Raw genomic sequence first — 218123 nt, 5'->3', positions numbered from 1 at the left:
GTGTTCTGTGGTGGAACTGGGAGCGGATATGGTGGAGGATAGAGGCATTAGGAATAAGTGATTAGCATTTTTACAGGAGGCAGGGTGGGAGGAGGTGTAGTCCAGGTAGGTGTGGGAGTCGATGGGTTTGTAGAAGACCTGTGTTGAGTCAGTCCCTGTTGATGGGGATGGAGAGGTCCAGGAAGGGGAGGGAGGAGTCTGAGATGGTCCAGGTGAACTTAAGGTTGGGGTGGAATATGTTGGTAAAGTTGATGAACTGTTCAACCTCCTCGTGGGGGCATGAGGTCATGCCAATACAGTTATTAATGTAACAGAGGGAAACGTTTAGATTAGATTCCCTACAGTATAGAAACAGACTATTTGGCCCAACAAGTCCACATCAACCCTCCAAAGAGTAACCCACCCAGACCTATTTCTTTACCCTATATTTACCCCTGACTAATGCACCTAACACTATGGGCAATTTAGCGTGGCCAATTCACCTGACCTGCACATCTTTAGATTGTGGGAGGAAACCGATGCAGATACTGGGAGAAGGTGCAAACTCCACACAGTCGCCTGAGGCGGGAATCAAACCCGGGTTCCTGGTGCTGTGACACAACAGTGCTAACCACGGAGCCACACTGCTACCCTTAATGGTGCCATGTAGCTGCAGAAGATGATACTGTTCCATGTACCTGACATAGCTAGGGCCCATGCGGATGCTACCTCCTTTGGTATGGAGGAAAAGGAGAAATTGAGGGTGAGGACCAGTTTAGCAAAACGAATGTGTGTCTGTGGAAGGGCTCTTGTGGGCATGCCAGAAGAGGAAGAAATGGAGAGCTCTGAGGCCCTGGTCATGGTGGCTAAAGGTGTATAGGGACTAGATGTCCATGGTGAAGATGAGGCACTGGGGGTGGGGAGAAACAAAAGCCGTGGAGGGTGTGGGTTCTGTCCCAAATGTAGGTGGGGAAAGAGAGAAGTTTACTAATAAGTGAATATTAATTTGAATGTACGTGGGTATAAATTCATGCAGTGCAGAAAAGGCCCTTTAGCCTATTAGTGCTAATCCCGATTTCCTGCATTTGCCCCCTGAATATAATGATATTCAAGTGCTCATACAAATTTTTGTTTTTGAAAGGCTGTAAGCTTTCCAGCCTCCAATACCATTTTAGGCAATACATTTCACATTCCCACCACCTGAGTGAAAAAACGTTTTTCTTCAATCCCCTCTGAAGCTCGTAAAACTTTGTTTTCTTGTAATTAAACCCTCAACCAAGGGGACCAGCTGCTTCCTACATGCCTCGTCCATACCCCACATAATTTTATACATATCCACCTTCTCCACTTTAAAGAAAACTATCTAAGCCTATCTAGTCTTTCCTTGTAGCTCAACTGCTCATCCCAAGCATCATCCTGGGGAACCTTCTCTGCACCACCTGTAGTGCTGTTACATCCTTCCTGTAGTAAGGTGACTAGAACAGCACACATTACTCCAGCTGTGACCTAACCAATGCTCTATACAACTCCCAACATTCCCGCCTTGCTCTTCTACTCTATGCCACAACCAATGAAAACAAACGCCCATATGCTGTCTTAACAATCTTACTCCTCGTATTCTGACTTGAGATCTGTGAATGATTAACCCCCCCACCCCCAAGATCTCTCTTTTGCTGTGAGCTACCCTGTGCCATGCCATTCATTAAATACAAACTCCTCTTGTGTCGTCTTCCAGTCACCTTGCACTCGTCAGGGTTAAATACTATCTGCCACTGCTCAGCCCATCTGATCAACCCATGTATGTCTTTCAGTTCCTAGAAGCATCTTCTTCACTATTGTTCTCTGCAAATTTGCTTAACATTACCTCCAGACTTTCATCTAAATAATTTATGTATATAACAAACGGTAAGGGTCCCAATACTGATCCTTGTGGTATACTACTGGACACTGACCTCCAGTCACTCAAATAGCCTTTGACCACTACTTTTTGTGTCCTGTTACTAAGCCAGTTTCTGATCCATCTCACCAAGATTCCCTCCATTTCATGTGCTTTAACCTTTTCAATCGGTCTCCCCATAGGACCTTATCAAAAGCTTTGTTAAAATCCATATGAACTACATCAACTGAACTTTCCTCATCCACACGTTTCTTTGTATTTTTGTAAAATTCTAACAAACTTGTTAGGCATGACCTCTCTCTGACAAAGCCATGCTGATTGTCTGTAATCAACCTATATGTTTTCACATGGATACTAATTCTCCTTCAGAATTTTCTCTAATAGTTTTCCTTCCACTGATATGAAACTCACTGGTCTGCAATTTCCTGATTCACCTCTAACACCTTCCTTGAAAATTAGAACCACATTCACCATCCAGACTACTTCACCGTGGCCTGCAAGGAGTTAATAATTTGTCAGTGTTCTGACACAGAGGTGAACCCCTCTATTAAACTGAACACTAAGGAAGGTTCATCTTGCCTCATAATCTGTTAAAATGAGTGAGAACTCCTAAATTCCACTATTTTAAGAAAATAACCTCAATTTATTTTTTTAAACTCTAAGTGAACATTAAGCAACTATTCACAATTCTAAGCCCCCATTTCTCTTAACTGCTTATTGTCTGCCTCCAATTCTATAAACAATATACTGTTCCAGGAAGACACTTATTAAAATTTCATCAACTTAATTTCAAAACCACAGAGCCACTGTCATCTTCTGTGTCTTTCTTCTTCCGGTTGAAGAGCACCCTGGGTTGTCGTTTATCTTATTACTGTGAGTATATTTCACATGAAAAGGTCCTTTTGATAGAGTGTTTCCTAATTTCACAGAGAGCAAGATATTAGCTCTCCCTGCATTTCTGTCTTGATGGCAGTTGCTGTCTCTCCAATTTTCAAAATGTTTGTATTTTTTATGTCCTCAACATTACATCATCTCACTGGTTTGATGTTGGCAAACCAACAAATTCAAACTCAGTTAGGTTTTAGTATCCTGCTGCATAATTTAAACTGGTTAAATTCAAATTGTTAAAATAGCAACCAAATCTCAGGTATAGGGGCGGCACGGTGGCACAGTGGTTAGCACTGCTGCCTCACAGCGCCAGAGGCCTGGGTTCAATTCCCGGCTCAGGCGACTGACTGACTGTGTGGAGTTTGCACATTCTCCCCGTGTCTGCGTGGGTTTCCTCCGGGTGCTCCGGTTTCCTCCCACAGTCCAAAGATGTGCAGGTCAGGTGAATTGGCCATGCTAAATTGCCCGTAGTGTTAGGTAAGGGGTAGATGTAGGGGTATGGGTGGGTTGCGCTTCGGCGGGGCGGTGTGGACTTGTTGGGCCGAAGGGCCTGTTTCCACACTAAGTAATCTAATCTAATCTAATCTAATCCCTTTCACAGCCAAGTATTCCATGTTTCCAATTTTCCAAGCCTGTGTATATGACTACCATCTAGTCATATATACAGGCTTGTAATCTCTCAGTTTAGAACAACATGCACTCAGTACAGGATACTGGGGCTCTGACAGTTATGAAGTTGAAGGCATGTACAGTACACGCCTTCAACTTCATAACTGTCAGAGCCCCAGTATCCTGCCTCGGCTCCCACAGCAGCCTGAGATGCATTTTGTCTGGGCCAGAGGATATGTCTATTGTTAAGCCTATTCAGAGTTTCCAAAACCTCCCAATTCCTATGTCAAACTGTCCTGAATTCCTTACCCATGTTTATCTTTTCCAACTGAATACCAAGGAGAAGTAATCCTTTTAACATCATTTCAATATCCTGCAGCTTCATGCGCCTTGGTTTCTAATGGCTCCTCCGTTTTCCTGGTTAACCACTTCCCTTTAATGTATTTAGGGAGAATCCTAGAATACTTTATAAACCTGTTCACGAGTCCTTTACCATGCCCCCTTTTTGCTCTTCTAAGTCAGAATATCTCAGTAAAATTTTCCATGGGGATACAGATGTTAGTTTCTTCCTCTTTTTTTGCGGCAAGATTACAGGAACATTTAATAAGGATATTCAAAAATTATGAAGGACTATGATAACCTAATTAAGGAGAAACTGGTTCAGATAACTTGAGGAACTGAAGAGGAGATGAGAAGGCAATTTGTCTTGCGGTAAATTGTAACCGTCTGGAATATGCTGTCTGATGGAGGAAGATTCCAAAATAACATTGAGCAGTAAATTGGATATATGGGATGGAGTGGGGGCTATCCTTCAGCATGACTAAAATGGTTGACAGTTTTTTTGCTTGGTAACAAAATACAACTGATGAATTTCAACAGCCATGCTTCTGGCTTGGACAATCCAAGAGTAATGCCACAGATGATCTACAAAGAGAAAAGAAATGTCGCCATAACCCCAGAGGAGCACTCTCTCATTAGAAAGGTGGTGAGTTTAACCAGAGGGTCACCTCACCCTCCCGCATGGTGAGGTTGAGAAAATAGTGTCTTCTTGGTGACCTCGGCTGGTGTGGAAATTGAACCTGCAGCTTTATCAGCGAACTGAGCTTAAACAACCAAGTAAGTTGTAAATAATATTATTGGACTCATTGTGAAACATAAAATATTGATTCTTTTTTAACTCCACAATTACTTTTAGAACACTAACTTGGCCCAAGTAGTTACTGTTATCATTAATGCAGAATATTATAAAATCAAACCCACTGCCAAAATTGAAGTCAAATAAAGTAGGATATGCTATGTTTTCTTAGAAGTACGACCATAATATGAGATGTTAAGTAAATGTCAACACAGTTAACCATGAAAGGTCCTACTGCAAACGTGGAATTTCCTGATCTCGCAGTTTACAATAATCATCATTCCCAAACACCAATCACAAGAGCAGATTAATTATTCATTCATTTCACTGCTCTTTATGGGATTTTGTTTTGTTCTTCTATATAACAACAGCTGTACCTTGGAAAAGTGATTCACATGAATTGATTTGCACTGTTTCTCAAAATGTAATAAGATGCTATTAAATGCAATTTTAATGATTTTGCCAAACTTGTATACGTCAGCATACCTGTATGCTTTAATTACTGTATACTGATGTTTCACTGGCTGTTGATGTTATTTCACTTTAGATCATTAGATGGTGCTATTTGCCTAGTGATGAATGACCATAAGAGTCCTAGAGATGTACAGCATGGAAACAATCCCCTCCGTCCAACCCGTCCATGCCAACCAGATACCCCAACCCAATCTAGTCCCACTTGCCAGCACCCGGCCCATATCCCTCCAAACCCTTCCTATTCATATACCCATCCAAATGCCTCTTAAATGTTGCAATTGTAATAGCCTCCACCACTTCCTCTGGCAGCTCATTCCAGACACGTACCACCCTCTGCGTGAAAAGATTGCCCCTTAGGTCTTTTGTATATCTTTCCCCTCTCACCCTAAACCTATGCCCTCTAGTTCTGGACTCCCCGACCTCAGGGAAAAGTCTTTGTCTATTTATCCCATCCACGGCCCTCATAATTTTGTAAACCTCTATAACGTCACCCCTCGGCCTCCGACACTCCAGGGAAAACTGCCCCAGCCTGTTCAGCCTCTCCCTGTAGCTCGGATCCTCCAACCCTGGCAACATCCTTGTAAATCTTTTCTGAACCCTTTCAAATTTCACAACATCTTTCCGATAGGAAGGAGACCAGAATTGCACGCAATATTCCAACAGTGGCCTAACCTATTTTATATTTTTCTCTTTAGTTATAATTGAATATCAGCATGTGCCAACTTTAAATATCCTACCAAAATATTAGATTCCCTACAGCGTGGAAACAGGCCCTTCGGCCCAACAAGTCCACACCGACCCATTTCCCTCTGACTAATGCCCCTAAAGCTATGGCCAATTCACCTGACCTGCACATCTTTGGACTGTGGGAGGAAACCGGAGCACCCGAAGGAAACCCACGCAGACACAGGGAGAATGTGCAAACTCCACACAGTCAGTCGCCCGAGGCTGGAATCAAACCTGGGACCCTGGTGCCGTGAGGCAGCAGTGCTAACCACTGAGCCACCATGCTGCCTGTGGTTGCTTTTTAAAAAAATGTATTATTTTCCTTTTATATGTGCTCTGCCTGCTCTTAGTTTAGCTCTGTTAATATGTTTTATAGAGAAATATATAGCAGTTCCAATATGGAATGAGTGGGTTGTCTTGTCAGGAAATGCTAGGCACGTTTGGCTTATATCCCCAGGAGTTTAGAAGAATAATCAAATCCTGAGAGGTCTTTACAGTAAAATCTTGAATGGGGGCGCACTAACTTAAAAACCTAAGGGTTACCTATTTAAAATAGAGGGTACATTAATTTTTTTTTCTCTCTGTGAATATTTCAAACTCTTTCTGAAAAGGAAGGAGAGTCTTTGAATATTTTTAAGGTTGAGGTTGTTGCTTAGCAAAGAGTTGAAAGGTTAATGAGGTAGGCAGGAAAGGCAATTTGAGGTTACAATCAGATCAGCCATGATGTTGAATGGGGCAGCAGGCTTGAAGGACTGAATAGTCTACTCCTGTTCCTGGTTTGTCTCTATATGATCTTTCATGAGTAAGTTCTCCAAGGGGGAAAACCGGTTCCTGTACTCATTATATTAAAGCCTTGTGTAATTTTTCAAGTTTTTCATCGTCTTCTCTAAGACAGAAAAATCCTCTTTTAACAGAAGATTTTGATAAAAATTACACATGTGATTTACATACTCAGCTTTACCATCTCCTATAAATAAACCACGTATTTGAGAGGATCTTTCTGTCCGTCCGTCTGTCTACTGCCTATCTCCAAATTAATAAACATTAAACTTTTACTTATAGGTGAAGTTAGTGAAGATGTCATCTTTCTTTTCTGGACCTGCTTCATACTTGCATTCTGCTCTGAACCAATGTCACCAACAACAGATTGTGTGGTACAAGAGCAAAGTACTGAAGAGACTGGAAATCTGAAATGAAAATGGAAAATAATGGAAATATTCTGTACGTCTAAGCAGCCTCTATGGAAAGGGAAACAAAGCATTTCTGATTGATAGCCCATAATCAAAGATTTGGATCTTTGTCATTTAATCATCAGGTAATTTATTTGTCATTTGCAGAAATGTGTGGACTGCTTTGAATGCTTGCATAACAAATGTAGTCTTAGTCCAAAATAATTTATTAAATGTCATGCACTAAGAAGTTTTGATAAAGTGTATTGAAGATTTAAAATGACTGGACAGGTGGATGGATCTGAGAAAGGAAACAACAAAGAGCCCAAAAGATTGTGATGGACAGACAACATCAGCCTAAGAAATGTCAGGGTCTAAGTGGTTACTGGATTAGTGGTGCTGGAAGAGCACAGCAGTTCAGGCAGCATCCAACGAGCAGCGAAATCGACGTTTCGGGGGTCTAAGTGGTATCAGCATCAGATGGAATGCACTATGTTCCAATTCAGGTTTATAGTACTTGTATATAGGTGCACTTTATGAATAAGATTAATGACTTGCAGAGGCAGATAGTCATAGAAAGTATGGGCCTGGATGTTCTGATAGCCAGATAGTTATTTGACCAACGTAGAGGAGAGTTGCATCTAGGTGCCATGCCGAATCCCTGATGTAATAGACTGAGCAAATTACTCAGGAAATTGAAGACTTTCCTGGGCTTTTTAAAAAATTTACTGGAGGGACATAGGCTTGGGCCAGCGAGAATTTCCCATCCCTATTTGCCCTTGAGAATGCAGTTGTGGGTTGCCTTCTTGAACCACTGCAGTCCATTTGCTGTAGGTCCTATTTATCAGTTGATACAATTTGTTCGGCCATCTCCGGGAGCAGTATAAAGTCAGCCATATTGCTGAGAGTCTGGAATCACACATGAGGCAGATCGGACAAAGATGGCAGTTTCCTTCCTGAAAGGACATTAGTGAATCAGATGGATTTTCTGATAATCAACAATGATTACATGGTCATCAATAGAGTTTCAATCCACATTTTTATTGAATTCATAATGTGAATGAGATTCAAATCCAGGTTCCTACAACATTACCTCGCTCCCTGGGTAATTAGTCCCACAACAGTGTCACCAGACCATTATCTCCCCTGACCATTTTTGTATTCCTAGAACTCTCTCAAAGTATCAATTTAAATCAAAGATTTGAAGGTTTTTGCTGCAGCCAAGTAAATAGTTATTGAGCAAATACTAGGAGAAAGTGAGGACTGCAGATGCTGGAGATCAGAGCTGAAAATGTGTTGCTGGAAAAGCGCAGCAAATACTAGACCGTTATTTACTTAGCCCAGCTCCTGGATAACCATTAAACTGAAACCCAATGTGCCTCATACGCCCTCAATTACACTTCCTCGGATCCCCAAAACTCCGGACCCTGACCTGATATCCTCCCTCTCCCCTGATTCCTGACACACTGCCACTGTGGTGCTATCCCAAAAAAATCCAAAAAAAGCCTACAAACCATAGAGTTACCTAATACCGCAGGGTGTGCTCTGCAGGCCAGCATTTGGTGGGAAAGATACAGAGGGGCAAAATTACAAAGATGCAAAAATTACACAGGAATTATAATGAGAGACTTAATGCAGGCTGGGGTAGTAATAGTGTAATGTACAGTGAAGAGGAAAGTTTATAAGTGTGCTCACGGAATTTTCTACATCAAAAGTTACAAGTTAATGTCAGTTGTTGTTTTGCCTTGGCTTTTGGCTTATTCATTCCTTTTGAGGTGAAGGTGATCATATTCAGTTTGTGGTTATAACTGTTAAACTTCCACATTGTTGTAAAACTCATGGGTCAATAATATCTTCCAGGGGAGGGAATCTGCCATCCTTAGCCAACTGGCAGATATGTATCCAGCCCCATACTTATGTAGATTAGCCTTCTGAAATGGCCGAACACCTCACACCATATCAAACTGTGTATCAACAGACAAGTTGAGTAAGAATAAAAATAGACAAACCCCCCAGCATGAACCAGACCACCAGCATTGACTTTGATTTTGATAGCCCTCCTTGAAACCTTATTTGGTCAAATGCTGCCCTGATGTCAAGGGCATTCATTTTCACCATACTTCTGAAATTCACCACTTCTGTTCATGTTTAAACCGTGGCTGAATGTGATCTGGAGCTGCGTGACCATTAGGCACAGGAGTAGAAGTATGCCATTTAGCCTTTCTAGGGAGTGTTGCTGAACAAAGAGACCTTGGAGTGCAGGTTCATAGCTCCTTGAAAGTGGAGTTTCAGGTAGATAGGGTAGTGAAGAAGGTGTTTGGTATGCTTTCCTTTATTGGTCAGGGTATTGAGTACAGGAATTGGGAGGTCATGTTGCAGCTGTACAGGACATTGGTTAGGCCACTGTTGGAATATTGCATGCAATTCTGGTCTCCTTCCTATCGGAAAGATGTTGTGAAACATGAAAGGGTTCAGAAAATATTTACAAGGATGTTGCCAGGGTTGGAAGATCTGAGCTACAAGGAGAGGCTGAACCGGCTGGGGCTGTTTTCCCTGGAGTATCGAAGGCTGAGGGGTGACCTTATAGAGGTTTACAAAATTGAGGGGCATGGATAGGATAAATAGACGGTGTTTTCCCTGCGTCGGGGAGTCCAGAACTAGAGGGCATAGGTTTAAGGTGAGAGGGGAAAGATACAAAAGAGACCTAAGGGGCAACTTTTTTACGCAGAGGGTGGTACGTGTATGGAATGAGCTGCCAGAGGATGTGGTGGAGGCTGGTACAATTGCAACATTTAAGAGACATTTGGATGGATATATGAATAGGAAGGATTTGGAGGGATATGGGCCGGGCGCTGGCAGATGGGACTAGATTGGGTTGGGATATCTGGTTGGCATGGACAGGTTGGACCAAAGGCTGTTTCCATGCTGTACATCTCTATGACTCTATAATTGCTGTTCTCCAAACTGCACATTTACAAGTTGGACATGTGTAATTGCTGCTGAATAGCATCTTCCATTCCTTTATTGACTGTTGAGAATACATTAATAGGTGGTAATTGGCTTTGTTAGATTTGCCCTGCTTTATTATGGGCAGCACTTGCCTGGAAAATTTTCCATTCAGTTGGTAGAATCTTCTGTTATGTGTTAACTGAGCTGATTTGGGCACCTAAATCCCATCTTAAATTGATCAGTGGTCTGTTTGATAATCAATCTGGTCACAGCAAGGTTCCCATAGAATCATAGAGTCTCTAAAGTGTGAAAGCAGGCCATTGGGGCCTTTCAAATCCACACTGACCCTCTGAAGAGAACCCTTACCAGATCCACCCCCATCCCTGTAACCCTGCATTCTGCATTCCCCATGGCTAATCTCCTTAATCCTACACATCCCTGTGCCACTATGGGCAATTTAGCATGGCCAATTCACCTAACCTGCATGTCTTTGGACTGTGAAAAGAAGCCAGAGCACCAGAGGAAACTCTCGCAGACACTAGGAGAATGTGCAAACTCCACACTGACAGTCACTCGAGGCTGGAATTAAACCCAGGTCCTGGTGCTGTGAGGCAGCAGTGCTGACCACTTAGCCACCATGACACCCACTCTCATTATAATATTTCTCTGCCTCAATGCTAGGATTCATTAGCATTTTTCAGTGAGTACTGCTTATTAGTAATTATGCAGACTTAAAAGTGCACAGGGTGAAGTTGACGTCTACAAATATAAAAGCAAGACTGCCCTATGAATAATGTTCATATGGTGTCTGCCCAGTAAAACTATTGACTAATGGATGCTTAGGTTTTCTGGATCTCCTAGATGTCTCACCTTTAATAAATTTCACCTTTAATATTTACAGACTGTTTGGTTGACATGGATATCTGTTGACCTAATGTCTGTTCTGCATCAGCTGTTCTGTCAGGAAGTTTCTACTTCCTCATCAGAACCCCATTTTTATATGAGCAGCACTGCAGAACTTCTGCTCCAGTTTCTGATGATTTGAGATAACTGTGCTACTTAAGTCTGATTTGACTTGCTGAGCCTCAATCAGAGAAAATCTAGGATTTCATTCATCTTATTCAAAATCCAAAGAAAGTTTCAGCTAATCAAATGCATTCCTGGTGTGCTGATTTGACCACCTGGAAAAGCTACTATCTTCACTCATACCAAACCATTTCCAAAGAGTAGGGCTCCATCTACAAGTAAACTGTGTATAACCCTTATCATTATTATACCAGACATTAAGATGCACTCCATTTGGACCCAGTACAAAGATACTAGTATATACTCCCTGCTGATATTATTTTCTAAAATTCTGCATTTAATGTGTTCTCTGGTGAAAAAAATTATACGTTTTCCCAGTGAAAGACTTTGGCTGGCTCCTATATCCCTAATTATGATAGGTTTATTTACCTTGTTTGGTGGAAAAGGAGTTATTTTCATTTTGACAAGAATTCCCTGTAGATTTCTGACCCCTGCTCTGTCGGTAAGCCTGCTTCGCATGAGCAGTGATCAGTTTTCTTTTAGGTACAGTATCAGTTTAGCTACATTTTAAAATCTATAACCTTTTCATCAAACTTTTAGAGGGATTTCACAGATTTAAACAGCTCCTGACTAAGCTTTGAATAGGAGTCAAATCTCTCTCTCCTTAGGAGGTTCTTCTCGGACTTTTCCACACTGGAGGCCTATGAACAGTGGAGTGCCACAAGGATCAGTGCTGGGTACACTACTTGTCGTCATTTATATAAATGAATGTAAACATAAGAGGTATAGTTAATAAGTTTGCTGATGACACCAAAATTGGAGGTGTAGTGGACAGCGAAGATCTTGATTACAATCTTGATCAGATGGGCCAATGGGCTGAGAAGTGGCAGATTGAGTTTAATTTAGACAAATATGAGGTGCTGCATTTTGGGAAAGCAAATCTTAGTCGGACGTATATACTTAATGGGTAAGGTCCTATGGAGTGTTGCTGAACAAAGAGACCTTGGAGTGCAGGTTCATGGCTCCTTGAAAATGGAGTCGCAGGTAGATGGATAGTGAAGAAGGTGTTTGGTATGCTTTCCTTTATTGGTCAGAGTATTGAGTACAGGAGTTGGGAGGTCATGTTGTGGTTGTACAGGACATTGGTTAGGCCGTTGTTGGAATATTGCATGCAATTCTGGTCTCCTTCCTATCAAAAAGAAGTTGTGAAACTTGAAAGGGTTCAGAAAAGATTTACAAGCGTGTTGCCAGGGTTGGAGGATTTGAGCCACAGGGAGAAATTGATTAGGCTTGGGCTCTTTTCCCTGGAGTGTCGGAGGCTGAGGGGTGACCTTAGAGGTTTATAAAATCATGAGGGGCATGGATAGGGTAAATAGGCAAAGTCTTTTCCCTGGGGTCGGGAAGTCCAGAACTAGAGGGCATAGGTTTAGGGTGAGAGGGAAAAAATATAAGAGACCTAAGGGGCAATTTTTTCACTCAGAGGATGGTACATGTATGGAATGAGCTGCCAGAGGATGTGGTGGAGGCTGGTACAATTGCAACATTTAAAAGGCATATGGATAGGTATATGAACAGGAAGGGTTTCAAGAGGTATGGGCCAGGTGCTGGCAGATGGGACTAGATTGGGTTGGGATATCTGGTTGGCATGGACAGGTTGGACCAAAGGCTCTGTTTGTGCTGTACACCTCTATGACTCTTACTGTATCCCACCTATTAAAATTTGAATATTCTTTCTCTTCCCTTTTCTTTGTTTCTTCCCTACCTTTCTTCCTTTTGCAGTTCGAGCTCCAGCTTTTTAAATGCTTCCTATTTTCCTTTCTGCTCTCTGAAATTCTGACTTGAATGTTTTCCTTTAAATCTGAATCCATGCCATCTCAAAATTATCCCTTCCTCTTACTCCACTAATCCTTAACACTCTCACTTCAATTTCCAGCTTTCCATTTTGTGAAATTCAGCTTTCTGAGCTTTTGGTCTAATATTTACCCAACCATCTTAAAACTGTCTCTCAAGTAGAGGCTTTACTCTAATGCATAAGAAACTGGGTGTCATTACTTTTATCATTTTCAATTATCCCAGTTCCAATTACATGCTTTTGGCATTGAGTTACTCCTCAAGCATCCAACTTTATTTCCTTGTCCCTGTCTAATCCCTCCACTGCACAACATAAATGGGAATGCTTGATCCATTAGAATCATAGAATCCTTACAGTGTGGAAGCAGGGCATTTGGCTCACCGCGTCTCTACTCCCCCTGATCCATCCCCTGACCCTATCCCTGTAACCCTGCATTTCCCATGGCTAATCAACCTAGCCTGCACTTCCCTGGACACTAGGGGCAATTTAGCCTGGTCAATCCACCTAACCTGCACATCTCTGGACTGTGGGAGTAAACCAGAGCACCAGGAGGAAACCCTTGCAGATATGGTGAGAATATACAAACTCCATCCAGACACCTAAAGAATCGAACCACATCTCAGGTGCTGTGAGACAGCAGTGCTGGCTGCTGAGCCCCCATAGGCTGATTAGATACTTTGTCTATATTAGTTCATTTTTAAAATTCTAAACCAAATTTTCTTCCATAAACAGCAGAATTATTTAATTGTATTATGGAAAAGGAACTATTCAACAATGGTGTAAAGCTAATCTATGCAGTGATATGAAAATATAAATATCTACCCTTCTAAATTAACCTCTGAACACACATGCACACTTACACAAATTAAGGAAAAAAAACTTTCTCTGTAGAGTTAAACTTTGCAGAAAATACTTTGCCCAATAATTGCGAGTTCTTGAAAAAATGATGAATTTTAAAATGTTGCTTTCAGCCAGCATCCTAACACAAGTTGACGGGTGTCACCAAACAGAGGTCATTCTCATTCGGACTTTTGAAAATACGTTTTGTTCAGGCGTTGTCCAGAATTCAGTGGCTGTATAAAAGAGCAGCTGGAAGAAGTGATTCAGTTATCATACTGAACACTCTGAAAGATTGGTTTCTGAAAAATGAACCGGCTGAGAATGAACTAAATAGATTTCTCCCTTAGCAGGCTGTATTGCAACTGAACTCCAGAAGTACCTATACAAAAACGAAATCCTGACAACCATAAACCCTGGCAAGTGATTTCCAGTAACTAGTCTAAGTTATTAGATTATGCCATTTGATTTCAAAAAGAATCTTTTAAAGAAAATATCCACTGTGTCCCTTCAGTGAGCAGTTTGAAAAATAATCTGTTTAAAGTATCTCTTTAGTCTTTCCAAATGAATATTGTCTATAATTCTTGAACAGAAATCTGCAGAAGAAAAATTAACAATGAAGCAGCTTCATAACAGTAGTCATTGCACTTTTTAAAAAAAAACAGCAATGTTGGGATGTGGTACAAATGGAACTTTATTTATTATATTTAAAGACTGCTGAATGTGTACTTCTTTCAGGATGACTTCAGGATTCAAATCATGCAAACTGGTAACTATAGGATAAGCAAACATAGCATAATCCCCTGCATAGTCATCTGCCTCAGTTTATTTAACACTGGTTATTAGAAAAGAATTGGCAGTAAGTTCATCAGGATGTGATTTGTTTGCTAATTAGACATGATGCTCTTGTGGTATCTCTGTTTGTTGTTGATTGATGGATTGTTGGAACAGGGAACGCTCACTTGCATACACTAGCTGAATAAGATTCCTTAGCCTGTGCAGATGTGAATGGTGGTTAATTATTCTAAAGCAGCAATATCAGTCACGCTGTGATGGCAGATTTGGGAGGAAGCGTCAGTGACATTTTCACTGTACTTTGTAACCTCCTGCACATATAATGCTGGTGTGTAATTACATTTACACCTGGGATCATTGCTTGAACCCAACTTAAATAGAAATTACTGTATTCTGGGTGCCAGCCTGGCTGTAGACTTGATCATAGTTTGCTTCCTTTTTTTTCCTTTTTCAACTTCCCAGAGGAACCTGACCTCCCTTTGGTATAAATCATTTAAATTCAGGAGCCTACCATGTCAAAAATCAGAATCATAAGTCTATATTTTATTCCTTGTTGCACATTGTATTAGATCACGCCGCAGAGTATACTTTCTTCCAAACCATTTGGCTGTACAGCCCTCCACAAACTGACTAAATTAATCTGCTGCTTTCCCCCAATTGCGATGAAAAGTCACTGACCCAGGTCTTTAAAAAAAAATCTTTGAATATAGTTCAACTGTGCACCAACAATGTGCCTCAAGCTGATTTTGTTCTCCAACAAATTAATAATGTTTTGGATATTCATGTGATTGCAAAATAGCTTCAGAAAAAAGTTGCCAACTTGTCAAGCATAACTCATCAATTCTGGAAGACTCCAAGATCTATCAATGCAAACAAAATCAAGAAAATGAGCAAAAGTAGAGCAGTTTAGGATTTCTCAGGATTATGACTTAACATCCAGATCCTCCTCATAACCTAATGTCTGTCATATCAAAATAATCTGTAACTACTCACTAACATGCAATAAACTATATTTTCTTAACGAAAAATGAATTTTCTAGTGAGAGACCAGGAATGGTTTTCCTCAGCCACATGAGACCAAGCAGACCCTCTAGTTTCCTGCACTTATATCAGTAGCATTATCGTAGGCAGCCATGTAGCATTGATTTGACAGCTGATCCAGCAAATGGTGTGCAGTGATGGTGTCTACAGCCTGAGCTTGAAGTCACCTGCTCAGACTATTTCAAAAGAATCACAAGTTAACATTTCCCATCCATGAACTTTCAACAGGGATGGAAAAGGTTAGAAATGTAGTATGTTTTGAGCAAGTGAAAGGGAGAAGGGTGGAAAAACAAAAGACAAGGAGGGCATGAGACATTAAATGACAAGAGCTCATGAATCAAAAGCCAAAGCTTGTGGTAATGGGCCAAATTAGATATATCTGAGAACTGTGTGGGAACCCAAGCGAATGGATTGCTGGGATATTTGTATCATTGTTAGCTACAGGGGAGGTGCTAGAAGACTGATAGGTGACTAAGGTGGTGCCATTATGTAAGAAAGGTACTGTGGTGAGGAAAAAATAGGGAACTATAGACTGGTGAGCTTGACATCAGTGGTGGGTAAGTTGTTGAAGGGAATTCTGAGGGACAGAATCTATATACATTTGGAAATGCAAGGACTGATTCGGAGATCAGCAAGATGGCTTTATGCATGGGAAATTGTGTCTCGTTAATTTGATTGAGTTTTTTGAAGAAGTCCTAAAGAAAATTGATGAAGGCAGAGCAGTGGATGTTGTCTATATGGACCTAAGTAAGACATTCAACAGGCTTCCGCATGATAGACTGGTTAGCAAGGTTAGATGACACGGAATCCAGGGAGATCTAGCCACTTGGATTCAAAATTGGCTTGAAGGTATAAGACAGAAGTGATGGTGGAGGATTGTTTTTCAGACTGGAGGACTGACCAATGGTGTGCCGCAAAGACTGGTGCTGAGTGTGCTGCTTTTTGTCATTTATACAAATGATTTAGATCTGAATATAGGAGGAAGGGTTAATAAGTTTGCAGATGACACCAAAGTTGCAGGTGTAGTGGACAGTGAAGAAGGTTACCTCGCAGTGCTATAGGATCTTGATCAGATGGGCCCATGGACTGAGGAGTGACAGATGGAGTTTAATTTAGATAAATCTGAGGTGTTGTATTTTGAAAAGGCAAATCATGGCAGGACTTACACACTTAAGGTTTTGGGGAATTAGATTAGATTATATTAGATTCCCTACAGTATGGAAGCAGGCCCTTCAGCCCAACAAGTGAGGGTTGTTTTTCAGACTGGAGGCCTGTGACCAGTGGAGTGCCACAAGGATTGGTGCTGGGTCCTTTACTATTTGTCATTTATATAAATGATTTGGATGCGAGCATAAGAGATACAGTTAGTAAGTTTGCAGATGACACCAAAATTGGAGGTGTAGTGGACAGCAAAGAGGGTTACCTCAGATTACAACTGGATCTGGACCAGATGGGCCGATGGGTTGAGAAGTGGCAGATGGAGTTTAATTCAGATAAATGCGAGGTGCTGCATTTTGGGAAAGCAAATCTTAGCAGGACCTATACACTTAATGGTAAGGTCCTAGGGAGTGTTGCTGAACAAAGAGACCTTGGAGTTCAGGTTCATAGCTCCTTGAAAGTGGAGTCGCAGGTAGATAGGATAGTGAAGGCAGCATTTGGTATGCTTTCTTTTATTGGTCAGCGTATTGAGTACAGGAATTGGGAGGTCATGTTGCGGCTGTACAGGACATTGGTTAGGCCACCGTTGGAGTGTTGCATGTAATTCTGGTCTCCTTCCTATCAGAAAGATGTTGTGAAACTTGAAAGGGTTCAGAAAAGATTTACAAGGATGTTGCCAGGGTTGGAGGATTTGAGCTATAGGGAGAGGCTGAACAGGCTGTTTTCCCTGGAGCGTCAGAGGCTGAGGGGTGACCTTATAGGGGTTTACAAAATTATGAGGGGCATGAATAGGATAAATAGACAAAGTCTTTTCCCTCTGGTGGGGGGAGTCCAGGCTAGAGGGCATAGGTTTAGGGTGAGAGGGGAAAGGTATACAAGAGACCTAAGGGGCACCTTTTTCACGCAGAGTGTGGTAAGGGTATGGAATGAGCTGCCAGAAGTAGTGGTGGAAGCTGGTACAATTGCAACATTTAAGAGGCATTTGGATGGGTATATGAATAGGAAGGGTTTGGAGGGATATGGGCTGGGTGCTTGCAGGTGGGACTAGATTGGGTTGGGATATCTGGTCGGCATGGACGGATTGGACCGAAGGGTCTGTTTCCATGCCGTACATCTCTATGACTCTATAAGTCCATACTGACCCTCCAAAGAGTAACCCACTCAGCCCCTTTCCTCTACTCTATATATTTACTCCTGATTAATGCACCTAACACTACGGGCAATTTAGCATGGCCAATTCACCTGACCTGCACATCTTTGGACTGTGGGAGGAAACTGGAGCACCCTCCGGAAACCCTGCAGACACAGGGAGAACGTGCAAACTCCACACAGACAGTCGCCCGAGGTGGGAATCAGGTTTCTGGCACTGTGAGGCAGCAGTGCTAACCACCGAGCCAAACAAGCGATATATTGGTGCAGGCGCATGTTTCCTTGAAGGAAATCACAGGTAGACAGGGTAGTGAAGAAGGTGTTTGGTACACTTGTCTTTATTGGCCAGTGCATTAAGTGTAGGAGTTGGGAAGGCATATTCTAGCTGTACGGGACATTGGTTAGGCCACTTTTGGAATACTGCATTCAATTTTAGTGCTGTTATGAATGAAGTTACAAGATTTTGACTCCGTGATGGTGAAGGAATGGTGAGATAGTTCCAAGGCCGAATAATTTGTGTAGCTTGGTAGTGAACCTGCAGGGGCTGATATTCCTACATGGAATCTCAATCAGGGATGTATACTTCATTAGTTAAGCCAGCATTTATTGCCTAAAGGGCAGTTAATGTTTAATCACATGGGTCAGGAGTCTCCTTTTGGGTTAAGTTCAGTTAAGAATGGCAGATATCCTTTGCTGAAGTACATGGGTGAAACAGATGATCTATTACGACAATCAACAATGGTTACATGGTCACAATAATTGGCAAATTAAGAATAAAACTTTGCTAGCACAGATTGAAGATGCATTGCATACAACTCCATGGAAGCTAGCATTGAGAGAGTTTGAGTAAGGACTAATGATTCAAGGTATGAAAAAAAGAAATTGCCTTTTACTGAAGGCCAGATATCCTCTGAGAAACCAATCTGAGTTTAAAATTGGTTAGTTTTAAAGGGATTTTTCACACCTCATATTGTCAGGAACAGAATCAAAGTCAACAGTCTTAAATCCATGCCATACATCTGGCTCAATGCCTCATCTTCATCTGGTTAGAGCAGTAAGTGGTTATCTTTATCACACTAGACGAAGGAGCTTTTGTTAATCCTTCCACTGACAAGGATGATGACAGCACATGCAACATTCAACACTTTGCACAACATGTTATCTGGTCCCATAGACTTTGCTGCATCTAGTGTCTTCAGCCATTTATTAATACCATATTAAGTGAATTAAATGGCTGAAGCCTGGTATCTATTATGGTTGAAAAGAGTAGTGCTGGAAAAGCACAGTCAGTCAGGCAGCATCGGAGGAACAGGAGAGTCGATATTTCAAGCATAAGCTCTTCATCAGGAGCGTTTTATTATGGTTGGGCGTTTTAGAAGGAAGCCAAAATGCATCATTCATCTTGTATTTCTGTCTAAAGATTGTTACAATGCTTCAACTGTGTCTTTTGCACTGACATGTTGAGCTGCTTGATCATTGAGGGAGGGTATGTTCGTGGAACCTCCTCTGGCTATTTCATAATTATTCATTATCACCCAAGACTGGATATGGGTGGATTTCAGACTTTTGATCAAATTTGACAGTTGTTGAATCACTTAGTTCTGTCTGTTGCACATCAGTTCTGCTGATGAGTTTGTTTTCAATCCTGCATTTTAGTTTCATCAGGTTGATCTTTCACATTTACCTATGCCTTCACTTGCTTCTGACAGACCTTTCTCCTGTTCTGATTGAACCAAAGTTCTACTGTTGCTGATGCACCTCCAAGCTACAAAGAAGCTTAGTTTTACACTGCTCAATTGGATTTAGATCTATGTCTCTTAGAGTGTTCATTCCACACACTGTTATGGAGGGCATTCTCAGTGTGAATATGAGACTTTGTGTTCATAAAGCTTTTGTGATGATCACTCCTACCTATAGCATCACGGATAGATGCATCTGTACGAGTTAAATTGTTTAGGGTTATTAGACATGGCAGTGAAATCCTCTGTTAATTAAACCAAACACCCAGAAAAGCTCATTTACCTTGTAATCTGTTAAATGATGAGTGACAGACACCTCCCAAATTCCACTATTTAAAGAAAATACTATCAATTTATTCTTTGACTCTAAAAGCGAGCATTAAAAAACAGCTATTCACAACTCTAAGCCTCCCCTTTCTCTGAACTGCTTATTACCTGCTTCCAACTTTACAATATAACTATACTGTTCTAATAAAACACTTATTAAAATTACATCAACTCCATTTCAAAACCACACAGCCACCGTCATCTTCTGTGTCTGTCGTCTTCTAGCTGAAGATCTCCTTGAGTCTCTTCGTTCTTTTTACTGTGCAGATGTTTCATATGAAAAGGTACCTTCGATAGAGAGTGTTTCCTAATTTCTTGGATCTGTGTTGATGGCAGTTGCTCTCTGATTTTCAAAATGCTTTCTTTTTTTTTATATCCCCAATTGGAATGTCTCAGTTGGCAAAACAATAAATTCAAACTCAAATGGGTTTTACTACCCTGGGGCATAATTTAAACTGATTAACAACAATTTGAATTTAACCAAAACAGCAACTAACTTGGGTATGTTGGTTACATATGTTACATATTTTCGATTTTCTAGTATATTCTGAGATTGCTGTTGTAAGCTCTCAGTGCAGAACAGCATTTACTCTCTTAAAGGTAATGTAATGCCAAGTGGATTTCTTTCTCTTGCTGATTCATTCTTGCAGATTTGTGAGAGACCCAGTCTGTCTGCTATGTCCTTCAGTGCTTGATCAGTTTGAACAGTTATGACGCTCTCAAGATACTCTTGGTAATCAACATTGAAGCCGCCAACGCCCCCCTACCCCCACCACCACCATCACCACTACCAACCCAGAATGTATTTTATGCCTTCTGTATCCTCAGTGTCTCTTTGCACAAGAGTTCCAAATGAACAGTTCAATGAGGGCAGAAAGTAGTAATCAGTTGGAAATTGAATTGTCAATGTTAGGTATGATGTCATGAGACTTCATAGGCCCTAAGTCAATTTTGCGGACTCCCATGATCACTCTTTCCCCTAACTATACATCAATGTGACCCTTGCTCTGGGGATTTATTTGCTAGCGGAATCTATTCAGGGATGATAATGGAGCAGCCTGCATCATTGGTTTAAGGTATGAAAAGGTGGTTATGTTTATCAGACTCCTCCTTAATTTGTTTGTGGAATTCCTTTCCCAAATTTAGTACGTGTCTCCTGGTGTTTGTGAGAAGTTTTGTTGCAGGATCAATTGGGATCTGTGCACATTTAATATCTCTGCTACCCTTGACATTGTCAGATGGTCTATCCTGTTTTATACTTTTTTTGACTTTGCTGTTCCAGTTTGAATAACTGAATGGCTTGCAAAATAATTTCAAATCACCCAGATTGCGAAGGGTCCAGAGCCACATGGAAACCACAAAAGACAAAGAAGACGTGTTTTGTTCACTAAAGGAATGCTGATGAACCAGATGGACTTTTTAAAATGATACTCCAACCAAAAGAATTGAATGTGACTTGGGAGATTTAACAATAATCAAATTGTAATAAGCATGAGTGTTACCATTTACTTTTCATTCTTGGGCCTCATAATCTCTGATCCTCAATGTGTTTTTCAATATTACAGAAGTGCTCTTAAATCATACATTTAAATAAAAGCAAGAGGAAAGTGTTGACTGACTGACTGACTGACCATACCTGTAACAGAAATTTATCATAGAGCAGTCTTCAAAGGCATTGTTGGCTGTACAATACTATTAAAAGCAAAGTACTCTTATCCTTTATCTAAGTAGCTAGGAGCAAGTAAGAATAAAAAGAAGTAAAAATGATTTACTTATCTTTGTACTTACCTCAATCCAATGTGCAACATTGACCTCTGGTCTGTGCACGATCCATTTTAAAAAGAGAATCCACAGTTTAAATTCAACGTATTGTCAGTTCAGCAATGCTTTGTTTCTTTTAGTAGTTGTTTATGTAGTAATCATATACATCTCTTTTGTCACAGATCAAATTGGTTGACTAATACTTTGAAAACACCATCATTTGTTTGTGATTTGAAAATCTGATTATACTTTCAAAAAGTCAAATACTCGTGTGCTCTGACCTTTTCAGTCAGCACCTATGTCCTTTTGAATGTCAAGCTATTTTATGGCACAAGCTATTTGTATCATTTACACAAAGTGGAGAATTCATAATCAAACTTCTGAAAGACAAAGTCAGAATTTTAATGGCCTTTGGTCAGTAATTCTAAAGTCAATCCAACAATATTGTTCCCACCAGAAGGTTCTGTGCTGTGTCATTTAGTAAATTTAAGTTGTTATATCAGATTAAGTATGTGAATGAAGATCTGTACTGTTGAGAAAATAGAATATTATTTTAAGCAAAGTCATTGCAATCTGACTAGAGTGGTGACTTTTAAATCCAAATTTTAATTTCTGAAATTGAATTGAAAGAAAGTTCTAGATGATCTTTGATTCACTGTGTTGATCCAAGTATTGAAAGGTTAGTTTTGAAATTGTTTCTGTCCCTCTTTTAAGTTTGAAAACATAGTCCCTGATTTGGAGTTTGAGGAAATATTGAATATATTATTGGATATATTTGTGTTCAAAAAGATTCATCAAGGGTTAGAATTCTAATCCACCTATTGTAGTTCTGGATTACTCTTTTTTTTTTTAACATTCAATATTCAGCGGATTTGTGGATGAAAAAGTTGAATGATGCAATCAGAACTTACCTCTGATTTATAGGGCTCATTGACCACACTTAGATTCCACTGCCACATAACAACATTGTCTTCAGTGTTTCTAACAGCGAAGACACATGGGAAGCTTGAGAACAATGCGATTGTCTTGATATTTCTGAATGTGCCTGAAACTGATATAAAAAAAATCCATTCTAAACTTACAAGCTTCTAAAATTTTCTTCAGCTCCAAGGCGGTAATTACTAGAGTATCTTTGAACCATAAGGAAGCAAGCTGATTGACATCACATGTCAGAATTCAAACCATTCTTGCATTCACTGTTTTCCCCAGTGTTATTACTTATTCAGTAAAATAGAACTGGAACTTGTACTGAATCTGAAGGTTGAGGAGTGTCTGAGGCTGATACCTGTAGATACCTACAGTTTATTTTCTAAGCACAGACACTTGCCCCCAAGCATGCATATGTTCGTTCTTCTGTTGCAAAAATAGCTTAAAAGTTGATTTTTTTTTTTAAAAATAACTTAATGCTACTGAATGTATATTTTTTCTCACAGTCAAACAGATCAGTCATCTCTCTTTACTCTCCATTCTCTCACTTGATGTCTTTCCAGTGGGAACTCATGTAATTCTAAATTATTTTTATTTTTCAAATATCATTGCAGTTCACATTGGTAGCCAAAAGGTACATTTATACTTTTCTTTAAGCATTTCCCATCACTTGACATTTTATGCATGACATGAAGGTGGTAGTAAACAAAAAGATTAACATTTATCTTTCAATGTAATCTTTCATGTCAGACATTTGATTCATCGCCCTAAATCTATTGCTGTCAACTTCAAAAGGCAGAAAACACCCCACTGACAAATTTAATCTGAACAATATGATCTGTCAGTTAACTTTACTTGCACATGTCTTCATTAAAAAGAAGTTTAAGAGTACAGTAAATCCGCACAAATGGTTTACTTTAACAATCATTTAAACCATTTTCTAAAATTATTATAAGGTTAAAAAATTCTGCTATTTCTTGCAGGGGTAATTCAGCTCCTTGAAATTTTTCCCACTGTCGTTGTATAAAACTGAAATTCAGGAACAATCTATGAATATTCAACATAGATTGACATATTTGACATATATTTACTTCCTTCATGTGTGCTCTATCTAAATGCATGTCCTTGACTCATCGTCTACATTAACAAGTCTTTTGGGTAGTTAGGTAAACAATCATTGACACGTTGTCTTCCTATCTCGAGATGCAGGTCGCAAAAATAGGAATCCAATCCATACTGTTTGCATTATCCTGACCCTCATGCTCACCATTCAGTTAACTGAGCAAAGCAGCCTTCTTATATGCATTTTGAAAACGAGGGAATTTCTGATCCAAGTAACTTGTGAGCATATCAGTGAAAATTAAAAGTGAGCATTAACATCATGAATTGGCCTGATCTGGGTCACGAAGGGTTGACTGGAATAGGCAATGAGTGGGGTGAGCTGATAATTGTTCCCCTGGATTCCATAGAATGGATCTTTAAATTATTTATTTGAAACTTACTAACAGTTTGCAACCATAAAGGACAAGTCAGAACCTGGCTTACTCAGCACTGACAAATCCCTGAATTTCCTCAAGTTTGCGCTAATCATTTTACAAATATAAAATAATTGATGCTGATCTTATTCATTCATTGAGGAAATTACATGCTTTGAGTCCATTTTATAATTGACAGATTCCAGTTTCTTCTCCTTCATTCCCTCTGAACAAACCTATGAAGGTTCTTGGTTTATTTTGACTCATGAAGAAAACCCACTCCAATGACATTTGTGGTTTTCTATATTGTTGCTGAAAAATATACACGACAGATAGTTGGGTTCTATAGAGTCAAATTATTTAATTTTGCCGACAATGCTAACAACTTTTATTAAGGCTAAGTATCATAGATGTACACGCAGTCTGGGTTCAGAGCTAATTGATGCTGCACACACAGACCTGTGCATGTTGACAGACCTCTGAAGGTTGGAGGATCGGTTAAAAGACTTGTTAAGAAAGCACAGAGGGGGGGGGATCTAGGATGGCGGCGATCTGAGAAGATCACACTGCAGAGCTTTGCACCGCAGCAGGAGCAGAACGGTCCTTTAACCCGTCCAACCCAGGTCATCAGGATTTCTTGGGGCGTTGGAAAGATCGAGGAGCCCCAAGAAACATTTTAAAAATTGACTTACCTGTATTTTCAGCTGTCCAGAAATGCCTAAAAAGGGAGGAGGAGCATCCGAGGCCAGGTCTGCAGCTCAGCCTGCAGCAGCCTCTGGGCCGATTACTCTCCAGGACCTGGTGAACCAGCTCTCGAAATCTCGTGAGATGCTGGGGAAATAGATTGAAGAGAAGCTAGCTCCAGTCTCTCTCATGCTGCAGAAGCTTGAGCAGCAGCTGGAAGAGGTGGAGCACAGGGTCACAGTGGTGGAAGCTGATGCCATTTCATTCAAGGAAGAGATCCAAGCCCTGAAGACGCAGGTTTGTAATTTGCGTGACCAAGTGGATGATCTTGAAAACAGGGGCAGGAGAAAAAACATTCGGATCATCAGTCTGCCTGAGGGTAAGGAAGGTGAGCGGCCTGCGGAATTTGTTGAAGATTGGCTTCTGAAATTCCTTGACTTGGAGACTGGCATGAGAGGATTGAAGATAGAGAGGGCTCACCGGGTCGCAGCATGAAGGTCGGGTCTGGATCAACGCCCTCGTCCTTTCCTGGTGCGGTTCCATTATTACTGGGATAAGGAGTGAGTCATGGAGGCTTCCAGACTCCAGGGGAAGGATCCAAAGGCCCTAATTTACGAGGGGTCTAAGATCATGTTTCTTCAGGACTTTTCCGCTGCAGTGATCCAGAAACGAAAATCATATGATGGTGTCAAGAGAAGACTGAAGGAGCTTGGGATTCAATACTCCGAGATATCCGGCAGTGCTTCGGATCACCTTAGATGGATCCATGCATCTCTTTGACACATCGGAGAAGTCAAGAGACTTTGTGGACAAACTAACCTAATTTAAACAGTTGTAGTATGTATAAATATTGTTGCTTGGGTATGTGTTTATCATTCTGTAAAAGAAATGGAGTAAATCCGGTTGGAGCTTTGTTTTTCCCCTTTTTTTTCCTCTATTGATAATAATTTAGTTCAAACTATGTATGGTGGTGGTTAAGATGTACATTTTAAATTTCTAAGTTAGGACATACCAAAGGATGGGTTGGGGTATTTATTCCCTTTTTTTTTATAAAAGAATGTTTTTTTTATTCATATTGATATTCTATGGGGTGTTTATTCATTTTCACTTGTGCTTGCGAAGCGGCGCTAGCTGGGAGAAGTGAAGGTGGTTGAGATGGTTAGATGCCTATTTATGGGCAGTTCGGGACGGGTAGTTGCCCCCTCCGGGCAGGGGGTGAGTTCCCCTACTTGGCGCTATTGGCGCTTTATATGTTGGCTTGTTTTCTGGTTTTTGTTTTTTATTTTTAATAATTTTGTATGTTTGTTAAATTAGTGGTTTTAGTTTATATAGTTTTTATATTTGGTGGACCATGCGACACTAAGGCTCAGCAATTTGTGGTTCGGGTTCCTCCTCTCTGGAATTTAAATGTAATTGCAGAAGATTATGGCTAATGATTTGATTAAATGGTGTAACTGGAATATCAAGGGAAATCACTCACCAATTAAGAGGAAGAAGGTACTCTTGAGTCTGAGAAAGGAGAAGGTGGATATTGCTTTGTTACAGGAGACACATTTGGATGACCAGGAGCATCTGAAATTAGGGCAGAATGGCTTTGACCGAGTTTATTTTTCATCATTTAATACCAGAAGTAGGGGAGTGGCTATATTGGTTAGGAAAAATCTCTCATTTAAATTGTTGGAATGTGTTAAAGACACATACGGGAGGTTTGCAATTCTTAAAGCCTTGATAAATGGGGAAGAATATGGCATTTTAAATGTTTATTGTCCCCCAGCTCATCCTCTTAAATTCTTGGTAGATGCTTTTTCTAAACTGATAAGTCTCAGCACATCATTATAGGGGGAGATTTTAACTGCCCCATGGACCCCACAGTAGACAGGTTGCCTAAAGGTCCCTCGATACCCTCTGCGCAAACTAAACAGTTATTGGGTTTGTGTGGGGAATTAGGATTGGTGGACGTCTGGAGGTGTCTCCACCCGACAGGTAGGGATTTCACGTTTTTCTTCAATCTGCATAAATGTCACACAAGGATTGATTTTTTTTTTTTTCTGACCCCTGTGGTAACCCTGGATCTGGTGGCATCCTGTAAGATTGGTAATATTGCCATCTCTGATCATGCTCCAGTGTACCTCATGGTTAAGATTAAGGATGTTACAGTGGATTCAAGGTACTGGCGAATGGACCCCTTTATTCTCATGGACAGCAAGTTTGTGGAGTATTTCTCGAGGGAATTTCAGGCATTCCTAGACATCAACATAGGCTCGGTTGATAGTTCATCTGTTCTCTGGGAAACTGCCAAAGCTTATGCCAGGGGGTTAGTTATTTCATATTCCACAAGTAGGAAGCGGCAGAAGGGTGAGCAGCAACGTCTCCTTGAAGCACGGTTGAAGGCAGCCGAGAAGGCCTATTTTGACAGACCCTCATTGGTCAAACTACAGAGAATTATGGCACTGCGGTCTGCACTATTTCCGTGCTCATGCAGACAGCAAAGAAAGAGCTGGGTTTTGCAAAGCAAAGGTTATATGAGCATGGTGACAAGCCAGGTAAATTCTTCGCATACCTTGCCAGAAAGAGAAGTGCCCCACAAACCATTACAATGATTAGGGAAGGGTCTGGGAACCTAACGTGATTCTAAAAAGATTAATGTGGCGTTCCAGAGATTCTACTCTAAGTTATATCAGTCTAAGAATTGTGAGGAATTGGAATCCATTTTTAGAGATCTGAAGCTCCCGGGTGTGATTCCCGAACAACAGTCCTTTCTCAATGCCCCATTATCAGAGCAAGAAGTGCAGGAAGCTGTGAGGCAGCTTCAGAGTGGAAAGGCACCCAGTCCTGATGGACTTTCCAGTGAATTCTATAAGGAATTTATAAGTATACTGTCAGGCCCGATGCTGAATGTGTTTAATGATTCATACAGTCATGTTTGTCTCCCACCATCTCAAAGAGGCCAATATTTCACTTTCCCTTAAAAAAAGGGAAGGATCCGGAAGACTGTGCTTCATACAGGCTCATCTCGCTCTTAAATGTGGACTTTAAGATCCTCATTAAGGCTGGAGACTGTGTTACCCTCTATTATTAGAGGATCAGACGGGCTTCATAAAGGGTCGCAAATCCTCCAATAACGTTAGGAGGCTGCTTAACATAATTCAAGCATGCCGACAGCAGTCAATACAAGGATTGTGATTTCTTTAGATGTAGAGAAGGCATTTGACCGAGTTGAGTGGCCGTACCTTTTCTATACTCTAGACCGGTTTGGTCTGGGTGAAGTTTTCATAAGATGGGTAAAGGTTCTCTACAGTGTACCTCTCGCTGTGCTCATTACCAAGGGGGTACAATCAAGCAATTTTAATATTTCTAGGGGCAGCGGCAGGGCTGTCCCCTTTCACCATTACTTTTTACGTTGGTGATTGAACCGTTGGCAGAGGCTAATCGTGGGGATCTCAATATATCAGCTCCAGAAGTGGGGTCAAAATTACATAAGAACTCGCTGAATGCAGATGATGTTCTAATTTTCTTGACATTCCAGCAGTCTCAGTGCCTTGCCTGATACAATGCATTCATGTGTTTGGTGCTTTTTCAGGGTATAAGATTAATTTTGCTAAATCAGAGGCTATGCCTGTGGGTGGTCTTATGAAAGAGTTGGCTCTTGAGAGTGACTATAGATTTCCATTTAGGTGGTCACAAGGGGGTTTTGTGTATTTGGGCATATTCATTACTCCAGTTCTGGTTTGGCTGTTCAAAGCCAATTTTACTCAATTATTTAAAAATTAAACAAGATCTCCAAAGATGGGAGGAACTTCCAGTCTCATGGTTGGGTCAGATAGCGCTTATTAAGATGAATATTCTCCCTCGTTTGCTATAGCCTATACGGATGCTCCCCCTGATTTTCAATAAACAAACACGCAGGAGACTGAACAATTGGTTCAGCTCCTTTATCTGGCACCGTAAACAGCACCTCACCAATAGTCATCAATACTGTTAAAGCTTGGAGGGCAATTCGGCAGAGGGAAGGTAATATTGGCAAAACATCTTTGTTTACACCTTTAGTGGGTATGCAGATTTTTCAACCAGGTATGATAGATTCAGGATTTAAACGGGCAGCTAGGGGTGTATCTTCCATGGGTGATTTATTTGAGGGAGATGTAATGATATCCTTCGATCAGTTAGTACGGAAGTACGAGTTACCTAATAGAGACCTCTTTCCTTTTTTTTCAAGTTAGGGATTTTATTCAAAAAAAGACCACACTTTTGACTGATCCCTACAAATCTGACATAGAAAGAGGGGTACTAAGGGCTAAGAGTACACACTCTGTCAGTACTTTATATCATCAATTAGGGGGTGCCACCTCAGATGAGTCTGATCGACTCTGCAGGATGTAGGAAAGAGAGCTGGGTGTTGAAGTTTCTTCAGAGGCATGGGAGGATATTTGGGAGAATGCAAGGAAGATATCAATTTGCTATAGGACCCATGCTTTACAGTTAAAGATTCTCCACAGGGTCCACTTAGCCCTAGACCATTTGTCAAAATTTAAACCAGGGGTATCTTCAGCATGTCCCAAGTGCAAGGTCTGTACGGGTACTCTTACCCATTGTCTTTGGCCTTGTGACAGGCTTCAAACATATTGGAGCGCTGTGGTGAGGATTTTAGGTGTAGGGGTGGAGAAGGACCCTATTTCTCTCCTTTTGGGCCTACCTATTGTATTTCCTGCAGACTCGCATAAGAAAAACCTTCTCAATATTCTTATATTCTGTGCAAAGAAGAATATCTTGCTAGGTTGGATATCAGAAAACCCCCCAGGCCTGTCGGGTTGGCGGAAGATTGTTATGGAGCATATTCCCCTGGATTCTCGCACAAATATGGTACACCACAAAACTGAGAATTTTTACAAGACATGGCAACCCTTTTTGAAATACCTGGACACAGATTTATCTGCCACACTAACAAGGACTTTTATATAGCCGTAACGATTGTGTTTCATGAGTCCAATATCCAGGGAGGAGGAACTGTGAATGTATGAGTGTTTTGTTTGGCTGGGCTGAGTTATTACTATTTATTTGTTTGTTGTTAGGTATGTATTTAGTAAGTTAAATAGCTAGTTTAGGTTTTTTTAATTTTATATTTCTCTATATATGTTTATACATTCGTACAGGAGGGTGGGTTGGGGAATTTGTTTTATTATTTGGGTTTAGTTTTGTACTATTTTTGTACTGTTTTGAATTGCATTGTTTTGTATTTGTTGTAATATTTAAAGATCTATTTTTTCTTAATAAAAATATATTATATAACAAAAAGCACAGAGAACCTTTTGCCTTTAAGAGTCGTGGCATAGAGTATAAGAACAGGAAGATTTTTGAAAAATTTATTTACAGAACAGGAACATCACTGGCCAGATCAGTATGTATTGCCCATCCCTAATTGCCCAGAGTTAACTATATTGCTGTGGATCTGGAATCACATTTTTAGATTAGATTAGATTACTTAGTGTGGAAACAGGCCCTTCGGCCCAACAAGTCCACACCGACCTGCCGAAGCGTAACCTACCCAGACCCATTCCCCTACATTTACAAGTAGGCCTTACTAGGTAAGGATGGCAGATTTACTTCTCTAAAGGACATTAGTGAACCAGATAGGTTTTCCTCATAATCAGCATGGTTTCATGGTCACCATTAGACACTTAATGCCAGATTTGTTTCTTTTGGTCCCATCTGCCATGATGGCATTTGAACCTGAGTCCCCAAGACATTACCTGGGTCTCTGGATGAATAGTTATAATAGTGATAATACCAATAGGTAATCGCCTCCCCTCTTGGGAGCTGTACACGACTTTGGTTAGGCTACAGTTGGAAAACTGCATGCAGTTCTGGTCACCACATTATTGGAACGATGTGATTTGACTGGAGGGAATGCAGAGGAGATTGATCAGGACGTTGCCTAGGATAAGACATCTCAGTAGTGTTTATGGCTACTGATAGTGCAACCAAACTTAATGATGAAGCACAGAAACTTGTCAGTGAAGGCAAGTGAAGAGGGGCTGGATAGGCACCAGTTGTTTTCTTTGGAGAAGAAAAGTTTGAGGGGAGACCTTATTGAGTTGTATAAGATTAGAGGGGCAGGGACACAGACTGAGTGAATAGAAAACAGCTGTTCCTTTTAGTTAATAACAAGTGGGCATAATTTTAAAGTGAAAGGAAGGAAGTTTAGAGTGAATTTGAGGAAAACCGTTTTTCACCCAGAGCTTGGTGCTCTGGAATGCACTGCCTTAGAGGGTACTTGAGGTGGGAAACCTCATAAGCTTCAAAAAGTACTTGGATGAGCACTGAAGTGCCATAACATTCAAGGCTATGGGCCTAGTGAGGGAATCTGGTGCTGGTATAGGTAATAGCATATATTGGTAATACAGTCTTAATGCATTGAAAGCCCTCTTCTGTACTGCATGATTCTATAATATTATGATATGATGGCGAGTTTTGAGAAGATTTGTAGCTCAGGCTGAGGGTTTGGATTTAGGTTTGCTTGCTGAGCTGAAAGGTTCATTTCCAGACATTTAGTTACCTTACTAGTAACATCTTCAGTGGACCTAATGCTGAAAATTCCTGCTTTCTATTTATATGTTTGGGCTTCTTTGGGTGGGTGATGTCATTTCCTGTTCCTTTTCTTAGGGGGTGGTAGATGGGGTCTAACCTGGTATGTTTGTTGGAATGTCATGCTTCTAGGAATTCTCGTGTGTGTCTATGTTTGGCTTGTCCTAGGATGGATGTATTGTCCCAGTCGAAGGGGCATCCTTCCTCCTCCGTATGTGAGGATACTAGTCATTTACAAAACATTTGACAAACAGGCAGAAAACTAGCCACCAGGATACATGGACACCAACTAGCCACAAAAAGACATGACCCTCTCTCACTAGTATCCTCACAAATTGCTGGTTTTTGAAAGGCATCCAATATTCCATGTGTGAGAAATATGGTCTTTCAAAGAGGTTCCCACAATTTCTAAAATAGACTGAGCTTCTGATCCTTGATCCTTTGGGCATTATAATTGACCAAGATGAGAAAAACTTTTCCCTTACACCTGATCAGATCAATGCCAAAGATTTCCTACATCCTATCTGCAAAGCCGGAGAGGTTCTTTCTCCTAACTCTGAGTGGTATAATTGATACAGTTGGAGACACAGGTCTTGAGAAAGCATGAAACACCAGGCCACCTTATCGTGCCCTACCCTGACATTGGGTATTTCTAATGTCCATAGTGAATCTTCAGTAGGTTCTCCAGACTTGTGGCTTGTGCTTGTGCTTATGGCATCACCAGTCTCAAATAATTATCAATAATACTGATGACAAAATACCACTATAGAGCAGGTTTCCTGGGACACACTGTCTAGCAATCAAGAAAGCAAATGTGGATGTGCGCATATTCATCATCGTTTCACCCAATGAAATTCCTGATGACAGCTTTGCTTTGTCTGACAAATAGTGAGTGGTCAAAGACCTTAACCTTATGATCAAATTTTTTGGCTTCCTTGTCTGAGCTGTCAATAGAATCCACAATAAACTTATACTTTTCTTCAGCTGCGATTTAAATTTCTGTATGATGGGAGGCACATTTACAAACTCCTGTGGCTTGTGGTCGGTCCCTATTTTAAGCTGTAATCTTAAAACATAATCAGAGAATTTCTCACACATCCAAGTCGTTACAAGGACTTCTTTCTCAATAATAACTCTTCTGTATCAGTAAGAACTCTAAAAGCATAGTAAACCACCAATCTAATCCCATTTCACTGGATATGAAATAAGACTACTCCCAGACCTTGGATGATGCATCTACTGCTGCGATAGTTGAAAGAGCTGGACCATAATGTGCAAGGAACTCCAATCAATTGAATATGTCATAAATCTGTTCAAGTGTGTGGCATTGATACTCATTTTAACAATACCCTTCATCTGACTTCAAAGGTTGTCAGAGACACCTGTTAACTTGAACTAAGTAGGGTAAGAATTTTCCCACTGTTTCATCATTCCCATGAATGATTGGAGATCTGTAATACACCTGCAAAGTGGAAATATCTGATGGCCTGATCTTCTAAGAGATCACCTCTCATTCTTCAAAATTCTGCTGTTCCTATTTTGTGTGTTCACGTCTGTGTCTATTTTAATTCTGAGATTGAAGATTATGCAGACTAACCGCTGAGTAGTGAACATGTGTTGTTGTAGATAATGTAAAATATATTTTAAAAATTTTTATTTTTGTGCCTTAACATTGCCTGGAGCTAGCCTTTAACCTTGAGGCCAGTTCTGCCTGGGCCTTATGACTCGATGAATGAAGACTCTGGAGTTAAACATCCATAACAATTGAAGGCTATCCAACCCATTTGTCCAATTTAATCTGTTTGCAGTGACCATTTATGGAATCATTGTTGGTCCAACATTATCCATCATCATCTATGACTTCTACAACAGAAAATAGTTGCTATGTGGTGTTGTCTTTTAAAGTGGTGACCTTATGTTTCCTTAATATGGTATTTTGTAATGAAAAGAGACAAAAAAGGGACTGCTGTAAATGATGGCACGGCTTTCTGTGGTATATGCAGGGTCGTCTTCCAACCTTTGGATCTTCTTCATGCCAAATGGCAGTTCACAGCATTTCTGAGCACTTCCCTTGTTGTTGATACAGTGCAGTTCTGGTATTACAATTACAATCCACTATTACAATTCCACCTTTGTTCACCCTATTTAAGATCTTTTCTCATGAAGAAGGTTTCTGGGTGGGTTAGAGCAAAATTCATTGCTCTCCCAAGACCAAGTCTAATCCCCACAGAGCTCTGTGTTGGTCAGCACAATAGTCTGGTAATCAATTTGGCCTGAAAGTGCTTCACTTTTTTTCCCTCTTTTGTAGTAAGATTGCAGGGGTGGCCATGTCCTTTACCCATGGCACTGTAACTGATGCTAGATTTAACTTAGGATGCTGAGTTTCCCTTCCTGAGTTTTCTTTATAGCATTTTAGAAAAATGTTCCTGTTAAAAGAAAATTTAGCAAGGCATCAGCATTTGATGTAAAAAAAATCATGTGGCTCTAACATAATGTTTCCAATAAAGACTGTGGTAAAATGTTTCAAAATTATTTCTGGGAAGTTCTGTCACAGAGCACTTTAGGTACTCAATAACATGTTTGGACTGATCACGTGTTTTAACAAGTAGATAAGATCTATGAATAAATTCCCTTGAGACACCAAGGACTTGTGGTATTGATTTGCAGGGCGTCTCTGGCTTAGGCAGCAACATTCAGACCTCGCTTGGCAGCATCCTGTCTAATCACGTGGCTTCTGGTTCTGGGATGTACTGCAGGCCTGGTAGGAATGCTTGCTGCACAGGAAGATGTCTGCTGGCGCCTGACTAAGGAATTGTACTGGGATTTACAAGGTCACAGCTGTGACAATGAATCTTTGTAAATTACAGCCTGTTATGTTCCCAGTTTCGGAGTAGAATTTCAAAGCAGTCAAGTTGTATTGCCATGGACCTAGGGAAGGGAGCTCCTGTACATGACACGGATTGGTTAGTTTATAATGGGGAAAAAAAATTGTTGTTTGAAAGGGCAAGGTTTCAATAAAAATTGCTTGTTATGAAATTATTAAATTAGTTAATCACCAGCTTGAGAACAAAATTATTCTTATAGTCCTTTGGCAGCTCAAAATGTGAATATTGCTGTAAAATAAGACACACTTTGGCAAAGTTTTTTATCTTGCACTTGTCGTGATAATTGATATTTCTTGTGAATGTCTTGATATGTATAAGATAAAACGGTTCATCAAAATGTGTCTTTTTGCAACAACATTAGAATTCCACTTTTGGTATTGAAAACAGATTGTGTGTGATCTTGTCGGAATATTTTCATCTCAGTTGGTCAGTTACTTTAGATACTCAATAACCTGTTTGTGCTGATCACGTTCTGTTCTGTTCACAGGACTCCGAATATTAACTCTATTTTCTATCCACAAGGGTTCCCAGGCCTGCTAAGATTCTCCAGCAATTTGCATTTTTGTTTTGGACTGATAACATGTTTATCAAGTAGTTGAGATCTACGAATGAATTCTCTGGAGACATCAAGGCCTGACATATTGATTTGCATGGTGTCTCTGGCTCAGGTAGCGTCATTCAATCTCTAGTTTATGATTTTTCATCTGAACTGGAGAATTTTTTCTTGCAGTGTGTGGAACCAGTCCATTCAACCCATAGAGTAACACCAATCCTCCAAAAACCATCCTACCCAGACCCGGCCCTCTACCCTATTCCTGTAACCCTATATAACCCAGGGCTAATCCACCAAGCCTACATATCCCTGGACACTATGGGCAATTTAGTGTGGCCAATCTACCTAACTTGTACACCTTTGGACTGTGGAAGGAAACACACGTAGTCATGGGGAGAATGTGCAAACTCCTCACAGAGGAGCTGTGAGGCAGCAGTACTAACCACTGAGCTAGCCTAAAACGAAACTCCTCAAAGGCTTATTGAGACTTGCGCTCTTGATCCCTGCTGTATATTGAACTATGGTGCTGGAGATTTAAGCTATGGAACCAGAGGTATTGGAGAGAGCCCAAAAACAAACTCGGGCATTGCAATGTGGGGGTTAACCAACACTGGGGGGAAAGTGAGGACTGCAGATGCTGGAGACCAGAGTTGAAAAATGTGGTGCTGGAAAAACACATCAGGCCAGGCAGCATCCGAGGAGCAGGAGAATTGACATTTCGGGCATAAACCCTTCTTCAGGAATGAGGCTGGTGTGCCAGGCAGGCTGAGATAAAAGATAGTGGAGAGGAATTTGGGAGAGGGGTGCTGAGAATACAATAGGTGGAAGGAGGTGAGAGTGAAAGGCTGGAGAGGGGGTGGGGGCGGAGAGGTCGGGAAGAAGATTGCAGGTCAAGAGGGCGGTGCTGAATCCGTGGGTTGGGACTGAGGTAAGGTGGGGGGAGGGGAAATGAGGAAGCTGGAGAAATCTACATTCATCCCGTGTAGTTGGAGGGTTCCTAGGCGGAAGATGAGGCGCTGTTCCTCCAGGCATCATGTGGCCAGGGTCTGGCGATGGAGGAGGTCAAGGACCTGCATGTCCTTGGCGGAGTGGGAGGGGGAGTTAAAGTGTTCAGCCACGGGACAGTTGGGTTGGTTGGTGCGGGTGTCCCAGAGGTGTTCCCTGAAACGTACCGCAAATAGGCGGCCTGTCTCCCCAATGTAGAGGAGACCATATCGGGTGCAACGGATACAGTAAATGGTGTGTGTGGAGGTGCAGGTGAATTTGCAATGGATATAGAAGGATCCATTGGGGCCTTGGAGGGAAGTGAGGGGGGAGGTGTGGGTGCAGATTTTGCACTTCTTGCGGTTACAGGGGAAAGTGTCGGGAATGGAGGTTGGGTTAGTGGGGGGTGTGGACCTGGCAAGGGAGTCATGAAGGGAGTGGTCTCTCCGGAATGCTGATGGGGTGGGGAAGGAAATATATCCCTGGTGGTGGGGTCTGTTTGGAGGTGGCAGAAATGACGGAGGATAATACAATGTATCCGGAGGTTGGGGGAAGGTGAGGAGCAGTGGGGTTCTGTCCTGGTGGCGATTTGAGGGGCGGGGTTCAAGGTGCGGGAAGTGGAGGAGATGCAGCTGAGAGCATCGTCGACCACATCGGAGGGGAAATTGCGGTCTTTGAAGAAGGAGACCATTTGGGTTGTTCGGTAGTGGAATTGATCCTCCTGGGAGCAGATGCAGCGGAGGTGAAGGAATTGGGAATATGGGATGGCGTTTTTAGAGGGGACAGGGTGGGCGGAGGTGTAATCTAGGTAGCTGTGAGTTAACCAACACCCCCAAGCATGATGCAGGCAGAACGCTGATTTGAGTGATTACTCTGGACACTCAGTGCTATGCAGTCGTTGAATAGCTACAGACCTCAGCAGGGAGGCCAACGTTGTGCAATGAAAGCAGCAGTATAAGCCAAACTATACTTCTTCAAGCCAGCCTGCGCATCTTAAAGGTGCATTCTGGCCGAAGCGAATCCTAGGACTTGTTAAAGGAGAAAGTGTGAGCAAAATTAACATTGAATTATGGCTCAACAAGACAGTGATCCTGCTCCAAGGTTCTCTGACACTCTGCTGATTGGTTTCCGGCAGGAGGTTATGCAGTTTTCTGTCCACTGGAGTTTGGATGCCCTCCAGACTGCAGACTCAGTGTGCACAGGCAGCAAGAGCTGTTGTAATCAATGCCAGAATGCCCAAGAAACTCAACGACTTCATGCAAACAGACATGGTTAATGAATTCAATTTAAAATTACCATATTTCACCACCATAATTAGCCTCAATGCACGACATCCCATCACTCATCTATCAACTAACACTGTGTATCTCATGGTTTTTGTGTCATGTTCTTAGTTTCACTTTACATTTGCCCACTTAGTAATGCTGCCAACTCCAAAACCACATCTTTCAACGTGCTCACACTGCCAAAGATGACAGACACTTTGTAGGAGAAACCAAGTAGGCTGAGACCGTCGAGATCAAATTGGGAAATCCATCCAATTTTCAGAGTGATTAGGCCATATCAGTCAGCAGGCTCTATCCACCCCAACTGTGTTAGTCAGACCTGCACCTAGACACAGTGAGAGGGAAAGAAAACAAAAGTCTTTTGAGTGCATATAGGAGGCATGGCTGTTCAACCATTGTATATAATGAAAACTTTTATCAATATATATCCAGTTCTCAACTTTGGCTGTATTTTTATTGTCCCATTAGGACTGGTTAAATTTAACTGATATGAAAAATGTGAACCATTCTTTAAACAGCACAAGGATATAATATTACTATGATGGGTTTCTCTCCTGTATTCGACAAAGTGGGTGACTGTAGATAGGCACATCTATCAAGGAACGATATTAACTGGTGATTGCAGTCAAAGTGCTCCAGATGAATCTTGGGACCAATAGGGTTGCATGAGTGAGTGAATTGGTGGGCCTTATGGAATGATAGTGAATCTGGTGTGTGTCTGCAGGCTCCAGAGGGAAATGTCGGTGCAGTGTTTGGGGTTCTCAAAAGCATTCTAGAACATTTTAGATTTCGAGTGGCAAATTACCTGCAATACAGAGGGTAACTAAGGGAACAGGTGCACAATTTACAAGCTATAGTAATGGATTGGAGATGCCAGTGTTGGACTGGGGTGTACAAAGTTAAAAATCACACTACACCAGGTTATAGTCCAACAGGTTTAGTTGGAAGCACACTAGCTTTCGGAGCGACGCTCCTTCATCAGGTGGTTGTTGAAGGAGCAGCACTCCGAACATAGTGTGCTTCCAATTAAACCTGTTAGACTATAAGCTGGTGTTGTGTGATTTTTAACTTTTAGTAATGGAAGCATTGTCAACAAACAGGAGCATGAACAGGATCATTGTATCACAACTACGTTAGAGCTCACATTGATTCAGTAAAACATTTGTTCATGAGTTGAAACTGGCAGAAGTGAGGCTGTCAGAGCCACAATTGAAAGTGAGAGTCAACATTATACCATGTAAGAGAAAGTGAGGCCCGCAGATGTTGGAGATTAGAGTCAAACAGTGCGGCACTGGAAAAGCACAGCAGGTCAGGCAGCATCTGAGGAGCAGGAGAATCGACATTTCAGGCAAAAGTCCTTCATCATCCTGATGATGTCCTCCTGATCTAGGCTAATGCCTGGAACATCAACTCTCCTGCTCCTCAGATGCTGCCTAATCTGCTGTGCTTTTCCAGCACCACACTTTTTGATTATATAGGTACACAATCCTTAATCTGAAAACCCAAAATCTGAAAAGCTCTGAAATCCAAAGATTTTCTCGAAGCTTTTTTGGCATGCGAACAGTTAACCCAACTCCACACCCACTTGACCCACATCACTCAGACGTGACGTAATGGCATGGCCAACACTGGCAGGTATCAATTCTGTCTCAGGGCTCTTAGTACTCCCAGGTGTGTCTGCTGTTTGGTAAGATTTTTTAATTTAACTGTTAAACTGTCATTTATTCTGAAATCTGAAAAATTCTGAATTCCAAAAACCAGCTGGCCCCGAGGGTTTCGGATAAAGGATTGCGTACCTGTTATGTGTAAATCAGTCCTTGAGTCCTGTTATCACATAGTCTGCCATCACAAACTGCCTATTGTTAGCCATGAATAGTCTCTATTAACAACCATGTTCTTGATTAGTGGTGCTGGAAGAGCACAGCAGTTCAGGCAGCATCCAAGGAGCAGCGAAATCGACATTTCGGGCAAAAGCCCTTCATCAGGAGTAAAGGCAGTGAGCCTGAAGCGTGGAGAGATAAGCTAGAGGAGGATTGGGGTGGGGAGAAAGTAGCATAGAGTACAATGGGTGAGTGGGGGAGGAGATGAAGGTGATAGGTCAGGGAGGAGAGGGTGGAGTGGATAGGTGGAAAAGGAGATAGGCAGGTTGGACAAGTCCGGACAAGTCATGGGGACAGTGCTGAACTGGAAGTTTGAAACTAGGATGAGGTGGGGGAAGGGGAAATGAGGAAACTGTTGAAGTCCACATTGATGCCCTGGTGTTGAAGTGTTCCGAGGCGGAAGATGAGGCGTTCTTCCTCCAGGCATCTGGTGGTGAGGGAGCGGCGGTGAAGGAGGCCCAGGACCTCCATGTCCTCGGCAGAGTGGGAGGGGGAGTTGAAATGTTGGGCCACGGGGCGGTTTGGTTGATTGGTGCGGGTGTCCCGGAGATGTTCCCTAAAGTGGTCTGCTAGGAGGCGCCCAGTCTCCCCAATGTAGAGGAGACCGCATCGGGAGCAACGGATACAATAAATGATATTAGTGGATGTGCAGGTAAAACTTACTAGTCACTCTCCTAGCCAGCTCGTTATGACTCCTTTGTCCCACTGTTCTTCTCTGTCCCTCTCTGGGCTCTATCCCCATCTATCATTTAGTCCTCACCCACTCCCCCGACACTATTTTCTGCATATAAGCTGACATTTTCCTAGCACATCAGTTCTGAGGAAGGGTCACCAGACCCAAAACTTTAACTTTGATTTCTCTTCACAGATGCTGCCAAACCTGCTGAGCTTTTCCAGCAACTTCTGTTTTGTTTCTGATTTGCAGCATCTCTGAAGACTTTGACATATAGCGAGAAGAGGGTTGACAAGGATATTATCCTTGCAGGGAGATTGGCTAGTGCTTTTGGAGAGGGTTTAAACTAGATTGGCAGGGGGGATAGGAATCTGAGGACAAATTCAGACCAGGGAATGGGAGGCAGAAAACTGAATGAGTAACTGGATGTGTATCTGGACTTTCAAAAGGCTTTTGACAAGGTTCCCCACAAGAGATTAGTGACGAAAATTGAAGCTCATGGTATATGAAGTATTGTTCTCCATGGATAGAGAACTGGTTGGCATATAGGAAGCAGAGAATTGGAATAAACGGGTTCTTTTCAGAGTGGCAGGCAGTGTTGAGTGGGTTCAGTGCTGGGACCCCAGCAGTTCACAATTTACATGAACAATTGAATGCAATATCTCCAAGTCTGCAGATGAAAATGAGCTGAGTTGCAGTGTGTACTGTGAGGAGTGTGCTAAGAATCTGCAGGGTGAACTGGACAGATTGTCTGAGTGGGTAAATACTTGGCAAATGCAATATAATGTGGATAAGTGTGAGGTTATCCACTTTGGTTGCAAAAACAGGAAGGCGGACTATTATCTGAAAAGTGGCAGTCCAGGAAAATGTGAGGTGCAATGAGACCTGGGTGTCATGATAGAACAGTCACTGAAGGTTGGCATGCAGGTTCAACAAACAGTGAGGAAAACTAATGGCATACTGGCCTTCATAGCAAGAGGACTAAAGATGTCTTGTTGCAGTTATGCTGGGCCTTGGTGAGGCCACACCTTTGAGTATTGTGTGCAGTTTTGGTCTTTTGATCTGAGGAAGGGCATTCTTGCTATTGAGAGAGTCCAGCGAAAGTTGACCGAACTGATTCCTGGGATAGCAATATTGACCTTTGAGGAAAGATTGGATCAACTGGCCTTGAACTCATTGAAATTTAGAAGAATGGGGTTGGGGTGGGGGGGGAGGGGTAATGTCTCATAGAAACATAAAATCTTGATGGGACTGGACAGGCTAGATGCAGGAAAAACATTCTCAGTGTTGGGAAAGTCCAGAACTGGGGATCACAGCCCAAGAATAAGGGGTAAACCATCCAGGACTGAGGTGAAGAATAATTTCTTCACCCAGAGTTGTGAACCTGTCAGATTCCTCTCCCACAGGAAGCTGTAGGAGCCAGTTCATTAGATATATTCAAGAGGGAGCTGGGTGTGACCCTTGAAGGGATCAGGGGGTATAGAGCGAAAGCAGGAATTGGATACAGTCAGTTCTGATATCACATGATAGTTCCATTCCAGTACATTCTCACAATAGCCATGCCATTTAAGCTAATGGGGCCAGAATCACGTTATAGTCAATACTGATAGGGAAAGTTCACATTTTACAAATAACTGTCTAAATTAATCAATCGTGTTAAAGCCCATTCGCATTGAAGAAACACACATTAGAGCAGAACCACCTCTCCTGATCAGCCATGATTACATTGAATAGTGTTGCAGGCTTGAAGGGCTGAATGACCTATTCCTGCACCCATTTTCTATATTTCTATGCTAGTGCTGAAAGACAGATGATGCAGAGATTAAACAATGTACAGTGCAGTATTAATAAGTATAGTATAATTGCAAGGAACCTGTTGAATAAAGCCAATGATTGGAGGGCACAGTAAGACACATGGCAGCATGATATAATAAAAAACTGTTGAACAAGTGCAGGGTTGAGAACCAGCTGCTCCAATGAAATAATAACACGCACATTGAAATTGTCAACCCAGCTCAATCCTGGAAGTGGGTGATTGAAAGATTTTCTCTTGCATTTGGTGAACCATTGCTCTGTCTTTCTGTCTTTCCTGATCCCCCTGGGTCATCTCAAGATCCTCATCCTCCTTCATTTGTGCCCTCTTTCTCTGCATTTCCTCCTCAACCAACATGCTCTCATTTGACAACAGAGATTGTGGAGGGTGTAGCATACCACCATATTGCAGGACACTCTGCCAATGACAGAATGCCTACATAGCAGTGCCTGACTGTCCTAGAGGTGGAATCACATCTTCAGTGAGTTCAGGCAACATCCGAGGAGCAGTAAAATCAACGTTTCGGGCAAAAGCCCTTCATGAGGAATATAGGCAGAGAGCCTTCAGTTTTCAATTTTCCTGTTCCTCGGATGTTGCCTGAACTGCTGTGCTTTTCCAGCACCACTCTAATCTAGACTCTGGTTTCCAGCATCTGCAATCATTGTTTTTACCACATCTTCAGTGATCATGATCTGTTCCACAATGATCATGGTTGAAGCATAGGCTGTGCTGTATCTCTCCTTAACATAAGACAGAATTTCTAAGAAGTGCGCTTGGCAAGATGTGGTTCTCTTTTTTTTGCTCAACAACCATGAGCTGTATTGGGAGCTCATGAATGTTAGAGTCTTGAGGGGTAAGTTTTATTGTAAGTCCACTTTTTTTTGTTAGCAATTAACTAAATATTACACTTTATGTTAAGAGAAGTTAAGTTTTGTTATAGATTAATTGATGGGCATTCAAACTCTGAGAGTAACTGCAGCTAGTTACAGTAGGAGGGAGGGATTAGATTACTGGGGCATCAGGACCAACTGGAAAATACAGTTTCTATACAATCCAGAAGGTCTTCACCTGAACAGGAGTAGGATACTATCCTGGCAGAGAGGTTGGAGAAGGATTAAATGAGATTGATAAAAGGATGGGGACCTGAGGGCAAGGAATTGGGAGGCAGAAACTTGATGAGTAACTGAAAAACGGAGGGTGTGAAGGTTAAAAAATGTACAGAGTAATATTAAAACATATATGTGTAAATGCAAGGAGCTTATTAAATAAAGCCATTGAGCTGAAGGCACAGTAAGATATGTGGCAGCGTGATATCATTGCTGCAATAGAACAAGGGTAGGGATGGCAGCTTAACGACCAGGGATATCGAGTTTACAGGCAAGATTTGAGAAATGGATAACAAAGATAGGAATAAAGCAGATATTTTCTAAGTAACTTGTTCAGAGACGTTATTACCCACCTATTCAAAAGGCACCAAAAGAGCCCCACCAGGTGTGTAACATCATTGGTTAAAGAATTATTCCAAGCTATGAGGAGGGATGATATACAAAATGAAGCATCAAACAAGACCGTATGAGTTGAGGTGAGAACTCAAAAAGGGGAAGCCACACTGTCAGGTGTGTACTGTAAATAGTGGCACAGAGTTAGAATAGGCAGTCTACAATGACAGTGCTCCAGCCTGTGAACCAGCTTCTGACCCCCTCTTGCTCCATCTCTGAATAACTTGATTAACTTTCTCTTAAATATTTTTTCTAAAGGAAGAAAATGTGTAGGCACATTTCTGAGTACAAAACAATAGAGTGATAATGGTTTGAAATTTCAACTAGCCAAATAACAGATGAAATACAAAGGACGCAAAATTCTTAACTGCATTCAAGGGAATGTTTCTGAGCTGGCCACATAACAAGTCCAATGAGAGAGAATGCAATTTTAGATTTAATCTTAGGAAATTAATCTGGCCAAGTACATAAACTAATAAAGATAGAACAGGAGTAGGAGTTTTAAATTGGGGAAGGTAAACTTTACAAAGCTGAGAGATGATTGGGCAAAAGTGGACTGGTCACAGCTACTTGAGGGAAGGTCAGTTGAAAATCAATGGGAGGCATTCAGAAGTGAGATTCTCCATACACAGTTACCCCAATAAAGAAAGGCAGAACTGCCAAATCTAGAGTGCCCTAGTTATCCAGAGGGTAAAATAAAAAAAAGAGAATAGAGCTTATAATTATCCCAATAAATAAACACTGAAATTTGTAGGAGGGATGAAATATAAAAGGAAATTAGAATAGGAGACAAGAAAATATTCCCTGGAAATGTTAAGGAAATGCCAAAGTACTTTAGTACACGAGGAGAGGATAATGGCTCAAGAAAGTGTTGGGCTTTTCAGAAGTGTACATGATAATGTGCCTGGATAAAGAAGATGTAGGCAGTGTTCTTGATGAGTATTATGCTTCTGTGTTCACAAAGGAGAGGGATAATGTGGACATTCTAATTAAAGAAGATGGTGTGAAGTAATAGATAAAATAATTGTAATGAGAAGAGAATTACTGGATGGACTGATCACCTTGAAGGTGGACAAATCAGCAGTTCCAGATGAATTGTATCCAATGCTGTTGAAAGAAGTCAGGAAGGAAATGTGCGGTGTACTGATCTTTACCAGCAACTGATCAAATATCACAGTATTGGATTTCTGCAAACTTCTTATACCATTATTTAAACAGGATGTGAGGATTGGGCACAAATTATATACTGGTCAATTTTTTTTAAAAATTCATTTTGTGGGGTTTTGGAATCACAAGTTGGCCAGTGTTAGCGCGGATGAAATGATATCAGTCCAAGCCCAGAGTGCGGTTCAACAATCAGTAACGTTTATTGATACAGTAACACCGGCGAAGACCAACCGAGGTCCGAATCTCGGCTGTTCTGCTGTTCCCGTGTGCTGCTACACATTATATACCTTTCTTTGTCAGGATGTGAGGATTTTGAGTATGAATGGGATGAGAGTTCCCCATCATCGCTGGAGTAGGTGCAAATGGTGGGTTTCCTTCCGTCCCTGGAGAGTTGCAGTGTACACACAATAGGGTGCTCATTGGATTATGTAAACGACCCGGGTACTATCTGCTTGTCTCTCTCTATGAGGGCTGGAGGCTTGCACCCCCCTTTGTTCCCTTGGGGTGCTGGTGTGTATTAGTCTGTTCGTTCCTGTCTGGTGGATGCCTATCCTGTGTGTCAGGATGGTTCTGTATTGATGAATATGGGTGTGTTTCAGTCAGTCTCTTGCTTTGATTAGGAGATGGGTCTCCGTATTAATTAGCTCCGGAGTTTCGGTCTATGAGTCATGGTTAGTGTCTGGCCTAGTGTGGATTTGATCTGTCCTCTGGCTCCCATCTCCCGGTCACGTGGGGGCGGATCGGCAGCTGCTGAGTTCTGTGGGTTTAAGCTGCGGCTGCCGTTTAAAACACAAAATGAATTCCTATAGTTTTACCGATGTAGGCATAGCCCCATGGCAAATGCGGGGCGGCTCTGACGCCCGCTTGCAGTCCCCACTTTTGGCAAGGGGTTGGACACGTCCACACCCCCGATGCCGATATCTTGAAAGTCGGTTCCTCGCTCAGTACATTCCGCCGGCCGTCATGCTGCAGTCATGGGGCCTTTGGATAGTCCCGGGAGATGGTTACATTAACTCGAGCCCTGTGAGCTCGTGGTGCCTGATCGCCCGCCAGGAGTCTATGACGTGGAGCATGGTCTTTCTGGCCTTTCGTTTCTTGTGCTGACGGCATGAGTGACACGCCACCAGGAGCCAGGCCAGAGCCAGCAGTAACTGTATGCCTACAATGGTGTGCGAGATGATTCGGATCCAGGGATGTATGTTTACGTTTAGGCCCCAATCCCACACCCTCTGTGCCCAGCCCTGGGACTGCAGAGCTGTCTCTGTGTCCTCCTCTAGGTCCTTTATATGTGATTGCAACTGGTGGTACATTTTCACTGAGTGTCCTACCCGGGTCCTAAGCTCCCGTAAGACCTCGGCCAAATGTGGGATGGGGGCTTGTTCGGGCTCCTGATATTCCCTGAGGGTGTCCCTGAATTTGTCGGTAGTTTGTATGGACTCGGGGTTCCGTTGTCGGATCCCTGAGATGGGAGCTTGCCCAATCGTGACCGGGCGCCTCGGGGGTGAAGCAGAACTCGTGCTGGGGAATCGAGCACTGCTGTCCGTTACACCAAAATGAGGTTTCAATAGTGGAAACACAATACTGTCCCCTTCCACTATACCCCGCCCTAGTGAAGTGGGGACCTGTGGGTTCGATTTCCAGGGTGCAGCCTTGTGTACGGTTGAACCCGCATTCCGCTGTTTCACTCCTTTGTAAGGGGTGAGGGCAGATGGTAATTGCCCCCCTCCGTTTGCAGCCTGTAAGCGGCACCCCATACACAGCCCCGTTTCGAGATATGGCTGTGTAGTGAGCTAAACGATATTTGAGGGAAGCGTTTTCCCGTATGACTCCGATGTTCTCAATGTGAAACAGGGGAAATGGCCCCGACCCTGGGGTGACCACGGGGATCAGGAGGACAATCCCAACTCCTGTTGCCTCACTGACCTCACAGTCGGGAATCACTGGGTATACTCTGGTCATACCCTTCAGAGTCCGGCTGTCGAGCGGCCCGGAGCGCCCCGTGAGTGAGGACAGTTTGGCGCTGTCAATCCAGTCGGGCACCTCCCCCCTTTGGACCTGGTCAAGATTATGCCCGATCTGGGCTGCCATCCACAGGACATACGCACGGCACAACTGCCCCTTGTGGATATGGGCCGTGTTTTCTCTTTCCCAGTCTATAAGGCGGTTAATGGTGTGGGCGTGTGTTTCCAGGACTGCAATGCCGTCGAGCTGGATGTATGCTCCCTCTTCCCCCAGGAATGCCTGGTCTGCCTGATTTGTGAGAGACCTTTGTAGCAGGTCCCTCATTACCCCCTTTAAGCTGCTCAATCTTTTCGTTAAGGCCCTGGATGTCTAGGGAGTTGACTACGGATGTCCCTGTGTTGAGTCCTGTGAGAGTATCGTTGATTATGTCCCGTCTGTGTTCTTGTGTGTGTGTGTTATATATGTTGGTCCGGGAGTGGGTTGCCCCCATTGCGTCTATGGCCCTCTCTATAACCTCCTTCCCCATCATGGCGTATAGGTTGCGTATCTGTGCTGTGCAATAGTCTGGTACCCGGATGCCCGATATATTGACCAGCACAGGTACAACCTCGTGTCGGACGTTGTCATAAAGGGCCTCTCCCTCATCCCACAATACCAGTCCCCCCACGGGCCCCGGTCCCAGAGAGGGGCATGGCAATATCTCGGGAGTCGTGGTCGGGGTTGGTGTGGTTGGGGTGGGTGGAAAGCACAAGGAGATTACCGCGGCATTGGTGGGCTCATAATACCCGCAAACAGACAGATCCCATAAAGTGAAAGCATCAAAGGCCGGGGCAGAGGCGAGGTCCTCCGGCATGGCACACATTGTCCCAAACATGAAACCCCCCCCAAGTCCATCGCCTCAGCACGCCGGAGGCAGGTCGGCTGTGGGTCGCGCTCCGACATGCAGAATAAACAGAGTGTCTGTACACACGGGAGGACCTCCAGCCAGGCCTTGTAGAACATATCGATCTCATCGGGCTTGTCCCTTGCAGGAATACAGATGGCGTCGGACGCGTTGAAGGCCACACTGTGGCGGTAGAAGTTGTCATGTATCTCGGGGAAAGAAGGCATCAGTTGTAGGGCGAAGAGGAGAGCAGGGAGGAGAGCAGTGCACCGGTGAAGCATGATCTGTGGGAAGAGAGGGAGAGAGAGAGAGGGGCGGCCCTGACCAGGACTTTGTCCCCAACGCCAGGAAGGGGTCGGCAGGCCAATGTGGTTGCAGTTTTGTCTGGTCCCTAATGTCCTGCTGGTCGCACGCAGTCTGTCTAAGGGCCCGCAGTTGCGTGTCCAGCTGCCTGATATAGCGCGTCATCCTGTCCCTCAGGGGGACAATGTCTTCCCCCCCAACCATGATGTTCTCTGGTAGTCGCATGGCCCTCCCCGTCATGAGCTCGAAGGGAGTGAGGCCAGTGGAGTGGCCTGGGGTGGCCCTTAAGCACATCAGTATGCAGGGCAGAACGTCCACCCAGCCCTGCTCTGTTTCGGGCCGATCGCCGCTTTGAGGGTCCGGTTCATGGGCTTGACCATTCCGGAGCTCTGGGGATGGAACGGGACGTGGAAGCGCTGTCTGATGCCTAGGAGGCGGCAGGCCAGTTTCATTGCGCGCCCGGTGAAGTGCGTGCCCTGGTCCGAGTCAATCTGGAGGGGGACCCCCCAGCGCAGGAAGATGTCGAAGGCCAGCACCCTGGCCACGGTGGCAGATGTACACTCCCGTGTAGGGAAAGCCTCTACCCAGCGTGTAAAGTGGTCAACGATCACCAGGCAATACATCGTGAATTGGCCATGCTAAATTGCCCGTAGTATTAGGTAAGGGGTAGATGTAGGGGTAGGGGTGGGTTGCGCTTCGGCGGGGCGGTGTGGACTTGTTGGGCCGAAGGGCCTGTTTCCACACTGTAAGTAATCTAATCTAATCTAATCTAATCTTGCCACGGCTGGAGGGTAGGGGGCCAGTGAAATCAACCTGGAGGTTCTCCCAGGGCCCCTTGGGCCGTGGCTGGTGCGCCAGGGGAATGCGCTGGGGCCGCCCCGGTTTGTGCTGGGCGCAGACAACGCATCGGCGGCAGTGTTTGGCCACGTCGCGGCTGAGGCCGGGCCACCACCAGTCGGTCCGGAGCCTAGCAAGCGTTCCGTCACAGCCCGCGTGGTCTGGCTCGTGCTGTAGTTGCATCAAGGTCGTTCTGATGGCCGCAGGGGGCCACAACCCTGTCGCCGAGCCGCCACACTCCATCGGGGTCGCGGGCTGCGCCCTTTGCCAGCCAGTCCTCTACCTCTCTGGGCTGTGCGCAATTCTGGACGTCCAGGATGTTCACGTCCCGGACCTCAGTAGCCGGTGCTGCATGTGTGGGTGGTAGCACCGCGCCCGCGGTGGCCTTGGCGGTCAGGTCGGCCCAATGATTCCCGAGCTGTTCAGCGGTGGTGGCCCGCAGGTGTGCTTTGATTTTCACCACCGCGGTGAGCAGGGGGAGGCGTGCGGCCGCCACCAGGTCGCGGACCGTATTTTCGTGTTTAATCTGGCCATCCCCGGCCGTGATAAAGCCCCGGCGGCTCCACGCTGCCATGTCATCATGGACCATCCCGAAAGAGTACCGGCTGTCGGTAAAGATGTTTACCCACTTGCCTGTTTCCAGGCGGTGAGGGCGACCAGCTCCGCGACCTGGGCGGAGCTGTTGACCCCCTCACCCCCCCCCATCATTCCCTGTGCTCGGGTGGTCCCGGCATGGTCGACCACTGCCCATCCCGTTTGGTAGGACCCCTCGACAAGCCTACGTGAGCCATCCACATACAAGGTCAGGTCGGGATCAGGGACCGGGCTGTCGGCCACGCTGTCCCCCTCCGCCGAGTCGATGGTGGCCTGGCAATGGTGGGGCTCCCCTACCGCGATAATCCCGTCGGCGGGGTTTGGCCCTGTGTCCCTAACAATCTGAATGGACTGGTCGCGGGGGAGGAGAACCACCTTCCAAGTGGCCCTGCGGACATCTGAGACTGTCCGGAGGAGGCCCGTACTCAGGAGTTCGACTATCGTGTGTCTAGTGTGTAAAATTATCTGGCCGGACATGGTGATCGGCTCACACACCCGGACCGCCCATGCGGCACAATGCAGCACCGCCACGCTGGTCTCATGTGGTCGCCTGAGGTTTGGGTGACGACAGCGCTGTAAAACCCCCCTTCGAGGCCGTAAAAGATGTGGAATGGCTTTGATAGGTCGGGGAGGCGCAGGGCCGGGGCACTGAGGAGATGGGACTTTAACTTAGAATAAGCGTCATCCTGTTCGGGTCCCCATACCACCCTCTCCGCCCCTGGCCTGCCCCCCTTCACCAGGCGCTGAATGGGTTCGGCGATAGTGGCGAAATGTGCAATGAAAGGGCGGCAGTAGTTAAAAAGCCCCAAGACGCGGCAGATTCCCCTGACTGTGTCCGGGTGCGGCATGTCAGCGATGGCTGACCTGCGGTCGGGGGGGTAGGGTCTTACTTCCCTGGCTGATGTTGTGTCCCCGGACTTTAGCCAGTCTGACCTGGGCCTTCGTGGGGCTTATTTTGAATCCTGCCCAGCCGAGGGTCCGCAGGACGGTGGCTAGGACTCCCAGGTGGTGGCGCGTGTCCATGGACGCGATCAAAAGGTCGTCTACATACTGTAGGAGGGTGCTCGAGAAGGGGGAGAGGTCGCACCCCTCCAGACTCGTGACCCTGTGGAAAATGTTAGGGCTGTTGTGGAAGCCCTGCGGCAGGTGGGTTCATGTATACTGTCTGTCCCACAGCGTGAAGGCAAACTTGTCCTGAGTCACGGTGCAGGGGAATGGACCAAAAGCCATTCGCCACGTCCAGGACTGTAAAGATCCAGTGTGAGGGTTCGAGGCCATTGAAGATGGTGGTCAGGCTGGCTACGATAGGGTGCTCTTTGGGGGTGACCCTATTGAGTGCCGTGTCGTCGATGGTGAGCCCGTAGCTTCCATCTGGCTTCCGGAGTGGCCATATAGGGGAGTTGGTGGTGGACACCGTAGGGCGCAGGACGACGTGCCGGGTGAGCTCGGCAACGATTGCCTCACACCTCAGGTTTAATCGGGTATTGTCGGTGCGGGGCATGTATGGGACCGGGTATCCGCTCAGGAGGGGAGCAGACGAGGCCGCAGTCTTGCTTGCTCGTGGCCCACACCGCCGGGACTAGTTGGCAGGCAGCCCCGAAGGCACCGTCCTTGGCCCAGTCCCGGGCGATGGGCACACTGGGGGCAAGCGCAGCGACGGATTTAGTGGGCACCCATCTACCCTCGTGGCATCTCTTGTGAAATTTGCAGGATGACCACAGGAGGCGGCGGTGGAACGCGTCCACCACCGCCCCCAGTTCGCCCAGAAGGTCGATACCCATAATCGTCCCCTCCGAGTTTGGGCAAACCCAGAAATCCACGGGGAGTAAAATGTTGTCTACCTCTAGGAGGACGGCCTTGCTTCGGCGTGCAATAACCGAGCTTCCCCCAACTCCTTTAATGGAAATGGAGTGGTGGGTTGAGGGAAGGTTGAGGTTGGTGAGGGAGACTGACGCCCCCGTATTGATCAAACTCTTGCATCGGCGGCCCCCTAGCGATGCGGAAACCCAGATACGGGGGTCAGCTCCCGGGACGGGGGCCAACGCTACTCAGTCTTTGCGTCGGGTGAGCAGCTGTAAAAGCTCGAGCAGCTGGTCCTGACTGAGTTGATCCCAGTCGGGGGCGGTGGGCTTCGGGCTTGGGCTGCGGGGTTTGTGGGGACTGGGGTCGCTGTTGACCCCTTGTCTGGGGCGATCCTGGTCGTGGGGGCGCGAGGAGTGCAGCTGTGAAGGTGGCTGGTCCCCCTTCGGACCCGGACCCCAGGTGCGTCGGAAAGAGAGCGGGCATTGGGCTTTGCAGTGCCCCATCCGTTTGCAGCGGAAGCAAACATCCGTCGAAACTGCCACAACGGCGGGCGCCGCTCGGTTGTCAAGGGACATTGCCCAGTTCTCAAGCTCCGCAAAGGTGACATAGGGCACCAGGCCCGTCCCTAGGACTGCCTCGTGTGCGGGCCTCAGGCCGTCTTTGTATAATTGGACGAATGCGGGGTTCTGCCTATCAGCGTCGGGAACCCCACTGTGGGTTCGGAACGCCTCAAACTTGTGGGCCCCATATTCCTGGGCCCTCCCCAGGTTTCTGAGTGATACCCACAATGGCGTTCCAGTCGACCGGTGTATGGCCGAGCTCCTCGCTGACATCAGCCTTGAAGTCGGCGAGGGCAACCTCCTGTTCGCGACGGGACCCATTCTGGTTCACGGGCTGGAGCCTGGACCACAGGTTCTCCGGGAGTTTGGTCCGGACCAGGCCGGCCATGTCCCTATTGTGAAGGTTGTGGCAGATCTGCATCTCCCTAAGCCTCTGCCAAAAGTCAGCGTTATTGTGCCGAGGCTAAAGGGGGGGTGCCTGTCCAGGAGTTTCATGGTGTCGCCCGGGGTCAGGGAGACGTAGGTCATCTTAAGGCGGAGGTTATGGGCAAGGGTCATGGCCCGTCCCCTCTCCCCTCCCCCGGGGGTATATTCAACTTTCACCGGGGCTGCACGGGCATAGCCTGTGCGCGATTCCTGGGGGTCCGGATTGTCCGTGAGCTCCTCCCAGTCCCAGGTGGGGGATTGGATAAGTTTGATAAAACCGTACAGGCAGCAAGCGCCTGGGCTTCTCGGTGCTCTGTGGCCTGCTTTTTCTTGTCTTGGACATAAAGCTAAACCTTGCCAGCAAGCCTAACGTGTGCCTGGAGCACCAGGACGCAAGCTTTCTCGTACCTATCTTTCTTCTGGCGGGCCCACCACTCGCGCTGTACATCCAGTGGGTCAGCGGGTCGCCAGCCTGAGCGAAGCATAGCCTTAATAACTTTTTTATTCTTGTTGGCTATAAAACGGGTAAGGGAACCCTCCGGCCCCGAATCTAGATCTTCAGCCGCGCTTCCACCCATGGTAGGGGCGCAGCGGGTGTAACTTGACAGAAGCTAAACTACAGTAAAGCTAGCAGGCGTGCTACGGGATGTCGCTGGCACTAAGCTTATTAATCTCCCAGTCGGGGAGCCCACTCCCTGTAAGTCGAACCCTAGCCCCGCGGGTCAACCTGGGCAGGGGTGGGGATAGTTACAGACGGGGTGCGTGTCGATTCCTGACCGCGTGACCCCGGGTTTCCATGAGTCTCTCTCTCACCGCTTGACGTTCAGCGGCCGTGTGTACCCCACGAACACTGGGCGTGAACCAGGGGCCCGAGTGCAAGGGGTGGGGGGGGAGGTGAACTCAGACCTAACCGCGCCTGATCCTGCAGAGGCCAACACCTCGGGACCGTGAAGTCAATGGGCAGAGCGCGTAACCGTCGCTTGGCCCAGAGGCTCCGCGTCTCGGGCTGGTTTGGAGGACTTCCCTTCTTGTAGCGCACGTAGACCTCCCAGCCTCTACCGTGTACGCAAGGAAGACGCTAAAACCGGGATCAACATACAATGGGGTCCCCTATCTCCCACTGTAGAGGTCAACCAGGAAGACTTGTTTGGTCGGTTTTTAAACAGGGTGGTCAATCTGTCGGGGTCTTGTACCTAAAGTCGTCGGTCCAAGGATAGTCCGTCAGTCACAGTAGCACATTAGCAATAAACGACAATTATAATAATCACTAGTGTTCTGCGACCCCAATCGCCCACCCGCAAAGGATCACACACACACACACACACGTTTAAACAGTACTCTACTGTTACATGACTGCCGGACTCACTCTGTTCACAGGTTCAGATAACGGTCGGCAGTGAAGTCCCTTGCGGGGCACTGGGAGACTTTTACGTGAGAAGTAAAAGAGTAAAGATACTCACCCCGTGCTGTCGCAGGGATCCAGCAGCCGTCGCTAACCAGGACGAAGCCCCCAATTGTTAGCGCGGATGAAATTATATCAGTCCAAGCCCAGAGTGCGGTTCAACAATCGGTAACATTTATTGATACAGTAACACCGGTGGAGACCAACCGAGGTCCGAATCTCAGTTGTTCTGCTGTTCCTGCGCGTTGCTACACATTATATACCTTTCTTTGTCAGGATGTGAGGATTTTGAGTATGAATGGGATGATAGTTCCCCATCATCGCTGGAGTAAGTGCAAATGGTGGGTTTCCTGCCGTCCCTGGAGAGTTGCAGTGTACACACAATAGGGTGCTCATTGGATTATGTAAACGACCCGGGTACTATCTGCTTGTCTCTCTCTCTCTCTCTGTGAGGGCTGGAGGCTAGCACCCCCCTTTGTTCCCTTGGGGTGCTGGTGTGTATTAGTCTGTTCGTTCCTGTCTGGTGGATGCCTATCCTGTGTGTCAGGATGGTTCTGTATTGATGAAGATGGGTGTGTTTCAGTCAGTCTCTTGCTTTGATTAGGAGATGGGTCTCCATATTAATTAGCTCCGGAGTTTCGGTCTATGAGTCATGGTTAGTGTCTGGCCTAGTGTGGATTTGATCTGTCCTCTGGCTCCCATCTCCCGGTCACGTGGGCGGATCGGCAGCTGCTGAGTTCTGTGGGTTTAAGCTGCGGCTACCGTTTAAAACACAAAATGAATTCCTATAGTTTTACCGATGTAGGCATAGTCCCGTGGCAAATGCGGGGCGGCTCTGATGCCCACTTGCACCAGCATTCAATGCCTGTCCCTATTTGTCCTTGAGAAGGTGGTGGTGAGCTGCCTTCCTGAATCGCTGCAGTCCACCTGCTGTGGGTTGCTAACAATGTCATTAGGGAGGGAATTCCAGGGTGTTGACCCAGTGACAGTGAAGGAATGGTGATATATTTCCAAGTCAGGATGGTGTATGGAGGACTGTGAATTTTTGCAGATCCTTTGAGTGAGTGGGCAAAGGTCTGGCAGATGGAATACAATGTAAATAAATGTGAAATCATACAATTTGGTAGAAGTAACAGTAAAAGGGATTATTACTTGAATGCTGCTATGCAGGGGGACCTGGGTGTCTTTGTACATGAATCACAGATGGTTGGTCTGCAGGCTCAACAAGTAATTAGGAAAGCAAATGGAATTTGATCCTTCATTGTTCAAGAGATTGAGTTTAAAGCAGGGAGGTTATGTTATAGCTGTATAGGGTGCTGGTGAGGTCACACCTGGAGTGCTGCATGCAGTTTTGGTCTCCTTACTTGAGAAAGGATATACTGGCACTTAGAGGGGGTACAGAGGAGGTTCACTAGGTTGATTCCAGAGTCGAGGGGGTTGGCTTATGAGAACAGACTAAGTAGACTGGGATTATATTCATTAGGGTTCAGAAAATCGAGGGGGATCTTATAGAAACATATAAAATTCTGAAGGGAATAGATAAGATAGAAGTAGAGAGAATGTTTCCGCTGGTAGGTGAAACTAGGACAAGAGGGCACAGCCTCAGAATTGGGGGAAGCAGATTTAGGGCTGATTTGAGAAGGGGGTTGTGAATCTATGGAACTCCCTGCCCAGTGAAGGAGTTGACACTACTTCAGTAAGCATTTTTAAAGGTAAGATAGATTTTGTTTTAAACAATAAAGGAATTAAGCGATATGGTGAGAGCATGGGTAAGTGGAGCTGAGACTATGAAAGAATCTTATTGAAAGGCAGAGCAGGATCGAAGGGCCAGACGGCCTATTCCTGCTCCTCATTCTTATGTATGTTCTTATGTAAGAGGCTTGGAGGGGAACTTGAAGGTGTTGATGTTCCCTTATATCTGCTGCCCTGTCCTTCTAGATTGAAGTGGTCGTGGGTTAGCTGTCTGAGGATCTTTAGTGAATTTGTGCAGTGCATCTTGTAGCTAGTACACACTGCTGCTACTGAGGTCGGTGGTGGAGGGAGTGGATACTTGTGGATGCACTGCCAATCAGGCAGGCTGGTATGTCCTCAATGGTGTCAAGCTTATTGAATGTTGTTGGAGTTGCACTGAAGTGGGGAGTATTCCATCAAACTCCTGATTTGTGCTTTGTAAATGATGGACAGACTTTCGGGAGTCAGGCAGTGAGTCACTCACCACAGTATTCCTAACCTCTGACCTGCTCTTGTGTTTATGTGGTGAGTCGAGTTGAGTTTCTGATCAATGATAACCCCCAGGATCTTGATAGTCGGGGATTCGGTGGTAGTAACACCATTGACTGTCAAGAGGCGGTTGTTAGGTTGTCTCTTATTCATGATGGTCATAGCCTGGCATTTGAGTGGTACAAATGTTACTTGCCATTTGTCATCCCAAGCCTGGATACTGTGCAGTCCATGTTGCATTTGGACATGGATTGCTTCAGTATCTGAAGAGTCAGAAGTGGTACTGAACATTGTGCAAGCATTAGCAAATAACCCCACTTTCTAGCCTTATGATAAAGAGAAGATCTTAGATGAAGCAGCTGAAGATGGTTGGGCCCAGGACATTACCATGAGGAGCTCCTGCAGAGATGTCCTGGGGATGAGATGACTAATCTCCAACAACCACGACCAAGTTCCTATGGGCCAGGCATGATTCGAACCACCAGAGAGTTTGCCCCCAATACCCATTAATTCCAGTTTTGCTAGGGCTCCTTGATGCCACACTCGGTCGATTACCACTTTGATCCCAAGGGCTGTCACTCTCCCCTTCCCTCTGGAATTCAACTCTCTTGTCAAATTTTAACCAATGCTGTAATGAGGTCAAGAGCCACGATGCCCTGGAGGATCCTAAACTGGGCATCACCGAGCAGGTTATTGCTGAGTAGATGCTACTTGATAGCACCATTGATGACACCTTCCATCACTTTACTAATGATTGAGATGGGAGTGATGGGGTGGTAATTGGCTGAGTTGGATTTGTCCTATTCTTTTGTATAGGATATACTCGGGCAATTTTCCACATTGTCGGATAGATAGAACATAGAAAAGTATAGCACAGAATAGGCCCTTTGGCCCACGATGTTGTGCCAAGATTTAATCCAAATGTAAAATATAGTAACTTAACATCCACACCCCTCAACTCACTGCTATCCACGTGCATGTCCAGCAGTCACTTAAATGTCCCCAATGACTCTGCTTCCACTACCACAGCTGGCAACACATTCCATGCATTCACAACTCTCTGCATAAAGAACCTAACTCTGACATCTCCTTTATACCTTCCTCCTGATATCTTCAAACTATGACTTCTCGTACCAGTCAATTCTGGGGAAAGGTCTCTGGCTACTGACTTTACCTATTCCTGTTGTTGTGGTTCTGTTCGCCGAGCTGGGAATTTGTGTTGCAGACGTTTCGTCCCCTGTCTCGGTGACACCCTCAGTGCTTGGGAGCCTCCTGTGAAGCTATTCCTCTCATTATTTTGTACAACTCGATCAGGTCTCCTCTCTTCCTCCTTCTCTCCAGAGAAAAAAGTCTGAGCTTATTCAACCTCTCTTCATAAGGCAAGCCCTCCAGTCCAGGCAGCATCCTGGTAAACCTTCTTTGCACCCTCTCCAAAGCCTCTGTATCTTTCCTATAGTAGGGCGACCAGAACTGGACACAATATTCCAAGTGTGGTCTCACCAGGGACTTGGAGAGCTGCAGCTAAACCCCACGGCTCTTAAGCACAATCCCCCCATTAATGAAAGCTGAAAAGCCACATGCTTTCTTAACAACCCTATCCACTTGGGTGGCAACTTTGAGGGATCTATGTACTTGCACACCCAGATCCCTTTGTTCCTCCACACTGCTAAGAATCCTGTCTTTAATCCTATACTCAGCATTCGAGTTCGACCTTCCAAAATGCATCACTTCACATTTATCCAGGTTGAACTCCATCTGCCATTTCTCAGCCCAGCTCTGCATCCTGTCTATGTCGCGCTACAGCTTGCAGTAGACCTCATCACTATTGACGACACCTCCAACCTTTGTGTCATCTGCAAATTTACTAATGCACCCCTCAACCTTCTCTTCCAAGTCCTTTATAAAAAATACAAACAGCAGAGGCCCAAGAACAGAGCCCTGTGGGACACCACTCAACACTGACCTCCAGGCAGAATACTTTCCATCTACAACCACTCTCTGCCTTCTGTCAGCCAACTAATTCTGAATCCAGATAGCCAAATCTCCCTGTATCCCATACTTCCTGACTTTATGAATGAGTCTACCATTCAAATGCCTTGCTGAAATCTATATACACCACATCCACTGCTCGACCATCGTCGACCTGTCTTGACACCTCCTCAAAGAACTCAATACAATTTGTGATGCGTGACCTGCCCCTCACAAAGCCATGCTGACAGCCTTTAATCACACTATGCTTTGCCAAATAGCCATAATTCCTATCCCTCAGGATTCTTTACAAAACTTTGACTACAGATGTAAGACTGACTGGTCTGTAATTGCCAGGGATTTCCCTATTACCCTTCTTGAAAAGAGGAACAACATTCGCCTCCCTCCAATCCTCTGGTATGACTCCTGTGAAGAGTGAGGAGGCAAATATCCTCATCAGTGGCTTAGCAACCTCCTTTCTCACTTCCTGGAGCAGCCTCGGATAAATCTGGTCTGGCCCTGGGGACTTATCAATCTTAATGTTTTCCAAAATTTCCAGCACATCAACTTCATCAACCTTGATCTGGTCAAGCCCATATCCCAGCTCCTCTAAGTTCTCATTCACAACAAGGTCCCTTTCCTTGCTGAAAACCGAAGCAAAAAACTCATTTAGGGATTCCCCTTTCTGCTCAGACTCCACACACAAGTTCCCTAAGCCATCCCTGATCAGCCCTACCTTCTCCCTGAGCATTCTCTTATTCCTCACGTATGAGTAAAATACCTTTGAGTTCTCCCTAATCCTTCTTGCCAAGAATTTTTCATGCCCCCTCCTGGCTCTCCTCAGTCCACTTCTGAGCTCCTTTCTAGCAAGCCTGTAATCCTCTAAAGCTGTGCTAGATCCTTGCTTCCTCCACTTTATGTAAGCTGCCGCCTTCCTTTTGACAAGAAGTTCCTCTGTTCTCATCATCCAAGGTTCCTTAATCTTACCCCTTCTTACCTGTCTCAGAGGAACAAATTTGTGCATCACTTGCAACAACTGCTCCTTAAACAGTCTCCACATGTTTGCTGTGCCCTTTCTGTGGAACAATTGCTTCCAGTCTGTACTCCCCAACTCCTGTCTGATACCAATGTTGTTACTCTACTGGAACAGCTTGGTAAGGGAGTGGCAAGTTTTGGAGCACAAGTCTTCAGTGCTATTGCCGGAACATTGTCAGGGCTCAATGCCTTCAGTGCCTTCAACTGTTTCTTGATATCACGTGGTGTGAACCGAATTGGCTAAAGACTGGTATCACTGGAGAGGCCGAGATGGATCATCCACTCAGCGCTTCTGGCTGAAGATTACTGCGAAAACCTCAGCCTTATCTTTTGCACTGATGTGCTTGGCTCTTCCATCATTGAGGATGGGATATTTGTGGACCCTTCTCCTCCAGTGAGTTGTTTAATTGTCCACGCCACTGAGATATGATAAACTGTTACTGAGAAAGGCATAGCTTAATCAGAGATAGTTGACATGGTTTAGTTAAGGGAAAGTCATGTAACTAGTGATCGCTTTTGAAAAAGTAATATAGAGGAATTATGAAGGTAGTGCAGCAGAAATTATCAACATGGATTTTTAGGAAGGCATTTGACAAGATTCCCCATGGCAGTCTGATCAGAAAACTGAAGCCTATGGGAAATAGGAGAATGTTGTTACTTGGAGCAACATTGGTTCAATGACAGGAAACATGGGGTAATAGTTGATGGGTTCATTGGAAAGCCAGTCTAGTGGTTCTCCACAGGGCTCAGTGTCAAATCCCTTGCTGTTTGTATTATATATTACTGATTTAGATTTAAATGGGGAGTCATGATTGGGAAATTTTCAGAAGACACAAAAATTGACTAAAGTTGAAAGTGAAGCAACTATCTATTGACTGCAGCATGATGTCAATGGTTTGGTTGAGCGGACAGAATGGTGGCAAATAGAATTCGATCCGGAAAGATGCAAGCTTGTGTATTTAGGGAGGCATACAAAAAGCAAGAGAATACACCATAAATAGGAAGACATTGAAAGCAAGTGAGAGACCTTGGGGTACATGTCCACAAGAACTTGAAGGTGGCATGACAAGTGGATAAGGTGGTAAAGAAGGCAGTTATGATCCTTTATTCAGCCAAGTATTGAATCCAAGAATAGTGATGTAATTTTGGAACCACAAAAGGCATTGATTAGGCCATGGTTAGAGTTCTGTGAAGAGTTCTGATGGCCGTTTTGCAGGACACACCATTCTCTACAGACAGTAAAGAGAAGATTCACAAGAATGTTACCAGGGCTTGAAAATGGCAACGATGAGGAAATATTGTCTAGGCTAGGATGTTTTCCTTTGTTATGTATAAACTGAGGGGTGGCTCAATTGTGATGTATAAAATACCAAAATCCTTGGGAAGAGTCGGCAGGGAAGACCTGTTTCTCCTAGTGGAGAGGTCAATTACTAGGGACAAAGATTTAAGGTTGTTAGTAAAGGGAGTTTAAAGGTTACATGCAGAAAATCTGTATTACCCAGAGGGTGGTGGGTGTTGAGAAATCACTGCTCAGTTTGTTGGTTGTGGTGGAAGCCCTCAATTCATTTAAAAGGAGCTGAGGTCTGCCCCTGAAATACTGTAAGATGCAAGGCAATGAACTAAATGCTGGTAAGTTAGAATAAGTGGCTGATTATTTAGCCAGCGCAGACACAAGGAATGAATGGCCTCTTTCTGTGCTGTCATTCTCCTATAGTTCTATGGTTGCAATGATACCAGTGAGCAGTTCAGGATGTTGGGGTAGCAGTAGCTCCCTGGACATCTAGCACAGACCTGCACTAGTGGTGGTTGCGGTCAGAGATGGTTTGAACATTAATCTTATTCTATTGGTGGAAACAGCTGGGCCTTGATAGGGCGTGCTGATTGCTATTGCACCCTGACCCTAGCAGCTGGATTGGCTGTGTGAAGGGGGTTGATGTAAATAGATGGGCTCATGCAAAGACACCATCAGTGGTTATGAGTTGAGGACTGTGAAATGCATGTCTGTATCTCACGGAAGTGTGACACAATGGCTCAGAGCATCCTTACTTGTCTTCTGCACTGATTCTCAATCACTTACATCTAGTTAGCACATTAAACTATAGACCCTATTTAACGAAAGAGCATCCTTTCGCATGGTAGACCTTGTCTTGTTGCCTTTCCCTTCGGAGCCATGCTTCTTTGAGTTTCAACATGTTGGAGGTTATCATTAACCAGAAATTCAAATGAACAAGCCATATAAATGCTGTGGCTCCATAAGCAGGTCAGAAGCTGGGAACTTTGCAGCGAGTAACTCATCTCCTGATTCCAGGGCACAACTCTGGAGTGTGATGCAGCTCTAACAACACTCATGAAGCTTGACAACATCCAGGACAATGCAGCCCACTTGATTGACACCACATTCACAAATATTCATTTCTTCCACAACCGATGCTCAGTAGCAGCAATGTGTACCAGCTGTAGGGTGCACTGCAGAAATTCATCAAGGTTCCTTAGACAGCAACTTCTAAACCCACAACCTCTACCATCTAAAACACAAGAGCATCAACTACACGGGAATATCACTATCTGCAAGCCACTCACCATCTAGTGGTGCTAAATGGACTGCAGTAGAATAAGAAGGCAACTTACTATCATCTTCTCAAGGGCAACAAATGCTGACCCAGTCGGAGACTCCCAAATCCCATAAATGAATTAAAAATATCAGTGAGAATGGTAAAGGTACATACACAGTCAACGCCTGAACAGTATACACTCCACTTGGTATTACATTGCTGTGTATATTGAGAAGACAGCTCCTTGCCAGCAACCTTATGGGAGCTTGAAGGCATGTACTACTACAGGATAACCTTCAAGTCTAATAATGCCCCTTTCCATGCACATTAGTAATCCTGACCTGATGTGAGGTGGCCTCAGACATTGCCTGTGTGGCCTTGGCAAGAAGCAGCTGTCAGGAGAACCCTGCCACCCTCTCTCAAGCGCTCTACAGGAGCCCCATCTGAGAATTGACCTTTCTGTGAAGCTCTGACAGCTGTATTGTGTTAGAGATAGAAAAAAAAAACTGCAGTTGCTGAATCCGAAATAGACAGGTAGGAGGCTGGAAGAACACAGGAAGCCAGGCCGCACCAGGAGGCGGAGACGTCGACGTTTCAGGTGTAACCCTTCTTCAGGTTACACCTGAAACATTGACTTCACCATCTCCTAATGCTGCCTGGCTTGCTTTGTTCTTCCAGCCTCCTGTCTGTCTACTAATCTGTTTTGAGATGGCTTGCAGTGCTGAAGACTGTCTCGGCCAATGCGAGAAGATCAGGTGTAGATTGACACCCTAAGTCAAAATCACTTTCAGAATGACTTCAAACACCTGTTTCAACCTCCTCTTTCAGAGGTGCAAGCTGGCTAAGGCTAACTTTAGATTAGATTCCGTACAGTGTGGAAACAGGCCCTTCGGCCCAAAAAGTCCACACCAACCCTCCGAAGAGTAACCCACCCAGACCCGTTTCCCTCTGACTATGGACAATTTTGCATGGCCGATCCACCTGACCTGCCCATCTTTGGATTGTGGGAGGAAACCCACACAGACACAGGGAGAATGTGCAAACTCCACACAGACAGTTGCCCAAGGCTGGAATTGAACCTGGGACCCTTGTGCTGTATAACAGCAGTGCTAATCACTGTGCCACCCCAAACTTTAACTTGGGCTGTTTTCTCACAGTTTTGAATCCCATGCAAAGCAACTGAAAAGTGCATTCAGCATTAACTACGAACTATAGTAAGTTAAATTATTACATATCTCAAAATGTTTAAGTTTTTAACTTAACAGATAGTACAACGTTTACATATTCCCTACTTCATAGTTAATCATACACTATGGTACATTATTTATTTTCAGGGATCATTGCATTTGTAGTCTTTATCTTTAGCCTTAAAGCAAGTCTAGTTTTGGATGGTCTTCCTCTTCCATTAATGTACGTGTAAAGCTCCTCATCACTCACTGGGCATCAAGTGCTGATCCAGCCAGACACACCCTCATCCCATGAAAGAATTAAAAGAATTCTCCTTTGCCTATCAATTATTTTGGATCCTGTCCACCAAAGCCATATCCCTTTTCAACTTAGCCCTCCTTCAATTAAATGTTTTTAAGCCTGATTGCACCTTGACCTTTGCCATGACCTTTTCCAACCCTGATGACAATATGAACACTTACCCTTAAAAGTTCTTCCACTGAAACAACACCCCACCTCCCTCACCTAATATCCAGAAGTAAGTCTGCATTCCTCCTTGCTGGGTTAGAATCAAGTAATCCAGAAAATTCTTTTGTATACATCTTAACACTGCTTTCTCTCTCAGTGTCAGCATGATTTAGATCTGTGTTGTACCAAAACAACTTGTTAGATTGTCTCAATATAAGTGTCAGAAATGAGTCAGGCCACCCATCAAATGTATCTAAATAATTATAGGTCTACTAAGGTTGTTACCAAGCCTATTGTCCTGGATATAACACTACACATGTATAAAATGGCTGGCATGGACAGGTGGGTGGGAGTGTGCCAGCCCTTATATAATGGCATAGGCGAAACAAAGCAGGAAGGAAAATGAGGTACCTCATTTGGGGGGACATCTTTCTAATCCCCTGAAAATATCACCTTCTTACCTTCTTGATTAATTGCCCTCCAAACTCTGGTTGCTAAGTCTCCTCATTGGATTCTAGGTTCCTCCTCACACTAAAATCCAGGACTTCACCTTCTGGGTCAGGAATCCATTTTCCCTTTTGCAGTCCTAGCATCACCCACTAGAGCTGTGACACTGTCTATCCAGGACCACTATTATCACCAGCTAATGAGATGAGCCAACAGGTCCCAAAGGTGGGACATCCCCCCACTGAAGACAAATTTCCCACTCACTACACTTGAGCCCATCCACAGCATGGTTTGGTTATGGGGCAGGTTTTTTTCTAGGCCTGCCGGCTTTTGGCTGAATGTCATACCGAGGGAGTGTGTGGGTAGTTTGTATCACCGTAGCATAGCCCAATGCATCGAATGGCTTCCTATTGTGCAGTATGATCTCAGTGTTCACACAGCAGGACCATCAGAACCTGTAACAAGAATGACACCTTATCTTTCTGATACTGAAACTTGTCAGAAGCGGCCTGCATTCTCAATGTTAACCTGGCTTTGTTCTACCGCACTTGTTTGGATTTGTTTTTAATTTGTGTTGTATTTTTTGGTTCCTTTGTGTACAGTATAGCATTGCTGTGTAAAAACTGAAAAGTCCCAGGCTAATCCAAACTGATACCAATCTTTAAAAAAATTAAGAACAAAGAACTCCACTGTTGAATATGATTTGGATTTTGCCAATAAAGAAGTACTGACCCCAGCCTCTTGCTGGCAGTTTAAAAAACGTAACACACTATTAAACATCAGTATCTGAATGATTTGAGATGCATCAGTTGCCAAGTTATAGAATTTGTTTTATCCCTCCAAGATAAAGTGGCAGTATTTTGTTCTAGCTTTGTCAGCAACCATTTTAATTACATCAAATTCCACTTTTTAAGTCTCCCTAGCATCAATAGTGACCTGTTGAGGCACTGATTTGCAATCCTGTTACAGATCTGCCCATGCTGAAGAAATTGTCCACAGCACACATCCAATGTTCAATCAGTACTGCTAGTATGCAAACTTCCCACCTGAAGTGAATAGTCTTCGAGTAATCTTTCTTACTTTAGTGTTGCCAATCAGTAAATGTTAATAAGGAAGAAGTGAGGCCTGCAGATGCTGGAGATCAGAGTGAAAGAGTGTGGTACTGGAAAAGCACAGCCAGTCAGGCAGCATCTGAGGAGCAGGAGAATCGACGTTTCGGGCATAAGTTCTTCATCAGGAATGAGCTCTTCGTCAGGACTCATCTTTGACTCTGAGTAAATGTTAATGAATCAACTTACATTTTGTTTTCCACAATGGCAATTTTTTAATGTACAGCTGCTCAGAGTTATAGATCCAGTAAGGAACTAATCAGTGACTGTTAGCAAGCAATACATTGACAGAAGCAGAATGGTTTAAAAAATGCCAAGTTAATTATTTAAAAATGCACCACTGAAGTGCTTAGACACATGGACTTTATTAGTTTGCTCATAATAAAAGAGGATGATGAAAGCTTCTCAAGACTTCACGATTGAGAGTTGTAGGGGAATCTGAACAGCAAAACATCTAAGGCTTTCAAATGCATTTTATGTAAAGCTTTTCGACAAATGCTGCCACATATTCTTTGTTTGCGATTGCAAAGAGAGCCAGATTCCCATGCCATGGAGATGTCCTTCCTGGAGTGCAACTGTTATCTGAAGAATGGCAGATATCTGAATGACAGCTGCTTCCCCAGGCAGCTCTCAGCCATTTCAATAACATCAGATACAATCCAATAACCTCACCAAATATAATGTATTTTCACTCTCCAGAGAGTTCTGATATCAGCTTATGTATTCAACGAGTAGCATAGTACTTCAAAATAGTGATGTAATTTTCACAATACTAAAGTTAGTTTTGCAAATTTACATGTCCCATGCAATGTTTCACTGACTGGAGTACACGTCAGAATTTACATGTGAAAGGAAGAAAGCCACACAACAATTTACATCTGCTAAAATGAATCAACAGATAATCTTGAGGGCCTGCTATCTGCAGCTCTCAAGTATGTAACCCCATGCGAAAAACCTCACATTAGCTGTAAAATATCTACAATCGTATAACACTGATAGAAGCCATTCATCCCATCATATTTGTGCTGGCTCTCTGAAAAATTTATTATTAAAATTGTCTTTCTTTCTTTCTTCACAATTCTGAAAAACTTGATTTTTCAGGTACGTATTTCCTCTTTTTTTGATAGTTACAATTGAATCTGCTTCAACCATCCTTTTAGAGAAGTCACTCCAAGTTATAGCAATTCACTGAGTAAAAACATTTCTCCTCTTTCAATCTTTTTTTTGCCAATTGTTTTCAATCAGTCCTCTGGGTGCTGATCCTTCTTCCAGAAGAAGCAGTTTCTCCCATTATTTGGTTGAATTATTATTCTCAAAGCTGTTATTAATTTTGAACATCTCCTCTTAGCCTTCGTTGCTCTGAGGAAAACAACCACAGCTTCTCCAGGCTCTCCAAGCTGAAGTTCCTGGTCCCTGGAACAATTCTGGCGTCTTGTCCTTCTGCATTCTTCAGCATGCTCTACCAAGTCTTGATATCCATTCTAAACGGTGGTAATCCAGATTTGGACACACTCGTGTCTAATCATAGGTTTATAAAGGTTTAAGATAATGTTTTGATTTGCTTACCATTGTATATTTATCTATCTACCATCGTATTTTTCTCTGTCAATAAATGAAAATCAGTTTTCAAATCATTCACATTGTAATTCTCAACCAGACATTGAAGAAAAAAAGCATTGCAGGATGATGTTTTAGTCAAGTGATGAGAGAAGGGCGGTAGATGTGATCTACATGGACTTCAATAAGGCATTCGACAAGGTTCCTCACGGGACATTGGTTAGAAAGGTTAGATCTCATGGAATACAGGGAGAACTAACAATTTGGAGACAGAACTGGCTCAAAGGTTGGACTGAAGGGTCTGCTTCCATGCTGTACATCTCTATGACTCTGTAAGTGTTGCTGCTGACAGGTTGAAAGAATGAAAATGGAGAGTGCACAATGGTAAATGATGTTATTCACTACTGACTTTGATAGGGTAGGACCCTTTTCTGAAGATTGGCATGGACTTGATGTCCAAAATGACTTCACTCTGCACTGGAGAGGTTCTGCTGAAATGACGGGTCATCCAGGATGGGTAGCAGACTGCCAATGGTGTCATAGAGATAATGAGGGGTCATATTGTGTGGGTAGAGTATCATAGAGTGGTATATGAATGTCCATAGGGTTGTGTATAGGACTTTAGATTGGCATGTATGGACATGGAGAGTTGGGGGTGGGGGATAGTAAAGGGAATTGAAATGTTATGGGTGATGAGGATTGGAGGCATGCTTTATATTCTATTGTTGTGTTTTAATGTTTGGGCACAGTGCTGCAGCCCTGAGGCAGAGTTTCTGCTCAACCTGCTGAGAGTAACTCACCTTGTAATACCTTAAAGCTTGTCCACCCATAGAAGAAATACAAGAAATAAATGTGAAGGAATGCATGCCATTTGTATGAGTGCAGCTCCAACATCACTGACAAAGCTTAAGAGCATTTCTGGACAAAGCAGTCCACTTGATTGACACCGCATTCATAAAATATTCAGTCTCTGCACTAACAATGTTTGTTTGCAGCAGTGTGTATACCATATAAGATGCAGTGCTTAAATTCACCAAAGCTGCTCAGGCAGCACCTTTCAACCTTTGACCCCCTATTATCTATTGGGCAGCAGATGCTTGAGAACATCAATATCATCACTTGCAAGGGCCTCTCTAAGCCACTCCCAATCCTGACTTGGAAATATATTGTCATTCTTTCAGGGTCAAAATCGTGGAACTCCTTTATGGGTCTACCTAAACCCAATGCAGTATCGCAGTTCAGGAAGGCAGCGCACCAACATGAAGAACAAATAAGGATGGGCAATACATACTGGTCCAGCCAGCAACACCTACATCCTATTAATGAATGAATTCAATAAAACAGTTATGACAGCTGAAGATCCCAAAGGCTTTTAAACTTATTTGTCAAATGGCTCCCAATTCCATAGATGTCTTTCCCTCAGGTTAATAACTCAGCTCCCTGGTAATTCCCATGACTTCAGGAACCCATCTAGATACACAAAGAAGGGAAACTTGATGTTGCAATAAGCAGTTAAGATGGCAAACCTGACATCACTTGGTTGGGTGTCATGTTAGAATCTGCCATGATTCCTGACCCATGGAAAGTGGAAGTGGAAGGGAAATTTAAAAACGCAACTCCATGCAACTCACACTTATCAACATAGGTTTGCTCAGAATTAGGAAATAAATATTCAGCACTTAGTCTTTCCAACATCACTCCATTAAACATTCTTAAATGTTTTGCAAATAATACAAAAAAAATGCAAATTCTTTCTTAGAGAGATAAGCCTAAGTTGAATTGAATCTTCACCATTATCTGTCCTTAAATTTTATACCTAATGGGTAGAAGTATTATCACACCAGTCTGGATGTGGACTTGCCTAATAAACAGCTACAAAAACATTGTCTGTGTCTTCAGAAATGTAGTGACTCAAGCTCTGAGTCAACATTTTATCAGTATTTCAACATGACACAAGCATCCCAAATCTCTTTCAGCCCAGACAGCCCAGCATTGTTCTTGGAAAATTATGGACTGGAAAACTCAACGGTGATATCAGCTACAAAATGAGTATTGTTTTGTTGAACACAGGAGTTATCAGAAAAATGCAAAAGACTTTTACTGGAAAGATCAAAATTATTTGGACAGCTCGTTATACTGTGTTCAAAAACAATAGAAACTAATACTGCAGAGCTTTTATTTATTCAAGCTGGAACAATTTATTCATTGTGTGTGAAATGACTGTACATATTGGACTAAAAATTAATGATAATTGTTGGATATATGCCACTTTTTGTAGCAGTACATTTTCAGTTACCGATATCTGGTTATTTAAATTATGGGGATTTAGTTTATCTAAAATAGCTGGAATTTATCATCATGAAATAGTGAGACTGTGTCAAAATATTTTGTTCTTTAAATAATGTGCAGCAGGAACTACTAGCCCTAGCCAGCAACACACATGTATAAATCAAACTATATTTGGCTAATTTTTTATTTATGTTTAATGAATCAGCTTTTAAGTGGAGAAAATGGCCTTACAGAGCAGTAATACAGTACACACATGCTGCAAGGTTATTTGTATCAGTATAAAGCTGGTGATGGGAAACACTGTTGTCCTAGCAACAGTAAGTGGGCAACAGTAAATCATTATCAAATATTAACTTGCCTCCTATCCTACCTCCAGCTTCCATCATTATAGGGGTACGCATCAGCTAAGTCTTATAGGCCAAACCTGACAGAACTCTTACATTGATCTGAATGTGATAAAATTGGAAGGAATACCTTTTCTACCTTTTACAAAACAACCATCATGCAATGCTGGTGCATATTTGAACAGAGAGTACTGAAGAAACTCAGATAGTGCTGGGGAAACTCAGCAAGTCTTAGCAGCATCTAAGGAGAACAAAACAGAATTAATGTTTGAGTCCTTTGCTTCAGTGGGGAGGGGGGAGGTGTGGGATTTTCAAAATATAAACACCTTTTCAAACATCAGCATTGAAATGGAAAGCAATGAAATTGAACAAAGAGACAAATAGAAATCTTCATGGAGGGAACAGCAGAACTTCTTCAAGCTCATTACACTCTGAAAGCAAACAACCAGCATTCAGCCCATTCCTACTTATGTGTATTTCCCTTGGTCCTCCCCAAATCAAAAGACTAATCTATCAATAGGCATGTAGTTCAACCCTTTAATTATTTGACATAACGTTATCGCTAAATCTACACAGTTCTTAAGGAAGTAGACTTGCGTTAGCAAGGCCACCTGAGTAACCAAGGTTTTGTTGGTTAGGAATCATTCTTCTAGCCCTCCTATAGACCTTTTCCAAGACCATTATATTAAGATCAAGACCAAGTACATTACTTGCTTGGCAAGGAGGACAAAAATGCTTACAGTAATCCAGATACAGGCTAACCAATAACCTGTAAAATGGCAGAATAAAGTCCAATGATCTGCACCAAATGATTTTATTAATGTAATTCAATAACCTGTTTTATTTGGCTAATGGCTTCTCTTATATTGCTCGTGAACCTTTAGCTATCTGTGTATAACCTTTCTCTTGTTTTAAATCTCTTGTAATAACCATGTTGGATGTCACATTCCAGTAAACTCAAACAAAGAACATACAATTTTCTTAATAAATGATATTATAGTGAAAACTGTTCTAGATGCTTGCAAAGCACCATGTCAAACTCACAAAAACTAATAAACAAACTGAAACAAATCCAAAGAAACTGATGCCACAAAACCAATGTATAATTGAAGGTCAGTTAATTAACAATGACATGAACATGACTTTTTTAAAAATGCTTCAGAAAACTAAATTTGTTATATTATTGTTATGGGTTTGTACATCAGAATTTTTTGTTATTGATACCTCAGGAACACATTCTGTTATTCAATTGGTTTCTATGTAAACTGAAATCAAATAGTCTTACCTAGAAGACACAAAAAGTCTACAAGACTACAGTGCAGACAGACTGGTATCAGATTTTTTTCTGAGTCTGAAGCTGATTCGCATCACCACCACAGTCCAGATTTTTGGTGAAACCTTTCTGAAATGGCAAAACTAGTGATCCCCAGAAATCCTGAGTCCCACTCCAAAACACAGCACTCTCCATTTTTGGAGGATTGGGAATGAAGTTAGCTTTGCATTTGTGCATGTGCAGTGCATGGAGCAAGTTGATCACTTCAGTCATCAGCTGTCTCACTCCTGAGTAATTTTGGTGATTTAAGTGTCTGAAACTTGATTGTTGCATGTTAGACAAAGTAAGAACAAGTTTGAACTTATGGAAACGTCTGGATAAGTTATTCATTTGGAGATGTAAAGTACCCATTGGATCTGACGCGGATAGATCTGATTGCGGGAGGTAAAACACCCTTTTTGTGGCTGTACCATATTCTTTAGGGGACGTAAAGTATACCTTTGGGAGAGATCGAATGTCCTTTGGCATCATTACTAACAGACTTGCTTATTTGTAAAAAGTACAGAAACATTTTGAACTGTCAAAATTGTCAACAAAATGACAAGCTGTGAGTGACATTTGTTACGACTCACAATGTATTTATTTCTCCAGATTTTTAATCCTTGTAGAAAGTGGCAGGACACAGAGGTTGATAGTTGAGGGGAGTTTTGTGACTTGGAAGTCTATGTCCAGTGGGATGCCACAGGGGTAAATGTTGAGGCCTTTGCCATTTGTGGTTATAGGAATGATTTATACTTGACTGTAGGAAAATTGATTAGTCAGTTTGTGAATGATATGAAAATTGGTGGAGTGGTAAACAATGAGAAGGACAGCTTTAGATTACAGGAGGATATATAGAGGAACCTTGATTATTCGAAGGATATGAGCGTGGAGTATTTCATTCCTTTAATCAAATTCAGGATAATCGATTGCTGGATAACATAGTTTAGGCAAGCATCAGGACCTTGAAATCTTGCCGGATAATCCGATGTTCAGATAATCGAATGCTGGATAATTGAGGTTCCTCTGTATATGGGCTGGTGAGATGTGCTGATTGATGACAAGTGGAACTCAGTCTGGATAAATGTGAAGTGATGCACTTTGGCAGTACAAACAAGGGAAGAAAATACATGATGAATGGTAGGACCCTGGGAAGCGCCAAGGATCAGAGGGATCTTGGTATGCATGTAAGCTGGTCACTTAATTTATCAAAAGAGATGGATAAAGTGGTTAAGAAAGCATATGGTTTACTTGCCTTTATTAGACAAGGCACAGAGTTTAAGAGTAGGGAGGTGGTGCTGGAAATGTATAAAACGTTATACAAGTTAGGCTACAGATAGAATTTTGTGTGCAGTTCTGGAATCCACATTACAGGAGGGATGTTACAGCACTGAAGATGATGCAGAGACTAACTTACTGGGATGCTGCCTGGGCTGGAGAATTTCACTTGGAGAGGTTTGCTTATAAGAGAGGTTGGATAGATTGGGGTTGTTTTCCTTTGAACAGAGAAGATTGACAGGGAAGAGGACTGAGATGTAAAAAATTATTAGGTGCACAGACAGGGTAGACAGGAAGAAACTTTTCAACTTGATGGATGGGTTAATGAACAGGGGCAAAGATACATAAGGAGCAGAAAGTTTAGTGTAAATATGAGAAAAAGCTATTTCTCACTGGCTATAAGGCTGGTGAAGGAAGAACCTCTCATAACATTGAAGAAGTATTTAGATGTGCACTTGCAATGTCAAAACATACAAGGCTATTGGCCAAGTGCTTGACCATGAAATTAATATAGTTAGGTGGCCAACATGGCTACAGTAGGCTGAAAGGCCTTTATTTGTGCTGCAGATCTCTATACCTCTATGACTCTATGGTATGTCTATCTGTGCTGTTGGCTCTCTACCTTACTCCTCAGGCTCCTTGCATTATAATATATTTCATTTAGTCTTGTTATACTCACTTCTTTTGTTTCTCGCCTATGTTTCCTCAGCCTTTCAGATTTACTTACCATTATTTTAACTTCTCTCTTCCCTGACTCCTTCTGTCAATCTTATTTAAATCCATCATCCAGCATTAGCAAATATCTCCATGAAGTTGTTAGCCCATTCCTATTCAAATGTACCTTATTCAATTTTGTATAGTTTTGTGACCGGACAGACCACTCAAAATGATACATTTTTAATGAAATTGATAAAGTGGACAAAGACTAAAGCATGCTGGGAAATGAAACCAGCCTTGGCTAAAGTGACTGTGTCAATCCCCATCCTGCAGAACCCAGACAGGCTGCAGAATCTAGACACGCTGCAGAACCCACACATCCTGCAGAACCCAGGCAGGCTGCAGAACCCAGACATGCTGCAGAACCCAGACACGCTGCAGAACCCAGACAGGCTGCAGAACTCAGACATGCTGCAGAACCCACACATCCTGCAGAACCCAGGCAGGCTGCAGAACCCAGACACGCTGCAGAACCCACACATCCTGCAGAACCCAGACAAGTTACAGAACCCAGACGGGCTGCAGAACCCAGACACACTGCAGAATCCAGACATGCTGCAGAACCCACACATCCTGCAGAACCCAGACAAGTTACAGAACCCAGACACGCTGCAGAACCCACACATCCTGCAGAACCCAGACAAGTTACAGAACCCAGACAGGCTGCAGAACCCAGACACACTGCAGAATCCAGACATGCTGCAGAACCCACGCATCCTGCAGAACCCACACATCCTGCAGAACCCAGGCAGTCTGCAGAACCCACACATCCTGCAGAACCCAGACACACTGCAGAACCCAGACATCCTATAGAATCCAGACACACTGCAGAATCCAGACATGCTGCAGAACCCACACATCCTGCAGAACCCAGACAAGTTACAGAACCCAGACAGGCTGCAGAACCCAGACACGCTGCAGAACCCACACATCCTGCAGAACCCAGACAAGTTACAGAACCCAGTCAGGCTGCAGAACCCAGACACACTGCAGAATCCAGACATGCTGCAGAACCCACGCATCCTGCAGAACCCAGACATCCTATAGAACCCAGACACACTGCAGAACCCACACATCCTGCAGAACCCAGACACACTGCAGAACCCAGACATCCTATAGAACCCAGACACACTGCAGAACCCAGACATCCTATAGAACCCAGACACACTGCAGAATCCAGACATGCTGCAGAACCCACGCATCCTGCAGAACCCAGGCAGTCTGCAGAACCCACACATCCTGCAGAACCCAGACACACTGCAGAACCCAGACACACTGCAGAACCCAGACATCCTATAGAACCCAGACACACTGCAGAATCCAGACATGCTGCAGAACCCACGCATCCTGCAGAACCCAGACACACTGCAGAACCCAGGCAGTCTGCAGAACCCACACATCCTGCAGAACCCAGACACACTGCAGAACCCACACATCCTGCAGAACCCAGACAAGTTACAGAACCCACACATCCTGCAGAACCCAGACAAGTTACAGAACCCAGGCAGGCTGCAGAACCCAGACAAGTTACAGAACCCAGACATGCTACAGAACCCAGACACGCTGCAGAACCCAGACATGCTACAGAACCCAGACACGCTGCAGAACCCAGACACGCTACAGAACCCAGACAGGCTGCAGAACCCAGACAAGCTGCAGCTACCAATAGACAGCTTGTAACAAACCCAGTAGCTGCAGACCCTATAATACACACCCGAATTTGGATTGAATAGGTTTATGGACTGTTGTCCTTAGGACAATCGGAAACATTGAGGTGTGTATCAGATACTGAGGCACCTCACACCCTTATTTGGAAGAGGCTATGTGCATCCAGCACCTCCAATGATGGACAATTAAGGGCCATCCAGACTGTTGGGAGCATTGAGCATTTCCCACATAGAACAGGAATCCTGAAGTTACTTTTCAATACTGACAATTAAACCATCTCCATTTACCTCTATCTGTGCCTTTCAATCGTTTCCCATATTGTGAGTGCCGCATGCATGGGCACTTGACACTGGAATCGGTTTCAAGGCCTCCTCCTGCCCCTTCTGATCAATGTGGACTACAACCTCTAGCTTTTCATGTTCACCAGACGTCATTTTGTGCTGTTCTTGACCAGAGAGAGAGGCAGCACATCACATTACTGTCATTGTAATGACAGTCTGATCTCGCGACTATGGAATCCTCTATGACTATTGTTCATACACTCTTCTTCATTCCTTCCAGTACAGCTAAGACACCCCTGGTGCTACTGGATTGACTTTGCACTCCCGTGGGGAGTATTCAAAATGAAAAAGTGATTAGCAAGTAAGAATAACACAGGGGATTCTTGCACTGCTAGTCTGGCTCCCTTAGACTGCTTGCCGGTCATTCACTCCTTCTCTACATGTACACTCCTAACGTGTGGTGTGAGCAGATCCCTAAATGCCTATACATATAGTTCTCTTGCAGATGCACAACATTGACTCTAACCATTGCTTGAGCTCTAAGTGTTGCAAGTCAAGCTTGTGTAGCTGGTGACATGACCTAGAGGTATGTTTGCTGAGGCCACATGTTGTGTCCATGACATTCCAAATACGACAGGATGTACATTCCACGTGTTTGAGGTGATCTGCCATACTGCAAAAAACTATTTATTGCTGTTAGAATAAGTAGAATAACTTATCAGTTACGCACCAAACAGCTTCTTCCACTGTGCCAAAGTAACAGCCAATTGATGAAGGCTGTAAAAGGTGGAAAAAGAAGTGAACTCCTATGTTCCAAAATCACTGAACTCCCCCACTCACCAAACTCCTACTATGCACTGTACTCCTCCTATGTGCACACAAGAAGCAGACCAATCTGTGTGCAGAGAAAACAGCATCAAAATAAACCTCTTTTTATATTCCCTGGTAACCAACTGATTTAAGTTTCAGAAAACCAGTTTATGCCAGCCACATAGGTGACAAGATGTAACTGTGTTCAGAGAGTTTATATACCCTTGAGATGTACCCTTAAATACAACTTAAATTCTCTTAAGAAAGTAATTTTTGATTCTAACCAATTTTTGAACCTGCGGCCCTTTTTTTTTCATAAATATATGTTTTTACTTTCATTTTGATGCTACCTTGATCTATTTAAAGTTAACTATAGGTGATGTCTCTTCTTGTCATCAAGGCTTGGAGCAGATATACTGCAAGTGATGGCCAGAAAGAAGCATTCGTTTATCACGTCCATAACTGGAAAGAAAGGTTTGAACCTGTGGACAACTTTCGGCACAGTGACCCGGTGGGAAGCTTTCCTCAAACTTACCTGATAAAGACTGCATTGCTGGTGTGTTAGCCTGTGAAACCTGGAGCAGAGCTCTTACTTCCAGGTAACTAAGCCCTTATCAGTGGTGTGGCAAGGGCTGGTGTAGCCCGGAGTGGGACATTCTCTCGGCAGCATTGTATAGACTGATGTAGTCCAGAGCGGGACACCATCTCTGTGGCAGGGTTTGGGCTGGAAAACTTGGAGCGGGACACTCTCTGCAGCATGGTGTGGGGGAGTCTGGAGTGGGACACTCTCTGTGACATGGTGTGGGGGAACCTGGAGTGGGACACTCTCTGTGACATGGTGTGGGGGAACCTGGAGTGGGACACTCTCTGTGACATGGTGTGGGGGAACCTGGAGTGGGACACTCTCTGTGACATGGTGTGGGGGAACCTGGAGTGGGACACTCTCTGTGACATGGTGTGGGGGAGTCTGGAGTGGGACACTCTCTGTGACATGGTGTGGGGGAACCTGGAGTGGGACACTCTCTGTGACATGGTGTGGGGGAACCTGGAGTGGGACACTCTATGTAACATGGTGTGGGGGAACCTGGAGTGGGACACTCTCTGTGACATGGTGTGGGGGAACCTGGAGTGGGACACTCTCTGTGACATGGTGTGGGGGAACCTGGAGTGGGACACTCTATGTAACATGGTGTGGGGGAACCTGGAGTGGGACACTCTCTGTGACATGGTGTGGGGGAACCTGGAGTGGGACACTCTCTGTGACATGGTGTGGGGGAACCTGGAGTGGGACACTCTCTGTGACATGGTGTGGGGGAACCTGGAGTGGGACACTCTCTGTGACATGGTGTGGGGGAGTCTGGAGTGGGACACTCTCTGTGACATGGTGTGGGGGAACCTGGAGTGGGACACTCTCTGTGACATGGTGTGGGGGAGTCTGGAGTGGGACACTCTCTGTGACATGGTGTGGGGAAGTCTGGAGCAGGACACTCTCTGTGACATGGTGTGGGGGAACCTGGAGTGGGACACTCTCTGTGACATGGTGTGGGGGAGCCTGGAGTGGGACACTCTCTGTGACATGGTGTGGGGAAGTCTGGAGCAGGACACTCTCTGTGACATGGTGTGGGGGAACCTGGAGTGGGACACTCTCTGTGACATGGTGTGGGGGAGCCTGGAGTGGGACACTCTCTGTGACATGGTGTGGGGGAACCTGGAGTGGGACACTCTCTGTGACATGGTGTGGGAGAGTCTGGAGTGGGACATTCTCTGTGACATGGTGTGGGAGAGTCTGGAGTGGGACACTCTCTGTGACATGGTGTGGGGGAGCCTGGAGTGGGACTCTCTCTGTGACATGGTGTGGGGAAGCCTGGAGTGGGACACTCCCTGTGACATGGTGTGGGGGAACCTGGAGTGGGACACTCTCTGTGACATGGTGTGGGGGAGTCTGGAGCAGGACACTCTCTGTGACATGGTGTGGGGGAGTCTGGAGTGGGACACTCCCTGTGAATGGCCATAATATCATATTTATTTATTTCTATTTTTGCTTCTGTTTTGTTTTGGGTGCTATGTATATTCAGATACAGAGCCTTTAGTTCTATCCTTTCATTATTTTTGCATTCTCTCAGCTTTTTTGATTTAATCTTCGTCTTCTATCCTCTATTCCCTCTTGTCATAGTCTATTTATCATTTCCCATGTTAACAATTATCTCTTGTGCCTTGCCTCCACTCTTTGATTTGCAATTGATACAAATGAATTGGAAGAAATAATGGACTCATGACAGCAGAACCTGGAAGAGTCCCATTCTCTCTCTCCCTGTCTCTCTCTCCCTGTCTCTCTCTCTCCACATTTCCTCTCTAACATTTCAGAAGACAAGACATAGTGAAACGTCAAATTGGTTGGGGCAACCTATCACTGAGAAGGCAAGCTATGGAATCCACTACTGCTGTGGATATAAGAAAATCATTAAATAACTGTGGTCTCAGGTTACAAATCTTAACACCTCAAATACTCTAAGAACTTTTAAACTGTATGGCCTTATTCTTCCCTTCCCTTATTATCTGTGTTTGTTAAGTTTCTGATTTTTTTCAGGGGTTAGTAGGTAGTTAAATTTCACTTTCTTTTGCTCACGCATTTTTGGTTTAATAAGTTTTGTTTAAACAATGTGTGATATAGCTGCATGGTGAAAAAAATATATTGGTTGCAGTCAACAGGAGGCTTCAAGCAAAATGGTGGGAGGGCAACATGTCCTCCTCATCTGGTCCTAATGAGCTGTTTAGTACACATGTGAAAATATGCAATAGTGTCCAACAGGAACAAGACTTTACAAAACGTTGGGAACCATATTTTAGATAGAGTATAAAGATAACACAAAGCATTTAGAAGAAATCACCAAAAAGAGACAAGTGATCAGAAACTTTATTTGACAAACTGGGTTTGTACTCTTTATAACAGAAATGTTAAGAGGAGACCTGAGTTTTTTAATATCACGAATAACTCTGATGGAATAAATGAGGTGAAAAAACTGCAGTGGCAAAAGGAGTGGGCAACCAAAGGATGCAGATTCAAGGTGATTGGCAAAAGAACAAGAGACAACATTGGGTGAAAAAAACGATTACACTTGTTTTATCTCACCTTGTGGTCTGCTGTGAATATTGAGGATTCCTAAAGCCAATCCCTCCAGGGGATGAACCCACTGTACTTCCATCTCTGATGGTTCTGTTCTGCTGGTGAGGCAGGATGTACCCAGGGATGGTGATGAAGGAGTTTGGGATGTTGGTTGAAGCGGATAATTCTGTGAATGGAACCATTTAGTGCGGGTTGAGCAAAGGTGGTATAATGCCTTTGCTAAGAGACATTCGTGAACAAAGGAACTTAAGGGTGGCACAGTGGCTCAGTTGTTAGCACTGCTGCCTTACAGCACCAGGGATCTGGGTTTGATTCCCACCTCAGGCAACTGTCTGTGTGGAATTTGCACATTCTCCCCGTGTGTGTGTGGGTTTCCTCTGGGTGCTCTGGTTTCCTCCCACAATCCAAAGATGTGCAGGTCAGGTGAATTGCCCATGCTAAATTGCTCATAGTGTTAGATGTATTAGTCAGGGCTATATAAGGTAGGGGATTGGGTCTGGATGGGTTACTCTTTGGAGGGTCAGTGTGGACTTGTTGGGCTGAAGGGCCTGTTTCCAATACTATAGAGAATCTAATCTAATCAAAACTGAGAATCAATACTTAATTCAAGTGCACGTGGACAAATGAGATGAAAATTTATGTGGAAGGCTTTTCAACAGTAGCACTTGAGAAGGTTTTAAAGTCACCTTTTAAGATCAGAGATCTTAATTCCTCCCACTATCAAGATTCTGAATTCTGGATGTTTACTAAATTAAGTCCATGCAACTTGCTTTTCCTCCTGCCTCCTATGGGACTTGAAGATGCTACCCTATGCCAACTCGGTGCCATTTTGGAAAATCCCACTTCCCAACGAATGAATTGCAGCAGCAAGTAAAATGCTGTTGGAGGCAAATTCACATTTGGTGATGGAGTTGGGAGTATGACACAAGATCAGTCTTGCTCTCTGATTCCCACCTAAACAGGAAAATCTGGCACTCAGTCATATTTAATTTTCCAGGTTTGTCAGGAAAGATCTCGAAGTTATCATTGATCTACTTAACTCATTGGAAATGGAGAGACCAAGTGTTGAGAAATAGGCAATTTCTGTTCAGCTTGAAATCATAGAATTCCTGCTGTGGAAATAGCCCATCAATACCACACCAAGCATCTGAACAGCACTGCACCCAGACCCGAGAAGGGCTTATGCCCAAAACGTCGATTCTCCTGCTCCTTGGATACTGCCTGACCTGCTGCGCTTTTCCAGCAACACATTTTTCAACCCAGACTCACACCCCTGCGTTTCCATGGCTAATCCAACTAGCTTGCACACTATGGGCAATTTAGCATGGCCAACCCACCTAACCTGCACGTCTTTGGACTGTAGGAAGAAACCCATGCAGACATGGGGAGGATATGCAAACTCCACAGAGACAGTGCCCAAGGTTGGAATTGAACCTGAGTCCCTCACGCTGTGAGACAACAGTTCTAGCCACTGAGCCACTGTGCCACCCTCATGGCTCACACCACATCTTTAGACTGTGGCCCTTGATTCTGGATGCCCTGGTCATCAGCAAGATCCTGTCTAGTCCCGTTGGAATGTTATAGCTTTCTATGAGAGCCCTGCTTATTCTTCTAAACTCCAACAAATTCAGCCCAACCAATTCAGTCTCTCCTTATTCATCAATCCTGCCATCCATGGAATTAATCTGGTAAACTTTTGTTGTAGTCCCTCCATACAGCCTATCATTGTACATCTGTATGAATAAGGAAAAAACACTGTTTTGAAGACTTTGGGAATCACAGAATAATATTGATATTCAGAAGTTAAAAATCACAAAAAACCACATTATAGTCTATAACCTGGTGTTGTGTGATTTTAAAATTTGCCCACCCCAGTCCAATACCAGCACCTCTGCATCGTGATATTCAGGATTAGGTAAGCAAAATTAGCTGAGCTGGCAATCCATGTCATGCTTTGTCATGTTATATTTCAAGCAATAGGTGGCGCTGCTATGTAAAGGTTTTATAAAATCTCAAATGTTACAGATTTATGGTTTGTTGCATTTAAGCACTTTTCCCCAAACTAATTGGCATTTTAATTATACAACATGACTTGGCTTTAAACAAATCACTGAAATCTATTATTAATGGTTTGGTTCTTTGCCTATGTAATTTTAAGAGTCTGTATGTGGGAGTCGGGGGCTGATCCCAATGTGGTCCTGTCATCTCCATCATCACCATACAGGAGATTGCCTCCAACAGTGTTTTACCATAATGGCACAATAAACTTGTTGGGAAATGGGAATTTTCCAGAATTTGCCTTTTTGGTGTGGGGTGGAATCCTTGAGTCCCATTGGAGTTGGAGGGAATAGCATGGTGGGTGGGTTTAATTTAGTAAGAGTCCTAAATTCAGAATCTTGACAGTGGGAAGAACTTTAGGAATTAAGATCTCTGATCTTAAAAGGCAGGTCAATCTTCTCAAGTGCAACTGTTGAAAAGCCATCTGCATGAATTTTCATCTCATTAAACCAAACTCACCTGAATTAACTGTTCACTCTCAGTTAAGTAGTACCCAATAAGGAGATCTATCTCTTCAGTTACCTGACTGCTACTTGCTGCTTTGTCCTTATTGAGATGTGGTTTTAAATTAAAGGTTAATAATTGAGTTGAGTTGGAACATAACTGACACAAGGGAGGAGGGTGAGCCAAAGTGGACTGGAAGTGGCCCTGGGGAGGGAAGGTTACTGGGGCCCTGCAAGTGTGGGGACTTATCAGGGAAGGATTGTACTGTACTAAAAATGGTCATGAAAAGTGAGTATAGGTGGCCTTCCATTTGTCACTATACACACAAAACTATTATTCCATCATCCCACGTATGCTTCTGATGTTAAGCCTATTACTTTACATTTCCCCCAAATCTTTAACCCCATTATGTATACATTTTATTGGTATAAAGCAGAAGTTGACACCCCTCTGAAAACTAAAACCGAAACACCCAAAGAGGAACACCTCGCCTATAATCTGTAAAAAGAGTGTGAAAAATTATGTAACCTGTTTTCCAGCAACATCTGGCATTTTACAAAATAAATCCCTGACACTCATTATAAAATCAACAAGTAACAATTTATTTATTTAACTCTAACAATGAACAAATTAATTAAACTATTAACAAACCAAGTAAAACCCTTCTAACTACTAACTATTCCAGAATAAAACAAGATTCAAATGGTGTGCTGTTCCAATATTCTTAGAATCTTACAATCGCTACAGTGTGGAAACAGGCCCTTCAGCCCAACAAGTCCACACCAACCCTCCAAAGAGTATCCCACCCAAATCCATTCCCCTACCCTATTAGTCTCCATTTAGCCCTAACCAACATATTCCCGAACAGTATGGGCAGTTTAGCATGGCCAACTCACTGAGCCTACACATATTTGGATTGAAACTGGAGCACCCTGAGGAAATCCACGCAGACATTGGGAGAATGTGCAAACCCCATATAGACAGTCCCTGAGGCTGGAATCAAACCTGGGTCCCTGGCACTGTGAGGCAGTAGTGCTAACCATACAGCTTCCACATATATACAACTTCCATTCATACAAAAGCAAAATAGAATTTAGTCTCTCAAAATTATAGTCAGGTTACGTATCTTTCAGAATGTTCTGTGCCTTCTCCATCAACTCTTCTGTCAGGAACGCCTTCTCTGTCATTTCTTCCTCCTGGAATGCTTTCTCCATCGTTTCTACCATTGTTATTAAGATGGTGCTTTCTCTAAGACATAGATGGCGCTGTGAGAGCCAGGGATTGTCTCTCGAGAGCTGAGTGTTGTTAGCCCTAGCAGATGGCAACTTGTGGTGGGGTCTTTGCCCAACTGGCCCCTTCTTTTATACCCTTGATGACATATCAATATTTCTTACAATAGGATTGATCCTATGTTGTCAAAACCACCAGACTTAAATTTAGTAGGTTTTTGGTATCTAAGTGCCAGCTTCAAATTGATCGGTTAAATTCAAAAGCTTGTTGTCTTAGTAAAAACTGTGCTTGGCCTGCTAAGTGTATGGTCTTTCGATACAAATATTTCAGTTTGGGCTCTCTGTGTACTTGGAAACATTCAAGGTGCTACTCACACACATCTATTTTAAATCTCTAAACACAGAAAAAGCACCATCTTTTAAAGGGACCACGCAACACTTTCCCATATCACAATTTTACAATTTTACAAGCACCAAATCTTGAATTCCTGCCTCCCAATCAACTCTACACAACTTTACAATGTTATGCATTTCCCTTCAAAGTAACAGAAATCATTGAGTTAGTCTCTGTGGTACTTTAATCTCCATGGTCTGGTTCTAAGCTCACTCTGAGATTAAGGATGCTCGGCATTCTCCCTTTTTTCCTGGGTGTTGGTAAAGTTTTCAACTTCCTCTTTCTGAGTAATGAGTACAAATGAGTAATGAGTAATGAGTAATGGATTTTCATAATTATATTTCTCTTATAATCCCATAATCTATTCCAATCATTTATGATCCCATTGTGATTTTTAAAAATTACCATCTCTTTTCTTGCCCTTACACACTCTCTCTCTCTTTCTCTCTGTCTTTCCCTCTCCCTCAGCTCTGACAACTCTGGTGCTCTGTATCTTTTATTGAAATTTCAAGCCTAATGGTTCATTGTACTTCACACTGTGTTCTACTTTGCTGAGTCCATTCTTGATCCATTCTAGGTTTTAACAAATGAGATTGAAATATGATCTGTTTTCTCAACCTCACCCTAATCAGGAACTTTCATGTTGATAATCTACTTTGTACTACTTTGTAATGTAATAGACAAGATTTAGCTCTTGTTTCTCATCAGTAATGTTTTTACTGTTCACACTCTGCTCTTGGCTTCTCCATTTGCTTGATGATCGTGAAGTGAACGAACATCTTGAATCAAGTAGCAATCATGCTCAAAGTTTTTAAACTGCTCATTTGCAAGTAATGGTAGATTTCTTTGATGTTACAATGTTCTGAATCTCGTGCGTTGAGTAAATTCTCTTGCATTGTTCTATTAGTGCATCTGTAGCAAAAGACTGCAAATAGTTTGACCTCAATTCATTGTGCATAATATCAATTACAATAATAAATGCTTGCCCTTGAACTTAAATCCATTTACAAGCAGGCACTCCTGTAGCCTTGATGGAAAAGAGATGGCATAAAGGCTCCTTTTTCCCTCAACATGGAATCAAGTTAGCAATCATTTCCTGTACAGAGTTACTGATACTTGACCACCAAATGTTTGCATTCTATCAGGACACTCTGCAATCTCCAAATGTTTTCGGTCAATTCTTCAAAGAATCTCAGTTGAGTCTTTCATTAAAGACAAGCAAATCATTAATGGCAGTGAGGTGTTTGGGCTAGCAAGCATTACTAGCACAGTGTTGAAACATTGGATAAACGTTCTGACCATTCTCCCAGATGGTATTTCTGGATATGACAACATGCTTTTTCCTGCGCTTGGCTTTTTTTTACCCCGTGACTTCCTTCCAAAAACTGGTAAGTGCTCAGTAATTTTTGATGAGTAGACTTCAAGTTCCTCACTGAAGTTTAAATCAGCAGGTTGCATTCTATTTGATAGTATCCTTGAGAATATTTTTGTTTTGTTTTGTACATCCCCTGTGCATACTCAATAAATTAATCAGACCTCATGAGTTCTAATTTGAATTACTTAATCCTGGTTGGTATCTCAGTGTTTGTTTTGTGTTCAGAAATCCAGAGAAAGTATATTTCTGTATATAGGGAATGCTGGATGACTAAAGAAATTGAGGATTTGGTTAAGAAAAAGAAGGAAGCATATGTAAGGTATAGACAGGATAGATCGAGTGAATCCTTAGAAGGGTATAAAGGAAGTAGGAGTATACTTAAGATGGAAATCAGGAGGGCAAAAAGGGGACATGAGATAGCTTTGGCAAATAGAATTAAGAAGAATCCAAAGGGTTTTTACAAATATATTGAGGACAAAAGGGTAACTGGGGAGAGAATAGGGCCGCTCCAAGATCAGCAAGGCGGCCTTTGTGTGGAGCCACAGAAAATGGGGGAGATACTAAATGAATATTTTGCATCAGTATTTACTGTGGAAAAGTATATGGAAGATATAGACTGTAGGGAAATAGATGGTGACATCTTGCAAAATGTCCAGATTACAGAGAAGGATGTGCTGGATGTCTTGAAATGGTTAAAGGTGGATAAATCTCCAGGACCTGATCAGGTGTACCCGAGAACTCTGTGGGAAGCTAGAGAAGTGATAGCTGGGCCTCTTGCTGAGATATTTGTATCATCGGTAGTCACAGGTGAGGTGCCGGAAGACTGGAGGTTGGCAAACGTGGTGCCACTGTTTAAGAAGGGCGGTAAAGACAAGCCAGGGAACTATAGGCCAGTGAGCCTGACCTCGGTGGTGGGCAAGTTGTTGGAGGGAATTCTGAGGGACAGGATGTACATGTATTTGGAAAGGCAAGGACTGATTAGAGAAAGTCAACATGACTTTGTGCGTGGGAAATTATGTCTCACAAACTTGATTGAGTTTTCTGAAGAAGTACCAAAGAGGATTGATGAGGGCAGAGCAGTCGATGTGGTCTATATGGTCTTCAGTAAGGTGTTCAACAAGGTTCCCCATGGGAGACTGATTAGCAAGGTTAGATCTCATGGAATACAGGGAGAATTAGCCATTTGGATACAGAACTGGCTGAAAGGTAGAAGACAAAGGGTGGTGGAGGAGGGTTGTTTATCAGACTAGAGGCCTATGACCAGTGGAGTGCCACAAGGATCGGTGCTGGGCCTCTACTTTTTGTCATTTACATAAATGCTTTGGATGCGAGCATAAGACATACAGTTAGTAAGTTTGCAGATGACACCAAAATTGGAGGAGTAGTGGACAACGAAGAGGGTTACCTCAGATTACAACAGGATCTGGATCAGATGGGCCAATGGGCTGAGAAGAGGCAGATGGAGTTTTATTCAGATAAATGCAAGGTGCTGCATTTTGCGAAAGCAAATCTTAGCAGGACTTATACACTTAATGGTAAGGTCCTCGGGAGTGTTGCTGAACAAAGAGACCTTGGAGTGCAGGTTCATAGCTCCTTGAAAGTGGAGTCACAGGTAGATAGGATAGTGAAGAAGGCATTTTGTATGCTTTCCCTTATTGGTCAGAGTATTGAGTACAGGAGTTGGGAGGTCATGATGCGACTGTACAGGACATTGGTTAGGCCACTGTTGGAATATTGCATGCAATTCTAGTCTCTTTCCTATCAGAAAGATGTTGTGAAACTTGAAAGGGTTTAGAAAAGATTTACAAGGATGTTGCCAGGGTTGGAGGATTTGCGCTATAGGGAGAGGCTGAACATAAGACCATAAGACATAAGACAGAGGAGTGGAAGTAAGGCCATTCAGCCCATCGAGTCCACTCCGCCATTCAATCATGGCTGCTGGGCACTTCAACTCCACTTACCTGCATTCTCCCCGTAGCCCTTAATTTCCCGAGACAACAAGAATCTATCAATTTCTGCCTTGAAGACATTTAGCGTCCCGGCCTCCACTGCACTCTGCGGAAATGAATTCCACAGGCCCACCACTCTCTGACTGAAGAAATGTCTCCGCATTTCTGTTCTGAATTTACCCCCTCTAATGGCTGTGTCCACGGGTCCTAGTCTCCTCACCTAACAGAAACAATTTCCTAGCATCCACCCTTTCCAAGCCATGTATTATCTTGTACGTCTCTATTAAGTCTCCCCTTAATCTTATAAACTCCAATGAATACAATCCCAGGATCCTCAGCCGTTCCTCATATGTTAGACCTACCATTCCAGGGATCATCCGTGTGAATTTCCGCTGGACACATTCCAGTGCCAGTATGTCCTTCCTGAGGTTTGGGGACCAAAACTGGACACGGTACTCCAAATGGGGCCTAACCAGAGCTTTATAAAGTCTCAGTAGCACAACGGTGCTTTTATATTCCAACCCTCTTGAGATAAGTGACAACATTGCATTCGCTTTCTTAATCACAGACTCAACCTGCATGTTGACCTTTAGAGAATCTTCAGCTAGCACTCCCAGATCCCTTTGTACTTTGGCTTTACGAATTTTCTCACCGTTTAGAAAGTAGTCTGTGCTTTTATTCTTTTTGCCAAAGTGCAAGACCTCGCATTTGTTCACGTTGAATTCCATCAGCCATTTCCTGGACCATGCTCCCAAACTGTCTAGATCCTTCTGCAGCCTTCCCACTTCCTCAGTACTACCTGCCTGTCCACCTATCTTCGTATCATCGGCAAACTTCGCTAGAATGCCCCCAGTCCCTTCATCCAGATCATTAATATATAACGCGAACAGCTGTGGACCCAACACTGAACCCTTCGGGACATCGCTCGTCACCGGCTGCCATTCTGAAAAAGAACCTTTTATTCCAACTCTCTGCCTTCTGTCAGACAGCCAACAGGCTGGGGCTGTTTTCCCTGGAGTGTTGGAGGCTGAGGGGTGACCTTATAGAGGTTTACAAAATTATGAGGGGCATGGATAGGATAAATAGGCAAAGTCTTTTCCCTGGGGTCAGGAGTCCAGAACTAGAGGGCATAGGTTTAGGACGAGAGGGGAAAGATATAAAAGAGACCTAAGGGGCAACATTTTCACGCAGAGGGTGGTACGTGTATGGAATTAGCTGCCAGAGGAAGTGGTGGAGGCTGGTACAATTGCAACATTTAAGAGGCATCTGGATGGGTATATGAATAGGAAGGGTTTGGAGGAATATGGGCCGGGTGCTGGCAGGTGGGACTAGATTGGGTTGGGATATCTGGTTAGCATGGACATGCTGTACATTTCTATGACTCTATGACTGTAAGTTTATGGCCAGTTTTAATTTTGAAAGGTAGTTCCATCTCCTAATCTCAAAGCTCTTTGGATAGCCATGTTACTGCTACAGCCTCTCTCTTAGTCATTGTGTTCTGCTTCTGTTGGTGACCTACCCCCATAGTAGATTGGCCTATCCTTCCATTTCCCAGCACCTGAAAAAACACCAACCTCAATACTGTAGAAAATACATCGGCTGCTGCTACAGTCAGTAAATATGAGTCATAATATCTCAAAATTTCTGAACATAACTAGAGTTGTTCAATTTTGTTTTCATACATTTTCTTGGCATGTTCCACCATTGTTGACTCTGTCTTAAAAGCTGTCTGAGATGCTTATTACCCTCTGCCAAGTTCAATAGAACTTGCCTGATTGTTTAGCCATGTCAAGGTTGATGATCAACTATGATTTTATTAGCTTGAATGGTGTGTCAGAAAAATTCTATGTTAGGTTTTGCAATACCGCATTCTCAGTTTGTGTTAAAAATCTTAATTATATAGAACATGCATAACTATTTTGAATCCACAGTTAGGTTTGTTTTTTGTGGATTCACCAATCGGCAGGTTGCTCACGTGGCATATCACACCTTCAGATCTTGTAAGGTATTGAATACTGTTCTCTGAAACATTTCCAAAGCAGACTTGATTCTGAAAGGTAATCTTACAAGTCTGTGCTTTCCACATGTAGTCAAATTTCTGGAGTTATGTACTCTTGATGTTGTTGGATGTTGGTTATTCCCTGAGCCTGCACCACTGTAGTTACCTGAGCCATCTTCCACTTCATCCGATGGCCAAAGATGGAATCTGTCCATAGGGATACCATGTATAAAATGTCGAGATAAAGGGAGGAAGGCCATAACCAAAACCACCCTCAACCTGATGGCTACCTTTGTGTACTGCTGCATCAAGCTGTGTGCATGAGTACCAAGTGTTATGACATACTGAGGTTCTACCTGTCCCCAGTGTTGTGAAGGATGGATCTAGCTTCATTGCGGTGGACTGTTCCAAATAGTTAAACCATTCTATATCACCTGTGCCTCTTGGAAAATGTTGCAAAGGGAAACACTCTTGACTACAAGTCCATCAGGCAGTAGTCAGTATAAAATGCACTCAAGATCCTACAGTAAAAGGAGAAGGTAGTTCCTGTCAAGTGGTTTCCTGAGCAGACTGTCAAAGTAATTTGGCAGAATATCTCATTGCCAGAATTTTCCAACAAGCACCAAGACGGAACTTGGCTGGTGGTGAAAAGGATACTGGGAGAGAGTGAGCACTGCCGATGCTGGAGGTCAGAGTCAAAGAGTGTGGAGCTGGAAAAGCACAGCTGGTCAGGCAGCATCAAAGGAGCAGGAGAATTGACACTTCCTGGGCTTATGTTTGAAATGTCAACTCTCTTGCCTGAACAGCTGTGCTCTTCCAGCTCCACACTCTTGTTGGTGAAAAGGATACTACCTGTCAGATCCTTCATTTACACCTGGACTCCCTCCCTCCGTCACTGTATGCTGCCCTCAAAGCAACTGCGGGGAGTGGGGGGAAGGATATGGTTATACATCTTCTTCTGGAATGTGCCTTTGAAAAGGAGGTCTGGAGAGAGATGAAGTTTTGCTTTTCCGTCCCAAACATCTCCATAATGTGCAATTTTGTGTTCTATGGGCTGTTCCCTGGAACATACATGGAGGCAAACAGCAACTGCACCTGGAGGACTATCAGCTCAGTGAAATATGCTCTTTGGTTTGCCTGAAACTTGTTGGTCTTCCAGTTTAAAGTCTTGACCTAGACTGAGCGTTGCAAATTGGCAAATTCTAACATCCAGGACCACATGCCAAGGAATGCACTAAAACTTGAGGCAACTGCCACTAAGGCACAGTAGGGTAAGACCAGCATCTGCTAAAGTATAAGAAAGGTCTGTTAAGTTCCCAGAGTTCCTCATTCCTCATAATGTATTGAAATAGTTTCCTGCATAAGTAAAAAATGCCTTTATTTTTGCAAATGTGGGGAAGCTTTGAGGAATGTCAAATTCCAATGTATTGTTTGATTTTTCTCCACAAAGACTGTACAGAATAGTTTTAGGAATTTTATAAATATTTGTAGATAACATTTACAAATAAAGTATATATTTGCAATAAAAAGAATTAGGTTGGGACTTCCTGACATGAATCTTTTAAATATGTCCAGTCTTGAATAATAAAGATAGGAAAATCCAGGGCTCTGTTAGTTGAAAGTCAAAGGGTCACCCTTTACAAACCCAGCTCAAAGTTCTTTGGGAGCTTAGTTATTTTCTCCAGTCATAAGTTTGCATAATGTCCCCAGAGGAGACAATGACAGCAGTATCAATAACCAAAGAAATATGCAGTGAATCTGGAATACCCTGCCGAGAATGTTGTTTGAAGCAAATTCAATAACGGTCTGCAGCGAATTTTGTAAGTACAAAAAGACCAACCATTTGCAGGTCAATGAGAAAAGAGAAGTATAGTTCTACCAAAGAGTCAGAGCAGGAATGATAAGTCTCTGAGCTGTGGAGTATTTATCTAACAAAAGGTTTTCTGTAAATTAACATGTCGACTAATAACCATGATTTAAGCTCCACACCCATCATTTCTACCAATTTTATTTGATTTCTGAGTAATTTACAATGGATGACAAAAACATTAATGTTAGATTAGCCATAATTTTGTGCAATTTCAGTGTTTCATTGATGATAACTGATCATGGCGCTCTGATGTTTTCTTGCTCGAATTGCTCTTAACCAGTCAGTTGTAAATGTTTGGTTCGTGGAATGATTAGAGTAAAACAATGCATATGTAAAACAAATCCTATTAATTTGATCTGATGCTTTATAAACAATGGAGGACCATGCTTCACCTCTGTTCCATCACTTAAATGGATCTTAATGCAAAAATAGTCTTACTACACATAACATAATATTTGTATTTTGGTCTACACTATGCCACATATTACATGGCTCAACACACCAGTCCTGACATTCCAAAGGGGTTAGCTGTACCTCCTAAGTAAATAGCAGAGACACTGTTCAAATAATTTTCCATCATGCTTTGCTCAAACTTTCAGCTCCATGATTTTCACCCTTCTGGCTCAGTTTATTTTTTGGATGCCAATATTGCTGGTTGATTTCAAGTGCTTCCTCCTTCATCTATGGATCTTAAGTTTTGAGAAAGTTGTGTGTATTGAGAGAAGTGCCAATCTGATTGAATATAAACAGTAGCACAATTATCAGGCTGGAAAAGACCTGTTTTGTGTAGAAAGGCTGTTAAGGAATACAGGAAAGAAAGCTGTGGCAGGGTGATCCGTGGTTTTTAAGATATCCAAATTCCTCAACGTGGATGTCAGACTTTCATCTCATTTATGTTTCTTTGTTTTATCAGCTAAACCTGAAAATAAACAGACATAAATGCATGGTTATTCTTTTAGAATTTAAAAACAGGAGTAGGCCATTCTCCCTTTTAACCAAGGAGAAAGTGAGGACTGCAGATGCTGGAGATCAGAGCTGAAAATGTGTTGCTGGAAAAGCGCAGCAGGTCAGGCAGCATCCAAGGAGCAGGAGAATTGACGTTTCGGGCATGAGCCCTTCTTCAGGAATCATGCCCAAAACGTCGATTCTCCTGCTCCTTGGATGCTGCTTGACCTGCTGCGCTTTTCCAGCAACACATTTTCAGCTCCCTTTTAACCAACTCCACTAGACTTCTATCCTGACACCATTTGCCTCTCTTGATTCCAGAATCTATAACAAAGTATCTTTCAATCTCAGTTTTGAAATTTTCAACTAACCTTGCCTCAACAGCTTTTGGGAGGAGAATGTTCTGGACGGCTACATCTCTACATGTGAGTGGTGTTTCCTCATGTCATTCTGAATGGCCTAGCTGTAGATGTAAGGCTGTACCCTTCAGCTCTGAAATCACTAGCAGAAACTTCCAACTATCTTATCGAAGCCTTTAATCTCCTTCATCGTCTCAAATCAACTTCCCCTGAATCTTCTATATACCAGGAATACAATTCTAATTTTTGCAACTTGTCATAATTTAACCCTTTTAGCTTTTGTGAATCACACTCGATCCCCTCCAAGGACATCACATTCACCCCTGTGAGATGGTGAGCAGAACGAAATGCTGAATACCAGGTGATGGCTAACCGAAGTTTTAAATGCATTTTTGCATCCCACTATCCAAGCAAACAGGTCCATCATTTGATCAACATTTTAAAGTATTTTTTATACTTGTTCACTTTTTTTTGCTGATCTCTGTATATTGACTAGGAAACTTCCTCTTCCTCCATAGCCCCCAGCATTTTATATGAAATTGAAATTCTATGTTTTCTTAAATACGAGAAAACCAACAACAATGAACATATGAACAATCTGAGCAGTAGCATTAAGATGAGACTTCAAGACTTGTGATTTAGAATTACAGGCTAATGTTTCAGAGACATGAATTCATATCCCACCACAGCAGCTGAAGGTTTCTAAATTCGATGAATTAATCAAAATGGATTAAACAACTGATCTCAGTAATGATGCCCATAAAACTACCAGATTGGCATATAGACCCATCTGTTCACTAAAGCCCATTAAGAAAGGAAATCTTATGTCCTTAACTAGTCCAGTCTACCTGACAAAATGATCGACACCAATATGGTTGAATTAACAAGATACTTAATTGTGCCAAACTGCAAAACAAAGGCTGAACAAAAATAAAATTGGATGGACGAGCAAACAGCACCTAAACACTGGAAACAACCAACACTGCAAAATCCTCCTCACTAATATTTTGGGACTTGTACCAAAATTGAGACAGCTGTCCCACGACAAGTCAAGCAACAGCCTGACCCAGTCATGCATTAGTGGCAATGATCCATCACCATTCCTGAGATAGCCAGGAGTAGGCTAGTTCAGTCAATAATGGTATTCAGATAAAATGTTGATGCCAAATGCACATATATTCCCCATTACCAACCTCCAGTATCTGTCACTGTGTGTCAAAGTGTACCAAACCCTCATCTGCAGGATGCACCAATAATTATGGTTCTGAGATCTAAGGAACACTTGTGTTCCTTCTGTGCCCAACTGATGACCTTTCTACTGAGAATATTGGGTCCTGTCACTGGTGGCAGGTTATTTGCTGTGGCTGCTGACCAAAGAAGGCAAACATGGATGCAGAAGAAGCAGGAATGATGGCAAGTAAGGAATCATGCAGTGGGATCAGCCATTCCCAGCTCAGGAAGAGTTTGCAGCTGCAGGGGTCCTCAGAAAGCATGTAGTTGTGTAGGTGGCCAAGAGTTTTCCGGCTTGGACTTACTTTCCTTGGAATAAGGGAGGTGCTGTGCTGTGCAGGCTCTGTATGTCCTGGGAAACAGTGACAGAACTGTGCTGGATGCTGCATTAGGACTCAGCATTGTAGGAATGGGAGACTATCCTCTCTCAGTGACTGTGAAGATCATGACAGTACTGAACCTTTTTATGTGACTCAGACTGATGGGTGATCTGTGTGGGTTTGCTTAGTCATGCTCCCACAAATTCAACTGGATAATAACTGTGCAAGGTCTTGCCTGATCATTCTGGGTCACCTCAGTCTCATGATGAGGTCAGGTTGTGCCCTTGGCAGTAGGATCCAGGAACACTGGCCTCCCCCAGCTGTAGGGTGTCATGGGTGGTGCAGCCATGACATTCAGAGAGTATCATAATGGTCTGGAATTCATTACCAGAAAAGGTGAATCTGCTCCTTCAATATTCAGGTAATCTGTGATCACTATTATCAATTCCTGGCTGGGTGAGTCCTCTACTCTTACAGCTGCCTGAAATGTACCAGGTACACAACAGCTCTTACTTTCTGGACCACTCTTGTGTACATGGTGCATTTCAGGGTCTTGGAGGTTAAGGGCTACCCACTGCGACTATGGCTCATGACACCATTGTGTAACCTTGTGACTAATGCAGAGCACTATTACAATGCCACCCATCCCCCAGGGCCATGGTGGAACAGAGTACAGGGCTGTTGAAGATGGACCAGACTTGGAGGTGGGGGGGCTTCAATGTAGACGGGACAGGGTGTGCTGCATCATTTTGGGATGCTTGCTCTACATAACTGGAGATGGATGCTGAGGAACTGTGAGACAGAAGCAGTCTTCTGCAGAAGAGGACATTTTCCATGTCAGAGCTCAGGGCACTACTCAATAGACAAAACCTCAGTGACATCCAGTTCCAAAGAAGAGAGCTGAGTCTCACAGAACATTGTGGGTCTGTAATTTTTTAAAAATCACGATTCCGAAATCCAGTTAGCATTATGGGAGTGAAGTTTAGACTCTGATGGCTTCATTTCTGTTCCCTTTCCTTATCTGTAGATAAAAGCTGATATTTGTGTTTGTAATTGTCTGATTGCTTGCCTGTATATGATGTTCCCCTACTGGACAATAGAACATAGACAAATACAGCACAGAACAGGCCCTTCAGCCCACGATGTTGCACGGAGGATTAATCTTGATGTAAAATATAATAACCTAACCTAACCTTGATACTATCAATTCACTACTGTCCATGTGCATGTCTAGCAGTCACTTAAATATCCCTAATGACTCTGCTTTCACCACCACCGCTGGCAATGCATTCACAACTCTCTGCATAAAGAACCTTCCTCTGACGTCCCCTCTATACCTTTCTCCTAATATCTTAAAACTATGACCCCTCGTGCCAGTCAATCCTGCCCTGGGCAAAGGACTCTGGCTATTGACTCTATCCGTGCCTCTCATTACCTTGTATACCTTGATCAGGTCACCTCTCTTCCTCCTTCTCCCAGAGAGAGCTTAGTCAACCTTTCTTCATAAGGCAAGCCCTCCAGTCCAGGCAGCATCCTGGTAAACCTTCTTTGCACTGTCTCCAAAGCCTCTGTATCTTTCCTATAGTAGGGCGACCAGAACTGGACACAATATTCCAAGTGTGGTCTTACCAGGGACTTGTAGAGCTGTAGCAAAACCTCATGGCTCTTAAACTCTATCATCCTGATAATGAAATCCAAAACACCATATGCTTTTTTAACAAACCTATCCACTTGGATGACAACGTTGTGGGATCAATGTACTTGAACACCAAGATCCCACTGTTCCTCCACACTGCCAAGAATCCTGTCTTTAATCCTATATTCAGCATTTGAATTCGACCTTCCAAAATGCATCACTTTGCATTTATCCAGGTTGAACTCCATCTGCCATTTCTCAGCCCAGCTCTGCATCCTGTCACGCTGCAACCTGCAATAGCCCTCGATACGATCAAAGGCACCTCCAACTTTTGTGTCATCTGCAAATTTACTAATCCACCCCTCAACCTCCTCATCCAAGTCATTTATAAAAAAACTACAAAGAACAAAGAACAGAGGCCCAAGAACAGAGCCCTGCGGGACACCACTCAATACTGTCCTCCAGGCAGAATACTTTCTACCTACAACCACTCTCTACCTTCTGTCAGCCAGCCAATTCTGAATCCAGATAGCCAAATCTCCCTGTATCCCATACTTCCTGACTTTATGAATGAGCCTACCATGGGGAACCCTATCAAATGCCTTGTGAAAGTCCAAATTCACCACATCCACTGCTTGACCTTCATCGATCTGTCTTGTCACCTCCTCAAAGAACTCAATAAGATTTGTGAGGCATGACCTTCCCCTCACAAAGCCATGCTGACTGCCTTTAATCATGCTTTTCCAAATAGTCATAAATCCTATCCCTCTGAATTCTTTCCAAAGCCTTGCTGACCACAGACATAAGACTGACTGGTCTGTAATTGCCAGGGATTTCCCTATTACCCTTCTTGAAAAGTGGAACAACATTCGCCTCCTTCCAATCATCCGGCACTCCCGTAGAGAGTGAGGAAGCAAAACTCTTCGCCAGAATGACAAGATATAGGTGGCAAATGGACACTGGGGACAGGGTAGTGCTCAGTTTAAAGGGTGTTCAGACGGGATATGGCTTAGTACTGCTAAAGTACCTGGTGTGGTGGGTTAAGCAGTGACGAGGATGAAGAATGGGGTTGTATGTGTGAGGGAGTGTCAGCCGTGCTGGCTATGAGCCATGGACAGCACAAACTTTGTGGCTGCTGTGCCATGGCATTACTGGTGAGGGACAATGCCGGATTGCCAATGCTTCTCCAAATGCACAACAACCTTTCAAAGATGGCACAAGTATAGGAGATGTCAGTCTTTGGGCAGACATTTGCTGAGTGGCAAGGTTTTCTGGGAATGACAAGTGGTAAAATGAGGCAGAAACTGGACATGAGAGATACCATATAGGTAGATCATGTAGTTAATGTGACGAGTTAGGTGAGATAGTGTGAGAAAACTCTAGGTCTCATGGTAGATAATCATTCAAAAAAATTGACACAACCCTGAGCTGGCCAAAACAAAACAGAATCAGTCCTCAGTTTTCTGTCATCAGTCAATCTTCCATACATAGTAATATATTACCCCCTGCACCATGAGCTTTTATTTTCCAAAATAATCTTTGATATGGTACCTTCTCAAATGTCTCCTGGATATCCAAGTACAGCACATCATGTTTATAGACTCCCCTTTAGGTTCCTAGGGAGAGAGAGGAAACGTAGATCTGATGGGGCTAACTCTCTACTGGCTGGCATCATACCGAGCACAAAGGAGGATGGTTGCACTGTTGAAGATCAATCAATCAGCTGCAGGGTCTCTCTGAGAAACTCAGGGAATTCCTCAGGATACTGTCCTAGGCCAAACCATTTTCAGAGGCCATCCCTCTATCATCAGGTCAGAACTTGGGATATTCACCGATGAACGCACAATGCTCAGTGCCATTCATGATTCCTCAGATTTGGAAGGTGTCCTTGTTCATATGCAGTAAGCCTGGATAGCATTCAGGCTTGGCTTTCAGTGGCAAATCATCATGTCATGCCATCTCTAGGCAATGGCTATTTCCAACAAGAGAGAATCTAACCAACACCCCTTGACTTTTAATGGCATTACCACTTTTGAAGCCCCTGCAACAACATCCTGGGAGTTATTACTTACCAGAAACTGAACAGGATCAGCCACAAAGTAGGTCAAAAGCAGATCAGAAAAGTAGGCCTACAGTGAGTAACTCATCTCCTGAATCCTCAAGGTGTGTCAGGAGTGTGGTGAAATATTCCCCACTTACCTGGATGAGTGCAGCTCCAACAACATTCACAAAATTCAACACCATCCAAGATAAAGCATCTAATGGAATTGACAACCTGCATTATTTCTTACCTTCACCCATTACCTCCACCTCCTGCTCTGTATGTGTTGCTGTCAGCATGGCCAAATCAATTTTAACCATTTACATTTCTCGTTAGCACTCTATCCAGCATTTATCTCTCTTGGCTTATCATCTGCAATATCTTTGTTTGTTTATCCTCTCTCTCTCTCTCTCTGGACCTCCATGTACTCTATTTACTGCACTCTCCCCAACCCCCCAACCCCCCAACCCCATCATCAGCACAAATAACACCCTTTCCCAGCTATTTCCAGTTCTGATAAAGCGTCACTGGACGCTGTTTTTCTCTCTCTGGATGCTGCCAGACCTGTTCAGTTTCTCTAGCATTTTCAGTTTTTGCTTCATTGGATTTCCAGCTAATCTAACACCTTCAAAATTAACTCCCTCCACTTCATTACTCAGTAGCAATAGTGTCCACCACTCATAAGATGCACTGCAGCAATTCAATATTACTTCTTAGACAGCACCTTCCAAACCTCTGACCTCAATCACTTAGCAGGACAACACATGGGAACACCACTTGCACATTTCCTCTGAGCCACCCATTATCTTTACTTGGATCAATATCTCCCTCACTACTCTTCCAGTATCACTGGGACAAAATCCTGGAACTGCCTCTGTAACAGGACTATGGGTTGACCAACATCACATAACCTGCAGCAGTTCAAAAAGGTACCTTACCACCATCTTCTCAAGGGCAAATAGGGATGGGCAATAATTGTTGGCTTAACCAATGATATCTATATTCAGTGAATGGAAAAAGAAACTCTGACAGTGAACAGGTGATTTTAGACCTTTTAATTTGAAATGAGATAGGACTATTAATGATTCAATGTAGAGTCTTCAAGGTAATAGTGATCATAATGTTATAGAGTTTTTACATTTATTTTAGGGCGAGAAATGGGATCTTAAGATACTGTTTAAATCTTTATTAAAGGTAATTACAAAAGGTACAAGGTGCACTTTTTATAAAGTAAGCTGGACAAATAATTTGTAATGTCAGATGGTAATGAATCAGTGGTTAAACATTTATGGGAGTCTTCATAATTCTCAATAAAGATGTATTCTATTAGTAAAGGAAGAAACTATAAGAAGAATGCAGCACTTGGGGTAACTAAAAAAGGTTAAGGATACTAACTAACTGAAAGAAAAGAAGTACAATTCTGTGAAGATTATTGGCAGGCCAGAAGATTGGGAAAATTTTAGAAACCAGCAAAGGACTACTGACAAAAAATTAAAGAGAAAGAAATGAGAGCATGAGAGGAAATTTGTTAGAAATATTAAAACAGACAATAACATCTTCTACAAGTATATTCAAAACAAAAAAGTGACTGCAGTAAACATTGGTCCCTTAGTGATGAGACTGAGGAATTCATAATGGTTGAAAACGAAAAGACAGAGACTTCAAAACACAGTGGAAGGCACAAAAACTACGGTTAATAATAACACAAAATTAAGAAGTTAAATTCACACAACACCAGATTATAGTCCAACAGATTTATGTTTTAATTGCAGGATACTGTGATCTTTTGCTATAAATTCTGTGCCTTATGATCCTGCCCCATGAGTTACCTGATGAAGAAGCAGTGCTCTGAAAGCTAGTACTTCCACATAAACTTGTTGGACTATAACCTGGTGTCGTGTGATTGTGTGACTTTATCCACCCCAGTCCAACAACATGACAAAATCAAGAGGCAAGAAGGAGCAAGAAACTTGAACCAATTATGATCATTTGAGAAAAAGTTCTAGGGAGATAATGGGGCTAGATGCTGACAAGTCTCCTGAATCTGTTGACCTGCATCCTAGAGTCTGAAAGGAATTATGTGCAGAGATTGTGGAAGTAATCTTGCAAAATTGCCTTGATTCTAGAACTGTCCCAGTGAATTGCAAAACCATTATTTAAGGAAAGTGGGAGGAAGAAAGTGGAAATCTATAGGCCAGTTAGTCTAAAACCTGTCATTTTGAAAATGCAAGATTGGTTAGCAAGTCACCTAGAAAATTGAAATAAAACGAACATACAGAGGAACTTCAACTATCCAACATTCGATTAACCGAATTTCGGATTATCCAAACAAGATCGCAAGGTCCTCAGGCTTGGCTAACTATGTTATTGGGCATTTAATCAGCCAGCATTCGAGTAGCTGAATGAAATACTCCCCGCCCTGTCCTTGAGAAAATTGAAGTTCCTCTGTAATCGAGCAGATTGGTTTTGGGAAAGGGAAATCATGTTTTTCAAATTTAATAGAGTTTTTTGAAGATGAAACAAACTGGGTGAGTAAAAAGAAATGAGTAATGTTTCTGGATTTCTAAAAGGCATTTGATAACATGCAACATGCACAAGATAAAATCTCATTGTATTGGAGCTGATATATGAACAGGGATAGAGGATGGTGAATAGGAAACAGATGGTCAGAACAAAGAGATCAATTTCAGATTGGCAAACTACAACTGGTACGGCATTGCAAACACAAACTATATTAATAATCTTTATGAAGGGACCAACTATATTGGAACCAATTGCTGCTAACACAAGATAGTTAGGCCATTTTACCTACTGACCCTTCTTTCAAGCTACTAACCGGATTCATCCCTCCCATTGACCAATCAGGACTTACCCACGACCTGTGTCCACCTATCACAACCTCACCATTCCCCTACTCTCCCCACCACCACCCCTCCGCACTTTATCTGTAGCTCCCCTGCCCTCATGACTAGTCATGAAGAAGGGTTAATAACTGAAATTTTAACTCTCAACCTCATGATGCTGCTTGGCTTGCTGTGTCCTTCTCGCCTCCTGTTTGTCTATTTGGGAAAGTAAGTTGTGAGGAGGATACAAAGGGGCTGCAAAGGCATTTAAATAGTTTAAGTGAGTACACAAAAATGTGGCAGGTGGAATGTAATGGCTGAAAATTTGAGATTGTCTACTTTGGTGGGAAGAGTAGAAAAGCATAATATTATTTTAATGGATACAGATAATTTTGAGAGTCCTTGTACTTGAAAATGCAAGTACAGCATCAGAAAAATCTGATAAGTGTTGTAAATATTTTTTATACATACCTCCAGAGCAGGTGTGCCTAGAACCTGGGCCTTCTAAATCAGAAGTAGGGACACTACCACTACACCATAAGAGCCCCCTATAAAACTTCTTGTATAGTTTGTCCCTTACTGTAGTTACACCCATCAGTGACTTCCTTCCCCTCCTAGTACTCATCTTCACATAAAACAATTCTACATCCTGACCTCCTAAAAAAAGATTTAAATATTGCACTCATGCCATATGCCTCCAACTTTACCGAGCATTCCATTGTATTTGAATGTCATATATCCCTGAATACTCAGCACCTAATCCTTCTCATTCTGCAAACACGTCTCATGATCAGATATGACCAAATCATATTTATTGGCTTATATTTTACCATTAAAGCATTCACAGTATAATGGATGCAGCACTCATTCAGATTCCAAGTATTAAGTCATGTATTTTTAATATCTTTGCAACATCTAGTCATTATCGTTGGTGAATTCTTAGGTGTTTTTCAGTTCTATCCATTCTTGTTATTCTCTGACCTTCAGTTTACAAAGTACTATTATTGCTATTTTCCTCTCTTATTTTGTCTCTTGTTTTTAATATCCTACATCTTTCCACATTTGATTTCTTTTTGTTTTAAACTCTCTCTATTTCCTTAATTACATGGTTTGCAAGAGAATACTGGACCCAGCATGGTTTAAGCCATCCTTTGGTCCAGCCCTCACTTTCCCCCAATACTAGTGCCAGTGCCAGATGAATCAGAACCCACCTCTCCCACACCAGCCTTTGAACCACCTATTCTAATGTTATGTACCAAATGTCAATTCACATGCACCCAAAGTATGAATTCTGCGATAACAACCTTTTTAGCAGTCTGCTTAATTTGGTGCAAAGCTCATCATACTCTCTTTCCTAATTCTACCTATGTCATTCATACCTACATGAACCATTGCCACTGGAAGCCCCTTTTCAGACCTGAGCAAATGTCCCAAACCCAGACAGGCAGCACAACTAGGTTAAAAACAATGATTGCAGATGCTGGAAACCAGATTCTGGAGTACAGTGGTGCTGGAAAAGCACAGCAGTTCAGGCAGCATCCGAGGAGCAGGAAAGTCTGACGTTTCGGGCAAAAGCCGGATGCAATAAATGATATTAGTGGATGTGCAAGTAAAACTTTGATGGATGTGGAAGGCTGCTTTAGGGCCTTGGATGGAGGTGAGGGAGGAGGTGTGGGCGCAGGTTTTAGCAATTCCTGCGGTGGCAGGGGAAGGTGCCAGGATTGGAGGGTGGGTTGTGGACCTACTTACCTCCCTCACCTCCATCCAAGGCCCTGAAGGAGCCTTCCAATATCATTTATTGAATCCGTTGCTCCCGATGCGGTCTCCTCTACATTGGGGAGACTGGACGCCTCCTCGCAGAGCGCTTTAGGGAACATCTCTGGGACACCCGCACCAATCAACCACACTGCCCTGTGGCCCAACATTTCAACTCCCCCTCCCACTCTGCCGAGGACATGGAGGTCCTGGGCCTCCTTCACCGCCGCTCCCTCACCACCAGACGCCTGGAGGAAGAACGCCTTACCTTCCGCCTCAGAACACTTCAACCCCAGGGCATCAATGTGGACTTCACCAGTTTCCTCATTTCCCCTTCCCCCACCTCACCCCAGTTCCAAACTTCCAGCTCAGCACCATCCCCATGACCTGTCCTACTGGCCTATCTTCTTTCCCACCTATCTACTCCACCCTCCTCTCTGACCTATCACCTTCATCCCACCCCCATTCACCCATTGTACTTTTTGCTACCTTCCCCCACCCTCCTACCTGACCTATCACCTTCATCCCCTCCCCACTCACCTATTGTACTCTATGCTACTTTCTCCCCACCCACACCCTCCTCTCATTTATCTCTCTACCCTTCAGGCACTCTGCCTGTATTCCTGATGAAACGTCGGATTTTCCTGCTCCTCGGATGCTGCCTGAACTGCTGTGCTTTTCCAGCACCACTCTACTCCAGAGGCAGAATAACTATCTTAGATTACTTACAGTGTGGAAACAGTTCATCGGCCCAACAAGTCCACACTGACCCTCCGAAGTGCAACCCACCCAGACCCATTCCCCTACATTTACCCCTGCCCCTAACACTATGGGCAATTTAGCTTGGCCAATTCACCTAATCTGCACCTATTTGGACTGTGGGAGGAAACCGGAGCACCCAGAGGAAACCCATGCAGACACAGGGAGAATGTGCAAACTCCACACAGTTTCCTGAGACGGGAATTGAATCCCGATCTCTGGTGCTGTGAGGCAGCAGTGCTAACTAACCATTGTGCCATCCATCTGGACTGTAAAGGATGGTAGTTTTTTTTAATATGTCAGCATTCACTCAGTCTCATTAGTTAACTGAAAGTTCTTGCTCTGCTGAGGCAATGAATCTTGAACTACCAACTTCAGCAAAAGCTGAAGTTCTACACCCCTGTAACTTGTAATCACGTGAGTGCTATAGAAGAGTATTTACTTACCCCAGATTAACGAAGTGAGCTTCTCCCCCAGAAGATATAAGAGCATCACCAACAGAAGACTCACTGAGAAAAACAACACCAGGCCTAGTCGATTAAATTGACCCAATAGTGGGTAGACCCATGCACCAGCTGCATAGTAAATCCACAGAACCCTATGTCAAACAGAATACATTCCATTTTACTGAAGTAAATTATCGGAAAGTTATAACTGATTGTAATTTCTGTACCATAGAGAGGAATTGAAAAAGAACAGTCGTTGTGGTTAGATTAGAAATTTATGTTATATCAATTCTGACACTTGTGCTCTCATTAAAATAAAGACTGCTATGTTCCATCAGTAAAGTTACAGATTAAAAACCATTGTTTGAATTGGGAAGAATGATTTTTATATTTTGTTAAAGCTACAGATACTAGTTATATTAGATCTGAATATGGTTTCAAACTGAACTGTAGTTTAGTAGGACAAGGTCAACATCGCTACAAGCTGATCGAGTTACTTACTTTATTTATTTTAGGATCAAGAATTCATCGTATTTGAAATAATGTCCTGATTACATAAGTGGAGGCAAAAACATTGTCTAATCATTTAAGAGCGAGTTTGATAACACAAAGGGATGAGGTACCCTTGAGCTCATTTAAAAGATTAATTAGTTCTTTCCCTCATCAGGCTAGGAAAGACCAATCAGGCAAACATTCATGATTGGCAGGAGGACCATGACTTGATACCTCCTCCCAGTTTGAAAATTGAGCAAAGCTTTCCTTTCACATTATTTTCACATCAATTCACTGCGTTTGTGCTCCCAATGCAGTGCCCAGTCTTCAGCAGTTATATGCATGACCTGCATGATATGCAGCAAAACTATAAGACTTTCCAAGCATTCCTTCCTGATAGACATTTCCAGAGGCAAAAGTTCAAAACAGAAAATGTATCATAATAACTAATCTTATTGAACCTAACTGAAAAGAAACATATGCCTTCAGCCAACATAACAAAGGCCTTGAAACAGACTGAAGTTGTTGCTGATGTTAGTTGAAAAGTTAAAAATGCATTAAGGCTTTAATGATGGAACTTTTAGAGAAAAATTTTCAAAATGTAATGGATGTTTCTTCCTTTGTTCATGTTCACACATTAGTGTATAGTTCTTACCACAGCAGATAGGAAATGGAAACAAGTCCCAGGATGAGAAGTCCTGTTCTTCGTTTTGGATATTGGTGTGGTGTGTTGAACAATTCCAGCAAGATCAGTGGCAATACTACAGTATGCTGCGATGGGAAAGAAAACAGTGTATTATTACATTTCATTTCATGACATGATGTTTCAAAAGATTTTACAGCCAATGAAGTATGTTTGAAAGGAAGTCACTGTTACACATGGCTACTAGAAATATACAAAATAGGAGCAGGAGTAGGACATTTAACCCTTTGGTCTATCATTTATTATGATCATGACTGATCATCCAATTCTATACCAGCTCCCATTTTTCCCCTATATACCTAGGTCCCTTTAGTTCAAAATGTTATACTTAGCAACCTTTTGAGCTTATACAATATTTTAGTCTTGACTGATTTCTGTGGTAGCAAATTGCACAGGCTCACCACTCTCTGGGTTTCACCTCATCCCAGTCCTAAATGGTCTGCCACGTATCCTGAGACTGTGTTTCCTGGTTCTAGACCCCTCAGCTAGGGAAAACATCCCCTCTGTATCTAGTCTGTCCATCCTGTTGGAATTTTATGTTTCAGTCAAATTCCCTCCCAACTTCTAAACATCAGTGAATACAGGCTCAGTCAAACCAATCTCTCCTCAAATGAAAATCCTGCCGTCTCTGCATCAAACAGGCCCTTTATGGCAAGTATAGATAGGCCAAAACTGCACATAATACTCCAGGTGTGGTCTCACCAAGGCCCTGTACAATTGTAGTAAGACATACCTCTTTTAAACTCAAATCCTCCAAGCAGAAACAGAGAGGTTTGTTGGGGGCTTTTGAGCAATCTAACGCAAAGGTTGGAGGACTGCATTGATATGGTGCTGCCTCAGGCATGTGGGTTCTGGCTGCTTCGATGGACAAGTTGGTGCTGTGGAGTGCCAGGTCCAGTACACTCAGTGTTTGCTGGATCGGGCTACAGATCTGTGTTGCATCACTCCAGTTCAGCATCAACAGCAAAGTAACAGGAGATGCGGGACCCTGAACTCACTCAAGGATAGTCCAAAAGTGGCTGGATTTCTAACTCTACTTCTCTCGGGGCTGTGGGAGGTCAGGCCAAGGAAAGTGCACTTGTCTCTGGGCAGGACACATTCAGCAAATCTGGACCTCCAGCCCAAAACTCCACTGAGTCACTTCACCAATGCTAATGGGATCCATTGTACAAGAAGCTTCCTCCACCTGAGTTGCAGTCTATATATGCAGCTTCCACAATTCCGCTGTTTGTGCTGGCTCTGCAGGACTGACCACTGAACACCCCTGGACTGTACCAGGACAGACCCCTGACCGTGACTAACCCAAACTGATGACTGACCATGGTGAAACATTTGATCTGTGCGCAGACTATGCCGATGAGTGATAGTATCAACTTCCCCTGACAAGCAATGTGCCTTCGACCCTCTCCTGGACTGGACTGAGAACTCAACCCCCAATGGTTTCTGACATGGCCATTTGGTTGCATGAATATACAATGTGTTTGTGATGCAGGCAGCTAGCACAGCTGGAGGTGCTAGATTGGTGTCACAATGTGCATTCATCACCTCTAAGAAACATTCCGTCTTACAAACATGATGAGAGGGCTATCTGTGTACTTGCAGAAAAGAGCATCTTAATATAACAGTATTGACAGCCTTTGACTCAGGCTAAAAGACCAGTGCGCTAGCAGCTATGGCACGGCAAGATGATGCAAATAGATGCTAAGTGAGTGAACATTAAGAGAGTAAGTGGGCAGCTCTGAGATGCAGCATTGTGCAGTCTGTGGGGTGGGTCCCTGTCTATACACACAAAGTGTCTTTGCTGCAGCCTTTGAATGCTAGTTTCTGGTGCATCCTGCAATACAAGTCTGTGCTTCCCAAGTGGCCTGCAAGTGTATCAATGAGATGCTATAATCATCATGAGGGACTGAATAAATGAATGCCAGCTGCCAATGCCCACTGATCCACACATGGCTGGAACTTGGGGTATCATGCCCTGGGCAGCAGTTTGATTCAACACAACATGGAGGCCATTTGGACCAAATTTCAAGCTGAATCCACCAGGATCCATTCTCATTACCATGTCGAGTTTTCTCAACATCTAGCTTGTTTGGTGAGATTGCTAAAATAGTTAAATATTGATGGAGAATTACCAAATTGTTCAACTATCTATAATTCCTCCTTAATTAGCAACTCACTGCTGCCTGTCAGCAGTTACCACATCACTTGTGAAAAAGGGTGCAAGTTAGTTCCAGTATCAAGGGGGGACTTCACTGGTCTTCTCTTCTGAATCTACCACAAATCCTGTATAACCCACATCGCTCAAACTCCTATAAGAATCCACTCATTTATTTTGTTATGAATGTTAGACACATACAGAAATAGAGCCTTTTACTTTCTCCTACTGTCATCTTCATAACATCCAGTACTGATTGTTGGTGTTTTCCTAGACTTCTCTCTTTCGGTCCCTTTTTGACCAAAGGAAGGTGATGGCCTAGTGGTATTATATCTAGACTACTAATCCAAAGACTCAGGTCATGTTCTGGCTATCTGGAGACAAATCCTGCCAAAGCAAATGTTGGAATTTGAATTAAATAAAGAAAAATCTGAAATTGAGAGTCTAATGATGACTGTGGATTTTTGGGGGGGGGATAAAAGACAAAAGTCTTTTAGTGAAAGAAATCTGCTGTCCTTACCTTGTTTGGCCTCCATGTGACTGATGACGCACAGCAATGTGGTTGACTCTTAACTGTCCTCTGGGCAATTTGGGCTGGGCAACAAGATGTTAGCCTAGCCAGTGATGCCCACATCCCATGGATGAATAATATAAAAACTCCTCTTTTCCTATATTACTATTTTCCTCTCTATTTATATAATTATGTGGTTCACAGGAGCCCTGGTCCCAATACAGTTCAGTTGTGGGCCATCCCAAGGACACAGCCCCCACATTTCCCAGTACTGGTGTCAATGCCCCATGATCTGGAACCCATTTCTACCACATCAGCCTTGAAGCCACATATTCATTTCTCTAATATTATGCCAATTCACACACAACTAAGGTAAGAATCCTGAGATAATAACCTTTGTAGTGGTGTTTTTAAAAAATTTTGTGCCTGATTCCTCATATTCTGTATGCAGAACCTGTTTCCTAGTTCTACCTGTGTCATTGGTACCTACATGGACCATTACCACTGGATCCTCCATCTTTCATTTCAAGTTCCTTTCTGGCCCTGAAGAGTTGTCCCTGTCACTGAGCAGGCTACACAATGCTCTGGACTCTCACTCTTTGATTTAGAGAGTAATGGAAATGCCCTTCACTATACTATTCTCGACTACAACATTTTTTATCATTCCCTCCACTTGGATGGCTTCTTGTACCATGGTGCCATGATCAGATTGGATGTACACTCTGCAGTTGCTGCTATCACCTAAACAGTCTGAGAGAACCTCAAACCTATTGGACAATTTCAGAAACCATATGAGATTATGGGACCATTTACAACTTCCTGAGAATTTGGCAGTGCCTTGGGCATAGTATCTTAATTGAAAGCACCAAAGTTACAACACTCCCTCAACACAGTCTCAAGCGCCAGTCTAGATCTTGCTCAAAGCTATTTAAGCAGATTCTGAAAATAAAGCATATGGCCAGTAGCATGAACTGAATTAGAATATGAAAGTCATACTTGTGGTGCACATTTGTTGCAATATTCAGAAAAATCTGTGTGATTCTGCTCCAATTTAATCGCTATTCGAGGCCAATAAGATGCCCACGTACAACATGTGGCCAGTGGTACAAGATCTAAGACGACAATAATATTTACTGCTGCAACAACAAGTAAATTTTCCTGACAACATTGGAAAACTTGTTAAATCATGACATCATTTATAATTAGTAAGAATAAAAATTTGAAATCAAAGCATAGTATCCTGCTGCTAAAATAAAAGGCCAAAATACATAGAAACATAGAAAATAGAACTATATTTAACTCCTTTTGGAAAACATTCCCTGTTTTGGCCTCAACCATTTTCTGTATGCAGAAAATTCCAAAGGCTCAGTGCTGTCTGGGTGAAGATATTTCTCCCCATCTAGGTTGCCTATCCCATTGTGACAATACTATGGCTTTAAAGAAATATATTTTGTTCTGGGTTTTTTTATGAATAGAGGTTGAGCCAGAGGTTATGAGAAGTATGTTTTGTTCCAAGCCAATAAAGTAAACACGTTGTGAGGCTTTGGAGATTTTTAAAAAAGTTTGAACAATAGAAGCAGCATGAATGGGTGGAGTTAGGCTCCCACAGAACAGGGTTTTAATTTAGCTTTCAATAGTTGTTGGAGTTTTGAAGTTGCTATCCACCTCTCTCAGCTACAGTTAAAAGCTTGAGTTCTCTCTGCCTGCCAGAATTTTCTCTTGATGTTCTTTCCTCCTGGACTGGAGAAACATTGCACTGGAGACAATCTATGTTACTGAATTTGCCTTTGCCATTCAATGTTACTGTGTTCGAATAGTTGTCGTTAAGTTGTTCACTAATCTATTATTCTGTTAAGGTTTCCAATAGAGTTAAAGTTATAATAATTCTTCCTTCTTCTGATTGTTCTTACTCCCAGTTAAATACAATGTGTGTTTTGCTGAAAGCCGAGTACCTTGACCAATCAAATTACATCTGGAACACAGCACCTTACACTTGCATTTAAAAAAAAGTTATAGTCTAGGCTACCCCATTGGTATATTTACAGAAGGTTTGGTCTGGTCCAAAGCACCGTGTCTTTGAACTGTGACCCCTGGTTCTGGAATGCTTGATCATTGGGAACATCCTTCAGGCATTTATCCTATCTAGTCCTGCGAAAATTTCAAATGTTTCTATGAGATCGTGCTACATTCTGCTAAACTCCAGTGAATATAGTTTGAACTGATCCCAGTTCTCTTCATACATCAGTTCTGACATCTCTGGAATCTGTAAAGGGCACCTGTAAAGGGGTAAAGTGTATTTGGAGATTGGGCAGAATTTTATTAACAACATGAATGCAGGAATGGAGGGGAGTGGATAAAATGGCAGGAGCTGGTGTTAGGCAAGAACCTGACCATAGGCCAGCTTTTCCAGAGGTAGCCAGTATGGCGGATCAATGACAAACTGAACTGGGATGGGAAGCAACTTCACATTATTAACAAACTTTATATTATTAAAGAGCCAGTAGTACCAAATTTTACCTGACATTTGTAATCGCTTCAGGGACACTGAGAAACACAGAGGATTAGTGACTCAGCAAGTGAAACAAGGTAATAAATCAGTCAGCAATAGCAGGAGGATCAGGTTGGGTGGCTCTGCACAGGAAAGGCCTAAAGATAGTTGCGGCTAAAGCAAAGTGAGATGTTGGTGGAGCTATATGGTACAATAGAACACTTGCAAACAACCAGTGGTGTTGAAAATTGGCACTTAAACTTTTCACAGTGGCTTAGTCCAGGAATCATATGGAGACCTCTGTGGTGCAAATCATTCAGAAGCAGGTCACTGCATGAACGACGTCACAGATGCTACCTACCTTCAGGAATGCCAATACATCAAGTTCACAACACATTAGGTCAGTCAAGCCGAGAAGGCTGTCAGGCTGATTTCCCCAGGCTGTACTCATGTGACAATCAAGGCTCCCTCACAACAATCAGATGCCTTTGTGAATACAGAAGTGTTTCGTCCATACAGGTTTTGTGTGCGACCGCAATAAGTACCTCTTACAGATGTATACAAGGCTCCCAGAATGCTGTCTTGGCTTCTTCATCCTTGGATGGTTATAATAGCCTTCAACTCACCTAAGCATCCTTTTGGCTAGATCCTGGAGAATAAGGAGTATCAGCACTGTGGCATTTGACTCCTGCAAACAACTTGACATCGAGGGTGAAGGCAAATAACCCTCTCATATGAATGTAGGAACATTACTAAGCATGCTATTGATATGTTGAAATTAGATTATAGTGCTTTGATAGATTTAGAGGAAGCCTGCAATATGAACTCTCAGGGGTATGTCATATCATTGTCATCTGCTGTGCATTATGTAATCTTGAGCTCCAGAGAGGAGTGGTACTGGAGATGGACGAAGAGACCGAATGAGCCAAATCCTCTGATCATGATGTATCTGAATAGGTGACCAATCAGAGAAGGAAATCAGGAAACTACCACATATAGCAAGGAGTTACACAATCATTTCACTCACAAGTATGTTCCTTGAGAACAAGGGGAGGGGATTGTTGAGCTAATACATTCCTTCCCAGAGACTTATTTTACTGGGCTGTAATAAGAGACCCCATCATCTATATGTTTCTGTGGTCGCAATGTGCAAAGGCAATCATTAGAACAGGTGTTGTCAAATAGCTTATCTTTGAAGTACATATTATGAATCAATATCAAACACTGTATGAAAATAATTGTACAAATCATATCAGTTAGTGATTCAACAGAATTCCCTTTAAATAATCCAAATTCAAACAGTATGTGAAAAATTAATATTGCTCAGAAAACTAATCCATGCTTTTAAGCACATGCTTATAGAAATTTCTATGGGATATTGTCCAGGATATAGAAGTGTTGGAGAGGGTACAGGATGTTGCCTGGTTTGGAGGGTATTAACTATGAGGAGAGATTAGACAAACATGGTTTGTTTTCACTTGAATATTAAAGGACGAAGGACAATCTGATAAAAGTTTACAAAATTATAAAATGGATAGAATGGATAGTTAAAGTGCTTTTCCCAAGGTGGAAATGTCAATTACTAGATAAAGTAGTTTACTAGTTTAAGTAGATTACTAGTTTAAGATAAAGGGGGTAAGTTGTGAAGGAGATCTGAGAAACAAATCATTTTTTGACACAGAGGATGGAAAGTACCTGGACTGTACTACCAGACAAAATGGTAGATACAGTAGCGACATTTAAGAGACATCTCAACAGATACATGAATAGGCAGGAAACAGAGACATACAGATGGCAGAGTGGCGAAAATCTGCTAGTTGAGAAAGACATCAAAATGTTGGCGCAGCCTTGGTGGGCTGAGGGGCCTGTTCCTGTGTTGTATTGTTCTTTGTTCTCCTTGCAACTTGAGTTGGCAAATGTTGAGTCTGCTACTTTCCTGATCTAAACCATTACAGACATTATTAATACTACTAAGGCTCAGCACTTATGGGTTCACCTGCATCTGTGTTGGGGCTGACTGATTCATCAGTTCAATGAGTAGCCATGATGTGGTATGGGCCCCATCTATGCCTGTCTCTTTGTTGGCTACGTAGAGCAGTTGATCTTCCGTAATTACACCGGCACCACTCCCCACCTCCTCCTCCGCTACATTGATGACTGCATTGGCGCCACCTCGTGCTCCCGCGAGGAGGTTGAGCAATTCATCAACTTCACCAACACATTCCACCCTGACCTTAAATTTACCTGGACTATCTCTGACACCTCGCTCCCCTTCCTGGACCTCTCCATCTCCATTAGTGACGACCGACTTGACACTGACATTTTTTACAAACCCACTGACTCCCATAGCTACCTGGATTACACCTCTTCCCACCCTATCACTTGCAAAAATGCCATCCCGTATTCCCAATTTCTCCGCCTCCGCCGTATCTGCTCCCAGGAGGACCAGTTCCACCATAGGACACTCCAGATGGCCTCCTTCTTTAGAGACCGCAATTTCCCTTCCCACGTGGTTAAAGATGCCCTCCAACGCATCTCGTCCACATCTCGCACCTCTGCCCTCAGACCACACCCCTCCAACCGTAACAAGGACAGAACGCCCCTGGTGCTCACCTTCCACCCTACAAACCTTCGCATCAACCAAATCATCCACCGACATTTCCGCCACCTCCAAAAAGACCCCACCACCAAGGATATATTTCCCTCCCCACCCCTTTCCGCCTTCCGCAAAGACCGTTCCCTCCGTGACTACCTGGTCAGGTCCACACCCCCCCTAAGACCCACCCTCCCATTCTGGCACTTTCCCTTGCCACCGCAGGAACTGTAAAACCTGTGCCCACATCTCCTCCCTCACCTCTATCCAAGGCCCTAAAGGAGCCTTCCACATCCATCAAAGTTTCACCTGCACATCCACCAATATCATTTATTGTATCCGTTGCTCCCAATGTGGTCTCCTCTACATTGGGGAGTCTGGGCGCCTCCTAGCAGAGCGCTTTAGGTAACATCTCCGAGACACCCGCACCAATCAACCAAACCGCCCCGTGGCCCAACATTTCAACTTCCCCTCCCACTCTGCCGAGGACATGGAGGTCCTGGGCCTCCTTCACCGCTGCTCCCTCACCACCAGACGCCTGGAGGAAGAACGCCTCAGCTTTCGCCTCAGAACACTTCAACCCCAGGGCATCAATGTGGACTTCAACAGCTTCCTCATTTCCCCTTCCCCCACCTCATCCTAGTTTCAAACTTCCAGCTCAGTTACTGTCTCCTTGACTTGTCCGACCTGCCTATCTTCTTTTCCACCTATCCACTCCACCCTCTCCTCCTTGACCTATCACCTTCATCTCCTCCCCCACTCACCCATTGTACTCTATGCTTCTCTCTCCCCACCCCCACCCTCCTCTAGCTTATCTCTCCATGCTTCAGGCTCACTGCCTTTATTCCTGATGAAGGGCTTTTGCCCGAAACGTCGATTTCGCTGCTCGTTGGATGCTGCCTGAACTGCTGTGCTCTTCCAGCACCACTAATCCAGTATTTGGTTTCCAGCATCTGCAGTCATTGTTTTTACCATGATGTGGAGGGGCCTGTGTTGGACTGGGGTGGACAAAGTTAAAAACCACACAACACCAGGTTACAATCCAGCAGGGATATTTGGAAGCACTAGCTTTCGTACGACAGCTCATTCATCAGGTTGTTGATGAAGGAGCAATGATTAGATTAGATTAGATTACTTACAGTGTGGAAACAGGCCCTTTGGCCCAACTAGTCCACACTGACCCTCTGAAGAGCAACCTACCCAGACCCATTCCCCTACATTTACCCCTTCATCTAACACTATGGACAATTTAGCATGGCCAATTCACCTAACCTGCTTCTCCTTGCTACTTTGAGAGGAAGTGACCACAGCTGCCACTGCTGCTGCTGTCCTCTCTTGCACATATTGCTCATCAGATAGTGTCAAACGTGCTGAACATGCAATACAGCACATACAACATAAGTGTATTTGTGCTGGTGCATAGAAACAAAGTGATATTGTGTCTTCTGATGGTGTGTATCATTTTTCTGTCCCTCACCAGATGCTGGACCTGGTAGAGATACAATATTGATATGCAACAGCTAGTCCTTGATGTCCTTAACTAGAGAGGACCTTACATTGGTTTTGAAGATCATCATATGAGTCTCAGGTCATACGGGAAATGTTGGATAAAACGGAGAACATTTAGCAAGTCTCCATACCTGTTTTGCCTGCCTCACCCTCTGGCTGGCCAGCTAGTCCAATTTCCATAGCCTATTCCTCCATCAATGGTAACTCAACAATAATGGCTAAGCCATCTTTAGTACTCCCTGGCATTCTGACTGTGCTTGTTCTACAAACATGAACGTGGACAATGTCAGTACTGTCCCATGGCACCTATATGCTGTTTAATCTGAGGCTATTTAATATTGTTCAGTACTATGCTAATGGTATGACATGATGAGGAAGCCATTCAACCATCTCAATACAGCTTTCATGAATTGGCCTATGGTACAGTATAACCAGACACCTGAATGTAAATATTGATGCTTGATTTCAAACAGTGTATAGGTTCACTGCTTGGCCTCCACATTATGGGAAGCTTTCATTTAATGTTGAGCTTCCAGATGCCAACTATTATCTTTCCAGACCGCCCCCCTGAACCTAGGATCTAGCCCATCAACTGCTTATCATTTCAGTTACATCCATCCATGCCTTTCTGTTTATGACAAATAGCCTCTTACTCTGTCTTGTGGTTAAAAGGACCTTCCTCCTTTTAAAGACTGCTTGTAGAATATCCCAAGGGACAGTTACTGAAACACAGGGAAAACCTTGCTTTTCTTGCTGCTGTCTCAGCAATGCCTTCTGAGTTGCCCATCTCCTTTTATCTTCTGGACACCAAAACTCTGTTCAACATCTTATTATGGACTAGATAAATCTACCAGATAAGACTGCACTAACATGATGCTGGAAATTAGAGTTGAGAGAGTGGTGCTGGAAAAGCACAGCAGGTCAGGCAGCGTCCAAGGAGCAGGAGAATCGATGTTTTGGGCAAAAGCCCTTCATCAGGAATGAATATATCTTGTATATATATCCCTTAAGAAAAATAATTTGTTCGAGTATCAGTCAATAATCAATTGCTTGCTATATTGATTTTCTTTTCTTTTCGTGCTTATTTATTTAATTGTAGGTTGGAGGTAGGTCTCCAAATTTTCACTGTGCTTAAAAAGATCATTTTCTACTGAAACCTCTCAAAAACTTTCTGTAATTAATTATCTTAAAGTAAGCTGCTTGTGAGAACCTATTTCCCGAAAGCAAACCTGTCAACGCCTACTGTTTACCACTGCTTGCATCATTTATAAAATTCAGCACTTAGTTTATTTAGGTTATGAACTACATCTGAGCTGATCTATGGCTGGACCATGTGCTATATGTTGATTCATAACCTCAGCTGTTGACAGTAAATGATCACAAAGCAGATTGCTCATAATGAGACAGATTCAGAAACATTGGTTGAAATTCCAGTTACAAATTGTGCACTTGGCCCTGGTTCTTATTTTCACACTGGGCACAATTTTTAATAAGATGAACTAGCAAAAGGTAAATTTGATGAATTTTCACTCCATGCACATAATTTCACCCACTGGGAGTGCTTACAAGAATTTAGCTGCATGCTCCCCATGTTCTATCATCTATTCAGAGAGCAAAACAGGACTGAGAGTGGATGGGGGAACAGCTCTCAGTGAGGTCCTATCTCTGACTGGTAATCCTTTGAAGTGTAGTTTCCCCACTAGAGAGGACTGATATCCTCTAAGCACGCAACTGAAATGCAACTTCAAAAAATGATATTGTTATTAGTGTTGAATCAGGGAAAATTCTGTAGTCTGGACATCACAATCATAGACACTCAATAGGCTGTCAGATGCCATTTACTTCCTTTCTTATAAACATGGTCTAATTAAGACGGAGACGTATAAAGATATATAAAATGGCAATTCACGTACTGGTGCAATTTCTGTTTCCTCTTTATTAGGCAACCCCAATATTGAATTGATCTCAATTAGAGAAAGCTTTGGTATTTGTGTGGAGAAGAAAACATTAATTTATTTATTTACTTGCCCTCAGGCTACAGGAAATGCTGATAATTTGGATTTCCTGTAGCTAGTAATTAAAACAAAAAACTGCAGATGCTGGAGATCTAAAACAAAATAGAAATTGCTGGAGAAACTCAGCAGGTCTGGTAGCATCTGTGGGATGAAAGCAGAGTTAATGTTTCAAGTCTGGTGACTCTTCATCCTGGCCTGCTACCCTCATCTCCATGTTTACCTATCCCTTTCATATCACTATCTCTCTGGGCTCCATCTCGGTCTACCCTCTCATCTCACCCTCCCCCAACTTTGGCATAAGCGTAAATGCCACTTTTTCCTTGCTGCTACCAGTTCTGATGAAGTCACTGGATTTGAAATGGTGACTTTGCTCACTCCCCACATATACTGCTAGATCTCAAAGCAAGTAATATACTTCCCCAGTAGGGGAGCCTAGAACCAGGGGCACAACTTAAAAATAGGGGAGAATGCCATTTAGGACTGAAATAAGGAGAAATTTATCCTATTCACAACATGGTGACTCTTTGGAATTCTCTACCTCAGAGGACTCTGTAAGTTCAGTTATTGAGCATTGTTACAGTAGAAGTTGATAAATTTGATTATAAATGCCATAAATGGGACTGGTGTTGGTAAAAGGCATTGAAGCACTTGATCAGCTAAGATTGTGGGCGGCACGGTGGCACAGTGGTTAGCACTGCTGCCTCACAGCGCCAGAGATCCGGGTTCAATTCCTGTCTCAGGTGACCGACTGTGTGGGGTTTGCACGTCCTCCCCGTGTCTGCGTGGGTTTCCTCCGGGTGCTCCGGTTTCCTCCCACACTTCAAAGATGTGCAGATCAGGTGAATTGGCCATGCTAGATTGCCCGTAGTGTTAAGTAAGGGGTAGATGTAGGGGTATGGGTGGGTTGCGCTTCGGCGGGTGCGGTGTGGACTTGTTGGGCCGAAGGGCCTGTTTTCACACTGTAAAGTAATCTAATCTAATCTAATCTAATCTGTGGTGAATAGCAGGTCAAGCTCAATGAGCTGAATGGCCATTCCAGTTGCAATGGTTCTTATAAAATGATTAACACAAGCGCAGAGAACTGAAAACCTTGTCTGAATCTTCTGAAGTAATACACTCTTCTGTGCTCTCTCTCTCAGTGGCTCCATGTTAATTTGCACAAGATAAAGACATGCTAATTGCTTATAATTTCTCTTACTCATTAGATTAGATTCTCTACAGTTTGGCCTAACAAATCCACACTGACTCTCCGTAGAGTAAACCACCCAGGCCCATTCCTCTCCATTTACCCCTGACTAATGCACCCAACACAATGGGCAATTTAACATGGTCAATTCACCTGACCTGCACATCTTTGGACCGTGGGAGGAAACCCATACAGACACGGGGAGAATGCGCAATCTCCGCAAAGACCGAGGCTGGAATCAAACCCTGGTCCCTGGTGCAGTGAGACAGCTGTGCTCACCACTGAGCCACCATGCTGCCCATAACTATTACAGTAAAGAACTAATTGATTCATACATTTGTACTGGTGTAGTAACAGTAATTATTTTTGAAAAGGGATAGTTAAGGTTTTTTTAAGCAGCTTTACACAAAGTCATTGTTACTACAGAGTTCATTGACTCTACTTGAAGTGTATACTGGATGAATTGGTATTGGCAGTAGCATGGATCAGAATGGAGGGCATGAGGAGCCATTGGGATAATTGATGGGCATGAATTGATACTGTAGATCTGGCTAAGGTTGTTTGAACTTACTTCCCTATAGGTTTTCCAGTCTCCTCAGTCACATCTCCTCAGAGAGGCTGTGAACTATTGGCCGTGGAGGGGATTGAAAGTGTAAAATGAAAGTGTAAAATTTTGTTCAATGTTGCTCCACGCTGAAACTGAATCATAGAATCTCTATGGTCCATTGAGCCCGCACCGACCCTTCAAACAGCATTCCACCCAGACCCACCTATCCCGATAACCCTATATTTCCCATGGCTAATCCAACTGACCTACCGCATCCCTGGACACTATGGACAATTTATCACAGCCAATCCATCTATCCTGCACATCTTTGGACTTCTTTGAAGGGGCGGTTTCAAAACTTTGAAATAATTTCAATCAATATTAGGGATTAAGAGCTCAAAAAAAATCAATTTTCCAGCCTTTGGTTCCCTAGTGCAGTGTCTAGACTAACAATAATACAAGTCAGAAACTCAGGTGAGACACTCCCCATTTTTTTCCATCCTTGCTTTGCGCTGTGCTTTGCCTTTTTATCCTTTAACATTCCTATTATGACCTTTATCCCATGATACCCAAAGGTCAGTTAATGTACATGATGTTAATGCAAGTTTAGATGGAATTAATGATTAGATTAGATTAGATTAGATTACTTACAGTGTGGAAACAGGCCCTTCGGCCCAACAAGTCCACACCGCCCCGCCGAAGCGCAACCCACCCATACCCCTACATCTACCCCTGACCTAACACTACGGGCAATTTAGCATGGCCAATTCACCTGACCTGCACATCTTTGGAGTGTGGGAGGAAACCGGAGCACCCGGAGGAAACCCACGCAGACACGGGGAGAATGTGCAAACTCCACACAGAGAGTCGCCCACTAGTGGAAGTGGATCTGTGGAAGTGCCACAGAAGTAGCCAGAGGAGGCACCAACAATGTGACAGTTGACATTGAAACATAGAACGAAATATAACAATTCATAATGATCAGAAAAAAGAAAGAAAGATTAGCAAATAAAAAACATGATTTTTAATTTCAATTCGAAATACAACCAGAGCTTCACTTAAAAGTGTAGCCTGACATTCACAATTTCTTTTCCTTGACAGCAAGATACAGGTAACTGCATTCCCAGCATCAACACCAGCCCCAAGATCTCCCAGTTACCTCTGGTCTGAACCTAATTGATTTCCTATTTGCCTTTTTCAGGTAGCCTGATTCAAACTGCTCATGTAAATCTATCAATCACAACAGTAGAGATTGAGGGATCAGAAAGCTGTTGATAAACGAAGCAGATAAAATCTAGTCAGAGTCATTGTAAATGTCACATGTCTTAAAATTAAGAACTGAGGAGAAGTTGGCAGAAGCTGTACTGTTATGCAACGTCAGCTAATATTACTGGAAAACGGGAGGAATAAGATAAGCATCATAGGGAATGGTTGATGGTCAAGTAGTATACACCTAATATTTCATCCAACTACTGTAGCACAATTTTAAACCCTGATAATTGTGAAAGTTAATAACTGATAACTGAAAACAAATAGTTAAATCACACACACATGCCTAAAGGAACTGCCAGAATTCAGGCATTTTAGTTTCTTTTAAAGGCTAATAATTTATACTTCAAAAAGGACCACAGCCTGACAACTGGAAGCTGAATTGTATAGATAATTCTCCAGCATCCATTCTCAACGGGTGATGCTCTCCACTTGGGGTTACTGATTAAAATAATGGGTAGGAAAATAGATAATGAAGATAAAGAATGACTCTTTGTAAAGTAAACTATCAGCATTTCTTAACATCTGAGATAAGTATTGGAATATATATTTCAAAGAACCAGTCTGATATTATTCTGCTTGCCTGTCAGCAGACGGACACAGATAACTGAGCAGTGAATTTTTTCTGGGTATTGGACCAGCTGAATGCAGAAGATATTGAAAAGTTAGTAGGCATTAATTCATGCCAAACAATGTGTCAGATTTCCTTTCCATTAACCTAAATGACAGAAAATGCAATAGACGACTTCATAGGTGTGTGCTAATGAAACTTAATGCCCATGGGAGCCAGCCCAAGAAATGTTTTCTGATTTTCTTCATCATGTAGGGGACATGGCAGTGAAAATTTTACTTAACACTTAACTAATTCCAGCCTAGGACTAAACAAAGCTATTTGCCGAACTATATCAACCTGCAAATTGTCATAGTCTAAACTCAGTCATTCAACCTCTTCACAGTGGTCTCTTCTGTGGTTTAAAAACATAACATATTAGTTTAATAACCAGCCAAATCTCTTATGCACCCCACTGCTTGACTATGGGTAGGATTTTCTTTCAGGTTTTAGGACTCTTCAATTAGGCTCATATCGGGGCTAGAAGTCTGCATTGTACGTGACAATTATTCACAGTCATTTACCCCCAATTGGCAAACAAATGGATAAAGAGACGGCTGACCATCCTGATAGACCCTGAAAGCTGAAAGGCCAATTGTAGTGAGGGAGAAGTATGAAAAGATGGGAGGTACTCTCTCTAACCTTCAAAATTTTAAATAGAAAGACCTTTGTGACCAGGCCACCATAGTGAGGGGGTCCCCTCTACAAAATAGCCAGTGGCTGCAGCTAAAGCAGGCAGGTAAGGCCTAGAAGCCTGTCTGAAGTACTGGTCTCTCTGACTTGTTACTAGGGAGCCACCGTCAGGCATCTAAACTATCCCCACTGTGTGGGGATTTGGAAGCCAACTGGAAAATCCAGGTTGGCCTCTGGCTATAGCCAAAGGTGGCCATAAATTGGCTGCTACCAAATTCACCTTGTGGAAAATGGCCCCCCAATGCAAAGTTCCACACATCCCATATGCTGCCTGCCCCCTTTGGGGCCTTCATATTCAAACTTATCGCTTTCTAAAATGCCCCACTGTTCACACTATGGCTGGGAGAATGCAAACAAGAAAGGAGTCCCACTCCAACTATGAAGAAGCAGCCAAAGCCCTCTGGTGCTGCCAGCTGAATTTGAGAGTCAGCAGTTGATTAGCCTCAGAGCCACTATCAGGGCACTGCTGTGGCTGCAGCTAAGAAAGTGCTTGTATAGCTTCCCAGCACACTGAAACCCAGGAAACAGCTGTCTGGTGATCACAGGAACCTGTCAGGCACACCCTCAAAGGCTATGAAGATCAGTGAGGACATGTGGTGCCAATGTTGTGGGTGAAGCTATTGCTGTCCACGTAATCTTCACAAAGGGTACACAGGAAAGATTTACCATCATATAACCAATTGAGGGATCAACTAGTTTCACTGGACAATCTCTACACAGGACAGAAGGCACACCTTCTCTGTCTGTCTTCTCCCCACCACTGCTGATAAAACACCAGAGAAGGCTATTAGATCCTTAGGTTGAGTCATCTTCCAACCTTCCCAGCTATGATTCAATACTATCAATTGAACTGGGATACGGTACAGATGTACAAGTTTGACGCACAGACAAGTATAGAAAAATAACTAAGTCAGTCAATAAGGCATTAGGAAAATAGTTAGGTTGAGGCATAAGGTTGGAAGGCATTTACTTCAATGCATAGAATCTTGCAAGCAGTGCAGGAGAGTTGAGAGTGTTGATTAATGCATGGAGATGTGATATGAGTGTTATCAAAGGAACATGGTTGAAGGAGGGACAGGTCTGGAAGCTCAATATTCTGGGTACAGAAGCTTCAATTGAGTCAGGAGTCAAAAATTAAAAGTCGTATCCCAATATTGATTAAAGAGTCAATTACTGCAGTAAGGAGGATGATATTTTAGAAGATTCCTCAAGTTAGATCGTCTGGATATTACTTAAAAACAAAAGGCAATCACTTCACTGCAGTTGTATTATACATTCCAAAGAGTCAGGAAGCGATGGAAAAATATATAGGAAAATCTCAAAAGTGTAAAAATAGAACATAGAACATAGAACATAGAACAATACAGCGCAGTACAGGCCCTTCGGCCCTCGATGTTGCGCCGATCAAAGCCCACCTAACCTACACTAACCCACTATCCTCCATATACCTATCCAATGCCCGCTTAAATACCCATAAAGAGGGAGAGTCCACTACTGCTACTGGCAGGGCATTCCATGATCTTACGACTCGCTGAGTGAAGAACCTACCCCTAACATCAGTCCTATATCTACCCCCCCTTAATTTAAAGCTATGCCCCCTTGTAATAGCTGACTCCATACGTGGAAAAAGGTTCTCACTGTCAACCCTATCTAACCCCCTAATCATCTTGTACACCTCTATCAAATCACCCCTAAACCTTCTTTTCTCCAAAGAAAACAACCCCAAGTGCCTCAGCCTTTCCTCATAGGATCTTCCTACCATATCAGGCAACATCCTGGTAAACCTCCTCTGCACCCGTTCCAGTGCCTCCACATCCTTCCTATAGTATGGCGACCAAAACTGCACACAATATTCCAGAAGCGGCCGCACCAGAGTCTTATACAACTGCAGCATGACCTCAGGACTCCGGAACTCAATTCCTCTACCAATAAAAGCCAGTACGCCATATGCCTTCTTCACTGCACTATTTACCTGGGTGGCAACTTTCAGAGATCTGTGTACATGGACACCAAGATCCCTCTGCTCTTCCACACTACCAAGTAGTCTACCATTAGCCCAGTAATCCATCTTTTTATTACTCTTACCAAAGTGAATCACTTCACACTTAGCTACATTGAACTCCATTTGCCACCTTTCTGCCCAGCTCTGCAGCTTCTCTATATCCCGCTGTAACCTGCCATATCCTTCCTCACTGTCTACAACTCCTCCGACTTTCGTATCATCCGCAAACTTGCTCACCCAACCTTCTAACCCTTCCTCCAGGTCATTTATAAAAATGACAAACAGCAATGGTCCCAAAACAGATCCTTGCGGAACACCACTAGTGACGGCACTCCAAGATGAATCTTTGCCATCAACTACTACCCTCTGTCTTCTTCCAGAGAGCCAATTCCTAATCCAAACCTCCAACTCACCCTCAATGCCATATCTCTGTATTTTCTGCAGTAGCCTACCATGGGGGACCTTATCAAACGCCTTACTAAAATCCATATATACTACATCTACCGCTTTCCCCTCATCTACCTCCTTCGTCACCTTCTCAAAGAATTCAATAAGGTTTGTGAGGCACGACCTGCCCTTCACAAAACCATGCTGACTATCCTTGATCACATCATTCTTATCCAGATGTGCATAAATCCTATCCCTTATAATTCTCTCTAAGACTTTGCCCACAACAGAAGTGAGACTCACTGGCCTATAGTTACTAGGATTATCCCTACTCCCCTTCTTGAACAAGGGAACCACGTTTGCTAGCCTCCAGTCCTCTGGCACTACTCCTGTAGACAAAGAGGACACAAAAATCAAGGCCAATGGCTCTGCAATCTCCTCCCTTGCTTCCCAGAGAATCCTAGGATAAATGCAATCAGGCCCAGGGGACTTATCTATTTTCACCCTTGCCAGAATTTCCAACACCTCTTCTCTACATATCTCAAAGCCATCCATTCTACTTATTCGTGCCTCAGTATTCATATCGACAACAATGTCCTGTTCCTGAGTGAATACTGACGAAAAGTATTCATTCAGCGCCTCCCCAATCTCTTCAGCCTCCACACGCAACTTCCCATTACTATCCTTGATTGGACCTATTCCTTCCCTAGTCATTCTTTTATTCCTAACATACCTATAGAAAGCCTTAGGGTTTTCCCTAATCCTACCAACTAAGGACCTTTCATGTCCCCTCCTTGCTGCTCTTAGCTCTCTCTTCAGGTCCTTCCGGGCTACCTTATAACTCTCAATCGCCCCTATTGAACCTTCACGCCTCATCTTTACAAAGGCCGCCCTCTTCCATTTAACAAGGGATTCCAACTCCTTATTAAACCACGGCTCCTTCACACGACCCTTTCCTCCCTGCCTGATAGGTACGTACTTATCAAGGACACTCAATAGTTGCTCCTTGAACAAGTTCCACATATCAATTACGCTCTTGCCTTGGAATCTACTTTTCCAATCCACACATCCTAAGTCATGCCTCAACGCATCATAATTTCCCTGCCCCCAGCTATAACTCTTGCCCTGTAGTACACACTTATCCCTCTCCATCACTAGAGTAAAAATCACCGAATTGTGGTCACTGTCCCCAAAGTGCTCACCTACCTCTAGTTCTAATACCTGGCCTGGTTCGTTACCCAGAACCAAATCCAGTATGGCCTCACCTCTTGTTGGCTTATCTACATATTGTGTCAGGAAACTCTCCTGCACACATTGCACAAACACTGACCCATCTAACGAACTTGAGCTATAGCTTTCCCAATCAATATCAGGAAAGTTAAAGTCTCCCATAACAATCTCCCTATTACTGTCACTCTTCTCCTGAAACATCTTCGCAATCCTTTCTTCAACGATTCTAGGACTATTAGGAGGCCTGTAAAATATTAGGGTAATAATAGGAGGGGTATCAACTTCCCCAATACTACCTGGGATAGAGAAAGTATGAAAATCTTAGAGGTGGCAAAATTTGTAAAATGTGTCCAAGGAACACTTTTAAGGCAGCACAGAGTGGACAGTGTTGGACTTAGTTTTATTGAATGAAGCCAGATAAATTGTAGAAGTGACAATGGAGGAGCATTTTCGTGACGGTGACCATGATTCAGTAAGGTTTAAGGTAATAATGAATTAGGATAAAGGTGGACAGGAAAGAAAAAGTTTGAATTGGGGAAGGGCGATTTTAATATGATAAGACAAGATCTGACAAAACTGAACTGGGAGCAAGAAGATCCACATCAGAAAAGTGGGAAACATTCTAAAGGGCAAGCATGAAAGTACCATAAAGGTGAAAGGTGGGAGTGGAGGAATGGAAGGTTTGAGTTATAAGGAGAGCTGGATAGGCTAGGACTTTTTTCACTGGAGCATAGGCTATTGAGTGGTGACCTTATTAAAGTTCATAAAATCATGATGGGTATAGATAAGGTGAAATCCCCCACTTTTTTCTTTAGAGTGGGGATTTCAAGACTAGGCGGCATATTTTTAAGCTGAGAGGAGAAAGATTTATAAAGCACACGAGGGTTAATTTTTTGCATGAAGTGTGGTTCATGTATAAAATGAACTTCCAGAGGAAGTGGTGGATGCAGGTAGAGTTACAATGTTAAAGAGACATTTAGAGAAGGAATAGGAAATATTGAGAGGGATACGGCCCAAGTGCAGATATGTGGGACTAGTTTAGTTTGGGATTATGGTTGGCATAGACTGGTTGGACTGAAGGATCTGTTTCCATACTGTATGATTCAAGGACTCTATTACAAGTCCAAAGGACCCTGGATGTCAAGGTATGTACAAGATTGGGTAAGGAAAGCTTATGATAACTTATGATACCAAAGGCTCTAAGGATGCTTTAGACATGCATGCAGGGGTTGCTTAAGAAAGAAATTAGGAAAGTGAGAACAGACTTAAGAAAACGCCGGTGTGGAAAATCCAAAGGCATTTTTTGAGTATATTAGGAGCAAGAGAATAATCAGGGAAGGAGTAAAACCCACTAGGGGCCAAAGTGACAATCTGTGTATGGAGCCACGAGACACAGCTAATGTTTTAAATGAGTACATTCCATATGTGTTCACTATAGAGAAGAAGGAAGTTTGTATAGAAATCAATGAGGGGGGACTGTGACAGAATAAATTAGCATTGAGACAGAGAAGATATTCACAGTTTTAATAGGCTTGGAATTGGATAAATTCACAGACCCAGATGAGATATATCCCAGGCTGCTATGGGAGGCAAAGGAGGAGATTGCAGGGGTTCTGAAATTAATTTTCAAATTCTCTCTTGCCAAAGGAGGGGTTTCAGAGGACTGGGGATAGCTGGGGATTATTATTCAAGAAGAGAGTTAGGGAGAAACCTGGAAACTTCAGTCCAGTGAGTCCAATGTCAGTGGTAGGAAAACTGTAGGAAAAAAATCTGAGGAACAAAATTGATCTCCACTTGGAGAAGTAAGGATTAATCAAGGATAGTCAGCATGTTTTGCCAGAGAGATCACATCTAACAAACTTGAATTAATTTTTTGAGGAGTTGTTGAGGTGTATAGCTGAGAGTGGGGCAGTTGATGTAGTCTATATGGACTTCTGTCAGCTTTTGACAATGTTGGTTGTCCCATGGCAGACTGGTTAAGAAACTAAGAGTCCATGAGACATAAGACAATTTGGCAAATTGGATCCAAAATTGGTTTAATGACAGGGAGCAGAAGGTGATAAGTGAAGGATTTTTTTTGTGATTGGAAGCATGTGTCCAGTGGTAAACCACAAGGTTCAGTGCTGGATCCCTTGCTGCTTGCACTGTACATTAATGGTCTCAACATGAATAGAGAAGGCATGGTCAGTAACTTAGCAAATTACATGAAAAGAGTGAGTCGGAAAACCTTACAATGTAGAATGATATAGATGGGCTGGCCAAATGGACCAAACAGTGGCAGTGATTTTATTCCGGTGAAGTGTGAGGTGGTGTACTTCAGGAGGACTAACATGGTAGGGGAGTACACATTGAATGACAGCACCCTAGGAAGTACAGAACACCAGAGGGACCTTTGTGTGCATGTCCATAGATCCTTGAACGCAGAAGTAAAAATAGAAAAGGTGGTTGAGAAGACATTTGGGATACTTGCCTTTATTAGAGAAAGCATTGAATACAAGCACGAGGAGATAATGATGGACCTGCATTTAACATTAATTGGGCCACTGGAGTGATATGAGCAGTTCTAACTACATTATAGGGTGACTGAGATTGCCTTGGAGAGGGTGCAGATAAGATTCACCAGGGTGTTGCCTGGGCTGGAGTGATTGAGTTGTGAAGAGAAACTAGATAAGCTGCAGTTGTTTTCCACAGAACAGAAGATGATGAGAGGGTGCCTGATTGAGATGTTCAAAGTTATGAGGACAATAGATAGGGTAGGTTGGGAAAAACGTTTCTCCTTAACAGACAGTTCAATAACCAGGATGCATATTTTTAAGGTAAGAAGCAAGAGGTTTAGAGGGGATTTAAGGAAACACTTTTTTCACAGAAAGGGTGATGGGTATTAGGCACTCTGTCTGAAAGGGTGAAAGAGGGGCAATAACTCTCAAGACATTTAAAAAAAATTTGGATGAGCACTTAAACAAAGGACAGGATAGCACAGGAACAGGCTCTTTGGCCTACCAAGCCTGCACCGACACATGACCCCTTTGTAAATGAAAAAACATTCCCTGCCTATTCATGTATCTGTCAATGTAAACTTCTATCAGGTCGCCGCACATTCTTCAATATTCAAGTCAAAACAAACCAATTTTATCCAATCTCTCCTCATAGTTTTACCCTCCAAACCAGACAAAATCCTGGTAAACCTTTTCCGTACACTCTCCAAAGTCTCCACATCCTTTGGATAGTGTGGCGACCAGAACTGCACACAACATTCCAAATGTAGCCTAATTAAAGTTATCTCCAGCTGCAACTTGTCAATTTTTATATTTATACCTGACTGGCAAAGGCAAACTTGCCATACACTTCCTTGACCACCTTATCCACTTGAATTGCCACTTTCAGGGAATTGTGAACCTGTACGCCAAGGTCCCCGTGCGTTAATACTTCGAAGGGTTCTGCCATTTACTGCATTAGACCTTCCAAAATGCATCAGCTCGCATTAATCCAGATTAAATTCCATCTGCCATTTCTCTGCCCGAGCCTCCAGCCTATCTACATCCTGCTGTATCCTCTGGCAATCCTCCTCACTATCTGCAGCTCCCCTGATCTAATCAGACCACTTAGATTCTCATCACAATTGTTTTACAAACAGCAGGAGTTCCAATACTGATCCCTGTAAACAACACTGGTCACAGAAAACATCCTGCCAGTCAGAAAAACATCCTGCCACCATTACTCTGTCTTCTATGATTAAGTCAGTTCTGTATCTATCTTACCAGCTCACCAAGATCCCATGTGACTTCATCTTCTGTTTCTGCGTGCTTTGAGGGACCCTCAAAAGCCTTGCTAAAGTCCATGTAGACAACATCCACCGCCCTTACCTCAATCATCTTTGTCACCTCCTCAAAAACACAACCAAGTTTGTTAGACATAAACTTCCAGCACAAAACCATGCTGTCTATCGCTTATAAGCCCATATTTTTCCCAATGTGAGTAAATCCTGCCTCTTAGAATCCTCTCCAATAATAATTTCCCTACCAGTAATATAAGATGCACCAGCGTATAATTTTCAGATTATCCCTGTTGCCCTTCTTGAACAAAGAAACAATATTGGCTATTTTCCTATCCTCTGGTGACTAAAGAGGATACAAGGATTTCATACAGGGCCGCAGCAATTTCCTCCCACAGCATTCTGGGATGGATCCCATTAGGTCCTGGGGATTTGTCTACCTTAATTCATTTCAAACACCCAACACCTCCATTTTTATATCCATATGTCTGGGAATATCAACATGCCCCCTCTAGACTCACCATCTACCATGTCCTTTTGCTTCTTAAATACCAAAATCATAGAATACAAAGCTACTGGCAAGTGCTGAAAAAATGAAATTAGAATAGATAATGTCTCATGCCCAGCAAGTACATGATGGGCCAAAGGGCCTCTTTCCATGCTGTTAAGACTCTATAACCCCTGCTCACTTTCAAGTAGTCAGCAAGGAAAACAAATATGAATGGGTTGATACATTCACATTTATAACTATGAAGTTGGAATATAAACAAGAAAAAGATTTTTTGCAGCTCTAAGAAAAGCTCTATTTTAGACCATACAATTTTTTTAATTCTGAAAACTGCCCCTTGGAAAGTTGATATTAGAAGAAATGTTTGACTATCACAATGGCTGTAAATGTTAGATTAGGAGAGATTACATAAACAAGTGCTTTTACTCCCTGGAATATAGACAGTTAATTGTGAATCAACTGAGAATTATAGGATGCTAAATGCAATTGATAACTGAGAAGTGGACTAACATTTTCTAATAGTGGGGGAGCTTAGGAATGTGGCATTGTCTACATAAGGGCTTTTTTTTTCTGATGCAGAAGACTCATATTATCCCTTGAAACTAGCCATGGATATTGTCGTATTAAAGTATCCAGAGATTTATTACAACTAATTATTTGGTATCAACATTGCATTTGTCAGACACACAAGTGTCTGGGCTAAAATTCAGCTGTTGATTTACAATAGTGGACCTTGCTTCCAGAAGAGCGTCATACATCAAGTCATTCAGGGTAATATGGAGTATGAGTCTTTTATACCCTCAGGTCACAAACTATGTTACAGTGATGATACTATGAACATGTTTCATAAAGGTGTAACTGACATAATGATCACAAGTCATAACACAAACATATAGGACAAAGTCAATAATCTTAAAATCATAGCCAGGTCACTGAAGAGTAAAGTTGCAGTGGAATACTGTGGTTCCAGAGGTAGGAAGGCAGAAAGCAGAAAGCATTTAATAGGTGAGGTGGTGGCATCTCTGATCATTGCTACCTTCCACCTCGTCTGTGAAGTTCTGGCAGGAAAACCCATGGTTGACCCTCTGATCCTACCACTAATTGAGGCCTTTAATTGGCCTATCCACACAGCTGCTGAGATTAACCCAGCTGTTGATGGCCTGATAACATCTGGTGATCCTGGAAACTGTCAGAGTGTAGCTGCTGGTCACAGGCTGGGGGGTACCCAATCAGACTCATTGGCTGATCAGGATCATTTATTTCAGGCAATATAGTGGCCACGGGGAGTCACCACTGTCCTTAATTCTGACCCCCGCCTGTGTAATTATCACCCCAGTACATAATTTGCTTTACTTCTGGGTCTTGGGACTCCAGACCATTCTCTGGCAACAACCATTGACTCCTCTGTCGCATTGCTGAGTGCAGGAACTGCTGGCCTTCAATTGACTAACAGTTTCTGATGGGAAGGATTTCTGCACGTGGCATCTTAATTCCAAATTAGGCTCCTCCAGTGTCCTCAGGAACTGCCTCAGATAGAAGATACAGTGGGTATCGGAATAGGCAGTATTGGGTCTCCCATTGGCTCTCGATAGGCAAGAGCCCTGCTACCATTAGAAAATTCCACCCTGTGAAATATTGGTTCAAACAAATGGTAAAAGAAATGTGGAACTAAAAGCCAGTAGGCGAATAATTTGAAACTGATGAATGGATCCAAGGCAAAGATCAATTATTTTTAATAGACTTAAGGGGCTGAATGGCCTTCCCCTTTACTATTTTCTATTATGCCAGGGGTATGTTCGGCTTCTACCCATCATTGATGATCAAGTTCCAATATGAAGTGATTAAAATGTTTGTTGGCTTGGCTTCATTTCAAAAGACCATAAAATATAGGAGTAGAATTAGGCCATTCGGCCTATCGAATCTGCTCTGCCATTTGATCATGGCTAATATATTTCTCAATCCCCTTCTTCTGCCTTCTCCCAATAATTCTTGATTTACTTACTAATCAAGAATCTATCTATCTATCTATCTCTGTCTTAAATACACTCAATGACTTGTCCTCTTCTGCCCTCTGTGACAATGAGTTGAACAGAGTCGTCCCACCCTGGCGGAAGAAATTCCTCCTTACCTCTGTTCTAAAAGGCTGTTCCTTCACCCAAGGCTGTGCCTCCAGGTCCTAGTCTATCCTATTAATGGAAACCTCATTCTTCTAAACTCCAGTGAGTATAGACCTAGAGTCCTCAACTGTGCCTATATGACAAGGCCTTCATCCTTAAAATCATTCTTGTAAACTTCATCTGGACCCCCTCCAATGCCAGCAGATCTTTCCTTAGGTACAGAGACCACAAGTGCTCACAACATTCCAAATGTGGTCTGACCAGAGCCTTAAACAGCCTCAGCAGTACATCTCTGCTCTTATATTCTAGCACTCTTGAAATGAATGCCAACTTTGCATTTGCCTTCCCATGCGCCAACTGTAAGTTAACCTTAAGAGAATCCTCAACTAGGATTCCCAAGTTCCTTTGCACTTCAGATAGCTGAAGCCTTTTCCATTTAGAAAATAGTCTATGTCTCTATTCTTCCTAGAAAAGTGAATAACTTCTCACTTTGCCACACTGTATTCCATCTGCCACTACTTTGCCCACTCACCTAGCCTGTCCAAGTCCTTCTGTAGCTTCCCAGCTTCCTCAGTGTTACCTGTTCATCCACCTACCTTTATGTCATCCGCAACCTAGCAACAATAGACTCAGTTCCTTCATCCAGATCATTAATGTATAATATGAATAGCTGTGGTCCAAAGAGTGACCCCTGCAGAACTCCACTCATCACCGCTACCATCCTGAAAAAGGAGCCCCATTATTTATACTTTCTGCTTTCTGCCAGCCAGCCAATCCTCTATCTCCACCAGGACCACCCCCCTAACGTCATTGGCTCTTAGCAGCTTCCTGTGCGGCACCTTGTCAAAAGCCTTCAGGAAATCCCACTAGATTAAATCCACATGTTCTCCTTTATTTAACTTGCTGATTATCTCCTCAAAGAATGCTAAATGGTTTGTCAGGCATTACCTTCCCTTATTTTGTCATATTTTACCATGCACTTCCAATTACTGCACAACCTCATCCTTTATAATGATCTCTAACATCTGACCAACAGCCGAGGTCAAGCGAACTGGCCTATAGCTTCCTGTTTTCTGCCTCCCTCCCTTCTTAAACAGTGGTATTACGTTAGCAACTTTCAAATCCTCTGGCACCTTCCCTGACTCCAATGATTCCTGAAAGATTACCATTAATCCTCCAGAATCTCCTTAACTATCTCCTTCAGAACTCTGGGGTGTCGTCCATCCATGTGGGTGATTTATCCGCCTTCAGACTTTTCAGCGTCCCCAGCATCTTTTCCTTAGTAATGAAAACATTCTCATCTCTGCACCTTCAATCTCTTGAAGCTCTAGTATGTTGCTGGTATATTTTACAGTGCAAACTAGTGAAAAGTACCTATTCAGTTCCTCCACCATTTCTTTCTTCCCTATTACTGCCCCAACCCCATTTTCCAGTGGCCCAGTGCCCACTCTTGCCTCTCTCACCTTTTATATATTTAACTGTCACGGGCACTATGCATTGTATGAGTTTTCTTTATCATAACTGATTTACATATGAGCCATTCAGCTACTCAAGAATGCTCCACCATTCTGACAACATGGCTGATCTGATTAGATTAGATTCCCTACAGTGTGGAAACAGGCCATTTGGCCCAAAAAGTCCACACCGACCCTCCGAAGAGTAACCCACCCAGTCCCATTTCCCTCTGACTAATGCGCCTAACATTACGGGCAATTTAGCATGGTCAATTGATCCAACCTGCACATCTTTGGATTGTGGGAGGAAACCGGAGCACCCGGAGGAAAACCACGCAGACACGGGGAGAATGTGCAAACTCCACACAGACAGTCGCCCGAGACTGGAATTGAACCAGGTCCCTGGCGCTGTGAGGCAGCAGTGCTAACCACTGAGCCACCGTGCCGCCCATGTAACCTCTAAATCACATTTCCATCTACCCTGATAACCTTACTATCCCTTGCTTCAGGATTTATTTTCAATATTTGACTATTTTTCTATTAACTTATATAAATTATACATGCTCTGATTTTAGAAAATCGAAAAAATGCAAATTAAAACTTTCAGAAAAAAGGCGTTTCTGTCCCTTTTGATGCTCCTTTGTAATCTTTTTATGCAGAGTTGTCACGCAACCTCATGGGACAATCTTTTGGGAACAGTTGTGAACTAAACACTTTAAATGGGTGATAAATGGTTGTGTGGAATGATCAAGCTAAGAGCTACCTGCATGAGTTAATTCTATTCCCTATATCTTCAAACTCAGTTTAAAATTTCATCCTGTGCATTCCCATTGCACTGTATTGAACTGTCAGGCCAGTTAACAGTGATGGGCTGTAGGCCTTAGATAGAGTGCAAAGGAGATTTATTAGGATGACATGAAGAACTTCAGTTAAATGGATAGACTAGCAGAGCTGGGATTGTTCTCATTAAAACAAAGAAGGTTATGGAAGCATTGAATAGAGGTGTTAGCTATGAAATTAGTAAATTATGAGAACTGTTTTCACAGACTGAGGATCAGTAACTATGACAACAAAGATTTAAAACAACTGGCCAAACAGCCAGAGGAAAGATGCAGGGTTGTTTTTAAAACAGCAAGTAGTTGAGATCTGAAATGAAAGGCACGTTGAAACACACTGTTTCACTGAGAAACTGAAAAAGAGAACTGCATATATACTTGAAAAGAAAGATAAACAGTACAGAGAAAAAAAGAGCAGGCAGTGGAACTAATTAGATTAATTCTTTCAAACAGCTGCCACAGACAGGAATGGCAAATGGCCTCCTTCTGTGCTTTAAAGATTCTATGGTACGAGGTCCTGCCAGGAGGTTTGGCTCTCAAGGACTGATACAAACAACCAAGCAAAAACATGACCACAACGGTGTCATGTACAGCATCTTTTAAATCATCCCAAGGCACTTCACAGGAGTCGTATCAAACAGATTTGACACCAAACACTGATAAAGGTCAGGTATCTAAAAAGCAAAATGACCTAAACACTGAAGGTCTCTTTAGATGCGTGCCTGAATGGACCTGCACACCTGAAGGTCTGGCTAGAAGTGTACCTGAGTGGACCTGTAGTCCTGGCTAGAAGTGTACCTGAGTGGACATGCAGACCTGAAGGTCTGCCTGAGTGGACCTGTAGTCCTGAAGGTCTGTTCAGAAGCATGCCTGAGTGGACCTGCAGACACAGAGTTCAGACCCTTTGGGAAAAAGAAAACTTTGCTCAGCCTGAACAAACCCAAATGGACCTAACAGTCAGTTTTCTTTCTAAAGGGCTGAGCTCAGCATGTCGACAGGTCCGTTCATGCTCTATGGAAAAAACATTTGCTTTTAGGCCCGTTCCGGTTAAGCGAAGTCTTTTTTTCCCAAAGTGTCCACAAACTGAAAACATCCTTTACACACAATACAGTTGGTTCCAACATTTTTGAATAAAGAATTCACAACCTGTACTAGAGTAGATGACCAAAACATTGCTCAAAGAAGTCAATTTTAACGAGCACCTTAAAAGATAATACAAAGTGGAGAGTTGGAGAAAGCTGGGGAGAAAATTCCAGACCTTATCCCCTTGGCAGCTGAAGTAATGGTCAATAATGGTGAAGATATTAAAATTAGGAAGGCTCAAGAGGTTAGGATTTGAGGACTATGGAATGTTATGTGGTTGAAGAAGTTTATAGAGATAAGGAGGGACAAAGCCATAAGGGAGGTTAAAATAAGGTGATCCTTTTAAAAAGGTGAAAATTTTTAAATCAAGGCTTTGCTTATTAACCAGGAGCCTGTGTAAATTAATAAGCAGACTGGTGATGGAATGTGATGCAAATTAGGACATGGGCAGCAGATTTTCGAGTGACCTCAAATTTACAGAGATGGAATGTGAGAGACAAGGCTGGAGTATTTAGGATAGTCAAGTATAGAGATAATAATGACATGGATGAGGGTTCCAGCAGTATATAAGCTGATGCAAAGACAGAGTTAGATGATATCATGGAGGATAAAATAGATGGTCTGAGTGATAATATTGATTAGTGGTCATTTCGGGGAGAAATATGGTGCCAAGGCCAAAAATGGTTCAGTTCAGCCTCAGAACATTGCAGGAAGAGGATTGGTAATAATGGCTCGGGGATAGGATTTGTGGTGGGGCTGGGGACTATGGAGTAAATTTTACATTTTGTGCAGGTTGCGTGAAACCAAATCAGAACAGCACAGTCTGCAAGTTCTCACCCTATTCTCTACACACGGCAAATAAAGTTGAAGCCAATTGACAACTTCTTGTCAGTAAATCAGTCAATTATACCTGTTTAGGAAGCTTGCTTCCTGACCACACACTCTTTCCCTTGTTTACTTCCAAACTTGCAGTTAGTAACATGGCCAGCTTCTCATAACTCTTTTTAAATGTCTCACCATAAGGTCTTAAGTTTTGACTTAATGTAGTAAATAATATAATGTTAACTTGATGCTGTTATATTATATTGTGGAACACATCTTGGTGAGGAGGTTGTGAGAATTGGCTCAGGAAGCCAATGGATCATCTGGCGAGGGATAATATTGTGGTCATGGTTAGAATTGTAAAGACTTCCTGGATTCAAAATCAGACTTCTTCATTTCGAAGGCCCAAAAGCATTTTTTTAGAATGTCATTGAGGCTCATACAGATTCTGTCCAACCATCTCAGCACAATTTGCTGATATATTCAGCTATGGTTGCACTGACAATTACTGTCTGCAACTCTTACGCTGTCTTATTTCAGTTGGTTCAAAACATATCCAAATGTTTTTTTTAAGATCTGATATCCAAAATGTGTAGCATCCAGTGTAAAACTGCAGACAACGGTGTAGCCAACTTTCTGAAGAGCTTGTTAATTTGCTTTTCTTATAAAGTGGCAGGTCAGCTGTCAATTCTGGTACCCCCCACCCAACTTCCCTATTATCAGAGGTCAACATGATAACATTAGGTTGGTGACCTGACTTGATTACAGTGATTTTATAAGTGGGCATTCAGAGACGTGTAGCCTGTCAGCTATAAAATTTGCCCTAATGATTTTGGTCTTCCCAATTTCTTGGAGGAAATATTTACTTCAATATTGGTGTTAGACAAAAAAACTGGAAAAATTAAAGATAGGGGCAAGGAAGTGGGTCAAGAGAGGTGGTGGTGACCTAGAGGTCAGCTTATCTGGACTCTGCTGCCTGCATCCCAACTTACACCAAACTTCTTCATCATCGACCTGGTGCTAATAACACCAATTGACCTTCATTAGTTTGAAACCAATATGTAAATTTTAAATTCTCTGCCTGGGTTCAATTCATGTTTAGGGTCTCACTCCTTCCAATCTCTGTAACACCTTTAACCCCACCACTCTTGATAAGTTCTACACTGTTCTCATTCTGGCATTTTGCCTTTCCTCGAATTCCTTTATTCACCACTTTTGACTCTGTCTTTAGCTGCCTCGATCCTTTGCTCTGGATGTAATTCTTTCCCTGACACTCTCCACCTCCTTCCTCTTTTAACTTTGAACCTATAACTTAATTGTTTTATTAAGCTTTGGTCAATTGTCCTAATATCTCTTTTTGAGACTTGGTGTCAAATGTTGCAAATCATATTGAGATACTTTACTACATTAAAAGCACTACATGAATGCAAGTTGTTCTCACAGTAAAACAATTTAAACATGCATTAGTTCCCAAAAGTGTGCTGGGATCTTCAGCACAAACTGTCACCAGGAGCTAGAATCCCAACAGACTGGAAAGAAGCTATTCAGCCCAGCAAATCTGCACTGACCCTCTGAAGAGCATCCCACCCAGATCCAACCCCTCACTCTATTCTTGTAACCCAATATTTCCCATGGCTAACCAATAGAACCTATACATCCCTGGACACTATGGACATTTTAGCATGGTCAATCCACCTAACCTGAACATAGAGTCGTAAAGTCATAGAATTATATAGCAATGTAAACAGATTCTTCTGTACAACTTGTCTGGGCTGACTAGACATCCCAATCCAGTCCCATTTGCCAGCTTTTGCTCCAAATTTGTCTGAACGCTTCCTATTCGTAGACGCATCCAGGTGCGTTTTGAATGTTTAAAAATGTGTTGCTGGAAAAGCGCAGCAGGTCAGGCAGCATCAAAGGAGAAGGAGAATCGACGTTTTGGGCATAAGCTCCTTCTCCTTTGATGCTGCCTGACTTGCTGCGCTTTTCCAGCAACACATTTTTAAGCTCTGATCCCCAGCATCAGCAGTCCTCACTTTCTCCTAGCATTTTAAATGTTGTAATAGTACCCACCTCCACTATTCCCTCTGGCAGCTCATTCCATACTCGCACCAACCTCTGCATGGAAATGTTACCTCTCAAGTCCTTTTTTAATCTTTCCCCTCTCACCTTAAATCTATGACCTCTAGTTTAGCACTCCCCCACCCTTGGCCATTCACCCAATCCTTGTCCCTCATGATTAAGGTATAAGGTTAGTACTAAGTCTCTAACGCTCTGGGGAAAAAGCCACAGCTTATTCAGCCTCTCTCTATAACTATCCTTGTAAATCTTTTCTGCACCCTCTCAAGTTTAACATCTTTCCATACAGCAGGAAGACCAGAATTGTACACAATATTCTAAAAATGGTACAATTTTTGGACTGAGGAAGGAAACCAGTGCACCACAGTCACAGCAAGAACATATAAATTCCACAGTCACCCAAGGCTGGAATTGGAGTCCCTAGATCTCTGAGAGGCAGTAACGCTAATCACTGAATCATTCATACTGCCCTAAAATTGAGAAAATTGAGAAGCGATACCCTTTTGCGAGACAGCAGAGCAGTAGATGTAATCTATATTGACTTCAGTAAGGCGTTTGACAAGGTTCCCCATGGGAGACTGATGAGGAAGGTTAGATCTCATGGAATACATGGAGAACTAGCCATTTGGATACACAACTGGCTCAAAGATAGAAGACAGAGGGTGGTGGTGGAGGGTTGTTTTTCAGACTGGAGGCCTGTGACCAGTGGAGTGCCACAAGGATCGGTGCTGGGTCCTCTACTTTTTGTCATTTACATAAATTCTTTGGATGTGAGCATAAGAGGTACAGTTAGTAAGTTTGCAGATGACACCAAAATTGGAGGTGTAGTGGACAGCGAAGAGGGTTACCTCAGATTACAACAGGATCTTGACAGATGGGCCAATGGGCTGAGGAGTGGCAGGTGGAGTTTAATTCAGATAAATACCAGGTGATGCATTTTGGGAAAGCAAATCTTAACAGGACTTATACACTTAATGGTAAGGTCCTAGGGAGTGTTGCTGAACAAAGAGACCTTGGAGTGCAGGTTCATAGCTCCTTGAAAGTGGAATCGCAGGTAGATAGGATAGTGAAGAAGGCATTTGGTATGCTTTCTTTTATTGGTCAGGGTATTTGAATACAGGAGTTGGGAGGTCATGTTGCGGCTGTACAGGACATTGGTTAGGCCACTGTTGGAATATTGCATGAAATTCTTGTCTCCTTCCTATCGGAAAGATGTTGTGAAACTTGAAAGGGTTCAGAAAAGATTTACAAGGATGTTGCCAGGGTTGGAGGATTTGAGCTTTAGGGAGAGGCTGAACAGGCTAGGGCAATTTTCCCTGGAGCGTAGGAGGCTGAGGGGTGACCTTATAGAAGTTTACAAAATTATGAGGGGCATGGATTGGGTAAATAGGCAAAGTCTCTTCCCTGGGGTCAGGGAGCCCAGAACTAGAGGGCATAGGTTTAGGATGAGAGGGGAAAGATATAAAAAAGAGACCTAAGGGGCAACTTTTTCATACAGAGGGTGGTATGGGTATGGAATGAGCTGCAAGAGGAAGTGGTGAAGGCTGGTACAATCGCAACATTTAAGAGGCATTTGGATGGGTATATGTATAGGAAGGGTTTGGAGGGATATGGGCCAGGTTCTGGCAGGTGGGACTAGATTGGGTTGGGATATCTGGTCAGCATGGACAGGTTAGACCAAAGGGTTTGTTTCCGTGCTGTACATCTCTATGATTTAAATGTAATTTAAAATGAGCAAGTGCTTTTCAGTCCACTCAGAATCAGGTATAGTTCCCCTGGGTGTAAACAGAAGAAAGACATAGGTCTTAAAAGGCTGGATGTTCATTTCTAACCTTTTGTTTCATATTGAAGCAATACTTCAGTAAAACAGTCAAAAAGGAACATTTACATTAAATTTTACAATATAAAATTTTACAAGAACTTTGAGAGTGACAAGGGCTAAAGAGAAAGCTCTTGAAACTTGTGATAGTTCCAAAGAAAGTTAAGGTTATTGATGTAGATTGGATTTAAACTTATCAAATATATGATTTGACAGTTGAAAGGCAGGCTTAGATTTCTATAAAAGTTTTTCAGATTTCTCTGAAAAATCCCACAGAGCTTCATTTGTGTGTAGTTGCTTTGAAGCGAGGAGTGGTGAGGATGGGAGGAGATCCTGTAAAAGGCAGATACTATGCTATAAAAGGCATTCAGCAAACTGAGAAAATCGGACACCAGGGTGCTATTCAACATTTAGTTTAATTAAATAGAAAATGACATAAACAAGTCATGTTGAATGCACATTAAATGCAGCCATGGGCCTCAAAGTCCTAGATCTCAAAGTTTCACAAAAATATGGAGCTGCCACAGAACATACCTGTTAACTAGAGCTTGAAACAGAAATTATCATTTTATGTTTGGTAACAAGCAAAGCCAAATACCTAGGTATATGAAGCATGCTCACAGGCATTGGGAATAGTAGGACATGTTGCTATTTGTACTACCAGTGCAGAACGATACAGACTACATACCTAAGGTTTGTAACTGATGTGATTTCTGCATCCAGCTCGGATATTTTACTTGATGTGTCAATGTTTATGTTATCTCCCTTAAAAGAATCAACTAGGAGTAGATTAGATTAGACTAGATTACTTACAGTGTGGAAACAGGCTCTTTGGCCCAACAAGTTCACACCGACTCGCCGAAGCGCAACCTCCCCTTTGAACTTTCCCCCTCTCACCTTAAATGCATGCCCTTAGTATTAGACATTTTAACCCTGGGAAAAAGATTCTGACAGTTAGCCCTGTCTAAGCAGAAAAATTGACACAGCAAGTAAAATGCCTACTGGATGCAGAAATCAAGTCAATGCAACAAACCCTGTCTATGCAACTCATAATTTTATAGATTTCTACCAAGTTTCCCCTAAGCCTCTGTCACTCCAGAGAAAACAACCCAAGTTTTTCTAGCCTCGCCTTATGGCTCATATCCTCTAATCAGGCAACATTCTGGTAAACTTCTTCTGCACCCTTTCAAAAGACTCGACATCCTTCCTGTAATGTGGCAACCAGCAATGAACAAACTCTCCAAGTGTGGCCTAACCAAAGTCTTGACATCCTGACTCTTATACCCAACTACCAGTCCAATAAAGGCATGCATGTTATATATCTTCTTTACCATCCTATCTGCTTGCATGGTCACTTTTAGGGAGCTATGGATTTAAACCCCAAGGTCCCTCTGTGCATCAGTGCTGTTCAGGTTCCTGCCATTAACTGTATACATTTCCTTATCACTTGATCTCCCAAAGTGCAGCACCTCACACTTACCCCGATTAAACTCTGTCTACCATTTCTCCACCCATATCTGCAACTGATCTGTATCCAGCTGTATCATTTGACAACCTTCTACATGATCCACAGCTCCACTGATCTTTGAATCATCTGTAAGCTTGTTAAGCGATCCATCTACATTTTAATCCAAGTCACTTAGATATATTACAAACAGTAGAGGTACCAGTGTGGTTCCATTGGAACACCACCAGTCACAGACCTCCAGCCTGAAAAACACCCTGCCTCCAATACTCTCTACCTTCTATGGCAAGCCAATTCTGAATCCATGTGGACAATTCACCATGCATCTTAATCTTCTGGATAAGCCTACTATGAGGGACGTTGTCAAAAGCCTTACTAAAATCCATATAGACAACATCCACTGCTGTACCCTCGCCGATCACCTTTGTCACCTCCTTGAAAAAGTCAATCAAGTCAGTAAGACATGACCTGCCCTTGATAAAGCAATGCTAACTATCCCTAATTAGGCCTTGCTATTTCAAATACCCCTTACAAATTCTCTCCAATAGCATCCCAGCTAGTGATGTGAGATTCACCAGTGTATAGTTTCCTGGATTAACCCTATTTCCCCTCCTGAATAAAGAAACAACATTAGCTACTTGCTAGTCTTCCAGAATCTCTCTAGTGGCTAGCGAGGATATAAAGGCAGGTCGAGGCTCCAGCAATCTCCTCTCTTATATATTCCAATAACCTGGCATAGATACCATCAGGCCCTGGGAACCTTGTCATCTTAATCTCTTCAAGAGACCCAATACCACTTCTTTCTTGATCTCAAAATACCCTAGTATATTAGCATGCTCCACACAAGTCTCATTATCCTTTATATGCTTCTCCTGGGTGCATACTGATGTAAAATACTCATTTAAGATGTTACTCACATCCTCTGTCTCCAAGTACAAGTTCCCTCCTTTTTCCTTGAGTCGTCCTACCTTCTCCCTAGTTATCCTCTTGTTTCTAATGCACGTATAGAATGCCTTGGGGTTCTCTTTAACCTGACTAGCCAAGGTCATTTCATGGCCCCTTCTTGCTGTCCCAATTCCTTGCCCGAGTTCTTTCCTGCTGTCTTTATATTCCACATGGGCCCTGTCCAATTTTAGCTTCCTAAACCCTACATATGCTTCTTTTTCCCTTTTGACTAAAACTCATCTCATGACTCCCAAATCCTGTCAATCACCTACAAGACACAAGTCAGGAGTGTCATGGAATACTCCCCAGATGGCTTGATGAGTACAACAACACTCAATAGCATCCAGGACAAGGCAGAAACAAAATCAGAAATTACTGGTAAAACTCAGCAGGTCTGGCAGCACCTGTGGAGAGAAAGCAGAGTTAACATTTTGGATCCAGTGACCTTCCTTCAGGACAAAGCACTGTTGGTTTATTACCCAATCTATCACATTCAACATTCACTTCTTTCAACAATGCACAGGGCGGCAATGTGTACCATCTACAAGATACATTGCAGGAACTCCTCAACTTCAACAGTAGCTTCCAAACCTACATAGCTTCTATGACATAAAAAGATAAGGACAGCAGAAATCACCATTTGCAAACTCCCCTCCAAAGCATCACACTATCCTAACTTGAAATCATTTCATCATCCATTTATTGTTGTTGGGTCAAAGTCATGGGACTCCCTTCCTAACAGCACTATAGACATGCTTCATCATCTCACCCCAAACACCCCAGATAGCTCTTCTTCACCTTCTCATGGCAGTTAGATAAAAGCAAGGTATGCTAGCACATCCATTCATGTACATCCTGCAAACGAATAAATAAAAATCTATCTTAATTCCATCTCCACACGCCATCAATATATTTCTCAATTCCCTTCGTATGGTCATCTCTGTCCTGAAAATTCCAAATGACCAAGAACTCATGGTTGTCTGGGATAGTGAATTACAAAATTCACAAATCTGAGTGAAGAACCTTTTCCTTATCTTTGACATACATGATGCCTGGCTCTAAACATGTCGGCAAGGAGAAAATCTCAACATAAAGGCTAATTAATTGCTAAATGCTTCATTAATATTTTCTGTAAATTGTTCTTTAAAATGATAACATTAACAATTGAAACTGATCATGAATCAAACCCCCAGATGTCCCATATAGAGAGGAAGAATGTCATCTGTGAGTGATCAATCTACACACTTTAAAGTGATCATAATCTAGTATTTAGGAATTGTATCTAGTGCAGTATTGTGCGTAAAGTCAAGTATTTTAAGTCCAGACTTGTTTTGCTGCTTAACTTTATAAAATCAGCATGAGAACTGCTTTCTTGAAAATAAGTGTCAACTGCTACATTACAGGCACCACTCTCTTTTTGTCTTTCAATTATGAAGTGAAAGTAGAGGCATCCAAAATAACAACCTGCCCAATCACTAAAGATATTGAGATTAAAATGGGACAGAAATAGAAGAATGAAGACTTTTCAGGGGCCATTTCACAAGTGGCTGGTCTAATTAGTACGTTTGCTGACCTTACAAAGATTGGAGGAGATGTAGATAATGAGGTGGATTGTCAGAGAATACAGCAGGACATAGATCAAGTGGAGGCATGAGCAGAAAAATGGCAAATGGAGTGTAATCTGGACAAGTGTGAGGTGATGAATTTTGGAAGATCAAATACAGGTGCCAATTATACAATGGAGAAAGTGAGGACTGCAGATGCTGGAGATCAGAGCTGAAAATGTGTTGCTGGAAAAGCGCAGCAGGTCAGGCAGCATCCAAGGAGCAGGAGAATTGACGTTTCAGGCATGAGCCCTTCTTCAGGAATGAGGAAGGTGTGCCAAGCAGGCTAAGATAAAAGGTAGGGAAGAGGGACTTGGGGGGGGGGGGGGGGGCGTTGGAAATGCGATAGGTGAAGGAGGTTAAGGTGAGGGTGATAAGGTGAGGGTGATAGGCCGGAGTGGGGGTGGGGGCGGAGAGGTCAGGAAGATGATTGCAGGTTAGGAAGGTGGTGCTGAGTTCAAGGGTTGGGACTGAGACAAGGTGCGGGGAGGGGAAATGAGGAAATTGGAGAAATCTGAGTTCATCCCTTGTGGTTGGAAGGTTCCTAGGTGGAAGATAAGGCTCTCTCCCTCCAGCCGTCGTGTTGCTATGGTCTGGCGATGGAGGAGTCCAAGGACCTGCCTGTCCTTGGTGGAGTGGGAGGGGGAGTTGAAGTGTTGAGCCACGGGGTGGTTGGGTTGGTTGGTCCGGGTGTCCCAGAGGTGTTCTCTGAAACATTCCGCAAGTAGGCGGCCTGTCTCCGCGTGGATGCAGTAAATGATGTGTGTCAAGGTGCAGGTGAATTTGTGGCGGAAATGGAAGGATACCTTGGCCGATGGAAGATTCTGGAACGGCTGAGGAATCCGGAGTGTGGGGGTAAGTACATGAAAGTTTTTGGTACTTAATGTCTTTAATTTCCGATATGGCTAGGAAGAACTGTTTGTTTAGTGTATGGATTCTTCTGTGGATGAAGAAGAGTAGACGTCCTTTGCAGGTCTGTGAGAGTGTTGTCCTGAGCTGGGGTAGGTCTAATTGCAGGGAATGTAGGTAGCGGCACATGGCTGCAAGCGTGGAGCGGAGGATCCGGAGGGAGGTCTGTTGCTGGAGGCTTCGGATTTGTTGTAGGTACTGGTTGTCCTGGTTGGGTCCAAATTCTGTTGGTCTGAACGTAGTCCGGAGTCCGTGCGGGATCAGTCGGTTCTGTAGGCAGTTGCTGAGGAAGGAGATGTGGCTGTGGTAGCGAGTCTGTTTGAGAACGTGGCTGAAGAGCTTCTGGGCAGAGGAAATGACCTGGGGTGTGCAGTGAGAGAGGGACTCACTGAAATCCTTGTAGAGGGAGGAAGAGAGCTTCTTCAAGGAAGGCATCCTTGTAAGAGGATTCACAGTAGGTTAAAATCTTCTCCCATTGGAAGGGGCATTGAGTATAAGGGTAGGCATGATATGCTGCAGCTTTATAGAACTTTAGTTAGGCCATACTTGGAATATTGCACACAGTTCTGTTCACCACACTACCAGAAGGATGTGGGTGCTTTGAAGAGGGTACAGAAATGGTTTAGCAGGATGTTGCCTGGTATGGGGGATTTTAACGATGAAAAAAGGTTGGATAGGCTGGGTTTGTTTTCACTGGAACACAAGAGTTTGAGGAGTGACCTGATAGAAGTTTATAAGATTGTGAATGGCATGGATAGAGTCGAAAGTATGAGGCATTTTCCCAGGGTGGAGGGGTCAATTACTAGGCGACACAGGTTCAAGATGCAAAAGGGTGGATATTTAAAAGAGATGTATAAGGCACATTGTTCACCCAAAAGGTGGTGAGTGCATGGAATGTGCTGCCAGAAAATGTAGACACATTGGCAGCATTCAAGAAGCACCTGGAAGAATGCATGAATAGGAAGGGAATAGAAGGAGATGGATCCTGTCAGTGAAGACAGTTTTAATATGGAAGGGCAAAATGTGTCATCGCAGGCTTGGAGGGCCGAAGGGCCTGTTCCAGGGGTGTATTATTCTTTGTTCTTGTTTTAAGTGCTATGCTGTTGGACTCCTTTATTCTCCTAGGGCTTAGGGATGAGCAAGTGACAGCACTTCGGTGTCAAAAAACTGAAAATCAGCAGTTAAAAGAAATAGGAATAATTGCCTGGTTAAAATGTTCCAACTTTGCACATGGGCAATGGAAGCACATTAGCTGTGACCACACTAATCCCCAATGAGTGTGTAAGCTGTTAGCTTTTTGTGTGTAGACGTGCATGTTAATGATGTTGGAAACAAATAAATTGTTGCTAACTTATACGTATTATATTGTGCCAATTCAAAAGTGGTGCCTAGGAAATAAGTGCTTTCCTTGTGTTGTAGCTTTAAATTTAAATGGTTAATTATTGAGGATATTCATGTGATCTTATTCTACTTCTTTGTAAGTCTAAATGTCTCATGCAACAACACCAATACAGAAAATAATATTACTACACAACTGTAGTGCCTTATAAAGAAGTTAGTGAGAATGTAAAAGTAACCACCAAAAACTATTAGTGACCCTCAAGGGGATTCCTAGTAAAGAGTATTATGCCTGTTCTGTATAAAGTGGACATTAGGTGATGAGGATAGATGGTGGCATGGAAGGGGAATAAGGGATATAAGGGGGTACAGGTGTGCATGTGGGTGTGAGAGGAAGTGAGGGTGTGGCCATGATGACAACTAGCAATGCCCCAGTAAACAGAAGTCGGATTTCTAGCTTGCAGGTCTTACACAGCTCCATTTTTGCTTTCACCCTGCCTCCAAAGCTGGCAATTTCTTGACTCATCCCTGCAACTCATCCACCCAGCTGGGAAGAGGCAGACAGGGAATTCCATAGTGGAGATGTGTTTGCAGAGTCCAGAGTATAAAATGTGTGTAGGTCTTGACACTTTGCAAACGTCTGGCCTGGTAACTCTTTTTCTGCAGCTAGTGGCTGACCTACTGAGTATTGCCTGTTTCTATCATGCAAAACTTAAACCCATGGATTAATAACACTCATTGCCTGTCTACAGATAAAATAAATAAATATCTAGTGGTTCATTACAATGGTGGCACAGTGGCTCTGCTGCCTGACAGCACTAGGGACCCAGGTTCAATTCTCACCTCACACAACTGTTTGCACATTCTCCCAGTGTCTGTGTGGGGTTCCACCAGGTGCTCTGGTTTCCTTCCATAGTCCAAAGATATGTAGGTTAGGTGGACTGGCCATGCTAAACAACCCATCGTGTCCTAGGATGTGCACGTTAGGTGGATTAGCCAAAGGAAACGAAGTGGGGCTATGGGTCTGGTTGGGATGTTCTTTGGAGAATTGGTATGGACTCGCTGGGCTGAATGGCCTATTCCTATACTATAGAAATTGTATGACCTATCTGTGGTAGAGAATTCCAAAGGTTTACAAACCTCTGATTAAAAACATTCTCCTCATGTCAGACTCCTTACTTTTAAATTGTGCACCTGGTTCTAGCCTCCTCAATCAGGGGAACATTTTATATGTATCTATCATGTCTGCCCTTTTATATATTTTCTTAGCATCAACGAGATCATTCTTCACAGCTCGAGGGATTACAGGTCAAGTTTGTCCAATCTCTTTTCTCAATGGAGTCCCACCAACCTGGAAAAGAGTCTGATGAAGCTTTGTTGCATTGCCTCTATGGCAATAATATCTGTCCTTAAATAATGAGATCAAAATTGCACACTCGACTCCAAATGAAGTCTAATCAAGCTCCTGTACTCCTGTACTCAAATCCTCTTCCAATAAAGATAAAGATTCCATTAGCCTTCCTAATAGATTTCTGTACTTGCATGTCAGCCTTCAATGGCTTGTCAACAAGGACATCTAGGTCTCGTTGTACATTCACACTTTCCAACCTCTTACCATTTAAGAAATATTCTGCATGTCTGTTTCTCACACTGAAGTAGTTAGCCTCACATTTTTCAATGTTATATTCCATCTGTCACATTCTTACTCATTCACTAAGCCTATTCAAATCCTCCTGAAGCCGTTTTATAGCTTCCCCACAACATCCATTCCAACTTAACCTTGTATCACCCTCAAATTTGAAACTATTATTTTCAATCCCCAACTTCAAATATATTGTGAACAGCTGTGGCCCAAGTAGTGATCCTTGAAATATCCCATTAGTCACAGTCTGGCAACGAGAGAATGACCCATTTATTCCTACTATTTTCTACTAGTCATTTATTAATCCAAACAATCTAGTACCACCTAACCCATATGCTCTAATTTTTCTATCTATCCTGAGGGACTTGAATTGTGTATATTTGTGCACTTACCACTGCATGGTTCAGCCATAGAGGAATGAATGCATCAAGATCTTCAGGGTATACCAGTGCTCTGTCATACGTGAACAAAAGCCAAAAGGATGTGACAACGAACTGAAAAAGGTCACATTAAAAATTAACAATACAGAAGCCGAGTTATAATAGTTGCTAACATTAATTCAGTTAAACCAGAAGCTATTCAATTAGAAGTTGCAATTGATTCATTTAACTATTCAATTGGATTTTTAGAAATGCAAATTTAGAAGTAGAATTAAAATTAGAATTAAGTCTAAGATAAAAGTGTGCATACGTTACACTGATCTGTGGCTTCTGACAGCTTGGGCGGCACAGTGGCTCAGTGGGTAGCACTATTGCCTCATAATGCAAAGGACCTGGGTTCAATTCCAACCTCAGGCAGCTGCCTGTGTGAAGTATGCACATTCTCCCAGTGTCACTATGTGGCTTTCCTCCAGGTGCTCCAGTTTCCTCTCACGATCCAAAGATGTGCAGGGTAGGTGAACTGGCCATGGGAAATTGCCCATAGTGTTCAGGAATGTATAGGTTAGGTGCGTTAGTCAGGGATAAATGTAGAGTATTAGGCTAAGGGAATGGGTCTGGGTGGCTTACTCTTCAGAGGGTTAGTGTGCACTTGTTGGGTTGAATGGCCTGTATCCACAATGTAAAGATTCTATGAATACCAGCTATAGAAGTACTAATGGCAGAGTTCTCTTAGTCTTCCAGGTACACAGTCCAACACCAATCAAAAGCAGCCTATGTGACTGTTCAGTGATTAGTCCTTTACCGACAAGGTATCATTCCCATTTGCTCAACAACAAAAGTCACTTCACTTCAAAAGTAATTAATTAATTTAGAAACATTTTCAGATATTCAGAGATATCTGCCATATAAAAGGAGAAAGTGAGGACTGCAGATGTTGGAGATCAGAGGCAAAACGTGCAGCGCTGGAAAAGCGCAGCAGGTCAGGTAGCATCCGAGAAGTAGGAAAATCGATGTTTCGAGCATAAGCTGTTTATCAGGAATGTCCTTCTAGTTCCTACGTGAACCTGCTATGTTGTTCCTTACCTGAACCCATAATATTGAATTTTGGTGTTACAAATTAGATGCTGCAATTAGGAAAAAAAAAGGGCTGGTACAAACTTCCGGGGGGGAACGTCATTGAATTAGGTGGTGGCTTACCTAATACTGTCCTGCTTCCGTAAAATCAAATTCCAGGCGGGAAGGCCCATAGTTGACCTGACTTCATTTGCAGCACTTAAATGGTTAATTAAGGATCACAGTGAGCCTCCCCGTCACCATAGCTTCCATTCACTCCTGCAGGCCCTTCCTCCTGCAATCCACAGTCCCTATTAGGACCTATAGGGTCACTTGTAATCACCTGCCTGGAACATTACTGAAAGAAACATTCACACAAAAGGAATCCCAGTCCTTGTCATTTAACAAAAGGAGCCCAATTTGCTGTCAAGCATTTCACAGAACTCACAGTACCATATTGATTTTCACCAGATTACTAGTTCACCAAGATATCCACAGGCTGATAGTGAAGCCGAAACCAGATTGCAAATGGTCAAGGCGTTTTCTGTCAGAGAGCAATGACCTTTATCTTACACGCTTCGATCACTATGCAACCCCACTTCAAAACAGTTTGCTCCAAATGGGAAGGAGGTTGAAATCTCTATTTCTATTCTCCCACATACACTCAAGTTGCATCTACAAACAGAGGGCATGAACAAGGTGAGGGAATCACACGAATGGTCCTGTTCTAATCAAAGGTGACACCACAACAAGCACCACAGAACACGTAGAAAACCAGACCTTGATCCAGTGTGAATTCATGATCAAGCTTGTCATGATCAAGTGCTTAGACTAATGCCACACCCATGGGTCCAATATCAGAACAACCTTCTACACTGAAGAAGCAACCATCAACAGTGTTTGGCTGACCAGAGATAGCATGATCATTAATAGATACAAATGACAGCCTGAATAAAGAACTGAATGATCAGACAATTTTCACTCTGTCCAACAGAATCCAAAAGTTTCTGTGGAGAACTTAAAATCGCATTGTCCTCAAATTAAAAAGAGCTGAGATCATGGTAAGTAGACTGGCAAAACTGTTACAGCAGTAATCACTTGGAAGGATTTGGAAAAGAGAGTGAGATGTGTAATGGGGTGGTACAATGGCTCAGTAGGATCAGTAGGACAGAGATCATGGGAGTTAAATGGGAGCTCAGCAGATAGGGTCTCACATCCATCCTAACCATCCAGGATTTTTCATTTTGGAGTTAAAACATGGCAATGGCTTCTTGGTGCCTTCAATTCTGCTATGGTCCATAGTGCACTTCCTCATGCAATCAATTGAGTTTCAGATAACTTTGTATGCAAACAATAGAGTATCACATGTAACTGATGGGCACAAATCCTTGCCTCTACAAGGACCTGTTGAATGCTCTGGCACCATATTTAAAAGTCATCTGAGCATCTCTTCTCTCAATACAACATGTCAGTCACTTATAGTCATCAGTCCCAAACCACTTGCATATCTCACCCACTCCCAGAGATTTCTCCAATTTGACAAAAGATGACTGCACACTTTAATGATGCATCATGTTGCAGGTCAGATCGGGAGTCTTCCTTCGTGATGGCTGAAAGAAGTCTGTCTTAGGCAACCTGAGGAGTCAGTAATACATGAAAGAAACTGAAAATGAACAATCTCCTCAACTCTGCAAGAGTAGGTGCCACCATCTTCTCACTGCAACCTCAGACTCATCAGGGCATCATAGAGTCTAACTCTGTCACCATGTCACACAAACCTGTTCATCTATCACATGCAGGATATGTCCTGAGGGATTAGGTGACAATGCTGTCACTTTAACAAGGTTATTTTGATTTTGATTTGTTTCAAGAGAGGTCGTAAAGGCAGAGGTGTCAGAGTATCTAGTTTAACAATGGCAAGGAAATGGCCAGTTCTCCCCACTCAGGTTTTTTCTAGTTTGAAATCTTAAGCCCTGCCCCTCTATTTATCCTTATCATATTCACCCTCAGAACTGTATGTTTCAGGAGTTCCTTTAAATATCCTTATCTTTGGACAATTTTTGACATTGTGATATTCAGAGTCACACTGAAATTTTCTATTTCCCATGGATGCCACTTATCGTTGGCTATCACCTGAATCCTTCATTTTTCCTTGATTCAGAAATCTGTTAAAGGTATGACACCTTTGCAAAATGTCTTTCAGCAATTCAAATCTTATATGGACACTTAGAACAAAGTACCGTTTGAATTTCATTCTCTGCATTGGTGCAGAACCCCCAAACTGTCCTTGATAGGTGGATGGAAATTATTGTCCCTCATCTTTTGAGGGCAGCAGACACTTGTTCAAGAGGAAAGTCAGAACAATGAATTTGAACACAGGCCAAACCCAAAGGTCTGTGAGTGAGATTTGAGCACAATCTAATAGGTTAAATACTAGCACTTACTCCAGAACTTCAAAATCAAATTTCTCCCGCACCTTCCTTCCAGCCGGATGCCCACTCCCCTCCCCGTCAGAGGCCACAGTGATGGCAAACTCTGCTTGGGCTCCACATGCGGAGTACCCTATGTTGCTTTGGGGGGAGAGGTGTATGTGAGGCAGTGTCAATATGGCCACTGGGCAGTCTTCAGGGTAGGGCAGTTCCCCCTTACATGTTCCACCTCTCAGCAGAGCTGGCACCGCTCACTGTCTGTCGACCAGAAGATGTGGTAGGTCACACCCTCGTGGATCACGGTGCCTTGGTCACCTTCTTCCAGGCCAAGCAAATTAACACCTGGCACTGGAAGAGGAGACGTACTTAAGAGCAGGGTCCTTTAGTCCAAGCGGGAGTGGTCTGACACCTGACCAGATTTGACCCAGGTTGGGGAGGAGAAGCTCACTATCAAGAAAGGGCAGGACGTTGAAAATCACAATCCTCTGGGCTGTGACCTCCAGAGGATCAACAGGCAGAAATGTACCACCCCCAGTGGGGCTCCTCTCCACGGGCAGGGGTACTGACTGCTCAGACTGCAGAATGTAATTGGCCTTCCCATACTTTTTGGCTGCAGCAACAATGGATAGTGGGCCAATAATGCCAACCATGGCCCTGCTGCAGGTCTCAATGGTCCTACCGGGTGGGGACAGGCTTTAACCCTTCGGCCTTTTGTAAGGGGCCTAAAGGGGATGGGTCACAGCTGAGGCTGAAGGAGTCAGGCCGAAGGTCATGGCTGACCCAGCATAGGTATGGCTAGGCCCTGCTACCTTGAGGCTAGCCATGTCACCAGGGGATGGAGTGGGGTGGGGGAAGACTAATGCTGCAGGAAGTCAACTGCTGGGCAGCAGCAACAGTTCTCAGGTGAACAGGTTACAGGAAGGCACAAGGCAACAACAACAGTCCTTGGATGGAGCCTGAGGCTGGGCCCAGACAGCAGCAACAGAGGTGGGAGTCCCAAGCAGTGGTAGTAGCTAGCAAGGCCTAGGCAATGGCAGCAAAAGCAGCATAATCAGGGGCTCAGTCAGCAGCATCAGCTGAGCTAGGTCCAGGTAGCAGTAGTAAGCTCAGGGTTGCCCCGGCCAGAGTAGCAGCAGAGCTGGGTAGGTCCAGGCAGCAGCAGCAGATCTAGGCCCAGCCAGCAGAGGATCCAGGGAGGCCCAGGCTCCAGCAGCAGAAAAACTGGGTAGCCCGGGCAGCAACAGTTGTAGTAGTAGCAGCAGTAATAGTACTAGTAATGGTAGTGGCTCAACATAGCCAAGAGATACATACTCTCTAAAAGGAAACTAAAATGCACTGGCTGTATTGACTGATGATACACTCTAGCCAGCCTAGAGTCAGTCCTCAACTGAGGGGATTCTAATTTCCTGGTAATATTGATCAGCCAAGGCTTTTTTGGTTCACCCAGGGTAACAGTCCCAATCAAGAACCTTGTAGTTAACAAGGTCCTCCTTGTTCCAATCACTACAATACTGTACACAACCAGACCTGAATGAGCACTGATATAGAGGAAAACTGCCTGAAAAGCACAATGTAAGGTAGTAAAGAAGGCATATGACATGCCTCTCCATCAGCCAGGATTAAGTACAGAAGTTGGCAATCATGTGACAACTGGATAACTCAAATCACATGTTTTGAAAGGGATAAACAACACGGCATTGTGTGTGGGAAATCATATCTCACTAACATGATTGAGTTTTTTGAACAAGTAATGAAGTGGACTGATAGGGGCAGAGTGGTGAATGTGTTCGATATGGACTTCAGTAAGGTATTTGACAAGGTTCCTCATGATACACTTGGTTGCATCACATGAAATACAACTAGCCATTTGGATACAGAATTGATTTGAAGGTAGAGGACAAAGGGTGGTGGTGAAGGGTTGCTTTTCAGACCGGAGGCCTGTGACCAGCGGTGTGCCACAAGGATTCATGCTAGGTCAACTGCTTTTCACCATTTACATAAATTATTTAGATGCGAACATAGGAAGTATAGTTAGTAAGTTTGTAGATGACACCAAAGTTGGAGGTATAGTGGACAGCGAAAAGGGTTACCTCAGAGAACAATGGGATATTGATCAGATGGGACAATGGGCTAAGAAGCGGCAGATGGAGTTTAATTTAGATAAATGCGAGGTGCTGCATTTTGGAAAGGCAAAGCAGAGCAGGACTTATATACTTAATGGTAAGGTCCTGGGAGTGTTGCTGAACAAAGAAACCTTGTTCAGTTCATAGTTCTTTGAACATTGAGTCACAGGTAGACAGGAAAGTGAAGAAGGCATTTGGTATGCTTGCCTTTATTGGTCAGAACATTGAGTATAGCAATTGGGAGGTCATGTTGTGGCTGTACAGGACATTTTTGGAATACTGCATGCAATTCTGGTCTCCCTGCTATAGGAAGAATGATGTGAAACTTGAAAGGGTTCAGAAAAGACTTACAAGCATGTTGCCAGGGTTGGAGGATTTGAGTTATAGGGAGAGGTTGAATAGGCTGGAGCAGTTTTCCCTGGACAACATGGCTGCTGTTATAGTTATGCTCAATTTCAATTTGGAGGGCTCCAAAAGGTGGTCATTAAGTTCTTAAGCAGCATCCTTCATTCCCAAGAATCCAACTGTGTGTCTGTGAAAGTGGCTGAAATAGCTGAGAGATTTAAAAATGCCTAAGTATTAAGAAACAACAGAAGCTACTGGGGAATCTTGCACACACTTGAAGGAAAACATTGTTATGGGCACAAAACACCTGGAACATGGAGTTGGCGGAAGGATATTTAGTTGGTGAAGTTTTGTATGGCAAAATGGTGCAATGTATCCTGCATGAGAGGAAAGCCTGCTAATTGGCAAAATTCTGTATTCAAGATACCAATTCAACAGGTAATTAAGGTGCACCATCCACATGAGCAAACGGAGTCACTGTCTTAATACAATATAGGCAAGACTAGAAATGAGCCTACATAAAGGAGAAATAACAAATATATGGACAGGCAGTTCCACAAACTCACCTGAAATAATGACAAAAATGGACTAGATGCTAAAGTGACAAAAAGCCAGAAGAATTGAACACCTATGCTTTATCTGGTACTTTAGTTGACAGGCAGCATCCAGTGGTGGAGAGGTAAATGTTTCTGGTGTACCTTTCTTCAGGACTAGGGGTGGATTTGGGGGGAGCTACAGATAAAGGGATAGGGTGGTGAAATGGGGACAGGTGAAGGCAAGTAGACAGTACGACCTGGTTGGTCCAGTAGGTGGCTGGAAGTGGAAGGGGGAGGAAAGGACTGGGAAGGGAGTCAGGGAATGGGGATGGAAGTTATTTGAAATTGGAGAACTCAATGTTGTGTCCCCCAGGCTGTAGGGAGCCCAAGTGGAAGATAAGGTGTTGTTCCTTCAATAGGAACTATGGTTTGTTTTGGCAATGCAAGAAGACAGGTACGGTCAGGTTGGAAAGGGAGTGGTTGGGGGAATTGAAATGGGCGGTGACTGGGAGGTCAGGTCGGCCCCTGCAGGCGCGGCTGAGATGCTCGGTGAAATGTGCCCTTAGTTTACGTTTAGTCTCCCCGATGTAGAGAAGACCACATCGGGAGCATCTGATGCAGTAAACTAGGTTGGAAGAGAGGAAAGTGAACCTCTGTCTCACCTGGAAGGTCTGTTTGGGGGCCCTGGATGGAGGTGAGGGAGGTAGTGTACCAGCAGGTTTTGCATTTTTCCATTTGCAGGGGAAGGTACCTGGGGGTTCGGGGGGGGCTCAGTGGGGAGAGTGGCACAAACCAAGGATTGGCAAATGGAACGGTCCTTGCAGAAGGCAGAGAGGGATGGGGAGGGGAAGATGTTCTTGGTGGTGGGGTCTATTTGGAATTGATGGAAGTGTTTGAGGATGCTGTGTTGATGTTGAGACTGATGGGATGGTAGGTGAGGACAAAGGGGACTCGGTCTTTATTGCATGGGTGGAGGTTAGGGCAGTGGAATGGGGAATGGAGGTGGTGCAGCAGAGAGCTGTCTGGAAATACAGAGGGAGGAAAGGCACATTGTTCAAAATAGGTGAACATCTGGGATACTCGCAGGTGGAATGTCTCCCTGCCTGAGCAGATGCGGCAGAGATGGAGGAAGTATGGGTTGAATTCTTGCAGGATATTGGGTGGGAGGAGGTGTAATCCAGATAGTTATGGAAGTCTGTAGGTTTGTAGTAGACATCCGTCTGGAAACTGTCACCGGAGATGGAAATGGTGTGGTTAAGAAAGGGGAGGGAGGTGTCCGAGATAGACCAAGTGAACTTGAGAGTAGGGTGGAAGTTGTGGGTGAAGTCGATGAACTGGTCCAGTTCAGCCTGGGTGCAGGACACTGCACCAATGCAGTCATTGATGTAACGGCAGAAGAATTGGGGTACAGTGCTTGTGTAAGTACAAAAGAGGGATTGTTCAATATAGCCGACAAAGGGACAGGTGTAGCTAGACCCATCCAGGTACCCATGGCCACCCCCGGATTTGGAGGAAATGGGAGGAGTTAAAGGAAAATTTATTGAGGGTGAGGACCAGTTGGGTGAAGCAGAGGGGGGTACTGGTGGAGGTAGACTGGATGGGATTATTGGGGAGGAAGAAACAGAGAGCCTGGAGGCCATTCTTGTGGGGTATGGACATGTATAAGTACTGCACATCCATAGTGAAGAGAAAGCGCAGTGGACCAGGGAACTGGAAGTTTTTGAGGATATGGAGGGCATGGTTAGTGGCATAGTGCCTGAACTAATGGGGAGAGGACAGAATCAAGGTAGGACGAAGTGAGTTCAGTTGGGCAGGACCATGCCGAGACGATGGGTTGGCCAGGGTAGTCAGGCTTGTGGATCTTGGGGATCAGGTAGAACTGGGCAGTTCAAGGCTGGGGGGCTATGAGTTTGGAGGCAGTGGAGAAAAGATCACCAGAGGCAATGAGGGCATTGACGGGGTCTTGGATTTGGGTCTGATGGGTCGCGGTTGGGTTATGAGCAAGAGGGAGGTAGGATGTGGTGTCGGAGAGTTGGTGTTTGGCCTCTGTGATATAGAGGTCTGTTCTTCAGTCTAGCATCATCTCGCCTTAGTCAGCGGGTTTGATAGTGAACCAGGGTTTTTTGCAGAGTTGTGCCCCCTCTGTTGCTTTTTGCCATGGCTTTTCTCAATTGTTTTACTTTCTCCTGATTTTGAAACATTATGATTAGTGCAATATTATGTTCTAAAACCAGTACAGCTGGTTTTAACTTCCTTCCCATTTACAATTTTGCTGACGTTCCCATTATTCAACATTGTTCCTGAGTTCTTCCGCATCAGTAACTTCAAAGTCTTGACTGGTTCATCTGCCTCCCTATCCAACTGAGAATGCAACGGAGAACTTTTCACCCAACTAATCCCTGTCACCAAAGTGAATGTGTTGAAAACCTTAATCACAAATTGATGTCTATTGTCTAATACTAGTTCTTTCAGGAGAACCACTTATCACAGAGATCCTTTACAGAGCTCAGATAATGGAGTCTGCCGTACTGGAATTAGATTTGCCACTTGAATCTTGAATATTAGTTGATTAGGATTAAATACATCGTCCCTCTAAAATTTAGCCTTTGGAAACAGTCATGAAACCATTAGCCCAGTGGGCATAGGTTATGAATAGGAGAAAGTGAGGACTGCAGATGCTGGAGACCAGAGTTGAAAAGTGTGGTGCTGGAAAAGCGCAGCAGGCCAGGCAACATCCAAGAAACAGGAGAATCGACATTTCGGGCATAAGCCTTTCTTCAGGAATGAGGCTGGCGTGCCAAGCAGGCTGAGATAAAAGGTGGGGGGGAAGGGAGTTTGGGGGAGGAGTGCTGGGAATACGATAGGTGGAAGGAGGTGAGGGTGAGGGTGATAGGCCGGAGAGTGGGTGGGGGCGGAGAGGTCGGGAAGAAGATTGCAGGTCAAGAGGGCGGTGCTGAATGTGGGGATTGGGACTGAGATAAGGTGGGGGGAGGGGAAATGAGGAAGCTGAAGAAATCTACATTCATCCCATGTGGTTGGAGGGTTCCTAGGCAGAAGATGAGGCGCTCTTCCTCCAGGTGTCATGTGGCCAGGGTCTAGCAATGGAGGAGGCCAAGGACCTGCATGTCCTTGGCAGAGTGGGAGGGGGAGTTAAAGTGTTCAGCCACAGGGCACACATAGGTTCCGAATAACATAGGTATGTGTATATACACACCTGTGTACATATATTTTATATATATACACACACACACACACATACATACACATACAACGTTACCTCTGCAGAGAAGGTGCGCAAAAACGAGATCAACATTAGATTTTGGGAGGTCCATTCCGAAGTTGGATAACAATGGGGAAGAAGCTGTTCCTGAACTTGTTGGGACGTGCGTTTAAACTGTTGTATTTTCTGCCTGACGGAAAAGGTTGGAAGGGGTTATAACCGGGGTGGGAGGAGTCTTTGATGATGTTGGCTGCTTTCCTGAGGCAGCGGAAAGTGTAGATGGAGTCTGTGGCTTGCGGGATAGTCTGGGCTGTGTCCACAACTCTCTGTAGTTTCTTACTGTAGTCCTGGGCAGAACGGTTGACACCTCAAGGTCTAGAAGGATATGGACTAAGTGTGGGGAAGTGGGGTTAGTGTGGATGGACATTTCGATCAGCACGGACCTGTTTGGGCCAAAGGGCCTGTCTTCAGCTGCAAGACTCTAAGCCGTGATTCATCCAGATAGAACATTTTCTCTGGTGGATCTGTAAAAGTGGGTGAAGGTTCTCGTGGACTGGCTGAATTTCCTGAGCCTCCAGAGGAAGAAGAGGCAAAGTTGTGCCTTCTTGACTGTCCCATCAACATGCATGGCCCAGGACAGATTGCTCGACCCTCTCTACCTCAGCTCTGTAAATGGGCGGGAGGGTGGGGCACATTCCCTCCTCCTCGCTTCCTGAAGTCAATGACCAGCTCTTTGGTTTCGCCGACATCGAGAGATTGTAGTGTTTGCACAAAGCACTCTATCGTTTCCGGTGTTCTGTCTTGTCATTCCTGATAAAGGGCTTATGCTCTCCTGCAGGTCCTGGGCCTCCTCCATCGCCACTCCTTTACTACTTAATGCCTGGAGGAAGAACACTTCACCTTCCACCTCGGAACCCTTCAACCCCATGGCATCAATGTGGATTTCACCAGTTTCCTCATTTGCTCTCCCCCCACCTTACCCCAGTTCCAACCTCCCAGCTCAGTGCTACCCTCATGACCTGCCCCACCCATCAATCTTCCTTCCCACCTATCCACTCCATCCTCCTCTCTGACTTATCACCTTTACCCCTACCTCCAACCACCTACTGCACTGTCAGCTACCTTCCCCTCAGCCCCAACCCCCTCCCATTTATCTTTCCACCCCGGAGGCTCCCAGCCTCATTCCTGATGAAGGGCTTTTGTCCGAAACGTCGAATTTCCTGCTCCTTGGATGCTGCCTGACCTACTGTGCTTTTTCAGCACCACTCTGATCTTGACTCTGATCTCCAGCAGCTGCAGTACCTACTTCTGCCTATGTATAACACACGTCAGGTATGTTATCCCAAACATCTTTCAAAATGACTGGGTGCCAAACTGCACTGCATTTTGGTTTTTACTCTGCATTTTGTGATGCCTAGATACCCCCATGAAGTATCTAACATTTCTCATCACAGTGACTTTGGTATAATCATTCTTTGATCGTAAACCAATAAATCTTCCACTAATTTCAAGAGTGTTTTCAGCACTCAGTCTTCTGGACTACATTTCAACTACCCTGGCAAGTAGAGTTGTCTGATTTTGTGTATATTTTTGTCAGACTTTGAAACTACACAAAGCAATAAATTTATCCTCTGTTGATGATAAAATGTTGGTTACAGCCATGGATTAAGACTCTATATTTCTTCTACAAACATAAGGTCTTCTTTATCAATTTGATCCTTTGCTCCTCTCAATAGTAAATCTGCTGTTACTTGGGTCTTGTCTGGTCAATTGGCTTCAGCCAAGCCTGAATCCTTCTATGAATAAAAGACTTTTTTAAAAAGACTTTTTTTGGGTCCTAATAATGTTGGTAAAGGTTCAACTTGGAATTGAAGTTCCAGGAGATAGTCTGTGAATCTTTCAAAGCCCTGTGTAACGAGTAACACTTCCTTTGTTTTCTGCTGTTCAATCTCTGTCAAAGCTATCAACATAAAATGGAACAGGTTTCACGTTCCATCAGTTTGCACTTGACTGAGAACTGCTTCTGGTCCCTTCTCATGAGGCATCTGTCATTGCTAGTGTGAATAAACCTGCTGAAACATCAGTAGAAGGTAACTTTGCTGTAATCTTTTCAAAAGCAGCAGTCTGCTGTTGACAATAAGGTTAAAAATCACACAGCACCAGGTTATGGTCCAAGAGGTTCATTTGGAAGCACTAGCTTTCGGAGCACTGCTCTTTCATCAGGTAGCTGTGGAGCAGGATTATAAGACACAGAATTTATAGCAAAACATCATAGTGTCATGCAACTGAAATGATCTATTGAACAAACCTAGATTGCTGTTAGTCTTCCATCTTTTAAAATGGGTTGCAGGTTTTGGTTCATTAGTATGTAAATCCCAGAACTTCTTTCAAATCACATTCTTGAGATAATGTAAGGTTTTACAAAAAAAAAGGTGTTGTGTCAGCTCAGGCAATGCATTAAAGGTGTAAGGTTAGAGTCTGTCTTTATCCACCCCAGTCCAACACTGGCACCTCCACATCACTGACTACAAGACCATTACTGGCATTTATTTCACCATGATTTTGTGTCCTTCGGATTGTAAACCTTAAAAATGCATTGGTGTTTTAGAAACATTTAGTGTAAGACTTACAAAGACCATAAGACATAGGAGCAGAAATTAGGCCATTCAGCCCATCGAGTCTGCTCCACCATTCAATCATGGCTGATAAGTTTCTCAACTCCATTCTCCTGCTTTCTCCCCGTAACCCTTTATATTCAAGAACCTATGTCAGTCTTGACTATATTCAATTACCTGGCCTCCACAGACTTCTGTGGCAGTGGATTCCATAGAATCCCCACTCTCTGTCTGAAGACATTTCTCCACTTCTTCATTCTAAAAGGTCTCCCCTTTACTCTAAGACTCCCCTCAGGTCCTAGTTTCTCCTACCAATGGAAACATCTTCCCAATGTCCACTCTGTCCAGGCCATTCAGTATTCTATTAGATTCCACTTCATCCTTCTAACCTCCATCAAGTATCGACCCAGAGTCCTCAAACCTTCCTTGTATGTTAAGATTTTCATTCCTGGACTTGTATTCTGTAGTGCCTCTAACATGTCCCTGACACACTGATCATGTGCTTTCTTCATTTTACCATGTATTAGAGGCTTTCATTCTTTTCCCGGATTTTAAATATTGCCTTTTGGAAAATTTCTGATGTGGAGGCCATTCCAAACAGCAGAAGCAATAACATCCAAATTGTAATAAATGTATTCAATCTTGACTGTTGATCCAAGACCATCTGCCAGAGCTCACTGTCTACATTCAGTTTTTTTAAAATGTTGCCGAACTATTGTCACCTGACAAAAAAAAGGAGGGATTGCTCTTCTAATTCTTTTGTTTAACGAAGTAAAATCCACACAATCTTAATTTATGAACCCTGAACATCATTTTGTCAGTTTTAGCACTGGCAATATGATCACTTTCAGTCATGTTTTCCAACTGAAACGTTATTTACACTCTTTAGCCCAAACCTGATTGTTTTCCAGGTTTGTTACATTCGGACACGAACTGCTTTACAATCTGAGGAGGGCTGAGCAGTATGTAATCAATCATTGACAAACATCCCCAGTTCTGACCTCATGACAGAGGTTGTTGATAAAGCAGTTAAATTTGGTTGAAATGAGGACATTACTCTGAGGAACTCCTGTAGAGATGGCCTGGAGCTGAAATGATTGACATCCAACCACCATAACCATCTTCCTGTGTATTGGTATAGCTCCAACCAGTGGAGAGTTTTCCCTGAATTTCCATTGGGTCCAGTTTTTGTTGGGGCTCTTTGATGCCACACTGGATCAAATGTGGCCTTGATGTCAAGGGCAGTTACTTCCCTCTCATTTCTGGAATTCTGCTGTTTTGTTCATGTTTGAATCATGACTGTACTGCAGTGAGAGCCAAATAAACCTGGCGAAACCCAAACTGGGCAACAGTGAACAGGTTATTACTGAGCAAATGCTGCTTGATAATCTGTTGATGACACCTCCCATCACTTTACTGATGACTGAGAGTAGACTGATGGAGCAGTAATTGGCTAGATAAATTTGTCCTGGTTTTTCTGTGCAGGACATACCTGGGCAATTTTCCACATTGTTGGGTAGATGCCAGTGTTGTGGCTGTACTGGAACGACTTGGTGCATGTACAGCACATTTTGGAGCACAGCTCTTCAGTACAAATGTTGGCATATTGTCAGGGCTCATAGCCTTCGCAGGATTCAGTGGCTCCAATCATTTCTTGATGTCTTGATATCACCTGGTGTGAATTGAATTGGTTGAACACTGCGAGGCTAAAGTGAATCAGCCACTCGGCACTTCCAACTGAAGATTGTTGTGAAAGATTCAGTCTTATCTTTTGTGCTACCATACTGGGCACTCCATCATTGAGGATGGTAGATCATCATCCTCCAGAGAGTTGTTTAATTATCTACCACTATTCACAACTGGATATGGTATGATAGAAGAGTTAAGAGCTGATTTGTTGAGCCCTTCTCTTTAAAGGCTGTGATTGTCCTGTGAAATGTACGTGGGTAAATTAACTTGAAAATAAAGAATGCAATGTTATCTTACAAGTCAATATCTGTCATGGTCATTCAGGGTTTCTTGGCAAAAATCACTGTTCAGCATAAACTGGTGTCCACAAAATTGTAAATATCTTGATGAAGCATTAGCAAAAAAAAAATTTAAACCTCACTTTTTTTTAAGTTAATAGTTGAATTCTTCGAAATAGCACAGACATGCTTCAACTTACCAACTAATATGTAATAGAACATAGAACGTAGAAAAGTACAGCACAGAACAGGCCCTTTCGCCCACGATGTTATGCCGAGACTTAATCCTAACATAAAATAAAATAACTTAACCTGTGCACCCCTAAATTCTCTGCTATCCATGTGGATGTCCAGCAGTCGCTTAAATGTCCCCAATGACTCTGCTTCCACCACCACAGCTGGCAACACATTCCATACATTCACAACTCTCTGCGTAAAGACCCTTCCTCTGACGTCTCCTCTATACCTTTCTTCTAATATCTTAAAACTATGACCCCTCGTGCCAGTCAATCCTGTCCTGGGGAAAAGTCTCTGGCTATTGACTCTCTCCATTCCTCTCATTATCTTGTATACCTCGATCAGCTCACCCCTCTTCCTCGGTCTCTCCAGAGAGAAACATCCGATCTTAGTCAACCTCTTTTCATAAGGCAAGCCCTCCAGTCCAGGCAGCATCCTGGTACACCTTCTCTGCACTGTCTCCAAAGCCTCTGTATCTTTTCTATAGTAGGGCAACCAGAACTGGACACAATATTCCAAGTGTGGTCTCACCAGGGACTTGTAGAGCAGCAGCAAAACCCCACAGCTCTTAAACTCTATCCCCCTGTTAATGAAAACCAAAACCCTATATGCTTTCTTAACAACCCTATCCACTTTGAGGGATGTATGACCTTGCACACCCAGATCCCTCTGTTCCTCCACACTGCCAAGAAACCTGTCTTTAATTCTATATTCAGCATTCGAGTTCAACCTTCCAAAATGCACCACTTCGTATTTATCCAGGTTGAACTCCACCTGCCATTTCTCAGCCCAGCTCTGCATCCTGTCTATGTTGTGCTGCAGCCTGCAAAAGCTTATCAACGGCAGCTCCAACCTTTATGTCATCTGCAAATTTACTAACCCACCCCTCAATCTCCTCATTCGAGTCATTTAAAGAAAATACAAAGAGCAGGGGCCCAAGACAGAGCCACAGAGTCATAGAAATGTACAGCATAGAAACAGAACCCTTTGTCCAACCCGTCCATGCCAACCAGATATCACAACCCAATCTAGTCCCACCACCAGCACCTGACCCATATCCCTCCAAACCCTTCCTATTCATATACCCATCCAGATGCCTTTTAAATGTTGCAATTGTACCAGCCTCCACCACTGCCTCTGGCAGCTCATTCCATACACATACCACCCTGTGTGAAAACGTTGCCCCGTAGGTCTCTTACATTTTTCCCCTCTCACCCTAAACTTATGCCCTCTCATTCTGGACTCCCTATCCTATCCATGCCCCTCATGATTTTATAAACCTCTATAAGGTCACCCCCTCAGCCTCCGACGCTCCAGGGAAAACAGCCCCAGCCTCTTCAGCCTCTCCCTATAGCTCAAATCCTCCAACCCTGGCAACATCTTTGAAAGTCTTTTCTGAACCCTTTCAAGTTTCACAACATCTTTCCGATAGGAAGGAGACCAGAATTGCACGCAATATTCCAACAGTGCCTTAACCAATGTCCTGTACAACCGCAAAATGACCTCCCAACTCCTGTACTCAATACTCTGACCAATAAAAGAAAGCATACCAAACGCCTTCTTCACTATCCTATCTACCTGCGACTCCACTTTCAAGTAGCTCTGAACCTGCACTCCAAGGTCTCTGTTCAGCAACACTCTCTAGGACCTTACCATTAAGGTGTATAAGTCCTGTTAGGATTTGCTTTCCCAAAATGCAGCGCCTCGCAGTTATCTGAATTAAACTCCATCTGCCACTTCTCGGCCCATTGGCCCATCTGATCAAGATCCTGTTGTAACCTTCTTCACTGTCCACTACACCTCCAATTTTGGTGTCATCTGCAAACTTACTAACTGTACCTCTTATGCTTGCATCCAAATCATTTATGTAAATGACAAACAGTAGAGGACCCAGCATCGATCCTTGTAGCACTCCAATCAACACCCATTCAACACTGACCTCCAGGCAGAATACTTTCCATCTACAACCAGTCTCTGCCTTCTGTCAGCCAACCAATTCTGAATCCAGATAGCCAACTCTCCCTGTATTCCATACTTCCTGGCTTTATGAATGGGCCTATCATGGGGTACCTTATCAAATGCCTTGCTGAAGTCCACATACACCGCATCCACCGCCTAACCTTCAACGATCTGTCTTGTCACCTCCTCAAAGAACTCAATAAGATTTGTGAAGCATGACCTGCCCCTCAAAGCCATGCTGACTGCCTTTAATCATGCTATGCTTTTCCAAATGGTCATGAATCCTATCCCTCTGAATTCTTTCCAAAGCCTTGCTGACCACAGACGTAAGACTGACTGGTCTGTAATTGCCAGGGACTTCCCTATTATCCTTCTTGAAAAGAGGAACAACATTCACCTCATTCCAATCCTCTGGTATGACTCCTATGGAGAGTGAGGAGGCAAAGATCTTCGCCAATGGCTTAGCAACCTCCTTTCTCGCTTCCCAGAGCAACCTAGGATAAATCTGGTCTGGCCCTGGGGACTTATCAATCTTAATATTTGCCAAAATTACCAGCACATCAACTTCATCAATCTTGATCTGGTCAAATCTATATCCCAGCTCCTCAAAGTTTTCATTCACAACAAGGTCCCTTTCCTGAGTGAAAACTGAAGCAAAAAACTCATTTAGGGCTTCCCCTTTCTGCTCAGACTCCACGCACAAGTTCCCTATGCTATCCCTGACTGGCCCTACCTCTTCCCCGATCATTCTTTTATTCCTCACGTATGAGTAAAATGCCTATCGGTTCTCGCTAATCCTTCTTGCCAAGCCTTTTTCGTGCCCCCACCTGGCTCTCCTCAGTCCATTTCTGAGCTCCTTTCTAGCAAGCCTGTAATCCTCTAAAGCTGTGCTAGATCCTTGCTTCCTTCACCTTACGTAAGCTGCCTTCTTCCTTTTGATGAGAAGCTCCTCTGTTCTCGTCATCCAAGGTTCCTTCATCATAGCCCTTCTTATCTGTCTCAGAGGAACAAATTCGTGCATCACTGGCAACAACTGCTTCTTAAATAAATAGTCTCCACATGTCTGCTGTGCCCTTTCTGTGGAACAATTGCTCCTAATCTGTACTTCTCAACTCCTGTCTGATAGTGTCATAATTTCCTTTTCCCCAATTAAATATCTTCCCTCAGTAAATGCTCCTTTCCCTCTCCAAGGCTATGGTAAATGTTAAAAATCACACAAACCAGATTATAGTCCAACAGGATTAATTGGAAGCACTAGCTTTCAGAGTGCTGCTCCTTCATCAGGTGGTTGTCAACCTGATATTGGGAAAGTTGAAATCACCCATAACAACAACCTTTCTACATCTGCATTTTTCCAAAATCTGCCCACCTTTGAGTTCTTCAATCTCTCTACTGCTATTAGGGGGTCTGTAGAAAATGCCCAATGAGGTGGCTGTTCTCTTGCTGTTCCTAACTTCCACCCACACTGACTCAGTAGGCAAACCTTCGTTTCTGTAGCTGTGATGCACTGATTAACAATGCTACATCATCTGCTCTTTTTCCATCCTCCCTGTTCTTTCTAAACTATCTAAACCCTGGTACATCAAACACCCATTCCTGCTCCAGTGAAACCCATGCCTCCGTTATGGCCACAACATCATAGCCCCAAGTACTGATCCATGCTCTAAGTTCATCATCTTATTTCTGACTGTAACCCAGCTGTCCTTGTCCTGTGTCTAAGGAGTGACGACCTCCCTGTACATCCTCTCGATTTCTCCCTCAGCCTCCCGGATGATCCGTAGTTCACCCAGCTTCAGCTCCAGTTCCCTAACTCAGTTTTCAAGGAGCTGGAGTTGGGTGCACTTCCCGCAGATGTAGTCGGCAGAGACATGCGAAGTGTCTCTCACCTTCCACATTCTGCAGGAGGAACATGCAACTGCCCTAATATCCATGTCCTGCTACGCTGAAAGCCCGCACAGGACTAAACAAAGGAAGTGAAGAAAAGAAATAAAAGATAAAACCTGAAAACTTACCGAGTTTACAGACTCTTAGCAAGATTAGAGGAGGTGGGCGGGAGGAAGGTCCTATCGTGTAGGGCCTCAGGTTTAGATCTCACCCACTTAAAAACTTCCAGACAGCGCTCGTTTCTCTCCGCCCTTTCTCCTCGCTGTTCTGTTCAAAACAAAAAGTATTTTACTCACCTTCCCAGCAGTCCTTTGCTCCTCCCTCACACCCCTCGGCAAATGGAGACTCCGACACCCGAGGTAATAGCATGTAGGCAACAGAACAACTAACAGCAGCATATTCTTTCAGATGTAAAATTAACTAATTGTGATTATGTAGAACATTCCTTGTTCCAAACCTCTTGGAGTTCCACTCCACAACTCTTTCTCCAATACATCGATGATATTATCAGTATTGACTTCCTCTCTTGTCCAGAATTGAAAAAAAAAATCAATTTTGCTTACAATTTCCAACCTGCTTTCATCTTCACCTGTTCCATTTCTGATTCCTGTCTCACTTTCCTCAGCCGCTGCATCCATTTCTGGGAGGTTGGGGGGCAGGGGATAGTCTGGCCATGGACATTGACCACAAACCCATCGATTCCTAGAATTATCTTGACTATACATTCTCACACTCTGCTTCCTGTATTGACTCCATTCTGTTCTTCCTGTGTCTCTGTCTCCATTGCATCTGTTCTGACAATGTCATCATCTGCAGGAAAGCCCCAGAAATATTCACTTTTCTCCTGATACAAGCATTCCCCACCATGGTTGACAGGGCCCTCAGCCGAGCTTGATCCAATTCCCGCACTTCTGCGCTCACCTCTTCTCTTCCATCCTACTATAGTTATAGGGTCCCCCAGGTCCTCACTAACTATCCCAACAGCATTCATATCCAAAGGATTAGAAGCTGTCAATTCTGCTACCTCCTGTGGAATGCCACTATCAGACATATATTCCCCTCTCCTCTCTTGTGAACTTGCAGCTGGGACCGTTCCCTCTGGGACATCCAAGCCCACTCCTCCTCCAATCCCAACATCTCCTAAAACCCCATGGCACCTTCACATGCAATCACAGAATATGTAACACGTGTCCCTTTACTTCCTTCCTCCCCATTATCCAAGACCCCAGACATACCTTTCCAGGTGGAGCAGCGATTTATCTGCTCTTCACTCAATCTAATGTACTGCATTCACTGCTCACAATGGGTCTCAGAGACAGACGTACAGCATGGAAACAGACCCTTCGGTCCAACCCGTCCATGCCAACCAGATATCCTAACCTAAATCTTGTCCCACCTGCCAGCATCTGGCCCATATCCCTCCAAACCCTTCCTATTCATATACCCATCCATCTGCCTTTTAAATGCTGCAATTGTACCAGCCTCCACCACTTCTTCTAGCAGGTCATTTCATACACACAGCATCCTCTGTGAAAAAGTGGCCTTTTAGGTCCCTCTTTTTAAATCTTTCCTCTCTCACCCTAAATGTATGCTCTCTAGTTCTGGACTCCCCCACCCCAGGGAAAATATTTTATCTATTTACCCTATCCAAGCCCCTCACCATTTTATAAACCTCTATAAGGTCACCCCTCAGCCACTGATGCTCCAGGGAAAACAGCCTCAGCCGATTTAGCCTCTCCCAATAGCTCAAATCCTCCAACCCTGGCAACATCCTTGCCAATCTTTTCTGAACCTTTTCAAGTTTCACAATATCTTTTCAATAGGAGGGAGACCAGAATTGCACACAATATTCCAACAGTGGCTGCACCAATGTCCTGTACAACCACAAATTGTCCTCCCAATTCCTGTACTCAATACTCTGACCAATAAAGATAATCATACCAAATGACTTCTTCACTATCCTATCCACCTGTGACTCCACTTTCAAGGAGCTATGAACCTGCACTCCAAGGTCTCTTTGTTCAGCAACACTCCCCAAGACCTTACCATTAAGTGTATAAGTCCTGCTCTGACTTGCTTTCCCAAAATGCAACACCTCACATTTATCTAGATTTAGATTTAGATTCCCTACAGTGTGGAAACAGGCCCTTCGGCCCAACCAGTCCACACTGACCCTCCGAAGAGTAACCCACCCAGACCCATTTCCCTCTACCTAATGCACCTAACACTACAGGCAATTTAGCATGGCCAATTCACCTAACCTGCACATCTTTGGACTGTGGGAGGAAACCGGAGTACCCGGAGGAAATCCATGCAGACATGGGGAGAATGTGCAAACTCCACAGTCACCTGAGGCTGGAATTGAACCTGGGACCCTGGTGCTGTGAGACACCAGTGCTAATCATTGAGCCACTGTGCTGCCTGTCTAAATTAAACTACATCTGCCACTCCCCAGCCCATTGGTCCATCTCATCAAGATCCCATTGTAATCTGAGGTAACTCTCTTCGCTGTCCACTACACCTCCAACTTTGGTGTCATCTGCAAACTTACTAACTTGCCCTCATATGCTCGCATCCAAATCATTTATATAAATGAAGAAAAGCAATGGACCCAACACGGATCCTTGTGGTATTCCACTCGTCACAAGCCTCCAGTCTGAAAAATAACCCCCCACCACCACCTTTAAGCCAGTCTTCTACCTTTGAGCCAGTTCTGTATCCAAATGGCTAGATCTCCCTGTATTTCATGAGATCGAACCTTGCTAACCAGTCTCCCATGAGGAACCTTGTGAATGCCTTACTGGTTCCTCTGCATTGTCTCCTCTGCATTAGAGAGACAAAACATAGACTGGGTGATTGTTTTGCACAATGGCTACATTCTGTCTGCAAAAATGACACGTTGCCTACCATTTCAGCGCACCACTATGTTCTCTGGCTAATATGTCTGCCTCACGTCTGCTGCAATGCTCCAGTGAGGCTCAGTGCAAGCTGGAACAACTGCCTCTCATATTCTGCTTGGAGACCTTGCAGCCTTTAGGTATCAAGGTTAGGGCCGATAACCTTGCTTCATGTCCTTGACCCACCCCACCTCCCAGGTTTTGATATCATATAGGCTGCCTTCATCTCAGCCAACCCATTTCCACCCACCAATGGTCCTTATAGTAGCTTTTCCTTCTCGCCTCCCCATTATTCGTTATTTTGTCTGCCTAATTGTTCGCTCTCTGTAGGCTCCATCTCCACTTAGCATTTACTCCTCTCTCATCCTCCCAACCCATCTTCGGTATATATACCACACTTTTCTAGCTACAATCAGTTCTAAAGAATTGTTCCTGGACCTGAAACATTGACTTTGTTTTCTTTTTACAGATGTTGCCAAACCTGCTGAGGTTCTGTAGCAATTTCTGTTTTTGGTTCAGTTTCTGTGGTTATTGAATTCAATACCTCAATTCAGATTGTTGATCAACGTCTCCTTTAATCCATCTCATTTTTTCCCAATCAAAGGTGTGACCATGTGTACCTACCTGGATCCCAGCTATGCCTGCCACTGTGAAACTATTCTTGTTCTAGTCCTACTCTGGACCCCGTGCACAACCCTTTCTCTAGTACATCAACAAGGTCTTCAGTGTTTGTTCCTGCTGTTGTCTGAAGTTGTAAAAATTCATCAGTTTTGTTTCCAATTGCTATCCTTCTCTCACCTTCATTCAGCCTATATTTAAGACAATAAGACCAAAGTTTCTATTAGATCTCCCCTCAACCTTTTATACTCTAATGAATACAATCCCAGGATCCTCAGCTGATCATCAGATGTTAAGCCTACCATTCCAGGAATCATTCGTGTGAATCTCCACTGGACACGCTCCAGTGCCAGTATGTCCTTCCTGAGGTGTGCGGCCCAAGACTGGACACCGTACTCTAAATGGGGCCTAACTAGAGCTTTATAAAGTCTCAGTAGCATATCGCTGCTTTTATATTCCAACCCTCTTGAGATAAATGACAGCATTACATCTGCTTTCTTAATCACCGACTCAACCTGCAAGTCAACCTTTAGAGAATCCTGGTCTAGCACTCTGAGATCCCTTTGTATTTTGGCTTTATGAATTTTCTCACTGTTTAGAAAATAGCTCATCCCTGTATTCTTTTTTCCGAAGTACAAACCTCGCATTTGCTCACATTGAAATTCATCAGCCATTTCTTGAACACTATCTAAACTGTCTAAATTTTTCTGCAGCTTTCCCACCTCCTCAGAATTACCTGCCTGACCACTCAACATCATATCATCGGCGAACATCGCCAGAATTAGATTAGAAATAGGCCCTTCGGCCCACCAAGTCCACACCGACCCATTTCCCTCTAACTAATGCACCTAACACTATGGGCAATTTAATGCGGCCAATTCACCTGACCTGCACAGCTTTGGACTGCCCTCAGAATGCCCCCAGTCCCTTCATCCAGATCATTAATATATAAAGTGAACATATGCGGCCCCAACACCGAATCCTGCAGGACACCACTTTTCACTAGCTGCCATTCTGAAATGGAACTTTTTATCCCAACTTCTGCCTTCCGTCAGACAGCTAATCCTTAATCCATGCAGGTAGCTCACCTCGAACACCATGGGCCCTCACTTTACTCAGCAGCCTCCTGTGAGGCATCTTATCAAAGGCCTTTGGAAGTCTAGGTAGATAACACCCACTGGGTTTCTCTGGTCTAACCTACTTGCTACCTCTTCAAAGAATTCTAACAGATTTGTCAGGCACTACCTCCCCTCACTAAATCCATGCTGACATGTTCTAATCCGACCCTGTACTTTCAAGAATTTAGAAATCTCATCCTTAACGATGGATTCTAGAATTTTACCTACAACCGAGATTAGGCTAATCGGCCTATAATTTTCCATCTTTTATTCTTGATCCTTTCTTGAACAAGGGGGTTATAACAGTGATTTCCAATCATCTGGGACTTTCCCTGACTCCAGTGATATTTGAAAGATTACAACCAACACCTCCGCTATTTCCTCAGTCACTTCCATCAGAACTCTCGGATGTAGCCCATTGGAGCTGAAAAATGTGTTGCTGGAAAAGCGCAGCAGGTCAGGCAGCATCCAAGGAGCATGAGAATCGACGTTTTGGGCATAAGCCCTTCTTCGGGATGTTGCCTGACCTGCTGTGCTTTTCCAGCAACACATTTTTCAGCTCTGATCTCCAGCATCTGCAGTCCTCACTTTCTCCCTGTAGCCCATTGGGGCCAGGAGATTTATCAATTTTTAGACCTTTTTGCTTTTCTAGCACTTCCTCTTTTGTAATGGCTACCATACTCAACTCTTGACTCTCCTTAATTGTGGGGATATTACTCATGTCTTCCACTGTGAAGACTGACACGAAGTTCTTCAGCTAATTCCTTGTCTCCCAACACTAGCCTTCCTGCATCAGTTTGGAGTGGCCCAATTTCTACTTTTGCCTCTCATATGTTTCCTATGTATTGAAAGAAACTTTTACTATCATTTCTAATATTACTAGCTAGCTTACCTTCATATTGGATTCTATCCTTCCTTATTTCTCTCTTTGTTATCCTGTTTGTTTTTGTAGTCTTCCCAATCTTCTGATTTCAGCTCTTAGCCACTTTATAGACTCTCTTTTTCTATCATACATCTCCTGACTTTCTTTGTCAGCCATGGCTGTCTATTCCCCCCATCAGATAATCTCTCTTTTCTTTGGAAAGATTCTTTGAATCTTTCTTTTCTTTCCATCTAACTCTTCCCTTCTGTTCCATGACTTCATTGTTTCTGTTTCTGAGGATGGACTGTCTAATAATATCCATTACAAGCCCATTGGCTTCCATAGATACAGCAATTACATTTCTTTACACCTTGCTTCCTGCAAGGATGCCATTCCATTTTCCCAGTTTCTCCATTTCCATCACATCTATTCTGATAATGCCACCTTCTACTAGGTTGCCTCTGACATAACTGTCTTCTTCCACAACCAACGATTCCCCAAATTGCAGTTGACAGGGCCTTCAGCCATGTCCGACCCACCTTCTCCACTTCTTCCCTTCCCCCTTCAACCTCTTTCCAGAACTACAGGGTTTTATTTGTCCTTACTTTCCACTCCACCAGTCTTGGCATTCAGAGGATCATCCTTGCCACTTCCAGCAGAATGCCACCACCAAACACATCTTTCCCACTCTTTTTTTTGTCAGCATTCCACAGGGACCATTCCCTCTGTCTTACGTTGATCACTCTTACCTTGATCACAATGCACTCTCCTTTATATAATCAGCGAAATCAAATGCAGATTGAATGATAGTTTGAGGAATACTTCTGCTGTCTGTGGAAATGGATCCAACCTCCCAGCCATTTCCATTTCAATAAACCACCCAGCTCTCATGCTGACATTTCTGTCCTGGGTATGCTGCAATGTCCCAGGGAAGCAAAAGGCAAGCTCAGGGAATGCCTGAACTGCTCTGCTCTTCCAGCACCACTAATCCAGTATTTGCTTTCCAGCATCTGCAGTCATTGTTTTTACCTCAGGGAACAGTGACTCATTTTCTGCACTTTCCAGCCTTGTGGTCTCAATAACTGCACAAACTGATGCAGTATGTCAGTTCTCAATTTTCTTTCCGTTTTTTCATGCCCTCTCCCCACCCCAGCTGTCCCCACTGCCATGTCCTCTTTGTATCTTCTGCACTTGGCACTTAGTAGCAAAACACAGTCCTCTCCCTTTCACATCTTAAATCTACACCAGTTTTACATCTTTTTCCTCTGTCTCCATGATTTAACAACTTTTGTCTCCTGTTCCTCTTCTGCCTCTGTCAAAGGTACAGAAAAATATTTCTGAAGAGAGACACCCACCCACACACAAAGGAAGATAGTCATAGTATTTGGAACATAGGTTAAAAGGATCTGGCAGTATAATGGTAATGTCAAAGAACCAGTAATCCAACACTCAAGTTAATGCTTTGAGGACAATGATTCAACATTCAAGAATTAAATAAAATATGAATTAAAGCCAGCCTAATAAGTAACTGTGCGATATTGTTGATTTTAAAAAAATCTGATTTATTACAGCCCTGGGAAATTCACACTCAAAATAATATGGTGGAGGTGAAATTAAAAACAACTAACAACAATGCATTCTTTCAGACATTGACTGGGGAGATGATGGCACAGTGGTCATGTCACGAGATTAGTAGTCCACATCTCCAAGCTAATTGTGGGTTCAAATCGTACCATAGCATGACCTGAATTTGTATAAGGCACTGGTAAGGCCACAACTTGAATATTGTGTGCAGTTCTGGTCACCACGCTGCAGGAAGGAGGACATTGCTCTGGAGATTTGTTAGAATGTTGTCAGGGCTAGAGAATTGTAGCCATGAGGAGAAGTTGGGGTTGTTTATCTTGGAATACAGAGAAGGCTAAGAGGTGACATGATTGAAGTATACAAAATTATGAGGGGTAGACAGGGGGAACCTTTTTCCCTTGGCTGAAAGTTCAAAAACTAGGAATCGTAAATTCAAGTTAAGTGGCAGAAGGATTAGAGGGTATGGGAGGAAAAACATTTTTACGTATAGGATGGTGGATATCTGGAATTTGCTGGCTGAGTAGGTGGTGGTGGCAGAGACCTAAACCTCTTCCAAAGTGTACCTGGATCAACACCTTAAATGCTGTAAGCTGCATGGCTATCACACATGCGCAGGAAGATGGCATGGGTGTCTTTGGGTTGGCATGGACAAGATGATTCCTGATGAAGGGCTTTTGCCCGAAACGTCGATTTCGCTGCTCATTGGATGCTGCCTGATCTGCTGTGCTCTTCCAGCACCACTAATCCAGTATTTGCTTTCCAGCATCTGCAGTCATTGTTTTTACCTCATGGACAAGATGGACTGAGTGATCCCTTATGGTGCTGTTTCATTTCTATGGCTCTGTGCTTCTCTACTATCCACTATTTCCCCTCCAGTTCAGAATACAATGCCTCGAATGGAAGATGCCTACTGTCCTACATGTGTTTCCAGAACCAAAGCTTTTTGAAACACACACAAAGAGAAAGTGTTGGAGAATCTCAGCAGGCCTGGCAGCATCTATGCAGTAAAACCAGTTAATATCTCAAGTCCAGTGACCTTTCTTCAGAACCAATAGCAAGGTTGAAGAATTTGCTTCAATCCTCAGTCAGAAGCGTCAAGTGAATGATTCATCTCAGGTTCTTCCTGAGGTTCCCAGCAGCAGGGACACTAGTTTTAAACAATTTAAATTCACCCTAAGTGACACCAAAACATGACTAAAGGCACTGGATACTGTAAAGACTAGGAGATTTGACCACATTCCAGCAAGAGTACTGAAGAACCAGTTATGTCCCTGAAAAAGCTGTTCCAGATTCAACAATGGTGTCTGCCTAGTTATATGAAAAATTGCCCAGGATTGACTTATCCACAACAAGCAGAACAAATCTCAATTGACAAGTTACCACCTATGAGTCTACTCTAAATCATCAACAAAGTGGTGGAAGAGGTCATCAACAGTGTTATGAAGTGGCTTTTACAAAGGAATAATCTATACACGTATCTGTTTGGGTTCCACTATGGCCATTCAGTTCCTGACCAAATTCCAGACTTGGTCCAAACATGGACAGAAACAGCTGAAGCAGAGAGGCAAGAATAACTGCCCTTGACATTGGGACAGCATTTGACAAAGCGTGTAATCAAGAAGCCTCAGAGAAACTGAAGTCAATAGAAATTAGGGGTAAACCCTTTGTGGTTTAGAGCAGAGGATGACTGTAGCTCAATCCTCTCAGGCCCAGAACAACACTGCAGCAATTTGTCAGAGTATTGTCATTGGCCTGGCCATCAATGAAACCTTCAACAAAAGGTCATAAGTTGAGGTGCTTGCTGATGATTGCACAATGCTCAACACTAGTCACAGCTCCTCAGATATGGAAGATGTCTGTATCTATATGCAACAAGATCTGAACAGTACCCAGGCAAGTAACATTTGTGCTATATATGTGTTAGGCAATGATCTGTTCTAGTAAAAGCGAATCCAACCATTGCCCCTTGATGATCAATGAAATGACAATTGCTGAATCTCAACATCCTGAAGGTTACCATTGACCAAAAACTGAACTAGCCAGCCAATTGTATACCGGTAATAAAGAGTAAGTGAGAGGAATTACATTACCTCCTAACTCACTAAAATCTGGGAAACACATGTTTCCAGACTTTGGATTTCAAAGTGCAGTAGATTAACATTAAAAAAACACTTTTGTTTCTGGTTTCTTGCAAAATATATAGATTTCCAGAACAATTAGTATAATTTCTACTTACAGTGCCAACAGGAAACGCCAGGACTGAGAAAAAGAGATCCCTTAGTGACCGAATCCACATCACAGGTCCCAATATATCTACCAGGATACTCAACCCATTGAAAAATGTCTGCAGAAACTAGAAAAATAATCAGAAAATTTAAGTGCAGTACATAAACAGCATTGTTGCCAAGGTACAGTGCAGGCTCCCAAGACCCACTTTATCCAGTTAGTTATTAGATTACATTACATTACAGTGTGGAAACAGGCCCTTCGGCCCAACAAGTCCACACCAACCCGCTGAAGCGCAACCCATCCATACCCCTACATTTACCCCTTACCCAACACTACAGGCAACTTAGCATGGCCAATTCACCTGACCTGCACATCTTTGGACTGTGGGAGGAAACCGGAGCACCCGGAGGAAACCCACGCAGACACAGGGAGAACATGCAAACATACAGTCAGTCGCCTGAGGTGGGAATTGAACCCGGGTCTCTGGCGCTGTGAGGCAGCAGTGCTAACCACTGTGCCACCGTGCCGCCCACTTATGTAATCTCTCCTGATGTTCCATACAAGGTGTGGAGACCGAGGCTTTCAGACTAACTGTATGGGAAGCAGAGCAGAAGAGGAAGATGGGAAGTAGAAAGGTTGGGGAACAAAAAAAAGGTTTGGTGAGTGAAGCTGGGGATATGGGAGAGAGAGGATGAGAGAAAGAGAGGAGCCGAGAAAGGGGGTAACAAGAAGGTAGATAACATGGGAATTGGAAGGGAAGGGAAGAGGTTGATGAAGTAAGGACTAGAAAAAAGTTTGAGTGACAAGAAAGATAGGTCAGTTGAAAAGCGTTTGCATGAACTCTAAGGGAATCAAGAATTAGGTGGGAAATGAATTTGAGGTCAAGGAACAGCTATAATCTCATTAGATGGCAGAGCAAGTTCAAAACATTCCAGGGTCTTTTTCATCTCCTACTCTTACATTGTTAGAGTAAGGAAGGGTGTGGTAAGATTATACTAAAACAAAAAGGAAGGAGATTCTAGAGAAAATCTCAACAAATATGGAAGACATATTAGAGGGACTTAAAAGGGAAACCATCTGCTTCAGATAGAATGCATCCAAAATAATGTAAAGATGCAGAGTTAGAAATAACAGAGACATTGATCACAATCTTTCAATCCTCACTATGTACAGAATATAGTCAGAGAAGTAGAGGCCTGCTAACACTAAGACTATTCACAAAAGCGAGGGGTAAATCAAGAAAGGTACCATTCAACCATGCTAACGTCTGTGTTGGGGCAATATTAGAAAACATAAAGATGCAAAATAAACTTTCATTTGGAGAAGATTGAGTTGATCAAAAAGAAATAGCAGGAATTTGCTCAGAGTAAATTGGGTCTCAGCGAATTGATGTTATACATCAGTGACTTCAGAGTATTAGTCAAAGTAGTTCAATAAATACTGTAGATGTATAATTTCGGAGAGCCTTTGACTAAGTGCATTCTAATGAAGGGTCATCATTGACCTGAAACATTACGGGTTCTGAGTAATTCAGATTTACAGTATCTGGCCTGGAATGTTACAGACCCCATATCAGGCATGGAGGCCATAAAATTGGATGCCAAGACTATGGCACCATGTTCACCAACCACCCAGCCTACCGCCATTCAACGGACAACAAAGACACATTTGGTGGTTCATTCAGCTATGAGTCATTAATGGGAAGTTTAGGGCTTCCTTTGGTCACTGCTGAGATTTTGCCTGTGTAGGTGAAACCTGGCAGAACAAGGGAGGATACCTTCTATTCAGACTCAGTGTCTGTTGCAACCAATTCATTCTCCCCTCCCCAAGGCAAGGTTTCGACCTGCTCACGAAGGTCTGCCAATCTGGCCCTAGCCACACCCCAGGCTTAACTTTGTACTGATCGATGGCAACTCACAGATCTGTAGGTCCATCACATCTGGTGGTATTGCTGGAAAAGGGAGTCGTAAACTATTTGAATAGCCAGAAATTCTCAAATGAGGGTCTGAAGTCCTGAGTCAGTCACATTTATGGCCCGATGACTACTGAATGGTTGTGGAGTGAGCTGGCTAACAAAGGCAAACTCACTACCAATTGTATTCGCAATTCAACCCCTGCAGTGCTTTCTGCCTGTATTGGCTACACAGAAGACTTGTTAAAAAGATAGAACTCTGTGGATTTAGGGCAATAGTGGCTTAATGGCTCAATAACAGCGCAAAGGCTTTTAAGATAGGGTTTGGTTTGTAGTACTGTTCTAGAAAAGTCATATTTTTCAATGTTTATGAATGACCTGTATGTTAGGGAGCTGGTGGCATAGTGGTAATGTCTAGCAATCCAGAACTTAACAAAATATTTTGGGCACATGGGTTCCCATCTCACCAGGGCAGAATTTACAAGGGGTTGGTGTTCCCATGTCTCTGACTTTATGTTTCATGATAATGGTCTATGGATTTGGAGGGTGCTGTTTTCAGACCCTTGTTGAATTTTTGCAGTGCATCTTTTGGATTTTACCTATTGCTGCTACTGTGCAGCAATGGTGGGAGGGGGTGAATGTTTGTGGATGCCATTCCAATCAACCAGGCTGCTTTGGCCTGGATGATGTCAAGCTTCAAGTGTTGTTTGCATCCATCCAGGTAATTCACTCCTCACTTGTGATTTGTAGATGGTAGACAGGCTTTCGGCGGGCAGGAGCTATGGTATAGGATTCTTAGCCTCTGACTTGCTCTTGTTATCACAGATCCAGCTGGCAGATCCAGTTCTGTTTCTGGTCAATGGTAACCCTTAGGATGTTGATAATGGGGGAAATCAGTGAAAATAATGCCATTAATGCAAAGGGATGATGGTTAGATTCGCTCTTGTTGAAGATGGTCATTAGCAGGATGTGTGGCATAAATGTTACTTGCGATTTGTCAGCCCAAATCTGGATATTGTCCAAGTCTTGTTGCATTTATACATGGACTTCATTATGTGAAGGGTCATGAATGGTGCTGAGCGTTGCATAATTAGCACACATCCCCAATTCCGACCTTATGATGGAGAGAAGATCCTAAATGAAGCAGCTGAGGATAGTTGGACCTTAGGCACTACATGGAGGAATTCCAACAGGGATGTTCTGTAGCTGAGATCACGGACCTCCAACAGCCACAATTATCTTCCTTTATGCCAGGTATGATTCCAAACAGAGCCAAGGTTTCCCCAATTCCCTTCAATTCTAGTTTTGCTAGGGCTTCTTGTTGCCAGACTCAGTCAAACTGCCGCCTTGATGTCAAGGGCAGTCACTCTCAACTCACCATTGAGGGTTCATATTGATGAAAGTATGTTCACCCAACTGTATTCCCTGGCACTGAAGGCTTCCATCTAACATCCATGCAGGATTCTACCTCTGGAGTCAAGAATTTAATCATTTTTGAACTATTCCCAGATTGCAATCTCACATGTGGATGGACAAAGCAGGTATCATCGCCCTCAATTTTCTCAGCTATGAGTTAGCCGGAAGGTAGTTCTGGTAGCCACTTCATGGTGACATCTGCCGGAGGGATGAGGACTGCCCACTTCAGGCATCCTGCCAGCCATCACTGACAGCCATTTTGGATTTGGATGCACCTGATCTGGAACTCATCAGGAGGAGCAGGCAAAAGATGGACATGTGGGACAAGGCCAGCCTATTCTTTCCAACTGCAAACCTTGAGGCGCTGCTGGAAGCTGTGAGGGAGAGCAAGAGAGAGAGACGCAAAAGATGCTGTTGCAAAGGTTGGCAGGTTAGCTCACCAAGCCAACAAAGCAGGTTTCTTCATCACAGATTTAATGAATAGCTGACAATGTGGTCAGAGAAACAGGCTATAGTGCCGTTAGCAATGTAATTGCCTTCTTTGCTCTGGCACATGATGACAGGCCACTGAGAGCCACTGTATTGATGTCACTGAAGCAGCCTCTGGAGGGAGATGCCCTCATTGGCATACACAAATACAAAGTATCAGGCTGTCTCCCACTCATCTGAGGAGACAAAGGGAGCACTGAAACAATTTGCCATAAGCAGAGACCACCACACCAGTCACAGCCTTGGGTGAATCACTGAGGTTTCTTTAAGTTGTTCATTTTCATACTAAAACTTCTTGTTCACTGTAAATTTTGACATGAGCCCAGGCATGGGAGCTTCCATTCTTTAGGACCAAAAAACTTTGAAGAGAGTATGAAGCGATGAAGGGAAACAATGGGTGTTGAATGGTGCCAGTGAGACAGAGATATCACTGGAGAGATCTACACAAGACATTAACAATGGGTTTAAGAGTAGATCAATCCATAATTCAAGAAATAGTTTCATAAAATTGCTCAAAGAAACTTCAGAGAATGGAATCTTGCTGGTCAAAGACTGAAACATGGCTGAGTCACATATTGCAGACTAGATTAGATTAGATTACTTACAGTGTGGAAACAGGCCCTTCGGCCCAACAAGGCCACACCGCCCCGCCGAAGCGTAACCCACCCATACCCCTACCCCTACCCCTACCCCTACATCTATATCTACATCTACCCCTTACCTAACACTACAGGCAATTTAGCATGGCCAATTCACCTGACCTGCACATCTTTGAACTGTGGGAGGAAACCGGAGCACCCGGAGGAAACCCACGCAGACACGGGGAGAACGTGCAAACTCCACACAGTCAGTCGCCTGAGGCGGGAATTGAACCCGGGTCTCTGGCGCTGTGAGGCAACAGTGCTAACCACTGTGCCACCTTGAATCCATCTTGCTGACAGCTTTGACTCCTGAGCCGGACTTCATCAACCTCCATATGACCAGGGTGCCTTTTCTTCTTCACCACCCTCCACCTTCTCACATCCAATGAACTGTATCATTCCAGCCCTATGCATGTTTTAAGGTTTATACTTCTTTATAAAACCACGACACGTATATTCAATACATTTTATTCTTTAAGGGATGTGGGCATCACTGGTAGGCCAGGAGTTTCGCATCTTTGCTTGCCATTGAGTTTGCTAGAGATTTCTGAGGGAGTTTAAGAGCCAACCACATTGCTGTAGGTCTGGAGTCACATATAGGCAAGATAAACATGGAAAATTTCCTTCCCAGATTCCTGGTGCTGTGAGGCAGCAGTGCTACACACTGAGTCATCAGGCTGCCCAGGCTAGGATGATTCATTATCTTGCTCAGCAGGAAGGGAAAACAACTCATTTTTGGTGAGGGAGGAGAGGAATTTCGGAGTCCAAAATATGTGGTACCGTAATGACATGGCAGCAAATAATTCTCAGTAGAAGGGCAAAACAAATGAAGGGGGAAAGACAACAGTTACCAAACCAGGACTTTGCTGGTAAAGGAGACATGCTGTCAAAGCTTTTCATTTTGCACTCATCAGGATAAATGCAAGAATACCACATTTCAGGGGAAACAATAATTTATGCTTCATAAGTGAGCAGGTGCTGCTTCATTGGCAAGATCACCAATTGGTTGAGGTGTGCCACAGAGAATGCACAAGGAACACTTACCCCAAAGCGTTTAAATAAGTTTAAAAGTGTCAAGTTGATGGTGATTGGTTGAGAGAATGCATCAGATTGAAACTGAGTTATTATCTGCAACTATTCAAGATTATTTGTCTCACATGTGTGTCATAACATGGTTAAACAGGTTGCTTAAAATCATTACAATGTCTGTATGTGTAAATGGGCAGGATTGCTTGCAAAATGGAATTTTAATGTGGCATGTTTGTCTTGTGAGCAACAGAATATAGGTGACAAGCACTCAAGATGTTGAATACAATTAAATTGTTTGGACTGTTAATATTATACCCGAGCTTTCTGCTTCATTTCATTCTCACTTTTTCACAGCATTGCTTAGAAAGGTACCTACCCTGAGAACCGATACATCAACTCGGAGAATCAAAATGTACGTTTTCCAACAAGCTCACAAAACCAAAAATAACCACATGACTGAACTGATCCTTCTCCTTCAAACAAACAAAGACTGCATTGAAATACAGCATGGCTTTTTTAGTTAAAACTAGGTCACTCTTATCCCTAAAGGCTTATAGCTGATTTCAAAAAGTCTTTAAAAATATTTCCAACCGTGTGCATTTCTTGTGAGTGTGACCAAGCTCAATGTTTTCTATTACTATGAAAAAAATTGTAGCACCAAATTCATTTGGGTGTCAGTTGTAATTATATGGATTAATCTCACATGTCAACAATGGCTAATATATAGTACTGGGACACACATTTGAAGATGTGTTATCAAAGTCATGAATTAAAAGAAAAGTTAAAAGTAGCTCTCAGCTTCCCACAAAAATGTAACTGTTGTATGAAGATTATGCTGAGGAATGCTTTTAGAATTGCCCAGCATGTTAATGTCAAATGGATTTGGGAAGAGAAACAGCTTTGGATCTTGAAGGAACAAGATCTAACATGAAGGTCTCCCTTTGTCTCATTATCAATGTCTATCTTAGTATTGCACCTGGTTGCTATCATGCAATGAACTACATCTAGTTTAAAGGAAATGTCTTTTCTCATTGGGCCACCAGGTGATTTTCCCCAACAGCACCAATCAGGTCTTGTAGATCTCTACCTGGACAGAGAACGAGATTCGGAGATGCTGGTGTTGGGCTGGGGTGTACAAAGTTAAAAATCACACAACACCAGGTTATAGTCCAACAGGTTTAATTGGAAGCACTAGCTTTCAGAGTGACGCTCCTTCATCAGGTGACAATCACCTGACGAAGGAGCGTTGCTCCAAAAGTTAGTGTGCTTCCAATTAAACCTGTTGGACTATAACCTGGTGTTGTGTGATTTTTAACTTTGGACAGAGAACAGTGACAGCAATTTACCAGATTTCCCTTACAACATAATGAGCAGTGGTATGATTCATGTTACTATAGTAACTAAAATGAAAAGAGTGTGACAGACTAAAGAGATAACATTTAACAAAGAAACAATGATATTCTTGCTCAACAAAATCAAATGACAAATTAGGAATATGGGATCAGGAATAGCTTATGTCACCATTCAATTAAATGTGGCTTGTCACACCTCACTGGGGTAACGCTTGGAAGTCAAGCACTGCTATTCCCAGAGTTATCACAAATAGAACATTAAACATGACAGTGCAGTACAGGCACTTCGGCCCTTGATGTTGCACCAACCTGTGGAACAAATCTGAAGCCTATCTATCCTACACTATTCCATTTTCATCCATATGTTTATCCAATGATCATTTAAGTGCCCTTAAAGTTGGCGATTCTACTACTGTTGCAGGCAGGGCATTCCACACCCCTACTACTCTCCGAGTAAAGAAACTACCTCGGACATCTGTCCTATATCTATCACCCCTCAATTTAAAGCTATGTCACTTTGTGCTAGCCATCACCATCCAAGGAAAAAGGCTCTCACTGTCCACCTGATCTAACCCTCTACCTTATGTCTCAATTAAGTCACCTCTCAACCTTCTTTCTATTGAAAACAGCCTTAGTTCCCCAGCCTTTCCTGGTATGACCTTCCCTCCACAATAGATAACGTCTTAGTTAATCTCCTCTGAACCCTTTCCAAAGCTTCCACATTGTTCCTGTAATGCAGTGATGAGAACTGCATACAATACTCCAAGTGCGGCCACACCAGAGTTTTGTACAACTGTAGCATGACCTCATGGCTCAGAAACTCAATTCCTCCACCATATGCCTTCTTAACAACCCTATCAATCTGGGTGGCAACTTACAGGGATCTGTGTACATGGACACAGATCTCTCTGTTCATCGACACTACCAAGAATCTTACCATTAATCCAGTACTGTGCATTCCTGTTCCACCTTCCAAAGTGAATCACCTCACGTTTCCACATTAAACTCCATTTACCACCTCTCAGCCCAGCTCTTTAGCTTATCTATGTCCCTCTGTAACCTGCAAAATCCTTCGGCACAATTCACAACTCCACTGACCTTAGTGTCATCTGCAAATTTACAAAGCCATCCTTCTATGCCCTCATCCAGGTCACATACAAAAGTGTGAAACAGCACTGGCCCCAAAACAGTTCCTTGCGGTACACCAGTAATAACTGAACTCCAGGATGAACATTTCCCATCAACCACCACCCTGCCTTTTTCAGCCAGCCAATTTCTGATCCAATCTGCTAAATCACCATCAATGCCATGCCTCTGTATTTTGTGCAATAGCCTATCATGGGGAGCCTTATTAAATGCCTTACTGAAATCCATATATACCATGTCAACTGCTTTACCCTCATCCACCTGTTTGGTCACCATCTCAAAGAACTTATTAAGGTTTATGGGGCATGACCTACTCTTCACAAAACCTTGTTGACCATCCCTAATCAACTTATTCCTTTCTTGATGACTATAAATCCTATCTCTTACAACCTTTTCCAACATTTTACCACAACTGAACTAAGACTCACTGGACTATAATTACCAGGGTTGTCTCTACTCCCCTTGGACAAGGGAACAACATTTGCTATCCTCCAGTCTTCTGGCACTATTCCTGTAGACAATGACAAAGATCAAAGCCAAAGGCTTTGCAATCTCCTCCGTGACTTCCCAGAGAGAGATTCTCTGGGAAGCCAGCAATAACTCTTGCCCGGCAGCAATGAAATGTTAAAGATTACAAAGTTTGTAACATTTCCCCAATTTATTTGTTTAAGATCTAGATGAACAGAAAACAGACCAGATTTCTGTTCTTAACATTAATTTTTATTTATTAAAATAAATACGCTTTTGCTACACGTAAACAATAATGAACTGCCGACCACTAACTATACCAGTTACAACTGCAACCCCCAATTATGAAACTCTTCCCTACGCATACATAGACAGAAAAAAAAACATTGGTGCTATGGCTGGAGGGAAAAACTAGGAATGTAGTTCAATGACCCCTGTCCCACAGGGTTCACTAAAATGCTCTTTCCGCTTGCCAGGACTTGCTGTTCTGCAATCTCTCCTCTCTAGGTACTTACCATGGCCTTGCAGCAGACACAGTGTGACTGCTTCACATATTATAACATCTCTGATTTATTGGATAAAAATAATAGCTTACAGCAAGGTAAGGAAAATTAAGTGACTTTCTTCAAGCTTCAGTTATTTGCCACTGTAGGGAGAGAAACACCATCCCCCCTTTCCAGAGTACCAAAGACTTTAGGCAAAACTGTTCAGACCTACATGCTGTTCAGCTACTCAGGGCAAATCATTTTTTTTTAATCTAATGGCTTTTTTCAATGAATAACTGGTCACTACTCCAGAAACTAATCAGTTGCTTGTTTCTTGACGAATCTCACTTTGTACATCCCAGTGTGTCAGCCCATCCGTAAGCAGCCTCTCCCAATGCTTGAATATAACAGGTTAAACATCATTTATAAAACGTTTCAGCTCCTTGTTTTTAAAACGTGTAACAATTACTTCAATCATTTTTTTTTAAATAAACAGTCCTTTTTCACATTCAGTCCACAACCAAATGTACAGCAGAATGAGAAGATAGGTCTTTAATAGCTCATCTATAACTCAACTTTATAATGTCTACCTAGTTTTCATTTCCCTGTTTAATGAAAAAAATACTTTGACAGATTCAATTGACACAGCTTCAACTGCTTGGTGTAGAATAGTTCAGATTTCCACTCCTCTTGATGAGAAAAGATATTTCTTGACAGATCCCTGCCCAGGTGCCAGGATCAAGGATATCTCAGAAAGATTGCAGAATATTGCCAAAGGGGAGAGGGACCAGCAGAAGCTCATTGTATACATTGGAACTAATGATGTAGGAATGATGTAGGAAGGGAAAAGGATGAGATTCCAAAGGGAAAATATAGGAAGTTAGGCAGGAATTTAAAAAGGAAGTCCTTAAGGGTAGTAATATCTGGATTACTCCTGGTGCTACGAGCTAGTGAGGGTGGGAATATGAGAATAGAGCAGATGAATACCTGGTTGAGGAGCTGGTGTATTGAAGAAGGAATCACGTTTTTGGTTCATTGGAATTTCTTCTAAGGTAGATGTGACCTGTACAAGAAGGATGAATTGCACCTAAATTGGAAGGGGACTAATATACTGGCAGGGAAATTTGCTGGAGCTGCTCGGGAGGATTTCAACTAGTAAGGTGGAAGGTTGGGACTCAGGGAGATAGTGAGGAAAGGGACCAGTCTGAGACTGGTACAGTTGGGAAAAGGAGCAAGTCAAACAGTCAGGGCAGGCAGAGACAAAGCAGAGAACAACTCAGGGCATGGTTAGGAACTTAGGACTGGAGTATCATAGAATTATAGAGACATGGCTCAGGGATGAACAGGATTGGCAAATTAATGTTCTAGGGTATAGATGCTACAGGAAGGACCAAAAGAGAGGCAAGAAAGGAAGGGGAGTGGCATTTTTGATAAGGCATAACATTATGGCTGTACGTAGGGAGGACATTCCTGGGAATACATCCAGGGAAGTTATTTGGCTGGAACTGAGAAATAAGAAAGGGATGGTCACCATATTGGGATTGTAACATAGACTCATTTGATTGGCACGGTATCCCTCCACTGACACGCAGTTGATTGGTGGAACTGGTCCTCACCCTCAACAACTTTGCCTTTGAATCCTCCTACTTCCTTAAGACCGAAGTGGTAGCCTCGGCCCTCATGGCCGCCAGCTATGCCTGCCTCTTCATTGGATACTTTGTACAGTTCATCTTCTGCAGCCACACTGGCACCATTCCCCACCTTTTCTTTCCTGCACTGATGATTGTATCAGCGCCACCTCAAGCTCCCATGAGGAGGTTGAACAGTTCATCAACTTCAGTTACACCTTCCATCCTGACATCGAGTTCACCTAGACCATCTTGGACACTTCCCTCCCCTTCCTGGACTTCTCCGTCTCCATTTCCGGAGACCAACTCAACACAGACATCTACTTTAAACTCACCAATTCCCACAGCTACCTGGACTACACTTCCTCCCAACACCCCCTCTTGTTTAAAAAAAAAACTATCCCTAACTCCCAAACTCCTGTGCCTCTGCTGCATCTGCTCCCAGGAGGAGAAATTCCACTCCAGGACATCCCAGATGGCCTCCTATTTCAAGGACCGCAATTTCCCTTCCCGTGTAATCAATGATTTCCTCCAGCTCCTGCACCTCCACCTTTGACCCCACCCCTCCAACCACAACAAGGATCTAACCCTCCTGGTCCTTACCTTCCACCTCACCAACCTCCGTAAGCATTGTATCATTCTCCACCACCTCTGCCAGTTACAATCGGACCCCAGCAGAGATATATTTCAACCCCACACTCCTATTTATCGCTCAGCCCCCTTCCCTCCGCCCTCACCCACATTCCTGATGAAGGGTTTACCTCCGAAAAGTCAATTCTCCTGCTTCCCAGATGCTGCCTGACCTGTTGGGTTTTCCAGCACCACATGTTTTTACTCTGATCTCCAGCATCTGCAGCCCTCATTTTCTCCTAGTACTAGAGACCCCACAGTAGTGAGCAGGAAATCGAGAAATATATTTGTAAGGAGATATCAGTTATCTCTAAGAATAATAGAGTGGTTATGGTAGGGGAATTTTAACTTTCCAAACATAGACTGGGACTGCCATACTGTTAAAGGGTTTAGATGGAGAGGGATTTGTTAAATGTGTACAAGGAAATTTTATGATTCATAATGTGGACATACCTACTAGAGGAGGTACAAAACCTGACCTACTCTTGGGAAATCAGGCAGGGTAAGTGACTGAGATGTCAGTTGAGGAGCACTTTGGACCAGCGACCATAATTCTATTAGTTTTAAAATAGTGATAGAAAAGGATAGACCAGATCTAAAAATTGAAGTTCTAAATTGGAAGAAGGTTAGTTTTGATGATATTAGGCAAGAACTTTCAAAAGTTGATTGGGGGCAGATGTTCGCAGGTAAAGGGATAGTTAGAAAATGGGACGCCTTCAAAAATGAGATAACGAGAATCCAGAGACAGTATGTTCCTGTTTGGGTGAACGGAAAGGCTGGTAGGGATAGGGAATGCTGGATGAGTAAAAAAATTGAGGCTTTGATCAAGAAGGAGGAGGAAGCAAATGTCAGGTATCGACAACAGAGCTTGAGTGAATCCTTAGTAGAGTAGAAGAGATAGCTTCGGCAAATAGGGTGAAGGAGACTCGAAAGGGATTTTATAAATACATTAGGGACAAAAGGGTAACTAGGGAGATAATAGGGCCCCTCAAAGATCAGCAAGGCAGCCTTTGTGTCGAACAGCAGGAGATGGAGGAAATATTGAACAAATATTTTGCATCAATCTTTACTATGAAAGAAAGGTATGGGAGATATAAAATGTGGGCAAATAGATGATGACATCTTGAAAAATGTCCATATTACAGAGGAGGAGGAGCTAAATGTTTTAAAATGCATAAAAGGTGGATAAAGCCCGAGGACCCTGATCAGGTGTACCCCACAACTCTGTGGGAAGCTAGAGAAGTGATTACTGGGCCTGTTGCTGAGATATTTGTATCATCGATAATCATAGGTGAGGTGCCGGAAGACTGGAGGTTGGCTAACATGGTGCTACTATTTAAGAAAGGTGGTAAGGAAAAGCCAGGGAACCATAGACTGGTGAGCCTGACATCAGTGGTGGGAAAGTTGTTGGAGGGAATCTGAGGGGCAGGATGTACATGTATTTGGAAAGGCAAGGACTGATTAAGGATAGTCAACATGGCTTCGTGCGTGGGAAATCATGTCTCACGAACCTGATTGATTTTTTTTTGAAGTAGTAAAGAGCATTGATGAAGGAAGAGCAGTAGACGTGACCCAATTAAACTTCACTAAGAAATTCAACAGGGATCCTCAAGGTAAACTGATTAGCAAGGGGTACAGGGAGAACCAGCCATTTGGCTCAAAGGTAGAAGACAAAGGGTAGTGGTCAAGAGTTGCTTTTCAGACTGGAGGCCTGTGATCAGTGGTGTGCCACAAGGATTGGTGCTGGATCCACTGCTTTTTGTCATTTACTCAAATGATCTGGATGCAAACATAGGAAGTATAGTTAGTAAGTTTGCAGATGACACCAAAATTGGAGGATTAGTTGACAGCAAATAAGGTTAACTCAGATTATGATGGGATCTTAATCAGATGGGCCAATGAGCCAAGGAATGGCAGATGGAGTTTAATTTAGATAAATGTGAGGTGCACGATTTAGAAAGGCAAATCATGGTAGGCATTATACATTTAATGGTAAGGTCCTAGTGAATGTTGCTGAACAAAACATCCTTGGAATGCAAGTCCATAGTTCCTTGAAAGTGGAGTGGCCAAGAGATAGGATCGTGAAAATGACATTCAATATGCTTTCTTTTTTGGTCAGAGCATTGAATATAGAAGTTGGGAGGTTATATTGCGGCTGCACAGAGCATTGGTTTTGGAATACTGTGTGCAATTCTGATCTCCTTCCTACTGGAACGATGTTGTGAAATTTGAAAAGTGTTTAGGAAAGATTTACAAGGATGTTGCCAGGGTTGAAGGGTTTGAGCTACAGGGAGAGACTGAATAAGCTGGGACTGTTTTCCCTGGAGCATCAGAGGCTGAGGGGTGACTGAATTTATAAAATTATGAGGGGCATGAATAGGGTGGGGAGTCTAGAACTAGAGGGCATAGGAAAATGAGATGTTATTCTTCCAGCTTGCTGTGACCATCAATGTAGCTCTTCAGTAAGCCTGAGACAGATGTTTGCAAGGGAACAGGGTGGTATGTTAAATTGGCAGGCAACTGGAAGCTCAGGGTCTTTTTTCCTGGCAGAACAATTTATTTCTCCAGTGTAGATGAGATCATATTGTAAGCAATGGATTCAATAGACTAAATTGAGTGAGTGCAGGTAAAGTGCTGCTACACCTGGAAGGTACATTTGTGTCCTTGGATACTGGAGGCAGGAAGTAAATGGGCAGGTGTTACATCTTCAGCAGTTGCAGGGAAAGCCACCATGTGGCTGTGGGAGCATGCTTAAGTAAAGGAGGAGGGTCCAGGTGGAGGGAGAGTGTTGGAGCTGGGCGACGGGTTCTATGTGATGGGGAGAGGACTCTCGACCAATTAAATGGGCACGATGGTGAAGACAACAGAAGAGTTCAACGTCATATCATGCCCCAAATTCATTAAGGTGGGGACGCAGAGGGATAAAGCTGAGACCTTTGCTGAGTACAGCCTCAGAGAGAGCAAGGTTAGGAGGGAAGGTGGATACCTGACAGGAGGTGAAGCTGTGGGAGGGGATGGAGTTAGAGGGAAGGGAAAGGGAGGAAGTTTCCAAAGGGTGATGGTATCTCTAAGTTGTTGCATCTTGTCTGCCTTAATGCTTGTAGCACAATGAATGAGCCGGAGAATGAAGTGGAACTATAGACTGGTGCAGCCTTGAGCCAGTGTGACACATTGCTGCTAGAGAGAGATTGAGAGTGTGTATGTGATGCCACATGGCACTGGGTGTTGATCTCAGAATGTGGTGATCCTGCGTAGATTCAAAGCACAAAGGATGGAACTTCAGTTGGAATCCACGTGGAGAGTCTGAGCTGGAATGTGATGTGGCTGTGGAAACAAGCTTTAGCAAATATCTGGTCAAACACTAGGAGCGACAGTGAAATTAATGCTGGTGGACAAGAAAAAAAGATTGAAATGAAAATCCTGTCAGAGAGAGGAGCAGAACATCTTGAAGGTAGGCATGCCTAAAAGAGACGTTGTAGTGAATAAACTACTAAATTGAAAGAACTGCGGATGCTGTAAATGAAAAACAAAAACAGAAATTGCTGATGCTCAGTCGATCTGGCAGCATCTGTGAAGAGAAATTAGAGTTAACGTTTGGGTTCAGTGACCCTCAGAACAGAGTTCCTCAATGCAGGAGTCCTCCTAGCTTGCTCTTGTAGACGTTGTATTCATACATCTAGTCCAACTCAGTTTCTGATGAACAATAATCGCGGGATGTTGACAGTGGCAGTTCAGTGATGGTTGCACCATTTGGGGTCATTGTTAGATTGTCTCTTACTGGAGAGAGTCATTGTCTGGTGCTTGTGTGGAACAAATCATAGAATCCCTACAATGTGGGATCAGGCCAGTCCACTGAATTCGTATAGACCCTCCTAAAGAGCATCCCAACCCAAATGCACCCCCTACCTTATCCCTGTAACCCTGCATTGACCTAGCTTGCACATTCCTGCACACTATGGACAATTTAGCTAGGCTAATCCACCTAACCTGCTCATCTTTGGACTGTGGGAAGAAAATGGAGCACCAGGAGAAATTCACACAGACATAGGGAAAATGTGCAAACTCCACACAGACATATTCCTTGCCACCAGTAAATGCAAACCAGGATGTTGTCCAGGTCATGCTGCATTTGGACCTGGACAGCTTCAGTACCTGAGGAGTCACAAATAGCACTGAATGATGTGCAACATAAGAACATGCTAATTCTGACTTTATGATGAAGGAAAACTCGCGGTAGCAGCTGAAGACGGTTCGGCTTCAGGCTCTACCTGGAGGAACTCCTGCAGACATGTCCTGAAGCTGAGATGACAAACTTCCATCAACTATGACCATCCTCCTTTGTGTCAGGTATGACTCCAATCAGCAGGGAGTATTTTCCCAACTCCCACTGAATCGTGTAGCTCGGACACCTTGATGCCAAAGCCGGTAAAATATCAAAGACTATCATACTCAGAGTCATAGAGTCATAGAGATGTACAGCATGGAAACAGACCCTTCAGTCCAACCCGTCCATGCCGACCAGATATCCCAACCCAATCTAGTCCCACCTGCCAGCACCTGGCCCATATCCCTCCAAACCCTTCCTATTCATATACCCATCCAAATGCCTCTTAAATGTTGCAATTGCACCAGCCTCCACCACATCCTCTGGCAGCTCATTCCATACACGTACCACCCTCTGTGTTAAAACGTTGCCCCTTAGGTCTCTTTTATATCTTTCTCCTCTCACCCTAAACCTAGTTCTGGACTCCCCGACCCCAGGGAAAAGACTTTGTCTATTTACCCTATCCATGCCCCTCATGATTTTATAAACCTCTATAAAATCACCCCTCAGCCTCCAACGCTCCAGGGAAAATAGCCCCAGCCTGTTCAGCCTCAGCTGTAGTTCAAATCCTCCAACCCTGGCAACATCCTTGTAAATCTTTTCTGAACCCTTTCAAGTTTCACAACATCCTTCCGATAGGAAGGAGACCAGAATTGCTTGCAATATTCCAACAGTGGCCTAACCAATGTCCTGTACAGCCGCAACATGACCTCCCAACTCCTGTACTCAATACTCTGACCAATAAAGGAAAGCCTACCAAATGCCGCCTTCACTATCCTATCTACCTGCGACTCCACTTTCAAGGAGCTATGAACCTGCACTCCAAGGTCTCTTTGTTCAGCAACACTCCCTAAGACCTTACCATAAAGTGTATAAATCCTGCTAAGATTTGCTTTCCCAAAATGCAGCACCTTGCATTTATCTGAATTAAACTCCATCTGCCACTTCTCAGCCCATTGGCCCATCTGGTCCAGATCCTGTTGTAATCTGAGGTAACCCCCTTCGCTGTCCGCTACACCTCTAATTTGGTGTCATCTGCAAACTTAGTCACCTCATCTCTGGAATTGTGCCCTTTTATCCATGTTTGAACCAAGGCTGTGTTGAGGTCAGGAGTGAAGTGGCCATAATGGAACTTAATCTGGACACCAGTGAACAGGTTGTTGCTTAGGTAGTGCACATGATGGAAAGTCTCATCAACAGTGCTATCACTTTACTGATGACTGATAGCAATTGGCTTGGTTAGATTGTCCTGCTTTTCATGTGCAGGAATGCCTGGCCATTTTGCCACATTATCATATGAAGATCAAGGTTGTAGCTGTACTGGAATAGGTGGGCTACAGGCATGGCAAATATTGATGCAAATGTCCTTAGTACCATTGCTGACATGTTGTCAGTATCCAGTGCCTCCAACTGTCTTTTGATATCACGTGGAGTGATTCAAATTGGCTGAAGACTGGCATTAGTAATGCTGGGAATCTCTGATGGGGGCCACGATAGATCATACATTCTGGCTGAGGACGGTTTCAAATGTTTTATACAGGATAATGCACTTCAAATTAACAGCAACAGTTATAAGGATTTCTGCTGTTAAAGGAAGTTACATCAAATGACTGTTTTTATGAATGTGTTTTTTTTAAAGAAAATAAATCTGCAAATCTGCCTATGGTGAATACTGAGAGAAAGTGAGGCCTGCAGATGCTAGAGCTCAGAGTTGAGAGTGTGGTGCTGGAAAAGCACAGCAGGTCAGGCAGCATCCAAAGATCAGGAGAATCAACGTTTCGGGCTTCCCACTCCTCTGCTCTTGAACCCCGCCCCTCCAATCGCAACAGGGATAGAAGTCCCCCACCTTCTACCCCACCAACCTCCATATACATCACATCATCCTCCACATACATCACATCATCCATCACCTGTAAACAAACCCCACCACTAGGGATATATTTCTCTCCCCACCCCTATCAGCATCCTGGAGAGACCATTCCCTCCACGACTCCCTTGTCAGATCCATAACCCCCCCCCCCAACCCCGGCACATTCCCCTGCCACCACAAGTAGTGCAAAACCTGTGCCCACACCTTCCCCCTCACCTCTGTCCAAGGCCCCAAAAGGATATTTCCACATCTGACAAATTTAACTGTAATTCCACATACATTATCCACCGTATCTGTTGCACCCGGTGTGGTCTCCTCTGCATCAGGGAGACAGGATGCTTTCCTGCGGAACGTTTCAGAGAACATCTCTGGGACACCCACACCCACCAACCCCACCGGCCTGTGGCTGAACACTTCAACTCCCCCTCCCACTCCACCAAGGACATGCAGGTCCTGGGCCTCCTCCATCGCCAAACCCTTACCACCCGATCCCTGGAGAAAGAACACCTCATCCTCCAACCTTGGGACACTGCAACCACATGGGATCAATGTGGATTTCACCAGTTTCCTCACTTCCCCTCCCCCAACCTTATCCCAGTCCCAAGTCTCCAACTCAGCACCCTTGGCAGGTCCTACCTGTCTATCTTCCTTCCTTCCCAACCCAGCACTTACTCATTCTTTATGATAACTTCTGACACTGCCTTTTAATAGATCAATTTTTACTGAGCTACATCCATATTTGCAATACTTCTAAGATCACTTACAAACTGTTTCCCTAGTTCTGGATTGGTTACTTTCATTTTATAATATTTTTCAGTTGCTTGGATTTTGTTGATTTCTAAAATATTACTAATTCTCTGACTTCCTACCTTTGCAAAATACTTTTTAAAGTCCAATACTACCCATAACTTCCTTGCATAGATTGATGCATTTTTAATGAACCAATGTTCCTTAATTCATTTACTATCAGGGCTACTTTTACTTTCCAATTCTGATCATCTATTCAAAATGTTGTATTCCCTAGAATAATCATTTCCTAGCTTCGTTCACTTTAGAATGATGCAAATTCTTATAGGGCTCTAAGCGGCATGGGCTATGACAAGATGTGTAGCAGAATTTGATGGTAACAATGGATGAGGCAGGATCCTGTCTCTCCATGTTTCATGCTTTGCACAAGCCAAGTGCCAAGATTCTCATAGGGTATTGGCAAAACAACAGCTGACGGGGATCAACACTGGTTAAGTGTTTTGTTAACAGAAAAACTACTCAGTAATACTCAGTCTCACATCTTCCAAATTCACACAACAAGCTCAACTTTCGGAAAATCTGACAAGGAAACCAGAGTGAGCACCTGGCTGATTCCGATTTCCACTTGCTCCAGATACATCCACGTTGAAAACTGGGCATCAACATCTCAGGTTATGTTCAATGGCCACTGTCCATACGCACCTTATATCCATGGACATTGGCATCCAACATGCGCCAGACCACAACACCATTCATTGTACATCTTTGATCCACAAACATGACAATTCTGCACCTCCGTGCTACACTGAAAATGCATTGTAAAACTAATGCAAGGACACTGTGCAAAACCTATCTTTTTGCACATTGGATCTTCAGCCAGATGGATCAGGCTAATATTACTACTGCCTTACCATGTCAATTAACACAGTCATATAGCCAGGACATTTGTCATAGTTGTCAGTAAACCTTGGCCAAGTCAAGAGGAATAGTTAAATATCACAGATCCCTCACAGGATCCCCTGTTGAAGAGTGATAAGGAGCCAAATGAAGAGCAGTCTGCCACCCATCGTGACTTTTTTTCCACCCGTTGTGGGCAGTTTTCCTCATGGAATGAGAGGCAAGTATTACAACAGACAAAAGTGGATAGCAGAGTTATTACTAATGGTCTGGTGGGGAAGTTTCCCAAACGAGTGAGCAGGCAACGCAGAGGGTGGCAGGGTCAGTGGTGTTGCAATTTCAGTTGGATGAGGGCAAATGGGAAAACGTTTTATGCATTCATGTGGGTGGTAGAGCATGAGTCTAGTGTCACAGCCACCACGGATAGTCCTGGGAGAGGATGATGTGTCAACTGCACACCTCTTCCAGGAGGAGCTCAAGAACCATGGCCCACAATAGGAGGTGTGGTGCTGGAAAAGCACACAGCAGATCAGGAAGCATGCAAGTAGCAAGATAGTCGACGTTTCAGGCATAAGCCCTTCATCTTATACCCGAAACGTTGACGATCCTGCTCCTCGGTTGCTGCCTGACTTGCTGTGCTTTTCCAGTACCATTCTTTCTGACTGACTCTCCAACATCTGCAGTCCTCACCTCATTGTGAAGAAAGTATCAGTTTTCCCAGTCTGCAATTTCCTGGGCGAAGGTCCACAACTAGCAGGACAGCTCCAGATTGACAGTGCTTGTAGGGCTGCAAAATGGCCTTTGAAAAATGGTGTTGGCACTGGGAATGTCGGTCAATTCTGGGACCTCTGGTAAGTGCCAAGTTGCTGCAGGATCAGCGCTTGATAAGGTGAGGCTCAAATCAGATGTGGTATGTACAAGGGCTAAACCACTAATTAATACAATGGGTTCAACAAGAAATGGTGGGTAAGCTCATTTCTAAGCACTCAACCTAACTTACATTTAGCCAAAAATATCATACAATTCAGCCTTTGAAGTCAATAAAAACCTGGAATTAAAAACTAGCCTAATGGCAACCAAGTAACCAATATCAATTGTATTTTTTTAAAAAACATATCTAGTTTGTTAGTGTCCCTTATGCAGTTTGGTCCATGTGTCTCTAAACTCACAGCAATGTGATTGATTCTGAAATGCCTTAATAAGCCACTCAAATGGTAATTAGGGGCAAATGGTAGCCCAATGGTAATGATGCTCATATCCCATATAAAAAAGCTAAGATTCAAATCCATAATTTCCCTCACATTGCCAAAACTATTCTATTGGCTTAGTAATCAAAACCAATGATACCACAGTATTTTGTTTTCCTTTGCAAACTGCACAAATTACTAATTGGGTTTCTTTCTTGTATCCTAAATTTTAATTGGTAAGCTTCAGGGACAATTTCATTAGCATCAAGTAGCGCTTTTTTGATAGTAGGAGATATTATACTTGCATTTGGATACAGTCAGGTTTGCTTCAAACTGTCCAAAAGTTTTCCTAAGATAAAATCAATCCTTTAAACCCAAAAGCAATCTAATATCTTTAGTATTTTATTCTTTCCTGCTGGAAATCCATGTAATATAAATAAACTGCTATCTATACTCCAGGAGACACGTAGTCACCTGCGTCTTGAGACATACTGGTTTAAAAGTCATGGTTCTGGAAAGACTAATTAATTTAAAACCCTTTTACAAAAAAAGACCAACACCCAATGGCACTAGCTTGAAATCCAAACACTGAAGAAAACTTAAACATATATAAGTCACACACTTCTCATCACATTCAGACCAACTGTTATCTTCTTCATGAAGGTCTTAGAATGGGCAATAATCAGTAGTCTGTCTTTTCTTAGCCACCTTCTCACTTCACTTACACAGAGACATACAGACAAGCACACAATGGTTTAAGAAGATGGACACACCTCAGTTTGTTTTTTGCAAAAATTAAGGGAAAAACAGCTTGAAGGAACTTCAGAATATGTTGTAGGGAATCTCACTAGCAGACAAGCCTTTTTTTTAAAAAAAAAATTTGAACAGGCCCAAACATTTTTCAGCAAAAAAAGTACTTCCAGCTGTTTCATAGATTCCTGTCACGCTTTCTGGGGGTGGGGATGGATACCAGCAGAGCAGCCTTGACCTCTGAATCTTCCTGTCTGTAGTATTCCGGGAAATTGTTAATCGTGTAAGGTCAATTTCGGGCAAAGACCTACTTTGTTGATTAATGTACAGAATAAAGCATTATTAATTCAACCAAGAACTCAAAATCAATAATGCTCTGCTTTCATATCAAAACAAGATTTGAGCACATTCACAATGAAGTTGAAACAGACTCAATTTATACACAGTAGGTTACATAAGACCAAGTTGAAAATATTATTGATGAGCTATTGATTTGGTAGAAGTTATCCTACAAGAACATAGGGCTGATGGAGAAGTGGGATGCAACAGATCTGGGACTCAGCCAGATATTACTTCAATTACAATATAGACATAAAACTTAAAAGCCATGCAATCTTAGAAGACAGTGGAAAAACTACTTTCTTGAAAAGAGAGTCAGTGAAGTGAAAGCAAACATTATACATGACTAATGAAATTATTTGCAAATGAGGAGTTGAAAAAACTTTGTAATGCTAAGGTGGTATAACATGAGATTTAAACACATGGATAACCCAAAGATTATTAAACAGGAATTCTTAGTTCCACTGGCATCAAGTAATTCAAACATGAAGGGAAAGTAAGGTGAGACAAGAAATTGTACCTGTGGTTTACATCTGATTGTAGAAATTTTCACTGTCTGACCCTTCCCCACTGTTCAACTGCTCCAATTGCCATGTTCAATAGCCTCCCTCAATATTACCACCTGCTGGAGGTTTCATTACACTGAGTAAGCAGCCGTTTAACTCTAGGATTTATTAAAATATATTGGACAATGTCTTGTTCCAGGCATAATTTTTGGCATAAATGTAAATATAAGTCAGGTTACATTTCTTGCTTTCACTCACTCCTTACTTTTTTCAAAAAATGTCTTATAATGACAATTAATATGTTAGTGTTGATGATGGACATGACAATGAAACTCTGATATCAGCAACCACTTAGGAGTGAGGCTCTGGGAAGAGAGGTATGGAAGAAACGTACTCAGTAATTATGATGAATTTGCAATGTGCACATTGATATAAGAGTTTTTCAGAATTCCTGAGAGTTGGACAATAGAATCATAGAATTCCTACGGTGTGGAAGCAGGCCATTCAGCCCATCAAATCCACACTGACCCTCCAAAGAGCATACCTTCCAGACCCATCTCTCCTAACTTATCCCCGTAACCCAGCAGTTAACATAGATAACCTACCTAGTCTGCTCATCCCTGGACACTATAGGAAATTTAGCATGGCCAATCCTCCTAATAGTCATGCTTAGATAAGACAGAAACTGAGACGCGGTAGATTCAGAGCATGGACAGCCTAGCTAAGTGGACCCGTTTCAAGAGTGCAGTACAGTCATCCAATATCCAGTCCTCATGGTGGGTAAATCCTTGAGGGCAAGACCACAGAGTTGAAACACCACAATGGCTGGAAGCAGCTCAAACCAAAAAGTCTTGCAAATACTTTGGATGATTAGAAAAACAGCATCAGGATTTTCTACTACCTCATTGCAGTTTTTATTAAGTATTTAGTTAAGCAAAGGGAAAGGGGGATCACATCCACACAATATGCAAAGGTGCTTATAAGGTCAAAGAGAAACAGGTGGAGAGATGAGTGGGATAAAATAAGTTACACAACAACCCAAGCCCTCACTGCAATGGAGGAGGTGGTTTCATGGCTTCATTAGAGCTATGGTCTTGAAAATGCCACCTAATGTATCCATGCCTCTGTGTTCTAAGTTATAGTTCTTCTGTGCAGATGTCAGATGTTTGTGGCAGCAATTGCTGGAACTGGAAGTCAATTCTGAGATCTGTATCGGCATACTAATTGCTCTGCATGAAACATTAGAGTGGCTGCATAAGCATAAGGTTTAATGAGAGCATTACTCACTTTACAATGATACTTTACAACACTGTTTCCACACAATACGCCACCATACTGCCTCACAGCGCCAGAGACCAGTGTTTAATTCCTGCCTCAGGAGACTGACTGTGTGGAGTTTGCACATTCTCCCCGTGTCTGTGTGGGTTTCCTCCGGGTGCTCCGGTTTCCTCCCACAATCCAAAAATGTGCAGATTAGGTGAATTGGCCATGCTAAATTGTCCATAGTGTTAGGTGAAAGGGTAAATGTAAGAGTATGGGTTTGGGTGGTATGGGCTTTGGCGGGTCGGTGTGAACTTGTTGGGCCGAAGGGCCTGTTTCCACACTGTAAGTAATCTAATCTAATCTAATTATGTCAATTACAATCTGAAACCTCATGACACTTCACAGCTCTCACTTTACCATTATCCTCAAGCCAGCAGAACAGCCCTGGTTCAATGAGAAGAGTAGAGCCACACTCCAGATTAACCAAATTGATTTGGCAACAGAGTGGCATGGTGTCTCAGTGGTTAGCACTGCTGCCTCACAACGCCAGGGACCCAGGTTCGACTCCCGCCTCAGGTGACTGTGTGGAGTTTGCATATTCACCCTGTGCCTGTGTGGGTTTCCTCCGGGTGCTCCAGTTTCCTTCCACAATCCAAAGATGTGCAGGTCAGGTGAATTGGTCATGCTGAATTGCCCATAGTGTTAGATGCATTAGTCAGGGGTAAATATCGGGTAGGTTAATGGGTCTGGGTGGGTTACTCTTTGGAGGGTTGATGTGGGGTTGTCGGGCTGAAGGGCCTGTTTCCACACTGTAGAGAATCTAACCTAATCTAAGATTCCAGGAATGAAGGCTTTATCTTCTGAGAAAAGATCAAACAGACTAGTGTGAGAAAGAAGCATAATATATTTTTAACATTTGAAACTTGAAGTTTTAACTAAAGGTAAGTTAGACTTTTGGTTTCAGTTCTGTGAAAGTAAATGTATTTTCTTTTAGAAAGAGGACAGAAAGTCATTGAACAACACCATTAACTGCACCATATCCAAGAAAATGTATCACTTCAGGCCTAGTTGGATGCCTGTGCTTTAAGTGATAAAATGTTTACAACGATGGATTTTTTTATGACAGACAAAAAAAAAGAGACCAGGAGCCAGTGATTTGAACTCAGTTCAGAATCAAATTGCAGTTCAAGAGAACAGTTTCACCCGATAAGGGTTTCAATTTGTGAAGTTTCCAAGCTCTGAAAGCATGTGAAGAAGTTGTCCCATCAGTTGGGACCCTTACAATAAATGTATTTGGCAGACATGATCTCATTGAAATATTTAAAATTCTTAAGGAGCTTGATAGTGTTTATGTTGGGTAAATATTTACCTTGACTCAGGAGTCCAGAATTAGAGCTGGCTGGCTGAGAGAAAAGGATTGATCATATATGTAATAACTGCATAGAGGCTGGTATCTGATCATCAAATCATTCTTTAGATTCTGGGTAATGCAAGATGAAGGACGGGAAAAATTTCTGGCTGTAACAGCTGCTCCCTTATTGAGGTATTTTAGGTGTTGGAGGTGATTTCCTCGAATTCCAGGAGCAGCAATTACTGTTTTATATGCTGTTGCATTGTTTTGGAACTTTGGGTAAAAAAGGCAATACAACAGCAGTTTTAAAAGGGAGAATAACAGACAAAGGAAGCACATGCCCTCTAGTTCTGGACTCCCCAACCCCAGGGAAAAGACTTTGTCTATTTATCCTGTCCATGCCCCTCATGATTTTATAAACCTCCATAAGGTAAACCTCTCAGCCTCTGATGCTCCAGGGAAAACAGCCCTACCCTATTCAACCTCTCTCTATAGCTCAAACCCATCAACCCTGGCAACATCCTTATAAATCTTTTCTGACCTCTTTCAAGTTTCACAACATCCTTCCAATAGGAAGGAGACCAGAATTGCACGCAATATTCCAATAGAGGCCTAACCAATGCCCTGTACAGCCGCAACATGACCTCCCAACTCCTACACTCAATACTCTGACCAATAAAGGAAAGCATACCAAACGCCTTCTTCACTATCCTATCTTCCTGCGATTCCACTTTCAAGGAGTTATGAACCTGCACTCCAAAGTCTCTTTGTTCCACAACACTCCCTAGGACCTTACCAATAAGTGTGTAAGTCCTGCTAAGATTTGCTTTCTACTGTTTAATAAAATAACCAGGACAAAATACAGTTGATAGTAAACAGAAAACAGCAGTTCACAAAAAAACATTATATACAGGGGAAGGGGAAGAAAAGCCAAATCCCAAACCTCACCGTTCAACCAGTTTCCAGGGAGATGAGGACTAACCTCAAGTCCCATTTTCAGTCAATGGTAACAGTAACAAACAGATAAGACAGTGCAATCAAATAAGAAATAGTGCATAAAACACAGACCCAATATAGCTACATAATAAAAAAGACTCCTTATACCAATCCTCAGACCATCCTTGGCTAGCTTGCCTGCAAGAAAGTCATCAGCCTTCTGGTCTCCAGCCAACCTGTGTACTGACCGACCTTCCCCAGCCCCGCCGACCACCCAGCTCCCAATCTCCCCGTGTACTGACTGGACTACCCCGGGCTGCTTTCCTATGAGCTGGCTGTCGGTCTTACAGTCTCTGACCGCTCCGTGTACTGACTGACCCTCCCCAAGCCTGCTTTCCTCCGGGGCGGACACCAGCCACTGGCTCTCGGTCACCCCACATACTAACCAAATCACTCCCAACCTGCTTTCCTACCATCGGGCTGTCAGCCTTCAAGCACCCGGCCGCTCCGCATACTGACTGACTCTTACTCCTGGTCAGCATTCTGACAGACCGGCCATCGGCCGTCCTGCTCTCAGTCTCCCTGCGTACTGACTGGTGCTCCCCCGGTCAGCCTTCCTTTGGGCTGCTGTCAGCTGCCAGGCTCAGCCACCCCATGTACTGACCAGCCTGCCCTATACCAGCTCTCCTGCAAGGACGCTATCAGTTGCCTGGCTCTGCCCACCCCGAGTACTTACAGGATCCTCTGGCCCCCAGCCACCACGCGTACTGGCTGCCCCTCCCCTGACCAGCTTTCCTATGGGCACGTTGTTGGCTGCCTAGCCTACAGCCCCCCTGCGTACTAACAGACCCGCGGGTGCCCCATGTACTAACTAGCCCACTCTGGCCCACACTTAAACACAATTAATTACAAAATCCACATAAATTAACAGAATTCACAAAATCCTCACAGTACAGTTTCCAGTAACAAGGCAGCATCCACACCTGAAAGCAGCAAATGCACACCCCACAGCACACACCGGTTAGATTAGATTACCTACAGTGTGGAAACAGGCCCTTCGGCCTAACAAGTCCACTCCGACCCGCTGAAGTACAACCCACCCAGACCCATTCCCCTACATTTACCCCTTCACCTAACACTATGGGCAGTTTAGCACAGCCAATTTACCTAACCTGCACATTTTTGGACTGTGGGAGGAAACCAGAGCACCCGGAGGAAACCCACGCAGATACGGGGAGAATGTGCAAACTCAACACAGAGATTTGCCTAAGGCGGGAATTGAACCTGGGTTCCTGGCGCTGTGAGGCAGCAGTGCTAACCATTGTGCCACCGTGCCGCCCACAGAGACCTGGCCCATCCATAGAGAACCAGGTCCACTCACAGGAACACAGTACATTGTGAAGCTACAGTTAACTCACAGGATCTACAGCACACACACAGATTTTTAGTATCCACAGAGGCCTGGTCCATCCAAAGGACCAGGCACACTCACAGGAACACAGTACATTGTAAAGGTGCAGTTAACTCACAGGGGTTTGGTCCATTCCAGGATGCAGAGTCCACTCCACGATGCAGCAATTGCTTAACTCCCAGCACACTCTCGGTGTTCAGAATTTGCAGAGGCCTAGTCCTAGGGTCAGGCCTAACCACAGTAACGGCTCATCTGGAAAGTTGTATTTTCTCACAAAGGCTCAGTCCAAAACAACAAAAAACAGTGAAGACACATACAAAAACAAGAAAACTAGAGTCTAAGGGCTAAGCGCTGCCACAAAATCAACATTGAGAAAAGAGTAAAATTCAGTCCTCAATAAAGAAGGAATGCCAGTTAACAAACTGGCTAAATAATTCAGCCAGCTCAGGCATCAGGTTTCCCCCAGAAAAACAGCAACAGTAACACACTTACTGTGGCACAGCCAGCACAGAGTCAATCCCTTAAACTGAGGAGATTCTAAATCTCCCAGTTATATTGGTCAGCCAGGCCTTTTCTGATTGATTGGGGTTGTTAACCTCAGCCACACTACTGTATAGAACTGAGATGAGCAGAAAATTCTTCACTCAATGAAATCTTTGGAATTGTCTGCTTCAAAAGAAGGAGAGAATATATTCTAATCCAGGGCTATCCAAGCTTTGTGTGAGGAGTCACATTTCATTTTTTCTCACTTAAGGGGCTGATGTGCATACTTAGAAAGATAAGGTCTGACACATATTACATACAAATTCCAAAAGGAGGAGTGATGTATGAAGAAAGCGCAAATAATTTGGGCAAAAAATGGCAAATGATTACATTGGTAATTTGTAATAATGAGTCATTATTAAAGATGTTCATTAAAAAGTAACAAGCAGTAGAGCTAATTAATACAACCTTCATTGCCTTTTTGCTTAAGAAACAAAGCTAGAGATTAACAAACTAACTCCCAAATTCCAGTGACCAGGGAAGTCGGGGCATCCACAGATGAGTTTAGGAGATTTTTTTAAAAATTAATTCACAGGATCTGGGTGTCTAGGCCTACTGATATTGCCCATTGTTAACTGCCTTTGAGAAAAAGTATTACAGGTTTATTTGGAAGCACCAGCTTTTGGAGAGCTGCTTCTTCATCAGGTAATTGTGGAATAGGACTGAAGGCACAGAATTTATAGCAAAAGATTACGGTGTCACGCAACAGAAACGTTATATTGAATAAACCTAGATTGCTGTTAAGTCTTTCATCTTTTAGAATAGGTTGCAGGTTTTGGTTTGTGAATATATAAATCCCAGAATTTCTTTTAAGTCTTCGATGACACTGTGATCTTTTGCTATAAATTCTGTGCCTTTGGTCTTGCTCCACAACCACCTGACGAAGGAGCAGCGCTCTGAAAGCTAGTGCTTCCAAACAAACCTGTTGGACTATGTCCTGGTGTTATGTTGTCCACCCTAGTCCAACACTGGCTCCTCCTCCACATCTTTGAGAAAGTGAGCAGCCCTCTTGAGCTGTTGTTAAGCATGTGGAGCAATTGCACAGTTCTGTTAGGGAGGGAGTTCCTTGGGATCTGAGGAAAGTGTTTTGATGCAGTGATACTGAAAGAATTGTGACAGCCCAAGAACTGTTAAGCCGGACATGCATGGTATTTCTGAGCGTAAAACAGTAACCATACTCGGAAAAGAAAAGGCAAGCCCATGGGTGACTGAAGGCCAAGGTCCGACAACAATCCGTGACATAAAGAACAGATGATGAGTTGAGAAAAGAGTTGAGGCCAATAAACGCTGACCACCATGATATGCATAGTTTCTTCTGTGCTGTCAAGACCACATACAGACAAAACACCCAAGATCTCACCCCATGGCTGGCCAAGGACAGAGTAACTGTCAACATAAAGATAAAGAATCCATCAAACAACGCTGGGGGAAGCACTTCAGAGATCTCCTCAACCAGGGCTCTGTTATCGATCCAAGCGTCCTTGAATGCATCCTACAGTATGGTACATGCCAAGAGCTCAGCAAAATCTCAGGCCTGCATGAAGTAGAGAAACTGTCCACTAACTTAGGAACAACAAGGCTGCTGGAACAGTATCCTCACTGAGGCACTGTGGAGGCAAAGATTGCTCTTGCTGTAGCTACACACCTTTGTTTGTCTGATCAGGAAGGAGGAGAACTCTGAGAAGTCAGTCATGAGCCTTTTCAGAAAGGGAACAAGTCCGATTGTGGTAACTACAGGGGAATCTCCCTGCTGTTGACCATTGGAAAATTCATCGCCCAAGTCCTCCTCAACTGTCTCCTCCCCGTGATAGAGGAATTCCTCCCAGAGTTTTAGTGTGGCTACTGGCTATGGAAGCGTACAACTGGCTTGATTTTCACCATGCAACAGCTGCAGGAGAAATTAAGAGAAAAGAAAAGTACATAGCTTTCTTTGATCTACAAAGGCCTTTGACACCGTCAATTGGGGAGCATAATGGAGCATCCTTTTCTGCTTTGATTGCACAATGAAGTTTGTCACCCTTCTTCACATGCTCCACAATGACATAGAAGTCGTAAAAATGATAAATGGCTTCATGACTGGCCCTTTCCCTTTCGGACTGGTGTGAAACAGGGCTGCGTTTTCACCTCAACACTATTCTTGCTCTACCTCGCTGCAATGCTTCACTGCACTGCTGATAAGCTCCCCGCTGGAGTAAAGCTCATCTGCAGACCTCACAGGAAATTATTGAAACTTTTGCCTTCAAGCCAAAACCATAGTTACCCCAACTAGTGTCATTGAGCTGCAGTATGTAGATGGTGCTTGCATATGTGCAATTTCAGAGGATGTACTCCAGTCCATCGTCAGCACCTTTACAGAGGCATTTGGGAGCTTGGGTCTCATCCTGAACATCCACCAACCTGGCCTGGAATTGTGGAGCTGGTGCAGTCATCAAAGTCCGCAGGGAAGCCTTAGAGAGTGTTAACCACTTCCAATGCCTTGGGAGTGTTCTGTCAGCCAAAGCAGCTATTGAAGAAGAGATCCAGCACTGTCTCCAGTACGCTAGTACAGCCTTTGGCTGCCTAAGGAAAAGGTTGTTCAAGGACAACAACATTAGATCTGACACCAAGCTCATGGTTTACAGAACTATGGTGGTTCCCATTCTCTATGGCTCTCAGACTTGGACTGTCTAAAGCAGGTACCTCACTGTCCTGGAACAGTACTACCGACACAAGATCCTGCAGATTCACTGGGAAGAAAGATGCACCATAACCAGTGTCCACAACCAGGCTGAGGCACTGACGACCCTTGATTGGTTATGATGGGCTCAGCATGACTGACATGAGAATCCCCAAGTAGGTGCCCTACTCCTAGCTTTCAAATGACAGGCGAGCCCTGGGTAGACAGAGGAAGAACTTCAGTCATAACCTCAAGGCCTCACTGGCATTCTCACAGACACCTGGGAATCCCAAGACTGTCCAAAGTGAAGGAGAATTATCCGGGAAGGCATTGACCACCTTGAGACTTGCCTTCAGGCAAAAGCAGAAGCCAGGCGAAAATAGTGAAATGAGCATGCTGCCACACCAACGACTCACCCACCCTTTCCCGTGATTACCTTCTGCCCCAAGTGTAACAGAGTCTGCAGTGGTCACATCAGTCTGTACAGCCACCTACAGACTCACCCTGGAGAGTGGAAGAGTGTCATCCTTGTCTGTGAGGTACCACCAATGATGATGATAATGAGTGAAAGAATGACAAGTTCATTGTGTGAATTGGAGAGGAACGTGCAAGTGGTTAATTTCCCATCTATCAGCTGCCCTTGTCTTTTCCGGTGCCAGTGGTCATGGGTTTGGAAGGTGCTACCTCAGGAACCTTGGTAAGTTGTTGTACAACATCTTGTAGATGGTACACAATGCTGTCAGTGTGAATCGATAGTGGAGACTGAGTGAATGGGAACCTGACACTGGGAGTGAGCTAGACACTCAAGAATACTGACGAGGACACCCAGGAATAGGCAGGATGGATGGAAAACCTGCATCTGAGTTCAAGCAACTTATCTGACATTCAAACATAAATACTAAAAATAAAACATTTCTCCAGCTCTCACCCTCAATTCTCTCCACCCTGACACACTCCCCATGGTCCATCCATGCCAACCTTTGTCTTTGTATGAACCTCCCACTATCTCCACAGCGTCCCCATAAGTTATGTTTCTGGACCACCCTTGCCATTTATAGGTCCTATGCCCAACTCAGCACCAGCACATGTTCTAATGCAGATATGAACACCATTTCTCACACAAAGTTCCTTGCACACACCTGCTTTTATACAGACATACACTTTGCATTGCTTGGGGTAATATACTGAGGAACCTTGATTATCCAGAATTCGATTATCCGAATATCGGATTATCCGGCAAAATCGCAAGCTCCTGATTCTTGGCTAAACTATGTTATCCAGCATTTGATTATCTGAACGAAATAATCCCTGCCTGTGTTTTTCGGATAATCGAGGTTCCTCTGTATAGACCACCAGCTAGTGGGAAAGATATGGAGGAATAAATCTGTACGAAAATGACAAACACCATTAGAAACAATTCAGCTCGGTTTCTTTCAAAGAATAATTAGTTTATTTCAAATAAAATATGAAACAAACAGCCGGGGATGGAAGGTTTGAATTATAAAGAAAGGCTGGATAGGCTGGGACTTTTCTCATTGTAATGCAGGAGGTCAAGAAATGACCTGAAAGAAGTTTATATTAAAAAAAGAGAGATATAGATAGAGTTGATGGTAGTTGTTTTTCTCCTTAAGATGGGGAATTTCAAGATGAGGGGGCACAGGTTTAATGTGAGAGGAGAGAGATTTAATAAAGACATAAGAGGCAAATTATTTACCAGACGGTAGTGAATGTTGTGCCCTTATTTAAGAAAGGCTGCACAGAAAAACCTGGGAACTATAGATTAGTAAGCCTAACATCTGTGGTGGGTAAGTTACCTGAAAAGATTCTGAGATAAGATATACATGCATTTGGAAAGATAAGGTTTGATTAGAAATAGTCAACATGGTTTTGTGTGTGGGAGATCATACCTCAAATTTGTTAAAGTGCTTTGATGATCTGACCAGGAAGGTTAATGAGGGCAGGGTGGTAGACTTAGTCTGTATGGATTTCAGAAAGGCTTTTGATAAGGTTGCACATGGTAGGCTGCTCTGGAAGGTTAGGTCACATGGAATCCAGGGGAAGCTGGCAAATTGGATACACAACTGGCTTGATGGTAGGATGTAATGGGTAATAGTGGAAGCATGCTTGTTGGACTGGAGGTCTGGGCCCATCGCTGTTTATGATCGATATCAATGATTTGGATGAGAATGGACAAGGCCTGATAACTCTAAAAAGATGATGCTAAAAAAGGAGGTATCATGGACAGTGTGGAAAATTATCAGAAATCACAGCAGGATCTTGATCAGCTGGGGAAGTGGGCTCAGAAATGGCAAATGGAGTTTATTATAGATAAGTGTGAATCTTGCATTTTGGAAAGTCAAATCAAGGTAAGATTTCATGGTGAACGAGAGGGCATTAAGGAGTGTAGTGGAACAGAGGGACCTTGGAGTTCAGCTGCACAGTTCTCTAAAAGTGGAGTCACAGGGAGACAGGGCAGTGAAGAAGGCTTTTGGCATACTGGCCTTCATCAATCAGGGCATTGAGTATAGAAGTTGGGAAGTTATGTTGCAGCTGTACAGGATGTTGGTGATGCCGCACTTGGTGTATTGTGTTCAGTTTTGGTCACCTTGCTAAAGGAAAGATGTTATTAAACTGGAAAGAATGCAAAATAAATTTACAATGCTGTTGCCAGGACTCAAGGGTCTGAGTTAAAGGGAAATGTTGGACAAACCAGAACCTTTATCTTTAGAGTGTAGGAGACCAAGGGGGATCTTATAGAAGTGTATAAAATCATGAGAGGCATGGATTGGACGAATGTACTCAGTGTATTTCCCAGAGTTGGGGAATCAAGGACTAGAGGTCATCAGTTTAAGGTTAGAGGGGAACCCGAGGGGCAACTTTTTTTAAACACAGGTGGTAGACATGTGGAATGAGCTGCGAGGGGAAGTGGTTGAGGCAGCTACATTAGCAACTTTTACAAAGCTTTTGGACAAATGCATGGATAGAAAAGGTTTCGAAGGATATGGACCAAGTGCAGGGAAATGGGGTTAGTGTTAATGGACATTTTGGTTGGCATGGACCAGTTTAGACCAAAGACCTTATCTCCATGCTGTAGGATTCTATGACTCTATGGTTCCCATGTGAAATGAACTTCCTGAGGAAGTAGTGGATACGGGTACAATTGCAATGTTTAAAAGTCATTTGGATGGTTACATGACTAGGAAATGTTTGGTGGGATATGGGCCATGAGCAGGCAGGTGGGACTAGTTTGATTTGGGATTATATTATTCATGGACTGGTTGGAGCGAATGATCTGTTTCTGTGCTGTATGACTATCTAAAGATTTTAGACAAAATAAAGCTTCATCTATGCAAAGATTAAAATTACTTACATTTTAATATCCTTAGAATGAGGCAAATATGGGTAACAAACAAATTATGTTCCAATATCCCACAGAATATGGGCGGCACGGTGGCACAGTGGTTAGCACTGCTGCCTCGCAGCGCCGGAGACCCGGGTTCAATTCCCGCCTCAGGCGACTGACTGTGTGGAGTTTGCACGTTCTCCCCGTGTCTGCGTGGGTTTCCTCCGGGTGCTCCGGTTTCCTCCCACAGTCCAAAGATGTGCAGGTCAGGTGAATTGGCCATGCTAAATTGCCCGTAGTGTTAGGTAAGGGGTAGATGTAGATGTAGATGTAGATGTAGGGGTATGGGTGGGTTACGCTTCGGCGGGGCGGTGTGGACTTGTTGGGCCGAAGGGCCTGTTTCCACATTGTAAGTAATCTAATCTAAAAAAAAACATCAAACAGATTCCATGGATTGCTCAGCAATTTCCTCCAGATGTTAATGCTACTGTGGGTCACCAAATCTTATTAAAACTTCACAAGAAATTATGTTTCTTCAAATTTGAAAGGCATGGCCTTGAAACCCCCTCTAAAACTGTTATGTCACATACCGCTTCAATGAATACTCACATTCTAGAATGTAGGATGGATGAGGCAAGTGTTTAAGAGGGTGGGTGACAGCTTGTTAGTGTGGTAGCTAAATAGGATGGTGGAAGGGTGGTGTAGTAGTTGGGTAGTATGATGTGTGACAGATAAGTTGGAAGAAAATACCAAGAGTACAGGCAAATATGTTCCCAAACAGACAACAGATGGGCCCAAGACCGGAGAATTCTGGATGTCAAAGGAAATTAAAGTTAAGATTAAGAAGAAAAGATGAGGCTATGCCAGATAGTGAGAGCCCAATATGGCAAGGTTCCTACAAAACTGCAGGAGGGAGCTTGAAAAGGAATTTAGCAAAGCAAAGAGAGGACATGAGAAAGCATTGGCAGGTAGAATTTTTTAAAAAATATTTTGGTTTTTCCTGTAAGACGGAAGAGAACAAATAGGGAAACAGTAGGGCCTATGATCCCTGAAGACGTTGGTACAGTGATATTTTGTGTCCGGCTTCACAATGAAAAAGGATGATGCAAGTATGGACTTCAGAGAAAGTGCAGTGGAAAATGGGAAGAACATAGTAGCTCCTCTCCCTCTATCAGGTTTAGCAGCCTGAAAAGTGGATAGATCTGAAGGCCTGGATGAAATGTACCCCACATTGTTGGGGGTGGCAAAGGAGGGGATATCAAGGGTAATGACAGTAACTTTCAATCATCTGTGGCCAAAAGTGAGTTGCCAGGCAACTAGAGGACTGCTAACTTGGACAATTATTTTAAAAAGGGAGGAAACAATAGTTCAAGAAATTACAGGCCAATGAGTCTAACCTCATGGTGTGGAGCATCTTAGAAAGGATTCTCAGGGACTTAAAACATCTGCACTTAGAGAGATATGGATTAATCAAGAATAATCAGCATGGACTTTTTAAAGGAAGGTGAAATCAATTTTTTTTGAGTAAGCAACCAGGAGTGATGATGAAGGTACTGCATTTAATGTGGTCAATATAGCTTTAGCCAAATGTTTGATCAGGTCTCTCATGGTAGACTGGTCAGGAAAGTAAGAGCCCCTGGGATCCAAGGAAAATGGCATATTGAATCCAAAACTGGCTGAGAGGCAGGTCACACAAGATGATGGCAGATAGATGTCTCTCTGATGGGACATCTGTTCCCAGTAGGGCTCTGCAGGAGTCCATGTTGGGACCCTTTTTGTTTGTGGTAAACACTGGTGACTTGGACTTAAATGATTTTGATCATTATGATCTAAAAGTTCATGGATGACACTAAAATTGGCAGGTTGGTAAATAGTGAGAAACTGCAGGACGGTCAAGTGGCTAAAGAATTCAAACTTGGATAAATTGAGGTAATGCACATGATGAGGGCTAACAAGGAATAGGATTACAGAATGAAAGTAGGATCCTCGTAAGCACTGAATGTCAGAGAGACTTTTGTTTGTTTATCCACAGAATCCCCAAACCACCTCATGTAGATAAGGTGATTCAAGAAGCATATGGTGATATTTACTTTTATTTGCTGAGACATAAAATACAAGAGCAAGGAGATTATGCTGAAAATGCTGGTTAGGCTACAACTGGACTACTGTGTGAAGTTTTGGTCATCACATTATAGGAAGGATAGCACTAGAGATTGTGCAGAGGGTGTTTCCTATGAATCCATCTGAGCAGGAGAGTCTGAGCACTGAGGAAAGATTGAATATGCTGGAGTTGTTTTCCATGTAACAGTGGAAGTTGATTGGGGACCTGTTAGAGATGTATAAGAATATAAAGAGCATTGATAGTTTGGATAGGAAGATACTTTTTAATTAATAGAGGGGTCAATAACCGGATTTAAAGGTAAGAGGTAGATGTCTGTGGGGACATTTGTGGAGAAGTTATTTCACACAAAGGGTGTTGGGAGTCAAACTCATTGCCTGAAAGTAGCATTTATGACTCCCCAAATTGTGAAGCAGTCTTTGTCCATATGTAGCAAGAATCAATTAACTTGGACTGGTAGGTTACAAGTAACATTTGTGCTACACAAGTGCAAAGTATTAAGCATCCCTAACAAGGGAAAAATCAACCATTGCTCTTGAATTCAATGAATACCATACATGAATCACCCACTATTAACATACCCAGGGTTAGCATTGACAAGAAACTGAAGTAGACAATCATATAGATGGACTGTGGCTACAAAACAGATCAGAGATGAGAACTTCTGTGGCAAATCATTCATTTCCTGTCTCCTCCATCTGTTACCTGCTATTCCTGTCCTCCATCAACAAGGCACCAGTCAGGAGTGTAATGTGATGTGATGGTTCCTGTTTGCCTGGATAAGTGCAGTTCCATCAAGGAGCTGGACACCATCCCAAGACTTCACTTGGTTGGCATCCACTTCCTTGGACATGCATTTCATTCAATAATAATGCACAGTAATAGTAGAATGTAACATCTTCATGATGCATTACATTAACTCACTAATATCCAATATTCTCAACACAAATACCATGTTAGCAGACCAAAGATTAGTATAAAGTTGAAAATGTTATTCATCCTTGAAGTGCAGTTTCTACCCTATAGCTAATGAACATTGAATTGTTTTCATCATCTGTACCTCTTACCCAAGATTATTCTTTATCATTAAGGTCAATCATCAAGCAAAACAGATCAAAGGTAAGAGGAAAGTGACTGTCCTCAACATCAAGGTCACATTTGATTGAGAGTGGCATCGAGGAGCCTAGCAAAACTGGAGTCAATACAAATCAGGGGAAAATGTGTCCATTGTTTGGAGTCATACCTGGCACATAGAAAAACAGTGGTAGTTGTTGGAGGTCAGTTATCTCAGCTCCAGGACATCTCTGCAGAGCTCCTCAGGATAGTCTCCTCGGCTGAACCATCTTTAGTTGTTTCATCAATGACCTTCTGTCCATCATAAGGTCAGAGGTAGGGATGTTCACCAATGATTGCACAATGCTCAGCACCATTCACGACTCCTCAAACACTGAAGCAGTCGATGTCCAAATGCAGCAGGGCCTGGACAATAATCTGGTTTGGGCTGACAAATGGCAATTAATATTCATGCCACAAAAATGTCAAACAATGACCCGCTCGATTAAGAGAGAATCTAACCATCACCTCTTAACATTCAATAGTGTTACCTTCATTAAATCCTCGGAGGTTATCATTGACCAGAAACTCAACAGGACTCTCCACATAAACACAATGGCTACAAGAGCATATCAGAGACTAGCAGTATTTCAGCAATTTACTCAAAAGCTTGTCCACCATCTACAAGACACTAGTCAGGAGTATGATGGAACACTTTCCACTTGCCTGGGTGAGGTAAAAACAATGACTGCAGATGCTGGAAACCAGATTCTGGATTAGTGGTGCTGGAAGAGCACGGCAGTTCAGGCAGCGTCCAAGTAGCTTCGAAATCAACGTTTCGGGCAAAAGCCCTTCATCAGGAATAAAGGCAGTGAGCCTGAAGCGTGGAGAGATAAGCTAGAGGAGGGTGGGGGTGGGGAGAAAGTAGCATAGAGTACAATGGGTGAGTGGGGGAGGGGATGAAGGTAATAGGTCAGGGAGGAGAGAGTGGAGTGGATAGGTGGAAAAGGAGATAGGACAGGTCACGGGGACAGTGCTGAGCTGGAAGTTTAGAACTAGGGTGAGGTGGGGGAAGGGGAAATGAGGAAACTGTTGAAGTCCACATTGATGCCCTGGGGTTGAAATGTTCCGAGGCGGTCCACATTGATGCCCTGGGGTTGAAGTGTTCCGAGGCGGTCCACATTGATGCCCTGGGGTTGAAGTGTTCCGAGGCGGTCCACATTGATGCCCTGGGGTTGAAGTGTTCCGTGCCTGGGTGAGTACAGCTCCAACAACACTCAAGAAGCTTGACACCATCCAGGACAAAGCAGCCTGCTTGATTGGCACCACATCAAAAAACATCCATTCCCTCCACCAACAGCTCTCAGTAGCATCAGTGTATACCACGTGAGAATTTCACAAAAGATCCTTAGAGAGCACCATCCAACTCATGACCACTATCATCTCGAAGGACAAAGTTAGAAGATACATGGAAACATCACAATCTGAAAGTTCCCCTCCAAAACACTCACCATCCTGATTTGGAAATATATCACCACTGGGACAAAATCCTGGAACTCCATCCCTAGCAGCATTAATATTCATGCCACAAAAATGTCAAACAATGACCGGCTCCAATAAGGGAGAATCTAACCATCACCTCTTAACATTCAATAGCAGTTTAAGAAGGTAGCTCTACATCACCTCCTGAAGGGCAACTGGGGATGGACAGTAAATACTGGCTCAGCCAGCACATGTCAAGTGTAAGTTTACAAAAAATGTTTCTCACTTTAATTAGATATTAATTATGGTCTTGCTAGTATTGTCCTTTTGCAAAAACCAATATTATTTTTTTTTACATTGCTAGACATACATCATTAAATGAAATGAAATATAAATGTGATATAACTCATTGAATAATTGGGATACATTTTTAAAAGTCAATTACTTGCTTCTCGGCTGTTGTATTTGAATGCATTGCTCCTGATACATCTATGTACCAAGAATGACCCTTTTTGCCTTACGTGTATTGACGAGAGGCAAAGATGATTAAAGGAGAAACAAATTGCTGTCAGTTGAGAGGTATACATCGACCAGGAGAGGCACTTCCTTGATTTAATGGCTCACCTGAAAGGTGATACTTCTAACAATGGACACATCCTTCATAACTGCACTGAAGTGTATGCCTAGATAATGTGTTAATTTTTGGGGCTCAAATTCTCAAACTATGTCACCTAGAGGTAAATAAATACACTGACACAGTTGAAATATCAAATTCCAAAGGTTAGTAATTCCCATAAGGTTGTTTCTAGCTCCAATGGTGTCTCGGTGTCATATTTAAAAGGCATCGAGACAACACTTCATCTCTGCAGGCATTCAACATCTTATCGTCACACCGAGACACCATTGGAATAATCAATTACTTATTTCATAAGATTTGCTGATTTCTTCAAAATATGGTGTTTGTATCTTTTGGAAAAATGAATTAAAATGAATGGTTTAAAGTGCAGTTTACATTAAATCTCTTGACATTAGCAGGACAAAAGAAAACAATGATGTAGAAAGTGTAATTGTTTCAAGAAGTCCTGTTCATTGTGACAATGTGGGTGGGTGAAACATCATTGGATTCTGTGCCTAAATTCCCAACAGAAACTCCTAGCAGGTAGACTCCATTTTCAAAAAGTATTTTGTTTACGTCCATCACAACTAGAACTGAGCAATTTCCACAATTTTCTCTTACTTGTTTCACAGTTACTTGATTAACACAAACATATAAAACCAAAGAATCACTTACCAAATTGAGGAATGTGAGATACTTCCACTGACCAGCATATAAAAATACTCCTGGAAGTGGGTGACTGTACTGAGTGTTGAGAAGCAAATAAATGAGCACAAGGTACCACACAAAAGTGGTGATGTGATATACTCTAGAAGCTATAGTTGGAAGCATGTTTGTGCCTATGGTGAAGTGATAGCATGAGCAAGATGCTAATCTTATAAGCTCATTGGATCCTACCATTTACCATCAGGCACAGGTGAGACAAGTCTGACATTTGAACAAATAACATATATTTCAATGCTCACAAAGGGAAATCATCAGCCCCTCTCTAAAATCTCTGGTTTTCCCGTTTCTTCAAACAACTGTGAAATCAGTTACACGTCAGTTAAACATTGAGAGTGCTCAAATGTGAACATTACTCACCATTATATATAGAACAGTCAACACATTTTTTTAAGTTCAGTGCTTATGCAGTGTAAATCAGTGGACATAGGATACAAAAGGCCACTTGTTTGTTATTCATACAGTGGCACTCTTTGTAATGTTTCCAAATGTAAGGTAAAGCTTTTAACAACCTGAAAGCCTGCACTGTGGAAGTTGAATAACAACTTGCTTAACAGTTGGTATTTAGCACAAAATGAAACTGCACAATGCGTGCAAGGTTCTTTTTGTGATTATATCTGGAGGGGATGTAAAAGCAGGATTCAAAAGCAGGCGAGTCAAATTTTCCCACATAATTATATTCTATTCACCTCATTCCATATTTGGACATGGAAATAATTCCAAACGTTATGGGTGCATGGGCAGAAAGTCTGCCGTTTGCCAAAACCTTCTGGATTTGAAACTTTAGCGTCATATTTAAAAGGCATTGAGACAACACTTCATCTCTGCAGTCATTCAACATCTTATCGTCACACCGAGACACCATTGGAGATGTCAGTGACCACAAAAGAAACTAATGATACCTCCATAGAGGCTCTTCTGTAGACCATCCAGGAGAGAAGGCTTATATTGTTTCCACGGGATGGCTGCAACAGGTCGTCCCTAGTTACCAACGTAACCTGGAATAAGGTAGCTCCCCATCAGGAGGGCAGCACCCTTAAGAGCACCAAGAGAGACTGGATCCATGCTAAGAATGGTTCTGCACTGGTAATCCGCTGGACATTGCCTGGGGAAGTGTCACCATATTGAGTCTATTCAATGTTTTATGAACAATGAGTAAACAGAACTATAATGTTCTTCCAAACTAAGAACTGCACACATCTGATAGATTTTCACTAAAGACTTGAATATAATAAGTCACAACTATAAGAAGTGTCCCCAGGATGAGCACATTAGAGGGATCTCAGGCACATGCATCACACCAAGCTTTAGTGATTTGTATTAACTTTGGTTCTTTTATGATACTAAATTACTTTTCACTTAGAGCAATTTAATTCCTAATGTCTTCCATTCCACATTTTGCTCACAATTAATACAAATGGATGAGGGGATTCACATCTGTGTCTGTGTTGAGCAATTCAGTGCTCCTTTATCTGTGCTAATCTTTCTCAATGCTTCTCTTTTTCTGCAAGAGAATAATAAGGATGAGTGAGCATTGAGAGGGCAGGGAGGCTGACATAAGGCTTCCAATGGACTTCAAGGAGCAGACCACTGAGCTGGCAGTTGACTAACTTCACCAACACATTCCACCCTGACCTTAAATTTACCTGGACTATCTCTGACACCTCGCTCCCCTTCCTGGACCTCTCCATCTCCATTAGTGACGACCGACTTGACACTGACATTTTTTACAAACCCACTGACTCCCATAGCTACCTGGATTACACCTCTTCCCACCCTATCTCTTGCAAAAATGCCATCCCGTATTCCCAATTTCTCTGCCTCCGCCGTATCTGCTCCCAGGAGGACCAGTTCCACCATAGGACACACCAGATGGCCTACTTCTTTAGAGACCGCACTTTCCCTTCCCACATGGTTAAAGATGCCCTCCAACGCATCTCGTCCACATCCCGCACCTCAGCCCTCAGACCCCACCCCTCCAACCGTAACAAGGACAGAACGCCCCTGGTGCTCACCTTCCACCCTACAAACCTTCGCATCAACCAAATCATCCACCGACATTTCCGCCACCTCCAAAAAGACCCCACCACCAGGGATATATTTCCCTCCCCACCCCTTTCCGCCTTCTGCAAAGACCGTTCCCTCCGTGACTACCTGGTCAGGTCCACACCCCCCTACGACCCACCCTCCCATTCTGGCACTTTCCCCTGCCACCGCAGGAACGGTAAAACCTGTGCCCACACCTCCTCCCTCACCTCTATCCAAGGCCCTAAAGGAGCCTTCCACATCCATCAAAGTTTCACCTGCACATCCACTAATATCATTTATTGTATCCGTTGCTCCCGATGTGGTCTCCTCCACATTGGGGAGACTGGGCGCCTCCTAGCAGAGCGCTTTAGGGAACATCTCCGAGACACCCGCACCAATCAACCAAACCGCCCCGTGGCCCAACATTTCAACTCCCCCTCCCACTCTGCCGAGGACATGGAGGTCCTGGGCCTCCTTCACCGCCGCTCCCTCACCACCAGACGCCTGGAGGAAGAACGCCTCATCTTCCGCCTCGGAACACTTCAACCCCAGGGCATCAATGTGGACTTTAACAGCATCCTCATTTCCCCTTCCCCTACCTCATCCTAGTTTCAAACTTCCAGCTCAGTTGCTGTCTCCTTGACTTGTCCTACCTGCCTATCTTCTTTTCCACCTATCCACTCCACCCTCTCCTCCTTGACCTATCACCTTCATCTCCTCCCCCACTCACCCATTGTACTCTATGCTACTCTCTCCCCACCCCCACCCTCCTCTAGCTTATCTCTCCATGCTTCAGGCTCACTGCCTTTATTCCTGATGAAGGGCTTTTGCCCGAAACGTTGATTTCGCTGCTCGTTGGATGCTGCCTGAACTGCTGTGCTCTTCCAGCACCACTAATCCAGTACTAAGGAGATGTGCCTACTCAAAGGGAGATTGAATATCTACAACAATAGAGTGACCAAGCTACAAAGCAACTACTTCCAGCTGCACTCCATACAGTAGTTTTGAAATAAAACCTTTGATAAAGCATTTCACAACATGAATAAATTGGTACATTTTTATGTGTAGCCTCCAGAGTTCAGGCCTTCCTCCCAACTCTCCACTAGTGTGGAGACTCTACTGAGTCTCTACTGAGTCATGGATCTAGAATGGGATCCGGTTCACAGCCTGGTGAGCACAGCACTAACAAAGACCCACAGTTAAAGGAGGAAGAAACAGGCCTTTGACTCTCAGAGGACTGCTGGACAACATGCTCCTGCTGAGCCTAATACAGATGATGATGAACCCCCAGACTTGCTGTTAATGAGCTGCTATAGGTACAGAAGCAATCAGAGATCATGTGCAGACTGTGGTGAAAGGAAGATGAATCAGACCAGAGTTTGTCGGATATTGCAGCTCCATTATGTAAGGGCATAGCTGCCTTTATGGAATGAACAGGGACAAGTACAATGGAGAACGAGGTCCAGCAGAATGATCTGTGCCTGCTCGGTATGTCCAGGGACTTTCACTCCATTGTGCAGGTAACATATGCATTCATTCAATGGTTAGGTAAGAGGGATCCCAGGAACATTTTGCAATCTCAAAATGCTCCATCCCCACAAGGGATTAGGAAGACACCTTTGTACTTTGACAAGGTGGAGGAGTGACTTGGGCAGGCACCCAAGTGGTTGTTACCTTGCAATACTCTTGCTGTCACACTGCCTCCCCTCTGCCAGGGACCAAAATGCCTGCATCAGGTCAGGCTGAAAAGATTGTGTCTGCAACCTGTGCTGGATCCCTCCATGCCCCTGACTACCAGAAGGCAAAGTCATCCGAGATAAGTTAATAAAGTACTCAGCAGGCTTCCTCAAGCTGAGGTGTGTCAGCTGGGATGGTACCAAGAAAGATTACACAACATTTAAGTCACTTTAGGTGAACAGGTGTCAATGTTCCTCACAACATTATTGAAATAAATACAACACTTTGTTCTAAATTCCTTTAATCTATTTGAATCGGTCAGGTGTTCCGGCAATTCATGCTTTTCCTTGTGGACAACTTTGAGGGAGCTGACTACCGCTTAATGGCCTTAATTTCAGTGGCCATAAAGTGCTACCCACTACTCTTGACCCACTTCAATTTGCCTATCGGACCAACAGATCCAAGTCAGATGCCATTCATTGCTCTTTACTCCTCCCTAGAACATCTTGATACCAAGAACAGCTACGTAAGAATCCTACACATTGACTACAGTTCAGCCTTCAACACTATTATCCCCTTGAGACTGATTACTAAACTTAGTGATCTCGGACTAAGCCCCACTCTCTGCAACTGGATCCTCAGTTTCCTGACCCACAGGCCACAATCAATGAAGTTTGGGGACAATATTTCATCCTCACTAACACTCACCACTGGAGCCCCCCAGGGGTGCATACTCACCCTCCCTATTGTACTCACTGTATACCCATGAATGCATGACCAAATAACAGACTAATGCCATTTATAAGTTCGCTGATGACACCACCATAGTTGGTCAAATCTCAGATGCCAATGAAATAGACTACAGACAGGACGTGGAAGACCTGGAAAAATGGTGCACCGAGAACAACCTAGCTGTCAATGCCGGCAAAACCAATTATTGACTTGCAGCGGGATGTTACTCATGCCTCCCTACACATCAACAGCACAGAAGTGGAATGAGTGGAGAGTGTCAAGCTCCTGGGAGTGGTCATCCACAACAAGCTTTCGTGGACTGTTCATGTGTTCGCACTGGCTACAAAGGCCCAACAACGTCTCTTCTTCCTCAGGCAGCTGAGGAAATTTGACATGATGGCGAATACCCTTGCCAACTTTTATAGGTGCGCCATCGAGAGCATTCTATCTGGATGTATCACTACCCGGTTTGGCAACTGTACCATTCAAGATTGGAGACGGTTACAGAGAGCAGTGAACTCGGCCTGGACAATCACAAAGGCCAACCTCCCATCTATAGAATCCATCTACCAGGCCCGCTGTCAAGGAAAGGCCACCAGCATTCTCAAAGATCCATCCCACCCTGGCAATGCTTTTCTACAACCTCTACCATCAGGGAGAAAGTATATAAACCTGAAAACACACACCAGTCAGTTTTGAAACAGTTTTTACCCTACTGCTGTTAGAATACTGAATGGACTCACAAGCTCTTCACATTCGCCTGTACCTATGCTTTTGTTTTTGCCAGTATTTACCTATTATTTACTTATCTATTCTACTTAACTCTGTGATCTGTTTGCATTGCTCGCAAGGTAAAGCTTTTCACTGTGCCTTGGTACACGTGACAATAAATTCAATTCACTTCAATTCAGATATTCATATATGCACCAAAGAACACTGAGGCTTTGAGCCCTCTATGAAAAACATAAATCTGGAAACAGGAAGCTAAGTTCTATAGTGGTTGCAGCAGTCAACCAGTGTACTTTGACCCCTCTACTACTCACAGATATTTGGATATCTCTTGCAATTTAATGTTGAGTCATAGAAGAATAATCTCTATGTAAACCTACAGAATGTATACTTGGTCATTGTCAGGAAATGGAACTGGATGTTATCAGTGCAAAGAGAACAATTTTAATTACAATCAATAGTAATTAAATACCTTAATGTCTAACAATTTTCTTGGGGGCAGGAAGCTCTCAGTATCAAAATTGACTAATATTTCTGATTATTGGGAGAATATAAATGCTCAGGCAAGAGACCTTAAGAGAAGATATGAGAGCAGAATTTGGCCATTCAGCCCATTGAGTCTGCTCCACCATTTGATCATGGCTGACATGTTTCTCAACCCCAACACATCTTTTCCCCTTAACCACTGGTCTCCTTACTAATCAAGAACCATTCTATCTCTGTCTCAAATAAACTCTATAACTTGGTCTCCATAGCCCCCTGCGCCAATGCATTCCACAGATTAATCATACACTGGCCGAAGAAATTTCTCCTAATCTCAGTTCTAAAGGGTCATCCCTTCACTCACAGGCTGGGTCCTCAGATCATAGTCTCTCCAACTAATGGAAATATCTCCTCCACACCTACTCTATCCAGGCCTCTCAGTATGCAAAGTCAGTCACATTCCTGTACTGGTCTACCTCATCTCACAACTGCTGTGGCCTCCTCACTTTTTTCAGCCTCCCCTGCTTCCTCATCCAAGGAGACAAGTTGTGTGGTCAATTGCCCTCTCTTCTCAGTCCTCTTTTGGACATTGAGCTGGGTTGTAGGCTATATTCTTTTAGAGTCATAGAGTCCTACAGCACGGAGACAGGCCCTTTGGCCCAAACTGATCCATGCCAACCAAAATGTCCATCTACACTAACCCCATTTCCCTGGACTTGGCCCGTATCCTTCTAAAACCTTTCCTATCCATGTATTTATCAGAATGCCTTGTAAATGTTGCCAAAGTACCCGCCTCAACCACTTCCGCTGTCAGATCATTCCTCATGTGTACCATCCTCTGTGTAAAAGTTATCCATTTTATTCTTTCCCCACTAAACATGAACTGATGCCCTCTAGTCCTCAATTCCCCAACCCTGGGAAAAAGATTGAGAGCGTTCATCCTATTTATGCTTCTCATGATCTTATACACTTCTATAAGCTCCCCCCTCAGTCTCCTACACGCCAAAGAAAAAGATCGTAGCTTGTCCAACCTCTCCCGATAACTCAGACCATTGAGTCCTGGCAACATCCTTGTAAATATCTTCTGCACTCTTTCCAGTTTAATAACATCCTTCTTATAGCAAGGCAACCAAAACTGAACACAATACTCCAACTGTGGCCTCACCAACATCCTGTACAACTGTAATATCACTTCCCAATTCCTGTACTCAATGCCCTGACTGGTGAAGGCCAGTGTGCCAAAAGCCTTCTTCACTGCCCTGTCTACCTGTGACTACACTCCAGAGAACCATTCACCTGAACTCCAAGGTCCCTCCGTTCCACTACACTCCTTAAGGCCCGACCATTCACCATGACACTCCTACCTTGATTTGACTTTCTAAAATGCAAGACCTCACACTTATCTATATTAAACTCCATTTGCCATTTCTTGGTTTACCAACCCAGCTTCAAGATCCTGCTGCAATTGCTGATAACCTTCCTCACTGTCCACGATACCGCCTATTTTAGAGTCATGTGCAAAAGTACTAATCATGCCTTGTACATTCTCATCCAAATCATTGATATCCAGAGGAATCTCGATTATCCGAGCAAGATGGGCGGGCAGTATTTCGTTTGGATCATTGATTACTCGGTT

The 218123-nt window shown here is 43.3% G+C and overlaps 1 protein-coding gene across 3 annotated transcripts; it reads right to left on the bottom strand.

Moving 5' to 3' along the window:
* Positions 1-88475: 88475 nt before the first annotated feature.
* LOC140465004 (androgen-dependent TFPI-regulating protein-like) lies at positions 88476-210959 on the bottom strand. Of its 3 annotated transcripts, XM_072560779.1 has the most exons (6): positions 210791-210959; positions 171534-171650; positions 143863-143964; positions 101835-101950; positions 100688-100839; positions 88476-89272 (listed from the first exon to the last, which is right to left on the bottom strand). In XM_072560779.1, the coding sequence occupies exons 1-6, from the start codon at positions 210944-210946 to the stop codon at positions 89241-89243; spliced, it is 675 nt and encodes a 224-aa protein (XP_072416880.1). In that variant the 5' UTR covers positions 210947-210959; the 3' UTR covers positions 88476-89240. The 3 variants fall into 3 exon arrangements, with proteins under 3 accessions (XP_072416880.1, XP_072416881.1, XP_072416882.1); XM_072560780.1 differs by lacking the exon at positions 143863-143964; XM_072560781.1 differs by lacking the exon at positions 171534-171650.
* Between the last annotated feature and the right edge of the window lie 7164 nt (positions 210960-218123).

Source organism: Chiloscyllium punctatum, chromosome 41 (genome assembly GCF_047496795.1).
Source record: "Chiloscyllium punctatum isolate Juve2018m chromosome 41, sChiPun1.3, whole genome shotgun sequence".
In the NCBI taxonomy this organism is placed as follows: domain Eukaryota; kingdom Metazoa; phylum Chordata; class Chondrichthyes; order Orectolobiformes; family Hemiscylliidae; genus Chiloscyllium; species Chiloscyllium punctatum.
This window is presented reverse-complemented; position numbering and strand designations above follow the sequence as displayed.

Coding starts and splice junctions, on each gene's coding strand:
- LOC140465004 (XM_072560779.1), bottom strand. CDS start 210,946: ATGCTTCCAACTATAGCTTCTAGAGTATATCACATCACCACTTTTGTG. Junction 143,965..171,533: donor TGGCGTTTCCTGTTGGCACT/GTAAGTAGAAAT, acceptor GACCTTTTTCAG/TTCGTTGTCACATCCTTTTG. Junction 89,273..100,687: donor GCTCACTTCGTTAATCTGGG/GTAAGTAAATAC, acceptor GTTTATTTTCAG/GTTTAGCTGATAAAACAAAG.